At 35.4% G+C, this 249,670-nt stretch overlaps 22 protein-coding genes, 3 long non-coding RNA genes and 1 other non-coding gene across 31 annotated transcripts; 15 read left to right on the top strand and 11 right to left on the bottom strand.

Moving 5' to 3' along the window:
• Positions 1-1,496: 1,496 nt before the first annotated feature.
• LOC106709850 lies at positions 1,497-4,557 on the bottom strand. The gene is made up of 3 exons (XM_045685083.1): positions 4,400-4,557; positions 2,394-2,493; positions 1,497-1,875 (listed from the first exon to the last, which is right to left on the bottom strand). The coding sequence occupies exons 1-3, from the start codon at positions 4,413-4,415 to the stop codon at positions 1,629-1,631; spliced, it is 363 nt and encodes a 120-aa protein (XP_045541039.1). The 5' UTR covers positions 4,416-4,557; the 3' UTR covers positions 1,497-1,628.
• A 3,989-nt stretch (positions 4,558-8,546) lies between these two features.
• On the bottom strand, positions 8,547-13,130 carry LOC106709723 (homeobox protein Hox-A4). Its single transcript, XM_014501579.2, has 4 exons — positions 12,704-13,130; positions 9,955-10,033; positions 9,595-9,736; positions 8,547-8,709 (listed from the first exon to the last, which is right to left on the bottom strand). Exons 1-4 carry the CDS (start codon positions 13,128-13,130, stop codon positions 8,593-8,595), a joined length of 765 nt encoding a protein of 254 aa, XP_014357065.2. The 3' UTR covers positions 8,547-8,592.
• Positions 13,131-26,690: 13,560 nt separating this feature from the next.
• On the bottom strand, positions 26,691-57,743 carry LOC106707635 (dynactin subunit 1). Of its 6 annotated transcripts, none has more exons than XM_045685003.1 (31): positions 57,588-57,743; positions 57,313-57,516; positions 56,975-57,111; positions 53,788-53,820; positions 52,364-52,420; positions 49,739-49,847; positions 49,205-49,321; positions 48,829-49,026; positions 48,009-48,219; positions 45,220-45,347; positions 44,431-44,610; positions 43,725-43,859; positions 42,595-42,727; positions 41,925-42,125; positions 40,889-40,973; positions 40,196-40,301; positions 38,857-39,019; positions 37,886-38,043; positions 37,030-37,170; positions 36,647-36,832; positions 35,607-35,738; positions 34,976-35,098; positions 34,564-34,703; positions 33,769-33,893; positions 32,375-32,413; positions 30,402-30,486; positions 30,084-30,246; positions 29,461-29,580; positions 29,074-29,184; positions 27,380-27,480; positions 26,691-26,849 (listed from the first exon to the last, which is right to left on the bottom strand). In XM_045685003.1, exons 2-31 carry the CDS (start codon positions 57,487-57,489, stop codon positions 26,768-26,770), a joined length of 3,876 nt encoding a protein of 1,291 aa, XP_045540959.1. In that variant the 5' UTR covers positions 57,490-57,516; positions 57,588-57,743; the 3' UTR covers positions 26,691-26,767. The 6 variants fall into 6 exon arrangements, with proteins under 6 accessions (XP_045540959.1, XP_045540958.1, XP_045540961.1 ...); XM_045685002.1 differs by having other exon boundaries at positions 45,220-45,362; positions 57,588-57,742; XM_045685005.1 differs by lacking the exon at positions 32,375-32,413 and having other exon boundaries at positions 45,220-45,362; positions 57,588-57,742.
• Positions 57,744-59,319: 1,576 nt separating this feature from the next.
• Positions 59,320-60,160, bottom strand: LOC106709394 (eukaryotic translation initiation factor eIF1). Its single transcript, XM_014501197.2, has one exon. It carries the CDS (start codon positions 59,981-59,983, stop codon positions 59,651-59,653), a length of 333 nt encoding a protein of 110 aa, XP_014356683.1. The 5' UTR covers positions 59,984-60,160; the 3' UTR covers positions 59,320-59,650.
• On the bottom strand, positions 60,073-60,904 carry LOC106709393 (protein D2). The gene has a single exon (XM_014501195.2). It carries the CDS (start codon positions 60,835-60,837, stop codon positions 60,280-60,282), a length of 558 nt encoding a protein of 185 aa, XP_014356681.1. The 5' UTR covers positions 60,838-60,904; the 3' UTR covers positions 60,073-60,279.
• A 1,759-nt stretch (positions 60,905-62,663) lies between these two features.
• LOC106709396 (caltractin) lies at positions 62,664-64,158 on the bottom strand. The gene is made up of 6 exons (XM_014501199.2): positions 64,097-64,158; positions 63,861-63,974; positions 63,694-63,787; positions 63,173-63,346; positions 62,800-62,912; positions 62,664-62,723 (listed from the first exon to the last, which is right to left on the bottom strand). The coding sequence occupies exons 2-6, from the start codon at positions 63,960-63,962 to the stop codon at positions 62,664-62,666; spliced, it is 543 nt and encodes a 180-aa protein (XP_014356685.1). The 5' UTR covers positions 63,963-63,974; positions 64,097-64,158.
• Positions 64,159-64,202: 44 nt separating this feature from the next.
• Positions 64,203-65,235, top strand: LOC106709397 (probable small nuclear ribonucleoprotein Sm D1). Its single transcript, XM_014501200.2, has one exon. The coding sequence runs from the start codon at positions 64,290-64,292 to the stop codon at positions 64,665-64,667; it is 378 nt and encodes a 125-aa protein (XP_014356686.1). The 5' UTR covers positions 64,203-64,289; the 3' UTR covers positions 64,668-65,235.
• Positions 65,236-70,363: 5,128 nt separating this feature from the next.
• On the top strand, positions 70,364-73,294 carry LOC106709398. The gene is made up of 6 exons (XM_045684851.1): positions 70,364-70,397; positions 70,572-70,725; positions 71,549-71,707; positions 72,376-72,398; positions 72,857-72,923; positions 73,073-73,294. The coding sequence occupies exons 2-6, from the start codon at positions 70,591-70,593 to the stop codon at positions 73,292-73,294; spliced, it is 606 nt and encodes a 201-aa protein (XP_045540807.1). The 5' UTR covers positions 70,364-70,397; positions 70,572-70,590.
• Positions 73,295-75,065: 1,771 nt separating this feature from the next.
• On the top strand, positions 75,066-89,858 carry LOC106709389 (transferrin). Its single transcript, XM_045684944.1, has 11 exons — positions 75,066-75,162; positions 83,329-83,437; positions 85,116-85,243; positions 85,443-85,594; positions 86,129-86,273; positions 86,584-86,735; positions 86,962-87,080; positions 87,386-87,595; positions 88,190-88,387; positions 88,806-89,206; positions 89,290-89,858. Exons 1-11 carry the CDS (start codon positions 75,075-75,077, stop codon positions 89,754-89,756), a joined length of 2,169 nt encoding a protein of 722 aa, XP_045540900.1. The 5' UTR covers positions 75,066-75,074; the 3' UTR covers positions 89,757-89,858.
• A 919-nt stretch (positions 89,859-90,777) lies between these two features.
• Positions 90,778-92,425, top strand: LOC106709395 (BRCA1-associated RING domain protein 1). Its single transcript, XM_014501198.2, has one exon. The coding sequence runs from the start codon at positions 90,838-90,840 to the stop codon at positions 92,413-92,415; it is 1,578 nt and encodes a 525-aa protein (XP_014356684.2). The 5' UTR covers positions 90,778-90,837; the 3' UTR covers positions 92,416-92,425.
• A 1,997-nt stretch (positions 92,426-94,422) lies between these two features.
• Positions 94,423-103,366, bottom strand: LOC106709388 (probable C-mannosyltransferase DPY19L1). The gene is made up of 10 exons (XM_045684996.1): positions 103,232-103,366; positions 102,332-102,582; positions 101,260-101,465; positions 100,681-100,864; positions 99,257-100,185; positions 98,063-98,169; positions 97,322-97,481; positions 96,438-96,563; positions 95,297-95,458; positions 94,423-94,701 (listed from the first exon to the last, which is right to left on the bottom strand). The coding sequence occupies exons 1-10, from the start codon at positions 103,314-103,316 to the stop codon at positions 94,674-94,676; spliced, it is 2,238 nt and encodes a 745-aa protein (XP_045540952.1). The 5' UTR covers positions 103,317-103,366; the 3' UTR covers positions 94,423-94,673.
• Positions 103,367-104,631: 1,265 nt separating this feature from the next.
• Positions 104,632-108,622, top strand: LOC106709387 (modular serine protease-like). Its single transcript, XM_045684953.1, has 8 exons — positions 104,632-104,683; positions 104,955-105,139; positions 105,481-105,687; positions 106,193-106,339; positions 106,798-106,925; positions 107,109-107,285; positions 107,832-107,967; positions 108,337-108,622. The coding sequence occupies exons 3-8, from the start codon at positions 105,639-105,641 to the stop codon at positions 108,525-108,527; spliced, it is 828 nt and encodes a 275-aa protein (XP_045540909.1). The 5' UTR covers positions 104,632-104,683; positions 104,955-105,139; positions 105,481-105,638; the 3' UTR covers positions 108,528-108,622.
• Positions 108,623-109,899: 1,277 nt separating this feature from the next.
• LOC106709392 (modular serine protease-like) lies at positions 109,900-118,438 on the top strand. Its single transcript, XM_045684952.1, has 13 exons — positions 109,900-109,972; positions 110,537-110,588; positions 110,784-110,840; positions 111,270-111,386; positions 112,355-112,489; positions 112,973-113,153; positions 113,429-113,529; positions 114,255-114,430; positions 114,532-114,735; positions 115,270-115,437; positions 116,726-116,853; positions 117,023-117,199; positions 118,220-118,438. Exons 1-13 carry the CDS (start codon positions 109,939-109,941, stop codon positions 118,427-118,429), a joined length of 1,740 nt encoding a protein of 579 aa, XP_045540908.1. The 5' UTR covers positions 109,900-109,938; the 3' UTR covers positions 118,430-118,438.
• A 1,015-nt stretch (positions 118,439-119,453) lies between these two features.
• Positions 119,454-129,788, top strand: LOC106709399 (modular serine protease-like). The gene is made up of 14 exons (XM_014501203.2): positions 119,454-119,579; positions 120,116-120,170; positions 120,248-120,313; positions 120,512-120,628; positions 121,539-121,676; positions 122,408-122,588; positions 123,569-123,678; positions 124,609-124,784; positions 125,326-125,532; positions 126,021-126,188; positions 126,828-126,955; positions 128,277-128,453; positions 128,822-128,984; positions 129,592-129,788. The coding sequence occupies exons 1-14, from the start codon at positions 119,558-119,560 to the stop codon at positions 129,786-129,788; spliced, it is 1,905 nt and encodes a 634-aa protein (XP_014356689.2). The 5' UTR covers positions 119,454-119,557.
• A 2,743-nt stretch (positions 129,789-132,531) lies between these two features.
• LOC106709401 (modular serine protease-like) lies at positions 132,532-145,110 on the top strand. The gene is made up of 12 exons (XM_045684850.1): positions 132,532-132,609; positions 132,867-133,036; positions 133,397-133,531; positions 134,528-134,708; positions 135,797-135,933; positions 136,617-136,744; positions 137,621-137,833; positions 139,243-139,401; positions 142,432-142,556; positions 143,540-143,716; positions 144,354-144,513; positions 144,894-145,110. The coding sequence occupies exons 1-12, from the start codon at positions 132,532-132,534 to the stop codon at positions 145,100-145,102; spliced, it is 1,872 nt and encodes a 623-aa protein (XP_045540806.1). The 3' UTR covers positions 145,103-145,110.
• A 1,484-nt stretch (positions 145,111-146,594) lies between these two features.
• On the bottom strand, positions 146,595-159,128 carry LOC123722611. The gene is made up of 4 exons (XR_006756528.1): positions 159,055-159,128; positions 149,843-149,936; positions 149,266-149,422; positions 146,595-146,696 (listed from the first exon to the last, which is right to left on the bottom strand). It is a non-coding gene; the product is annotated as an uncharacterized LOC123722611 (long non-coding RNA).
• A 10,986-nt stretch (positions 159,129-170,114) lies between these two features.
• Positions 170,115-190,286, top strand: LOC106710425 (modular serine protease). Its single transcript, XM_045684943.1, has 15 exons — positions 170,115-170,277; positions 173,637-173,688; positions 174,151-174,267; positions 174,729-174,770; positions 175,253-175,369; positions 176,455-176,589; positions 177,499-177,679; positions 178,509-178,588; positions 178,964-179,169; positions 179,424-179,639; positions 185,562-185,723; positions 186,391-186,512; positions 187,103-187,279; positions 187,652-187,811; positions 189,854-190,286. Exons 1-15 carry the CDS (start codon positions 170,232-170,234, stop codon positions 190,051-190,053), a joined length of 2,013 nt encoding a protein of 670 aa, XP_045540899.1. The 5' UTR covers positions 170,115-170,231; the 3' UTR covers positions 190,054-190,286.
• A 7,759-nt stretch (positions 190,287-198,045) lies between these two features.
• On the top strand, positions 198,046-198,164 carry LOC123722687. Its single transcript, XR_006756541.1, has one exon. It is a non-coding gene; the product is annotated as a 5S ribosomal RNA (ribosomal RNA).
• Positions 198,165-199,246: 1,082 nt separating this feature from the next.
• Positions 199,247-200,056, top strand: LOC123722684. Its single transcript, XR_006756539.1, has 3 exons — positions 199,247-199,285; positions 199,367-199,511; positions 199,960-200,056. It is a non-coding gene; the product is annotated as an uncharacterized LOC123722684 (long non-coding RNA).
• Positions 200,057-202,622: 2,566 nt separating this feature from the next.
• LOC106710424 (transferrin) lies at positions 202,623-214,779 on the top strand. The gene is made up of 15 exons (XM_045684957.1): positions 202,623-202,832; positions 205,334-205,424; positions 206,046-206,182; positions 206,355-206,503; positions 206,766-206,910; positions 207,535-207,728; positions 208,423-208,565; positions 208,789-208,958; positions 209,638-209,878; positions 210,584-210,747; positions 211,254-211,399; positions 211,747-211,810; positions 213,071-213,181; positions 213,551-213,695; positions 214,287-214,779. Exons 1-15 carry the CDS (start codon positions 202,775-202,777, stop codon positions 214,618-214,620), a joined length of 2,292 nt encoding a protein of 763 aa, XP_045540913.1. The 5' UTR covers positions 202,623-202,774; the 3' UTR covers positions 214,621-214,779.
• A 2,171-nt stretch (positions 214,780-216,950) lies between these two features.
• LOC123722585 (nuclear localization sequence-binding protein-like) lies at positions 216,951-217,421 on the top strand. Its single transcript, XM_045684849.1, has one exon. The coding sequence runs from the start codon at positions 216,951-216,953 to the stop codon at positions 217,419-217,421; it is 471 nt and encodes a 156-aa protein (XP_045540805.1).
• A 1,185-nt stretch (positions 217,422-218,606) lies between these two features.
• Positions 218,607-231,032, bottom strand: LOC106710426. The gene is made up of 15 exons (XM_045684937.1): positions 230,318-231,032; positions 229,958-230,076; positions 229,029-229,147; positions 228,290-228,406; positions 226,993-227,112; positions 226,144-226,259; positions 225,583-225,792; positions 224,472-224,606; positions 223,898-224,035; positions 222,818-222,930; positions 221,648-221,768; positions 220,918-221,008; positions 220,491-220,570; positions 219,808-219,876; positions 218,607-218,976 (listed from the first exon to the last, which is right to left on the bottom strand). The coding sequence occupies exons 1-15, from the start codon at positions 230,744-230,746 to the stop codon at positions 218,854-218,856; spliced, it is 2,100 nt and encodes a 699-aa protein (XP_045540893.1). The 5' UTR covers positions 230,747-231,032; the 3' UTR covers positions 218,607-218,853.
• Positions 231,033-231,376: 344 nt separating this feature from the next.
• On the top strand, positions 231,377-232,447 carry LOC106710428 (dioxygenase tasH). Its single transcript, XM_014502483.2, has one exon. The coding sequence runs from the start codon at positions 231,454-231,456 to the stop codon at positions 232,375-232,377; it is 924 nt and encodes a 307-aa protein (XP_014357969.2). The 5' UTR covers positions 231,377-231,453; the 3' UTR covers positions 232,378-232,447.
• A 2,987-nt stretch (positions 232,448-235,434) lies between these two features.
• On the bottom strand, positions 235,435-236,761 carry LOC106710430. The gene is made up of 5 exons (XR_001356982.2): positions 236,733-236,761; positions 236,341-236,375; positions 236,245-236,259; positions 235,887-236,006; positions 235,435-235,475 (listed from the first exon to the last, which is right to left on the bottom strand). It is a non-coding gene; the product is annotated as an uncharacterized LOC106710430 (long non-coding RNA).
• A 928-nt stretch (positions 236,762-237,689) lies between these two features.
• LOC106710423 (tetratricopeptide repeat protein 1) lies at positions 237,690-240,381 on the bottom strand. The gene is made up of 4 exons (XM_045685064.1): positions 240,116-240,381; positions 239,243-239,491; positions 238,578-238,734; positions 237,690-237,998 (listed from the first exon to the last, which is right to left on the bottom strand). Exons 1-4 carry the CDS (start codon positions 240,282-240,284, stop codon positions 237,719-237,721), a joined length of 855 nt encoding a protein of 284 aa, XP_045541020.1. The 5' UTR covers positions 240,285-240,381; the 3' UTR covers positions 237,690-237,718.
• A 557-nt stretch (positions 240,382-240,938) lies between these two features.
• On the top strand, positions 240,939-244,187 carry LOC123722631 (adrenodoxin). Its single transcript, XM_045685062.1, has 3 exons — positions 240,939-241,244; positions 243,359-243,538; positions 243,811-244,187. The coding sequence occupies exons 1-3, from the start codon at positions 241,102-241,104 to the stop codon at positions 243,965-243,967; spliced, it is 480 nt and encodes a 159-aa protein (XP_045541018.1). The 5' UTR covers positions 240,939-241,101; the 3' UTR covers positions 243,968-244,187.
• Positions 244,188-249,670: the final 5,483 nt, after the last annotated feature.

The raw sequence follows: 249,670 nt of genomic DNA, 5'->3' as shown, positions 1-249,670 counted from the left end.
GTTAACTGTTAACGATTAACTTTAACTTGCGTTAAATTTTCGAAAATGTAACGCTTTAACTATTAACGAAGTTAATTTTTTAATTAACGAATTAACGATTAACGAAGTTAACTTATCGATTAACTGTGCCCACCTGTGTTGATCCCTTTACTAAAATAACCAGTCGGACGGGAATCAATAAAATCTTTGAAGGCGATTTGGACTGCCCCATCGGAGTTGAATTTTTTCCCTTGCAAGAAGTTATCCAAATTTCGAAAAAAATGGTAATATGTTGAAGCAAGGTCCGGGGAGTACGGAGGATGTCTTAGACTTTCCAATTGAAGCTCTTCTAATTTAGTAGCCGTCTGTTGCGCAGTGTGTGGTCTAGCGTTGTCGTGAAGCAGCAGTGGCGTGGAGCGATTGACCAGCCTAGGTTGTTTAGCCGCTAGCTTTTCCATCATGGTTTGCAATTGCTGACAATAGACATCAGCCGTAATAGTCTGGCCAGATTTGAGAAAACTGTAATGAACAATACCGGCACTAGTCCACCAAACGCTTACAAGTAACTTTTTTGGGGTTAATTTTCGCTTGGGGCAGGATTTGGCTGGCTGGCCAGGATCCAACCATTGCGCTGAGCGCTTCCAATTATCGTAAAGAACCCATTTTTCATCACAGGTAATGATTCGGTTTAAAATACCTTCATTATTGTGCCAGTTTAGTAATATAACGCAACAGTCGACGCGCGTTTGCCGGTTTGCTTCAGTCAATTCGTGAGGTACCCACCTTTCAAGCTTTTTAATCTTCCCAATTTGCTTCAAGTGAATTAAAACAGTTTTATCACTAACATCGAAGCCTGCAGCTAACTCGGACGTGGTTTGCGATGGATCCGCTTCCACAATAGCCTTCAACTCTTCATTATCAACTTCAGTCTCGGGCCGTCCACGGGGCTTGTTCTGCAGATCGAAATTTCCAGAACGAAAACGTTGGAACCAAAAACGAACTGTGTTTTCTTTTGCAACACGACCGCCATACACATCATTCACCCTTCGAGTCGTTTCCGCAGCACTAGTGCCACGGTGGAACTCGTACTCGTAAATAATGCGATATTTTAAGTTTTCCATTTTGTAAAATGAGTGACGCAAACAGAAAAAAACAGAAGAAAAAAAACAAATGAATGACGGTCATCGAACCACAAATACATGAGTCTATAGCTGTACAAATTTGAATTTGGAATTCCTTACCAAAGAGGAGAAATTCGTGATTAAAGTGGCCAGTACGAAAAACGCCAATTTCATATGTAAGGACCTAATATAACCGTTGTAGTCCTGGCCTTTTCCTACTCACGTGAGGTCGGCGCACAAGGTTTTGTAAACCTTTAACTTTTGACTTAATTTTTTACGACCTTTCACATGTTCTGTCACTTGAATAATGCAGCTGTTTAATCAAGAATTTTCCATCTTCCTTTCAACCGTTCTGGTAGAAATCCTACTTTAATTAACACAAGTTTTTTTTGCTAGGCCTCGTGATAATTGTAGCACTATTTTTTATGACAGAATTTCTCGTAGAATCCAAGAATTCCCAACTCCATTAAATTAAAAATATCATATTACTAGAACATATACATAGTAAAACTGTATTTGTGAACAATGTCATAGTTTACATTTGATATAATTATTTACAAGACTATAAATAACAAAATCAAATTCTAACAAATCTTCTTTTTTATCTTTTACGTATGACATTTTACTTGCATTATCTGTGCTATATTTTAATATTTCTTTTAATGAAATACCATTAGCAATAATATTATTTAAGGTTAAGTCAACTATTACATTTGTAGGTACATTATCTTCGCTTCTCTTTAGTTCAGAACATCTAGAGGTAGAAAGTTCGTTCCTGAAAAAAAAGAAATCATTGAAAAAAAAAACAACTGTCTATTCCTATGATTTGAATCGAGTGACGCCTTAGTTAAAATCGAATCTGTCGAATAGACTACGGATGGTCTATCACGAAAATTTGCGATATGCATTTTCGTAACGTCATAGAAAAATGTCAAAAATTGTATGACGATTATTGATGTTGTACTTTATACCCGATAGAGGGGCTCGCCTACCCTAAGTTATGGAGTGACTAGGGTATGGGCCCAGTGCGGGTTGGTTGACTTCATACATATCATTGAATTTCTTCTCAGATATGTGCAGCATCACAATGTTTTCCTTCACCGTAAGAACGTCGGAATAGTGGTAAGTGGTGACGTATAAATTAAATACAAATTTTATCAATGGCGTTACGAATTCTTGCAAATTTTCATACTAGACCCTCAGGTTATAAAAAAACCCTTCTGACGTAGACGAGTAAAAATAGTAGTGTCGAGAAATTAAGATGAATAAAAATTAATAAATTATATTTTATACCTGAATCGAATATATTGTTTTAATCTACATATCCAACCATCGAAATCTGTGTACATCAATTGAAGGCTGCTAAGATTATTTATGCCATGCCAGTCCTGTTCTGTAAAAAAAAAAACTAGTTATCATTATGATAAGATGAAGCCATTTTTTTAATTATAGGCCCTAACATATGAGATTTTGGCTTTTTTAAAATGTTTGCAAAAAAAAAAATGAATACCTCAAGTTTATTTTGCGTTGATTTTTTAAACATATAATTTTTTAGTTAAAGAGTTTACGAGAGTCGTAAAATCGTCTAAAGGCTATTCAATGAAAACCTTTTTTTATTGTAAGTATTGACTCACATATAGTACGAATACGAGTAAGCTGTCACCTAAATTCAGTAATTTGTAGATGCTTTGCATGCCTTTAACCAACAGAAAAGGAACGCACAAAAAAAAATTAAATTCCCTTCATGTACGTAATCACTTCCGTCCAATCCACCTTCCCTTCCCATACCTTCCTTACAAGAAAAGTATAGGAATAGGAATTCGACTAAAATTAGGCCTTTGGCACGCATAGTTATCAGATGAAATATGGAATGTCTTCCACTTAAATCGTGTCTTCTGTGTGGTCGTGGTAAAGCACAGTTAGAGCCCGCCAATTCGTACAACAGATGTCTTTCTTGCAGACGCTATCATTGTTAAAACCATAACCTTTATAATGTGTATCTTAATATATATAAATCTCGTGTCACAATGTTTGTCCTCAATGGACTCCTAAACCATTTAACCGATTATAATAAAATTCGCACACCATGTGCAGTTCGATCCAACTTGAGAGATAGGATAGTTTAAATCTCAAATTATAGTCGCAATTTTAATTTATTGCTAATTATTTGTCTGTTATTATTTGACAGTCACAATTATCTGTTAACTCCAAATGATTCTAACAGATGTCGATACCTTTCGACTGGGTTGAGTAAGTAATCAATAGATGGCGCTGCTATGGTAAATCTACGAACGTGTCATATAAGCTTATTAACTGCGCGCGGACGGAGTCGCGGGCGACAGCTAGTGTAATATAAAAATTCTTTACCAAGGACCTCGTTATGTCCATTCGAGCACTCTGACTGCGTTAGTAAATGTTACAAAACTTGACCGCAATGGTACCCACCATTAATTCTTGACTCGTGAACGTGTGAACGAGTATTCAAATTAGAAACAGTATGTGAATGCAATTTTAATTTTAAAGATAATCGTAAATCAAGTATATATCCAGATAAAAATGTAATTTGTTCATATCACAGTAACAATACAAGAGATGCTTGGTTAATATTAAAAAAATATAACCTTAAAACTATATAAATTATTTGATTGCTTTCACAAAAGAATTTATAGTCAAATGCACAATCTAATATATAAAATTCTCGTGACACAGTTTTCGTTCCCGTACTCCTCCGAAACGGCTTGACCGATTCTCATGAAATTTTGTGAGCATATTCAGTAGGTCTGAGAATCGGACAACATCTATTTTTCATTTTGTTTTTTTTTTTAACTGCGCGCGGACGGAGTCGCGGGCGACAGCTAGTCAGAATTCATTATTCTATTACGAATTACCTCTTTGCTTGCGTATTACGAAATTAACTGATTAATTGTGTTGAAAGATTTTATCAGTTTATAATGTTATATGGCAGGTATTTAAATTTTATTATCTGTTAAAGTTATATAATAAAATACAAAATAATGTAGTTGAGCGTCGGTGGAGCAATGGTTAAGCGATGAACTTGTACCTACAGGTCCGGGTTCGATCATCACAATGAACCAAAGGTTTCTTACGGTGAAGGGAAAATTCGAAGAAATTCAAAGATGTGTGTGACGTCAGTGCAATGTGGGCAAACGAGGTTGACTAAGCACATTTTGTAAACATTTAGAAGTCGACCTTAATCATTGTATTAAACAGGAAAATCTCACACATATATTAAATACGTAATCAAATTAAAAATGGTGTAAACATTAAAAAAATCTTACCTTTCATTATATCCATCTTCACATAAACTAACTCGTACTTTATTTAACAACTGACTTATTTATTTATTTATAAATACAAAAAGATAATATCATTGCGATGTTGTTGTGTTGATTTGTATACAAACACTGAGCTCGAGGCGATAGCGTGGCGCCGACTACTGATTATTAGTGATGTACTGATACATCGATAGTTATCGATATTATAACATTTATTTCAATAAATACGGAAAGTCCAAAGAAGAAAGCGACTCTTAAAATATTAGGTCCTTACATATGAAATTGGCGTTTTTCGTACTGGCCACTTTAAGCACGAATTTCTCCTCTTTGGTAAGGAATTCCAAATTCAAATTTGTACAGCTATAGACTCATGTATTTGTGGTTCGATGACCGTCATTCATTTGTTTTTTTTCTTCTGTTTTTTCTGTTTGCGTCACTCATTTTACAAAATGGAAAACTTAAAATATCGCATTATTTACGAGTACGAGTTCCGCCGTGGCACTAGTGCTGCGGAAACGACTCGAAGGGTGAATGATGTGTATGGCGGTCGTGTTGCAAAAGAAAACACAGTTCGTTTTTGGTTCCAACGTTTTCGTTCTGGAAATTTCGATCTGCAGAACAAGCCCCGTGGACGGCCTGAGACTCAAGTTGATAATGAAGAGTTGAAGGCTATTGTGGAAGCGGATCCATTGCAAACCACGTCCGAGTTAGCTGCAGGCTGCGATGTTAGTGATAAAACTGTTTTAATTCACTTGAAGCAAATTGGGAAGATTAAAAAGCTTGAAAGGTGGGTACCTCACGAATTGACTGAAGCAAACCGGCAAACGCGCGTCGACTGTTGCGTTACATTACTAAACCGGCACAATAATGAAGGTATTTTAAACCGAATCATTACCTGTGATGAAAAATGGGTTCTTTACGATAATCGGAAGGGCTCAGCGCAATGGTTGGATCCTGTCCAGCCAGCCAAATCCTGCCCCAAGCGAAAATTAACCCCAAAAAAGTTACTTGTAAGCGTTTGGTGGACTAGTGCCGGTATTGTTCATTACAGTTTTCTCAAATCTGGCCAGACTATTACGGCTGATGTCTATTGTCAGCAATTGCAAACCATGATGGAAAAGCTAGCGGCTAAACAACCTAGGCTGGTCAATCGCTCCACGCCACTGCTGCTTCACGACAACGCTAGACCACACACTGCGCAACAGACGGCTACTAAATTAGAAGAGCTTCAATTGGAAAGTCTAAGACATCCTCCGTATTCCCCGGACCTTGCTCCAACAGATTACCATTTTTTTCGAAATTTGGATAACTTCTTGCAAGGGAAAAAATTCAACTCCGATGGGGCAGTCCAAATCGTCTTCAAAGATTTTATTGATTCCCGTCCGACTGGTTTTTTTAGTAAAGGGATCAATGAACTACCTATGAGATGGCAAAAGTGCATAGAAAATAATGGTTCATACTTTGATTAATTAAATATAATATATTAAAAAATATTCGACTTCTTGTTCCTCCCATACAAAACGCCAATTTCATATGTAAGGACCTAATATAATCGAAGAAGAGCCATCACTATTCCACGCCTTTACCACAATCACACACATACTTTATTGACGAATACATCATCAAGAAAAAAGTTTATTCTATAATAGGCAAAAATTAGCTGTCATCTCTGAAAAACATGGTTATAAATCTTAATATATCGACATTTTGTTTATCGATATTTGATACGCTCATCACTATATTTCCACATTTACTAGCGAGTAGCTATTTTATAACCGGTTTTCATTTCACTTTTACCTATCTCAGTAATCAGGACACAGTTAGGTAATAATTACTTCTATGAATGCAATACATGGAGACTTATGTTTAGTAATGAATTAGTTAACGCGTTTACGTAAATGACCAAGACTGAACCGTAGTCTTATACGTGAGGCAATTTAAAGGTCCGTGAAAGGTCAAAAATTAATAAAATTCTAGCTGTTGCCCGCGACTTCGAGTGGAATAAAAAGAGCTAACTATTTCTGGTATGTATTTCATCTAGATCCGTTCAGATGTTCTGGAGTTTGTGGTAACAAACATTCCTACATACATACATTTGTAATATACTAATTGTCTCCCAAGACTCCGACCGAGCGGAATTAAAAAAAGTAGCCGGCGTGTTCCTCCAGGCTATGTTCTACATATATGCAAAATTTCAACGAGATCCGTTTAGCGATTCTGGCAATATCTTCTAAAGGTAGGTATCCATTACGTTCGCAAACCTCTTGCGCTCTGCGCTCCCGTAACCACTCTGATGGAGACGGGTACGCGTATCTCCATAGGAACATGCAGTTGCGCGTCCACGAACAGACTGAGCTTCCCTTTGTGTTCGCCCAATTTACCGCTACCCGTTGGAGCGCGCGCCGTACGCGCTCCAAGTTCTCAAACGTATCCGCTACGCGGAGCCGTTGCAAGAGCGCGGAGCGCAAGAGGTTCGCGAACATAGTGGATAGCCAGCTTAACAAACAGCTATCTAAACATTTGCATTTATAATATTGATTTGATTGGAGTTCGAATTCTCACCAACGCTACCACCAGCGGCAAAATGGTGAAAATAAAAAAGCATGAAAAACTACAACTTCTAGCCGTCGGTCAGTGCTTAGTATTGAGTAAGATTGTATCTATTTATTTGTGGTGTAAGTTTCCGTACGATTTGCATAATATCGCATTATCTAAACCAGTAAAAAGGTCAAAAATCATATGAAATGTAACATTTTCTAATGGCGAACAATTTTTAATTTGTAGATTTAATCGATAAATTGTATGGTTATCGTACATCACTAAAGTTTATTCTGCTTCAAAATAATATCGACAAACGCAGTCATTGACCCATTAGCGATAATATTTCATTGTAATAAATTATATTTATCAACTATTATTTGGAGGATACTTTTGAGTCAGATTTTAATATTTTTAATCAGAACTAAAGGTGAGTTCTAAATTTCAGAATAATAACAACGTACTATTTAAAAACAATTTTTATTTTATATTACAAGGTAGCAAACGAGCATGCGGCCACATAAATTCGCCGAAATGGCGAAGCGATCACTGCCCATAGGCATTCGCAATTGCAGATGCGTTGCCTACCCTCAATCGACGAAGGAGACGCACAAAAAGAGAATATTTAACCTTCCTATGCATCTCCTCCTTCATCAAATCCACATTCCCTTCCCATCCTTTCCTTATAAGAAAAGGGTGGGAAGGAAAAGGACTAAAATTAGGCCTCCGACACCACACTCATCAGACAGTACTTGGAATTACTTCCACTTGACGCCTGTCTTCTGTGTGGTCGTGGTATTTCACTGATCGAGGCCAATTCGTGACACTGATGTTGTTGTTGCTGGCGTCTACCACTGTTACAATTTCAAATTGAAATGTAAACAATAGTTGAGAGGTATAGAGGTGACAAGTAAGGTTTGGTAATAAAATTAAAAAGTACACATTACTAATAATCACTTTATTAATTATGCATTCTTATCTAAATCCTATATTATTCTATAAATAGTAAAATAATATACATTTAATACGTATAAGAAAAAAAATGACTAGACGCCATGTTGTAAAAATGGCGCGGCAAAAATGTAAATTATAATTATTTATTTACACCTATTATTAAAAATTTAAATACAAAAGAGTCCAAGTGGCGTAAGGATTATATTTTAAAAATAAAAACTAGTGATCGCCATTTTATTTTGATTCTATTCTTTACTATAATTAAAATTAGAAGTGACATTTATAATGACGACAAAACGACATTCATAGACAATATTTTATTTTTCCGTTTTAACCGGTATCCAAAAAGAAGGACGTTCTCAGTTCGTCACTATGTTTTTTTTTATTTTGTAGTTTACGTTCTTTAGGTATAATTATGAGATTAGAAATAATTATGAGATTTTAGAACAATATGTAATTAACTTACGCACTTCTTACGAAACACGATATCAGTCATTGTTTCATTTAAAATAAAATAGTAATTAAGAAATATCAAAATCATTGAAATCGCTTAATATTTCCAAACACTTTATAATCGATAAAATAAATTGAGTCAATTCGTTATCATAAAGTTTATTAAATTAATTGAAATACGTTAAATTAAAAATCACTATTGTTCATTGCACTTAAATATTCACTGTCAGCCATCTTGTTTACGCGGGAAGTCAGTCGTCGTCGCGTTCGTCCGGCCTGTGTCGCTGCAACACGGCAAGTCGCTGTTGGGTCACTTCTAAATGATGTTTACGCCATTTTATACGTCTGTTTTGGAACCACACTTTGACCTGGGAGTGTAGTTTTAAAGTTAATAATTGTCTATGCTATTGATTTAATCTAGAGCGAGTTATTAGCCTACGTGGGAACAATGACATATCGATGGCTCCTACGAATAAGGGCCAATGTGCAAATTGTCAACTTTATAAGAGAGGCTCTCAAAGTTTTAACCAAATAGGCCCTTTTAATTTAGCAAAAAAAAAACACGTTTACACCTGTAAATGTGTATTTGTGTTAAGTGCATGTTAACTAGACTAAGACCCTAGCTTTGAACATAAAAAAGTAAAAATTATTAATTTGTTACTTTGGTCCTTATACATAGGACCCATCGATATGATCAAGCTTTCAATATGAATTTTGTTAATAATTTCAACTATCCCACGTAAAGTGGTACATCTGTCTGTCAGATGAACAGTTTACTTTGGATATGTCGTTTTACTGACATATTCACATTTGTTTAATGAGAGCGTGTTTAATTTAGACTTACGTTTGGTTTCTGAGACCATTTGTATAAAACATATCATCATCCCTGTCATTATGTTTTTTATACTGGGATTGTGGTCTCAGAAGCCGACGATTACTATGTCAAATATGAACCAAGGAACTGAATAACCAAAAGACGCTGCCAGTCTAACATCAGATCAAGACTGAGGAGAAAAAATTTAGCATGACATGTTGTAGACATATTACAAGGAGTATTTTTATGAGAATTTCTGAGGGCAAATCTTGTTTGTTTGAAGGTATCTCGAAAACGGCTCAACGAATCAGGATGAAATTTGGGATCGATGTAGAGCATAGCCTAGAACACATAGGGTACTAATAAAGTTTTTTTTTTTTAATTCCGGATGGAGTCGCAGGCGACAGCTAGTTAAGTATAAATTGAGAAATAAAATAACCTGTGCTTCTGTGAGTTGTAGAGCGTGTGCGAGGTACAACCTCTCGGGGCCGACCATGTACTGCTGCCGTTCGAACTCCGCTTCTAATCTTTCCAGCTGCTCCGGAGTGAAGATCGTTCTTATCCTCTTACTTCTTCCATTCCTGGTAACAAGATTACTATGAAATCTATTCAAATAAACAAAAATAATTGACCAAATTTTGTTTTAATAATATATGGCATTTCACTGTAGAGAGTTCGCTATTTCCGTGAAATCAGGTGAAAGCTTGTTCGTTTGCCAACGTGTAAAAGCAATGGTCGTCTAAAGCTTAGTGACTGACTTAGAATCAACTCGAGAAGGCATATGTGTGAGGTTACATACCCAGTTGAGCAGGTGATGGCATGAGGTCTGGAGCTCTTCATCTGTCCCACTTGTTGCCGCAACTCAGGACGTGGACTGTCTACGAGAATATGTAAATAATATAAAAGATTTAACGATTGTTGTAAGAATAAGAAATAACATCTTAAGAATCGCTAAATAGTTGGATTAAGGTCCTGATAAAAAAGGCAATTATTTTAGAAGCCGCGCGTATAGTAAAGAGGTTCCTGTCTCTGTAGCCCTCACCACTGGTTGCTCGAGTCACGGGATTCTGCAGCCGGTGATATAATATTGTACGATTAAGGACCTTTAAGTGTGAATCCGCAGTTACTAAAGTGGTACACGCTTTCGACCACTCACATCAGGTAAGGTTTTGCGAATTCGAATGCGAAATTTTGGATGGATGGATGTTTGTTACTAAGTATCTTAGAAACGCCTTGATTTCAATGAAATTTGGCACAAATATAGTCTGGAAGAACATATAAGGCTACTTACTAAATTCCGCGCGGTAGAATTCGCGGGCAAAATCCAGTTTATGAATAATAATAGTTAATGATAAATATTTTTTTTATATAGCAACGGACCGCCTAAAATTATTTGATCCGACGCCCATGGACATCTGCAACGTCAGAGAAATCGCAGATGCGTTGCCGACCTATAAGGGAGGTGGAGGTGTACGCTCTTTTCTTGAAGGTCCCTAAGTCGTAACTGTTTGGATATACCGCTGAGGACAGATTATTCCAAAATGCAGTAAAAAGTAACAAAATAATGTCATAAAAACTCTCTAAACTCTAAAGAAAGTTCTCTTCTTTCTTGTAACATGTCTGTATTGTATAATTATTGTTATTTCGCAGTCGGTGTCGGTCGAAGTAAATAGGTGACATTTTATATTTGAGATGTATGAGACATACTTACGTTTATGTCCCTACTTAGGCCGAAACCGACTCCAAAATAACAATAATAATACAATATAGACATGTTACAAGAAAGAAGAGAACTTTCTTTACAGTTTAGAGAGTTTTCATGACATTATTTTGTTACTTTTTAGTGCATTTTGTTTGAGATTGTTTATTTATGAAGTCGGCTTTTTTTTCTTAAAAATGATTTTATTTCTCGTTTTTTTAGTGAATTTGAAGTTCGATTACAAATTTCCTTAAAACGTATGAGGACGGAAATAAGACAAATAAAGAAAAGGAATTTAATATGTGTGTACTTCAATACAAAAACTAATTTAGAATGCAGCAGATAACCACTTATCCTTTAAACAATGAAATAATTATCAAAATCGGTATACAAATTGAAAATTAACGAACTAATACATCGTAGCGTGCCTTTAATTTTGTCCAGCCGCGCGCCGCAGTAGCGTTTTTCGAATGCGCGTAGTTTTTAATCATTTGATATCTTCCAAGCTATTGATCAGAATTACATAGTTTTAAAGGCTAACGTAATTGTGCAAAATTGTGCTTTTCATTGTAACGCGATATAGCATTTTTCGTTTCCACGTAGTTTTATTCTTTTATTTAATTTTATTTTATTCCATCCATATAATGGCATAAATGGGCCTTTTAAATAAAAAATAAACATCGTTAAAATCTCACACACATCTTGTTTTATTCCATTTTAACATCGACCCGTTGAAAGACACTTTAATGAGAACGAAGAAATAATTATAAGAAACTAGCTGTCGCCCGCGACTCCGTCCGTGCGCAGTTAAAAAAAAGATGGGGGGGGGGGGTTATGAAAAATAGATGTTGGCCGATTCTCAGACCTACTGAATATGCTCACAAAATTTCATGAGAATCGGTCAAGCCGTTTCGGAGGAGTACGGGAACGAAAACTGTGACACGAGAATTTTATATATTAGATATTATAAATACGAATGTTTAGATATATGGATGTTTGTTAGAAGATATCTCCGGAACAGTTCAACGGATCTTGATGAAATTTAGCACAGATGTAGAACATAGTCTGGAAGAACACATAGGCTACTTATTAAGTTTTTTTTTAATTCCGCGCGGTCGGATACGCGTGTGATAGCTAGTATACATATAAAATACTAATATTTGTTGCAAATAACAAATAGAATACGATAATTTTATGTCGAAGCCGTCAATTTATCATTATTTATAGTGTTATTTACTAATTAAAATTAACAGAAATTAAGTAAAAAAACTCAATATTAAAATACTGTAGCTAATAAAAAGACAAATTTACGATTTAATTAAATCTAGAATAGGGGAGGGAGTGTAAGAGACGGCGAAATATAGAAAGAGATAGAAGTTTAGAAGCCATTATTTTGAATGAAAACAGGGTTTTATTTATTCAAAAGTTAACATTTTATTAGGTAGTTTATACGCTTGTAATATTTTTAATACTAGTTGTCGCCCGAGGCTTCGTTCGCGAATAATTATAAAAAAACTTAACTAGTAGCCTATGTTATTTAAGGCTGATTTCTATGACTGTATCAAATTTCATCCAGATACCTTCAGTTCCATAGAAAGTTTCGCATTTACTTGATTACTAGCTGTCGCCTGCGACTCCGTCTGCACGGAATAAAAAAGAAAAAGTAGCCTATATGTTCTTCAATTAGAGATCTATTGAGCCGTTCTGATACCTTCTAGCACACATCCATCCATACAGACAAATATTTCCAATTCTAATATAAGTAAAATGATTAAATAAGATTCTAATAGAATGAATGGAGAAGAAAAAATGAATAGTAATTTAATGGATTTTTTTATTTTAAATTTACCTTGTGCCAAAGCCTGTGGAACTCCAACCATACTTCTACAGAAGCCATCATTCAACCTCTGCATATCGTGTCCTGCGTACAAATAGTTCTGCAGTTGTCTCTGGTTCTGATGAAGACGTTCTTGTACACTCAGATTCATTGCATCCTCTTCAGCATTACTCAAACCTAAAATGGCGGCAATCGTAAACGATTTGCCCGCCAAATTAGTTCCTTTACCCGACAAATCAACACCGAACGTCGATTCGCTGTCGGCATCTTCGATAGTTGACGGCGAAGATGATCCGTCGGCATTATCAACATTGTCGGTGTATGTGTCGGTATTGTATTTTACTTCGCCGTCACCTAATGCCGTCAAACGTGTGATACTCTGTTGGTATAATAAGTCGGTGATATTCGTGGGGTAAATGTTTTGACGTTGATCCATCATTATTTTACATCACTCAACACTTTCACTGTTAACACTGGACATAATTTATTTTTATAGTTAATTTAATTTAATTATTAGTTTATTATAGGTTAATAATGTTGCGAGTGTATTGACACGGGCGTATTGTAGGAACGCTTTGTGGTTTATGGTAGATTTTAAAATCGTGTTAGGGCGGGGCGTTGTTAGTGATCGGTTCGTGGGGTAAAAAATGACATCAAGCGGTGGTCAATTGCTCGATATGCTTCATCCCTGAGGGTTGGGGGTTGGGTCGCGATTGGCGTGCGAGGGCGCATGCGCGTTGTAGGCGGGGCCAGATTTAGTAGGTGTGGTCCCCGCAGTGATTTGCGGTCGGTGGAAAGCCTTTGATTGAGACAGGGTCGGATTTAGAAAATTCGAAAATTTAACATCGAGTTGTTGTTTATGAATGTTGGTTTTGTCTTTCATTTGAAATTTGTAAAACATAAATAGGTTGAGTATCTACACATTTTAATAATTAAAACACAACTAAACTAAAATAAAAAAATATGAAATTAATATTATGTACTTTATAATCAACTATTACAAATTGTAAAAAAATTTAAACAATATACACAAAAGTAAATAATCCAGAAAGTTATGTTTACTTAATAATTAGGTGTTTTATTTAAATAAGTTTTGAATTGTAATATACATTTATAAAATAAATTGCATATGACGCTATCGAAAATCAAAAACCTCTAAATTAAATATTCAATCCGTCCCTGTGCGTTGTAATATAAATTAACCGCTATAGATTCCGACATAATTCAATTAGCAGACAATCCGCCCCTGCGCTCCCCTCCCTCGCCCCCGCGGGTGTATCAAACGGTTTAATATCATAATCTGCTTTCTACCTCCTCCCTCCCACAAACCCCCCCCATATCCCGTAAGCTACAATCGAGATATTGGATAAGACTTGTCTGACAATCGTTATTGGTTTTAAATTACGTTAGTGAGTATATTTGAATTTTCAAATATCGAATTTTACAAAATTAAATTCGAATTTCGAATTCAAGTTTTTTCAAATCAAATTCGAATTTCGAATTCAAGTTTTTTCAAATCAAATTCGAATTTCGAATATCAAATATTTTTTTTTTTTTTTAAATTTTGACTTTGTCATATTGAAATGCTAGCTATCGCCCGCGACTCTGCTCGCGGAATTAAAAAAATATATTTCGTAGCCTATGTTTTCATGGTATGTATAGGTCAAAAAACAGCAAGATCCGGTTAGCTGTTCTGGAGATACCATTTAACAAACATCCATCTATCCATACATCTAAACTTTCACATTTATAATATTAGTAAAATTCTTTAAGGATAGAGGATGTTATATTCTTATTAATAAATAAAGTAAAATAAATTAACGTAGTAAATATAAAGATCTAATTTGCAAAGACATAATTTAATTGACAAAAAATGATTTGTAATTATCTATATATATATAAAAGAAAGTCGTGTTAGTTACACTATTTATAACTCAAGAACGGCTGAATCTATTTGACTGAAAATTGGTGGGCAGGTAGCTTAGAACCAGAAACGGAAATAGGATTTTTATTCCGCGCGGACGGAGTCGCGGGTAAAAGCTAGTTATTTATATATGTTTTTTTGGAGTAAAAAAGGTAAGTATAACTATAGTCGAATTTTTAATTAGACGAAGCTAGCTGACGTTTACTGTGTTGTCAGTTTTTGATGAAATATAAATAGTGTTGTGACAAATTGAATGATTGAAAAAAACTCCTGAATGAATGAAATTTCTGAATTGAATTTTAGTCTTACTTTGTACATACCAACGAGTTTTCAACGACTATGTTCCTATAGTATCTACCTATACTGAATACCGAGTGTTTTAACATTAAGGAAAACATTGCGAGGATAGTAGTAAAACTTTCCTATTCACTACATCATGTAGTTGAAGCTATAGATGTATGAAATATAACAGTTATAGGTAGGTAATGAAAATAAAAAACATCGTTTATTACATTTTTAATCATCATCAGAAAAAAAATCATCACTATCGCTTTTGGCGATTAAATCTGTCTGAAACATTATCGATCATGTGGTCGAGGCCATACATTTTACAACTAGAAATAATATTCTTTTATAGTTTGAAATGATTATTCACACTCATTGTTCATTCATCTGATTGAGCGAGAACTGAACGCATCACTATAACTTTAAATGTGGCAACATTATTCTACAAAGTGACATTAGCTACTGTCAGTTAGCTTCGTCTAATTAAAAATCCGACTATATAGTCGAATTCAATGGACGTGAGAATTTTTTTTTGAGATGGGGCAAACGAGCATCGTGAAACCGAGGTGATCCGCCCATAGACATCCATAATGCCAGTGGTACTGATGCGTTGTTAAAATAACGTCTCTCAGATAGGCCCGAGACTCGAGCCGATCAGTGGTAGTCTAGCACGAATTTTTGTGACAAGCGCCATCGTGTCGTTGTCGAGAAAATTTGTATTAAAATAAGTAAAGTGTATGAAAGCTAACACTAATATTATAAATGCAAAAGTTTGGATATATGCATGGAACTCGCTAAAATTTGTCATAGATTTTTTTTTTTATATTACAAGGTGGCAAACAAGGAAGCGGCCACATGAATTCGCTGCCCATAGACATTTGCAATTGCAGATGCGTAGGCAACCCTCAATCGAGGAAAGAAGAGACGCACAAAAATAGAATATTTAACCTTCCAAGGCATCTCTTCCATCAAATCCACACCCCATTCCCATCCTTTCCTTATAAGAAAAGGGGTGGGAAAGGAAAGAGGACTAAAATTAGGAATCCAGCACCACACTCATCAGACGAAACGCGGAATTACTTCCACTTCACGTCTGTCTTCATAGATCATGTCTATCTGTCATAGATGTAGAACATAGTCTGGGAGAACACGAATTACGTTTTATTCCGCGCGGACGGAGTCCAGTGCGACAGCTAGTATCGACATGAATGACGATGACAATACGAAGACGCTTGTCGCAAAAATCCTAATTATTTCTATTTCGAATAAATTCCTAATTAGTTAATCATTTTTTTGTTAAAGTGAAGTGATAATATGTTCGGTACTTTTTGAGTTTAAATCTAGTTTCTTTTAGAACCAGCTTTAGAAATACATTGTCTCGATCTGGATAAAATTAACTTTATAAGAAAGGTGCAATGGACGCAAAAACGCCGACGGAAGTAAGAATAAAGCTTGTTAAAGGACATAATAGCAACAGAAAATTATTACAAATTTGCTATTTAATTCTTTCAGGCGCTAAAAGCATACGAGTCTCAATCGGTGTAATAAATATAATATTTTAACAGTCGAATATTGGTAGAGAACCAAATGTAAAAAAAAAAATTACATAAACGGGCTCTTTTGTACCAGCACTTGCTCTGACTTTCCTCCGACGGATAAAATGAAATAAGATGAAAAAAGTGTTATTAAAAATTACCAAATTTTTATTTAAATAATGGTTGCAGATGTATATTTAAATTAATTGTAAACCTCTAGTAGCGAATTTACAGATATTAAAGTGTACACTGTACATTTTGAAATATGATTGTCAGAGTTTTTGTTAGAATTGTTTATCAAAATTTAACTGTGTTTTAATTAAAAATTAAAATGAATCCGACATCTATTAAACTTTTATAATTTTAAATTAAAACAACATAATTGTCATAAGCCTCGTTAAATTGCTTCAAAAACAATTTTCGAACTCAAACAAAACAAGGCTGAAGCTCTCAAGATGACATTTAAAGAGGGCAACAATATTAAATGTTCCCTCTTCCCTCCCGGGCAATATCACTGAGAGAGGGGTCGGGAGGAGGGCAGGGAGGAGGGCAAAAAGTGTATAAAATTGAAGCACAGGGCCACAATCGGATGATGCGCTTTTTGATGCTTTAAATACGCTTCACTTGTAACGTAGGGCTGTCACACAAGTGAAATAAAAAGTACTTAGTTTTTTTTTATAATTGTGATAATAATTAGCGGCCAAACTGAATATTTGATCACTTTTTTACTTTTTTAAATTACGTTTTTAATCTATTTAGTACAATCGAAAAATATCTAATATTGTTTAGAGAATCGATTAATTTCCGTACTCAGTTTCATACAAATTAATTAAAATATTTATCTAATTCTTACAAAGGGATAGAATCGAAAACAAAATAGTTAAAGGTCAAAGATCACTCATTAAATCCCTGCATTCGACAATTTATTTTAAAAACCCTAGCTAGCACAAGCCTTGCGTTTAATCTGAATGAATGATCATTAAAATATTAGTAAATCTGACTAATTTTATAAATGGGAAAGTTTGGATGGATGGATAATTATAATGTATTTCCAGAACAGCTCAACGGATCTCGAAGAAATTTGGCATAGATGTAGAACAAAGTCTGGAAGAACATAGGTTACTAATTATTTTTTTTTTATTTATTCCGCGCGGACAGAGTCGCAGGCGATAGTTAGTTTTATACAAATAGAATATTTAATTTAAATTAAACCCATTTACACAAACGTTTAATTTAACATTATTACAGAATTGAACACGACAAATATTAGTTGGATTATAATTTCGTACACATTTTAGTGACAACCCTGAGCACTTCTTACCATAGAGTTGGTCCCTCTGGTGATTAAAATTCCTGAATGTAATATCGCTGGTCATATATTAACTGCCCCAATCGACGGAACTGACATCCCGCGACAACTTAGCCTGTGCCATTATTGTTGTTTATTTCAACACTGACAGGTGCATACCATTATTTAGAAGTAACTTGCTTTATAATACAGAAAATAAGCATTATTTCACTTGTTTATTTTAATTGTAATTCAAGATGTAAATCGTATATACTTCGTTTCGATTGAAAGCCGAAATTATGTACCTAAACAAATGCACGTCAAATTCCAATATGGCGCCATGTTGACATTTTACATTTTTAGTTATTTGTAAAACTTATGACATTAAAGTGAAGTGATGAAAAATAAGGATAGCTATATATTGTTATATAATTATCGGTAATCTTACTAATATTGTAAATGCGAATGGATATATGGATGTTTGTTTGAATGTATATCCGGAACGGCTCAACGGATCTTGATGAAATAAGGCAATGTAGAACATAGTCTGGAAGAACACATAGACTACTAATTTTTTTATTCCGCGTGGACGGAGTCGCGGGCAGCAGCCAGTAATATTACAAAGCGAAAATGTTTGATCCTTTGTTTGCATTAAATATACTCCGATGATATTGAACCTATTTAAATAATTCTTTCGCTGATGGGAAGCTACACTATAACCGGATGACATAGGCATATATTATTTATTACTAGATTTTGTTTAATTCCGCACGGACGAAGTTGCGTGAAAATACTATGCGATAGAGATCTTTTGCTAGAAATATTTTGACATTTATGATTATGAGTGTAATTCTAGGTTGTCTATGGTTTATGGTTTTGTTTGGAATTTCTTTATCTTTGTTAAAAAGAGTCAAATATTAACGGTAAATCAATACGTATCAATTCAATTATGTTACAAATTCCATCGTAATTAATTTAATAGATGACGTCACAAGTTCACCTGCTATACGTGTAATAACTGTGTAATAACCCCAGCAATATAACACACTGCGCAACGCTGACTATCTCATTATGTACCATACATACTGAATCATATTCGGCACATAAAAAATAGTGGAGTCGCGTTTGGTTATTTAGTTTAACTATGGTCTGTTAGTTTCATTGATATATTGCCATTACATTAAATTTTGGAAATATAAAGAAAATCTGATTTTATGTCTCTTTCCCTACCCACTCATTTCTTATAAGGGAAAGATGGGAAGTGGAAGTGGATTTGACAGAGGAGGGAATGAATAGGAATTATTCTCTTTCTGTACGTTCCTCTGTTGATTAAAGATAGGCAATGCATCTGAAATTGCGGATGTCTATGGACAGCCGTCACTTCGATACTTTCGCGAATTCAGATGGCCGCTCGAGGATTTGCACTTTATGATATAAAAAAAACTATATATGTCATATACTAGTGTCATGGTAAGTAGCATGTGTGTTCTACCAGTTCTACTTCTGTGCCAAATTTCATCAAGATCCGTTGAACCGGTATGGTGATAGCTATCATATCCATCCATCCCCATCCATTCAACGTCTAAACTTTCGCATTTATATGCGTTGGATGGATGGATATTATAAAATATTAGCAAGATAAGATTCATATAGTAAATGGTGCTACCTCTCTTATTTTAGCTTTGTTTTTAAGAATGGATAATTTTAATACCAATTGATATAAAAAAGAACCAAATGATCTTTTTACAGCTGTTGCCCGCAACTTTATAATAATGAATATATTTATTTGAAACTACTCTATAGTTTTCGTAATTCTCGAAACTCGTGGAGTACCCTCATAACGTAGCCCAATAAACCTTATTCCTTTGTCACCGGCCAATTTGTCATCCATTGTCGTGTCCCCTCCCGACTCGTAGAGTGGCAACACGCGCCAGAAAAAAACAATTAAACATTTCCCTCGACAAGCGACATATTTTGAATATATTTTAAACATCAATCGATGTTATCTCATTTTTTAATCTGTTACTTTATTTGTACTTGAGTATTATTACATTTAAAACGAGTTTTTAGGTTAGAATAATTAGTATATTTGATTATTACATATGTTATCTATAACACTTTTTTGTTCCGGTAGAATTTTAAATATAGTTTCCATCTGAATCCGCTAATTACTGCTAACTAGGCTTACAACTACTTTTTTTATACTATGCATTTTTTTTAATCTATGCAAATTTTAATTGTCTATGTTACAATTAAAGTAATAAATAAAATGATCACAAGATGGCGTCATTAATAATAATTCCAAATGATTACGTTACAAGAGTGGTTAACCAGCATAATAAAATAATTAATCATATTCGGTAACAATGGCCGCAGCGGTATGAACCGAAATTTGGCGGGAAACAGTATATGACGCGGGGGAAGTGAGAAAATAAATGGATCTGCTAATAAAAATATAATTTTTTTTTAGTTTATTTTTACAAGTAATTTTATAAATAATAAAACAAAAATTTGTAAGAAAACTATTAATAAAATAATTGACAGGAGTTATTGAGGAAATTCGAAAAAAAAAAACAAGTCCTTTATCATGTACTAGTTGGCTGGAAACAAGAACACATTTATTTATAACTTGAATTAAAAACGTATTTATTATTATATCTTTTTTTATTTTGTATCTGTGTAGAGTATTTTAATAATTTGCACCATAATTTTAGACAATGTTTTGATATTAACGAATTTATTAGATCTTTTAAAATTTATTTAGTACATTTACATGTCCTTTGGTCGCAACAAATCATATTTTTGCCGGTAAGCGAGCGCGGTGCTGGCGGAATGTAATAATTACCCGCGCGTCTGTTTCACTTTGATTTTTTACTGACAGGACCTGTTAAGTTCTTTCATTCCCCTCCATCGAAAACTATAAGTTCTAAAATTGAGTGCTGGTGTGCTTGTTTTGTGTGTATGTGATCATTCAGACGTTAGGTTTAGTTTAAAGAATTTATTCTAAAAAAAAAACAAACAAAAAGTCACTTACATGATAACAATATCGCACACTACATAATACAATATGGTAGCCGTTTTAGTTGTCAATTAAATTTTTTACAACAATCTAAAATGTATTGAACTATCTTTGATTTAAATTGATTACATGAACTTAAATTTTTAATGGATGAAGGTAACGAGTTATAAAGACGGAGAGAAGTTTCAATTTACAAGTGTAATTTTTTTATCTCACCGCCGCGAAGCGTGACAGAATATACTTAGTACGACGAACAACGCCTCTTTACCTAGTCCGTCTCTCAATAATCAAAGGTCTCCCGTTCCCCGTCCATTGCAGTGTTGCCAGATAAATGAATAAATGGAAATAACACGGAATATTGTGTGAAGGTTTTTCACCGTTTAAAATGTTATTGGAGAAGAGATTTTCAGATTTTAATAATGGCTTAAATGTACTTTTTCATAAAAACGGCCGGTAACGGTATTTTTGCCCTAAAATGCCTTAATCACAGTAATAATTAGCCTTATAGTATAGAGTTTTTATATCAAATCTCGCTCAAGGCATTCTCTCATTGACCAATAATGACTCTGATAATAAAATTATTTATTAAAATATTGTTATGTAAATTTTGTCAATATCTTATTTTTCTAATATAAATGCGAATATTTGGATGGATGGATGCTTGTTAGATACCTTCAGGCTGCATGGATTTCGCTGAAATTTGGCATAAATGTGGAACATGGTCTAAAAGAACACATAGGCTGCTAATTAAGTTTTTTAACACCGCTTGGACACAGTCGCGGGCGGCATATAATTAAAATTATTAAGAGGAATTATTGATATTATGTATGTTTACTTTCACTTAAGTGCCTTCTGTGTGGTCGTGATATAAGCGAGTTGGCCTCTTCGTTGTCGTTGTTGTGGCTGGCATCTACCACTGTTAAAAGTCTTAGTGAATTGACTGAACCTAATATGTGTAATAAAGTGTTTAATCTATCTATGGTATTAAAATGTTTCATGTGAAAGAAAATGTATTATTAAAAATGTTTCTGGGTGAATAATTCCCCTTGTAGTGGCAACACTGTGCGGCGTCGGTATGCTTTGAGGATGTTATTGAATATTTTTATTATTAATGCTCGAGATCAAAGCGACAAGCCAATGAAAATTATTCCACCACAGTGTTGGTGACCATAAAATATTGAGAGTTTTGAAGATTTTTCGCTTAAAGTTAGGGATTATTTTTTATGCAATGAAACAAATTACTAAGCCATCAATTTGGTGAATTCCCAAGATAATTGCAGTCAAGCGAAACAAATTTAAAAAAGGAATACGGCTATCAAACTGACATACGTAGTTTTTACCCCGTTTTCTATTTTTTATTCCGCGCGGACGGAGTCGCGGGTAAAAGCTAGTCTTATATATAAAATTCTCATGTCGCGGTGTTTGTGGTTAAACTCCTCCGAAACGGCTTGACCGATTCTCATGAAATTTTGTGTGCATATTGAGTAGGTCTGAGAATCGGCCAACATCTATTTATTTTATTCATTATTATTTCATTTATTCATACCGCTATTAAGTTTTTTTTTTAACTGCGCGTGGACGGAGTCGCGGGCGACAGCTAGTATTTATATGGAATACTTCATGTGGAAGTAATAATGTTGTTATGAAAAATCAAATTATTAAACTGAAATGGAATATCCGAAAAACGTAATCGCATGGTGCACCTAGTGACGCGTTTGATGCTAACTTCTCAACAACTATGTTATAAACGAAACCTAATATCGCAGAAATATTATGAACATTATTTTGTTTTCAATTTGTTTCAAAATTATTGCAAAATTGTTTAAGAAACATCAGTTATTTCGAATTATAATTGTTTTGGTTAATTTATGTTTGTAAATCAAACGTAACATTTTGCGTGTTTTTCAGTATTTTTATGGCTTTCCCTTTCCACCCTTTTTATTGCGAAAGGATGGGAAGGGGACACAGTTTTAACGGAGATAGGGACGCACAGGAAGGGGAAATATTCTGCATCCGCTCCTCCGTCAATTAATGGTAGGCAACGTAATTAATATAAAAAATCTTACTAATATTATGTATGGATTTTTGTTAGAAGGTAGCTCTAGAACGGCTGAATGGATCTCGCTGAAATTTCGCATAGATATAAAAAATAGTCTGGAAGAAGTCATAGGCTACTAAGTTTTTTTTTAATTCCCCGAGGACTGATTGACGCGCCACAGCTACAAATCTTTACAAATTTGTTAAAAATACTTACAAAACGGTTGTCAATGATTGAGCACGGTGATAATGATGTCACTAAGTACTACTAAAAGTAACGCTTTTTAATCACTACAAGTTCACACTTTGATATCGACGCTGGAAAGCGTAAACGCTGTAACCCCGAAAGTATGAACTTTACAGGAGAGCCAAAAAATGATAACTCGTGAGCTGATACGTCTACAAGCATGCGGTATTTAGCAATGTTGTGTAGTTTGTGCTAAACTATAATAAAATCATTATCCTTTGATAATGGTTGAAATTATTAACGTGTGAAAAACATATTCGCGATTTCAAGGGTTACAGCGTTTATGCTTTCCAGCGTCGATATATTCTCTAAACACTATTAAGATTTGTAGACGAATGACTCGCGATTAGTAGAAAATTCTAGAAAACAACCAAACTTTTTCGAAGCATGACCTCTTTTGAAATCGGTGTCCTTACTAATTACATTTATAGTTCGTACTATTGACAAGAGAATAACGAACATAGGTTGAACTTCGATCCATACTATTGACATCAAAACGCATTCGACCACACATTTTGTGAGGCAATTTAATATTATAAATAGTTATAAATAAAACAACATTATGTATTTACATTATTTATTAAGATTATACATAAATAAATTCATTAAATAATTTAAACTTATTAAATTAAAAAAAAAGATATTTCTTGATACCGCTTACATCGTATTATGTATTTTTATACAACGCGTTATTTTGTAGATTTATAAATCAGCTATACAAGAAAAAAAAGCGTTTTGTTTTGTTGACTTAAATATTTTATATATTTATTATGAATAGCTTAAGAATTATAGAACGATATTAAGGTATTAAGCATAAAAATCTCTTGAGATGTGAATTTAGGAAAAACTAGTATGTTTTTTTTTATTTTTTACTAAATTATTTCTTTTATAGGATTTGATAAATATAACAGTGAAGGTAAAATACTGTTAGTTAATTAAGAATTTTTTTAAATTAAGTAAAAAGCCTTTTTGCATCATGTCTTTTTTTTAATTATTGTTATAGATTTCAGACACGTTGGTGGCTTTTAGCTTCGCGCGTGTCGCGTGTACAATTTTAGGTATAACGGGACGTTGCGGAATGCGAGGTCACGACGCACATGACCTTGAAACGACAATATATTTGAAAATAAATATTACCTTTATTTTAAACTAGCGACCCGCCCCGGCTTCGCACGGGTGCAATGCAAAATATACCTACTACAGAATGTCCTTATACACAACGTTCACAGCGTTCACATTAGAAACCTTTAAATTTATCAGTGTTTCTCTACTACATTAAGCCGCGTTCACATTTGCCTGACGTGTTGTGTCGTGATGCGTCAGAAAGGTATCGGTCGCATACAATTAATATGGTTGCGTGCACACTTCTCTGACGCAGTGTGTCGTGATGGCTTGTGTCGTGTCGCGTCAGTAGCGATCCCGGTCCGCGTCAGTTGGGTGAGGTGCGGGGGACGGCGCAGCGACACGACACAGCGGGTCGGACTAGTGTGCACGCGCACGTGTCGTGTTGTGACGCGTCAGAAGGTATGGACGACGAGCTGATCGAGTACGTACGACAATATAAAGCGATTTATGATACAAAATGTAAACAATATAAGGATCAATCTATTAAAACTAAACTATCTTTTAGTATTTACTGGATGTATCCAATATCTTCTTCTCTTTTTTTGTTTTATTAGAAGTGTTGCCAGTGCAAATAACTGCATATCTTCTTCATAATCTGAATCCGAATCGGATGATTCATGAAAAAACATTGCGAATGTGTAAACTCTCCGAGAGCTATAACGCAACTGATTAAAAATGCGTCATAACGCGTCACATAGATGTGAACAGTAGCCATCACGACAGAAAGCATCACGACACGACACGTCAGGCAAATGTGAATGCGGCTTTATGCATTTATTATACATACAAACCTTCCTTAAAGCCGCGTTCACATTTGCCTGACGTGTTGTGTCGTGATGCGTCAGAAAGGTATCGGTCTCATACAATTAATATGGTTGCGTGCACACTTCTCTGACGCAGTGTGTCGTGATGGCTTGTGTCGTGTCGCGTCAGTAGCGATCCCGGTCCGCGTCAGTTGGGTGAGGTGCGGGGGACGGCGCAGCGACACGACACAGCGGGTCGGACTAGTGTGCACGCGCACGTGTCGTGTTGTGACGCGTCAGAAGGTATGGACGACGAGCTGATCGAGTACGTACGACAACATAAAGCGATTTATGATACAAAATGTAAACAATATAAGGATCAATCTATTAAAACTAAACTATCTTTTTGTATTTACTGGATGTATCCAATATCTTCTTCTCTTTTTTTGTTTTATTAGAAGTGTTGCCAGTGCCAATAACTGCATATCTTCTTCATAATCTGAATCCGAATCGGATGATTCATGAAAAAACATTGCGAATGTGTAAACTCTCCGAGAGCTATAACGGAACTGATTAAAAATGCGTCATAACGCGTCACATAGATGTGAACAGTAGCCATCACGACAGAAAGCATCACGACACGACACGTCAGGCAAATGTGAATGCGGCTTAAGAATCACTCTATCTATTAAAAAAAACCGCGTCAAAATCCGTTGCGTAGTTTTAAAGATCTAAGCATACATACGGACATACAGCGAAAGCGACTTTGTTTTATACTATGTATTGAAGATTAATTTACTTTCCTGTCGTATTTTTGTTAATATTTCGAACTATAATGAAACATACTGTATAATATTTTTAATGTAAAATTTTATTTATCTGTTTGTTTATTTTTAACAAACTTTTTTTTACATTAAATTGTAATGAACTATAAATTGATTAACCATACAATATTGTATATACCTTTCTAGCCAATGTCTACTTCATAAACCCGACTTCGCTAGTCGGAGAGATATCTTAAGAAGAATTGCCTTCTTGTTTAATTGCTTTTATTTATTATATCTCAACTTAATTGTAGTCTATTATTTTCTTTCCTTTATATATACTCACTGCAGTTAACGATGTTGACATAATTACATAGTATCTGTTATATATATTATACATTCCAAATAAAAAAAAATGAATGAAATAGCGTCATTTATTGTTACAAGTTTTTAAATACAATGCAATCACCAATTCTACACTATTTTTAATGTAGAAGGGAACATTTTACAAGGTCTTTGAACTCGGTGCGGGCCGAATCGACCTTGTAATAATCTGTATAAATCCACATATGTTTATTTAAACTGGTAGGTCGAGAAGAGATGAACGGATTGTATGAAAGGTGACATAATCAAAAAGGGATTGACGATTAAAGTAAGGTCGTAATCTGTAGTTCGAAAACTGGTGCAACGACTCTATGTGACTAAGGCAGGGCCGGCGTTAGGGACGTGATTTGGCGACCGTCTAAGGCGCCTGAATTGGGCGCCTGAAATGGGCGCCACAGTTATGCGAATTACACAGTCCCACAGAACCATGTTAAGGTATGGTAAAAAGGGTCACCATATTAATGTCGCCCAGGACGCTTGTACATTTAAAACTGTTATTGGACTAAAGTAAAATAAAATCAAATGTTTCAGTTTGAAACAAAAAATGAATGGATTAATTTTATTAGAAAGTTTTGGAATGGATTTTTTTAATATAAAAAACTGCAGCTATTGCAAACTCAACTTTAATATCAATAAGATAAGGTTCAATTTTTTATCTTACTAAATTTTAAATACTAGCATAAGATATTACATCTTATTACAATAGCTATAAGATATATTTTGCTTTAAGCCGCACATCCTTCTAACTTTAAATCTAATTCCACTTTAACATCTTCTGATTGTAACTCAGTCACCAGCTCACGTAGTCTGAAAGGAAAAATTCTTTATCGACTAAAAAAAACACCCGATTGATGGTAACTATGACACTTAGGGGAATAAAAATTGAAAAACAACAAGATAGAGACTTAAGTAAAAAAAACACTTCGGATAACATCTCAAAGTTTTAAAAGAATATAATTCTATAGTTAATGGTATATTAATAGACTCTACAAATATAAGAAAAAATTAAAAATGTGAATTTTTAGATGCATGGATGTTTGTTTAAAGGTATCTCTGGAACGGATCAACGGATCTTAATGAAATTTGGCATAAATGTAGAGCATAGTCTGGAAGAACATATAGGCTACTTATTAAGTTTTTTTTAAGTCTACGCAGACGGAGTCGGAGGCGACAGCTAGTTGAAAAAAAACGATAAAGTAATTAGGTATCTATAAATCTAAGTATAACACCAAAAAACCAGTTCAAAGTTCACAGATGAACCGTTGATGCTTAACAAGTAAAAATTGTGAGTTAGGATGATTTACATAGGAGCCATTTTGTATGTTAGTGTTACTTACTCAGCGAGCTGTGTAGGTGTGACATAAACGGTGTCAGCTTTAAACTCATCAGAAGCCGGGAACTTGAGTGTACCAACATCTACCGTCTTTGGGTTCATTGCCTAAATAACATAAGACGAAATATTTGTTACGATTGTAAAGAAATATACTTGAAAAATATTGTAATAACAATATGTGTAGGGAAGAAATCGAGCGACATCTTTTCACACTTTTTTAACTTGTGGGGCCTCATTTTTATGACTTGCGGCGCCTCATTTTTATAACTTGCGGCGCCTCAGTTTTATAACTTATGGCGCCACACTTTTATGATTTTATGAATATCCAGTCAATAACGCTATAGAGATAATTCTTGTATTTAATGTGGAGACGTGTAAATTTTATTTTCTCGTCAACACAATTAGCTATAATTGTACTTGTACCAGTTTCAAAATTAGAAAATTCCTGAAAATTTCACTACAAATCTTTAAATAAAAACATAAACATGGTTAAATTAATATGTAAGAAGAGGATCGGCCATAGTTAAAAAGAATGAAGCTACTTTAAACTGTATAATAGTTTTTTAGCAAAATCACAGGACTAATGACAGTTCATTAACCATTAAACTAAACTATGTTCCAAAGTAACAATTCAATAAATTAGCCTTAAATAATAACCGGGTATAATTAGTCTAAGGACCAAATTATAACACCGGAATAATAATTAATTCGTTTCCACAAATTAACTATCCAAAGCGTCTAGGTTAAGCAAGCGAAGTACAACTAGTGCACCGAGCCACGCCAGAGCCAAGACTGCCTTTCTTTTTTTTTTGTGACTGAGTCGTCACTGTTTGCCTTGAGGAGACATTTACAGTTTCACCGAGCTTGAGGTGGCCGGGCGCAGATGGCGCTTAGCCTAAACCTCGTTTAAGAGTAACTAGGCTCGAGGGCTCCCTCAGGAGCCTCGGCTCGGGCTGTTACTTCGTTATCATTACCGGATTGGGAGGTCACCGAGCTCTTAGGTCGCTTCGGTGGACGCTCCATGGAGTGACTGGGCGCAAGGGCCCCCGAGAGGGGACCTCGGCTTGGGCTGTCACTCATTACGCGTTTAGCATTCCGATTCAAGGGTGCCCGAGAGGGCCGAACCTCGGCTTGATCGGTTGCTATTATCTGATTGCTATTATTAATACAGCTAACATTACTAGCACTTCGGAAAGCGTTAGCGCTGGGAGAAGAAGTGGCGGAAGAAACTCCAGCAACGCTTCTACTATTAATAGGTGAAAACCTGCCTGCTATGAGGCCGTATCGCGAGAATGATTGTCGCAGCCGACATCGACTGCGGCGTGTGATCTGTTTGTGATGTTTAAGCTTAGCCTGGGCTATAGTAATTGCATCGTCTTGAAAGTCAAGAACGTGCCTAAGTCTACGATAATCCCGACGGAATTTACCGAGCGCGATTGGATTGTAGGTGGCGGCACCTACAACAAGCGGGTTAGTGCCTTTCAAATAATGTTGCACGTCTTTTATAGCGGCAGAGCTAGTAGTGGGGAGAGTGGGGGCATCGAATGACGCGATCGGTGCACGTGTTGTTTACAGTTTCGCTCAGGTGGCGCGCGGGCGACGACAAATACTTTTCATATTAATGTCAATAGACAAATAGATATAAATAACTAAGGAAGGACATAATAAGTGTGTGAACAACTCTGATGTAATACTTACAGCGGAAAGTTCCGTTGTAGGGAACTCGGCAAAGTCCGCTTCAACACAACGCCATGGTCTGTACAGTAGCAGCAGATTGCGTGCCTCCAGCTGGAGAGATGCTAAACGCTCCTAAACAATATAGACTAAGAGTTACAATTAAACGAACGTATTCACTTTATATATATATATATATATATATATATATATATATATATATATCACGAAAATCTATCAAAAATTCACTGCAAACAGAACAAGTATTTTTTTAATTATACGAAAACAAAAACTAATAAAAAAATACACATCAAATTGAAAGAAACAGACAATTTTTTTTTTTTAAATATAAATCTTAGCTTTAAAAACATCAGAAATTCAATCATTTAATATGGAATTAAATTAACAAACCTCCAATTGTCGTCTAATCTCTCGTTGTTTCTCTTTATGTTGTTGAACTACTTTGGGATAGTCGACCATCTTCTCTGGTAACTTGATCAGACCAGACCGGGCTATTGATAGAGTCCATTCCTGTAAAAATTCATTTATTCACATGATCTACAAAAAATATTTGTAATATTACGCCCTGTTGTATTAATAACTTCAATCCTTATATTGTTTTAAATGTTTAAGTAGTTAACAAGATTCAAATAAGAATGTGCACGAAACCGCGCCATATTGTTACGTCATAGCTTTCAAAATAAAATAAAAATAGTTATACAAAAAACTCTCACTACCTACAACCTGAACACTCACCATCTACAACCTGAACACTCACCATCTACAACCTGTACACTCACCACCTACAACCTTTACACTCACCATCTACAACCTGTACACTCACAACTTACAACCTGTACACTCACCACCTGCAACCTTTACACTCACCATCTACAACTTGTACACTCACAACTTACAACCTGTACACTCACCACCTACAACCTGTACACTCACCACCTACAACCTTTACACTCACCACCTACAACCTGAACACTCTCCATCTACAACCTGTACACTCACCACCTATCACTTACCGACTGAAGCTGCTGCAGCCGTCTCTCCAGGTTGTGCACGGCCTGCCTCCTCGCGACCGCCGCGGCTGAGTCCGGATTGTAAAGTGGTCGCAGCGCGCGCACTGTACTGCGTTCAGCTCGCTTACAAGCCGCTACGCGAGCAGCTCGCTCACGTTCAATAGTCCTAAAAGACGTTTTATTCAAGAATAGACTATCAAAAGCCTGGTAAAAAACACTATTTGTGAGATATATAACCAAATAAACAGACTGTAACACTGTTAAACTCTATTAGTTTTGAAGATTTAAGTTGCCTTGAGTACGAAGGGCCTTTGTACTCACCAATTAAGGACTTTGATCTGTCTCTGTAGGGCCTCGTTGACTTCATCAGCCGCGTATCCTGGAGCCACTTTCACTGGTGCCTCCTCTGTTAATATTTATATATGTTTTAAAACAATCATAGCGACAAAAAAATCAGATTTTTTTTTAATTATATGAAAAAAAGCAAAATTTTAAATTATGATATTTATGACTATAAAATTATTAAAAACTTTTGGAGTCTCCGATTTTTTTTAAACAAACTTTTAAAAAGAATTTGTTATATTTGTTTAACAGTACACTAAAAAAATGTCGCCATTATGTTTTAATCTTTTTTTCACTTCCTTGGCTATAAATGAATAAGTGTACTTGTAAAATTTACAAAACATTATCTTAATTTATCCAAAGAAAAAGATAGGAATAACTTCATCTTTTTTATCTACGGATGTAGATTCAGTTACTTGGATAAGCGAGAGTACAAGGAACCTCAATAATTTCTCGCCTATAGAGGTTTCTCTCTAACTCTAATTTCTCGCTTATGGAGATAGAACTCTCGCTTATCTACATTTTACTGTATTAATTTTTATCTTATACAAAAAGCTCTAATTTAAAGTATTATTCGTAAATAAAACACCTTTTACATACATGCATGTAAATAAAAAAAAATTAACAAAAATTAGTTAACCTTTGCCTTCATATAAAAAAAGCAATGTTAGCATGTAATTAGCACGTTTATTGTTAAACGTCAAGTTTAACAATATGTCAAATTTATAATATTTGACAGTGACATAACAAAACTGTTACGTAACCATTACTTAGAGAGTATTTACTTAAATCGTAATTTTAAAAAAAAACTTGAGAGGTGTGTTGGGACACCCGGATGGAACGAAGTTCCTTTCAACTAATTAGTGAAGGAACCAATGTTTATTCTATGAATAAAAAACTTAAGTCTTCACAAGAAGTACATTTTATTTCTATGAATTTTCGTTATATATTGTCACGTCGTTGCCATGGTGATATAGCAAAAAGTGTCGTGACAACTTTTCGTAAGAATCTTTTCCGTCTAGCCCCCTTTCACAACGCGCGATAAGGAACTTCGTTCCAAAAAAAACAAAGTACCTATGCTCTAAATAATGCCAATAAAGTAGGAAAAAAAATCCCAAACAACTTACTTACAAAGCAATAAAACTTTGTTCCATTTTTAAATTATTAAAAAAAACAATAACAAATTGCATTAAATACAAGCTTTATGAAGTATTCTATCATCTTGGCTGTACATAAAAATGACATTTGCCTGAACAAAAATTAAAAACAAAACAAATTGTCCATGCATAGATACATGAGAGAATCTATTCTTACGTTTGTCCTCTTTCGGCGCGGGCGGTGTTGTCGCAGTCGCTAAATATTCGGCATGTTATTAATTTTTTTTACAAATTATATTATATAAAACATTATTATAATTATTAATATAGCAATTTTTATACTTAAGGCGATTAAATAATGGAGATAATTAAAAATTAATAAGCTATATCCCTGTTAAGAATGAGATTTTGTGTTTTTGATGTTACAAAGAAAAAAATCCCTTTTGAATAATGTAAAAAATTAACAACTTTAAATATTAATCCAAGTAAATAACAGTTATTACTTATTATTTGTACTTTATTTGAATTAAAACACAAAATATCACATACAAAGACTTTAAAAAAATTATCTCTAGTATGCATTAAAATAAACTATAAAATATAGAAATAAAAATTGACATTATATTATTAGGATTTAAAAAATAAGTAATTGTAGTGAATGGAGGTAATTGTGAGAATAGAGAAAGTTGTGAGAGTAAAGTTGTTAAAGTAGAGTAAGTTGTGAGAGTAGAGTAAATTGTGAGAGTGAAGTAAGTTGTGAGAGTGGAGAAAGTTGTGAGAGTGGAGAAAGTTGTGAGAGTGGGATGACGACAGTGAGAGGGGGCATGCAATTTTACTCTATAATGTGTATCTTACGTGCGAACTCCCGCAGTGAGGCTGGTGGGGTCACCGCAGCTAACATATAATTACATTAATTTAATATATTATATACATATATTTTAAATACTAATATAGACTATTTTGTTGTCAAAATATTTAAAAAAAAATATTTTAGTTGGCACGTGTACAACAAGAGATCTCAACTGTACGAAGTGCCAACACAAGCTAATCTATAATGTCAACAATATTATAAAACAAAATAAATATTAATATTACCATTAACTTAAGCAATATTACAAACTTTAAAGTAAATTAAACATAGGAAACCTTGAGTATATTTTTTCTAGTCTATATTACGAAAAAATCCAAAATAAATATAAAGGAACTTCATTTTATGGAATCGTCCATTAATCCAGTTATATTATGCTACCCCTCCCTCCCCCCCCTTCTTTATACGTCGCCTCTTTACAAGAACAAGGTGATATTTTTTAAACCACAACTTTACAAATATTTAACCATTGATAAATACTAAAATATTTACAATTTTACCATCGGAAAACAATTAAATTGTTACGGTTGTGGAAAATAAGCTAAAAAATATTTGTTTAAAATTTCTCTCCTGTAAAGTTGTGGTTTTAAAAAAACATCACGATGTTCTCGTAAAATGGCGACATATAATAACGTGTATTTTTATATTATTACAAAGTAATATTGTAAATTTTAATTTTACTAATTTGATAACGTACACCCCCCCCCCCTCTCCTTGTGATATTTCGTGATTTTTTAGGGAACCCCTCCCCCTTTTTCGAACCTCACGTAATTAATGAACGATCATACACAAAATATGTCATCAATATATCAAACTTTAAAAACGTAAGAATTAAGATACATTAAAAAAATGTGTTCGTTACTTATTAATTCTAAAAAGTACTATAAGGGAATGTCGCGGTATCCCATCTTAAAAGTAACAGTCGTTCGAACATCACACGGTAACAATAACCAATAAAACGTTACTTTAAATGTGTCTGTACGAAAAAAAGTTCGTTAAATAGTATACGACTAATTGCTTTTTATTATGATTTTATATAAATTTTATTATATAAAAAAGGGAGTAGACTGACACAGAGAAGACAGCTGAGAAATGAAAGCAATTACGCGTCTTGTCTAATAAGTGTTTGCCCTAGGCCTAATTTTAGTCCTTTCCCTCAACTCAAAAAGATAATTTTTTTTACAGTGGGACATAACAAGGGAAAACATCTTTCTGTGAGTTCTTAATAAAGATAGGCAAAGTATTTGCTAGTACAGATTTCAATGGACAACGATCAAAACAATAAAAAAAATTGTCTCTGCAAGAAAGAAGACGATTTTTCTTTAAGTGGATCACCGCGAAAGTATCTGACTGTACATGTGTAGTACGTGTGTATACGTACCATGATGAGTGCCACCTCTCTTCGCGTACAACTTCAACTTATCTCGTAACGCTCCTCTCTCACTCTCCAGAGATTCAATGTCTTGTTGTAGATGGTCCATTGTCTCTTCGAATTCTTTCTCCTTCCTAATTTATACATATAATTTTAGGATTATATAGGTATTTCAGAACGGAAATTAGTTGACCGGAAGTTCATTAAAAATAAAATAGAACTACCGCCAAAGCAGAGTATAAAAGGGGGTTTTGACAATACAAAAGGGGACGTCAAATTATTATGATTGTTGTTATGTAGAAGATTTTGAAGACGGAACGACGAAATAAAATAGAAAGAAGTTAGTGTATAATTAAAATTCAAGATAAGAATTCTAATAAAAACAGAACTTATTTTTTTTTTAAATTACTTCAAAAAAAAAAAAACAACAAATCACAAGAAACGTAATATTATATTCTGTTTAACTATCTACAGTTGTAACTGTATAAGCGAGAGTCGACGATCTCGCTTATATAGGTTTCTCTCTAACCTAAGTTTCTCGCTCATGGAGGTCGTCTGTTGGAATCGGACAATAAATCTCGCTTACAGAGGTCTCTCGCTTATCTAGGTTCGACTGTATTTATAACATATAAATAATTTAAACAGTATTTCAAGGATGAAATAAAAAAAAATTATACATAGTCAAACAATGGGCAGTGGGGGGTGTAGTTTACTAAGAGTTTAAAGAATGACGTGTAACCAACTCATTCTCTATGGTACACTCCGTAGTTTTATGTTACGACCAATTGTCTATATCCAACTCACCTCTTGAGCTGGTTATGAGCATCATCCAGCTTCCGCTGCAGCTGTTCCGCGCGTAGCTCAGCCGCGCTGGCTGCAGCTGACAGCTTACGTTCACCCAGCTCGCGACGTATCTGCATCTCTGATAGTTCCTCTTGTTTCGCCTGTAAATATAATTTATAATCAATATTATAGCAATTTTTTTAGATATTTTACATTTTTTCAAGTAATATTTACTGTTTAAATAGCAAAAGTATCGCGTAAAATCTGAGTATGTGAGTTTTACATTACGATATCTTTGATTTTACATCAAAAAATCAATTTTACATTTTGAAATCATCAATTTTACATTATGAAATATTCAGTTTTACATTTCAAAATCAATTTTACATTTTGAAATCATTAATTTTACACTTCTAAATAAATTTTACATCACCTTAAGCGCTTTCTTGAGCTCTTTAATATCAGCCTCTTTGTTCTCCAACTTGATGGTGAGGGTTTTTGTCTCTTCTAACTGCTTCTTGACTAACTGAGCTCGTAGTACTACTGGTGGTGTAGGCTAAGTAAATATAATTAATTATTTATCTAACTTTATGTATATGTGAATGTTTGGATGTATGTATGGATGGATGGATGTTTCTTAGAAGATATCTCCGGAACAGCTCAACGGATCTTGATGAAATTTGACACAGATGTAGAACATAGTCTGGAAGAGCACATACATTACTAATAAAGTTTTTTTTAATTCCGCGCGGACGGAGTCGCGGACAGCTAGTATCTAATATATTAAAAGGCAATAGGAGTTATATACAACTTCGTCGGTACAGAAATTAAAAAAATATATATCCTATAACATTCCCTAATGCATCAGCTACCTTTCCGTCAAAGTCCGGTCAAAATTGATCCAGCCATTCCGGAGATTATCCGGAACAAACAAACAGACAAAAATATGTACCAAATAAAAAAATAGTATTGTTGAGAAGACACACAGAAAGTGGTAATTTCCACTTCCCATCATTACTGTGTATACAGTGGGAAGGGTAAGAGAAATATCAGAGAAATTGTACCTTATCCTGTTGCACATTTGTGAGTGACATCATGTCATATTCATTGTCCTGTGTGAAAGTTGCCAATTTGTTGACATCAGCTGACACAGAGTTGAGAGCATGACGTATTGTACGTACTGGACCGTGGTCATCCTGATTGAAGGAAAATAAATAATTAATTCACAAATATAATAGTAAAAATGTCGATGAAATAGCGAACCTCCATTGCCCATAGCAATGGAGGTTCGCTATTTCGTCGAATTCAGGTTAGTCGCTTGTTTGTCACTTTATAAAAAAGTACAGTCACATCAGTTCGCGGTTTACTAGTTAGATAAATTTTTGACCTTACACTTGACCACTAACTTAAGTTTGATGACAGGCTTTTTCTTTTAAAAGATATTTAATCTTACTAATATTATAAATACGAATGTTTAAATGGATGTTTGTTTGAATGTATCTCTGGAACGTCTCAATGGATCTTGATGAAATTTGGCACAGATATAGAACATAGTCTGAAAGAACGTATAGGCTTTCTTTTTAAATCCGCACGGACGAAGTCGCGGGCGACAGCTAGTAATTTAATAAACTTCGATGAAGCTAATTATGCATTAGTAAGAAGTTGATTCTGTTAGAATATAAAATCTACTTAAGACATTAAAAATAACATAACAACTACAGTCCAAAGAGGATTTTGTGACATTTGTCAAGAGGGCGCGAGTGATCTGACATAATTTAGTTTGATTTATGTCCATCAGGTCAGATATCCTAGAACAGGGTTTCCCAAAGTACTTAAAGCATTGCTAATTCTCACTCTGTCTTCTATTGACCTAATTCAGAATTTAAAAAAAAAATATTGATCTTAAAAGTAGATAATTTGACCATGAGAGGTCTGAGGTAACAGTTCGTTTTGAAAAAGGGGCTCACTTATCCAAAATAGTTTGGGGATTCCTGTTCTAGACGGTCACCCAGTATTGAGCCTAAAGGCGAAGTAATTATGTCCTAGATTAGTAAAAAGACTTCACCAACAACTAAGGTGTCTGTACCTAGTAAAATGAACATACCTGTTGGTACATTTTATCAGTGGCCGCAGCCCAGACTGCAGATAACGCCTGTGCTGTGAGAGGAGCTCCCTCTCCTCGCTCTCCAGCTGTAGCAGCACATGCAGCTGCTGCACGAGCTGCGAGAGCAACTGCGCGTGCGCAGCGCCAAAGTGTAGTCGCACATTCAGTACGAAGACGTTCTACTAACTGAAAAGTCACATGAGACTTATAAAATAACAGGTGTTTTCTCGCAATTTGTTCAGATTGAGACTAAAAAAAGTAGCCTATGTCATTCTGGTATACATCAGCTACTTTCCAGTAAGAGTCCAGTTAAAATCGGTCCAGTAGTAGTTTCGGAGATTACCAGGAACAAACAGATAGACAAATATATTAAACTAATATACCTGAAGATCCAGCGGTACATTGTCCAACCTCGCACCAGGAGGGAGTCGTCGTCGGACACTCTTCAGCTGCTGCTGTAGAGCAGAGCTGCTGTTCTGTATCAATTCGTGCAGCTGGCCCAGCTCGTGCTGTTTATCTGTTGCCTATACAGTCGAGGACGTGTATTTCCTACCCATTAGAACATATCGACGCTGGAAAGCGTAAACGCCGAAAGTATGAACTTTACAGGAGAGCCAAAAAATGATAACTCGTGAGCTGATACGCCTACAAGCATGCGGTATTTAGCAATGTTGTGTAGTTTGTGCTAAACTATAATAAAATCATTATCGTTTGATAATGGTTGAAATTATTAACGTGTGAAAAACATATTCGCCATTTCAAGGGTTACAGCGTTTATGCTTTCCAGCGTCGATATAGTGCTATTCTGACCCGATAGAAGCGCTGCTATCGTGGTTACATCTGTTAAACCTAACTAGACTTACAAAATAAAATAAAATACAAGACAGATATCCTTTGAACCACATTGCATTTCAATGTTCACAATTTTACAATTGGAAAGTACGTCAATATAGTAGGACAGTAGTGCTGGCCTGGTATGGAATGTTTTGACCCACTGGCGCCAGTTAGTGTTTACATTACAGGAGTAAGCCAGCGCTGATGTTGAGTGCCTAGCTCGTATCCTAATGCCAACCTAACATGGTGATGGAGTCGTCTTTCCTTATCAGTCTTCAACTTCACTACTATCTTACTGTACTGTCATAATGTAAGAACATAAATAACAAAAAATAAATCTGAAAGACTAGAAATTAATACGATCTGAAACAAAGTGTGATTAGGACAGGTAGATATATAACTGACCTGTAATACATGAGATAGTGCACTAGCATCCGCGTGCAGAGCCCTAGCTAGAGCATCCAGTGCACTGCAAGCTCGTAACACTGGCTCCCGAGCAGCACTACTTCCCATACCTAGACCTGACCACATCGCTGCCAGGTAAGACCAGCATCGCTCCACACCTATATTACATAGTCTTTTATAACTAACAATCTTATTTCTTACTAATATTATAAACTAGCTTTTACCCGCGACATCGTCCGCGCGGAATAAAAAAAAAATGCACACAAGATAAAAAAGTTCCTATGTCCGACTCCTAGTTCTAAGCTACCTCCACATCAATTTTCAGCTAAATCAGTTCGACCGATCTTGAGTTATAAATAGTGTAACTAACACGACTTTCTTTTATATAAGATGCAAATGTTTAGTTGTATGTTTGTTTGAAGATATCTCCAGAACGGTTCAACAGATCTTGATGAAGTTTGTCACAGATGTAGAACATAGTCTAGAACTAGGATTCCCAAAGTGGTCGATGTAAACTAAACCTGATTTTGGGGGTCGATGAGGTCTAAAAATCGACCCCTTTTAATAATAGTCTACTAACTTAAAGCATTGCTAATTCTCACTCTGTCTTCTATTGACCTAAGTCAGAAAAATAACAGCTACTGTTTTAAGTTAGGGGAACAATGTATAAGGGGGTTGATCTTAAAAGTAGGTAATTTGACCATAGGGGGTCTGAGATAATAGTTCATTTTGGAAAAGGGGGTCACTTGTCCAAAATAATTTAGGGATCCCTGATCTAGAAGAACACATAGGCTACTTATTAAGTTTTTTTTTAATGCAACGCGAACAGAATCACGGGCGATAACTAGTAAAGTTCACTAAATTCTCCTTCTTATGCCACTCCCACCCTTTTTATAAGAGGACAGAAAAGATAAGTAGAATTAACAAAGGAGGATACTACAGATGTAGTGCTCTTGACTTGACATACTCACCATCTAGTGCGCAGTTCTCATCTAGCTCGTTGGTCCTGAGCAGTGACGTCAGTGCGTCTAGCGCACGCTCCTGCGCAGCTGCATCTGGCAGCGCCCCTGCAGCTCGCAGCAGGACTTCAGGACTGCAAGTTTCTAGCGCTCCTGACCACATGCTGACTAAACACTAGAAAGGAGGAATTTTATACCGGAATGATTTGCAGGAAAATTGCTGCACCCTGATCTTATCCCACTTACGAAGGTCGGTGCTGGTTTCCATCCTCTCTGCCGTCATTTCTATCACCCCCTTCTTGATCATGTCACCTTTCACGCAATCCAATCCATCCCTTCCTAGGTCTACCTCTACTGGTCTTCCACATTCATGCTTAATATTCTCTTTGCCATTCTTCCTTCCTCATAACATGTCCATACCATGCTAACCTTTTACATCTCAATTTTTCACTAAACAGAGTCATCACCCAACATTATCATCATCATCAACATCAGTAGTTTCATCATCATTTAACAGCAGTAGATCCCGTTACATTTGTTGAGTGCAAGAATGGACCTCACTCAGTCACATGACCACACAGAAGACAGATGTCAAGTAAAAAGTCCTAAATTTAGTCTTTCCCTTCCCACTTTATTTTATTAGAAAAGGATGGGAAGGAGAAGTGGATTTGTCAGAGTAATGCATAAGAATGGGAAATTATCTTATTTTATGCGTCCCTTCCTCTATTGATTAAAGGCAAAGCATCTGTATTTGCATATGGGCAGTAGTCGCTTCGTTATTTTGGCGAATTTCTTTTATATCACAAGGTGTAACGAGCAAGCGGACACATGAATTCGCCGAAATGGCGAAGCAACTGCTGCTCAGGCATTCGCAATTGCAGATGCGTTGTCTACCTTCAATCGAAGGAGGAGACGCACAAAAAGAGAATATTTAACCTTCCTATGCATCTCTTCCTCCATCAAATCCACATCCCCTTCCCATCCTGTAAGTCAGTGATTGTCAAACGTATTTCTTTCACCGCCTCCTTTGAAAATCAATTATATTTCAGAGCCCCCTAATTTTTATTCAGCCCTAAAACTTAAAAACCACAATTTCATTACTTTAATTAATTTCAATGCCCTCCATTTTTTGGGCCCCTTATCGCCCACTCCTAGGTTTCAAACACTCCCAAGGGGGCGTTATCGCCCACTTTGGGAAACACTGCTGTAAGAGGACTAAAATTAGTCCTCCATCACCACACTCATCAGACTGTACTTGGAATTACTTCAACTTGACTCCTGTCTTCTGTGTGGTGAAATTCAGGTCATCGTTTACCATTAAAATTGTCTTTCCCCTGTCTCTTTCCTTTACCTGTATCATATGTAATTGGTACTCCAATTGACATCTGAAGCTGTATTGTACAGCTGTATGTGTCTTTGTTATCACTTCTCTATCCCACACGTTCACTGCTGGGAATCTAGAAAAAAAATTATTTAAATCTTACTAATATTATAAACTAGATTTTAACCGCGACTACGTCTGCGCGGAATAAAAAAAAATGCACACAAGATAAAAAAGTTCCTATGTCCGTCTCCTAGTTCTAAGCTACCTTCCCATCAATTTTCAGCTAAAACAGTTCGACCGATCTTGAGTTATAAATAGTGTAACTAACACGACTTTCTTTTATATATATAGATATAAATATTTAGATGTATGTATGGATGGATGTTTGAAGTTATCTCCAGAAATGCTTAATGGATCTTAATGAAATTTGGTATAGATATAAAACATAGTCTGGAAGAACACATATGTTATATGTATATTAATTTTTTTTTAAATTAATTCAGCGCAGACGAAGTCGCGGGCGACAGCTAGTTAAGTAATTTAAGCTAGTTAAGTCAAAAAATAAAATACAAAACAGATTTTTTTTAAATGCTAGAATGACGTATAAAACTATGACAGATTGACACTAACACAATCTACTTAAAGATTTCATGTTTTTCAAAAAAAAAAAAAAAGAGATCATAGACAAAACCGTTTCATTTAAAAAAAAAAATTACTCACTTCTCTCTTATTTGTCCCAATATTATATCAGCTTTTGTATTCAAACGTTGTAATAATAAAATTAGTAGAATAGCGTCGTGATCACCTGAAAACAAAAAAAAAAATACAATTTTGTTACAAAAAAAAAGTAATAAGATTGTGGATTTGTGTAATAGACATAGAGTAAAAACGAAAAAATTATAAATTGTATGTTACGATGATGAATGATGAATGATGGCAACATTTTTGAAAATGTTTTCGTTTATATCATAAATAAATAGTCGAAATAACAAAATGACCACTACCCATAGACATCCATAATTTCAAATACATTGTCTACCTCTAATCGACAAAGAAGGGGAGACACAGAAAAAGAATTATTTCCCTTCTTATGCATCCCCTCTTCCACCAATTCCACATCCCTTTTACATCCTTTCTTTTATAAGAGTGGGAAGGAGATTATGACTAAAATTAGTCCTCCATCACCACAATCATCATACTGTATTTGGAATTACTTCCACTTGACGTCTGTCTTCTGTGTGGTTGTGGTATTTCACTGAGCGAGGACAATTTGTGCAACAGATATCTTGCTGATGTCTACCACTGTTAAATGATGATAAAACAACTGTTAAATGATGATAAAACAACTGTTAAATGATGATAGAAACCACTGTTAAATGATGATGAAACCACTGTTAAATGGTGATAGAAACCACTGTTAAATGGTGATAGAAACCACTGTTAAATGATGATAGAAACCACTGTTAAATGATGATAGAAACGACTGTTAAATGATGATAGAAACCACTGTTAAATGGTGATAGAAACGACTGTTAAATGATGATAGAAACCACTGTTAAATGGTGATAGAAACGACTGTTAAATGATGATAGAAACCACTGTTAAATGGTGATAGAAACCACTGTTAAATGGTGATAGAAACCACTGTTAAATGATGATAGAAACCACTGTTAAATGATGATGAAACCACTGTTAAATGATGATGAAAACACTGATGATGACAAAGATGATGATGATAATGTTGATGATGACTCACCAGCATTAGACATGAAGTGATCAGGTAGACACGCAGCCAGCATGTCCGCTCGTGCCTTCGCCTGCGCCAGCTCTAATGCCCTGAGCTGCAGGTCTACAGAGCGGGTGGAGGCGCGTGACGCCTGCACAAGAGACCCTAACTCCGGTGGCGAAGCCCTAACTTCTGGACTGGATTCTTGTTGTTCTGGTCTTGGTGGTGACTCTGTTAATATTTATAATAGAGTTTGTTATATAACTTAAATGAAAAGTTCTTTTTTTTGTTTTTTTTTTTTTATTTAATTAATCTATATGTATAAATAAAATTAGTGTGTCTGTATGTAATATGAGGAAAAAATTGATATTTAGTATAAATGATTTATTTGAGTTGTTGTAAATTAAAGATCGTTTTTTTTTTATTTTGTCTGTTTGTTTGTTCCGGGTAATCTCCGGAACGGCTAGATCGATTTTGACAGGACTTTGACTGGAAGATAGCTTATGCACTAGAGAATGTCATAGGCTAGTTTTTTTTTAATTTATTTAGTAACCAATAATGTGTTACTCTATTCTAATATAATAAAAAGGAAAGATTTGTTTGTTCGTAGAGCTCTGAAACTACAAAACCGATATGAAAAATTCTTTCACAATTTTTTTTAATTCCGTACAAATAAAGTCGCGGGTAATTCCTAGTATACCTTGTTTGGTGTCCAATTGAGCTCTTAATTCATTGTACTGTTCAGTCATCTTGTGGACCAGCTCCCGGAACTTGACAATGGTAGCGTCTCTGTCCATTATCGTCTCCATTGCAGCTTCTCTCTCACGTACAGCCTTAAAATATTTATACACAAGTAATTTGTGTAGCTTTACATAGCCTATGTGTTCTTCTAGATCAAGGATCCCCAAACTATTTTGGACAAGTGATCCCCCTTTTACAAAATGAACTGTTACCTCAGACCTAAATGGTCAAATTACCTACTTTTAAGATCAATTATTATTATTAATAATTCTGACTTAGGACAATAGAAGACAGAGTGAGAATTAGCAATGCTTTAAGTTTGACATCGGACCAATTTGGGAATTCTTGTTCTAGACTGTTCTATATCTATGCCAAATGTCATCAAGATCTATTCAGCCGTTCTGGAGATATCTTCAGACAAACATTAATCCATATTTGTAATATCAGAATGTTTGTATGGATGGATGTTTGTTTGAAGGTATCTCCAGAACGGCTAAATACATCTTGATGAAATTTGGCATAAATGTAGAACATAGTCTGGAAGAACACATAGACTATTTATTAAGTTTTTTTTAATTCCGTGCGGATAAAAGCAAGTTTAGTTATAAGTCGCATAATAGTCTATGTATAAAAGAAATAAAAATATATATGTACAGTCGCACCCTGACATCATCATCATCAGCTCACTATACGTCCCCACTGAGGGGCTCGCCTACCCTAAGTTAGGGGTGACTAGGACATAGTCAACCACAGCCCAGTGCGAGTTGACTGCATACATATCTTTGAATTTCTTCTCAGATATGTGCAGCATCACGATGTTTTCCTTCATCGTAAGAACTTTGGATAAATGAACATATGTAAATCGAAAAACACATTAGTACATGGCGGGATTCGAACCCAGGATCTGCAGATTGCAAGTCAATTGCTTAACCCTTGAGCCACCGACGTTCTTTAAACCCTGAAAAGCTAGAGGCATTGTCTGGTCTCGACGGACATATATAAGCAAGAAAAACATCGCGATCTCCAGAATTGACTCCATCTAGAATATATTGAAGTTATTTTAATTCTCAGTATCCATCATATCCTCACCTCTCTGGTAGCAGCGTGCGCCATCTCCAATTCCTCGCGCAGGTCCATCTCCAGCTCTCTATTAGACTCAACCAGCTGCTCGTGCACCTCCTGCAGCGCCTCCAGCTCTGACACGTCCTGCTTTAGCTGTTCCACCTGGATATTTAAACAAAAAACACAAATAGAAGCAGCAGTGGTAGAAAAAAGCTAATCCAATTACACAAAGAAACCAGATAGTTAATATAGTCTTAAGAAAGAGCTTCAGAAATATAGAAAAACAAATTTTTGCCCGCGACTCCGTCTGCACGGAATTAAAAAAACCTGTATAAGTAGCCTATGTGTGCTTCCAGACTATGTTCTACATCTGACATATTTTATCAAGATCTGTTCAGCTGTTCCAAAGATACCTTCAAAAAACATCCAATGAAATCTAGACTTCCATCATCCAGACAATGAAATTTGTCACAGATGTAGAACATAGTCTGGAAGAACACATAGGCTAGTTTTTAAGTTTTTTATTTATTTCGCTCGGACAAAGTCACAGGCGAGAGCTAATAGGTTATATATGGCAAAAGAATTATTTATTTTGTCAAGTCTATATTCCTGGTCAGGTTATAAAGAACTACAGGATGTTTCACTTGTAAGTCTGTGATAATCTTGTTTAACAAAACTGACTCAATTTTATAAACAAACACTCCTAACAAAACCTAGATGTTTGGTCTTTTACCTGGTCTTCCAACGCCATCTTCTTCTCAGCCAGCTGTTCCACCATCTCCTCAGCACCGAGAGCCGCATCCACCTGCTCCCTGAGATCAGCTACCTGTGCCTCCAATTCCTCAACTCTGGCTGATAGCTTCTCTTTAGTACGACTCAGTTCTGCTATCTCCGATTTGTATTGTTCCAAATCCTAGAAAGGTTAATAAAAGATTTAAAAGGTAAGAAACAATTATTTCTTTGTTTTTTGTCCATTTATTTTATTTTAACTTTTTTACTATATTTCTTTCTTTCAATTATCATATGAGTAATTTTTAGAAGCGGAATGAGCTCCATCTAATGGCTTTAAAATGTGAAAACCACTAATTTTTTACTAGAGCGGTGTTGTAAGCTATGGGACGATTTATAAAATTCTCATGTCACAATGTTACCATACTCCTCCGAAACAGCTTGACAGATTTTAATGAAATTTTATATACATATTCAGTAGGTCTGAGAATAGACTACTATCTATTTTTATACCCCTAAGTGATAAGGGTTGTCCACTCCTAACCTTTATTTTTTCACAAAATTTAAATTAGAAATAATTTGTTACAAAACAACGTTTGCTGGATTAGATAGTGATCACAGTTTTCACAAAACACCTGAAAAAAATTTAATGGCCAAAGATATAATTTTACCTTGAGCTGCGCAGTGCCCTCCCCCCAAATTCTTAAACGCCCCACTACAACTAATATTGTTCTGCGCAGCGACTCGTACAAAGCTAAGAGCTAATATCTGAAAACTAAAATATGGTACCCACCTTATGCATCTTCTGCATTGCATGCTTATCATGAGCTGACAGATCTCGCAGACGAACCAACGTCTCCCTCAGCCTGACATTCTGTTGCTGGAGAGCTCTCATCTCGTACCCGGTGGCGCCCTCGCCCACTGCGTACGGGTGCTCTGGTTACCACGCGCACACGTTACACACTGAACAACGCGTGGACGGTTGAACGAATGAATGATGTGAACGTGGAACGAATTATGCCAACTACAGCTCAGAAGACTGACGCAGTCATGAATGAATGATTGAGATCAATGGAAGGAATGATAACTGACCCAATCTTGAGTAGCACGCGAAATAGGACGATGTTTAAAGAATGGAAGGAACGGAATCACCGAAAGAATAGAATGTACAGTCAAACATAGACGAATGAAACGCAGTTGTTAAAAGAGTGAATGATGAACGAATAGAGAATGGAATTAATGATGTAGACTGCTTATCTGAACAAAAGTACACGCGAATTGCAAGTAAAACGGGTAATTTTTGTTGAACGAATGGTGAACGAATTTAGCCTAGAGTATAAAATATGTGACGTATACGGGAATTGCACACAAGACAAGGAAAAGTGAACGATTTTTCAACGAATGGAATATAAAAAGTGGTCACACGTATGTTCACGCGGAAGTCCGATACATCAAGAATGAATGAATGAGTCGTAATTGGTGAGAGAACGAATGAAAATCGAGATCCGACATAAAAAGTTTTTTTTTTCAGGGAAAACATTAGATATTTTCCTATTTAGTTATAAATTTAAGCAAATAATATTCAACCGTCCACAACTACGAGTCAATAAACATGCTATCTCCCTCTAAATGTTTCTGTCTCAGTCTATCATAAACTATATATTTTTAATCTACAATTATTTTGTTTTTAATTGTATATTATTTTGTAAGCAATTATCCGTTCACTAGTTTACCACCTTATGACATAAAAAATTAAGTTTGGAATTTTAGTTGGCCAATTTTACTAAAAAAAAAAATGTCAAATTAAAAGACGTAATGATTAAATTTAACTTACATTCCTAATAAATATTAAATAACAATTTATATTATAATACAAATTAAAAAAGGCATTTAGATAACTTATAAATACTACAAAGAGATTTATTCCAAAAGTCATAGACCAGTGATTGTCAAACTTATTTCTTTCACCGCCGCCTTTGAAAATCAATTATATTTCAGAGCGCCCCTAATTTTTATTCAGCCCTAAAACTTAAAAACCACAATTTCATTATTTCAATGCCCCCATTTTTTGGGCCTCTTATCGCCGCCTCCTAGGTTTCAAACGCCTCCTCCATGGGGGCGTTATCGCCTACTTTGGGAAACACTGTCATAGACTATCAAATAAAATAAAGCAGCAAAGAATGTCATTGAATTGTCAGTTAAATAAAGTCAGTCGCAGAGGGAGATAAAAAAAAAACATGCTGCAAAATTATAAAAAAAGTTAAAACACAACACAAACAAAATATAGTATATATATATATACGAAATATGAAAAATATACATAATGTATATAAAAGAATATAAAGATGTTATACATACATGCATAAGTTGTGTAAATAATTCTAAAAAGATAAAAAAATAAAATAAATGTTAAGAATAAATATATATAAATATTATAAATTGGCTAAGAAGGTAACTAAAAAAAAATTTTTAAAAGATAATAAAAAAAACGTATAAATATAAAGAAGCGTTTGTGTGAAATGTGTGCCGTGTATATTATAAATAATACATAAATGAAGAATCAAAATTATTTTATCCATACAAAATCATTACTCATATCCGGTGGGTATAATCCAAATTAAATTATAAAAGCTCACAAGCGCCCCCCTGTCAACACAGGTGTAGGTGTTATGTATGTATGGACAAAGAAGGATGTCTAACCCGGTGAAAGGCGCTACTATCTACTATCAATTAGTTCTGCCAGAAAATATGTAAAATCTACATGGACATAGAAAATGACATCTTACTAATATTATAAACTAGCTTTTACCCGCGACTCCATCCGCGCGGAATAAAAAAAAATGCACACAAAATAAAAAAGTTCCTATGTCCGTCTCCTAGTTCTAAGCTACCTCCCCATAAATTTTCAGTCAAATCGATTCAGCCGTTCTTGAGTTATAAATAGTGTAACTAACACGACTTTCTTTTATTTATATAGATAAGATGTGAATGAATGGATGGATGTTTGTTACAAAGTATCTCCGGAACGGATGCATGGATATTGACTAAATTTATCACAGATGTAGAATATAATTTGAAACAACACATAGACTACTTATTAAGTTTTTTTTAATATACGCGGACGGAGTCGCTGTCAACAACTAGTAAAAGATAAAAATGACACGTTACAGTACGAACAGGATTTTGTGATATTTTGTCATTGACAGGGGGGCGCTACTGAGTTATAATAATTTAGTTTATTTTATTCCCTTCGAGTCAGATAACCTTGTTCTATTGCACAATATACAGAATTACGTATACTTCACAATTCGCAATTTTTCTAATTCTCAACTTCCACACAAAAAGGTAAAACAACATTTTTTTTTTAAATATTAAAGCAAAGGATTCACAAAAGTATAGATTTCTACTGTCAAAATCTTTACAAAAGATATATTTAGTATATCTGGTTTTTAAAACTAAAAGATTGAAGGCTTACAACATTTACAAGAACAGTAGAAGTCCAAAGTAATCTTTACAATAATTTAAAGTAAAATAATTTAATTTGGGCGTGGCTTAATCTATAAATGGGCGGAGTTTACTTACGTATATTCCCGCCAGCTTCCATCTCAGCTCTCATCAGCTGCAGATCTAATGTCGCCTCTTCCAATTTATCTCTGCACTGCTCCAATTCCATCTGCAACGCTTCAGCACGTTCTTCCGCCATCTCCTTGTCCAGTGCTGCCATCTCTGCTGCTTCTTGGAGTTCTGCTGTTTCTTCGTTATGTGCTTCTAACGCTTCTTGAGCTTCACGGACCTGATGGAAAACAGAGAAGTGTTGGCACTCTTGACCAGACATTTGGCAAGAGAGGTGTCAGAAAGCAGAAACATCTTTGTTATGTACATCCATTCTTTTTTTTATAATATAAGGTGGCAAACTAGCAGACGGCAACCTAGATTCGCCGCAATAGCGAGGCGACCGTTGCCCAAAGACATCCGCAAATGCAGATGCGTTGCCTACCTTTAATTAACGAAGAAGGGGACGGACAGAAAGAGGATATTTTTTCTTCCTATACGTCCCCTCTTCCACCAAATCCACTTCCCCTTCCCATCCTTTTCTTTATAGGAAAGGAAAGAGAACTAAAATTAGGCCTCCGGTACCACACTCATCAGACAGAAAACCAACCACCAACCAAGAGAAAATCAGAAAAACCAATTTTCAAAATTCTTGTCTGTCCCGCAAGTCAGTATTTGTTCCAAGTAATCTTGGTAAAGACTGCACCGATTGTGAAGAGACTTTTACTGGAAGAAAGCTGATATGTGAGGGAGTGATATAGACTATTTTTTTAATTCCACGCTCATGAAGTCTCGAGCAATAGTTAGTTTGTTTGTCTTATTTAACGTCTCTGAGACAACCAGACCTTACCTCCTGCTTAGCTCGTTGTAAATCTCTCTGCAGTTGAGCCTTGGACTCCATGATTTTGGTCTTGAACTCATTTGCTTGGTCCAATTGCAGACGTAATCTCTCCAACTCTCTAATCTTCTCTCTATCTTCTGCGCGTCTCACTCTGAGCGTCTCCAGCTTCTCTTTCAGATCTTCCACTTCGGATTTGAGATTTGTGATCTGTTGAAATGTTTTTTAAAGTTGTGTACATATTTATTTATATTAGAAATAACAATAATGGATAGTTAAATTAATATTTCTAATACATTTGAAGATAGCAACAGCAATCGAAAAACATACAAAGTAGATTAAGGATCAAATTTTGATTTCGATGATGGAAAGGAGCGTGTGAGCAAACCTCTTGCTGCGCTTGCATGTTGGCCAGCTTGTCTTCTACTGCGTTAGGAGCTGGTTGCGGGGAGGTCAGACTTTGACCCGGAGTGTATTGAGGGGTTAATGTCTCGACGAAATTAGTCTGAAAACATTCGTTTAGTTGATTGGGAACTACAGTCGAAATTATAAGCAAGAGTCACGACCGTCGAACTCCTTAAGCGAGAAACTTAGATTAGAGAGAAACCCGTATAAGCGAGTTTACTATTAGCGTCGCTTGGACTCTCGCTTATCCAGGTTCGACTGTATTTAATACAAAAAAACGGATGGAAATCGCCTAAATAATCTATAATAAGATAAATATGCACATCGAAATTTTTTAATATTTCCAATAATTAATCAAAATCTATTTTTCCAATACGACCCTGTCAAAAAATCAATTAATGGGACTGGTCCATACAGTTTTAGGACAGAGTCGGATTCGAAAAAAATAATTTACAGGTACCAATTAAAATAAATAAAACAACTTTAACTAGAGTAATAAATAGCTTCGAGGTTATACCTCAACAAATGACGCTCTCTTTGTCAGATCCGGTGAAGTTGCTCTTTCAGTAGTCGGAGATGTATACGACGTTAGAGATTGTCGACTGCTCGCTAGAGATGTCCTGGAGCTGAATCAAATTTATTATAATGGTTCCACCGTATAAATACGTGCATAGAAAAATATTGTCATCCCCTTCATTTTTTTTCAAAACAACAGAGACAATTTAAAAAAAAAATTGTTTCGTGACAGAATTTTACAATTAAATTTTATAGCCCAAAAATACGACTCTGTCACAGATTATCAATTTCTATGTTGCACAGTCTTGGCATCTATAGCTTAAAAATCCGTATATCTAAGTAAGCTATTTTAAATTAGTTCTAGCAAAGGAGAGGAATAAATTCCGTCATTGTTTCCGTCCAAGTACTACTACAGACCTTCCAGACTAGAGTTAATAGGAACTTACTGAAAAGTGCACCATCTTTTGATTTCACAACTTAACATCAGGCGGTGCGTGGTCAAGCGGTATGTTATTTATAAATTATAAAAACACTAGTATGTCATCAAATGTACATCAAAATTGTATATAAAACATATTGGCAAGGCCAGCCTTAGTGTAGGACGCGGTAGGGCGCGGTTGGGCGACCTCCCAGGGCACTGTACAAAAAAAGGGGCCAGACCTATCCGCCACTATCCACCATATGTATAGTAAAAAAAAGAGTACCCTAAAATTGATACTGGTTGAAAAGATATGATAATGGCACTGATGTGATAACCCACCTGTCAACTTTATGAACATATTTTATTGTACAGTATGCAAAACAAAAAACCGTGAAAGCACAAAGATTAGTCATAAAGGATATATTTTTAAATTGATCCAACCAAAAACCACAAAAGCAACCAAACCCAAATATACCACAACCATTTTATATTTAAAAAAATGTGAGCAGTCATGGAACGCTTGGCAGATGTGAAACATCGTGTTTGTACAAGCAATATGCATAAAAGATAACATTATTAAAAAATATATATATTGTTAGGACTGTTGAGGGTAGCCACACAAAAAAAAGTTTTATAAGGAAGTATGCGCTGCTGCTCGAGGCAGTCTCTTTCCATCCGTCATTGCGGAACGTCTGACATTTTTGTTTACTTACGTTCGGTTTGAGTTTATACTACAGCGAGGATTATTATGAAGTAGAGTTAAATTCACTGTTTCGCTGTTAGTTTAATTCTTTTAAAATACTTTTGCATCAAATATCTTACAATATGTATACCTCAGTATAGCGTGGCGACGCTTGCCGTGGCGACGGCAAGCGTCGCCACGGCAACAATTCGGTTTACAAGTGAGCCTATAGATGTTTCACATCAAAACGACAACAAACTTTTATCTGGATAAATATGGTAACAATTATGATAAATGTGTTGCCATCTTTACCGTCATAAAATGTATGGTTAAAATCATGCAACGTCAAGCATTGTTAATAGCCCAGTAACATATTAAAATTTAACTAATTTTACTGGCGATACAAAAAAAATAATATATATACATGTATTTAATCTTTCGTAAGGCATTACAGTATAATAAAAAAAAAAAATAGCACTATTATTTTGCCGGCGATGGCGATCTCAAGTGTCGGAGGAAACATCCCACTTTAGGTCACTGCTCCAGCTACCTATTTTGAAGTAATTTTCTTTGGTTCAAATTTTTGACTCAACTATTCATATACGAAAAAAAAATCACTAGTAATGGCAGAGCTATACCGAAACTTTTAAGATTAGTTCACCTTGAATGTCCTTCAACAATTTTAGCTTAAATCTATTGAAAAAAAAAACTACGTCATTAAACGTAACTATAAAAGAAAACACAACACTATTACTTTAATAAAAAAAACACGTCTGTAAAAAACTGAAAATTAGGCTTAACTTAGATCAACATAAATGGTATAAAAATACTAATTTAACACTATCCTTATATATATAACAAACCACCATATTTTTAGCTGCCATTCAAAAGTAAAAAATATAGACTATAAAAGCATTGACAATTGTGCAAATTAAATTACAGTATTCAACATATTCCAAAATATATAACAAAATTGTGCAGCACAAATGCAACGTGAAAATAATGTACAACACGGTGCAGTAACTGATTTCAACATAAGTGATATATTACATCAAATAAAACACTATAATAATATTTTCAATCTGTTATGTTGTAACATAAAACATATTAAAAAACTTGAGAGGTGTGTTGGGACACCCGGATGGAACGAAGTTCCTTTCAATTAATTAGTGAAGGAACCAATGTTTATTCTATGAATAAAAAACTTAAGTCTTCACAAGAAGTACATTTTATTTCTATGAATTTTCGTTATATATTGTCACGTCGTTGCCATGGTGATATAGCAAAAAGTGTCGTGACAACTTTTCGTAAGAAATTTTCCGTCTAGCCCCCTTTCACAACGCGCGATAAGGAACTTCGTTCCAAGAAACACTAAGTGTGTACATATTACAGTAAAAAAATGTTCAACATAGTTGTTTACTGTACAAATTCTATGTTACAACATAAAGCAAGTATACTGTGGCGCAACATAGTGCAGTAAAACAACTACATATGTACAATATGTTGCTGTAAACAATATTTACCTCGACATTGACAATGTGCCGGCCTTCGTCTGGGCCGGGGACGCCTTCCTCCGCACACTTCACAGGGCATTCACCAACAATGTTAGATTTTACAATTATGTTGAACATAACACATATGGAACGCAATGGTAGCACATAACATAAATAAAGTACAACTATTTACAAATGACCAACATAGAATTGGTATATGGATTTTTTATTAGAATAATTTTTTTAAACATATTTCTGAACACTTAAAGCACTTACACCACTAAAATAAAAACATTATTTAATAATTTATGTATCAATCTTTTTTATATAAATATTCTCGAAATAAAAATTAAATAATGAATATTATTTCACCACAGTCTTCGCAATTTTTTTTGTGGTGTAAATGCTTAGAAATAATATTAAAATAATAATTTAAAAAAAAAACATACTTTTCTTTAAAAATAAATATCGTAATTTTAAAATATACGAGTAATAACATAAAAAAGCAAGTAAATTTAACAAGGACAGTATGAAATTTTTACGCCACAAAAATTATAAAAACATATTATTTAATAAAAAAAAACATAAATATAAATGGGATAATATAAATAACTAAGGGATATAGCAGCTATTATCATATACGATTTGAGAAACAAGATGAGTTAATGCAAGTTATGCTTTTTAAGTTTAAACCAAAATAAGATCCAAACCAGGGATTCCCAAAGTGGTCGATATAGAACTTAAAGCATTGCTAATTCTCACTCTGTCTTCTATTGACCTAAGTCAGAATTAATAATAATAATAATTGATCTTAAAAGTAGGTAATTTGGCCATAGGGGGTCTGTGGTAACGATTCATTTTGGAATAGGGGGTCGCTTGTCCAATATAGTTTGGGGATCCCTGATCTAAACTTTGTAAACAAAGCATACGACATAAAATCATGAAATTCTAGTTAACAATTCTTTAACATTAATTGATTTAAAAATGTCTATTTTTAACCATAAACGAGAGTCAATGTTCGTTCCCGGCTAACAAACTCCATAAGCGATACTCTAGTTACAGAGAAACCTTTACAAGTTAGAAAAATATCTCTGTCCCTTGGACTCTCGCTCATCTAAGTTCACTTGTATATCATACACATTTGACTATAAAAATCTTGTCAATTCGAAAACTGTGGAAATCAAAGTTTGAAAGAGAATGTTACAAGATTTTAAATCTTGATTTGAAATAAACTATACTTGCCACTGTTTACAAAGTTTTGATTTTAATTTGGTACGAACTATACTTGTCTATCAAAGGTTTTCAAATATCTTTGCGGCTCAAAACTTCGTACGAGTCGCTACGGAAAACACAATTTTAAGGAAGCTGCCAAGATATTTGAAAATAATAATATAAAGCCTATATATATTATTATTGTGAGAAGCGAAGCGAGTGCGCTACGTTATAGTACTTACGTGGTGGGCCTAGACCTCTGCGCGACTGTTATACTAGCCAGGAACAAAACATACTATCAGTCTATGTTATGTCAATCATACTATAAATCTATATGTTATAGAAATCCAATGCAGAGGCACTTGTCTTACATATTGCCATCCCTTACTGATAAATGAGGAAAGACAATATTTAATACAAGTGCTTCAACAGTCGAATTCTACGGTTATAAAAGTATGACAAAGTTATCTGAGACGGTGAGAGGCGCTGCTATCGCGGTTAATTCTGTCAGAAAATATATAAAACCTACATGGGCATAGAATATAACATAAAAAAAGAAGACAAGTCAGCTACAGTACATTGATTTTGATGCTATTTGACATTGACAGGGGAGGCGCTAGTCAGCTGTCATAATTTCGTTTTACTTCCCTTCCCACCGGGTCAGATAACTCTGTCCATCTATGTATGTGAATAGAAAAAGATTTATTCTTTGAGTCTTGTAGTCTCTGAAAGAACATCAACCTGCTCTTATCCCGATTAAGGGTCGGCACAGTATGTACTCCTCCATACATCTCTATCAGCGGTCATATCTGAATTTATCCCCTTCTTACTTATATCCTCTTTCACACAATCCATCCATACTATGAAATACATACATATATGAAAGAACCTGACATGTCATTATAACTTGAATGGATTTAAACGTCCAAGTTCGAACCACCATGTACCATTATTAGACGTCAAACTTATATGAAATTCTCCATTTATAGTTTATCTATGTATAGTGATTTCTTAGCTTTTTTATCGAAGGGAAATCTTTGAAAAAGACACCCTGCCTTATTGGGGCAAAGACAAGGTTATGTTAGATTTCTACTTACTAAAACCCTATCAGTGGCCAACCTCAAACACAACTGAGTGATCCGGTCTCTAATAAAACACACCGGGACAAGTAATTTGTTATATCTGTTTCTATTCACATTAATTATTAATACTCACAATATGAAATGTGTTCAAATATTACATAATGACTTTCCCTTAAAAATTCAGTGAAATGAAAGAAAATAACTAAATCACACTTACACTTATGTAACTGATTGGTAAAATTTTGAAGATTTTTTTTATATAAATAAAAATAATCTCTACTGAAAATATAGCAGGGGTGGCCAACTAGTTGATCGGATTATTAGCATTAGTAGTTATTCTTCAAGCTGTAGATACCTGATCTAATAAAATTGGCCACCTCTGTATTAGTATATGAATTTACTGACTATATTACTAGACCTAGTACACTAGAAAAACACATTAAAAACAAAAATACTGTTAATAGTGTGCATTATTATAAAGTTTCATTTACACATAATCCGGAATCGTACGAAATACGTTCGGCAGTCGCTACAAAGCGAGACAAACGTATTTCTCATAACTTTGCCTTCTGTAGCGACTGCTTAACGTTGTTCCTACGATTCCTGAGTATGTATAAATGAACCTTAACATTATTGCCATCCCTTTCAATCCCTTTAAGAAGAACAGAGATAGCTATAATATGTCATGACAGTTCAAATTCTCACAATCGCAATGAAAATAAACACAAAAAACAAATGAATAGCACTTAAACATTTATAAAAAAAAATAGCTTGACAGCTGTCATCTTAGCAATTTATATTTAGAAACTGGCAACATTACTCTGTGATATAGCAACACTTTGAATATTGAATAGATTACTTGCATCATATATGCAATATGTACTATGTACCGTTTGATCCTTATGTGTCCATCCGGACTTGTAGTCAACACTTGTGGTCGAGTACTTTAATATAAAATATTAATCTTGTTAATAACCAATAAAGTGATTTAAAATATATTAATTTGTAAAAATAATTTTTAACTAACACAAAAGTGGCATTTTAAATAAACTTCCATCTGAAACGTTTCACAAAAAAAAACACAATAGAAGCCTATAGTCCTAGATATAGGAACCTCATTTAAATTTAATTTTTATTTTTTATTATAACATCTTAATACTAAAATTAAATTAAACTAAATCAACGTAAATTTTTGATCAACTTTGCATTTGCTAAAACTAAAATTCCTCAACCTTATTTTTTCAAATTAACCCTTTCAATCAAATTGTTTTCAAACCTTGGACTCATGCAATAAATAAACCAATTTATCTGTTAAAAAAACCATCAATGTATCCTTTTTTATATTAAATTCAATGTCAACAAAATCTTTCTAATCTATATCTATATATATAAAAGAAAGTCGTGTTAGTTACACCATTTATAACTCAAGAACTGCTGAATCGATTTGACTGAAAATTGGTGGGCAGGTAGTTTAGAACCAGGAAACGGACATAGGATGATTTTAACTCCGTTTTCTATTTTATATTCCGCGCGGACGGAGTCGCGGGTAAAAGCTAGTATTATATAATGGCTGTCGCATGCACCTTCATCAGCGAAATTGAAAAAAAAACTTAATTAGTAGCAATGTTTTCTTCCAGACTATACTACATCTATGCCCAATTACCGTGAGATCCGTCGACCTGTTTTGTAGTTACCATCTAACAAACATTCATCCATCTAAACATTCGCATTTATATTTTGTTTTTATATCAAAAGGCAAACGAGCCAACGGCCACCTGAATTCGCCAAAATATCGAGACAACCTTTGCCCATAGACATCCTCAATTGCAGATGCATTGCTTACCCTCAATCGACAAAGGAGGTGAAAACACAAAAAGAGAATATTTAACCTCCCTATACATTTCCTTCTCCATCAAATCCACCTCCCCTTCGTATCCTTTCCTTATAAGAAAAGGGTGGGAAGGGAAAGATGACTAAAAATTAGGCCTCTGACACCACACTCATCGGACGAAACGCGGAATTACTTCCACTTCACGCCAGTCCTCTGTGTGGTTGTGGTATTTCACCGGGCGAGCCGGCCAATTTGTGCAACTGAAGTTGTTGTTGTTGGTGTCTTCCACTGTCTCTGTCTTAGCATATCAATTCTATTAAATAGTTTTGATACCATCTACTTAGACGTCCTTTCCCCATAGTAATAATTTTTGATATTGAATAAACTTAATAAAGAGAAATTATTTAACTAAATATAAAAAAGGATACATAATTTCAATGTAAAACAAACTCATCAAAACATATACAACCAATTCTTATTCATAAAAACCATTTCAAACGTATCATTTTAACATACCTGCTAAGTCGCCGGTTACTAGAAGACTTTAAAATAGATGGTTCCTCCGTAGATGTTGTCATATCTACGGGATTATCATCTCCGTCCAAAAGCTGGATTTGTGTGGGACGTACAAAAACGCCATAATTATCTTCACACTGAAATGTATGCATCAAACAACTGCGTAAATCTTTCTAATGTAAATGTTAAAGTTTGGACGTATTTTTGGATATTGGTACCATATAACAAAATAATTACAATGGATTCGGATCAAATTTGAAACAGAAGTTTGGCTATGTGCTTCTTTGCAGTAATTGCAGTAATTTTCTCAAATATTTATAAAAATTAAAATTACTTACACGAAAATAAGCATGACCACGTAGTGTACCATTATTCTTTCCCTTAGGTTCATCCAGTATCACTCCAACCCATCTTCCCGAAGCGAAAGTCGGGTACCCAACATATGCCACAGTTCCCTTTACATCCTTAGCAACGAGAATAACCCGCTGACCAAGTGACAAGACTTTATCCGTCATGATTAATGCTTATATCTGATCTTAATACTGAAAATTAATCACAAATCTTCAGGTTTACAGTACAGTAGAACAAATTAAATAACTAAATCCATGAATACCTTATTTGTAAGACGTATTAATTATTATTATTCTTAGGCCTTTAGTTGCCTAGATATATTGGAAAATAAACATTGTATTACTAACGTTAATAACATAAAATTTCTGGCTTTTATTTTGCAAAGATTATTGAATTTTTGCGAAAGTAACATGAAATTCCTTGCCAAGAAAAACTTAACTGTCAAACGTCAAAATAGTGACTAACTTTTACGCCTTGACACCTATTTAATTTTGCCAGCTTCTAGCCTTTTTGCCTATTTTTTATTTTAATATTTAATGTGATATCTCGAAATCATCTATATCTATAAAAGAAAGTCGTGTTAGTTACACCATTTATAACTCAAGAACGGCTGAATCGATTTGACTGAAAATTGATGGGGACGTAGCTTAGAAGCAGGAAACGGACATAGGATAATTTTTATCCCGCGCGGACGGAGTCGCGGATAAAAGCTAGTTTAAATTTAAATCATAAGATTACCACAGCGCATAAACTCTGCAGCTAGCGATTTCTTTGACTATTACCCTGTTATCCGTGCTATTTCTTGCTTATTGGTGTACGAAGTATTCGGCTAAAACTAGCAAGTATTAAGTTCTCAGAGAAAATTTCTTTTTAAGTTATTGTCTTTTTCTTATTGCTGATAAAGCTCACATTATACATTTTCCTTTTTCACATCGATTTTAGGTGATGGTGATGCCACGACGAGTTAATTCATCGTTAGATTGCTGTACGACGTACTTTTTACATTACGTATTGATGTAGTTTACGTCACGAAACTATGACGTCATGCCTGCGAATATGCAAAACTATATGCACATATTTACGAACGGTCAAGAGCGATAAGCTAGCAATAACAACCGGCAAACATCTTGTCTGGAGACAACGAATGTTCTAGTTCTAGGTTATAACAAGTTATGTCAAATAAAGAATCGCAAACTGCTTTCTAACAAGAATTACGATATTGAAAGAAGCAAATAATATATGCACATAAAATTTTTTTTACCATACGAAACCGTAATAAATGGTATGAGTTAATGTTACGCAAAACTGTGAATTGATTTAATAAAAATGTTGCAATCAATTAAAATATTGTGAAAAATAGAGGAAGAGTTTATTTCGATTTTTATCGTAATTTTCTACAGCAATCTGACCTCACACATTGCAGCTAAATCGAGGTCATGACTCACGAGACCATAATGCAGAGCCCTGTTTGCGCACAATCCTTCTGGAAATGGAATATATTAATATTTAATATCAAAAGCAACCATATCGGTATTGAAAATAATTGTACGCATAATATAAAATTATTCACTCAATGGAAAATAAAGATATATCACAAATAATCGTAAAGTACTACTGGCTGTTTATAAAAAATGCAGAACATGAACCTTGAATAAAAAATAGGGGTTACAATATTTTTTTTATTACCACCTGTGAAAAATAAAGACCCGTTGTTGGAGAGACCCACTTTCACAATTCTGTTTTACCTGTACCGTTATGCGCCAACAGGGCGGAAATGTGATTATAGATAAGCTTCCTGGTTTGTTAACGTTAGAATTAATTATTTATATACTGCAAGTACACACTTGTCAAGGTAAATTATTGCAGAAAAGGATATTTGCTTGTGAATTAAATCTTGACACTAACAAGGTGAACATCGGTAAACACCACGTTACGCAGTGCATATGAAATGAAGAGACAGATTTACAAAAACATGTTTATTATTAATTGAGACATCACATATTCCAGCAATTTATATTTACGTAATAATATAAAAGGAAAAACAAAAAATTGATTATACTATTTCGTTCGGCGATAATTTGCAACTAAAGCTGTCTGACACGTTGAGACGGCGTTGTATTCAAAAATATCCACATTTTATATTACATTAGGTGACAGCAAGGCACAGGGCGCGGGCCGCAAGGCCTTGTCCATTAATCTCTGTAAACATCGATGCTTTCTAGATACATTTTCCTTTAGGGTTATAATGCGCACAATCTCATTATATTATATAGAACTATGATGATGTCACGATGAGAACATGTTATGTGTTGGGGACGCGGGAACTTAGAAGCCGTGCACTTTGAGTTGTTCCGGTTTCACGAGCCCCGATTTAGTGAGCCACTGACAAATATTCTCTCGCTGGTCGCCCTGCAGCTGCAGTACTTCGCCGTACTCCGGATGCTCCACGACGGTTCCGTTGCACGCAAACTCCTTCTTGCATGCCCGCACGATTTTCTTCAGGTCATATTCCGATGACAGGCCTTGCACCGTTGTCAGAGTTTTGCGCCCGTTCCGCTGCTGGATCCGGACATGGACTAGTCCATCTTGTACATCGTCTTCCGAGCTTTTGATAGCATCGGCGAATGGGTCGAATGTGTTGAGATTCTGGATGGACATACGATTAAACGTAGCTCTCTTTGTTTAAACAAAACGCTGCGATACGACGCACGAACACCAAAAACTGTCACTGATAACCGCTAGTTGTGTTATGCCCGCAGACAGTGCAACGACCAATTTACGCAAACTCCAAAATGTAATGGCGGATTATATGGCGACTGCTCCAAAAATGCGATTGTCACGCGGAGGCGGAAATAATTATCGATCAAAACCATAGACAAATGCTGTCTTGTTCTCTCTTGAGCACAGATAAAAAAAACAATACCGATTATCGGTTTATAAAAACATTAAATATTTTAGCCTTTTAATTGTGCATATAATTTCGGCACATAATCGTCATATTTTGCAAAATAGAAATTTCCAGCAACTGGTGAACCCAATTGAAATTGCTCAGCAAATCTAGAAATTGAGAATTTTCCTCTCTTGTCACCCGAATTATTTGGGAGTTTTGGCACTTTCGTAAAATCACATTTTTCAGCTTGTTTGTAAACTAAAAATACATAACGATGTAAACCGGTTCCTTTTGGAGGACCAGAACCAATATAATCAGAAAGTACTTCACCTTTATTCAAATCACCGCCATAAATGTTGCCAACCAACCAATGGTGCCATTCACGAAATTTTGGATTTTCGCGGCTTGGAGCATCGGGATCAACAAGAGCTAAAGTGTAATATTCACCTTCTTTAGCTGCCCATCTAACCGTAGGACGATCTTTTACTTGTTTGGGCGTTAATTCTTTACCAATATCAACTTTCACACCGCTTGGATATTGGATGTCTAACGTTTCAGACGGAGCAACGTTAATAACGTCGGGTACCACACAGTGTTCCTGATAAAGTTTCAGGATAGACATTATTAGAGTGTTTCAAAAGTTTCAATCACGCTTGATCAAATAACAACCAAATTATTATAATACGTTAAACGGTTGCCGGGAGACATCAACATATACGTTCTTTTGTTTTCTGAACAGATAAATAAATTCATCAAAGATTTTTTTTCTCATATTTTAGTTTATCTAGTTTCCATTACAAATAATATGAACACATCTTTACTTGGGTATTAAAATAATAAATAAAATTACTTAAAACCGGGGAATTTTATATCCTACGAATTTACACGACAGCAACTATGTACTCTTTAATTTGTGATTTCGTTGGCGCGCTTTTTAAATCATCACAAAATTTCAATGAAAGTTTACATCATATGAAAGCCACGAAAAAAAATTACATGATGTTTCAGTTGTGACCTTCTAATAATTCACGCTCGTAAGCCAGAGGGGTAGGCAGAAATTACACATTCTCCTTTGGAAAGGTTTTATAGGAAACTTATACAACATAATAGCTTTTGGCTCATTTCTTGTTTAAAGAGAAATCAGCTGTACTTTGATGGCTCACTATTAACAATTGAAATACCTCAAAACTTTCCACATTAGGTATCTCTGATACTTCAGAGAATAAAAATTAATGCATTTACATTATGCCAGTACAATCAGACAGTAGCGCTGTCCTGGCATGGATTGTTAGTGTCTACATTGTTCGAGTGGTATGCCAGTGCTGATTTTGAGCGCTACTGTCTTACTGTACTGGCATAATGTGAACCAGGTTATTCTAAAAGTGAACAAACTATGAAATTTCACAGTAAACGGCCAAGTTTATTGTTACATTTTATTGATTAAGATATTTTGAATATAGATCAAAGGTTTACAATGTAATAGAAAAACACAATTTTTCAGGTACTTCATTTATTCAGCTGAAATGCAAGGATAGAAAATTATTTAGTCTTTGTAAAAATTGTACTAACATTATATTAATACTTTAATCATCTTATTTTAGTTTAGCTTCAGCGGTAAGTGGTTGTATTATTTTTCGACTTAATTTATCTTCTTTGAGTTGCAATACAATTTTCTCTGTATTTTTTACATCTTTACACAGATTGTTAATTCTTTTTTCTCTCTCTTGAAGGTCTGTGATGAGACTGTCCATTTCCTTCTTCATAATATCAACATCATAGTCGATATTTTGATATTTAGGTTTAAATTTAACTTTGGAAAATGATTCTAATTGTAAATTTAATATTTTGTTTTCTATCATTGAAGTTTTTTGATCATATTCTGCACACTTTTTACCAAATTTTTTACGCGTTTCAACAACCACGTTCATTATATTTTCACATTTTTCGTGTAATGTTGGTTCTTTCATATCTAAAATAAAAATAACTTTTATTGAAGAAACTGCAACTATCAGTAAGTAAAATTGGTTCCAAAAACTTTTGAAAACTTACCCATCTTTTATATATTTAGAATTGAAATCTTAGCTTATCATAAGTACTAACATTTAATTAAATAGGAACTATATTAACTGAATTTAATTATTCGAATTCATAATAGGTAATTTTAATAGGAAAGATAGTTTTTGTCGTTTAACGGAAAACTTGCCATAAAAATAAAAACCTTATTCTATATTGTCTACTTCTTAGTCATCGACTACGAAAACCATCAATCATAGAAAAACTTTACAACAGAATAATGTTGATTTTTTTCGCGCCTCAGTTAGATTTTCTTTAAAAATCTTTGTTGAAATTTAAGAGCAATGAAAAAAAAATCAAAGTTGAAATACATTTTTTATTTTACATTTCTAAATATATTTAATTTAAATCGTTATTAAACGAATCTTTACGAATCTAAGGTGTTTCAATACGAACTGACGTTTTAATCATTCTCATAAATTCTTGTACGGAAATCTGAAATTATGTAAAAGGTACATTAATTTTGTACTATAATAAATCCAATTAAAAATGGTAGAGTAATTGTTCATACAAATCCGTCGAAGTCTTTGTCTGCATCATCCATAATTTCCTCTATTTCTTCATCGGTAAGACCAAATCCCAAGATTTCGGAGACTCGCTTCACATTTTCAAAGCTAATGAAACCTACGGTTTTAACGATATAAATAAATCAACGTTACAAATAAGATCATTTTTCAACGGAGATGGATCCACCAACGAAAATTATCTTTTTTTAAAAATGAAATTGAATAATTATGAAGGAAGTGACAACTGAAATGATAAATGATATAATAATAGATCGATCTAGCCTGGTGCGCCCCCACATAAAATGGGATAAGGTCAGGGGGGAGGTGATGATGATAAAAAATATGTACGTTATTGTCATAACTAAGATCTCAATTTACCGCAGTCACCGTCATCAAAAAGGCGAAAACTCTTCATAATATCCCCGTCGCTGTCTAAAGACATTATTTTTCTCATAATAGCTGTTTCGAAATTTTCAAAACTCAGCTTTCCTGTTTGATTTTTATCAACTCTATTTATCATGTGCTGCAACTCCTCTTTCGTGGGTTCGTAACCTTTAAAATAGATTTTGATTACATTATTATTTACTCGTTAAAAAGTTTAAATGTTTTTTTTCTCTTTTGCCATAGTATGTTGCTACTTTTATGCATTTTATTAAAATCAAATTATAAAAGTGGGAGGAGAAGAAAAATTTATGTTAAGTAGCGACTTTGGCTATGACAGTCACCAGTCACGGTCGCGGTGCATCGAAAATGAAACTCGCATTGCTTATAGAAATCTTAGTAGTGCGTGCTCTGTATAAGTTAGTAGCGTATCTTGTCGCGTCCGTGGGAAAGGGTCTTAAATCTTAATAAATCAAAAAGAGATCGTAAATAATAAATAAGTAATTAAAAATACCTACCCAAAGCTTTTATCGCGACACGAAAGTCATCGGCTTTTATTTTTCCTTCTCCCGTATGATCGAGTAAATTAAAAGCATCGCGCAAATCCCTTTTCTGAAAGAAAAAATAGTTGACTAAGCCTTGAAAATATACGGCGAGTTTAGGAATATAGTGGTTTTGTAAGAACCTGCTGTTCAGTGAAAATTAAACGAGCTGAAACACTTTTCTCTTTTATTTCCTGTTCTGTTTCTTCGTCTTCAGGTTCTACTTTAGGTTGTTCAGTAGTCATTTTTATCTGAAACTAAAATTGTATTGCTATCTTTATTTTATTTAGAAAATCTCGAATAACTTATATTGACGTATGAAATAATTTTGACACGTATTATGGAGATTTGATGTAAATTATTTTTTATATTTGGTTACCTTGGTTTCTCTTAAGTTTCTTTGCAATTGTGCTACTGGTTAGTCAGTAACCATAGAGATTTGACGTTAAGCAATTTTCTAAATGGCAACATAGCCGCCCGCCATAATTTTGTTTAGCCGAATTTGAGGTTAAAATTGTTGTAACGACGCCGTCCTTGTTTTTGTTGAAAACTAGTTCGAAAATATAACAATCATGAAGCTTGTAAGATTTCTGATGAAATTGAGTCACGAGACTGTGACAATCGAGCTTAAGAATGGTAGTGTCGTCCATGGCACAATCACAGGTGTGGATGTTGCGATGAATACACATCTAAAAGCTGTAAAAGTAACATTGAAGAACAAGGAGGAGTTGCAATTGGAAACACTAAGTATACGTGGTAATAATATAAGATATTACCTGTTACCGGACAGTCTGCCTATCGAAACTTTGTTATTAGACGATGCACCAAAGGGTCGTGGTAAACGCGAAGGTTTCCCGAGAGGCGGTGCTCGCGGCGGTCGAGGCAGAGGCCGCGGAGGCCGAGGCGGACCAAGAGGCGGCCGCGGCGGCAGAGGCCGTGGAAGACGATAACTTAATTTGTCTAGTTTGTAAGATTCAAAAGTATGTGATTATATTTTGGACCACCATTTGAAGTTCTTTCATTTCGGGTAAGATGGGGTAAATCTTGAAATATCAGGTTTTATTTTACTTCAGTTACTACTAGAACATTCTCATTATTTTTTGTATTTATTTTAATCAATATAAAGAGACAATAATTTTTACAAGTCAAGTCATTAAACAACTGTTGCCAAATCACTACTTTTACATTTAAATCTCAGAGTAATGCAGTCAAAATTGATTAACACCATAGAAAAGACTGAAATATTCAGTCCTGGTAAAATTTAAAAGCATTAATGTGTTGTTTTTAAGGCATTTCAGCAATGGTGTCTAGCTGGGATTTAGTTTTGCTATCCAATGTCGTAACCAATGTTTTATTATGCAGTTTTTACTGTAAAAACTATAGAGTTAACTATACATACATTCTAACAAAGTATTGAGCGTTTTATTTTTTTTAATGACTGATCTTGAGTTTTGCACTGTGCAGTGACCTCCCCTGCATCATGTTAAACCCCGCTATAAAGCCACCAAGATATTTGAAATCACCTTAAAATTCATTTTATAAAGTAGTTTATATTATACTTATATTTCAATGAAATTGTTCTGTCCCATGAAAAGAGTTACATCTCGTGAGAGATTTAACTTTTTTTGTCGGATAGATCAAAATATGTTTGTTACATTTAGAATAAGTGGTGAAATAAAGTTTTTTACAGCAGTAAAGCAACTTATCTATTAAATATACTTGTAAACTAGAAGTAAGCAAAACAGTGAGTCTACATAAAAATAAAAATAATAAAAAAATATCAGTTTTTAATTACCCTTCATAGTTGTGCCTGTTGACATACTATATGTCCAGGAGTGTATGACCAAGATTTCAGAAAAGGCAACCCAAAAGATATTCTCTCAACTAGCTATTGTCCGCCTCTCAGTTTAAATTAAAAACTTAATCAAGTAACGTATGTGTTCTTCCAGATTATTATTATTTATTTATATTCATTTATTCACTTATTATCTATATAATACATTTTATAAAAAAAATTAACAAAATATATTATATAAAAAATAGTATACCACCGGCTGCGGAATCCCATTACTCAAACAACCAGTGGTGAGGGCTACAGAGACAGGAACCTCCTCACTATGCGCGCGGTTTCTAAAATAACTGCCTTTTGTATCAGGCCCTTAATCCAACTGTTTAGCGAGAGCTTCTTAAGATGTTGGTCGAAGCTCTTCGCTATCAGTCCATTCACCGATACGACTATCGGAATAATGGTAGTCGATTTCATACGCCACATGGCGGTAATCTCGTGAGCCAAGTCTAAGTATTTTAGTAATTTTTCTTTTTCAGCTAGTAATTTTTATTTTTCAGCTTTATTATTTATTATTATTATTTTATTTATTTATTTACAATACAATAATAACCTAAAATAGAACTATGTCCCACAAAATTATATAAAATAATTTGACTGTGGGATCAAAAAATTTAATTTAAATTTAAATTGATATAAAATAAAATTAGATAAGTATGATAATTAAAATTAAAATAAATTTAATTTAAATTTAAATTAATTAAAATAAAATTAGATAAGTACGATAATTAAAATTAAAATAAATTTAAAGAAAGTATAATGAAATCAGTAATGAGAAAAGAAGTTATGGCAATGAATGTAATAAATATTTTTGAGCTTTTTTTTAAATTTCCCTTTGATACTTTCATCCGTAATGACTGCAGGTAAACTATTAAATATATACGGTACACGTTTTTTAAGAGTTCGGTCTCCATATATATTATGTACCCTGGGCACCATATATTTACCTGCAATCATTGCTCGGGTATTGTAGGTATTACATATATTTAAAAAAAAAGATGTATGCTCACGATTGTTAACTGCAATTAAATATTTATTGTTCTACATCTGTGCCAAATTTCATGAAGATCTGTTGAACCGTTGCGGAGATACCTTCTAACAAACATCCATCCATCTAAACTTTCGCATTTATACTATTAGTAAGATAAATTGAATACTGTTGTCTTTGAGACAATTTCAGTAGGATCCTAGAAATATTTAAGATGGCATATAGAACTGTACAAACAATGATTTCCTTCAGAAATCTAAACAAAGTGTGCATATGAACTAAGACAGACTTAACAGTGATAGATGCCATCAACAACATCTGTTGCTCAAATTGGCCGGCTCGACCGGTGAAATTTCAAAACCACACAGAAAACAAGTGTCCAATGGAAGTAATTCTACGTACGGTTTTATGAGTGCGTGGCGTATTCCTAATTTCAGTCCTTTTCCCTTTGAATTGTTTTCTGTGAGGATGGAACTTCTATGAAGACGAAATAGGTATCTTTCTGTATTGTCCCCTCTGGCCATTTAAAGCAGATAATGTTTCGACAACTCATCCATGGCCAGAGGTCTTTTTTACTAATTTAGAGAAATTAGATGTATTTAATAAAACAAAACTTTTAAAATACAATACATTCAGTGGAGAAAAACAAAATCACAACTTTAAAACTACTAGCGCCATCTATTAGCAATAAAAAAACTAAGCGCTTCAGCGAAGCGGTGACAAAGTGCAGAGTAAATACAATTTTACCATATCGGTACAATTAATTTTTCTATTTCGTTTGTTCAATTTTATTTCCCCTCTTTTTCGTGACGCATGCGCGGTTTCTGTCTTCCACCCTTTTCTAATACGTATCAAGAATCAAGATAGCCCCTTCGAATTTATAACATCCTAGTACAATATCGACGTTTTCCGTCATTGCGAAAAATTCCATTCGAATTTTTACATTTTGCCAACCCACAAAAGGGACATTATCCCTTTCCCACCACCAACTCCCTCAACCTTTCTAATGCTAGATATTTCGTTAAAAGTCTGTTAAAGTAGCCTAGTACAAGACAGATATTTTGCGTTCTAATCGGGATTAGAAAGCATAAAAAAATTACAATAAAATAATCCTTCCTTCCTAATATTATAAATGCGAAAGTAACTCTGTCTGTCTGTCTCGCTTTCACGCCAAAACTACTGAACCGATTTAAATGAAATTTGGTACACAAATAGTCTAGATCTAGGAAGGAAAGAAGGCTACATTATTACATTTAGCGCGAAAAAGGGGTTGTAAGGGGTTGAAAGTGGCGATGGCAATTGGCATTTGAAGTTTGTAAAAGTTTTACTCTCAAGGCTGCATGCAGTATAACAAAAGGGAATAGGGGATGAAAGTTTGTATGGGAATATATGATGTTTATGTGAATATTTTGTATGTTTAATATGTTTTGTTGTAATTTTTTATAAGTTTAAGTAAAATACTACAACAACAACAAAATTCATGCTCGTAACCCAGAGGGGTAGGCAGAGACCCAGGACCAGACACTTGGCGCGGGCCTGGCACACCTCTCTCTATGTTTTTCTACATCCATACATCAAATCATAGCACGCCGCCGGTTAAACAAAATAATTAGCCTAAAAAAAATCTACCATCAATCCATCGATCCAAACATTCGCGTTTATAATATGAGTAAGAAGTAAGATATGGATGGGTGGATGGCTGGATGGATGGACGGTCGGAAGGACGGACGGAAGGAAGGACGGACGGATGGATGGATTGCGGTTCGGTCTGGTCCGGTTCTTTTCTCTGTTCTGTTCTTTGTTCTGTTCTTTATTCTGTTCTCTGTTCTGTTCTGTTCTCTGTTCTGTTCTTTGTTCTGTTCTCTGTTCTGTTCTTTGTTCTGTTCTCTGTTCTGTTCTCTGTTCTGTTCTCTGTTCTGTTCTCTGTTCTGTTCTGTGTTCTGTTCTCTGTTCTGTTCTCTGTTCTGTTCTCTGTTCTGTTCTCTGTTCTGTTCTCTGTTCTGTTCTCTGTTCTGTTCTCTGTTCTGTTCTCTGTTCTGTTCTTTATTCTGTTCTGTTCTTTGTTCTGTTCTCTGTTCTGTTCTTTGTTCTGTTCTTTATTCTGTTCTTTGTTCTGTTCTTTATTCTGTTCTCTGTTCTGTTCTCTGTTCTGTTCTGTTCTTTGTTCTGTTCTCTGTTCTGTTCTTTGTTCTGTTCTTTGTTCTGTTCTCTGTTCTGTTCTGTTCTTTGTTCTGTTCTCTGTTCTGTTCTCTGTTCTGTTCTCTGTTCTGTTCTCTGTTCTGTTCTCTGTTCTGTTCTCTGTTCTGTTCTCTGTTCTGTTCTCTGTTCTGTTCTCTGTTCTGTTCTCTGTTCTGTTCTCTGTTCTGTTCTCTGTTCTGTTCTCTGTTCTGTTCTCTGTTCTGTTCTCTGTCCTGTTCTTTATTCTGTTCTTTGTTCTGTTCTTTGTTCTGTTCTCTGTTCTGTTCTTTGTTCTGTTCTCTGTTCTGTTCTTTGTTCTGTTCTTTATTCTGTTCTCTGTTCTGTTCTCTGTTCTGTTCTGTTCTCTGTTCTGTTCTGTTCTTTGTTCTGTTCTCTGTTCTGTTCTTTGTTCTGTTCTTTATTCTGTTCTTTGTTCTGTTCTTTATTCTGTTCTCTGTTCTGTTCTCTGTTCTGTTCTGTTCTTTGTTCTGTTCTCTGTTCTGTTCTTTGTTCTGTTCTTTGTTCTGTTCTCTGTTCTGTTCTGTTCTTTGTTCTGTTCTCTGTTCTGTTCTCTGTTCTGTTCTGTGTTCTGTTCTCTGTTCTGTTCTCTGTTCTGTTCTCTGTTCTGTTCTCTGTTCTGTTCTCTGTTCTGTTCTTTATTCTGTTCTGTTCTTTATTCTGTTCTGTTCTTTGTTCTGTTCTTTGTTCTGCTCTTTGTTCTGTTCTTTGTTCTGTTCTTTGTTCTGTTCTTTATTCTGTTCTCTGTTCTGTTCTCTGTTCTGTTCTGTTCTTTGTTCTGTTCTCTGTTCTGTTCTTTGTTCTGTTCTTTGTTCTGTTCTTTGTTCTGTTCTCTGTTCTGTTCTCTGTTCTGTTCTCTGTTCTGTTCTGTTCTTTGTTCTGTTCTGTTCTGTTCTTTGTTCTGTTCTTTGTTCTGTTCTCTGTTCTGTTCTTTATTCTGTTCTCTGTTCTGTTCTGTTCTTTGTTCTGTTCTCTGTTCTGTTCTTTGTTCTGTTCTCTGTTCTGTTCTTTGTTCTGTTCTGTTCTTTATTCTGTTCTCTTTTCTGTTCTCTGTGCTGTTCTTTATTCTGTTCTTTGTTCTCTGTTCTGTTCTGTTCTCTTTTCTGTTCTGTTCTGTTCTGTTTTCTTTTTCGGTTCTCTGTTCTGTGTTTTGTTTTTCGTTTGAAGATATCTCCGGAACGGCTCATCAGATGATGACATTTTGCACAGATGTAGAACATAGTATGAAAGAACATATAAGCCACTAATAAGTTTTTTTTAATTCCGCGTGGATTGAGTTGCGCGCGACAGTTAGTTCTAAATAAAAAAAGCAAATAAGAACCTACTCCATTGGAAGCTTCAGTATCCCCCGACACCCTTTTCATTTATGCGATCCTGGTACTTATTATTTGAGTGCTAAAAGCCTGGTAGTAATTAATATCTTAACCTTTTCCTAATAAAAGAAAGAATCTTTTACTGCGAAATAAGTTTAAAATGGAATAAAACCTTATTTTGAATATATTTTTGTCAAAATGGCCATAAAAAGAATAACCTTCAAAGTGACATGTCATAATTTTGAACCAATACGAAAATCTAATAAAAACCGAAAATTAATTAGAAAATTAAAATTTACAGCGTAATACCGAGGATATTGAAAAATAAACATAGTAGGTGAGTTTTGTTAGAACTGGCTTAAAATATTAATAGATGTAATTCATGTTCTAAGGTAATTTAAGACAAGGTGAAATTAAGAGACTTCTTTCGACTTCGTACTTTTTAATCGTCAACAGGCAAAGGGTAACTGTGCTAATTTTTGGCCATTGATTTATTTTGTTATTGTTACAGATGAAAGACAAAATGATTTATGGATGACCATAAAAAATCCAGTTGGTTTTCGAGTTCCTTCCGATGTATGGACTTCGGTGACGTCATCGGTATAATGACAACAATTATACACGACGATGGACCTTTGCCCATGCGGGATAGGAAACCGACAGAGGTGATGGTTATACAACTTTTTCATAGCCTACCACTTTAGACCAAGTACTATACGTACTTTGATTTGCTATTTAGCGACTTTAACTTTGCTTATGTCTCGTGTTATAAAAAAAAAATGTGAGCCGTCATGGGACGCCTGGCAGATGTGAAACATCGTGTGTGTACAAGTAATATGCATAACAGTTCGGTTTACAAGTGAGCCTATAGATGTTTCACATCAATTTGATTTAAGTTCTAAAACACGATATTGAAGTTTTTCTAGTAGCTTAATATATATGCAAAGCAACGATTTAAAAGTTTCGAGGTTCCGATCAGTTCAATTATCGGGATTACATGCTGAACCTTTAAGGTTCCTTCATCCTGTGGAAAGTCCCCGGCGAGAGGGCGGAAAGCGTCATATTGTGGTGGATTCAGGCCGGGTTCGGTGCCATATAGAGAGGGAATTTACGACCCGTTTGGTTATCGACCCGTAGCGTTGCTCAGAGCAAAGATAATGTTAGAGATTTAAATACCTCAGTATAGCTTGGCGACCCGTCGCCACGGCAAGCGTCGCCACGCCAACGGTTCGGTTTACAAGTGAGCCTATAGATGTTTCACATCAAAAAGTTTGTACTTATTGAGCGAAAAAGTGAAAAGGAGAGACTAACTAGTAATGGGCCTACAGCATCACACATATCTTTGTTTGAATTTAAAATTCTGGAACCTATATGAAAACTTTAAAACTCTTTCTCCAAACGACGTTGGAGAATTTTTAATTATAGTGGAACTACTAGAACGTCTATTTGTACACTTTATCTGTTTGATACCGCCCATTTTAAATACAGAGAATAAAAAATGCTGCCGACAAGTTTAAGGAATCCCATAAACCTGACTACGAAGACAGGTTTATGAAGAATAGCGACGGAATTGAACGAGTGCACAATCACAACACTGCCTACCCTAAACTTAGAGACGAGTTGGACAGACGACGGTCTCTCACCAAGGTAAAGCGAAGTAAAAGATATTTTTTTCATTTCATCTGTCGATATACATAAACCAAAGACAACACAAGTAAAAGCAGATATTACAGAATTTTAGCATAGCACGGTCCTGGCACACGTTTATATACAATACCGTCCTTTCTTAGCATCTCATCAACTTGTATGATATACGTTTTTCAATAAAACTTCTTAAACAATCTTCTTTTCTTAATCCATAAACTAAACAGATTAGAATAAATCACAGAGTTATCTTATATATATAAAAGAAAGTTGTGTTAGTTACACCATTTATAACTCAAGAACGACTGAATCGATTTGACTGAAAATTGGTGGGCAGGTAGCTTAGAACCAGGAAACGGACATTGGATAATTTTTACCCCGTTTTCTATTTTTTATTCCGCGCGGACAGAGTCGCGGGTAAAAGCTAGTCTTTATATATAAAAGAAAGTCGTGTTAGTTACACTATTTATAACTCAAGATCGGTCGAACTGATTTAGCTGAAAATTGATGGGGAGGTAGCATATAGGAGACGGACATAGGAACTTTTTTTATCTTGTGTGCATTTTTTTATTCCGCGCGGACGGAGTTGCGGGTAAAAGCTAGTTTGAAATATTTTCCAAACTCCTAACTCTTGATTGGAGCTACAATAAAAACAAGTGCTTCTCTTTCAGAACGGAGTTGAGCAGAACGGACGGTATTGTATTTTGTGTGATACAGTTTTAAAGAACGGACTTAGTGGCAGACATGATAGCTGGTGAGCTTGTCGTTGTCTTTGTGTTAAATGCAAATAACGTTGTTAATGTCGTACAATCGTGAATGTCGCTTATTTGTCTATGCAAATTGTAGAGTCTGCAAATTACCTAACAAACTAATTCATTCACAATTTGATGTGTTAAGTATATTTTGATGCTTTGTAAAGTTTGATCAGTCATTATGCGATTAGTTTAAATTATTATTTTTAATTATTATTTGACGGCTCCCTGAATTGTCTACAGAAATGACAAACGTGTTATATCCACGATTAGTCGACTACATAATTGTATATATCACGAGCGAACGACAGGTTCGATAAAAAATATCTTGACCTCAAAAATTACGGGCTTTTTAATTATAAAATATTTTTTTTATTATTTACTGTTTTCTTTGTTTAAGGTGGCAATGCCCAATCTGCCAAATAAGTGTGATAGCGCTCATTATATGTTTAATACTGGCACTAGGGGTAAGGAATTAAAAAGAAAAAGATCGAAAACTAAAAGAAAGTATGAAAGAAAACCGAACATTAAAAAACAAAAAGCCAAGACCAAAATCATAAGTAAACCGAAATGTAATAAGAAATCTAACGTTCGAAATTTGAAATGCATATGTCAGATATTAAAGGCGCGAAATAAGAAAGATATAGAAAATTCTAGACGTGCAAAGAAGTATCAGAGTTTGGATATGGATTTAGATATTGAACCTGATTTGTTTTTAAAGAAAGATAAAAAGCCAAATTCTAAAGAAGATTTTGGATCCAATGATCCGGATACTAGTGATGCATCAATAAGCACATTTGCGAGTTTTCCATCGACAAATCATGAACCACAGATATAAACCACAGATAATTTCCAATGAATAAATTGTTTAAAAAAACAATTCTGTGGTACATGTGTTATTGTGAATTATTTTTGTCTATTAAATTTGATGTTTTAAAAGTTTTGAGCATTAAAATATAAGTTTATAACAATGTCTTTTAATACATATACTATGGTAACATATGTTAAGGAATATTATTGATATCTCCGTTTTTAGGGTTCCGTACCTCGAAAGGAAAAAAGACGGTACCTTTATAGGATCACTTTGTTGTCCGTCCGTCTGTTTGTCAAGACCTCTTTTTTAATGGAATGAAATCAGTGATTTTTATTGCAAAAGCTATTCATCAATTTATTGCTAAAGTTCAGAATAAAACGGATCTTACCTATATACACGAACATTGCCTATTGTTAGTCGGACAATTACTAGTGAGAAATTTAAAAACAATATTCAATGTGTGCAGGCGGCCAGTTACTATTACTATTACCCTTCCTTAATCTATATATATAAAAGAAAGTCGTGTTAGTTACACTATTTATAACTCAAGAACGGCTGAATCGATTTGACTGAAAATTGGTGGGCAGGTAGCTTAGAACCAGGAAACGGACATAGGATAATTTTTACCCCGTTTTCTATTTTTTTTTATTCCACGCGGACGGAGTCGCGGGTAAAAGCTAGTTAATTATAATAAAGAAAACAAAGGGATTGAGAAAAATATCCTTTCTGCTGTGCTTTAAAAGGTAGCTAATGCTTTCTACCTTTTAACTTTTTACATGTCTAAGGTTGGTCGCTATTTTAGCGATTTCCATGTTGTTGTTCGTTCGTTTGCCTACCTACAGCTACAAATAAAAAAAAACAAGGTGGAACAAAGCAGGGCTTTCCCCATGAGCAGAATCGGACGTATTTAGCAAATGACCACACAAAACTGGTTGTCAATTTCTTAGCATCAATTACAATGGGTTTTTCCTGCTGAAGCAGTTGCAAAGACCGGTAAAATTATCTGATTCTGTGAGCATAAGTTAAACTAAGTCTCCCCCCATTAAGCAATCGAGAAAAATAAGACCATATATTGTTAGCAGTCACTTTGGAATAAAGATAAGAGTATGGATTGACTGATGGAACATCTGTAATAAAACACACTTTTGTCCAAACCCAAGTAAGCGGTCTCTTTTTATATCATAAAGTGGCAAGAGACCAATGCCTATATACATTCGCAATTTTAGATGCATTACCTACCTCTAATCGTAATGTAAGTATCTAATTATAATACACTAGCTTCTACCCGCGACTCCGTCCGCGCGGAATAAAAAATAGAAAACAGGGTAAAAATTATCCTATGTCCGTTTCCTGGTTCTAAGCTACCTGCCCAACAATTTTCAGTCAAATCGATTCAGCCGTTCTTGAGTTATAAATAGTTAACTAACACGACTTTCTTTTATATATATAGATATAGATAAGCCAATTTGTAAAGTGTCAAGTAAAAAACATTTCCTTACTAAAATATAATTTCAACTTACGGTAGAAAAAAAAACAAATTAGGAACATCTGACTCATGAAGTAAATAATCAACGAACCAAAACATTTAACGCATTCACCTTTACCTTAGTATAAATTATTTATTCATCTCGAACACCTTGTAATGTCCAGTATGTTGTCATTCTGTCCGCTACGCGGACGTTTTTCACGCGTTTAAAAAAATGTTAGCGATTTAAAAATAAAAACGAAATTTTTAATCTGTCAAATAATAAGTGGGAGTTATTTTTAGTGTCTATAGAACTTTTTATTTTTTTGAATTTCGAAAATGAATCCGTTGTGCCAGTTACTTTTTTTTCTTCTGTGCGTTAATTTTGTGATCCCACAAGGACCTGGCTCAGGACAGAATGGAAATTGTAAGTATTTTTTTTTTAATTTAACAGGAAAAATATTACAATAGACGTTTAATAATTTATCATGATTTGCAAGTTTAAAATTGTTTCCTTGTTTTTATAAAAATGACGCGAGGCTATTAAAATATTGCAACAACCGAAAGATGTTTTTTAAATTTAAAAAAAATTACAAATTATTTTTTTTTTTGGGTTATTTTTACAAAAATATATTACGTATTTTAAAATTTCACGATCGCATTAATTTTTACACTAGAATTTTTTAAGACATAAACCTTCTCCGGCGTTTTAAACATTGTGCCAAAATTTCATGAAAATTTGAACAGTGGTTCACTTGTGGAGGACAAATATTGACTTTATTATTTACTTATAGAAGGCAAAATAATAAACATGACTCATTACAAGTACATTAGATTTTACATGACTCTATCTAATGATTTGACACAACAATAATTATGTTGTCAAGCAACAATTATATTCTGAGTAGCGTAACTAGACGCGCAGTGAAAAAGGATGTTTAGAAATGAAATTATTTTGAAGAAGATTTAAAAAAAAATTGTTACTTTCATCAGCCAGTAATCAATATCTATCCGAAACAAACTCGTTCTTTTATAAAAAAAAAACTTGAGAGGTGTCAAGGGACACCCGGATGGAACAAAGTTCCTTTCGATTAATCAGTGAAGGAACCAATGTTTATTCTATGAATAAAAAACTTAAGTCTTCACAAGAAGTACATTTTATTTCTATGAATTTTCGTTATATATTGTCACGTCGTTGCCATGGTGAAGTAGCGCTCATTCGTCGTTAACATACTTACTATAGCAAAAAGTGTCGTGACAACTTTTCGTAAGAATTTTTTCCGTCTAGCCCCCTTTCACAACGCGCGATAAGGAACTTCGTTCCAAAAAAACCAAATGAATAACGACACTAATGAATAAAAAAATAAACGAATGACAGTACCATTTTTACAAACTCGTCAAAATCAATTCAGTCGTTTAAACTACATAAGGTCATAATAAAATTGCATTACATACTAAACAACGAAAAACATTGCCCTCCTGAGACAGTGAGTAAAAAAAAAACAAATGTCACTTGCTAAAGGCGGACAATATTTTATTTTTATCTTCTACGAAATTGTTGTAAAATGAAATTGTCATACTATGTAATTATAAATAATCTAGTATTTACATAATTTAAGGAGAAGTTATTTTTGTAATTAATCTACCACTAGATTACTAGACTTAGGACTCTAATTGGACTAACTTACCTTCCAGTAAAAGACAACAACAAACGTGGACTGGCGGACAAACAGAAATAAAATATATATTTCGTTATACTCGTAAGTAACGGAAATACATCATGTATACGAAATATGAAATCTTTTTGACATTACATACAGACACTCCAATTTTATTAATCTGTATAGATTAAATTGTTTAAACTTTCGTGACACATTATAATAAATTAATTAAGAACAGCTCAACTCACGTATGATCTTCCAGTGACGGCACCGACTTGTTTCGGACCCGTCGGGGGTCCGTCGGGTCAGTGCGAGACGGGACGCGACCGAGATCTCAAAATAAACACGCCTTGAAGATGGACACTCGATGGGTTCTTAACTAGTCGGTGCCGTCACCGGAAGATCATACGTGAGTTAAGCCGCTCTTAATTAATTTATCTGTATACATATAGCTTTGTAGTTTAACTGTATTAAATTATAGACATTTTAATTTACAAGGAAGTCTTAGATAAATTATAATAGAGTGGTCCTGGGAAAATATAAGGAAATACCAGATATTGTAGGGAATAAAAGCGAATAAAAACGTATTGTGCAAATAAAATCACTAATCATATGTCTCGATGACTACGGCCATTTGTAATTCAAAGACAATTATTGTGTCATAGACATGTAAGGAAAATATGAGACAAAGACATTGTTAATTACGACATGGGTTTTTAACGTCCCGGTAAACTACCCAGCGTTTGACGCGAATTAAATGATTTATAACAAAGGTTAAGAAACGGATATCTGATAATTTTACTGTAATAAAGGCAAGATGTGTCAAAAATATTTCTTATCAAAATTATCAACAATAATTTCGGTTGCGTGAATGGGCCGGCTCAACCGGTGACCATATAGAAGACAGGCGTGAAGTAGACGCAATTCCGCGTTTCGCCTGATGAATTTGGGCACAGAGGTCTAATTTTAGTCCTCTTACCCTTATCTTATAAGAAAATAATGGGAAGGGGAAGTGGATTTGAAGGAGGACGGGACGCATAGGAAAAGGAAATATTCTCTTTCTGTACGTCCTCTCCTCAGTCGATTAAAGGTAGGTAACACATCTGGAATTTCAGATGCCTATGGGCAGCGGTCTCTTCTCTATTTTTCTATTCAGGTGAATGCTTGCTCGTATAATAATATAAAACCTTATAATATAAAAAATATCAATTGAGGAAAATTACACTTTTTATAAGTATATTCAGGGTTGGATAATGTTTATTTTATTTCCATTATTTAAAATAATTCCCGCGCTTTTTCGACCTTCTGTCAGTTTGAAGGCTAGCAAACCACAGACTTCCGTGTGATCTCAGAAATTTGCCTGACCACAAAAAAATATGAGCGCGTTTGGGTATTTGTTTGTTACTATTACTAGAACGGCTTATATATAAATAACTAGCTTTTACTCGCGACTCCGTCCGCGCGAAATAAAAAAAATGCACACAACCTCCCCATCAATTTTCAGCTAAATCATTTCGACCGATCTTGAGTTATAAATAGTGTAACTAACACGACTTTCTTTTATATATATAGATATAGATATGTTTCATTACAATAATGTTTATGTAATTTGTATAAGTTTAATTAAAATAATTAGCGTAAATAATTAAAAATGCTACCAGAATATAATATTTCACATAGGCGAAGTCGCGGACACAGCTAGTATCGAAATAAAGAAAAAAGTTATCAAACATATGTGTTTCGATTTTCGTAGAGATTACTGAGATTTATTTTATCCAATATCTTTATTCTCACTAATATTATAGACGTGAATGTATAGATGAATGTATGTTAGAAGGTATGTCCAGAACGGTTCATAGGAACTGGATAAATTTGAAACAGATGTAGAAAACTATCTTGAAGAACACTTAGGCAATCTGTGATCCAGGAAATTAGTACCTTTCCCGTGGAGTACATTTGATTAACATATTTACTAGATAACTTGGTTTAACACATCTTATTAGAATAAGCCACAGATATACAGCGTAGCCTCGAATAACACGCACTGCGCAGATGGAGTTGCAGCTAAAAACTAATAAAGATAAATATCAATATGGCTACCATGTACATAATTTGTCGTACTCTGTTGACTTAATTTAGACTTTTAATAAAAACGATTGAGCTTATAATAGTTTTAACCAGATTAAACGATTTAACATAATATACACAGATAATAAAACAAGTAGAATATGGTATTTATTTCTCTTTATAATCGGCAAACTTGTTTGGTTTTGACAGCTGTCATCTGTCACCAACCAATACGGGTCTTTGATCTGTCATATTGTCTATTACTAAGATAAAGAATAGACTTGGTCCTAGGTCTATTACAATGCTCACGAGACTTTCCTATAAGCAGTGTTGTTGCCAGTTTCTTCCAAACAAGAATAAAACCATAAACACTAGACAATAGCCTAATTCGCTGTGGCTGTGGGAGTCATTATCAAGACACTGAATTGAACTGGAATAGTTTTCAATGTCAATCAGCTGTATTATGGTTCGGCCTATAGGAAGAAAATACTATAAAGGGTTACGACCATGTACCACCAAATATAACAAAATATATTAATCTAAATAAATAAATTATATTCACACATTTATGGATATGACTCACACTCCAAATTGATACTAATATTAAGATAGATGTTCCTTGATGCATTGACATTTGACAGTTGTTTTTATTTATTTATCCAGAAGCGAGAACTAAGGCGTTTGATTTATTAAGTTTTATTTTCCTGGAATTTTACGGTACAGCTCCGAATGGGTTTAATCTTTACCTCGATTATATATCAATATTACTGATGTATTTTGGTTTTTCTTGCTTTAATGTACTCTTTATTTGAGACGCCGGGTTTCAACTGTCATGAAGATTTGTATAAAATAAAAAAAAAAAAATTAAACCTGAATTTATGCTAGCCATATTGATTATTCAGACCTAATTAAACTCACAGGTATTTTTATATATGTATAGTTCTTTTCAAATATCTTGGCGGACAGTCATCTGCGCGCTGCGCAGTATCCTTCTATCGCATCGTACTACACCCCTTTGTACATCCGCCCATGGACATCCACATCATTGCAACTGCAGATGCGTTAAGTCGTACTGATTTTGAAGATATCTCCTAGGACAGATCGTTATTTTCTAATATTTTTATGTCCTTTTATAAGAAAAAATCTCAGCATAATAAGGTATGTTTAGGTAACTAGCTCAAACAGCAAAACAAATTGAGTTAATCCACGCTTGAAATTAAGTACCCGTTTTTGACAAATTAAAGTGTTGTATTTCTTGAATTGTTAACGTTAAAGGTAATTTGCCATACATACAAACATTTTATTCTGTAGTGATGCAATTTAACCTTCAAATCTTACTAATATTATAAATGCGAATGTTTAGATGGATGGATGTTTGTTTGAAGGTATCTCCAGAATAGTTGCATGGATCTCGATGAAATTTGGCATATGTAGATGTAGAACATAATCTGGAAGAACACATGGGCTACTAATTAAGTTTTTTTTTTAATTAATTCCGTGCGAACGGAGCCGCTGGCGACGGCTATTATCAAATCACAAACACGTATTTATTTCAATACCTGTTTACACGCCCACGTACATATCTTTCGCTTGTAGACGATAAACATTAGTTCGTATCCTGTTGATATTTATTTTTGCTGTGTTTATGACTAGAATTTAAAAAAGGATTTTCTGTAACTAGGTAATGCCTTGTTTATCAGAGAAAGTTTGAAAGTAGCGCCAGTTATCGTGAAATTGAGGAGCAGAATGTTAGCGTGGTTTGGACATGTTATGCGGAGGGATGATAATCATATAAACAAAAAAGTAATGAGATTGAATGTAGGCTATAAAGCTAGAGGAAGACCAAAGAAAGAATGGATGGATTGTGTGAAAGCGGATATGCGTAAGAAGGGGGTAAATTCAGATATGACGGATGATAGAGATGTATGGAGGAGTACATACTGTGCTGACCCTCCATAGGCCTTGTTTACTAAATAGCTTGTATAGGCTACATTTTTGTTCGTCTTAGAGGAGGGATATATTTTTCACAGGTTAATCTATAAAGTCCGCTCTATTGTGTCGTTTCATGGAAATTGCGCGAACGGAAATAATTTAAAATTGCCAAAGTTAACGTTATGGAGTAATGCAAAATGCTATTTTAAATAAAATAAAAAAAATATTGTCGTATTTCAATTAATGGGCAACTGTTACTTCAGTCAAATTGTTAAAAAAATCTTAATATAAAGGTACAGACAGCTATTTTTATAAAATACTCTTAAATAGTAAATTACCTTGATTATTTAAATCCAATTTCTTACTTGATATTTATCCAGTTATTTCATTTTATAAACTACATTAATTGTGAGTATAAATAAAATTAAAACTATAAAAAAGTACGCCAACTGGAATATGCATAGATAATTAATCTTTTTTTTTTTAAAATTTTGATCACGTTTCGCGCGTTCACAATAAACAGGTTACTGTCGCGTTCAGACATCTGACGGTCATTTTCAAGGTCACTTGGTCGTCTCCAGTACTTTTATGTTTTTTTTTTCTCTCTCATAATGATAAAATAAATAGCACGATGACTTTTAGCCTTTTTGCTTTTGAAAAGTGTGGTTTGCAAAAAACTTGTATATTTGCTTTTTTTTCTAAGTAAGTATAGTTTTTATTAGTAATCGATGGTTCGAATTGATTGTGTCTTTAATTGTAAAATGCCAAATCTTTAAGCGGATGAATTAGTAATAAAAAATTTCGCCCAATTATTTATTATTATATTATAAAAATATATTATACACTTACTTACCTACCTTTTAATAAAAAAACACAAAATCCACGCTATCATTTCACAACAATAGTGTCGTAATGAGGAAAAAAGAACTTTATATTTGCATAATGGAACTGAATTACATACCACTTGCTAATGAAGATTTTAAACAACTAATCGTTGCTGTCGTTACATTGTTTAAGTAAAGATATAAACACATTATATACCTCTATTACATTAATCATTTTTATATATCATAAAGTGGCAAACAAGTAAGCGGCTGCCTAAATTCGCCTTAATATCGAAGCAGGAGAGATATATTTCATCCTTCTATCCGTCCCATCCTCTGTAAAATATTTTTTAGTAAGAAAAGGGTGGGAAGGGGTAGGAGACTAAAATTAGGCTTTCGGCCCGTAAGGAGATATCCTTACGGGTTTTTCCTTCTGAGTCAGTTGGTTATTAATAGAAGATTTTAATTATTACGTTAGGTTATTAGTTGCAATGGGCAATGTTTGTAAGCTAGTGTATGTGGGATTGGAAGCGATTTTGTATTTTCCTTAAAGATATCGCGTCTGTAAAATAGACGCGTGAATTCCATAGAAATTATTGTTGCGAACAGGTTTTATAAATATAAGTATACATCGTTTCAAATATCTTGTCGGCTCAAGAACTGCACTGCGCGGTGTCTTCACCCCGCGTCCCTGTACTCCGTTACATCTAACGTTGTGGTCTTTGCACATATACAAATTTAACATGCGTAAATGTCGAATTAATAAAGTCGATATTGCTTGATTTTGGTTTGGTTTCTCTAGTTTTCTCTCCATTTTTATTAATTGTAATTTAACACTCAGTAAAAATGTAATAAGCAAAGGGTCGGAAATTAACATACTCGAGTATTAAAGTATGTCAAGGTCATAATTTAAATGAAAACTCGCTTAATCTGCCTACATACTAGATATTAACTCGAATTCACAAACAGGAATATTTGGAACACTTTTGTATTTATCTGTGTCAATAATCTTTATAAATGGCAATTCAAATTTATTAAATGTTTGGAAATTACAGCTTTTGCTTTGTTCTGATTAAAAACACCCCTTTGATTAGATGACAGTTAATTCCTATATATGTTTATTAGTTCGGATCCAAACCACCGCTACAAACCGCTACCATCAGCGACAATATGGCGAAAATGAAATAGGCACAAAATATTTCGTCTTACAGCCAGGTCATTTATAGAGGTTAGTGCTGTCATACTTATTGCTGTGACATTACATATTGTTGTCTCTGTTTTGTCAAAGTGATTGAAAGGGATGACAATATGTGATACCAACGTCACTATTGAGTAAGGTTAGGATTTCGTAATACGATGACGTCATCGGCCATGTTAAAAGTTTTAGGACCAAGGTCAGTGTTGCATAAGTCCAGAGGTCTCTACATAATATATCTCTATAACAATATTTAACATATAAATGCGAACAAATAATTATTTTTACTCAGAAGTAACCTCGCTTTATTCTCTTAATGAATTACTTCAATATTTTAAATAGCATCAGTCATCGGCAACTGTCATATTTACAGTAAGTTAGAAAGCAGATGCTCCCTTAATTAGGATAGAAATGATGTACAGAAAAAGATTCCCTTTATTATTCATCTCTTCCCCTACCAAATACAGTTTTCCTTCCCATCCTTGCCTGTTTTAGAGCACTAGTATTGTCTTCCGTGTAATTCGAATTCGCAATTTTCGAGTGTCTTCTGTGTGGACGTGTTGCATCTGCAGAGTGGGACATAGTAGCAGCGACAGTGACCTAAATTTAGTCCTCTTTCCCTTCCCACTCTTTTCTTATTTGGAAAGGATGGAAAAGTGAAGTGGATTTGGCGGAAGAGGGGACGCATAGGAAGGGGAAATATCCTCTTTATGTGCATCCCCTTCTCCGTTGAAGGCAACGCATTTGCATTTGCGGATGTCTATGGGTAACGGTCGCCTAGCTATTTCGGCGAATTCAGTTGGCTGTTTGTTCGTTTGCCATCTTTTGATATAAAAAAGACAATCTGTAGATTCTACCACTGTTGAAGTAAACAGCAATTTTTGATGTTACTAACATGTTTGTTTTGTCCACAGTACGCCTGTGTATAGTGGAAGGCCGGGGCCAATACAAACGCGGCGCCAAATACTGCCCAGTACTCGACGAAGAGAATTCAAAAATAGAATGTGTACTTGGAACTGACAGGTAGGGAAATTCCGCCATCTTGTAAAGTTTTATGTAAAATGCGAATGTTTGGATGGATGGATGTTTGTAAGGGTCCCACACATTAACAGTTCCCCTGCAATCTTTGGTCGTATCAGGCGGCCTGTCGTCCAAGGTTTATATCGCCCACTTACTTAAACGGTTATTAGTTAAGCGGTTATTAAAGAGATTGCAGGGGAACTGTTAATGTGTTCGACCCTTTAGAAGGTACGAGGGTGAATCAAAAAGTTCTTAGAAGTGCATATATATGAAACCTTTTTGGATCAAGTTCGATATTCAAATTAAAGAGTGTCTATCACACTATATTTATGCAGACTGTCACTTGTTTTTGTCAGTTCGTTCGCATGTAATAAATTTTTTTGTGCAACGAGTTGCTAAAAAGTCAAAATTATGGATAAAAGTGAGTTACGTGCGGTGATAAAATATCTCAGTTTGAAAAAAATGTCTACGAAGGAAATTTTTTTGGACATTCAGCAGACATTAGGGGGTGATGCTGTACCCTATTCTACGGTTGCGTACTGGGTGGCTGAATTTAAAAGAGGTAGATCAAGCTGTAAAGATGACCCGCGTTCTGGGCGGCCTTCAACCTCCGTTACAGAAGAAAATGTCAAAAAGGTTGAGAATCTGGTTTTGGAAGACAGAAGAATGACTATAAAACATATAGCTGAGATCCTAAAGATATCTTTTGGTAGCGTTCAATCCATTTTAATTGATTCACTGGGGTTCAAAAAAGTGTCTGCAAGATGGGTGCCACGAATGTTAACCGACGAAAACAAAAAGCGACGTTTGGAAATTTCCAAGCGTAATCTCGAAATGTTCCAGCGTGATTCGGATAATTTTTGCCGTCGTCTTGTCACCATGGATGAAACGTGGGTCCACCATTTTGATCCTGAAACTAAAAGACAAAGCATGTCTTGGAAACGACCATCCTCTCCATCCATCAAGAAATTTCGAGTTGCTCCTACCGCTGGCAAAGTTATGGCCTCTGTGTTCTGGGATAGTGAAGGAATCCTTTTTATTGATTACATGCCAAAAGGCCAGACGATTACTGGACCCTATTATGCAAATTTAATCCCGAAAGTGCGTGAAGCGCTTAAAGAAAAACGTCGTGGAAAACTGTCGTTGGGCGTGTTGTTCCTTCAAGATAACGCTCCTGCTCATCGATCGGAAGTTGCGCTCAACGCAATCCGCTGTGCTGGCTTCAATCTCCTTGACCACCCACCATATTCTCCGGACTTAGCCCCAAGTGATTTTCACTTATTTCCAAAATTAAAAGAGGAAATTCGTGGAACAAAATTTCACGATAATGACGCGGTTATAGCTGCCGTAGAGGACTTTTTCGAGAGTCAAGAAAATATTTTTTTTTCACAAGGAATAAGGAAGTTAGAAACGCATTATTCTAAATGCATTGCATTGGAGGGAGATTATGTAGAAAAATAAAATATTATTATTTAAATCTTTGCATTTTTTAATATTGATTCCAAGAATTTTTTGATTCACTCTCGTATATGCAGAACGGTTCAACGGATCTCGATGAAATTTAGCATAGATGTAGAACATAGTTTGGAAGAACACAGAGGCTACTAATTAAGTTTTTTTTTTTATTCCGAGCCGATGGTGTCGCGGCCACAGCTTGTAGTTATATATATGTCTATTGCAGATTGGACTGTCTTCGACGTATTAGTAAGGGCACTGTTGATTTCGGAGTCTTCAGTCCTGAAGACCTAGTGGCTGCGAGATGGGCTAATGTCGACGTACTGGTCACCAATGAATTACGTGATAGAGATAGTAAGTATCTTACAAATATAAATGCTAATGTTTAGATGGATGGATGTTTGTTAGAAGGTATCTTCAGAACGACTCAGCGGATCTTATTGTAGAACATAGTCTGGGAGAACACATAGGCTACTAATTAAGTCATTTTATAATTCATGGCAGACGGAGACACGGGCAATAGCTACTTTTTTAAACTGTCTAATTATTTCAGAACAATTCGAGCGTAGTGTAGTTGCGGTAGTCAACAGGAGAATCCTGCCCGACAGTGCTGCCCCCTTGACGTCAATATTGAGGAACAGTTCGCTCTGTCATCCCGGCGTCGGATTGGATGATCTGCGACCACTGAGTGATACACTTTCTGGGGTAATATTATATTTTATAAGATCTTAATATACAGTTGAACTTGAATAAACGAGAGTCCAAGGGATCGCGATATTTTTCTCGCTTATGGAGGTTTCTCTCTGACCCGAGTTTCTCGCTTTTGGAGATAGTCCGTTGACCGTGACGTTGACAGTGACTCTCACTTGGAGGTTTCCCGCTAATTCACTTTTCATTTATCCAGTTTCAAATGTAATTCGTTTCGATTGCAAGCAAACGGTAAATAAACAGAGATATGTCAAATTACATATAATTTATCCACACATTTTTTTTTGTGAAAATTACGAAATACAATGAAGTAACAAGAGACAAACAAGAGGTAATGTTATATAGTTATGCGAGAAAAGTTTTTTACCAGAAGCATTGTGGAATTTACTAGTTGTAATATAAATTGTAGTTTATCTATGGTTTAGGGATTTGATTTTAATTCCGGTATAGTAATGAGATTAAGTGTGGATAGCTACTAAGGTAGAGAAAGTATATATCTAATATTTTTTTATTAATTATTGTTTGTTCCAGTATTTAGAATCGTTGGTGTTAACCAGATCTTGCGACCCGAACCTCTCGCTCAGTGAGAACAGGATAAAAGCACTAGCCGAGTTCTTTGGTAGAGCGTGCAAAGCCGGTCCTTGGGTACCTGAACCTACCAGAAATGCTGAACTGAGTAAGAAATGCTCCTTCTCTTAGTTTCTAAGAGGGCTGATGACGCGTACCAATCTTTGAATTTCTTCTCAGATATGCGAGTTACATAACGTTGTTTTCCTTAACCATCAGATAAATTTAGATACATGTGAATATCAGTGCTCAACCACTGCACCAACGACGTTCTGATTTATGACCATCATGTTTTTAACTGACTTCAAAAATTAGGTGATTCTCCTTAACGATTGAACTGCTTCGATTTGTATTCGTGCCTTGAATGTCATAGTTGAGTTGTTTAGTTTATTAATTAACATATAATGTTGTTTTTTTAGAGAAGAAGTATCCATCTCTTTGCGCTGCTTGCCGGTCGTCTTGCTCCGAGAATGACCGTTACTGGGGAGATGGTGGTGCGCTGGCATGTCTCTCTGAAGGTGCTGGTGACGTCATGTGGTCTGAGCTTAATGACGTCAAAGCATATTTCAAGGTATGACAAATATCACATTTGTACATGATCTCTTGCTTCTGTATTCATCTCATAAACCGGTATAATTTTCTCTCTTAAGGAGGTTACTCTCGTAAGTCGAGTTTCTCGCTTATGGAGGTCGTACGTCGTGACCGGACAATGACTCTTGCTTATGGTTTTCAAGCTTATTCAGGTTCAACTGTAGTAATAAATATTACAAATAGAAATTGATCTTATTTTGTTCTAGGACACAGCTACAGATCACTTGGCATATCTTTGTCGCGACGGCAGTTGGCAGTCGATGGCCAACAATACGGATCCTTGCGTTTGGCTGAACAGACCCTGGCCAGTGATAGTCGCTAAAAGGTATTAAATTATAATCTTAACTGGAAATAAAGTGCGCAAGAAAAACGGTTTCAGATAAAAGTTTTAGAGAACACAATTTTAGGTGCAGAGATATTTACATGGATAAGTAGTCATGTTTATGGATAATTTAAATTGATGAGCTGCAAGTCAGTTCGTGATTCACATGTGTGAAGCAGATCAGTGAACCGGATCACAGCTTAACTCAATTTGTACCTGCATAATTATGATTTGATGGCGATAAGCCGTGTTCAAGTGTTTTACTTGAAATTTGAACAGATTCAAAGCTTATTTATACACGTCTACAGAAAAGCGGCTGCAGCTGTGAGCGCATTAACACAGTCTATATCAGCAAGCGCTGCCGCAGTAGATCAACATTGGAGAGGTGCACTCGCAGCGCTGCTTGAACTGCGAGCGGCGCCAATACCATTGTATCCACCGCGCGCACCTCTAGACCATCTAGCAACAGCACGAGGCTTCAGAGAGGCATACAGTCAAAGCGGATGCGATCCACCTAGGTATTTATACCAATAAAAACTACGTCAGTTTTTAAAAATAAAATGCATTATTAAAAAAAACAAAGATTATGTACCCATCTGACAGTTAATGTCAAAGAGTATAAAGGTGATAAGTTTCTGCCTAATAAGAAATTGTACTTTAATTAATAATTCTTGATCATTTTAATAAATCACTTTCAATTAAATAAATATTTTATTAACGGCAGAACATAATTTGTCAGATGGCATTTTCTTAACGAATCCAAACTAAATATCTGACGGTGGTTTAAATATTTGGTTTTTTTTTTGGAACGAAGTTCCTAATCGCGCGTTGTGAAAGGGGGCTAGATGGAAAAAATTCTTACGAAAAGTTGTCACGACACTTTTTGCTATAGTAAGCTATTGTAAGCTGTGCGGCGTCGCATGTCTCTCTGTCTGTCTCTCTCTCTCTCTTATAGAAAGCAAGCCAGATATTTTCATTTCTATTTCGCATTGAACATTGTGGTGTCGTGTCTTAAAAAAAAAAATTATTACAATTCCTTCACTAATTAATTGAAAGGAACTTCGTTCCATCCAGGTGTCCCTTGAGACCTCTCAAGTTTTTTGTTATTACAGGCACATAACTCTCTGTACTAAGTCAGTGTTGGAGAAGAACAAATGTGAGTGGTTGAGTGAGGCGAGCGCGGTGTACGGCATCACGCCCCCCCTCCAGTGCACCATCAGAGCGAGCACGCGAGATTGCATGGCCTCCGTGCGAGATGGAGACAGCGATGTTATAGTTGCTGATAGCGACTCACTTGTTTCTGGGATGAGGTATGCTGGGAAATTCTGTACTGACCCGCCTCAAGCCCTCATTATATATGCCTTCTCAAGATAAATAGCAAATCTCTCGTTTGTCGATTATAGTTAGACTACGCATTTGCAATTGCCGATGTCTATGGGCAGCGATCACATCATATATATATAAAAGAAAGTCGTGTTAGTTACACTATTTATAACTCAAGAACAGCTGAATCGATTTGACTGAAATTTGGTGGGCAGGTAGCTTAGAACCAGGAAACGGACATAGGATCATTTTTACCCCGTTTTCTATTTTTTTATTCCGCGCGGACGGAGTCGCGGGTAAAAGCTAGTTTAACATAATTCATTAACACACATTTAAGCGAATTTAGGTGGCCTCTTGTTGGTCTGTCACCTTTGTGATTTATTTCAAATTTGTTATTTATTTCAGAGACTACGGCCTTACCGCTGTTCTCCACGAAGCGACGCCTATAGTAGAAAAAACTCATACAGTTGTAGCTTATATACGGAAGGACGCCAAGTTGAAAAAGATGACAGATCTACGCGGGAAACGAGCTGTTTTCCCGCGTTTCGACGGCGTCGCTTGGCATTCAGTTTCACAATACTTCGCCGACAAACTGAATGTGCCTTGCGAACACTTTATAAGCTTTTTCGGTGAAATTTGCGCTCCTGGTATACAAGAACATAACGCTACTGCTGAAATCATAGATAAATTGACGAAAAACTGTTTGAAAGATGATGGTAATGGTGAATTGAATGCTTTGAGGAGTTTGATCGAAGGAAAGAGTGATGTGGCTTTCTTCAGTATGAGAACTTACAATAAATATAAAGGTTAGTTTTGTGTTTTTTCACCACTTTTCATTTCACCAAATTTAGTCAAGTATAATAGAAGTTAAAATGTAATTTTGTTTCAGCAAACATCATCCATGAGACGTGGGCGCAGAATATTGTAGACATAATACCGATATGTCCCGAAGAGAATCCTAAATATTGTTTCATCAGTTGGTCGAATATCGGCCACGTTTTTGTTTCGAAGAAAAATTCTCAAATGCGTAAACAAGAGATCATAAATGTGTTCACAAAACTCGACCAATTATTTGGCAAACATCAGCCATTCCACAGTCCTATGTTCTCTATGTATGGCCAATTTAACCATCAAATGGATGTCTTATTCCACAATAACACTAAGAACCTGGCCTCAAATAATATGTTAAAATTTAACCCATATGATCGAATCCCTTTCAATTTCGAACGCACCTTGACAGATGTCAAAAATGACACCTGTCAAACAGCCGATCTCAGCCCGGATTCGAGTTTTAGATCCGCACCCACAATTTTATTGTGTATAATCTCTCTAGTCGTTTGTTTCTTATATAGATAAATTGAAGTTAAATATGATTAAGTTTAAATAAAATGGTATTTAACATATTTGAGTACCTTCCTTTAAAGTGAAATAACAATACCTTGCCTATATTTATTAATTTTTCTAATTTTTTATATTTATTAATTTCTTACCTATATTTATGAATTAAAAACACCCGTATTTCCAAACATATAGCTAATATCATCTGTGGCGCTGCTGTGCAATATAACTCTAGTAGAAAAAGAAAAACTTTTTGTATCCGATTGTCGGACAGGTCGGATTTTCTTTTGTATAAAGCCTTATTTTTTAATCTCTTAATACATTGTTTTTGTGAATGAATTTTGTTTTATTTTCATTAATAGAATGATAATTGCAACAATGTTAATTTTCCATTCCTAATCCGTCACAAATTTATTAAAAATAAATGAATTTGTACTGAAAAATACCACTATTTTTTTTCATCCTTTATATAATTAAAAACGTCTTATTTAGATTTCACTCAGTCTAAAATTTAAAAGTATCATAACTTTTCGGTCCAAGTATTCCAGTTTGGTTTTTATAGATTCATTCGCAAAATATTTATCTTATTCTCAAATTATAAACGCGAATGTTTAGTTGGATGGATGGATGTTTGTTTGAAAGTATCTCCGAAACAGCTCAACGGATCTTGATGAAAATTGGCGCAAATGTAGAACGTAGTCTGGAAGAACACATAGGCTATTTACCTACTTATTACTTTCGGTTTTTAAATTCCGCGCCGACGGTGTCGCGAGCGACAGCTAGTTAGAAGTGAGCAGCTAATTCATGCATTTAAACTTAGGAATTAATGATACCTAACAAAAATTTAAATCTTAAGTTGGCATTTTAAGAGTTGTGAACATAAAATTAATTATTTCATATTAAAAAAAGATAAATATATCCTAATTAGAGAATAATACACAATGTTTTGATTTTTAGACAGAAGAAAGACTGTCATATAATGTTACTGTCATCTGTCAAAGACACATCCAACTTGTAATTTGTAAATTTACCCGCTTACAAAACAATTTTGTTTTGTTTATCGTATTTTATAAAAAAAATCATAAAGTTGTGTTTTAGTATGAATTCAGCAAACATGAATTCGTTTTTAATGGCATTAGAAGCTGTAAAACAAGACTATACGTGTCGTGTTTGTAAAGAGTTGTGCAAAAAACCGGTTACATTGAAATGTTGTTTCCATTTAATTTGCGAAGAACATATTAAGGACTTATTCAAATGTCCAACATGTGATTTACCTTTATTAGACCAGCCTGTGTATAAGGACGATACTTTAGAGGCAAGTGTAAACTCAACTTTAGAATTAGACAAAATATTTTCACAATTTAAAACAGATACGAATCCAATAGATGCATCTAAAGAAGACAACAAAAATGTTACTATAAGGGGAACTCGGAATACTAAAAAAAACGCTTCGAAAATCAAAGATAAAGTTAACCGCGAATTAAGAAAAAAATCAACAGAAAATGAAACATCGAAAATGTCTCCACAAACAACACTTACAGGACAAAAACTATTAAAAAACATAGAAAAACGTAATAAAAAGGGTGAAACAGCATTACACGTTTTCTGTCGCCACGGTAAAATAGACAAAGTACAAGAATTACTCAATGAAGGTGCAAATTCTAATACAAAAGATCATGCTGGCTGGACACCATTACATGAAGCCGTTCAAAGTGGGAGATTAGATATGGTAAGATTGCTATTAAGTTATAAAACCCTTGTCAATGTACCAGGTCCTGATAATGAGACACCATTACATGAAGCAGTGAGATATAATCATAAAGAGATAGTTAACGAATTAGTAATCCACGGAGCAGATTTGAACGCTAAAAATAATAAAGGTGAAACACCAATGCGATTAGCTACTGATGAAATGAAAAAAATATTAGAAATAGCTATGGAAAATGTAATTCAAACTCAAACAGCTAACGAAACTAATGTATCTTCAATACAAATGGAACTTGATTACGATGATATAAGAGTTTACTGCATCACACAATACCGTACAGTACAGAATAAATTAAAAACATTAGCAAAACACCATAATAATGTTAGTATAGAGTCAAAATTCACTAAGAAGATTACACATTTACTAGTAGACGCGGAAGACGGTATATGTTTGACCAGTCTTGATGTACTTCAAGGTATAGTCTATGGTGTTTGGATTTTATCAACCGATTGGATTATAAAAAGCTCAGAAGATCATTTAGAAGATTTTAACGAGTATGAAATAAGAGGTGTAGGTACAACAAAGTACGATGGTCCTAAAAAATCAAGATATAATAAATATAAACAACTGCCGGGTTTATTTAACGGTTGTCATTTTTATTTACACAATTTTAATACAAATTACGAAGTATCAAAAACATTGATTTTAAATAAGACGACATTATCTAAATTAATAACAGACGCAGGAGGTATAGTTCTACGGAGAATACCAAATCCAGAATCTATACCGGAAAATGAGAAATTAGTTCCTTATCATGCTAAAAAAGGCGGGAAACTGGAAATATGTTCGCATTATATTATCTTCAAAGATATGTACGAACCAAGATATAATATGAAGCATTTAAAAGCTTTGCCAATAGCTTGGTTATTGGAATGTATTGAGAAATATGAATTATGTGAACCGGAATAAATACGTAATTACAACAATGCTATGACAAAGTCAATGGTTTGTGTTGGATTTGTTTTTTTTTTTAATTTATAAATCGTGTTAAAAACGTTATCAATTTAAGTCCAAGAATATCTGAATAAATGTTGTCAATTAATTTTCTTTTATTTTCTGTTTCTTTTATTTCAATTATCTCAACAGGTTCTGGTGATAAATAAAAAATATTTTTTAGGAGAATATATTTATTATTATTACTAAATTATATTTTTAATTCCCAGAGAACATTTCACATAATACTTGATATTTAAAATCACTATTTTTTTTAAATTAACATATTTTCTAATATAAAGAAATTGAATTTATTTACACATTAATAAAACAAAAAAAAAATACTTAAAAATTACTTTTTTAAATGCGGTATTTTCACATTTCACATTAATTCTACGGTTCTTTTTTTTAATTATACAGTCGTACCTTGATAATCAAGTAACCTATATAGCTACCTATAAGTGAGACACTAGACCAGTGATTGTCAAACTTATTTCTTTCACCGCCCCCTTTGAAAATCAATTATATTTCAAAGCGCCCCTAATTTTTATTCAGCCCTAAAACTTAAAAACCACAATTTCATTACTTTAATTAATTTCAATGCCCCCCATTTTTTGGGTCTCTTATCGCCCCCTCCTAGGTTTCAAACGCCTCCAAGGGGGCGTTATCGCCCACTTTGGGAAACACTGCACTAGTTATAGAAACACCTCTATAACCGAGAAAAATACTCCGTTCTTTTGGATTCTCGCTTACCCAGGTTCGACTATATCAATACAACCTCTGAATATAAGAGATCAAATTTACTTATGAAACTGTACTTCCTCTCATTCGAGTTAAGTAAATTAATTTTTATAGTTTTTTTTAATTTGTCAATATCCAGGGCCGGTTTTAACATTTCTGGCGCCCTGTGCGAGATTTTTGCGGCGCCTTTTTTTGGCATTTAGGAAAATCTTCAAAAGAGGTATTTTAGGGTGCACCGCAGGCGCCCTGGTCTGTCGCCCCACTTGGCTCTACAATAACGCCACTACTGTCAATATCGACTATAATAAATAGTCACAGATTTCTCTACATTTAATTTAACTATTTTAGTTCGCAAAATTTCTTTAAAAAGGGTAAAAAGTTTTTTAAAAAGGGTAAAAAGTTTTTGCTTCCAGTTTTAAATGACTATTAATAGATTTTTTCTTTCAATAACTATAATTTTACAACATTTACATTAATTTATAAGAGTTACAGTAATTTGAAATGTTTTTGTAATAGTAAATTCCAGTAGCAACATTTTGTTTTCAGTAAAAGGCATTAAATTAAAACATCTTGAGAAAAATATAGTACACCTTTGAAGAATTCTTCGTATCGATTAACTTTTAACAGTAACTTTATATTAATCTAAGCTTACAAATGGTAAGCACATCAAAACACGACTGATTGAGTAATTAAATATAGTCGGACAAGTTTATTTGGCCCGGTGAGAAACGCTGCATACGGTTAGTTCTGTCGGAAAATATAAAATCTACACGGGTATAGAAACTGACAGATACAGTACGAAAAGGACCTTGAGAATCTTTTTTAGTTACTAAGAGGAGGGCGCTAGTGACCTATCATTTAGTGTCACTAATGCCTGGACAGTTTTGACCCACTGGAGTGAGTTTTTTACGTTATGCCAGTTGTGTGTCAGCGCTAATTTACTGGCATAATGGAAACCATTATGTTCAGAGTCAGATAACTTTGTCGGACTATATTTGGTAAGACTATTACATTGATGGTTTAAATAATTTATTGTAGGAAAATATATAAGTTACAATAAATAAATACAAGCTTATAGGTGAGCCAAAGTAATAGGCCACATTTGATATCAAATTTAGCTTCAGAGATGAACTATTTAAAAACATCGATTAAATTGAATGAATCGATTCGAAAATCAAATATTATAACGAATTCAGCTGTAATAAAATATCGATGTATTTCGTTAGATTTTTAAACATCCTGTTTAAAAAGAAAAAGAATTAACTGACGCAACATTGAAACGACGTTCGAAGGACATGATTACAATTATGTAATCTAAATTTGAAAAAAGGTGAGCAATTGTGTAGTTCCGACTAAAAAAAAAATACTTTATGCCCGCCTTTGCAAGGTTACGTTGGATTTTGATCAAATGTCAAATGTGACCTATTTAGAATGTCCCAACTATAGTAATATACAAATTAGCGTTTGATTTCTTCGTTTTTTTTTGACGAACGTCAAGTAGAAAAAGTTCGTGGCATATATCTGAAATTGCACACTAATTATAAATACAGTATATTTATTTTAATAATATATCGGCTCGAGAGCCTAACAATGACTAGGCCTCAGTCAACCACTTCCCCTCTCTACCATGGCTTTAATTAATAGGGTTACATAAGACTGTGTAATTCGTAAATTTTGGCGCCCCTTTCTGTCGGCCCGGGCTATGGCCCAGTAGCGCCCTAACCTAACGCCGGCCCTGCTTGCATGAATGTGCCAGCTCAACTACACAGGAGACAAGCGTCAAGTGGAAGGAATTATGCGTTTCGTCTGATGAGAGTGCGTGACGGAGGCCTAATTTTAATCCTCCCCACCTCACAATGAAAGGGGAAGATGATTTGACAAGTGAGAAGACGTCAAGGGACGAGAAGTGTCCTCTTTCTGTGCATATCCTCTGTTGGTTAAAGAAACGCAAAGCATTAAGCGGATATAAATAGGCAGCGGTCACTTCATTATTTTGGCGAATTCCTGTGGCCTATTATTAAAAAAATTAGTGCAAATTGCATCACGATGTTTTCCTTCATCTAGTACGTGGAAAGTACATATTTAATATAATAAAACAGTCTTATATAAAACTCACCTGACACTATAGTCGTGTACAAGAAACACAGCGTACTGTTGATTCCTGAACACGGGATAGAAGTGATCCACATTGTCAGTTAGTAGCAAATTGCAAAGTTGTGGCAAACGCGCCAATGCTGGCTCTTCAATGTCCCAGATGTCCGCGAATGAACAACCCTTGCTGTAACACGCGGGACTTCGCTATAGGGGGCTTAGTTACAGAGGGGTTTAGCTATAGAGGGGCTTTAAAGTGGCTTAGCACTATTTATAGAGGGATTTAGTTATAGAGGGACGTAACTATTGAGGAGCTTAGCTATAGAGAGGATCAGTTATAAAGGGGCTTAGCTATAGAGAGGATCGGTTATAAAGGGGCTTAGCTATAGAGAGGATCGGTTATAAAGGGGCTTAGCTATAGAGAGGATCAGTTATAAAGGGGCTTAGCTATAGAGAGGATCAGTTATAAAGGGGCTTAGCTATAGAGAGGATCAGTTATAAAGGGGCTTAGCTATAGAGAGGATCGGTTATAAAGGGTCTTAGCTATAGAGAGGATCAGTTATAAAGGGGCTTAGCTATAGAGAGGATCAGTTATAAAGGGGCTTAGCTATAGAGAGGATCAGTTATAAAGGGGCTTAGCTATAGAGAGGATCAGTTATAAAGGGGCTTGGCTATATAGAGGATTAGTTATAAAGGGAAAGCTATAGAGTGTTCAGCTGTAGAGTGGCCTTAGCTGTAGTATTAATAGGAGGATTTAGTTATGGAGGGGTTTAGTTTTAGGGGGGGCTTAGTTATAGATGTTTCATCTGTAAAGTGAATTTAGCTGTAGGGAGTTTTATTTATAGAAGGTTTTAGGTGTAGAGGGGCTTATGGACGGACTTATATATAGAGGGACTTAGGGCCTTATAGGCAAGTTACATATCCATGGGTCCTATGAATAAGGGCCAAAGTAACAAATTGATGATTTTAACTTTTTTATGTTAAAAGTTACCTTTTAGTTTAGGTAACAACATGAACTAAACACAAATACACTGCAACAAATGCAGCATCTTTTCCTGTAGGGTCGAAACTTTGAGAGTCTCTCCTGTAAAGTTGTCAATTTGCACATTGGCCCTTATTCGTAGGAGCCATAGAAATGGCAACAATTGTAACCCACGACTACTTACTTGCTTCTTCCATAGCAGTATTTGGACTCAACTATTAAATACGATGCCTTTAAATTCCTCAATTCCTCATAAAGCTCATCACTTGTAAATCTTCCATACACTTTGTATACAGAATATGCCCTTTTTCTAAAATACATAATGAAATATTAATTTAATTCGCCCAAAAGAACTTAAGTCAGTCGTCTGTCTACTTTTCACTGGCTAATGATCAATAAAATATTAAATGCGTTCATGTAAAGAATTGAAAAATTATATAAAACTAACTGTCGCCCGGGACTCCGTCCGCATGGAATTAAAATAATACTTTACTAGCTGTCACACTCGAGTACACACGCGGCATTAAAAACAGTAAGACTCTAGACCAGTGATTCTCAACCTTGTTTTTGTTGCGGCACATATTTAACGATTTCAAAATTTGGCGGCACACAAAGAAAAAGATAAAAATTATTTACTAACTACAACACACTGCATAAATACTTTATCAACTGTATAAAATTAATTGTATCTATATGACATTTCTAGACGGTAATTGCTTTTTTTTCAACTATTCTTTTGCCATTCATCAGCCATTGTTCTTTTATGTGAAGAAATACAGACACAGTGTGCGTGTGCAGCAAGTCAGCACATAAGCTCGGGATTCCCCGTGAGATGTGTACACAGCGCATTATTATTATATATTTGCAAAATTTGGCGGCACACAAAAGTGCCGCGGCACAGTGGTTGAGAATCACTGCTCTAAACTATGTTCTACATCTGTGCCAAATATCATCAAGATCTATGCAGCCGTTCTTGAGATACCTTCAAACAAATATCCATCCATCTAAACATTCGCATATTAGTAAGATATTCGATTCTATCGATTTTATTTTAAAATACCCACATACCTAGCGCCTACATTTTCATAATGAGGATGTGCTACTATAGGTTTTCTTGTAGTCAACATGACTGTGGCCAAAATGGGCATGGAACCGGCAAATGCACCTGAACCTGCGTCACTCGATATCCACTTCAACATCTCCTCTTGTGGGTAGTCACTAAACTCACCTGTTTTAAAGACGAGGACCTCAGTTATAAAACAAGAGTTATTATCTAAGTCTGAACGAGACTATACTGAAATCCAATTAAAATCCTAAACCATAGACAGACTAGAATTCAAGTTAAGACTCGGAAATTCAAAATAATTGACATAACTTAATATTTACTATTTTAAAATCATTTCATTCAATCGCACATTTCTCAAGCAATAACTGAAAAAAGTCAAATGTTTTTATAGTCGCCATATACTGGTTAAGGGATAGAATAGAGATATCCGATGAGTGTGAGCTTAATTTACGTCCTATTTCCCTTCCCTTTTCTCTTGTAAAGAGTAGGAAAGGGAAGTGATATTGATGGAAGAGACTCCCTTTCCTATGCGTCTCATAGGAAGGGGAGTCCTCTTTCTGTGCGTCCCCATCTCCTTTGATTCAAGATAAGCATCTGCGTTTGCTGATGTCTATGGGCAACGGTTGCTCCGATATTTCGACGAATTCAGATGGCCGTTTGTTAGTTTACCACCTTTTAATACATAAACAAAGTTAGGACAAATATACTCTTTAGGGTAGTTTTGTTATTATGTTTTAACTAACCAATATGAGCTGTTTCTCGAGTCACATTATCCACAAGTTGTCGACCGACGGGTAAAAGAAGCATCAACCAGATAACAGGCAAACGGTCCATTATTCTCTTAGGAAACCTAAATGTACATTGAAATAAGAAATAAATTGAAAAACAATAATACCCACTTATATTTAAACATTAGCATCATTTTACATCTTAATAATAATAATAAACTGCTGCTGTCTAATTCTAGTGTTTCTGAAGAGGATTTGACGTAATATACCTACTATTGCAGTGTTTCCCAAGGTGGGGTGTACGCCCCACCTGGGGGACATTTGGATTTAGAGGAGGGCAATTCGGAGATTTAAAAACTTAGGGCTACATCCTTACAATGATAGCCAGTGCTAAAAAGTACATAAAAAAGTTTTAGAGACAAAAATCCGTTGCATTTAAACTATATATATGTGATTTCGTTTTTATAAATTTTATATGAAATTGATCTAGTCAGTCAAAAGTAGTATTTAATTATTTCTCTAACATTGTAAATTTAGGCTTCGAGAGAAATTTATTTCTAAACAAAATTTATAAGGGGGCAATAGTCATGTTCATCCTGAAAAATGGGACATGGATCCAAAAAGGGTTGGGAAACACTGTACTATAGTCTCATAAACTTATATGGCCCGATAAAATGATGCTGTTTCCGCTTTTAGCCATATCAGAAATTATACTAAGGTATATAAAATAAGATACAAGATGAGACAAGATGTCTTTTAGGGTTCCGTACATCGAAAAGAAGAAAACAGAACCGTATAAGGGTACTGTTTTACTATAGGTTACTTTGTTGTCCGTCCGTCCGTCTGTCAAGAACAAGAACAAAGAACACACACAGCTGTTTATGTCGCAAATTTTCGACATTCATAAGGCATACAAAACCTACAGGGTATTTCCCTAGAATTCAGAACATTGAAACCTAGTACGAAGCAAGGCTTTATAGCACAGATAAAGGAAAAATTGTGATAACCTTAAATTTTACTTATATACCCACAGGTTAGTACGGAACACTCGATACGCGCGTCTAACTCGCATTTGGCTAGTTTTTTTTAGTTTGTCCCCTTCCCTGTCCCATTAAAGGTAGAAAATTTATCTATAATTGCAGATGTATTAACAGAGATTGTTTCAAATTTACCTAATCCTATAATATTATTAGTAAAAAAAAAACTCACCTGTAATAATTTTTGGTGACCATCAAAGATGACAGGAGACACATCTGTGTTGCCAGCAACAGTTTCAATCTCATAACTAATATAGCAAAGACCCAATAAAGCATCATAAGCGACAAATTATAAAATAACGCAGGATCAAATTTCATATACATGACTATATCTAAACCACCTTCTAATTTCTTCTTAACACTGTTTTTATCTTCTTTGCTTGAAGTCTTCTTCTTTGTTTTACTATCTGCGTTATTCTCTATTCCACTATCATCAGTTTCTTCGTTTTCCTTCTTGTTTGAATCATCATCTTTCTTCTTCTTCTTATATTTCTCATCATCTCTTGCGATTACCGCATCATCGTAAGTTTTTTTCATTATGTTACACATACTTATTATAATAAATGGTATTAAAAAAGTACTGAACATCTTCTCTATAGAAGAGAACGGAAGGAAATCGAATACATCAGTGCATGTATAAATAAGAGTGTGAAAGTTTTTGTATTTAGATGAAAATTTCGAGAAAAGCATATCCCAGATGTGAGAATCTTCTTCAACATTCAAGAAATTACTGATGAATAACTTCAAATAGACAGTAGCAATACCAATACATATGAACCTGAATATAATTAGGAAGAATTCCAAAATCATATCCATAGAATTTTTAATAGTAATTCTCATAGAACTGAAGAAAAGACAGTAAATGAATAGAACAATAAAGATGGAAGTATACATGGAGGATTTAAGCATATCATTGCCTTGTAATAGAAGGATAGCTATATGTAATCCACAGAAGTGGGAGTGAAGGAAAATAGAGAGAACTTTTGTATCAATAATATAGAATTGTTCCATCAAGAAATAGATACATAACTGAGCAAAGAATATGAACTGACTGAATTGCCAGAATAAAAGACAGAGGCAGTTGCAAAGAAATATTGCGATCTGAAACAAGGGATTATTGATTCAAAAATTAGTACACTGTATAACACACAATTAAAGAATATAAATCTATAGTCAGTCAAATTTATTTGGCCCGGAAAAACTGGCATATCATATAAAGCACAAGATAAAAAATAACAAGACCACTACAAGAATCAGAGGGCTAATAACTTTGTCAGTCTATAACAGTGATTGGCAAACTTATTTCTTTCACCACCCCCTTTGAAAATCAATCATATTTCAGAGCCCCCTAATTTTTATTCAGCCCTAAAAATTAAAAACCACAATTTCATTACTTTAATTAATTTCGATGCTCCCCATTTTTTGGGCCCCTTATCGCCCCCTCCTAGGTTTCAAACGCCCCCAAGGGGGCGTTATCGCCCACTTTGGGAAACACTGGTCTATAATGTCACCGTAACATACTAGCGCAAATCTGGCAAGATAATAAAACTTACATTTAAATTGAAAATAGCGCCATCTATGTGCATTCACAATTACCTGTAATCGTAAGCCGTGTTTCCTTGACTTATCCCTTAATTGTACAGTCAATAGCCAACCTTGTATTAAAAGTATTGGTAGCGCGAAATTCTCTCTTTCATTCGGCGCCCATTGTACTCGGGTGCATTCCGTGTGATTGGCAAAGTATTGGACAACCGCTATAAGACCACCTAATATGTTTCCACTATGGACAGGGGAAAGATAATTTTTTTTTTATCTGTATACAACAAAACAAAGCTGAAAATTTGGTTCTTTAGATGGGCTTATCACTAAGTTTTTCCGTCGTGACAAATATCTTTGGAACTGTAAGTGGATTTGCCAAGGGACTCCAAGGAAGAGGAAATATGTGTCCGTGCGTCTCCTTCTCTGTTAATTAAGGGTAGGCAATGCTTCTACAATCTTTTAGGTAGGCTGCGGTCACTTCTCTATTTTAAATCAAGTGACAACTAGCTTTTTTGGCACTTTCTACTATAAAAGAGACTCATCTTTATCACTCACATAAAAATCATATGTAAGAAGAGTACACAAATTCAACCTTATATAATAAACTACAAAAAACTATCTATCCTTCTCACTCACCTAAGTGTGAACGCGTGCAAGAAAAGTGCAGATACAGTTAATCCAGCCATCCACCAAACAGTTTCCAAATAGAAAATAATTGGCACACCGAGTCCCACGCAACTCTCCACAGGTTCCATACCAGAGTCACGTTCAACCATATGACATTCTCTATGTGATGAGTTTAATGCTGGTTCGAAATAGCGGTATATTGTTCCAATTACTACCTGGAAGATATATTCAATATCTTTTAATATTACAATCAAATTAGTTAATCCTTCGTAAGATAATATTATCTTACTAATATTATAAACTAGCTTTTACCCGCGACTCCGTCCACGCGGAATAAAAAAAAATGCACACAAGATAAAAAAGTTCCTATGTCGGTCTCCTAGTTCTAAGCTACCTCCCTATCATTTTTCAGTTAAATCAGTTCGACCGATCTTGAGTTATAAATAGTGTAACTAAGACGACTTTCTTTTATATAAATAGATGCGAATGTTTGGATGGATGGATGTTTGTTTGAAGATATCTTCCGAACAGCTCAATAGATCTTGATGAAATTTGGTACAGATGTAAAACATAGTCTGGTAGTACTAATTTCAGGCTTCTTATTTGTTTTTTATTTATATTGTGTGGATAAAGTCGCAGGCGACAACTAGTAAATAATAAACTTAGTATAAAAATGGCTAACTCTTATCATTTATCTGCCATCCGCATAGATTAGCTTGAAGCCCTTCAGAGTGGTTAAGACAAGTCCCCACCTTGAAGTGAGAAATGGGCAACAGCCACAAAAAATTTAAGCTCCTATTACCCTGACAAAGTCTCCTTGAAGCTTGAAATTAGTTTGTACCCTTGTTTATATTTATTTTATTATAATGATAACAAAAATGTGCTTAGTTCAGTTTCAAAAATAGATTATTGTCAGACATATCTCCACCCGAGGTACCTTTATAGAGGTCTAAGTCAACAACGTTGGCATGCTGCCCTAAGCCAGACTTCACACACATATTAGATTGTCTTCACAAATATATGCAGGTATTAGGACAGTTTATGGATCGTAAATATTTTTCTAAACAAGAAAAAAACTTACCTCTGGATAAATATTAAATCTATTGAATGCATTTACTTCGTTTGGGTATTCAACCAATTTGTCGTACATAATCTTTGATATTCCAGCAATAAATGGTATCTCTTCAACAATAGTTTTATAATATGAATAATAGAAACCCATCTCTGTTCGTAAAGACATCTCCCGTTCAAGATCGGAGAGGTAGGAGAAATTTCTGTCATTCTCAAACAAGTTGGAAACATATTTGTAGTGGATGTAACCTAAAAGCAATGCTGGGGACAAAATGATAATTCTTTATAATAAAAATAAGTAATAGATAACTACAAGAACTATTTCATATTGAAAAAAACATTGGAAACATAAATTTTATTGTATAAAGGCCTAATTTTAGTCCTCTTTCCCTTATAAGAAAAGGATGGGAACGGGAAGTGAATTTGGCGGAAGAGGGGATGCATAGGAAGGAGGAATATCCTCTTTCTGTGCATCCCCTTCTCCGTTAATTAAAGGTAGGCAACGCATCTGCATTTGTGGATGTCTATGGGCAACGGTCGCCACGCTATTGCGGCGAATCCAGGTAGCCGTTTGCTTGTTTGCCACCTTATGATATAAAAAAAATATATATATAAAGGTTGAGCCTCTTCTGAATTGTGACATTAGTATAAATTATCAAATAACTAAGTACTGAGTGATTTATTTATTTATTAACTCTTATTGCTATTATATAGTATGAAAAGACTTTACTAAAACTAATTTACTACTTTACATAGCAATGGCGTGTTTTAGTGTTTTTTTGTTTGAATTTAGTGATTTTAGAAGTTATTTGAATCGCAAATTTTATATATCACATGAACCTATTTGTTATAACAGAATATAATTTGTAATAATTTGGAAAACAATAAAAAAACTGCAAAGAGCGCTTACCGACACAACCTATAAGGCTATATTTCGCAATACTTCTCAAGTCAAACTTCCAAAACTTTGCTCCAGCATCAACATTATCCGCCATTTTTTTATTTACTCACATACTTCAATGTAAGTGATTTTTAATTCAATTATTATAAATATTAAACGAAAAGATGAAAAATGAAACCTTCCATTTGTTTATTGACAATAAATTGACGTTGACGTTTTAATGTTGTCATATGATTATGGTTTGACAGATATTGTTTATTGTTGCCTGAAAAAAAGATAAAAAAAACAATAAAGTAGATAGGTACACTTTTGACTGCGGCAATTTTCTTTATCCCGTATTTGAACGCTTTTACATAAATTGATCCCTCACTGTTTCGTTCATCGTTTTAAAACAAAAAAACCTTATTTTTAGTCTATCTAAAAAGCCAGTATGCTGCTTCGTAGTTATAAAAGTTTGTCCCACAATTTCTGTAGAAATCTCGCTGTCTTTCTTTGAATCAATTAAAAATATATGACGTAAAAATATAAAATACACACGTTGTCTTACAATTATGATCTAAAACTTATCGCAAAGAAGTTCACCTTGAGGTCATCTTAATAGCAAAATAAATTACGATTGGCTCAGACGGTGTACCTGTTAGGGTTGCCACACGCTTTGGAAACATAAAAATACGATGTGCTTTTGCAGATTTAGAGACATACACATAGTATTCGTTATTTTTATTAAATCTAACCGAAGTTGAATGGCTACGTTTTAGGTGAAAAATAATTTAAACTTAGTCCAATGAACTTTATAACGTATCCCATTAATGTATGAACTATTTATTTATTAAGCCAGAGAAGTATATGAAGACTAGTTTAAAAAGAATCGACAACCATAAAACTACTAGTGTGAAATGTTTATGCCTATATATTTATTCATTTGTCTCTTTCCTCGTGTGTTGCAATCATTATTTATAAGAATGAATTACGTTTAAGAGGTTTTTTGCAAGTTAAAACTATTAATTTTACAATGATGTGGACAAAGATTCTTTTGTCATGTCTCACGGGTAAGATAATAAATAAGAAACAAAATAGTTTTGTAAAAAAAGTTTGTTATTAATAAGCTAATAGTTGGACTATAACTTTGTCTTTTGAAATATTACATATTTCATTTTTTTTTCAGCAATACTTCTATTGGAGATCGTTGCTTCATTTCATGGGTATTTCATTCAATTATTTTTTTATTCTGTTGTATTTAAAAAATAACTAAAAAGGTTATATATATAGTCTAACCAATTAGATACAAAATACTGGCTGATTAAATACTAATTGGTTTTCAACCACTTCATTTAATAATTAAGAAAAATCGACTTAACTGAACACTTAAATTAGGTTAATTAATTATTAAATATTTATTTTCAGTTCAAATGTTTCGTACAGAAGCATTTTAAATAGAAGAAAACGAAATTCGGAATTTAAGTAAGTAATTTAACATATAAAATGTTTGGTGAATTAACCAGAAAGCAAATAATATTGGCGACTTTAACCTATCACTTCATCCATTAGTAATTTTTCGATGTCTTGATTTTCCTTCATTTTCAACCTACTGACTCAGGATCCTATAGTTTAAACGACCAAAGTGATTTTGACGAGTGAGTTGCAATTCGATTTCTATTCTTTGCCTTAGTAAACAGTCAGTTTTTGTTGAATATTTTTTTTATTAACAAATAATGTGTTGTATTTCTTTCAGATGTACGTTACCTTCTCAACCGGAGAACGGTGAATATAAGGTAACTGGTGGTAACATAATCAATGGCAGGGCTTTAGTTATAAATCTTCAATATTCATGTAACCCGACTTACGCGCTAGTTGGGGACGGAAGTGCCTTTTGTTATGACGGAGATTGGACTCCTGAGGAATTACCGAAATGCGTCCGTAAGTATTTCCACTGCGGAAACACTCATTCAATAATAATTCATGTTAACGTCTAAACAGAGAAACGTCAATTTCCATACATGGCGGCCATGTTGATTGTTATATTTTTTATTGATTTTGTCAAAAGTAATAATTTATATTATGCCAGTGCAGCGTTTAAAACCGTGCTTATATAACTGGCATAGTGTTAACATTAAATGGCACTAGTGTGCCAAAACATTCCATACCAGGCCAGTGCTATTGTACTGGAATAATTTAAATCAGGCATAAGACTCTAATGGTTAAGAGTGTTATTTTATCATGTCTAATATATAAAAATAAACGTTGTTTTATCGTTATAGAAACATGTCGTCTAACAAAACATCGTAGTGTGGTCTACAACTGTTTGATTAGTGGCACTGACGCTACACGCGCGTGTCGCGATACAGAGCCTGTTGGCACTGTGGTGCAACCTGTTTGTAAACAGCCGCACTATTACACACCTATAGAGCTACCGTACATGCATTGCAAGAACGGCAGGTGGAATGCTTGGCCTACTTGTATGCCGGGTGAGTATAATATCGGTTATTTAAGTTGGCGCGTCAGGAATACGAGTACTCTTGTAAACGACGTGCCAACTCAAGCGCCTATGACTGAAAGTTTTAGAGAAAAACAATATCACCATCGTCCATGTCGTTGTCATCATCATAGTGGATCACTATAGCCATTATAATTTCAGCCACATATTCATCATCATTAGTGCGACTTTCGGTCTTTCAAGCGACCGCATCTCCACGTAAAAGGCAGGCAACGCAACTGCATTTGCACTGGTGTTACAGATGTCCATGGGCGTTGATGATCACCTCGGTGTTTGCCACACGTTTGCCCCCTTCTCTGATAAAAAAGTCACACAATGAGAATCATCACTGTCATCTCAGCCACATCACTATCATCTCAGTTACATAACTACCTTAATCACTATCATGTCTATCACATTATCATCATCATGATCACAGCCACATCATCATTTCGCCAATTATAGCAAACCTCTGATATGCTATTTCTTTATCTAAGAATGTGGTCTACTCACACCTAAGGGTGCTGAAGCTACCAGGCCTGGATTACCATGGCAGGCGGCGGTCTACTACAAGAATATTATTGATGCATCCCATGAACATATCTGCAGTGGCGCCCTCATCAGTAACTCTGTGGTCTTGTCAGGTATGTAGCAATTCAACGATTTAACGTCATTTATGTTGGCACTGTGTGTATTTTTTCATACTCTTCAGCCTTCATATCTAATTTCACTCCCTACTTCTCGCATATCACAAAATAAGTGACCGAGATGTAATATTTCATAAATGGCGGGCAATATTATTTTTTTTTTCTATCATTATGAGGAAATTGTTCTTATATTGTATAGTAATGCGAGACAAAGTATTTTACCACAAATGCTTTGAAATTTTCGTGTTTTAGCACAAAATTATACTTTTCTCTCTGGTTTAGGATCGGCATCGGAACAATAAAGTCCATTGTTACCGTATACAGCCTTAACGATAGCACCGATTTTGACGAAAGAGGTGTCATTCGATTCGTATTCTTCCTATGAGTGTCATAGGATACCCGCAATTGGATTTTTTGTTTTTTTTTATTTGCAAATAATGGTTTAAATTTACCAGCTGCCCATTGCTTCTGGAACGAAGACACAAAGGCTAAAAGTGATGAAACCAACTATGCGATTGCGGTCGGCAAGTTATATAGTGAATGGAGTCATCCTGATGATGAAGACCATGTTCAGAGGTCAGATGTAAGTTTCTCATCATCCTGCCCTTTTCTTTACGTAGTTTAGGCACAGTATGTCTTCCATACATTTATATCAGCTGCCATATTTGAATTTACTCCCTTACACATACTCTCTTTTACACAATATAGACATTTCCTGACTGTAAAAAATTGGTCCTTCGAGTCAGATATACGAATTCATCACCAGGTAAAGAAGATAGTGATACCGAAGGAGTATCGCGGTGATGAAACTCATCATCAGGACGACATCGCTGTGGTGGTGGTGACGAGGTCTTTTGAGTACCAGCATTATATTAGACCAGTCTGTTTAGATTTCAAACAGGAGCTGTATAACAAGCAACTAGTGAAGGGCAACACAGGAAAGGTAAAGTATATTTTAGATGGATGGCAAGATTTTATGTATTTTGAAAAATCAGGGTAGCTAATTTTTAAAAAGTACTTGCTGTAACCCGCGACTCCGTCCGCGCGCAGTCAAAAAAACTTAATAGCGGTATGACTTTTTTCTCGCCTTTTAAACCTTCCTTAGACCTCCACGAACATTTCAAGACTAGAATAAGATAAATCCGTTCAGCCCTTCTAGAGTTTTAGTGAGACTAACGAACAGCAATTCATCTATATATATATATAAAAGAAAGTCGTGTTAGTTACACTATTTATAACTCAAGAACGGCTGAATCGATTTGACTGAAAATTGGTGGGCAGGTAACTTAGAACCAGGAATAGGACATAGGATAATATTTGCCCCGTTTTCTATTATTATTTTTTTTCGCGCGGACGGAGTCGCGGGAAAAAGCTAGTTTTTATATATATAGATTATATTGAAATTTTACCATAAAGTACATTTTGTCTATGGTTATGGGTTTAGATTGGAAGTAGGTATAGAATTTTTTCAACAGTAATTACTTTCCAGTCTGCTGGCTATGGTCTATCGAGGAATGATGCGTCCAGTCCGAAAACATTGCAAGTAGTAGACCTGCCATTTGTATCAAATGACGATTGCTTCATCAAGTCTAGCAGTGACAAGTTTTGCGCTGGGAATGTTAATGGTAAAATGTTTTTTTTAGTTTTTTTTTTAATTATTATCAAAATATCGCTTATCAAATATATCTTATGTTCCTCGGTATTAAAATACCTTTTTGTTAGTGTAAAATTTTTTAATATCGCTTCAGTAGTTTTTTAGTTTACTTGTTACAAACATTTTAAAACTTCTATTCTTAAATTTCATTATAGGTTTTTAATGTACCCTTTTAGCAATAGATGGCGTTATAATATATTGTATATATTTTTTGATTCACTAGATGGCGCTGTTATTAAAATTTAACTATCTACAGAATTTCTAGCTAACGGGCATTTAGCATTTGAATAATAAAGCTGCACTAAGGGAAGTAATACTTTTAAAATACATTTTTCCTCAGGGCCAGGTTTATGTGGCGCGGATAGCGGTAGCGGTATCACGTTTCCATCAACTGTACAAAACACTACTAGGTACTACCTCAGAGGTATAGCTTCGGTAACAATTAACGTCACTGCACGTTGCAAAACGTACACAACTTTTAACTCTATCATGAAGTACCAGAATCTTATTAAGACTTACTGGTTTCTTTGATAATGGCGGGAATGTTCGCCATCTTGAAATAAATGCTTCTTGTATTTTTTATGTGCAACCCATAGATTTATTTTACTAATATTATAAATGCGAAAGTTTAGATGGATGTTTGTTAGAAGGTATCTCCGAAATAGCTCAACAAATCTTGATGAAATTTGTCACAGATGTAGAACATAGTCTGAAAGAACACATAGGCTACTTATAACTTTTTTTTTTTTTTTTAATTTAGCGAGGAAGGAATTTCGGTCGATAGCTAGTAACCTATAAATCCATCCTGAAGAATCTCATTAATTTTGTGAAAAAGTAGTGTAGGGAAAGGTTTATATTTGTTAATAAATAAATAGTGTTACAAAACTATTGTTTTTTTTTGTAATTCTTATGCAACCTTTTTCTTTATAACTAGGATCTAGGATACATAGAATTACTGAAGATTTTATGAAGATGACAGTTTCATAAATATGGCGCGAAATGTTTATAAGCCGCCGCCATCTTGGTTGTGTAATTATTTTTTCGCCTAATGTAAAATGTTTACAGATCATCAAAGTTGAACATCTGCTTATCTGATCTCTTTCTTATTTTTATTTACATTTTTTATTACTCTTTAAACAATCTCAAAATCTTTTGAATAAAAATTCAATTTATACAATAAACTTACCTAAACTTAATAAAAAAAAATTAAAACCCAATTGACTGAGGATCCAATGGATGAAATAGCGCCATCTATTGGCGTATTAAACATCAACATTTTAAATTTAAACTAAATAAACTGTTACGTTTTATATATAATATAACTTTCTAATTTTAGAATATACTTAAAAATATCAGAAAAGTAAATTAAGGTTTAAAAAAAGTTTTAGTACGATTGACATTCGAATTGATTTTTTAATAAGTTTACTTCTTACGTGGCACGTTATTTCTGTATGTGTTTTGTACCGATGTAACATACCATGTCAGTACGGAGAAGAAGCTGAATCTAATGGCACCTATCTCATTAAAATCGGATTAATATCTTAAGGCTTTAGGCCTTCACAAATGAACTTACATACATACAAAACCTTACATAAAAACAGTCATACATACACGCGAAAAACATTATCCTCTTGTCAGTGTAATAAACATTTCTTAATCTTCAAAAGGCTGAATAAACTGTACACAACAGAAAAGAATCGATTGATAGATCGTGCATTAAAATTATAGGTTACTTCTTCAATGATAAGAAATAGTCAAAGGTCAAATTATTCATAACACAATACGGCGTCAAACCAGTTTGTTATTTATGTAGATTTATAACCTTAAAAGTATAAATTCAATTTATATTGTCAATGTTAAATATTGAAACTAAATGTACATATTTTGAATATGTTTAAACTAAATCTATATAAATAATAATTTAATTATAAATGTGATAATTATGTGTGACAAGATGTACTATGTTTTCTTTGTAAGTGAGTAGCTTATTTTTTTTGTACACAAATTCGAAGTGGTTTAAGCTTTAAAAGGTTTTTAGACAATAAATTACTTCCAAACACTAAACAAAGTTCATTATGAGTTAAATTAGGTTAAAATGATTTAAAATTTAGTACTTTATTCATCACATACGAGTATTGTATAATTTATTGTTCTAATACAGTTTTCTCAGATTAAATTAACTATAAAATATAGTAAATAATATTAAAAATTACTTCTTGGATTTCTTATTTTAGTAAATGGCGGACACAAATCTTGTTTTTTTTATTGTTAACTTTAAATTGCATATTTTTTAAATGACAGCAGATGTTTTATAGTCTATGATTTTGTATGACGTCACACGTTGACTATACCGCGCCATTATTTATTAAAGTTAAAAATTAAATAGTTATTTATTATTACATACGTTACAAGATTAACAGTTTTTTTTTTCAATTTATCGTTAAAGTTTAGAGAGAGCTCATTTTATAATAATGTAGTGATGATGTTTTCTCATTTCTTTTCTTCTGGTTCCCGTGGATTTATATTACTTTTATCTTCAGCCTTGGTTTCATTTTTACAAGCTTCAGTGGTCCACGATGTTTATGACAGAGGGTAAGTGATTCTGGAAATTCATACTTTTTTCGATTTTTTTCTAATACAATATATGTTTTATTTTTAATTTTGTGTAAAATTTTTTTGCGCCATTTTTTGACGATAACGTAACTCTCACTTAAATGTAGATGGCACTGTATGTAAGACAAAGAATATTATTTTGTCTCAAACAGCCAAATGAAACTTGTTTTTCAGTACGCACTGGCACAATACAAGTTATAGCCGACAGAAACGAGATGAACCAGATTGTAGGTAAGTAATAAATATATTCAAACTCCTTTTATCCTTCCTTTTATTTAATTATTCACCAACCAAAAGATATAGCCTGATTAATAGTCTTAAATTAATCATTTTCGTATCTTTTGTAAATATTACTAATGGACAAAAATTGGATGGGTCATTGCTTAGAAATTACAGTATCTACTTCGATACGATTTAAACGCGCTTGCGACAATTAATTCAATCTTTATTACTAGTTTGAAGTATCTACGTCTCTACGAACCGCTGTCGTCACCGTTAAAATGGCGAAATTCAAATAAGCACAAAATACCATTTTATATAGCCTATCTATCAAATCTTGAACATTGCTTTACTTCCATTACAAACAAATCAATAGATGGCGTTAGTGGTCCTCTAAAAAGTTTTGATACCAAAATCATATTTTTTTTTGTCTGTTTCCAGTATGAACGAATGGAGATGTAATGAAGGGACTTGTGTGAGAATTAACAGCGATTGTGATGGCATCATTGATTGTCCTGACGGCAGCGACGAGACATTCGAGTTGTGCAGAACACATGAGTAAGTACTACTAGTACTATAAATGTACAGTCAGCTGCATAAATATGTATTATTTATTATTTAAATATTGTTAAACGTTACCATCTAATGTCTCTTATTAAGTCATCCAGTAAGTCTTGGATAATTTAGTATATTTCTGGATGTTAATAAATTTTCATTATTTTTTCTTTTACAAAGCTTCAAAAACTAATATATACTTTCGAATTTCGTCGTGTTATCGGCCAAACCCGATTTCAGGACAAACTAGTTTTCTCTATACTAATCTAGTTCTTTTTATATGCGATAGGAGTAACTAAACTGGTTTATCCTATCGAGCTTGGACCAAATTAGTTTGGACTTGGCTATACTAGTAACTCCTATTGCGTATAGGAACTAGTTTAGCCTAGACAAAATTAGTTTATGCTTTCCAAATATGATAACATGTTATTGAAAAAGTTTTTTAAAATTTTATAAGTGCATACATATTTACGCAACTGACTGTACTATAAGGCCATTCGTACACAAGACAACTAAATCGTAGAAACTATTGTATGGTTGCGTCGTGAGTATCGCGTTGTGAGCTCCGTACACAAAATTTTAAATCATCGACGCAAGTTGTCTATTAGATTAACACAGTTAACAACTACATGTCAACTGTTTAGCTTTTCTCCGCCATCTTGAAAATTGCAGCGATTATTCTCACGGCGATCTTAACAAGTAGGTTGCGAGCGACTGTTTTTGGCGATGATAGAAATATCGGCGACGCGCGCTGTGTACAAACCTTTATGACATTGCATTGAGTAAGTCGACTAAGTCGTCGGGGTTCGAAGATTTACTTTGCTTTATGTACGAAGGGCCTAAGAGATATTTAGACGCATTTATGTTGCCATGACAAGTTTTTGACCTTTAATGCATTGATAGTGTCAAATGAATTTGTTAAGGAAAAAACGTCTTCAATTGTACACGAGATAAGAACTTTATTTTTTCAGATGTGACGCATTTACATTTCGTTGCAACTACGGCGCTTGTGTCGACGAATCCGCTCCCTGCAACAACAAGCAAGAATGTCCCGATGACTCCGATGAGCAATTGCCCAGATGTAAAGGACGGACTATTATAGAGGGGTCAGTTAATATATCATTCTCTCATCGTCCTTATCCCACTCTATAACAGTCTAAACTGTACAAGCGCCCTGGGCGAGATTTCTACGCTTTCTTTTTTATCTTGCCTTTGGGTGGGTTAACAGGGCTACGTAAGAATGTGTAATAAGTAGACCTGCGGAGCTCCGTTCTGTCTAACACCCTGGGCGGAGGCTTAACCGCGCCCTATCCTAACGCCAGCCCTGATCCCACTCTGTGTAAGCGTGCAGATCTATCTGAGATCTATCTTTAATTTCATTTCAGTCGTTTCGTAATCATGTTCAATTTCACAAAATCGGTAATTAACATCGTGCCCTTTTCGCTACATAGTGTTGGCTCAGCCCTACTTCAATAAACCTCTTTTAGCTGTCATGATTTCACTCCTTTCCTACGCATATCCTCTTTCACATTTCTTCGGTTATCTACCATTTGTAGCCATCCAATACCAATAATTTTCTCTTACTTCAGTGATAAGTTCAGATGTTTAGACGGCCAGCTGCTTCCACTAGATCGTCGTTGCAATGGCGTAGTGGATTGCAACGACCGTTCCGATGAGACGCTGTCATCTTGTGCAGAATTGACTTGTACTGAGGATCAATTTCAATGTGAATACGGCGGTTGTGTGGATGCTGAGGCGCAGTGTAATCGGGTACGTGGTGATGAAAGGACTTTGTTTTTACAAAGAAACATGCAATAAAAACTAAGAGGTATGGGTAGAGATCACGGACTTCGGATGGTAGATTCTAGACGATTTTTAACTATTTCTATGTTTTAATTGCCTACTTAAGTAGGCCTATAGTATGAGCCTTTCCCATGGTCGATCTCTTACAATTTTTCACAGTTTATTCCAAATTATTGTATTTCTTACTTGTGATCATTGTACATAGCAATTGCAATGGCTAACTATTTATTTTCTTCCACCAGACGATAGAATGTGTGGATGAGTCAGACGAGAAGGTGGAATTATGTGGAGTGCGTACACTTATCCGGCCCACAACACCAGCACCAGTTACAGAACCGCCTAAGTAAGTATATTTCATTGCAGTTACACTTATTTACTACTAGCTCTCGCCCACGACTCCGTCGGCGCCGAATTAAAATAAAATTTAATAATTGCTTATGTGTTCTTTCAGAATATGCTCTACATATATGCCAAATTTCATCAAGATCCATTGAGCCGTTCTGGTGATACTTTCAAACAAATATCCATCCATCCATCAATCTAAACTATTGCATTAAGTAAGATCCCTTCGTACAGAACGCAACATAAATCTTTAGAAGTAATTTAAATTACATTCGGTAGCGACTACATTTCAGATGTAAAGATTTGCGTCGCCATTTTGAAAATTGTAGATTTACGAGCGAGTGGTTTACGACTGGCTATAATAAAATGTTGTCGACGCTTGTATGAAGCTCTCAGACATTGTATTGTGTAAATCGCTTAACGACTGAGATCGCCAGATGTTGAATATACGTTGCCTTGTGTAAGAAGGGTCTTATGTACAAGTGTGACAGCATTCCAAAACAATAGTAAAGTTAAGTCTATATATATAAAAGAAAGTCGTGTTAGTTACACTATTTATAACTCAAGAACGGCTGAATCGATTCGACTGAAAATTGGTGGGCAGGTAGCTTAGAACCAGGAAACGGACATAGGATATTTTTTACCCCGTTTTATATTTTTTATTCCGCGCGGACGGAGTCGCGGGTAAAAGCTAGTATTTTATAAAACTACCCACATTTTTCTTAGATGTGTCTTACCAGAGACACCTAGCAATGGATCATACAATGTAATAACAGAAACAAATACAACTGAAGTGGACTATCTCTCGTTAGAGTATTCCTGTGACCAGGGATTCAAGTTAGTTGGGGAAGCTAAGGTGGTCTGTTTGAATGGTATATGGCAAGAAATACCACGATGTATACGTATGTATTTAATCATTTCGCAATTTTAGCGAATTCAGCTTACCAATTGCTCGTTTGCTTATGGTAAAAAACATAAGAGACTTCCTTCTTTATTCTTCTAGAAACTTGCGAACTGATTAAACATTTAAGCGTGGATTACGAATGCTTTGAAGAGTCAGGGAAGCCTAGAGCTTGTCAATCAGAGGAAATAGAAGGGACTGTAGTAAAGACATCTTGTAAAGCACCTCATTATTACTCTCCAGTAGAACTACCTTATATGCATTGTATACAGGGTGTTTGGACTTCAGGACCTGCTTGTGCTGTTGGTAAGTAACTGATGAGTTTACATTGATGATACAGTGGTAGACCCAGCAACAACAACATCAGTTGCACGAATTGGCTGACATATTAAGGAGGGTATTGTTTGTCGCGCGATATTTTTATTTATGTTGAATCCATTGAGAGTAGAGGGTCTTAGCACGAATATTTGCGACACGCGCTTTCGTATCGTCATCTACAAAACATTTGATATATATGAGATTTGTTGGTGTACTTTATGCCCGGTTTATGCCCGCTGCATCCCATTTTTGTTAATGACGTTACGAAAACGTTGTCACTAATGTTCATGCTAAACCCTTTGTAATTTAAATGTCTAACCGTTGGTTTCTGAGACCGTAATCTCTGTATAAAACATATCGTCATCCCTGTCATTGTTTTTGAGAAAGTATAATATGTTTTAAACCAGAATTTTAGTCTTAGAAACCCACAATAAACAGATTTTAACTTGGAGATGACATTCAGTTGGTATTCTTACCCTGACCAATACAGTCAGGTTAAAGAAATTACTAATATTTTTTTAGAATGTGGTGTACAACCACCGAAGTCCACACCGTTAGTATTACATGGTAGAGACGCTCGGTTTGCAGAAGTACCATGGCATGTTGGCATTTATTTCAAGAATCCAATGAGTAAGACACATGTACAAATCTGTGGTGGATCACTAATTAGTAATACTGTTGTGTTATCAGGTAATCATACTCAGAGTTAAGTAAAAACCTTTTCTAAATGTTACACTTAAACAAATCTTAGTGCAGTGAATGTGCAGACGTGTGTAAATCAGCTCTGAACCGTTGAGCTGCGGCTCAACAACTAACTTAACAGACTTAAGGCAACATAAATCGTCGAAGCTAATATTGTATGGTTGCGTTGTGATAATCGCGTTGCGTGCTCCGTAAACACAACGTTGAATCGTCGACGCGAGTCGTCTATTGACAGAAGACGACTCGCGTCGGCGATTCAGATGTGCAGGCATAGCAAATACTTGTTAACTGTATAGATTATCTCCATCATCTTGAAGTTGTATCCACATTTTTCACAACGATCTTGACAAATAGGTTGCAAGTAGGGTTGCCAGGTCGCTAAACCTAATAGGACAGACCAACCAGTTTGGCCGGACATTTGGGTAGAAAGGCCGGACACGACCGTCAGTCGACTCTCGTGGCGCTCGGTCACTCTCGTTTGTGAATTGTAAAAAGCCTAACAAAAGCCGAACAAACTGGACACCGTTTATTTTGGCTGGTCACGCAATCAAAAAGCCTACCTATGGCAACGCTAGTTGCAAGCGACTGTCTAGCGTTGATAGAAATGTCGGCGATGCGCGCTGTGTACGAACTTCCACGATATCATAATGCGTAAGTCGCTTAGTGACTAAAATCACTGACCTTCGAAGATTTACGTTGCCTTGTCACCGAGTCGATGAGCCGCGAACTACTAGATGACTCACAGTTCTCAACCCGAAACACAAATCATAATCTCTATTTCGAGGGGTGAAAGGCTATTTTTGATGTGAAACATCTATAGGCTCACTTGTAAACCGAATTGTTGGCGTGGCGACGCTTGCCGTGGCGACGGGTCGCCACGCTATACTAAGGTATACATATATATATTTTATATGTAGTAGAGTGTAAGGTGTGGCGTCGGGTCGCCACACTATACTGAGGTATACATATATATATTATATATTTTATTTTAATAATATTATCTTTTATGCATATTACTTTTTGTTTTAAGCGACATTTTTTTGCGATATTGACTTATATATAAGTCAATATCGCAAAAAACAAATAGCCTTTCACTCCTCGATATAAGTACAAATTGAGCCGAGCTATGATCCGGTTCATTGATCTGATTCACACATGTGAACCGTGAACTGATCTGTAAGTCATCAATTTTAGTTGACTCACTCATGACTGTATGCATTGATCTAAGAAAGATTGAGGGATAAATGAAGATAAATGGTGTAATAAACTTTTTCAGCTGCTCATTGCTTCTGGAATGAAGATATAAGGGCGTTGAACCGCGCGATGTGGTACTCACTTGCTGTAGGCAAGCTTTATAGAGACTGGAATCATCCGAACGATGAACCATATGTTCAGAAATCTGGTGTAAGTTAAAGCTTTTGTGCTATTGACATCGGATAATATAAATAAAATCCTAAAATCGAAAAACACATAAGTACCTGATGGGGATTGAACTTGAACGTTTTCCAGTCCAGTCAAACGCTTGAATTACGCAACTGATGCTCAAATTACAATTAAATTAATATTGTTCAAGGTATCAGATATAAAAGTACCAAAGCTGTACCGTGGTTTAGAGTTGTACTACAAAAACGATATAGCCTTAGTATTTGCGACACAAGCCTTCCAATACAAGCCCCACGTGGTGCCTGTGTGTTTGGACTTTACCGAGGAGTTGGGTAATCTGCAGCTGAGGAATGGGAACCGTGGCAAGGTAAGAGAAAAGAATACAATTGAATCAAGTTAACGGTTAATCTATCTATCTTCTATATATATAAAAGAAAGTGGTGTTAGTTACACTATTTATAACTCAAGATAGGTCGAACTGATTTAGCTGAAAATTGATGGGGAGGTAGCTTAGAACTAGGAGACGGACATAGGAACTTTTTTATCTTGTGTGCATTTTTTTATTCCGCGCGGACGGAGTCGGGGGTAAAAGCTAGTATTTAAAAGAAGTCATATTGTAATAATGCAAACTAAAAGATCTAAACTAAGCTTTAACAGTGGTAGACAGCAACATCTGTTGCACGAATGGTCTTCGCTCAGTAAAATACCACGACCACACAGAAGACAAGCGTCAAGTTGAAGTAATACCATCTTTGTTTGATGAAGCCGGAGACCTAATTTTAATCCTCTTTCCCTTTCCACCATTTTCTTATAAGGAAATGATGAAAGGGGAAGTGGATGTGATGGAGGTGAGGACGCATAGGAAGGGGAAATCTTCTCTTTCTGTGCGTCTCCTCCCCCGTCAATTAAATTTAGGCAACGTTTGTCTGTGGGCGAAGGTCGCTTCACTATATCAGTGAATTCTGATGGCCACTTGCTCTTTTGCCACCTTTTACTGAAGACGAGATAAATCTTACAATGAGGATCATCATCAGCTCACTATACGTCCCCACCAAAGGGGTGTTTTTAGGCCATAGTCAACCACGCTGGCCAAGTACGGGTTGACTTCACACATATCATTGAATTTCGTCTCAGATATGTGCAGTATCACGATGTTTTCCTTTACCGTAAGAACATCGGATAAATGTACATATGTAAATCGAAAATCGAAAAACACATTGGTACATAGCGGGATTCGAACCCAGGACCTGCAGATTGCAAGTCATGTGCTTAACCCCTGAGCCACCGACGCTTGACAATGGGGATGGAGGATCATAATCAATCTTACATAATTAATGAATGCACCTCAAGCCTCTGCCTCCAAAATCTTTTGGTATCCTATCTCCAGGCAGCAGGTTGGGGCTTGACTACAGGGTTAGCTGGCTCTGAAGCTCCCAGACTGAAGGTCATAGAGTTACCTTACGAGAATTACGAAAGCTGTTTGAATCTTACAACACCAGCACTATCTCGGTACCTCACTTATGATGATAAAATCTGTGCAGGATCGTTGGATGGTGAGATCTTTGGATTTATGTTGTCCTGGTACATGTTAGTCTAATGAGCTAGAGTTCTAGTCCACTGTCCTTTTCTACCCTGTTCTTTTAAGGAATTAATGAGAAGAAATGGATTTTATTGTACGACATAGAAAATTATCTTCTTTGTGTAGGTCCTGTCTTCAAAATCAGGTAGCTATTTGCATTCTCTCTGCTTCAAGCAGAGTCTCTTAGGTTTAATATAAAAAAGAGACTCTTTAGTACTTAATTATTTCTGCAAAGGAAGGTTTTTTTATGAGTTTTGAAGGTTATTTTGTATTTAGGCGATGCTCTCTGCCGTGGTGACAGTGGTGGGGGTCTAGCTTTCCCTTGGGATGAGGATGGTAAGGCTAGGTTCTATCTCCGAGGGGTAGCATCCACCAGTCCACCATCAAATGATGTCACAGTGTGCAATGTAAGAGCTTTGACCAGTTTTACTTCGGTCATCAAGTTCGAGAAGTTTGTTAAAGCGTATTGGTATCCATGATTTGGTTTGCTTTTTGTAGTTTTCAATACATTTTTTTTATGAAATTTCATTGTCTTTTATTTGAACAATTTCGTTTGTGACACTTCTTTTATTTTTGTTCAGCACACTTACATCGTTTTAGCAAAGCTGGGACTTTTGTCTTACATAAATTGATTTGAAAATTGGATTAATATCAGCTTCTTAAAAAATAACTAAACTAGAATTAAATTTACAAAAACACCTTTATTTGTAAATTACTCTGTCCTCGGCGGTATTTCCAAACAGTTACGACTTAGGGACGGCGTCGGATCAAGTAACTTTAGGCGGTCCGTTGCTCGTTTGCCCCCTTCTATAAAAAAAATGCTACGAAAAAAAATCCGTACATTATTTTCAAAAATAGTAATCTGTACCGAAAATAACTATTTTTCCACATTTCTCTATATTTATAACTCAGATAATCATATCTTAATAATAAAAGAATGAATTCAGGTGCGTTTAAACACAATTTTAAATGCAAAAAAACTTATTACAAACAAACAGACGTATAAAGAAACTAGTTTTATACGACTAGTCATATATCTCAGTTTGAGGTTAGAGGTCGACCTTTGTAAATGGACAAACAAAACAAAATGGATAACTTACTGTAATATTGTGCGTTGTGTTAACGATTTAAAAGTGTTTTAAAAATATGTTAAGATTATTATTTATTGGTAAGTAATTTTTATTGTGAATAAATTATTATGTAGTTATGTTTTAGGTTATTATTGGTGTTTAAAATTCAATCGTACTTTAGCAGAATGTAATTTCATTAATAAATATTTTATTACACTCTACATTGGTAGATCCCGCAACAACAATATTTGTTGGGTGCACGAATTGGCCTCGCTCAGTGAAATACCACGACCATACAGAAGACAGGCGTCAAGTGGAAGTAATTCCGTGTTCCGTCTGATGAGTGTGGTACCGGAGGCCTAATTTTAGTCCTCTTTCCCTTCCCACACTTTTCTTATTAGGAAAGGATGGGAAGGGGAAGTGGATTTGGCGGAAAAGGGGACGCTCAGGAAGGAGAAATATCCTCTTTCTGTGCGTCCCCTTCTCCGTTGATTAAAGGTAGGCAACGCATCTGAATTTGCGGATGTCTATGGGCAACGATCGCCTCGCTATTGTGGCGAATCCAGGTGGTCGTTTGCTCGTTTGCCATCTTTATGATAGAAAAAAAAATTAATATCTAATTTTCGTTTTGCAGTAATATTTATATTAGAAATAAATGCGTCTTTTCTTTCCAACCATGATTATATCAGGTAAATATGTTTTATCCAATTTTTATCTGGTATTTTTATTGATTTTATTGCATTAAGAGATTGATATTTTGTTTTAGATCTAACCAATCGTACAGTCAGAATCTATCATTAAATCGAACTAAACGAGATTTAGACGAATGTAGGTAAGTCTAACTTTGTTTTATTTAACAGTGAAATTCCCGTGTCTAAACAAATTAATAGATAACGCCTTTGTCTTTTGTGTTGTAAACTTAACCGCTTAATCTAAAATTTTAAAACGGCAAAGTAGTCTACGAAAACAAAGTTTGGACAAAGCTATGTAATAAAGCAACAACTGCTGTGTAATTACGAACATGTTTCAGCTACAATGAATATGAATGCAAGGACGGGTCGTGTGTGCGAGCTAATAGCGATTGCGACGGAATATACGACTGTGCTGATGGCAGCGATGAAGCTTTCTCGCTTTGTAGGAATAGAAAGTAAGCAATACAATTGAGGAATAGACAGAAATTACGGAGAAAATACACAAGATTAATGTGTACTGTACACATTATCATCGAAGTAGTACTACTATTTTTTTATAAGCTGGCAAACTAGCAAGCGGCCACCTGAATTCGCCCAAAATGGCGACGCACATAGACATTCGTAATTACACAGAAAGAGAAGATTTCCCTACCACTTTCTCTTTCTGTCCTTTCCTTATAAGAAAGGGGAAGGGAAAGAGGATTTAAATTGGGTCTCCGGGACGCACACTCATTAGAGGAAACGCGGTATTCCTCTTGACGCCTGTCTTCTGTGTGGTGGTATTGCACTGAGCGAGGTCCATCCAACAGATGTTGCTTACGTCTACCATGTTTATGTAGTATACTAGCAGTCGCCAGCTACTCTGTCCGCGCTGCTTTAAAACTCAATATGTGTTCTTCCATACTATGTTCTACATCTGTGCAATTATCAAGGTCCGTTGAGCCGTTTCGGAGATACCTTCAAATAAATATCCATCTTAACATTCGCATTTATAATTGTACGCGATGAGTCGTCCGACTTAATGTAAATAAGTTAATAAGTAAATATATAAATAAATAAATGAATAGGTAGACAATAAGATTAACAATAAGATATATTTTGTAAAAATAATAATTTAAGTAAAGAAAGTAAGGCTTAAACCCCCCTACGCGTTAAGCCCCTCTCACGGCGCATATAATGAGGCGCCCGAGGGCCGTAAAATCAGGGGAATCCTACAGTCCACTTGTATATCAGAAGTTCTGCCTTTTATTTCATCGCATCCTCAACACCAACAAATTCGGTGTGCATCCTGCACAATAATATTAGTAAGATTAGTAATGGAGAAATCTTATAGTTCCTTATTTACCAACATAATTATCATTATAGATGTCGTGCGAATCAATTTCGCTGTAATTACGGCGCTTGTGTCGATAAATTCAATGATGTCTGTAATAAAAGAGTAGACTGTGCCGATGGATCTGATGAATTAAGTGAGAAATGTACTGGAATTAAACTGACAGACGGGTGAGTTAGTTTGTGTATTTTTTAATTGGTAGATTTATTCAATTATTAATTAATTAATTAACTAGCTTTAGTCCGTGACTCCACCCGCGAGGATTAAACAAAACCTTTATTAGTTGCCTATGTGTTCTTCCAGGTCCGTTTAGTCGTTCTAGAGATATCTTCTAATAAACATCTATCTATCTAAATTTTAGCATGTATAATATTAGTAATATAGTACGAATAACTTCACCATTTTATAACTTCATCACTTACTCACTTCTTTACTTCACAAACACAATAACAACATAGTCATGTCCGTAACCCAGAGTAGGCAGACCTCGTACTTCTTGACGCAACCAGACACATCTCTCGCTTCTTCGTTTATTACTTTAATACTTTGTTACTTACCTAGTTTTCTCAAATTACCTCAATTGATTACAACTCTCGTTACCTCGAATTACCTCATCACATCATCTCGTCATCGTTTCACCATTTCATCTCATCTTAAATTACAAGTTCTTTCTCTCTATAGGTGCCTCTCCTCTAATGGAGATAGACCATTAGCTTAGTGAACTTTTACCGATCTTGTGCCAAGCAAAATAATTGTTCTACGCGGGCAACATTCCTTCCTTGATATTTCACAATCACAATTTCATTCTTTGCCCGCTTTTGCACATCATGATTAGTTTTAGAAGGTCGTATTCCTCGAATTTATAGAATAGTCAATAGCCGCAATAACGTTTGATTTTCAGTGATAATTTCATATGTCGTAACGGACAGTTAATACCAAAGAAGGGACGTTGTGATGGTGTCACTGACTGTGCTGATGGCACAGACGAGAATATAGCTGCTTGTGTTAATATCACTTGTGACATAGGACAGTTTGTGTGTGAATACGGCGGATGTGTTGATGGCAAGTCTCTTTGTAATGGGGTAAGTTGGTTAATACTTAACTAGCTGTTCCACTGCAGCTTCACACGCATGACATTCCAATCATTTTTGTTGTACGTAAAAGCTTTGTTTTATTGTTTAATATTAACGAAAACGAAGGCTTTCGCCATTGGCTGAGAATTACCGTTACCGTTTTATTCTTATTTTAGTATTATCTCTCAATATTAAAATATCATCAGCTCACTATACGTCCTCACTAAGGGACTCGGAGCCTACCCTAAGTTAGGGGTGACTAGGTCATTGTCAACGTTGGCCAAGTGCGGGTTGACTTCACACATATAATTAAATTTCTTCTCAGATATGTGCAGCATCACGATGTTTACCCTTCACTTTTTAAGAAAATCGGATAAATGTATATATGTACTAGCTGTCGCCCGCGACTCCGTCCGCGCGCAGTTAAAAAATGGGTATGAAAAGTAGATGTTGGCCGATTCTCAGACCTACTGAATAAAAATTTCATGAGAATCGGTCAAGCCGTTTCGGAGGAGTACGGGAACGAAAACTGTGACACGAGAATTTTATATATTAGATGTAAATCGAGAATCGAAAAATCCATTGGTACATGATGAGATTTAGAACCCAGCACCTGCAGATTGCAAGTCAAGTGTTTAACTCCTGAACCACCGATGCTTCTAAAATAAAATAGACGCCTCTTACTTCATAAAGTCTCGAAAGATCACAACAATATGCTTTTAGATAGTTTTAGTAGGGTTCTTCATCAGGGTGAGTGGGATTAGTATTATTTCGCGCGCCTGCGCTCTTAGGGCGCGTTTTCAGAGGCGCGGAATGCACCGGCGTCGTCGACGAGGTTGATACCAAAGATTAATTGGTGTTGTTGTTCATGTTTCAAATTAGTCGGTGCCGACACCGGACAAATGTACATGAGTGTTTTAGTTGTTCTATATTAGTTAATGATAATGTCTCACGAAAGTTTGAATAATTAAAAAATAATATGTTTACAGACAGCGGAATGTCGCGACGGATCCGATGAGCGTTTAGATATATGTGGTCGTTTGACATTGATCAAGGTGTCAGACATCTCCACGACAGAGGCACCAGTCACTACACCTAAGTAAGTTACTCTTCCAACGAAGCATGGTTCGTCTTTGAAATAGGCCTAGTTTTACTCATCTTTCACATTGCTACCCTTTTCTTATAAAGTAATGCATGGGATGTGGATTTGGTGGAGGAGGGGACGTACAGTAAGGGGAAATATTTTATTTCTGCGTGTCTAGGGTTGCCAGGTCGCCAAACCTTCTAGCCGGACAGACCAGCCAGTTTGGCCAGACATTTGGGTAGAAAGGTCGGACACCCTGTATTATTTAGAATTTTGTCTCAGTATTAATAAGTACACTCTCGTTTGGGAAATGTAAAAAGCCTAACAAAAGCCGGAAAACCGTTTATTTTGACCGGACACGCAATCAAAAAGCTTACCTATGTCCGGCTATATCCGGACGCCTGGCAACGCTATGCGTGTCCCATCCTCTGTCGATTAAAGGTAGGCAACGCATCTGTATTTGCGGATGTCTATGGGCAGCGGTCGCTTCGCTAACTCAGCGAATCAGGTGGTAGCTTTCTCGTTTGCCATCTACCATATATCATATATCATATATTAAAATAACCCCCTTATTAACAAAAAAAAAACTTGAGAGGTGTCAAGGGACACCCGGATGGAACGAAGTTCCTTTCAATTAATTAGTGAAGGAACCAATGTTTATTCTATGAATAAAAAACTTAAGTCTTCACAAGAAGTACATTTTATTTCTATGAATTTTCGTTATATATTGTCACGTCGTTGCCATGGTGATATAGCAAAAAAGTGTCGTGACAAATTTTCGTAAGAATTTTTTCCGTCTAGCCCCCTTTCACAACGCGCGATAAGGAACATCGTTCCAAAAAAACTAATAACACTAAGGAACGTCCTATAAAAAATCGATTCCATAGGACATAAGACAGATATTTTTTTTATATTTGTCCTCAATGGTATGGATGCTTTTCCCAGATGCGTTCTACCACCGGAGCCTCAGAATGGCGTTTACAGAATTATAAGTGAGACTAACTCTAGCGATGCAGATTATGTATACTTGCAGTATGATTGTTATCCTGGCTTCAGACTTATTGGGGAACCTAAGATATTATGCTGGAGAGGTGTTTGGCCTAAGATACCTTATTGCATACGTAAGTTGTGAAAAAGTAATAATAGTGCCTTTATCATCATCATCATCATCAGCTCGCTGTACGTCCCCACTGTGGGGCTCGGAGCCTACCCCAAATTAGGGGTGACTAGGACATAGTCAACCACTGGCCAAGTGCGGGTTGACTTCACACATATCAGTGAATTTCTTCTCAGATATGTGCAGCATCACGATGTTTTCCTTCACCGTAAGAACGTCGGATAAATGTACATATGTAAATCGAAACTCGAAAAACACATTGGTACATGGCGGGATTCGAACCCAGGACTTGCAGATTACAAGTCACGTGCTTAACATCTAAGCCACCGACGCTCCCATCATCTATGTTCTTATCCCACTCTATATGAGGGCGCAACAGTTATTTTACTCCCTTCGTAATATAATCTTAATGTTGTCATATACATTTCTCTCTTTTGCTCCACCTATTTCTCTTATCTTTTGTCTCTCTCTTGTAACGAAATGTACAAAACATGGCGTATTTTATCCTTCGTTTTTCATGTAATCGTAATTCATTTTTCCTATAGAAACTTGTCCCCTACGTAAAGACCCTAGTATAGAATACCAGTGCACAGAAGAAGACTTGGAGACACCTCGCCAGTGTGAGGAGGAGGAGGTGGAAGGTGCGATAGTGAGGCCCGCGTGCCGACAGCCGCATTACTACTCGCCAGTTGAACTGCCCTACATGCACTGCAGTCAGGGTGCTTGGAGTTCTGGACCTGTTTGTGTTGCAGGTGAGAACTCTCATATAGGGTACTGGAGAAGAATACGATATACTTCAGTCAAATCGTCTAGGTTACAGGTCACAATTGGACGGACGTAATTAAAAATCGGGTCTATTCAAAAGAAACTATTAAATATTATAAATGGGAAAGTTTAGATGGATGGATGTTTGTTTGAAGGTATCTCCGTAAAGGTTCAAGAGTTCTTGGTAATATTTGGCACAGATGTAGAACATAGTCTCGAAGAACACATAGGCTACTTAAGGGTTTTTTAATTCACAGACAGAGTCGCAGGCAAAAGCTAGTTATATCCAATCATTAAAACTTTAAGTTAACAAAAAAAATCATCAATTTGCAATGCAAATTAAAAAAAACATTACTCTCTTGTCAGTCGGGTAATAAAGACTGAAGCTTAAACAGCTTAAGAAATAAAATCTGTAGTTTAACTATTAAATTATAGTCCAAATAAGTTAAATTCTATATATTGCCTGGTATTTCAGAATGTGGTACAACGCCACCGATAGTCTCCCAGTTGGTACTGGGGGGGGAGACAGCCAGAAATGGCGAGATACCTTGGCACGCGGGGATATACTTTAAAGATCCATCTGTTAATAGCTACCAGCAGATCTGCGGAGGTTCCCTTGTTAGTACCACCGTGGTGCTGTCAGGTAAGTTAACTGACTAACGACATAATACAATCTATCCTAAACAATGAGTTTTTGAAATTTCACTTTGGTCTTTCATTACCTTCCTATCCACCAGATTTTTGTCTACCAAAGATCTTCTGTTACTTCAGTTTCTCGCAATCCATCTTTTTCTAGGCTTTCCCTTATTGGTGTATCTCCAAATTCATATTTAAATTCTTGTCACATGCTATTCTTTCCTCATAACATACTTTCTTCTTCTTCTTGAGGTGCCTCTCCCACTAGCGAAGGTTGGCGGTAATTTCTCCATATTTTTGTTTATCCTTTGCTAGGCGAAACAGTAGGGCACTCGCAATTCCAGTCCACTCACTGATGTTGTGCAATCACGATTTCTTCCAACGGCCAACACTCCTTTTGCCGGCAACTTTTCCCATCAGGATGAGTTGGAGGAGATCATATCTGTCATACTCATACTCCTTCCTAACTTCTACTATTTGTTTCGTATCTCCATACATGACAGTTCTTTTCAAATATCTTGGCGGTCCAAGGTCATGTGAACGCCGCGCAGTTCCCTCCACCCTAAAATTGTGTTCTGCGCAGCGACTTACATGAAGTCAGCCGCCAAGATATCTGACTGCTCTAACCAATCTGTTGGTGATACAGCTGCACATTGCTTCTGGAATGAGGTTACCAAACGGTTAGAGAACAAACATAACTACGCGGTGGCTGTCGGCAAACTGTACCGAGACTGGGATCATGTTAAAGATGAAAGATTCGTTCAAAAGTCTAATGTAAGGATAACTTTAAGTCTTTATTTACACTAATATTGTAAGGATTTTTTTTTAAATTTAATTGTGATCGGCTAGAGTCCAAACGACTGAACCGATTTAGACGAGTTAGGTGTCATTTTTGGAACGAAGTTCCTTATCGCGCGTTGTGAAAGTGGGCTAGACGGGAAAAATTCTTACGAAAAGTTGTCACGACACTTTTTGCTATATTAAGTATGTTAACGACGAATGAGCGCTACTTCACCATGGCAACGACGTGACAATATATAACGAAAATTTTTTTTTAATTTGTCTTCTTCCCCGGAGTGTCATAGAGTATAATTACATTGTCACAAAACATGTAATAAAAGTGAGACATGAAATTTTAAATAAATGAAAAACGACTTCATTATCCGTAATTTTTTTTAGATGTTTGTAATGTTTAAGTTAAAAAAAACTGCTTAAAACAGCCAATAAATTGCCCTACTACATCCATTAGAATCTGTTAGTTGAGTTTTTGTTGTTTTTTTTAATTAAGGTTAGTTTATAAAGTTAATTTTTATTTTTTTGTTGTATTGTCTGTGTTCGATATCTGATGGCTAAACCTATTTGAATTAGGTTTTCACTGATTTATAAATTTTCTTTAACATTCATTTATTTAATTTCAATAAGTCGATAAAAAGAAAGTTATGTTAGCGACAGTTTTCAATGTATCCACTTTCCCAAAGCCATGGTAGAAAAAAGAGATCGCTGTAGTACATTTCAGATAATCGATGGATCCTACGTATAAGGGCTAAAGTAACAAATTGATGATTTTTACTTTTTTATGTATTATCTGCGTCTTAGTTTAGTTAACATCTACTAAACACAAATACAAATACAAGTATAAATGTGTTTTTTGCTAAAGTAAAAGGGCTTATGCAGCATCTTTTCCTATATGGTTGAAACTTTGAGAGCCTCTAATGTAAAGTCAATTTGGCACATTGGCCGTTATTCGTAGGAGCCATCGCAATATTGAAAAAAAACTTGAGAGGTGTCAAGGGACACCCGGATGGAACGAAGTTCCTTTCTATTAATTAGTGAAGGAACCAATGTTTATTCTATGAATAAAAAACTTAAGTCTTCACAAGAAGTACATTTTATTTCTATGAATTTTCGTTATATATTGTCACGTCGTTGCCATGGTGAAGTAGCGCTCATTCGTCGTTAACATATTTACTATAGCAAAAAGTGTCGTGACAAATTTTCATAAGAATTTTTTCCGTCTAGCCCCCTTTCACAACGCGCGATAAGGAACTTCGTTCCAATAAGCGGGAAGTAACCTAATCTAAATTATCACCACCAGATAAGTAAGATAGCAGTTCCGAAGCTATACCGTGGCATTGAATTAGACTATCATCATGATATTGCTGTAGTGATAGTGACTAAACCGTTTGAGTACAAATTGCACATCAGCCCTGTATGCTTGGACTTCAGACCTGACTTCAATAATGAACAACTGCAGAGCGGACAGCTTGGAAAGGTGGGTACTATTGTTAGGTCAAGTTTTATTGTGTTAGGGTCAAGATAGACCCCTAGGGTCTACGATTGGCCCAGCAGTGCTATTTCCACTATCTAATTGAAGGTTTAGAAGTTGTTCTTCAAGTTATAGAAAGATATCAAGGGGTCCATCAAAATCAGAACATTTTTCAAAGATCAATGAGGCAAGTTTTTTAAGGAAAAGGGGGGAAACCAGTGTCGATGTATTGAAGATGCGTTGCCGGCCTTTAAAGAGATGGTACGCTCACTTCTTGAAGGACCCTAAGTCGTACTAGTTTGAGAATATCTGAACCACGTATAACAACTTACTTACGAATTGAGAACCTTTTTGAAATTGGTTAAAAATTGCAGGCGGCCGGTTGGGGTTTGACAACGAAATATCGAGGCTCCGAGTCCCAGGAGTTGAAAGTGATCGAATTACCTTACGAGGATCTGGACAGGTGTATCAATCTGACTTCACGACAGCTCAAACATTACGTGGTGTATGACAAGATATGCGCTGGATCATTGGATGGTGAGAGACAATTCCTTATTCTGAACATTGTGTGTTTATAGTTCAAAATCTTTGACACAATTTTATATACAGTAACAGCGTAAATTAGCAGAACATAAAAATTACTAGAATTACTCTAAAAATTAGTAAATTAACACGACAAAATAGCAGAATAACACTAAAAATTAGCAGAATAACACTAAAAATTAGCAGAATACCACAAAAATTGCAGAATACCAAAAACGATTAGCAGAATACCATAAAAAATAGCAGACTTACACAACCAATTAGCAGAATAACACTAAAAATTAGCAGAATACCACAAAAGTTTGCAGAATACCACAAACAATTAGCAGAATACCACAAAAATTGCAGAATACCAAAAACGATTAGCAGAATACCATAAAAAATAGCAGACTTACACAACCAAATAGCAGAATAACACTTAAAAATAGCAGAATACCACAAAAATAGCAGAATACCACAAACAAATTGCAGAATAACATTAAAAAGTAGCAGAAAACCACGAAAAATTAACAGAATAAAACTAAAAAATAGCAGAATAACACTAAAAAGTAGCAGAATAACAATTAAAAATAGCAGAATTGAGTTCCCATTTCATCCACAGGGGAGGCTCTCTGTAGAGGCGACAGCGGAGGCGGGTTGGCCTTCCTCTCGGAGGTGTCAGGTGTGTCGCGCTATTACCTCCGCGGTATCGCCTCCACCAGCCCTTTATTAAGTAACGATATTTCTTGTAATGTTGACTCTTTGACTAGTTTTACAGCTATTATAAAATATGAAGATTTCATAAAACGATATTTGTGAGCATAATATTGACTTATATGTGTTTTTTTTTTGTATTAAATAATTTAATTTTAATAACAACGCCATCTAGTTTGAATAAATGGTAAGTAATACTTGTGTATTTCAATAAATATATTGTTTATAGTAGTTTAGTTTATTTAGTAGTTATTATTCAATCATACTGTATTTAGTTCTAAAGTGTTATTAAAATAAATCATACTGTATACAAACTATTTTATTAACTTCAAAAAACAAAAATATTACATCATTTACCCCTCCTTATAGTAACCCAAGTAGGGTAATTGCACCAGTTTTTCCCCCACATCGATCTATTTTCCGTCACAGTAAAGTTACTCCATTCTTGATGAAGTCACCTTTCATATAATCCATCCATCTCTTATCAGACCTGAACCATGTATACCTTCGTATACCATTGATAACTGTTATACATGTATGACAAATTTCATCTAGATCTGTTGACCAGTCCATCCAAATATTAACATCTTACTATATCTTCTAATATTATAAACTAGCTTTTACCCGCGACTCCGTCCGCGCGGAATAAAAAATAGAAAACGGGGTAAAAATTATCCCATGTCCGTTTCCTGGTTCTAAGCTACCTGCCCAGTTTTCAGTCAAATCGATTCAGCCGTTCTTGAGTTATAAATAGTGCAACTAACACGACTTTCTTTTATATATATACTAGCTTTTACCCGCGACTCCGTCCGCGCGGAATAAAAAAAATGCACACAATATAAAAAAGTTGTCTAAAGATAAAAACATAGTCTGGAAGAAGACATAGGCTTCTTAATAAGATTTTTTAATTCCGCTCGGACATAGTCGAAGGCGACAGCTAGTAATATTATAAATGCAAATGTTTAGATGGATGTTTGTTTGAAGGTACATATCTCCGGAACGGCTTATCGGATCTTAATGAAATTTGGCACAGATGTAGAGCATAGTCTGAAAGAACCCATAGACTACTAATAAAGTTTTTTTTTTAATTCCGCGTGGACGGAATTGCGGGTGACAGCTAATTTAATAAATTTCATTTGTTGGAAATATATAAAATGACTTTCTTTTCTGTAATGTAACAATCGTTAACTTAATTGAATAATAATTGATTTAAAAATTAAAAGAAATTTGTTTATTAATTATTATTCAATTTTATTGTATAATGAAAATTCTTTTAGAACGCTTGTGTTTCAATTATGGTGTGAAGTAATTTTACTTTTTTTATTTTATTTTTAAATTCTAATAATAAAACAATAATGGAAGATTACAGAATAATAAATATCTTCGTTGTTATATATTTTGGTAAGTTTATTTAAGTAACTATTTAGTTTTTTTTATATAATTAAAAATAGCTTTATAAAGTATCAAAATTTTTGATTATTTCCATATAATATAAATGTATATGTAATTAAAAAAAAAATCGTATATAAAAATGTATTTCACAAATTCGATATATTTACGATGCTTGTAACGATTTTTTTTAATTGTCTTATCTGTTCGCAAGTTCACATTTATTTCTGATAAGTTCCGAAACGATTTAACGAGACTTTAAAAGGAAGGTAGCTGATGACGATCATATTATATAGGCTACTTGGTTTTTATTATGCATTTAAAATAAAACATTACCAAATATATAACATTTCAGTTATTTACGTAAACGGAATCACAGCATACTCTGATGGATATAACAGGTACATATTAATCTAATATATAAAATTCTCGTGTCACAGTTTTCGTTCCCGTACTCCTCCGAAACGGCTTGACCGATTCTCATGAAATTTTGTGAACATATTCAGTAGGTCTGAGAATCGGCAAACATCTATTTTTCATAACCCCCCCCCCCATTTTTTAACTGCGCGCGGACGGAGTCGCGGGCTACAGCTAGTTATACAATAAGATTTTTATAAAGCAACGCCATCTTTTGTTGCGAAAAATTATTAAAAATATAACCGATTCTATTGTTTTATCTTATTTTTTTTGTACATAATTTTCATTAATTATTAACTAGACATTTATATATTTAAATTTTATAAGATATTACATGAATATATAGATGTAGATGATTTTTTTTTCAGAAATAATTCAGATTCATTTGCTGAATTGAGAAGATTAAAACGTCAAACTATAAACCTACCAAATAATTGTCAGTAAGTATTTTTTTTGGGCGGCGCCATGCCACCCTCTCTTTCAACTATTATGACGATCAGGGACTTTGGGATGCTACTCTATTTATTTCTTTATTAAATTTTAAAATCAAAAAAATACATACATACATACTATTATCACTGTTTTACTACGCTAATATTTCGACTTGTACTATTTTAAAAAATCAATATTAAAAAACAATAAATAATGCATTCTACATTAGGTCTTATTCCTTCTTATTACTACTTTGGCTAAGGACCTACAATACTTAACGAAGTGCCCACTTTTAACTTAATTTCTAAATGTAATCTTTGTCTATCAAATAGTGGGCACTAAGTGAGTATGTGGTAAGTAAACCTTTAAATAAGTAAGTAAACCATAATGAAGTAGTTAGAGATTCTAACCCTCTTAGACAACCCTTTTGTAATATGTAAAAGATGGGTAGGGGAAGTATATTTCATAGGTACATAGATTTATAGGAAGAGGAAAGATAAGTATTGAAGTTTCAAATATCTTGACCGCTCGGAACATCGTATAAGTCGCTGCGCAGATCTCTCCAGGTAGTACGGAGTGTTCATCGAAGCTCCGCCCGTGGCACTAGAGGATGGCAACTGAGCTTAAAACCCCTCATAAAATTTTAATGGGTAAAACCCCACATAACCTTATTCCCCCCAATAACAGGGTCTCTTTGTTAAGACACCCCTGATACCAAAAAAGGCAGATGACCTTGAGCTGTCAAAAAGATTGAAATGAGACAGAACGCATCTGCACCTCTTCATCTTATTAATAATAGTAATAAAACTTTATTTCAGACACATGGTCCATACAAAATCAACTTAGAAATTAAAAAATAAATAAATAAAATTATAACATATGTAGACGTGTTCACATAGCTAATACGGGACAGTCCAAGCCCGCTCTATCAACAATGAGTTGCAGGTAGCTGTTGGCGCTGCATCAGGGATTAATGTCTATGGTCATTTTTCTTCCAGAAAAGAACAGTGGCAGTGTAATGATGGTAATTGTATCAGTGTTGACAGTATTTGTGATGGTGGTACTGACTGTCCGGATGGTAGCGATGAAGTTCACGCCCTCTGTCGGAAGATGAGGTACTAACTATGGGTATATAGTACATATTGACGCTGGAAAGTGTAAACGCTGTAACCCCGAAAGTATGAACTTTACAGGAGAGCCAAAAAATGATAACTCGTGAGCTGATACGTCTACAAGCATGCGGTATTTAGCAATGTTGTGTAGTTTGTGCTAACCTATAATAAAATCATTATCTTTTGATAATGGTTGAAATTATTAACGTGTGAAAAACATATTCGCGATTTCAAGGGTTACAGCGTTTATGCTTTCCAGCGTCGATATCGTCATCTCTGTCATTATCTTTGACAAAACAGAGATAACTATATGTTTTAAATTAAGATTTAGGTCTCAGAAACCCACGGTACAAGTATTTGCAGGTGTCCATCAAATCTCTTCCGTTGTACTTATGGCGCGTGCGTGTCGGGTAATGCCCCTTGTAACGGTCGGGTCGACTGCGCTGATGCCTCTGATGAACTGAGTCCTATTTGTAGAACCAACAGTGATGAAATCAAGTAAGCCTTACTATCTTTTTTAACTGTATTAATATGGCTCAATTCAAATAGAAAACAAATTAAAATGTAATAGTTTATGAAGGGAACTAGCATTAGCCCGCGACTCTATCCGGAATTAAAAAGAATTTAATAAGTAGTCTATGTGTTCTTCCAGACTATGTTCTACATTTGGGCCAAATTTCATCAATATCCGTTCAGCTGTTTCGGAGATACCTTCAAACAAACATCCATTCATTCAAACATTCACATCTATATATATAAAAGAAAGTTGTGTTAGTTACACCATTTATAACTCAAGAACGGCTGAATCGATTTGACTGAAAATTGGTGGGCAGGTAGCTTAGAACCAGGAAAAGGACATAGGATAATTTTTACCCCGTTTTCTATTTTTTTTTTTTTTTTATTCTGCGCGGACGGAGTCGCGGGTAAAAGCTAGTTTATAATATTAGTAAGATAAAGCCATAGAGCTTTTTCAGTCTGTTTATGGTAGATGGCGACAACTTCAATTGCAGATACGCCACACTTTTAGTATGATAATGTACTTAGGAATTGATAACCTTGAAAATTATTTCAATTTAACTTCTCTAGCTTTTTACAGTGAATAAAGTAGCGATTGTCTTGATCCTCTGATATTATATGCGGTCGAAAGGTGGTAGGTATGAACTTATTTCTTCTTCTTCGGGTGTCATCTCCTATAGGATATTGGCGACCGTCATCTCAATTTTAATTCTCGACATTACTGTTGAACACAGTACTTGTGCTCTTATAACACCACTGGCACAGATTTTAGCACAGTAGTTTAGTAGTTTATCCTCTCTGAAGACACACACAACACACGTCTGTAACCCAGAAAGGTAGACAGAGATCACGCACATCCATTTTTGGTGCCAAATGAACCTCCGCAATCCACTTTCTCTGATCTGAAAATACTGATAGTAACCATGAATTTGTTCTAAATATAATATATCTTTTAGATAGTTCTTGATTTTTTTCTAGTGGTCAATATAAATGTATTAATGGTCAATTAATACCAGCTGAGAAGCGTTGTGATGGTATACAAGATTGTAGTGATGGTTCTGATGAGACAGTCAGATCCTGCGCCGCCATGTCCTGTCTACCTTATCTGTTTCAATGCGCGTACGGCGCTTGCGCAGATCAAGGTGCGGAATGTAATGGAGTGAGTATAATTTACTGTGACTCTTTTATTGATTGTATTGTTCGAACGAAGTTCCTTATCGCGCGTTGTGAAAGGGGGCTAGACGGAAAACTTTCTTACGAAAAGTTGTTAATAACCCCCTTATTAACAAACAAATAATAAACTAATAACACTGTAAGGAACACCTACAAAAATGCGATACCATAGGACATAAGACAGATATTTTGGAACGAAGTTCCTTATCGCGCGTTGTGAAAGGGGGCTAGACGGAAAAAATTCTTACGAAAAGTTGTCACGACACTTTTTGTTATAGTAAGTATGTTAACGACGAATGACGCTACTTCACCATGGCAACGACGTGACAATATATAACGAAAATTCATAGAAATAAAATGTAGTAATTCTTGTGAAGACTTAAGTTTTTTATTCATAGAATAAACATTGGTTCCTTCACTAATTAATCGAAAGGAACTTCGTTCCATTCGGGTGTCCCTTGACACTTCTCAAGTTTTTTTTTGTCTCTATTTTTTCAAAGCTAATGTGAGAAGTGATAATATGGTTAACTGAAAGCTCTGAGTAGGTGGCGCCAGTGCCAAAAGTACGCTGTCATCTGTCAAAGTTTTTAAACGTCATTCACGCGTCGCGATCTTTTTTATATTAATTAAAAATTTATTCCCTATTGACTGAGTCGGTATTCAAAATAGCTCCGAAACAAGCAGCCGCATTTTTACCTTTAAAAAATGTCTTTTTTTGACTTTTTTTGTGTGAAATTCGACGGGAATCGTTGCTATGATTGTATTTCACAGAGTACTTCTATATATATAAAAGATAGTTGTGTTAGTTACACCATTTATAACTCAAGAACGGCTGAATCGATTTGACTGAAAATTGGTGGGCAGGTAGCTTAGAACCAGGAATAGGACATAGGATAATTTTTACCCCGTTTTCTATTTTTTATTCCGCGCGGACGGAGTCGCGGGTAAAAGCTAGTTTTATATAAAGTAAAGTGTTTTTTGTATATCTGTGGTATATTTACTCCGTTGTAACAACAGTTGAAAACTGATTTGATTTTCGTTCAGAAATTAATCAATTTGTTGTAATTTTAACAGAGAAACGATTGTGCGGACGGTTCTGACGAATCGAGTCTACTTTGCGGCAAGACAACACCTAAAACAATTCCAAATACCACGAAAAGCATCAATACACCAAAAGCAACCACACCCAAGACTACAACAAGATCTACTGCGTGAGTAAAATAAAAAACAATTTACTAACTGTTGGGTTTCTAAGACCAAAATACCCATTTAAAACATATTGTTATCTCTGTTTTGTCATAGATAATGACAGGGATGATGATATGTTTTATACAGAGATTTTGTTCTCAGAAACCAACAGTTATTATGTACAATCGGGGAAACTAGCGGTATTCCATCTTAAAAGCGACAATCGTTTGGACATTTCATAAGCATTGAGACGATACTGAAACAATAAACAATAGGAAGCTTTTAAATGTGTCTGTACAAAAAGTACCTTCGTTTGCGAAACTCTCTACTTTTGTAAGAAAGGTTGAAGTTTGTTTCGTTGCAAGCATTTTTAAGAGTAACAAGGTCATAGTCAACGCTGACACAGTGCGGGTTGACTTCACACATATCTTTGAATTTCTTCTCAGATATGTGCAGCATCACGATGTTTTCCTTTACTGTAAGAACGTCGGGTAAATGTACATATGTAAATCGAGAATCGAAAAACACATTGGTACATGGCGGGTTTCGAACCCAGGACCTGCAAACTGCAAGTCAAGTGCTTAACGTCTGAACCACCGACGCTCCATGTGACACGACGACGCTCCATTATGAGTAAATGAATGTTTTTAGCCGACTTCAAAAATAAGGAAGGTTATCAATTCGTCTGTATTTTTTTAATCCACAGGACTACAAATAACGTAAAGTCCAAATGCAAACTCCCAGATTATCCTCAGCACGGTACATATATTGTAGTAGGTACACCTAACGCAGTACCTGGTCAGATCTTAAACAAGCCTATTTTAGAAGTCACATGTAACCCTGGATATGCTTTAGATGGTCAAAGTAGTGTGTATTGTTCTGATGGAATTTGGTCAGCAACGATACCAAGATGTGTTTGTAAGTATATATAAAAATATAAAAGATAAATAAATTATTGTATTTTAGGTCCACATATTTTGATAATTGTATCACAGTGGAACTTTGAGAAGCGAGAGTCCAGAGATCATGATATTTTTCTCGCTTTTAGAGTTTTCTCTCTAATTAGAGTGTCTCGGCGAGGTTTAAACTAAGTGCCATCTGTGCTCTCGTTCGTAAAGTTTCTCGCTTATGGAGGTCGTCCGTCTGGACAATAACTCTAGCTTATAGAAGTTTCTCGCTCATTCACTTCTCGCTTATCTAGGTTCGACTTTAATCAAATTTTGTAATGAAAAAAAAAATGGTTTCTTGATTTAAATTGCGATTAAATATGTACTGATAACCTCAAAATGAATGATAATTTTGTCAAAATTTGAAACCTTTAAATTATAAAACCAGTGCAATCTACATCATCATCTACCGGGCCTTTTCCCACTCACATGGGATCGGCACACAAGGTTTTATAAACCTTAAAGTTTTGGCTTAAATTTTACGGCAGGCCGCCTGCCAGTCGCCAAACTTACTTTGGAATGATATACATAGATCTTTCTTTACTGTACACAAAAAAAAATATGTGGTGGACCTAAATAAATAAAAAACTGTTTAACAATTGGTTTCTGAGATCAAAAATCTCTGCATAAAAAATACAATCATCTCTGTCATTATCTTTAACAAAATTTGCATGTCTTTTGGTCTCAGAAACTTGTGGTTAATTTTTATTAGTATTACAAGATTTTCGATAGATGGCGTTCTTTAATATTATAATTTTACCAGCTCAATGTAAGATGATCAACAACCCAACAGTCTCGTATCAATGTAATATAGTTTATGGTAATAATACGAAGAGTTCGTGGCCATGTCGAGAATACGAACTAGAAGGTACTAGTGCTGTTGCAACTTGCAAACAGAATTACCATTTGAAAGATGTCGCCCCAAAAGCGAAATGTGTTGATGGACAATGGGAGAAACTTATTAAATGTGTACCAGGTAAGAAATCTTATTTTAAATATTATAAATGCGAATGTTTAGATGTTTGAAGTTATCTCCAGAACGGCTCAATGGATCTTAATGAAATTTAGTACAAATGTAGAACATAGTCCGGAAGAACACATAGGCTACTTTTTTAATTACGCGCGGACATTGTCGCGAGCAGAAGCTAGTATGTAAATAGTCAGAACTAAATGTTCCCGTGCTTCATCCGCATTGAATGCTATTTATTTTTGTTACACAGAAAAACTTTGAACTTTGACTAAATTAAAATTCCGAAATTACAACGAAGGCCTTCGCCATTGGCTAAGAAAAACCGTTACCATGGCAACCATCTTTGCTGCTATTGGCTTGCAATTGTCCGTTTCTCGCATATTTTTTCAATTTACTCACCCCTTAAGTACAATAGCGTGAAAATATATATCCTAATGCATGTCATAAGTATAGGGCTTTTTATTACAAAAAGAATTATTCAAAAATATACTGTGATTACTTAGATTATGCGTGATAAAGAACGTTACTTTATTACGTTAGTAGTAGATATAAAGGTAATTCTGTACGTTATATTGTTCTAATAGTAACGTAATAGGTAAGGCTAAGGGTCCTTCAAGAAGCGAGCATATATCTTTCTCTAAGACCGGCAACACATCTGTGGTTCCTCTAGTGTTGCGGATGTCCATGGGCGTTGATGATCATTTCGGTCTTTCCCTCCCTTGTTTCCCCCTTCTCTTATAAAATAAAAGGCTAAAAAGGCGATCTATTCCCTCAATAGGACTGTAGAAGACTTTTAGAGGTTTTACTCAAAAATTTATCAAAAACAATTACTTCGTAACTATCGTAAAGTTATTTCAAAGTATCACATCAATAGTTATCACAGACTAGCTTTTACCCGCGACTCCGTCCGCGCGGAATAAAAAAAAATGCACACAAAATAAAAAAGTTCCTATGTTCGTCTCCTAGTTCTAAGCTACCTCCCCATCAATTTTCAGCTAAATCAGTTAGACCTATCTTGAGTTATAAATAGTGTAACTAACACGACTTTCTTTTATATATATAGATATAGATATATTATATAAGAAGATAATAACAGTTTAACTTGAACATTGGAAACAACGCCATCTATATATTTAAAAAAATAATATTTTAACTGTAAGAGATTTACTTGTAACTACTCATATTATTTGTTTCTATTATTATTATTCCATATATTTATTTCTTGTCTAATTTTATATATTTTTCTTAATAAAAATTTAAACAATATTAAAAAAAATATAGAAAATCTAAATACGTCGGCAGCGGAGCCTTGGGCCCAAGCTACCGGCGGTTAGGCCTCCAGAGACAGAAACCTCCTCACAATGCGTGCCGTGCTCAGGAGTATTATTATTATTATTATTATTATATTTTAACAGAATGCGGTACTATAGTACCTAAAAGCACAGCGTTAGTAATAGGGGGTCATGTTGCTGAAAGGGGGGAGTTGTCTTGGCATGCTGGGATTTACACAGGAGCGAGACAATACGAGCAGATCTGTGGTGGATCACTTATTAGAAGAAGCACTATTGTCTCTGGTAAGTTCTTCAAAAAATTGACATTTTGAATGGCTACAAAGGTCGTAAAGAAAGTCAGGATTGCGTAAAAGGATGCGTTAGAAGGGAGCGAATTCTGATTTTATTGTTTATAGATATATGAAATAATAAAGTGCTGAAACTACATAAGAAATATCTATCCTTAATTTACAAAAAAAAAACAACTTACAGGCTCTAATAGATGAAATATTACCATCTATTGGTTTTATTTGAAAAGAAACAGTTTAAAATTTTTAAACAAACTCTAACCTTAAATATTACATTTTTTTATTTTACAATATACTCAAAAATATCGGTAATAGATGTAGCAACTCAAAAAAAAAATGTAGGGAGTGAGATTTGAACCCGATTTTTCTAGCTTTTTTTAGATTTTTATCTGTCACGTTGACTATATGTGTTATGTGTCAATGTTATGACACTCCGGGGAAGAAGATGAATCAAAATAAATGACACTTCACTTGTCAAAATCGGTTCGTTCGTTTAGACTCTAGACCAGTGATTCTCAACCTTTTTTTTTGTTACGGCACATATTTAACGATTTCAAAATTTGGCGGCACACAAAGAAAAAGATAAAAATTATTTACTTACTACAACACACTACATAAATACTTTATCGACGCGTATTTTTTTTCAACTATTTGGATTTAAATATATATTCAAAAATATCAAAAATATCTTTCTTAAAAATATCTTTCTTTTTAAATGATATAATTTAATAATATTAACATTATTATATATTTGCAAAATTTGGCGGCACACTTTTGAAATTTGGCGGCACACAAAAGTGCCGCGGCACAGTGGTTGAGAATCACTGCTCTAGACAGTTACATAAAAACAAACTTACACGCGACAAAACATTACACCCTTTTCAAATGGGCAAAAATACAGGATGATTATGATATCTCTGTGTTCTAAAAACTTCGTCATTACTTCTTTATTCTGTGTAAATTTTGACAGTCGAGTACTTGGTAGTGATGCAACGGAAGTGTCTTACCGGAACCAGAAACGGAAACAGAGGTCAAAAATAAATTTTAGCAGAAACGGAAACGGAAACGGAAGCGGAAACAGAAGTGTAAATAATAATAAAAAAACATATTTACAAAATTTTTTTTTGGTAAGAACAGTTTGTATTCGTTTTTAATTTATTAAGGCATTGGATATCGGTGTCCTTTAGCCTTCAATATATGTATTTTTACTGTGCTGCAATAAGTTAAAATACGTTTTTATTTTTTTAATTTATTTTCAGGAAACAAAATTACACTATTTACAAATTAATGTTCGCCAAACGTTCGTTCGACAAATATATTTCTTTATTAATACATTCACTGCTGACCACTCGGATCCGAGTGGGCAGAGCTATTAGTAGCGGCGCCTCCCCCTCGGATCCGAGCGAGAGGCCCGTTCACTTTGTAGTAGCCAGTAAGCCGCCGGCGTTTGAAGCGAGTCCATGTTGCTTTGTGTGGCCACTCTGGCAATATAGTCAACTAACGAAAAAGAGTATTAGTTTCATTCTTACAGTGTTGTAGTGACCACGTTCGTACGGAGGCAAACATACAAATATCTTGTATCACATGAAGCTAAGGCTGAACTTTATGTTATGTATGTATATTTTTTAAATATATGTATGTCCTGTATGTGTGTACGTGTGTGTGTATACGAGAAGATAAAAGCTGGTTTTGATTAGTATCCTTACATGTTTTACTCAATATTCTGGAATTTCATGAAAAACTTGACTTTGTCAAAATCTTGTAACATATGAACAGAAATGCAATCGTGGAACAAATATCTACATATTAGTGAACTAAACCATTGCCATCCCTAGCGCTCAAATACAAAAAACATTATTAATTTATCTATATGTTCAAACACTCCCAGACATACTAAATAAAAATTCACCATAAAAAGTTTTGGCTCCCAGCTGTTACATTTTTTATTTTGTAAACAGTGAATGTGTTAAGTATCAAAAACACCAAATCTAGATTACAAAAAGATATAATTATTAGGCACTTGACTTGCAATCTGCAGGGCCTGGGTTCGAATCCCGCTATGTACCAATGTGTTTTTCGATTTAGATATTTACATTTATCCGACGTTCCTACGGTGAAGGAAAACATAGTGATGCTGCCTGCACATATCTGAGAAAAAAAATTAATGATATGTGTGAAGTCAACCCGCTCTGGGCCAGCGTGGTTGACTATGGCCTAGTCACCCCTAATTTGGGGTAGGCTCCGAGCCCCTCAGTGGGGATGTATAGTGAGCTGATGATAATAATGATGATGATATATTACATGGTTATCACTTATTCAAAAGTACATTTAATAACTCGTAAGTATGAAATAGGAACATTTTGCCAGTTGTCAAATTTTATATGGACAACTACTAGACAGTTTACTCCAGCAAGAGAAACTGATTGTTTCAAACAGCAGCAGAAAATATTACGCGCTTAAATTCACGAAAAAGTACGTAAACAAACAAATGCGACAAGTGCCGAAAGGCCGCGTACGGACTGCGCGTCTCGCGCCGCGCATTTGGATCTCTCAGCCGTCGTAAAGTTCCGTTTTATCTCCGTTATAAAAGTTGCGGAAACAGAAGCGGAAACGGATGTTGAAAAGCATGCGGAACTTCCGCACTTGCGGAAACGGAAACAGACATCCGTTGCATCACTAGTACTTGGTCGAGCTTTGTTTGGAAAGTTCTGAACCTTACAAGTTTTTTGATGTAAAACATCTATAGGCTCACTTGTAAACCGAATTGTTGGCGACGCTTGCCGTGGCGACGGGTCGTCACGCTATACTAACTAGATCTACAGACTCTTGGTCTGTACTCTTTTTTGTACATAAATATAGGAACATAAATTACAATAGTGAATTCCTTCTTTTCTTTTATTTTTGTCAGACGCTATCTTTGCAATGTTATACTTATATGTGTACAGTCTCCTCTAATCTAATCGAATCTCATAAAATCAAAAACAATAGTTATTAATATTATTAATATATTTATCAAAAAATTCAGCTGCTCATTGCTTCTACGATGACAACAAGGAGGGTATGAAGTCAGCGAAAAACTTCGCGGCTGCTGTTGGGAAAATATACCGCGCTTGGAATGACCCTAGAGATAGAGACCCTCAGAAAAGATATGTAAGTACAAAATGATCTCTTTTATTTGTTTATAGATGGCGGTGTTATTAATTTGAAATTAATAGATTTAAAATTCTGACTATTTTACTATTAAATGAAAATGAAAAGTTATAATCGTACAAAGATATCTGAATCAATAAGAGAGTATAGAAATTGGCATAAAATAAAAAAATAAAAAACTTGAGAGGTGTCAAGGGACACCCGGATGGAACGAAGTTCCTTTCGATTAATTAGTGAAGGAACCAATGTTTATTCTATGAATAAAAAACTTAAGTCTTCACAAGAAGTACATTTTATTTCTATGAATTTTCGTTATATATTGTCACGTCGTTGCCATGGTGAAGTAGCGCTCATTCGTCGTTAACATACTTACTATAGCAAAAAGTGTCGTGACAACTTTTCGTAAGAATTTTTTCCGTCTAGCCCCCTTTCACAACGCGCGATAAGGAACTTCGTTCCAATAAACTATGAAAAGGATCTTGTGACACTTATTTTATATTGACAGGAGGGCGTTAGTGTGCCGTCATGACTGAGTTTGACTTATTCCCGCCAAGCAAAGATATACTTGTCGGTCTATATTGATAAATTATATTAACACATGTCACTGACTGACAATGTTATTTATTGATTGGATTTATTTTGGAATATTTCAATGTTTAAATTGATGATACCAACATATATTTTTTAATAATCTGTTCACAGACTTATAATTATTTAGATAGGTTTGTTACAATTTCAATAGAGATTTAAAAAAAATAATACAATACGATTATTCTTTATAAATTCTTAATTATGTAAAGTTTGAATTTATTTTACATCTAGAAGATAATATTAATTTATTCCTTTTAAATTAATTAAATGAAAATAAAATACAATCCTTTTAAAATAAAAATAATTTAAACTTAGAAGATTAAGTACAACGCCATCTAATTTAAAAAAAAAAACTAGTATTTAAAAATATTTTTTTTTCACCACTGATTCAGGTAAAAGAACTCCACATCCCAGAAACATACAAAGGTTCAGAGAACAACTACCAGGACGACATAGCATTAGTCATAGTAGACCAGCCATTTACATATACTTCATACATACGACCGGTCTGTCTAGATTTCAGGACAGACTTTGAAATGGAGCAACTACGACCTGGTAATATGGGCAAGGTATAATAACTTCTAGTGTATTAATAATTTTAATTGATGTGAGGTCTTATGTACCTCATACTACCGTTATGAGTTATCGACCTCACATTTGCTTGATTTAGCAACAGAAATTTAAATGTAAGTTTTAATACAGTACACACGTGAATCCAAATCTACGCTAAGTGACATATTTAGTGGCTACTTAATGATTGTGAATCTGACAGTTTCAAAGTCCCCAAAACTCCATCTTAATATGAAATCTTTGTGCTTATTTTTAAAAAATCGATTATTCCTTTGCGACGAAAAACTCAAAAACTACTCGACCGTTTTGAAAAATTCCTTCACTGTTATATTACGCTTTTTTTACACAATAACATAGGCTATATCTTATGTTTACATACTTGTGGTCTGCTATTTGTCTAAATTCAATCTTAAATTCATAAGAATAGCTTCACGCACATCTCCACAATACCTGTAACTATGGGTTTGTGACACCTGCCACTAAAATCATCCCCATCATTTTTTTTTTCATAAAACAGTGATAAAAATATGTTTTAAATGAAAGTTTAGGTCTCAGAAATCCACAGTAACTGCATAAATTTTCATCTGTTTGCAAAATTTCCCTAAAAAATGGGTACAAAGTGTTTTTATCACTAAGGTTGCCGGTTGGGGTATGAAAGACACATCAGGTCATGCATCTGATGTACTCAAAGTTGTAGAACTGCCTGTAGTTGAATTCAACGTGTGCTGGGAACGAGCGCCATTTGAATTCAAAAGTCACATAACCTCAAATAAATTTTGCGCGGGTTATTACAATGGTGAGTATAACAAAATAAAGTCAATTTGAATTTTGGTTCATAAAAAATGTTTCATAACTAGTTGCCTTCGACTGTGTTCGCGCAAAATTAAAAAAAAAAACTTAATAAGTAGTCTATATGTTCTTCGAGACTATGTTGTACATCTGTGACAAATTTAATTAAGATCCGTTGATCCGTTCCGGAGATATCTTCAAACAAACATCCATCCATTTTTATATGTCGCTTAAAAAATTAGCTTTCCATTTAAGACTTACTTGATCTCATCTCACAATTAACAAAAATAACTGAAAAAAAAAATATAATAGTAGCCGTCATGTAATTTGACATTTCTCGGTTCCTATGTAAAATAACATAACTCAATTTTTGAATTATTCTCACAGGTACAGCTCTTTGTAAAGGTGACAGTGGAGGTGGTCTATCTTTCTCGGCTACAGAATTCGGTGTAATCCGATATTATTTAAGAGGTATTGTGTCAACTTCACCCGCAGCTTCTGACCAGGATTTATGCAATGCATTGACAGTGACTACTTTTACTAAAGTTACACTGCAAGAGGCGTTCTTTAGTGATTACCTCCATGAAGAATATTAGGTTTGACATCTCACATCTTCTATGTTAGGGTTTTTTTTACTTTTAAAATAAGGAATTTTGGGTATTTTTTTGAGGTTTTTTATTACTAGCTGTTGCCAGCGACTCGTCTTAAATTTTTTCTTGCAGATTAAATAGAGTAATGAATTTTAAAAAATATGTAAAAAAACTTAATAAATGTATCACACAGGAATCGTTAATTTTTTTGGGATCGAGGTTATCCTATGCCATACAATATCTTTAGGCTCTGTTCTACTTCTGTGTTAAATTTCATGTATATTCGTTAAGTCGTTCCGGAGTTATCTAGTAATTATATAAGTTAATACATATTTCTTCATACTTTCTCATTTATAGAAGGATCGCTATAACTTGAACATTGTTAAGTCGATATCTTTAGGATGTAGAAAAAAATACCCTTCTTTCAATTGAACCTTCAAATATTCGATATCTCGAATTATTAAGACATTGTAATTTGAACAAAATATTATTTCCCTGAGTGAGCATTTAAGTATTTGAAAAAAAAGTTCACATGAGTGCATCAGCTACCTTTCACTTCCAAGTCCCGTCAAAATCGGTTCCTTAGATTATCCGGAACAAAGGCAGCCTTGCGGAAATGCAAAGATGTCAAAATTTTTTTCTTTATCATCAGCAATGTAAGTAGTACGAAATATAATTTATTTTTCAATATTACATACATACATTCCAATTTTTTTTATATGTGTACCGTATAAATCGTACTTCTAAAATCCAAGTCGAAGTAGGGAAAATATAATTTATTACTAGGAATTCCCAGTCAGTATTTGACATATTTTATGAAGTCAAAGAATCAATTGTTTGAAGTTTTTAGTTATTTCCTCTAACAACGTCAGGCGTCCGGATAAAGCCTGACATAGGTAGGCGTTTTGATTGCTTGTCCGGCCAAAATAAACGGTTTTCGAGCTTTTGTTAGGCTTTTTACATTTCCCAAACGAGAGTGTACCTATTAATACGGAGACAAAATCCTAAATAATATAGGGTGTCCGACCATTCTACCTAAATGTCCGGCCAAACTGGCTGGTCTGTCCTGCTAGTTTGGTGACCTGACAACCCTACCTCTAACACACGACATATCGAGATTTGTTTCATAAACCAATAGTAAAATACAATACGACACTTTTCCTGAATCTTTACAGTTAGTCTAGACACATTACGATAGGACGGTATTCACGATTTACCGGTGACACTGTGTATTCCCAGGTATCGATTGCAAGTCTGACCTAATTATAAAAAGTTCTTGCGTGACTAAACATTGCAACTGACTTTGTTTGACATGCAATTTAAAAAAATAAGGCTGTGTAAGAAAAATACAAACAAATCATTATATAGTCATTTATTCTTATATTAGGTAAATTAATTATATTTTTTGCATAATTATTTTTTATAAAAAAAATGTCTTTTTAAAAAATTTAATTTTGAAGTTGCAAACTTTTCTTTTGAAGTTTAGTCTAATTGTGTTTCTGCCAACCCATCCTACCTCTTCCTAATACAATCATGACCATATCATCATTTCTTCCGTCAGGTGCGGGGGAAACGCGTGATGAGCGTTTTCTAGGAGTGCCTATAAATAAATAAAACACATAATAAATCATATTTTCCAATATTATTAGCTTTTCACCATTCAAAAAAATATTTTTGGTAAAATACTTTTCTCAAGAGACATTACGACGATAGAAAAATACTTTTACAAAGATGGCGACGTTGCTTGCCACCCGTTACGTTCCATATCACCAAATGGCAAAAAGTGGATTGCGTAGGTTCATTTGGCAACGCTAAATGGAGGTCTGTTATCTCTGCCTACCCCTCTGAGTTACAGGCGTGAGTTGTATTATTGTTACTTTTGCTCATATAGTTAACAAACATTATTTTACAATACAACTTTATTTTGTCTCAAAATTATCACAAAAAAAAAACGTGAGCCGTCATGGGACGCCTGGCAGATGTGAAACATCGTGTGTGTACCAGTAATATGCATAAAAGGTAATATTATTAAAATAATATATAGGTATACATATATATGTATACCTCAGTATAGCGTGGCCACGGCAAGCGTCGCCACGCCAACAATTCGGTTTACAAGTGAGCCTATAGATGTTTCACATCAATTTGATTTAAGTTCTAAAACACGATATTGAAGTTTTTCTAGTAGCTGAATATTAGTGATGCAACGGAAGTGTCTTACCGGAACCAGAAACGGAAACAGATGTCAAAAATAAATTTTAGCAGAAACGGAAACGGAAACGGATGCGGAAACAGAAGTGTAAATAATAATAAAAAACATATTTACAAAAATATTTTTTTCGGTAAAAACAGTTTGTATTCGTTTTTAATTTATTAAGGCATTGGATATCGATGTCCTTTAGCCTTCAATGTATGTATTTTTACTGCGCTGCTATAAGTTAAAATACGCGTTTTTTTTTTAATTTATTTTCAGGAAACAAAATTACACTATTTACAAATTAAAGTTCGCCAAACCACTCGTATTGACACACGACAAATATATTTCTAACTATGTAATGATGATGATATATTACATGGTTATCACTTATTCAAAAGTACATTTAATAACTCGTACGTATGAAATAGTCACATTTTGCCAGTTGTCAAATTATATATGGACAACAACTAGACAGTTTACTCCAGCAAGAGAAACTGATTGTTTCAAACAGCAGCAGAAGATATTACGCGCTTAAATTCACAAAATAGTACGTAAACAAACAAATGCGACAAGTGCCGAAAGGCCGCGCACGGACTGCCCGTCTCACGCCGCGCATTTGGATCTCTAAGCCGTCGTAAAGTTCCGTTTTATCTCCGTTATAAAAGTTGCGGAAACAGAAGCAGAAACGGATGTTGAAAAGCACGCGGAACTTCCGCACTTGCGGAAACGGAAACAGACATCCGTTGCATCACTACTGAATATATATGCAAAGCAACGTTTTAAAATGTTCGAGGTTCCGATCAGTTCAATTATCGGGATTACATGCTGAACCTTTATGGTTCCTTCATCCTGTGGAAAGTCCCCGAAGACAGGACGGAAAGCATCATATTATGGTGGATTCAGGCCGGGTTCGGTATATAATGTATACCTTTAGTATAGCTTGGCGACCCGTCGCCACGGCAAGCGTCGCCAACCCAACGATTCGGTTTACAAGTGATCCTATAGATGTTTTCACATCAATAACCAAAAAAAGATATATTTCGTAATGGCCGCCATGTATGTATGCAATTTAAAACGTTGGAATGAAAATTATATAAAAGTAAGATATATGTACTAAGAACGCATAAACTCCATAATCATTAACCGCAGAGAAATTTAAAAAGAATTAGCAAAAACTAGTGATGCAACGGATGTCTGTTTCCGTTTCCGCAAGTGCGGAAGTTCCGCGTGCTTTTCAACATCCGTTTCTGCTTCTGTTTCCGCAACTTTTATAACGGAGATAAAACGGAACTTTACGACGGCTTAGAGATCCAAATGCGCGGCGTGAGACGGGCAGTCCGTGCGCGGCCTTTCGGCACTTGTCGCATTTGTTTGTTTACGTACTATTTTGTGAATTTAAGCGCGTAATATCTTCTGCTGCTGTTTGAAACAATCAGTTTCTCTTGCTGGAGTAAACTGTCTAGTTGTTGTCCATATATAATTTGACAACTGGCAAAATGTGACTATTTCATACGTACGAGTTATTAAATGTACTTTTGAATAAGTGATAACCATGTAATATATCATCATCATTACATAGTTAGAAATATATTTGTCGTGTGTCAATACGAGTGGTTTGGCGAACTTTAATTTGTAAATAGTGTAATTTTGTTTCCTGAAAATAAATTAAAAAAAAAACGCGTATTTTAACTTATAGCAGCGCAGTAAAAATACATACATTGAAGGCTAAAGGACATCGATATCCAATGCCTTAATAAATTAAAAACGAATACAAACTGTTTTTACCGAAAAAAATATTTTTGTAAATATGTTTTTTATTATTATTTACACTTCTGTTTCCGCATCCGTTTCCGTTTCCGTTTCTGCTAAAATTTATTTTTGACATCTGTTTCCGTTTCTGGTTCCGGTAAGACACTTCCGTTGCATCACTAGCAAAAACCCAAATCAATAAGAGTTCTAAAAGGTCACTTACTTCCACTCCTTTGTTGATGCTAGGTGTGCGAGAAAGACGAACTATACGCTCGTCGTAGGAGAGAGCAGGACGCCAATAATACGTGTAACACTGCTACTGATGTATATATGCTCGCCTGGTACTTTTGAAGCCATTTTGTTATAGTTTCTTGACAAATCTGTAAAATTTATTAATTAATTAAATTTTATTTAATTTAGTTAATTTATTAAAGTAATTTACAATTACTGATATAAATTAATTATTAAATAAATTAATTGATAAAAAAAATTAATGGCCAAATAATCAAGAAAGTATTGAATGAGATTGGTTAAGGATGGCTAGAAATCAGTAATCTCTGTAAATGGTCAGGTCTTCTACTACTTAATTTCGGTTTAAACGCTCCTGTTAATGTTCCTGAAATCCTCACCACCGCTACCAACCGTAAACGTCAAAACAAAATGGCGAAAATTGGCACCACATACTTTTGTTTCCAGGATATTCAAAAGAGGTTATTACTACAACGGGAAAAAAAGACTGAAGAAAATATGGATGGATTATTTAAAAGATAGAAGGATAGTAAATTAAATGTTAATCAAACCTTAGTATAGCTCATATCTGCAGTACAATTACGTGGGTATCCATTGAGACCACAACACGACCATGGAGGTTGAATCTGTTCTACTGCACTAGACCTATACATTATTTAGTATTTTACATATTATTAAAATAAAAAAAACCGACGGACTACATTAATATACTTGTAGGAAGAGGATCGGTCATAGTTAAAAAGAATGAAGCTACTTTAAACTTTATAATAGTTTTTAGCAAAATCACAGGACTAATGACAGTTAATTAACCATTAAACTAAACTATGTTCCAAAGTAACAATTCAATAAATTAGCCTTAAATAATAACCGGGTATAATTAATCTAGTGACCAAATTATAGCACCGGAATAATAATTAATCCGTTTCCACAAATCAATTATCCAAAGCGTCTAGGTTAAGCAAGCGAGGGGTGCGGTGGCCGGTGACCTCCTCGTGGTGCACCCTGGAAACTCCCCACCTTATGTGGGGAGGCTAACAACTGGCCGGGAGGAAGATAGGGTCTGCGGGGCTAAACCGGACAGGGCTATACCGGGAAGGCCCGCGGACACTATGGGGCTCTTGCCGGGCCCTGCGTTTAGCGCAGGCCCTGGACGGAGTCCAAGCACGCCCACTGGATGGTGCTGAGCGCGACGTGCACAGAGGTGCCGCCGCGCGGAGTGAGGGGTGTTTTCCCGCGGGGCTATGCCGGACAGGGCCTCCCATACCGGACAGGCCCGCGGGGAACACCAGTGGACCCTGAGGGGTCGGAGGATGGCGGCCTTGTAGGCCGCGCGTCATGGGGACCACACCCCGTTTTAAAGGCGGTTTCCGGTGTCCGACAACACTGGAAAACGGTATGAAATGGCAAGCTTCAAAACAGACATACCCCAGGAGGGTACCTCCGGCATCGCCGGAGGAGAATCCCTCCCCGCGGCCTCGGCCGCGGGCAGCCCCGCGTATTCTGGGGGGGGGGGGGCAAAGACTGCTGTTGATACACGACGACCTTGGCAACGGATATGGACATCGAAGCAAGCGAAAGGAACATAGTTTTAAGGGAAGAAGTTTTAAGAGAGGAGGATAACGGAGGCTCGAGCACACCGACGCAGAGTGGGAGTAGTCAGTTGTTAGAGTCTCCCGCAAACAGCGGGCGCACTTTGAGGGTCATGCTGACGCGCTGCGACTCGCTTGTAATGGACAGGGGCGCTACGGCGTCCAACACCGATCTCGACTCGGACTCATCGGCCGCCAGCTACATGTCGGTCGTGTCTGGAGAGTCCAACAGAAGGGCCTACCTCAAAACGAGGACGGGGCCGGCCCCTCAGTACGGAGTTAGCCGAGACCAAGGTGGCCGCGTCGCTACGCACAGCGAGAGAGGCAAGGGCCTCCATACTATCCGGCCCAGCTCACCTCTCGCTGGTGGAAACTGAGGAAGACCAAACGAGTGCTGCCCTCAACAAATGCGTCGAGGCATCACTTAAAACAATTATAGACGTAGCAACCAAGTCCACCAATATAAAGGGGACGTTGGTGAAAGCGCTGAAGGAGGCGGCGGCAAACATCAAGGCCGCCGTCTCTCAGCTAAGACAGCGGACGATGTCGGAGGAGGTGGCGCGGCTGGAAGCAGCAAACGCGCGCCTCCAAAGGGACATGGAGGAGCTACGGCGCGAACTGAAGGATATCGACAAGCGCCGACCTGCCCAGCCTGACGAAACAGATATCCGGCAGCTGCTGGATGAAGTATCGCGTGCCAACGTGGAAAAGTTTGGCACCATACTCAACGCCAGGCTGGCAGGACTGGAGGATCGTCTCCTCCCCGAACCGCGGCGCCGGCCCCCGCTGGCGGCGGACAGGAGAGAGGAAGACGACGCCGCCTCCGCTTCGCTCCCCAAGGCGAAAAAGGGGACGACAAAGAAGGGACCAGCCAAAGAGCCCCTGCCCACAACATCGGGCACCGGGGCCCAGGATCGGGCGACATCTTCGGCGGCGGCCCCAGGCGAGGCTCCGCCCAAAAATAAAAAGAAGAGGAAGAAGAAGCAGCCGAGCCTGGCCGCTAAAGAGGCCGCACAGGCAAGGGACAAGTCTGCCCCTACGCCCGCCGAAGCTCCGTGGACTAAGGTAGTGTCCCGCGGGGCCAAGAAAGCGGCCAAGAAGGCGTCCAAGGGGCCGGTCAAGACTCGCCCCCCCGAAAGACCGAAGGCCAAACTACGGGCCCCAAAGACCGCGGCGGTCACCCTCACTCTCGCTCCGGGAGCAGAGGAGAGTGGCGCCACGTATGCCACGGTCTTAGCCGAGGCGAAGAGCCGCATCAACCTCGCGGAACTCGGCATCGCTGACGTCAAGTTCCGCAGGGCGGCCACGGGCGCCCGAATGTTGGAGGTGGGGGGCGATGCAGCCCCGGAAAAGGCCGACTCTCTGGCCGCTAAACTCAGGGAGGTGCTCGGCCATGAGAAGGTCAGGATCGGCCGGCCGATGAAATGCGCCGAAGTGCGCATCACTGGCCTCGACGACTCTGTCACCGCGGCTGAGGTCGTGGAGTCAGTGGCCAGAGAGGGAGACTGCACGGCCGACGCTATAAGGTCGGGCAAGCTCGCCTTCGGCCCGAGGGGGGATGGCTCCCTCTGGCTGAGCGTGCCGGTGGCGGCCGCCAAAAAGGTGACCGACGCCGGTCGCGTGAGGGTCGGCTGGACCTCGGCCAGAGTGGTGCTGCTCGCCCCGCGGCCGACGCGGTGCTTCCGCTGCCTCGAGACGGGACACATGGGTGCCAAGTGCCAGTGTGAGGTGGACCGCAGCAAGTTGTGCTTCTGCTGCGGAAAGCCAGATCACCGGGCACGGGACTGTTCGGCAGACCCGAACTGCCCCGTCTGTGAGGCGGCGGGCAAACCGGCGGGCCACTCGATCGGCGGCGACGGCTGCGTCACCGCCGGGCAGAAGTCGGCGCGCAGAGAGAGAGTTGCGCCTAAGCGATGGCCTCGGCGCAAGGCCAAGAAGGCCGGAGTGGAGCGGATGGACACCAGTTCGTAAATGGACACCATCCGACTCCTACAATGTAACATCAACCACTGCGCCCGAGCACAGGACCTGTTGGCCCAAACCATGGCGCAGTGGTTGATAAATGTAGTGGTGGTTGCCGACCCGTACGTCATCCCCTCTCGGGACGACTGGGCGGGTGATTTCGGCAACCTGGTGGCCATCTCCGCTCCGGCCCGCGGCGGCGACCCCCCCTCTCCGAAAGGTAGCGAGAGGCACGGGAAGCGTGCTCGTGGTCGTCCGGGGAGTGGCCATAGTGGGGGTGTACTTCCCACCCAGCTGGCCCCTCGCCGACTTCGAGCGCGCCCTCGCAAAGGTGCAGGCGCTCACGGCGCGGGTCTCCCACCTCCCCGTGGTCGTCGCGGGGGACTTCAACGCCAAATCAACGGCTTGGGGATTCCCCGCGACGAACCCGAGAGGGGAAGAGCTGGAGGACTGGGCGGCCGCGTCGGGGCTGATGCTCCTCAATAGAGGAAGGGAGCTGACCTGCGTGCGCCAACAGGGGGGGTCCATCGTGGACCTCTCCTTCGCATCCCCGGTCTTGGTGCCCAAAATCTGTGGATGGAAGGTCGAGGTGGGTGTGGAGACGTTGTCGGATCATCGTTATATTCGATTCGACCTCTCCACTTCCGCCTCGGCCACGACAAACTCGCCACGCACCACGGCCGGGGATGGCCCGCGCTGGGTGCTAGGGCGCCTGGATCGAGAGATGGCAAAGGAGGCGGCCATAGTCGCAAGCTGGACAGCCGACTCTGATCCCGTCGATTCCGCCGAGAACGTGGACGCGGAAGCGGACCGGCTGGGCGAGTTAGAAAGATATTTCTATGATTGACTTAAAACAAAACCTTATTTTCATAGGAGACATTAATATAGACCTAAAATCTAATTCCTCTTACAAGAACCATTACCTAAATACTTTTAACGAACATGGACTGATATGTGGCATTTCAGACTACACTAGAATTGAAAAAAAATTAAATGTCACAACAAAGTCATGTATAGACCATATCTTTGCTCGGTTCCCTACATTAGATACATGCTCTGCGGCACTAGATGTCGTGCTGGCCGATCATCGCACAATTGTATTCACTTCAGTCGCCGACGCAAAACCCAAGTGCATACAGGATGTTACTAAAATAAACATTAACTATGAAATATTGAAACAAGAATTAAACAAAGTTGATTGGTTATCAACAAATGACATGAGCTCACCTGACGATATTTGTAATTTTATCCGCAAATCTTTTCAGCATGCCACATCAATAGCTACGTCTTGTAAAACCTTTAGTAAAAAAATTAGCAACCGTCCCATTAGAATTCCCTGGATGAATGAAAATATCTCCCGCTTATGTAAGAAAAGAAATAGGCTATTTAAAGTATGGAAAAAAAGTTCATATAACCCAGAAGTCAGATTAGAATATAATAAAATACGTAATAAAATACACAAAATTTTAGAGGCTCGAAGAAACACTTATTACATTAATCAAATAAACAATAATTTCAAAAATACAAAAAAAGTATATCAGATAGTCAACCAAATGTTAGGACGAGTGACACAATCTATCGATGCTGCTATTCTTAATGCGTTCGAAGCTCAAGGGTTTAGCACTAAAAAAATTGCTGACGATTTCGCGATCGGTTTTAATACTGCGGTAAAAGAAATTATTCCTAGATGCGACGTAAAACTACAGGATCAACTTTGTCAACAACCCATTAACTCAAGCTTGTACTTTCAAAAGGCCTTCAGGGAGAAAATTTATACAATATTGAAAAAATTAAACTCCAATAAGGCCCCATGACCTGATAATATTAAGGTATCCGATATTATAATCGTAGGACAAGATGCATCAATGGCTATTGCTAACCTAATTAATTGTAGCATTAAATCAGGAGTGTATCCTAATGAGCTAAAACTAGGCTGTGTTAGGCCAATCCACAAGAAGGGTAAACGCGATAATTATTACAACTATCGTCCCATTACCCTGCTCTCATCGATAGATAAAATAGTAGAAAAATGTGTTTGCGAACAAATACAAGAGTTTTATCAGGAACATAAGGTTATCTATCCGAATCAATTTGGCTTCCAAAAAGGGAAAGGAACGAATGACTTACTGATAAAATTTACGGATGAAGTTAATGGACATCTCAACAACAAACACGTTGTATTAGCTTTGTTTGTGGATTTTTCGCGTGCGTTTGATACCTTAGACCATAAGCAGATTATCACTAAGTTGGAATTCTGTGGCGTTCGCGGCCCGTTACTCAGATGGTGCACGAATTACTTACAAAATCGGAAACTTTCCGTGAAGGTAGACCAGACGTTTAGCGAACAATTTGATGTAACGGAAGGCACACCTCAAGGCTCTGTGCTTGCTCCCCTATTTTTTACATCATACGTAAATGATATGAGTAGTTCTATTAAATTTTCCACATGTTACCAATTCGCAGATGACACTTGCCTTGTAATAGCAAATAAAGACCCGAATACAGCTTTCAAACTTCTACAATCTGATTTAGATGCATTAATGAGATGGTGTCATGACGCTCGTGTTGTTATAAACAGCAATAAAACAAAACTACTAGTTATTATAAAATCACCATATATCAAACAAGATTATTCTTCTAGATTAGTGGCACATAAACACAACTGTCTGCATACCGCAAGTCGAGATGTTTGCAACTGCCCCAACGTCGAAATTGTAGAAAATCAACGGTACTTAGGCTTAATTATTGATAGCAAATATAACTGTTCTAAAAGACCGTATACCATTCAAAGTAAAACTAATGCTATACCACGCATTGGCTGAATCCTATATTCAATATGGATTAGGTAGTTACGGCCGCACATATAAATCTTACCTAGATAAAATTTACAGACTACAAGTTAAAATACTTAAAAAGATTATATCACCTAAGTTTAAAGAACAATTCCATAACGATGAAAACAAAATTTTCAACCACTGTAATGTCTTACCAATTCATACAAAAATAAAATATTTAATGCTAAAAGAATATTTTTTTAATGAAAAAATTTTAACTAAAATTGAACATCCTGTATGTACGCGGTCGACAAATCTTAACCAGTTTTGTACCATCGGAGCAAAAAATGTGTACGGCGAGCGCACGGCAAGTTACATCGTTCCTAAATTAATTAATGAACTACCCCCAGGTTTGGTAAAATGCATAACACCAAAAAACATTAAGCGTAAGCTAAAACATTATTTATGTACGCAAGATGGTCACTTTAGCGCTAGTGACAAACCACTGCGGTTTATATAGCGTTAATTAACTGTAATATTTTTTATTGTAAAATTGTATTTTGGTAATAAAATAAAAAATAAAAAAAAAAAGTTGCTGGCCAACGTCTGCGACTCGTCTATGCCCAGGGCCCAACCGTTCCGTCCGCGCCGGCGAGTGTACTGGTGGCGCCCAGAGCTGCGCGACTTACGACGGGCGTGTGTGGTGTCGCGCCGCCGGTACACTCGCTGCCGAAGGCGTCGAGTCCGGGATCAGAGTATGGAGGAGGAGCTGTACCAGGCGTACAGAGCCGACTGCCTCGCTCTCCAGGTCGCCATTGCGAAGGCCAAGCAGGGAGCGTGGGAGGAGTGGCTCCAAACGCTGGAGGAGGACCCGTGGGGCAGACCGTACCAAGCGGTGCGGAAGAAGCTTCGACCCTGGGCTCCACCCATAACAACTACTATGGAGCCACAGTTGGCGGAGGAAGTGGTCGGGGCTCTCTTCCCGCACCGGGTAGGGTCTGCCTTGCCGGCGGAGGAGGAAGGAGAGGCGGTCAACGATGAGGTGGAGCCGGTGTCCGAACAGGAGGTGATGGACGCCGCCGTAAAGCTCCGCCTCAAGAAGACCGCCCCCGGGATGGACGGTGTGCCTGGTCGGGTACTATACCTGACGCTTCCCGAGCTCGGGGGGCGAATAAGGGCCGGTTCCCCAGCTCGTGGAAGGAAGGTAGGCTCGTCCTTCTAAAGAAGGATGACCGCCCGCCCGACCAGGCATCGGCGTATCGGCCGATTGTGTTGCTCGGCGAGCCGAGTAAACTCTTCGAGCGCGTGCGCGTGCTCGTTGCTCGTCTCGCCGAGCACATAAATCTGAGCTACGCGCAATTCGGATTCCGCTGTGGCCGGTCGACTATCGACGCGGTGTCCCGACTCAAGGGCCTAGCCGAGGAGGTAGTCGCACAGGGCGGCGTGTTGGTGGCTGTGTCGTTGGATATTTCAAACGCCTTCAACACGCTGCCCTGGACGGCGGTGATGGAGGCACTGCAGCACTTCGGTGTTCCGGGCCACCTGCAAAGGCTGATCCGGGACTATTTTATCGGAAGGGCTGTGGTGTACCCCACGAGAGACGGCTGGGCCCGACGGGCCATGTCGTGCGGTGTTCCATAGGGATCGGTTACGACTGGGTGCTGCGCGGTGACATGTTGCGGGGGGTCGGCCTGATATGCTATGCCGACGACACCCTCGTGACTGCCCGTGGCAGCACACACCGCGAGGCGATGGTTCTCGCCACAGGGGGGGTCGCCCAGGTGGTCCACCGAATTCGGAGGCTGGGGCTCGAGGTGGCGCTCAACAAGTCAGAGGCCCTGGCATTCCATGGGCATCGACGTGGGCCGCCTCGAGGCTCCCAAATAACGGTGGCCGGGACACCCATCACCATCGCAGGTACCATGAAGTACCTAGTATCCTCGATGGTCGATGGGCCTTCCGGGAGCACTTCCGGCGCTTGGCTCCGAAACTGGTAGCCGCCGCAGGTGCTCTCGGAAGGGTCCTTCCAAACCTGGGCGGCCCTGGATGGGCATGCCGCCGCCTCTATATGGGGGTGGTGAGGTCGATGGCGCTGTACGGGGCGCCCATATGGTCGGAATCCCTCAGCGCCCGTTACCGCATCCTGCTGCGACGTCCGCAGCGGGTGATGGCGCTGAGAGTGGCTCGGACGTACCGTACGGCATCATACGAGGCGACGTGCCTGATCGCCGGTAGCCCGCCGTGGGCGCTCGAGGCCGAGGTCCTCGCGGCGGTCTATCGGCGATTGAAGGAGAGTGACCTCCGCCCGCATCCGTTGGAGGTCAAGCAGTGGAGGGAGGAGGCTCGCGACGACCTCTTCCGGAGGTGGGCGGAGGAGCTGGAGTCCCCGGGACCGAGCCGGCTGTTGGTGGCGGCGATCGGGCCCGTCCTGCGGGAGTGGGTGGAGTGCCGCCACAGGGCCCCCAACTACCCCCTCACTCAGATGCTCACCGGGCACGGATGCTTCGGGGCGTATCCGTGTGGGGTGGTGAAAAGGGAGCCCACCGCGGACTGCCACCACTGTGGCACCGGAGAGGTGGACACGGCGCAACACACGCGCGAGGCATGCCCAGCATGGGCGGAGCAGCGCGTCGCCGTGTCCTCGGTCCTTGGGACGGACCTCTCCCTGCCTGTCATGGCAGCTGCTATGGCAGACAGGGAGGAGGTATGGAAGGCGGTCTCCTCTTTCAGCGTCGAGGTTATGACGCTGAAAGAAGCGGCGGAGCGGGCGCGGGAAGAAGCCGTCGACTCGCTCCCGATCCGCCGCAGGAGACCGGGGCGGCGCCGTCGGGCGCACCTTGTGGCGCTAGACAGGGCGCCGCCGTGAGGGACCCGCGGGCGGCGAATCGGGGTTCGCCGCCTGCCTCGCAAGGGTCCCGTGCTGTAGGACTCCCCACGTGTTCCGAGGAGTCCTCAGCGAAGGTCGACGGCGCCTTCTGCTGAAGGCGTCGTCGCGGAAGCAGGGCCCGCCGCATCTCCACGTGGCGGGCAATCCGCAGACGGTGCCGTGGTGGTGTGCTATTGCGTTCCCACGGCCCCATCACAAGCGGAGAAGGTGGAACACCGTTGGGTTTTGGTGAGTATACCCGGGGCTTCTATTGGCGCCGGGGGAGCCTCACATAACGGCCTGCCCCCCGAAGGGCGGAAGGGAGGAAGTACAACTAGTGCACCGAGCCACGGCAGAGCCAAGACTGCCTTTCAAATAATGTCGCACGTCTTTTATAGCGGCAGAGCTAGTAGTGGGGAGAGTGGGGGCATCGAATGACGCAATCGGTGCACGTGTTGTTTACAGTTTCGCTCGAGTGGCGCGCGGGCGCCGACATACTAATGTTTTATTACTCTACTGTCAGTCGGGCAAATAAAAATGGGCAATGTTTTGTTGTTAAAAGAAATACTTACGTATAATTCTGATCACAACAGTGAAATGCAAGCCTCAATGCATGAGTTATTTGGCCATCTTCAACTTGAATGCCCTTCTAGAAAAATAAAAATAAAAATTTTGTATTTATTGTACAAACAATAGCGTGATTTACAAATTTACATAATGTTAACAGTGCCATCTAGTGACAAAAGTAACAAATCAAGACCTAAAGCTAAAAATTGTACTCTTTTAAAACTCACCTCCATTAAATTTGAAGTATAGTAGAAAATAAGTGCACATTCCAATAGCAAAAGTAGAAATACGAGGATTGAGTACTAAAACAAAGAAATACATCTTATTAATATTATAAATGCGAATATTTAGATGGATGGATGTTTGAAGGTATCTCCGAAACGGCTCAACGGATCTTGATGAAATTTGGCACAGATGTAAAACATAGTCTGGCAGAGCTGTCATAGGCTACTTATTATTTTTTAAAAGGCCGCGCGGCCGAGTCGCAGGCGACAGCTAACATTATAAAAGCGTATATTAACTTATTACGAATTAATTGGTCATTCAATCCATAATTGTCATTGGTAGCAGTACATCATTTGACGCTCACAAATAGTGATTGCAATCCGGCGTCATTTTCAGTCCGGCCGGATACGACCGGATTCCCATCAATCCGGCCGGATCCGACCGGATCCGACCGGATTGATTAAATCAAGATGATTTTCGCTTTTTAGTACAAAATAAGTAAGTTAATCAAGTGTCACTGCACTTATATGTAGGTAGTTTATAAAAAATAAATCACAAATATAATAAATATAAAATCGACTTTATTTCCTAACCAATATTAAGACAAATAGACAACAAGAAAACAATTAAAATTTAGTAGTGTAGGTAACTAGTAATAATTTTACGACGTAACGAGTAGCTTAGTCTTTCTAGATTTCACTTTCACAGATAGATCAATTTATAAGTAACAATATTAATTATCAAGTAACTATAATATCTCATAGATACAATTAACCTTACGTAATTAACTGAAATGAGATCAAAATCATTATTAAAGTATTTGAGAATGCTAACAAACAAGTCTTATAGGTATTTATGTTTATGACAGATACCATCATGATTTGATGAATCTATCGAACGAATGAATGGCAAAAATTATCACAATAATGAGTTTAGAACTCTTTAGTTTAATCAACTTACGATAAATAATTATTTTAAGTAATAATTGTAAAAAAATATAAGTATTAAAAGAAAATCAATATAAATTTTGAAAATAAGATCGTAGAAAACAAATATTGTTAATTGTGTCATCAGCTAAACGACTTCTAATAGAGCTGCAAATATATACGTACAACGCATTTAAAGTACCTACTCATGCAACAGCTATATTATTTTCCCACAAACTGCTAGCACCGGATCCGGTATATTGGTACCGGATCCGATAACCATTAAATGATGCCGGATCCGCCGGATTATCGGATCCGTTTTTCCGGATTGCAATCCCTACTCACAAAGCAATAGAGAGAAAAACTGAAAGCTCTAAGTAGAGCGTCAAGAAACCGCTGTCTTCTGTCATCTGTCAAAGTTTTTATACGGTATTTTCACCACTGTGCCGGAATTATAAAAGAGTTTCGAAGCCGTATTGCATCTATAGCTGGTGATAAGTTATTTTTTGTTAGTAACAGAGTACTTTGTACATAAAGTAAAGCGTTTTTTTTTAAATATATGTAATGTATTTATCTACTGTCACTCTTGATTATGCTGACATCTATGCGATTGAGCAATAGGCAGTTTTTCCACTCATTAGATCGTATATTTTGTGTCAATTTTATATATATTAAATTAAGATTACAAATGGGAAGCGAATTTAATTCATCGACTTACCATAAATAATAGAAACTGTGAGCAATTTATAGCACCATAGAATCCCATAAAAGCTATGAAGAAAAAGAAGATAGAAAGCAGAGATAAAGCAATTCCTAATTGAACATCCAAAAATTCCTTAGTGAATAACACCTGTAATTAAAACAGCAATTAAGTTAACAAAACAATTGATTGTACCATTCAAGGCATTGTCCTCTGTATATGAGGCTATAAGACGTAATATTTTGTGCTTATTTGATTTTCTCCATTTTGACGCTGATGGTAGCGGTTTGTATCGGTGGTATAAATTCGAACTAATAATATCTCAGATGAAGAATTATATAGATATGACATGCGCGTTCACCCGTAAGGGACAGATAGAGAGTACTATAGACTATACCTATATATAAGTAAAAGGATTGGGGTTACCAGTTATTTGTTTTGTCCCGAAAATGAATAATTACGATATAATTTAATATAGACCAATTTATATATTCCCAATTAAATTGTAATTAATAAACGTAATAAATATAAAAAACAATGCGTAATTTTTGTTTATGTGACTAAGATTACATAAACAGATTTTTTTAGTAATACTTAGTCAGGTCATAAATTCTGTTACATGTTTAATATAAAATAATTGAAACAAGTTTATTCATTATGTGACCATTTATATACCAAAATGAACTTAACAAAACATAGATTCTTATGACACTAAAGTTTATTCAAAATGACATCCGTGATTTTGAATACAGGCCTTCAATCTGCTCGGCCAGTCGTCTATCACAGCACGAACGAGGTCCATGTCAATATCGGCGGCTGCCTTAATCAAGGATGTCTTGAGTGACTCCAAAAAAAGAATTTCCCGATATTTTTTTCCCGCGTACTGCTTCAACAAAGCGCGGCATCTCTTCAGTCTTAGGTCCATTAGACGAGCATTCAAACGATGTCCTATTTTTCTTCGATATGCACGAAGCCCTAAGTCTTCATAAAAAGCTACAAAAAACGTACCAATATTATAGTCATATAATTTTAAATTACTCTGTATATCATTACAGTGAACACTACATGTAAAACTACTTAATATTAAACTATTTTGATTGTAATTTCTAAGAAACAAAATTTACATGGGACAAATTAAAAAGCATACTCTTTAAAATCAACGGGATAAGAAAGTATCAAATATTTAAAAACACAGCATATACCAGAATTAAAAACTCCTTTTGAAATCTGTTGAAAATAGTATAAAATATGTGAATTGTTTCATTTATATACATTATACATACTATAATTTATTTCCCCTAAATTCAGGGTAATTTTTACAACAAGATGGTGGTATTATTTTTACGGGTAATAACCAACTAATTTGAAAAGAAGTTTAATATGGCCGCTTGTTTCCCAGATCTACAGTATATTATTTGACACAAATGACATCTGCGTTTGGGCGCATAATGTTCGAAAAATACTATTTTATTTTAGCTGATTTTACCCGTATTTTAACATATTAGTTATTACAAAGACTGTAAAGAACAACTAGTTTGTATTTTCTTCCTTATTTTGTATGAATACATGTGAATAAGTGCGTAGTTTCAGTACTTACGAGTGAAAGGTTATGTTTTTCTCTTTTCGCTCACTACGGCTTTTACAACCGACGATACAGCAGTATACCATGTTTTATAAACTTTACCTTACTAAAACTGTAATATCAAAATATTTTTGCACAATTACAGCCACTAAGTACTCACAATTTTCGAAAAATAACACGAATGTCAAACTTTGTTAGGGACAACCTAGGTTGCTTGTTGGGGACAACCTTTGTTCCAAACAAAGCCCAAACCCTGGTACGCAGAAAGGGACGGAAGATAGTTATCCCTGTCTTTGTCACGTCACAGGAATTGTGTATAACTGTATCTCTCTCACTCACGGTATTATTATTACCGTGTCATAGACTTGAATAATATAGATAAAATGAACTGTCACGTAACATCAACAGACGGACATCGGAATGAAATAAAATGTCATTTTCAAGTATTGACACACTGACGACACAACTATTGACATTGACACATTTCAATGACACACTTCAAGATCTTAAGAAATTTTGGCTTTAATTGAAGTTGGACGCTCAGTATTTAAGGGTTATATCACTTATCTGTGAAGAAATTCATAGATGCTATTCTGCACTTAGGGTGTGATTACACTAAAAACTGACTGATTTAAGTTATTTTTAAGTTCAACTGACGATGACCTAAATATGTTCCATAAATATCTAATTCCAATATCGACTGTCATGACACATTGACCCAGATATTGTAATAAAAGATAATTTGTATACCCTTACAAAAGATTACCAGTATTATATGATATTAAGGGTAATTGCTTTGAAATAACTGTTTATAATGATATCAAAAGGATCAATGTTCAGCCAGTTTTATTTATAAGGCTCTGATCCATTATGAGAATCAGTTTTATATTAAACTAGCTTTTACCCGCGACTCCGTCCGCGCGGAATAAAAAATAGAAAACGGGGTAAAAATTATCCTATGTCCGTTTCCTGGTTCTAAGCTACCTGCCCATCAATTTTCAGCTAAATCAGTTCGACCGATCTTGAGTTATAAATAGTGTAACTAACACGACTTTCTTTTATATATATATATACTAGCTTTTACCCGCGACTCCGTCCGCGCGGAATAAAAAAAATAGAAAACGGGGTAAAAATTATCCTATGTCCTTTTCCTGGTTCTAAGCTACCTGCCCACCAATTTTCAGTCAAATCGATTCAGTCGTTCTTGAGTTATAAATAGTGTAACTAACACGACTTTCTTTTATATTATATATATAGACTAGCTTTTACCCGCGACACCGTCCGCGCGGAATAAAAAATAGAAAACGGGGTAAAAATTATCCTATGTACTATTCCTGGTTCTAAGCTACCTGCCCACCAATTTTCAGTCAAATCGAATCAGCCGTTCTTGAGTTATAAATAGTGTAACTAACACGACTTTCTTTTATTTATATATAGATAGATAAACTGAAATTCAGCATAACTATTGTTTGAATGTAGCTTCAGTAATGGAGAAATTTACAAGCAATAGATTACCGTGGTATAAATATATAAATAAATATATAAATTTGGAGAGATGATGAAAATAATGGTGGCGAAGGAAGTGGAAATACACCCTTTCTGTTCATCCCCTCCTTTGATTAAAGGTACGTGTCTATGGACAACGGTTACTTCGCTTTAACGAATTCAGCTGACCGTTTGCTCATTTGCCACATTATAATTAATTAAAAAAAAAAACAAGAAATAACGAATTTGAATGTGTGTTGCTACGAAGGTAGAGGAAGACCAAAGAAAATATGGATGGATTTTGTGTAAGAGGTTATACGTAAGAAGGGAATGAATTCAGATATGACGGCTAATAAAGATGTGTTGAAGAGTTCTCTGCCGACGCTACGTAAGGAATAGGCTAGAATTAAATCAATAAAACGTTTCAGTCCGCCTGGCACCGACGTCACAAGCAAAACGACATATAACTGTATGAACTTAGAATGGAATAACCCAGTCTTACAGTTCAATCAACTGAGTATCAACTTTTAACCGCCATAAACTCATCAAGGTCCATATTTTATAGAATCATAATCATCAGCTCACTATACGTCCTCACTGAAGGGCTCGGACAAAACCCTAAGTTAGGGGTGGTGGTTAACCACGCTGGCCCAGTGCGGATTGACTTTACACATATCTTTTAATTTCTTAAGTATGTGCAGGTTGCATCACGATGTTTTCCTTCGGCCTAAGAACGTCGTATAAATGTAAATATTTAAATCAAGAATCGAAAAACACATTGGTACGTGGTTGTATTCGAACCTGGACCTGCAGATTGCAAGTCAAGTACTTAACCCCTGAACCACCGACGCTCGTAAAATACCAAAACAATACAAAAATACCTCTTGCTTCAGAAAGTCTCGAAAGATCAGTACATTTAGATAGTTTATTTTTTAATATATCGGGATCTGAAATAACTGAAAGACTAGGATTTGGCTATAGTCAAACACGCTGGCCCAGTGCGGGCTTACTTCACACATATCTATGAATTTCTTCTCAGATTTCTCTTCATCATAAGAACGTGTTAGTCCGTCCCATCAAAGCTGATATTGCAGAATATAAGCGCTTATTTCTAATAAGCCATATTGAATAAAGGTCTTATGCATTCGGCACTGCAAACTTATTAGACACTTTGATTTCTTCTGTTATTGTTACATTATTTATTCTATAATTAAGCGTTAGCCTTCTGAATGGATTAAATCATCATTTGAAGGTTAAATACAAATACATTTGACATATACATAGTACTAATAGAATAGACATTACAAATTGAATACTACGCTTAAAAAAATTACTTGTGACAAATATTGGTACTAAAGATTTTGTACGATTATGTTTGAAATGTATGCGTATTGTATGAGGATGGGAAGGGGAAGTGGATTTGGCGGAAGCGGGGACGCATAGGAAGGAGAAATATCCTATTTCTGTACGTCCCCTTCTCCGTTAATTAAAGGTAGGCAACGCATCTACATTTGTGTATGTCTATGGGCAACGGTCATCTTGCTATTGCGGCGAATCCAGGTGGCCGTTTGCTGGTTTGCCACCTTATGATATAACATTTTAAAAAAAAAAAACGTAATGTCCGCTCTATAATTACATATACCATAAGATGTAATGTTTTACAAGAAGAACTTCTAATATTACAAAAGAGGATAAACATTATTTTTAACTAAACAACAATTTAGAAAGGCTTTTGTAACTACCGCGTATAAAGTAAAAAATACCTTAAAAACAGGACTGCTTTTTTCATGGATATAAAATGTGAGGGTATCCGGAGAAGAAATGATCCAGAGACTCAACGCAAATAATATTGATGATAATATCTGTAACAAATGTAAGTATATTATTTCATCATCATCAGCTCACTATACGTCCCCACTGAGGGGCTAGGAGCCTACCCTAAGTTAAGGTTAACTAGGCCATAGTCAACCACGTTGGCCCAGTGCGGCTTGACTTCACACATATCTTTGAATTTCTTTTTACATACGTACAGGTACATCACGATGTTTTCCTTCATCGTAAGAACGTCGGATAAATGTAAATACGTAAATCGAAACTCGAAAAACACATTGGTATATGGCGGGATTCGAACCCAGGACCACTGAGCCACCGACGCTCTTCCGAGCATCCATGGCCGAGCTAAAGATTAATAGGTTTTTTAACCTCATCATCAACCTGTCCTTGTGCCAATGGAGGGTCGGCACAGTATGTCTCATACATGTCTATCAGTCATACCTGAATTCAATACCGTCTTACGTATATCCTCTTACAATCAAATATAAATTGATCTTTGGACGTCCTCTACCTTTGTAGCCATCCTCATTCAATCTTATTATTTTTTTGTTTGTATGAATATAAAAACGCTATTTTTTTATTATAAAACCCGACCTTGACTGTACTTATAACACACTATGGAAGAATATGAATGGAATAAAACCTCACTCGTCATAATCAATTGTTAAGTACTAAGTCAAGGATAGGTAGGGGAAATGGATTTGGTGGAGGAGAGGATGTATGTACATGCATCTGCATTTTTTCAGCTTAGTGTAGGTCTATGGGTAGCTATACCTTCGCTATTTTAGCGATGATAGGTGGTGCTCAATTGTCACTTATTACTATTAAAATTTTCAATATAAAAATTACTTACCATAAAAATTAAATTACTGAATATAAGTACAACAGCTGCTACTCGAGACATTTTTTTAGTCTTCTCAACCATATTTGTTACTGTAAAAAAATTATTTTCAAAATAACTTTCAACCCATTTGGTATTAAGACATTGTTATAAAATTAATTAAATTTCATTATCATCTTGTTCTGATAAAACAATAAATTTTTTTTACATTTTTTTTTGTTTCATTATGTACCGTTAATTAACGTTAATTAAGTTTTTTAATTTTTAATGAACACTGTGACCACACCCTTATTTCCACGTTGTATACGTGTCTCACTATAACTTGTGATATCAGAACGAGACAGACGATGCATGACATATGTTACAAACCCAAAGGTATACTCTTAGTAATTATTCAACAGTGGGGTCGATGAAATTCACAATTTATTATTTAAAAGGTAATTTTTTTATTAAACTTGTTAGGGATCATTGTCCTATTTATTTACTAGTATTTAAAATAATTCCGATTTGTATTACTAAAGAAAATAAAAAGGATAAACCATGCAAAGCTATTTACTTTCGCGAATTTAAAAAAAAATTAATCATGCACGGAGAAATGTAAAACTAAAAATATATAATTTAAACTTACATAGTAATATATCAATAATTAATATTATATTTTTATAACTAAAATCTTTCTAACCTCTTCAAAAAATATTCACAAGTATCCGAACGTCATTGAAAATTACCCGCCTTTTATGAACTGTATCGAACCTTTCCCGCGCAATTCTTTTTAATTCCGCGCACGTCACAACACCGTCGAGTCATACATCCAACTGAAGAATAAACTGAACTGAATAGAAAATCCCTGACCTAGTAAATAAATTTAAGGGTATGTTTCTATTAGAGATAGTCAAATTAAATTAATGTACGATAAAATATTGTAAATATCTTAAGGAATCTCATTATTTACCCAGTTCGAGATTTTTTTTATATGAAAAGGTGGCAAACGAGCAAACGGTTACCTGAATTCGCCGAAACAGCGAGGCGACCGTTGCCCATGGACATCCGCAAATGCGTTGCCTACCTTTAATCAACGGAGAAGGGGACGCACAGAAAGAGGACATTTCCCCTTCCGCCCAATTCACTTCCCCTTCTCATCCTTTCCTAATAAGAAAAGAATATGAAAGGGAAGAGAACTAAAATTAGGCCTCCGGCACCGCACTCATCAGACGAGACGCGGAATTACTTCCACTTCACGTCTGTCTTCTGTGCGGTCGTGGTATTTCACCGGAGATATGGCTTAAACTTAATTGTATAACTAGAAATTGCCCACGACTTCATCCGGAAGTAAATGTATCTAGTCATAAATATAGCCTATATCAACCGGAAATAGTAAAAGAATTTTTCAACTTTTCAATGCAAGCAATCAAATCGAAAAAGGTATTAAAATACATAAAGGCTGTTCTCTGTTAATCTTTCAGTTTTACTCCTCACATAAAGTATTTTACTTTCTAATAAATTTAAAAAGGTGAACATAGTGATATTATATAAAGAGTCAAAAAGTTTTTCTATTCCCTTCTATAATACGCTTTATACAGTAAAATTGTCCGCAGTCCGCTACTTCTAGTAATGTGTTCCATTCATCAGTGACATAACAGTCTTTATTCCGCATACATTACGAAACAAAAGTTTGCTTTGACCTAAACGGTTGCAGATATAGACTGCCGAAAGATAAAGGGTTGCATTGTTCATCTTATGAATAGCTGTCGCCTGCGACCGCGCGGAATTAAAAACTATGTACTACATCTATGCCAAATTTCATCAAAATACGTTCATCAATCCAATCATCCATCCATCTAAACATTCGCATTTATAATCTTAGTAAGATGAACACAGGAGGGCGTGTACAGAAAAATATTTTTCCACATTATTAAGCATACCCTCTTCTGTCAAATCCACTTACCTTTCCTATCTTTTTCTTGGTTTAACAAATGTGGGTATAGTTCGAACTTGTCGGATGTCTCCGCTGATTATTTTTTATATTGTTTTTAAATAATTTATAAATATTAAACAATAGTGTAAGATGAAATATTTAAACAACCGAGTTCTTTTCTTACCGAATTTTGTCAGGTAAATATTTCATAAATACCCGTATTTATTTCTTTAAATTATGTTTAGCCTTTACGTTTATAAAATACCCCGTTTTCTTTAAAATGATAATCTCATACTGGTTATAAAGTCATTATCACTACCGTTCTGATTCTAACCTCACATAACCTGTTTCAAAGAACATCTTCCAAAGTTGCCATATAAATGAATTTGCAAAAAAATTAGGTTACAATCAAACGTGTCCTGGAACAAAAATATGTAATTTGATGCTTTAGGTATAATTAGTAAGTCTGAATAGACCCTTTTTTACTCTTTGTTAAAGTAATTTATATTAAAAAACATTCTATTGTAAAAAAAAAATAGTCATGCAAACCATGGAATTTAAAAATAATATAAATAAGGCAACAAAGATATTTATTACATTGAATAATGCACATTTAAAGTCATGTAAAATTTCCCTATATTTAATAGTACGATTAGTTACTAAACCTAAACTACCGAAACCTACTCTAAAGCCGCGTTCACATTTGCCTGACGTGTTGTGTCGTGATGCGTCAGAAAGGTATCGGTCTCATACAATTAATATGGTTGCGTGCACACTTCTCTGACGCAGTGTGTCGTGATGGCTTGTGTCGTGTCGCGTCAGTAGCGATCCCGGTCCGCGTCAGTTGGGTGAGGTGCGGGGGACGGCGCAGCGACACGACACAGCGGGTCGGACTAGTGTGCGCGCGCACGTGTCGTGTTGTGACGCGTCAGAAGGTATGGACGACGAGCTGATCGAGTACGTACGACAATATAAAGCGATTTATGATACAAAATGTAAACAATATAAGGATCAATCTATTAAAACTAAACTATCTTTTTGTATTTACTGGATGTATCCAATATCTTCTTCTCTTTTTTTGTTTTATTAGAAGTGTTGCCAGTGCCAATAACTGCATATCTTCTTCATAATCTGAATCCGAATCGGATGATTCATGAAAAAACATTGCGAATGTGTAAACTCTCCGAGAGCTATAACGGAACTGATTAAAAATGCGTCATAACGCGTCACATAGATGTGAACAGTAGCCATCACGACACAAAGCATCACGACACAACACGTCAGACAAATGTGAACGCGGCTTAAACCGCAAATACAACCGAATCGAGTAACAATAAATTGAATCAAAACAAACAGTGACTATTTGCTGATTGACACAAAAAAAAATTACGCAAGAAAAAAAAACAATTCCATTTGAGGAAAACTGTGATCATTCAGCTAGCAATACAAACAGTTCGTTCGGGTTTCCCGATTTGGTAACACGTATTTATTATAAAAAATATTTATTAAAATCGTTTATTCGATTAAAAATAATCTTTAAAGATTTTTGTGAAATAATGTTGTTGAACGTGTGACCGTGAAGTGTCCGCCATATTTTTTTTACTTAAATTTTAATTTAGTGTGTAATTGTTAAGTAGCAAAGGTTTAATATCGTTTTCTAGTGTTTTGTTTACAAATGGCTAAAGTGTATAGTTTTTGGAATGTATTTTTCCTTGTTTTCGGTGAGTTATTTATTCTTTTAAATAAAGTTTTTTGTTCTTAATTTATTAGAACTTTATTAAGCTCATTTAAATTCATTTAAATTCATTTAAATGCGATAAATAAAAGAATCATTTTCTTCTATGCCTAATATGTTTTTAATAATATAAAAAACACCTTCAGTATATGCTTTATGCTAATCTAATTCTGGAGAATTAGACCTATCCTAGACTCTACATATTAATCACGTCAAAATACGTGAAAAAATAAAATTAACATTTACTAATACAAGTTCCATAACTTCAGTAATTCGTTTGCCAAAATTAATATAAAAAAAAACTCCCAATGATAACTGTTATATTAATTTCGTCAGGGGAATTACCACGATGCTACGTAATTACGAGTTACGACGATTAAAAGCTTTGACTATATAGAAATGGACTAAGCAGAGCCATTGACCAACTCCACCGCTTTTGTATGAAATAATTGTCACTTTTCACGGAGCGTGAGGTATATGTTAAAACCCATGATAAATGTAACAGTTTATTACAATTATCCATAGTTTACATTAGACCAGCTCAGTAAGCCAGTAACGCTCGAAATTAGCGCTGGCATGTAGACCTACTAAAGCTAGTAAGCCAGCCAGTCCGATAACTGGTATGGCGTTCAACTTTTCAGGCAAGTTCAGCTAATCCGCCGCAACTGGCATAATATAATAGCCTATTCGGTGACTAACCTATCACAAGAGCGCACGCATCTTTTTATCGTTCTCAAATAACGTTATGTGTGCATCCTCTAATACCTTCAAACCTTAGAAACACTACACTTTGCGCTAAAAAGATGTTCGTATTTGACGTTCCCCTGTTCATTAATTAATATTTGGATCTAAATTAAATATAGCCTTAAATTTCATTGCATTAGTTACGTTGCTAGTCAATTAAAATCGTAAAATTTTATAGGATTTCAGTAATTTATTAACTCTATTGAACATTATTACCGGATCCCGTCATTCAAGGTCACAATTGAGTCGCGAACTCGTTCATACACATCTTTGGACATAATGTCTATGATTTTTAATCTATAAGATTTTGATTCAAGCTAAATTAGACTCTATTCCCTTATGATAAAATACAAAAATGATTGACATTATTTACTTTTGATATATACAACTTAATTGGGATCTTATGTCTATCAGGATAAGGTCGAATTTTAAATGCAGTTTGCGGATTCCTATTGTGTTACTGTGAACCTATTAAATACGATGTTAAATTGATTTTCTTTGAATAAAATCTTTTATTAATATGTCAGAAATAAAAATCCACTGTAATTATTTTGTTTATGTCACAAATCTACATCGTATAGTTTTTCGAGTTTGTATTAAGTGAGTTTTAGTTGTAGGGGTCGTCTTGTATGAACTTTTTAGTTAAACCCCTACCATTGAAACTCACTTTCTCTAGAAAAAAATTAAATCACATATCTTTGATTGTTCTTTTTATGGATAAAGTAGCTGTCACCCGCAACTCTTTCCGTGTGGAATTAAAAAAAAAACTGAATTAGCCTATGTGTGCTTCCAGACTACGTTTTACTACTATGCCAAATTTCAGCGAGATCCGTTCAACTGTTCCGGAGATACCTTTAACAAATCCATCCATCTAAACATTCACATCTTCTATATATATAAAAGAAGATGGTGTTAGTTACACTATTTATAACTAAAGAACGGCTGAATTGATTTGACTGAAAATTGATGGGCAGGTAGCTTAGAACCAGGAAACGGACATAGGATAATTTTTACCCCATTTTATATTTTTCATTCCGCGGGGACGAAGTCGCGGGTAAAAGCTAGTTTATAATATTAGTAAGATAAGAAAAAAGGTTTTTTCCTTTTTGGTACTTCCCTCGGTAATTTTGATACGTGTGTTTACAACTAACTGTGAGATTCTAATGACGTGTGAAAATTCTCTGTTTTTTACTAAGATAATTGACGGGATGACAATATCGCATCAAACAATAGAAGATAGTCACCGTTTGTTTAAACAAATGTTTTATTTATGCTGTTAAGAAATTAGGTTCAGTCTGCATTTTTATCCGATAAATTAATCTGACGTCTTATTAATATTAAAAATGCGCAAAATTTGGAGAGATGTAGAACATAGTCTGGAAGAACACATAGGCCACTAATTAAGTTTTTCCTTAATTCCGCGCGGACGGAGTCGCGAGCGACAGCTAGTATTGATACAAACTTTCGAATTTCGACATATGGGCGGTCGCCCATTTATCGAAAATAATTCTTAATCATAAAATATTTTTAATTTTGGATTACAAAAAGGTTTTTGCACTCCACATTAACTATAATGTCTCTTTCATGTTGATCTGTTCGCGAATTTTTCTTAAAAAGTGATAATAAGTTTTCACTCACGTCATCATCATCAGCTCACTAATGTTCCCACTAAGGAGCTTGGTGGCTACCCTAAGTTGGGGTGACTAGGTCATAGTCAACGCTGGCCCAGTGCGGGTTGACTTCAAACATATCTTTGAATTTCTTCTGAGATATGTGCAGGTTGCATCACGATGTGTTCCTTTAGCGTAAGACGGATACATATGTAAATCGAAATCCGAAAAACAAATTGGTACATGACTTCGCTTCACTTACTAATAATAAAATGTATTTTTGAAACATGTACCATTTTGTAAACACTATAAATGTTGAGTTAATTTTATCAATGGTTTTGCGCAGATTTATTTGAACTTTGAACTATTCATCTTATCACTGTAATAACATTTATATATCTACTAGCTTTTACCCGCGACTCCGTCCGCGCGGAATAAAAATAGAAAACGGGGTAAAAATTATCCTATGTCCTTTTCCTGGTTCTAAGCTACCTACCCACCAATTTTCAGTCAAATCGATTCAGCCGTTCTTGAGTTATAAATGGTGTAACTAACACAACTTTCTTTTATATATATAGATTACTTAACTTATAGTAATAAATAAAACATCTGTAACACGAATGGGCCTCGCCCGGTGACATACCACGACTTCACTGAAGACGTGCTTCAAGTGGAAGCAATTCTGCGGTTTCATCTGATGAGTGTGGCTTGTGTGGTGCTGGCTTAATTTTAGTCCGTGTTCTGTTCCCACCCTTTTGAGTGACAGGATAGGGAAGTGGATTTGGCAGGGTTAGGGTCGCATAATAAGGGGATACTCTTTTCCACTCCTCCGTCAATTAAATGTAGGTATCTGCAATTGCGGATGTCTATGGGCAGTGGTCGCTTCACTACTTTCGGCAAGTCAGGTGGCCGCTTTTACGTTTACCACCTTATAATATTAAAAAAAAAAAAAAACTAAACTTTCGTCTTCAAATATAATTTATATTTTCAGTTACGAACCCTATATTCACGGCGGTTGTGAGAGAAGAGGAAGGAACCTGCAGGTACTTATCTTACTATTATTATAAACTAGCGACCCGCCCCGGCTTCGCACGGGTGCAATGCAAAATATACCTACTACAGAATGTCCTTATACACAACGTTCACAGCGTTCACATTAGAAACCTTTAAATTTATCAGTGTTTCTCTACTATATTATGCATTTATTATACATACAAACCTTCCTTAAGAATCACTCTATCTATTAAAAAAAACCGCGTCAAAATCCGTTGCGTAGTTTTAAAGATCTAAGCATACATACGGACATACAGCGAAAGCGACTTTGTTTTATACTATGTATTGATGTGTATGTTTGGATGGATGTTTGTTAGAAGGTATCTCCGTAACGATTCAACGGATCTTGATGACATTTGACACAGATGTAGAACGGTTTTTTTAATATTCTAATTAATAGACGAAGTCACGGGCGACCACTAGTGTGTTAATAATATCAATTTTTATTCCAGTCCTGGTGAATTACAATGCAGCGATGGATCTTGTGTAACCACGGATAGGATATGCGATGGTCTACCTGACTGTCCCCTTCGAGAAGATGAGCAATATTGTGACGGCGTCTCACAATCGTATGTAAACCCCCGTCTCCACTACCGAAACATGTTTACTGAAACATATATCTCAGTTCAGAGAGAATAACAAGAGTGGTACTTTTGGTAAATTCAATTGAATGAGGACTGAACTTAGGAGGGTGAAGTTTTTGGCACGTATGCTAAAAATCAACTTTGCTAACAAGCTATTATTTTGTTAGCTATGAAATTTGAACCACTTCCCCGTTACTGTTTCGTGTGACAATGCGGTACTTCACAACGAAACCACACATCGAGTTACGGCTCATTTAAATCGTCTTGACGAGTTATTTGTCTTTCAATGGTAACCACAGTATGATGAAGCTGTAAGGTGGAAGTTTTTTTTCTTTTTAGCGCACTAAAATAACAGCTTGTTTTTTTAAAAAAAGGTTTTATTTTTTTATTAATGTTTTCTTTGATGACTGAGGTATTATTTACTTAATTTAAACTATAATTTCTAGGCTCATGTCAAGATCTAGGAGACAGGCGACTTCCAAGTGTCGGTGAGTCTTTGTCTTAGTAAAATAATCATTACGAATTATGCAGCGCCATATTGTGACGTCATTCTTTCATATTAGCAAAGATGAGAAAGGGGGAAAGGCTCAATAGGCACTACACTCTTACGAAACGCGGAACCACTACTAGATCTATGTGGTCCTAATACTGTTCTGGTCTACTGGAAAAAAACAGCTACAGCTGCTTAAAAAACTATTCAATACTGTTTCATTTTACAAAATCTAATACTAAGGTGAATGCACCAGTAATTGACATAAGTTGGAGAAAAATGTTTTCATCAACAATTTAATTATGTTTCTTTGAATATGTTCCAGTTAAGTGCTGGATAATTAACTAGGAAATAAAATAACTCAATCATAATAACTGATTAAATATTTTCATAGCTTATTTGAAGATTTTGAAATAACAACGTTGTCAAAGAAACAGATCCTTAATAAAAATTTCATTGCTTAATTTTTTTTTTTTACAGTAAGAACCAATGGCAGTGTCGGGACACAAGTTGTATAAGTTTTGACGGTAAATGCGATGGTGTTATTGATTGTCCTGATGGTAGTGACGAGACATACCCACTTTGCAGATCTGAGAAGTAAGTAACTCTTTTTTTACATGACGATAATTGTGTCATTCACCCTAAACAGCTTGAAATTTTCATCTCCAAAGTGTTATAGGAGTACAATTATTTTTATTGTATAAGGTGGTAAAGAAGAGTCTTATAATGTCAAAGTGATCGTCCATATTTATATCTATACTATTAATAAAATTTAAGCGTTCAGTTGAAAGAAAGAAAGAAAAAACATTTATTGCCACACAAAGAATATAAAACCAAAAAAACACACACACATACAAGACACAATCTTGGTACAATACTGTGGCAAAAGGGATTCAGCTCAGCGAAGCAGGGACAGACTAAACTGCCCCTACGCTGGTTTTCAGCTGGTACCTTAACAAATAATAATAAAAGCTTATAACGGAAATCCAATTTTTAAAATTTTTGTCTGTCGTGTCTCGGGTAATCTTCGAAACGGCTGGATTTCGACTGAATTTTGACGAGAAGGTAGCTGATGCATGCGAGCATAATATAGGCCATTTTTTCTACACTGAAATCGCAGTTGACTGCAGTCTGTTGCAAACCCTTCAAGACATATACACTCACTCAATTCGGTGTGTTAGGATTGCAACTGTCGAGTGGATCATTCATCCAGCGGAATATACTATAATTAATTTTAACTAATATCACTTGTATAGCGGACTAACCGATGCCTATAGACTGCTGGCTTCTAACCACAACAACAACAGCGTCTGTTGCAAAAATTAGCCTGCTAAAATACCACGAACACGTAGAAGACAGACATCAAGTGGAAGTAATTCCGTGTACAGTCTGATGAGTGTACGTGTTAGTTCTCTTCCATATAAGAAAAGGATGGGAAGGAGAAGTGGATTTGATCGAGGAGGAGACGCATAGGAAGGGGAAGTATTCTCATACTGTACGACTTCTCCATCGAAAGCAGCGGTCACTTATCTATTTAGCCGAATTCAAGTTGTCGCTTACTTGTTTGTCACCTTAAAAAAAACTTACTTACTTACTCCGCTGGCGCAGCGATCCAAAGTGGGTCTTGGCCTCCGACACAAGAGATCGTCAGAAAAAAACTTACTCCAGCAATTCTTTTCCAGATGCCAGAGTAACTGGTTCAGATGTACTTACGGTGCTTGTGTAGATGGCACCGCACCCTGCAATGGTATACAAGAGTGCGCTGATAATTCTGACGAACTGCTCCCCAGATGTAGAAATGAGACTGATGAAGTTTCGTGAGTAAAATTTTCTTTAATATGTATGCTTTTTCACAGGTTGACTACGACTGTTAAAGACTGGTGTACAATTTTTATATAGGTTGAGGTTAAGTTAGACCTGACGACATTACTTATATGTCTTTTTGGTATTTCATGTGCCTAGTTTAGGTTATAGCGATTGGTCAGTCTAAGTCCAGTATTAAATGTTTTTAGAGTATACAGTGGTCATTTAAACCGGACCAAACCGATTTGTGTCTTTGAAATGTCAATTTATGTAACAATGGTCAGTTAATATTCAACTTCAAACGACACTAAGGTTCAAACAAGTCCTATAAAGTTAACGATTTTAATTTTTTTTTTATATTATAAGTTAGCGACCGCCGCTCATAGACATTCAGAATTTCAAATGCCTTGCCTTTAATCAACGGAGGAAGAGGCGTACAAAATGAGATAATTTCCCATTCCTTTACATCGCCTACTCCGACAAATCCACCTTCCCTTCCTATCCTTTCCATATAAGAAAAGGATGGGAAGGGAAAGAGGACTAAAATTAGACCTCAACATCTGTTGCATGATTGGATCAGCTCAGCCGGTGAAATACCACGACCACACAGAAGACAGACGTCAAGTGGAAGTAATTCCGCGTACAGTCTGATGAATGTATTGCCGGAGGCCTAATTTTAGTCCTCTTCCCCCTTCCCAACCTTATAAAGGAAAGGGTGGGAATGAGATGAGGATTTGTCGGAGAAGGGGACTCATAGTAAGGGGACATATTCTCCTTCTGTGCATATTTTTCTCAGTTGATTAAATGTAGGCAACGCATCTGCAATTGCGGATGTCTATGGGCGGCGGTCGATTCGCTATTTCAGCGAATCATGTGGTCACTTGCTCGTTTGCCACCTTATGATATATAAAAAAATCTTCCAGGGGTCAATTCCAATGTGATAATGGTCAGTTAATATCCGGCTTCAACCATTGCGATGGTGTTGCTGATTGCAGCGATGGTTCAGATGAGACTGTTAAAGCTTGTGCAGCGAAAGTCTGCCCTAATTATTTATTTCAATGCGCTTACGGCGCATGCGTAGATCAGGGTGCTGATTGTAATGGGGTAAGAACTCAAATGTAACTTAACTTAACCGTAAACATAACTTAATTTTGTCTTAGTATAGCTGTCGCACACGAAACCGTCCGCGTGCAATTAAAAAAAAAACTTAATAAGTAGTCTATGTGTTCTTCCAGATTATGTTCTATATCTGTGCCAAGTTTCATCAAGATTTATTGAGCCGTTCCGGAGATACCTTCAAACAAACATCCATCTAAACTTTCACATCGTCCCTCTTATTAATAATATAAATGCGAATGTTTAGATGGATCTTTCTCTTATCTTCTCTTGAAGAAGGTGTCTCCAGAACGTCTCAATAGATCTTGATGAAATTTGTCACAGATTTTGATTATGATGATTTGATGATGATTCCTTTTTTGCCGGTTGAAGGACCATATGTTGAGCGTGTGGACTGTATGTTGGAATGAAAGACGGGTTTGATGATGATGACTTGTAATATGAAAGTTGATACAAAACATATGTCAAAGATGATAAGTATGTCGACGCGCGGAGTGCTGAAGCGCAACTGAAGGGCACGGTGCGAGGGCGCACGGGGCGGCGGGTGAGGTCTGAAAGGGCCCCCCGCGCGGCTCCTACGCCGGCGGTGAAGTAGTACGGAACAATAGTCTTGAAGAACACATAAAAAACTTATTAGTTTTTCATTAATTTCGCATGGACGGAGTCGCGGGCGACAGCTAGTTTATAATATTATTAAAATGTGTTTAATATCTCAAGTTTTCTCAATAAAATTACACTTTTAATTATAATAAAGTGTTAACACAGAAAGTTTTCAGTGGCCAGTTTCACATAGTAATAATATATTTTATATCCACAGATTAAAGAATGCGCTGACAATTCTGATGAATCTGATGAACTTTGTAACAGAATAACTGGACCAGTAACAACTACAGCCAAGTAAGTTATTATATCAACAAAATATAGTAATATATTTAATATCTTCTATCTTATATATATAAAAGAAAGTGGTGTTAGTTACACTATTTATAACTCAAGATCGGTCGAACTGATTTAGCTGAAAATTGATGGGGAGGTAGTTTAGAACTAGGAGACGGACATAGGAACTTTTTTATCTTGTGTGCATTTTTTTTATTCCGCGCGGACGGAGTCGCGGGTAAAAGCTAGTTTATAATATCAGTAAGATGTCTTTGTATATATATTTTTTTATTTGACTGGAAATAACTGGTACATTCACCTTACAAGTTTCATCACATTTTCCTTTAAAGTTTATTAAAAAAACAAGTTAATTAATATAAAATATATATCTTCCAGACCTTTAGCTACTGGTCCTTGTGTACTCCCTCCATACCCTGACCACGGTTCATATGTGGTACGAGGAGCACCCACAGCATCTCCAGGGCAGGGTTTCAAGAGTTTCGCTCTTACTGTCAGTTGTTACCCAGGTTATGCACTGGATGGTCCTGAATCTGTCCTATGCTTCGATGGGACATGGGTACCTCCGATGCCTAAATGTATACGTAAGTATCCACCCCAACTACCTAGGAAAAGACCAAAGACTGTCAACTTTTATATAAATAGAGAGGACAAAACGATTTTTTTCAACTACGTAACTAGTTTATTTTGCTATTAAAGATTATGATTCAATTATTTGTAATAATTATAAATGTCCGCTCTTTAAATTATTTATTCTAGTCTCCAATAGACTCTAGTAGTCAGTAGAATCACACTTCAACAGGGCTTGGAAGTTCAACAAAAAAAACTTTTCCAACAGGTTATTGCAAATTACCACCACATCCAAGCGTGGAATACCGCTGTCTGCTCTCAGATCAGGCAGGAGTCGAAGGAAGTAGACCTTGCAAGGAATATGAACCGACTGGTACAGTTGTGAAACCTGAATGTAGAAGTCCTAACTACTACGCTTCAGGGACTTTGACCTACATGAGATGCTCCGAAGGCACCTGGGATTATATCGCTCTTTGTTCACCAGGTTTGATTAAAAACGCTACTAATGTTACTATAATTATTAAAGACAATATAGAAGTACACATCAGTCAGTTCCAATACGCATCACCTATTACATTAGTTTTCCCGAATGCGGTTCAACAGATTACAGGCAAACTAAACTCGGTTCAACCGAATCCTGGCAATTCTATTTCGGTTCAATTTAATGATGCCGAAACTATCACGGTTCAACCTAATAACGACAGAACTGTTCAACCGTCTACCAATAGGCTTTCGGTTCAACCAAATACAGGCACTTCTGTATGGGATCGATTTACTGATAGACCAATTTGGCCTCCATTGACTACGGATTTACCTAGTTTTCTTCAAGTACAGCCTATTAAACCTAACGAAAAGGCTAATGAAAGCACAGATTATGATATCGATGTAAATGAATGGAGAATGGGTGTTAGTACAAATACGCATAACACTAAAATTAAACATACAAAAGAAAATAACACATTTCCAGTTAATTTAGACGGTGAGGTACACTTTAATAAGAAATAGTATAAGAGACCATTGTAGATCGTCCTTAACTGACCTGATAACCAGAAATGCCTGTGATAACTTGTCTATCAAATATTGTTTATGGTCTTTTATAACTGTATTTATTTGAATCAATTTTCTTTCATCATCTACCCTCTTTTAATAACGTCTTAACTTCAACTTAACTTATAATTTACCCTCTTTTAATAACTTCTTAACTTCAACTTAACTTATAGTTTACCCTCTTTTAATAACTTCTTAACTTCAACTTTACTTATAGTTTACCCTCTTTTAATAACTTCTTAACTACAAATTAACTTATAGTTTTAAACACAAAGAAATATGGCTAGATAGGATTGGCTACTTATTTACGATACGATTGACTTTATTATTATAAAATTAATCGATTAAAAATAACCATGAATTTTTCTATATTTTACTAGCTGTCGCCCGCGACTCCATCCGCGCGCAGTTAAAAAAAAACTAAATGAGGGGGGGTTATGAAAAATAGATGTTGTCCGATTCTCAGACCTACTGAATATGCTCACAAAATTTCATGAGAATCGGTCAAGCCGTTTCGGAGGAGTTCAAGTTCGAACCCCGTGACACGAGAATTTTATATATTAGATTTAAACTATCTCATCTTTTTATCTGGTTATTATGTGGATGAAGGTGGATCTCCCACTGGCTCTTAGACTATAAAATCACATTTAATAAAACACTTATATATATAGTAACTTATACATAACATGGTCATTTAACACAAGCATACTTTCTTACTTCAACATTAATATATCTACGCATATATTTTTTTATAAATCAACATATATATTTTTTAGCACAATTCCAAAATATTTGGTTTATGTTATCCTTATATCCTTTTTATTATTTCAACATTTTTGCAATTCTTAACTAATCTAGAACAATATATAGAAGTAGTCGTAAGTACTTGTTTGTTATTTTCTTTCCTAATATAATAATAACAGTAAAAATTGTACTCTTTTTATATTTTTAAGTATACTACAATAGATTTTAGGTTAGGTTTTCATGTATTTTTGATGCACACAAAAAATGTATTAAAAATTTAATCATCAGTTCCTTTGAATTATTTATTTTCAATAAATTATTTTACACATGTGATAACTTATGCTCGAATCCTAATAATTTAAGTTACAAAGTGTAGTTAGTATCTTTCGTTCGAAAGTGTACTACTTTTTGCAAGAAAGTGTGGTACTTTTTGTAAAGAAGTGTACATTTACCTACAAAATGTAGCACTTTTGAGCAAACTTTTTCTCCTTTTGCTTGCAAGTGTAGAACTTTTTGCTTACAAGTGTAGAACTTTTTACTTGCAAGTGTAGAAAATTTTGTTTGTAAGTGTACTACTTTTTGCAAGAAAGTGTAGTACTTTTTGTATAGAAGTATACATTTACCTACAAAGTGTAACACTTTTGAGCAAACTTTTGCTCCTTTTGCTTGCAAGTGTAGAACTTTTTGCTTGAAAGTGTAAAACTTTTTGCTCGTTTTTATAAGTTTACAATACCAAAATTTAAGGTTCCTATTGATTTTAAATATATTAAAGAAAAATATCAACCAAAAGTCAATATTTCATAGTTTATATAATTAAATAAAAATACTAGAATTTAGATTTTTATTAGTAAATAACAAAACTAATAGCATAAGTACATTTATTAATAACAAATTGCAATTTCTTAAAAAAACTAGTTGTGCCCGCGACTTCCTCCGCGTGGAAAAGTGTCTTTTCAGTCTTCTAGCTCTAAAAATGAAGATAATTAAATAAACCTTTTCATCCCCCCTTTTCAACCCTTTTACAATTCTTTAATCGCATCAAAAAGTAGACTAGAGCTTGGCAAGTCTCAGGCTTTACCACGGATTCCCAAAGTCGACCCCAGGGGATCGATATCGAACTTAAAAGCTTTGCTAATTCTCACTCTGTCTTCTATTGACCTAAGTCAGAATTAAAAAATAATAATAATAATTGGTCTTAAAAGTAGGTAATTTTGCCATGAGGGGTCTGAGGTAACAGTTCATTTTGGAAAAGGGGTCACTTGTCTGTAATAGTTTGGGGATCCCTTATTTAGATTATCTTTGGGCCAATTTTCATTTGAATCGGTTCTGTAATTTTGGCGTAGAAGCGAGACAGACAAAGTTACTTTTGAATTTATAATAAGTAAGGGTACGGTTCGTTTAGAATCTGTAATCTTTAGTTTCGATTACATTATTATAGTTATTAGGGTGGCCCAAAAAAATAATTTTTTTGTTTTTTTCGATTCTCGTGTGAAAATATGTGAGTTTACTATGTTTTAAGAACCTCCACCAAAGGACAGGTTAAAAAAAAATCTTAAAAGGTCGCTCAGAATTTTTGAAAAATTCCAAAATTGCCGAAAATCAGATTTTTTTTTGTTTTAATTTTTTTTTCTCGTCATTGTCATCTTTTTAAGTGTAAAATAATATAAGGATTCTGAAAATTTGACGTCAAAATTTTATTTTCTAAAGGTCGCTCCGAATTTTTATAAATTTCTCTTTTAAATAGATATAAAGTATTTACCTTGGAAATTTATAAAAATTCGGAGCGACCTTTAGAAAATAAAATTTTGACGTCAAATTTTCAGAATCCTTATATTATTTTACACTTAAAAAGATGACATGACGAGAAAAAAAAATTAAAACAAAAAAAATCTGATTTTCGGCAATTTTGGAATTTTTCAAAAATTCTGAGCGACCTTTTAAGATTTTTTTTTTAACCTGTCCTTTGGTGGAGGTTCTTAAAACATAGTAAACTCACATATTTTCACACGAGAATCGAAAAAAACAAAAATTTTATTTTTTTTGGCCACCCTAATAGTTATATTACATAGAAAAACTTAGCATTCAATTGCAAATCTATATATATAAAAGAAAGTCGTGTTAGTTACACTATTTATAACTCAAGATCGGTCGAACTGATTTAGCTGAAAATTGATGGGGAGGTAGCTTAGAACTAGGAGACGGACATGGGAACTTTTTTATCTTGTGTGCATTTTTTTTATTCCGCGCGGACGAAGTCGCGGGTAAAAGCTAGTGTCAAATAAAATATTACCACCGTAGAAATTGTAAAATTTAATAAATTTAAATTTAAATAAATAAAATGTACAACATTATTGTTAACAGGAAGGATTATTATAATTTTTTTTTAAATAAAATATTCATTTTATACAAAAAAATAGTTTTAATTTAACGACCCTTCCTTCATTCCTGTTAATAATACCTGATCATATTCAAAGTTAAAACGAACCGAAAAAAAATTAAAAATATACCCCGAAATGTTAATGAAAATGGCTTTAGTAAAAAAAATTACCAATTTAAAAAAAACACAAGCAATATTTTTATTATCACGAACCCCGATTCAAAATAGTTCGTCTAATGTGAAATTTTCTCTTGAGATTTTTTCTAACTTCATTATTTATATAAATATTAAGCTGTTCTACTGTCACATGTCGCGTTACATGTCATTTTTTAAATATAAAACAATAAACTATTTTAGGTTTTTAAATTTATACATATCCTGTTTTAAATTCGAAAAAGTTATAAGCAAAAGAGTTCATCTATCGGTGAGTTAAATAAGATTACGAATTATATAACAAAAGATGAATTATTTTTATAAATTTAAATTCTATTTATTAAATTAAATTACAGATATTCAATTATTTAACACGAATTATTTTTTCGAAGGAATTTGACTAAAAAATTTTAAAAATAATAAAATAATAACATTTGAAATAATAATTAAACGAAAAAAAATAACACAATAAAAAAATATTACATGAAACATAAAAATATATCGTATAACAAAACACAAAAGTAATTCACTTAAAAATTAATAAAATAAAATATTTAACACGCACAAGCACACCAAGAAATCATTTAAAACAAACTGACAATGGCTTAACTCACACTAAGTATATTCTATTCTGCATTTGACACAGCTTAGTGTTTATTTCCACTAACCATTTAACTGCGCTTCTCTGTCTGTAATCTTGTATACTAACGCGGTCGCGGCAGTGGACAGGATGAGTGACTGGTAAAATGGCGGTTGCGCCACTTTCCGTGTAAATAACAGTGCATCAGTAAAAACAGAGTATTTAAAAAATATCGTGGGGATTTTTTTTGCGTAATTATTTCCCCACGAAGGTTTCACACTTTTTACTTAATTCCACGTAATTTGGAAACATTATATAAAGACTAGCTGTCGCCCGAGACTCCGTCTGCGCGGATTTATAAAATAGAATCACTTATTAATGATTATTTAAAAAATACGTAAACTAAATAAACAATAGCAATTCTTGCTAAACGTCTATCGGAGTTATGGCCGTAGTTTTTCCCCCTGTTTGTTAATACCCACACGTATTTACCCAACGTCAACTGAGATAATGTTAATGTTACCGTACGTTTGTGAATTTCGTTAACTTTCAATCGGTATAGTAATATTAAAATTGTCAGGAAAATTCTGAACAATTTATCTTACAACTCATATTTTTATATAATAAAATATCACAGTTATATTGTAAAGTAATATTTTGCTTTAGTCCTTATTGTGATAAGTTTAATTTAGAATGGAAAGTTAACGAATATGTAGGTTAGGTTTTTTAATAGTGTTGCAACAACACTATTTCTTGTCATTGTTAATTTTTTCATTCATTTTCAAGTCCTATAGTATACCTCAGTATAGCTTGGCGACCCGTCGCCACGGCAAGCGTCGCCACGCCAACAATTCGGTTTACAAGTGATCCTATAGATGTTTCACATCAAAAATCTGCCAGTTTTATAGAACTTTTAAACAAGCGAATTTCACAAAATGTCTATCACATATAAATCGTGAACTCTTATGCCTAATTTACAATTATCTTTGTTAGTAGTATTGATAACCACATAGTAACAAATAGAGGCTATTTATAGTAAGCAATTTATTCCCCATCTGTATTTACGTAAAAATGTGGCAATTTTATCATAAAAGTAATAATAATAATAATAATTTTGATCCACAAAATTTTACAATTTATTAGGACTGCCTCCTGTGATATATAGCGACCTGTGTTACAGGAGGTAGTGCCTTCTCTTAATCTAAGTCTTAAATAGGTACTTATTTATACAGAATGTGTGCGTGTTTGTGCTTGCGTATGTGTATGCGTATGTTTTAATTTTTTAATTATTATTTGTTTTATAAAAGTAACATGAGAACAAAATTAGCAATACTCCTTTGTATGCAGTTATATTTACCTTATTCGTTAATTTTTCATAACTGAAAGAAGCGATTTTGATGAGTGTCGTTTTATTTGATTCGGATTTTTTTTTAGTTTCATAGAGTTACAGAACTTTTAGTGTTTTAATTGACAAACATTGTTCAAAGTTTTTCATTTTCCCACAGAATGCGGCAGGGTAACGCCGGAAGGGGAATTCCTTATTATCAACGGTACTAATGCCGAGCGGGGTGAGTTACCCTGGCACGCAGGGATTTACACAAAAGCGACTACACCATACATGCAGATATGCGGGGGATCACTTGTCACCACTAATGCTGTTATATCCGGTGAGTTTACACTGAGGTGTTTAGCAGTGATTTAGTATGAACTTGAGATCGCCCATTTCTCACCCCCCCCGGTGAGTCTAATACCCCTTCCTGATAAGGAATGGATAGTAAAAAGAAGAGGATTGAAATTAGCCTCCGACACTTCACTCATCAAGTGAAAGCAGAACATCTACATGTATATCTTCTGTGAGGTCCTAGTATTACACAGGATTGAGTTTTTCGTGCAACATATTTGTCTAAACACAATTTTTTTTATATATATCATAAGGTGGTGACGAGCAAACGACCACCTGGATTCGCCGCAATAGCGAGGCGACCGTTGCCCATAGACATCCGCAAATGCAGATGCGTTGCCTACCTTTAATCAACGGAGAAGGGGACGCACAGAAAGAGGATGTTTCTCCTTCCTATGCGTCCCCTCTTCCGCCAAATCCACTTCCCTTTCCCATCCTTTCCTAATAAGAAAAGGGTGGGAAGGGAAAGAGGACTAAAATTAGGCCTCCGGTACCACACTCATCAGACTGTACGCGGAATTGCTTCCATTTCACGCCTGTCTTCTGTGTGGTCGTGGTATTGCACTGGTCGACCCGGCCAATTCGTGCACGCAACAAATATTGTGGTTACGGGATCTATCACTGTTAAGATAAATAGTAAAATCGCCTTCCAGCCGCTCATTGCTTTTGGGATGACGCACAAAAGCAGCGCCCCTCAGAGCTCTACGCGGTTGCTGTGGGCAAGCTCTACCGCCCGTGGAATTTGAATGTAGATGTCGACGCACAAAAGAGTGATGTAAGTTTCTAATTTCCATCCAAAATCGTAGTAAAATAATAGTTACTCTTAAAAAGCAGATTGCTCGATTAAAATCTATTAAAATTGTTCAAACTTTGTTTTACCATAACAAAAAAAAGCCGTAACTTTCACGGTATTAAAATTATTATCTTGAAAATCTGTATGAACTGTTGTATAATTTTAATGAGAAATACATTTTCATATAATGTGTGGATGCTAATTATTATATTATTAAGATATTCCTTTTTCAGTTATAAATTAATTATCATAACCGCCCAGTTTTTGCAAAAGGATTCATAAAGCTATAGGTTCTTTAATAACTAGTATCAGATAATTATTAACTAATAATGCATCTTTAGTATAACTAATTTAAAAAACGGCTAAAACACTCACATATATGGTCCAGTATCGGCACCAACTAATTTCGAGCCCAACGGGGCCTCCGTTAGGCTCGAAACTAGTCGGTGTAACTTCATCAGGTTAACTGGGACTGGTATTATTTCAATGTCTAACAAAAATTTGAATATTTTAATAGCATCTTTAGTATATTAGGTATTCTATTCGTCTATTATAAATAAATCTCTTTCAAGGTAAAAGACATCAAAATCCCGCCTCGTTTTCAAGGAGCAGCATCAAATTTCCAGGACGATATAGCTCTAGTTATATTGAAGACTAGAATAGAATACAAATATTACGTGAGACCGGTGTGCTTGGATTTTGATATTAACTTTAATAGACGTCAGTTGCAGCCGAATAAGTTGGGAAAGGTAATAAATTTAGCCCCCTTTTAATTCTTATAATATAACTCTAGATTAAATTTATTTTACTCCATTTCTATATATTACTAACGAATTTTGAAAAAAAATGTTTTGAAATAGTACTTTGACAAGTGTCAGCAATTTACTTAAACAACTCTTAAATACTTTACCTACTTTACCCTGCTTTTTCTTATCTCCTTTCCAATTCTTAAATAAATTAGTAACATATTCGAATTTATGTAATTATGTTATTTGTAATCATTTGGAAAAAGCTTGAATTTTATCAAGAGTCGCTTTTTAGCATAGGTTCACCCCTAAGTGAATATTCTACAGTAAGACAGTAAGTCTTTTGTAAAAGTCAGTCTGAATATTCTCTGCCAGGTGGCTGGGTGGGGTCTTACATCAATAAACGGAGTAGCAGCGGGCACGTTACAAGTTGTCAACATTCCGTATGTATCTATAGAGAAATGCATCGCCACCGCACCTCCTGGCTTCAGAGAATACATCACTAGTGATAAAATATGTGCAGGATACGATAATGGTGAGTTTTTATAATATTTTATCTATTGTCTATCAGATTGGAACATAATATATGTTACAGTCTGATTGTGAATTTAAGCATTTTGTAGTCGGTCTAGTATTATATACACACCGGCACAATTAGCGGAACAGAAAAAAAAGTTAGACTATGAGATAATAACGCATATATTTGACGAAAATGTAATTAGACACAAAATAAAAAATTGATTAACATCTTTTAACAACGAATTTGAAAAGTCTTCGTTATTTTTTATTGAAAAATAAAGAAATTTGAAATAAGTCAAATTTTTAGATGATTATGAACCATCACAAAAAATTAAAAAAAGTAAGCATGCAATGTTTTAACAATAAAATTAAAGCAAAATTAATAACGAGTGTTTCCCCCTCTTGCTCTGATTACGATTTCCATTCGTCTGGGCATGCTACAGATTATGTTATCGATGATTTCTTGAGGCAACCGCTCCCACTCCTCAAGTAATGCGTTTCCAAGTTCATTCAGATTGTTGGGGGGTGGCTTTCTGGATTTAACCCTTCTTTTTAGCAAGTCCCAGACATGCTCTATCGGATTCATATCGGGGGAATTTGCTGGCCACTGCATCACCTGTATACCTACGTGGCTAAGATATGCCTGTACCGATTGTGCACTATGAGCACGAGCATTATCTTGCATTAGAATAAAGTCGTCACCAATAAATGGGGCAAATGGTACAACATATTCTTCTAAAATGTCTCGGATGTATCGATCTGCTGTCATGGTCCCTCCTGTGACTATCACTAACTCCGTGCGAGCTCCCAAACATATCCCTCCCCAAACCATAATCGAGCCGCCACCATAAGCCACTGTGTGTTCAAAATTAGACTGTATGTGGCGTTCTCCTTTGCGTCTCCATATTCGGTGTCTCCCATCGATCTGTTTTAAAAGAACTCTGCACTCATCAGTAAAGAGTACCTGCTGCCATTCGTTCAAATCCCAATGACGATGTTCTCGCGCATAGCTTAATCGGTTTACGCGGTGACGTCTCAAGTTTTGGGCCTTTGGCAGGTATATACGACCCTAAACCAACATCTTCAAATCTCCTGCGAACTGTACGCTCACTTACTCGTACTCCTCGAACGTCTTCCAGTTCATTTCGAGCTTGTACAGCCGTTAATCGCGTATTACTACGAACTCCAAGTTGTAAAAAACTGTCATCTCGCCTCGATGTACATCTTTTTTACCTTGACCCCTCCTCCTCACAAGAGAATTAGACGATCTGTACCGCTGGATGCTGCGATGAATCGTTGATACTGGTCGACGAAGCCTTGAGGCAATCGATCTCTAGGTATGACCATTTCTTCTCATTTCATCAGCCCTAATGATTTCCAGTGATGTTAAGTTAGGCATAATAAAGAGCTTTTAATAAACAAAATAGCCTATAGAATAACAAATTTATAAAAAACCATTAAGTGCAATTTTTAAAAAAAATTACAATTACGTAGTTATTACTCGAACAAGTTGACAAAACGTATTGTTCGGGAAAATAAAACAAATGAATGAAAAAAGTGTATGTCATCTAATTTTCTATTTTCAAATTTGACAATAAATTAAAAAAAATATCATAACTGGCCAGTTCCTCAAGTAAAAGATTTTAAAATCCTGCTTTTTTTTGTGTTCCGCTAATTGTGCCGGTGTGTATATATTATCAGCCAATTGGTAACTTCGAATTTGTCATGTTGTGCTATTTTTACAACAGTTTCAAATGTTCAGGACAATTTTATGTATTAATTTTTTAATAGTTTACATTCTATAAGTTAAATATTCTTAAATTTACTGTCTGTTATTATTCAAAAACAGTGAGAATAACAACAGATTTTTTAAAGATGTTTCACAATAGAAAAACTAATTCTGAACTTAAATTACCTTTTTAAATTAGATTAGATCTACAGATATAATTAAGAACTATCTTTAGCTCAGTTTACTTTTAACTATTTACTGACAATATTTAGACCGATTTAGAATTACCGAAATTCACAATCTGTCTGTGACGTAAACAAAATTTGCAGGTACCGCTCTCTGCAAAGGTGATAGTGGGGGTGGGCTAGCGTTTCCCGAATTAGACAAAGGTATAGAGAGATTTTATCTCCGTGGTGTCGTATCTACTGCACCTAGCAACGAAAATCTTTGCAACGCCAATACTTTGACAACATTCACTCATTTATTAAGCCACGAACATTTTATAAAGGAGCATTTGCAATTGGACTAGACGTACATTACGAGAATTTTCTTTTGAATATTCTAATATTCGTCCATAATCAGTACCGCATCTGTCAAAGTGTCAAAAAAGACAACTGGAACTGTACCGGTGGTACATATTTTTTATGGTATCGAGTTGGCTACCCCTGACTTATAACAATGAACACTGGAGAGTATTTGGTATTCTGCGTATGGCTGAGAATATCTGTGCCATAAAATAAAAAAAACAAAAGCGTTTTGTTTTAATGCAATTTTTTTTACTTGTACAATATTTTGAGTATTTTTATACCTAAACATATTTTCTAAAAGCTGGAAATTTCAGCTACTTAAATATATTTTTCTATACAAAATAAATTAGTTTTCTTAAGTGTAAATTATGGCAGAATGTACATAAAACTTTTGTCTCTTTTTAAATGTCAACTTTCAAAATTATAGCTGTCTCCGTCTTACTCGCGCATTTCAATATTGTTTTGTCTTCCTTTTAATTACAATGCGTTAATTTTAAACATTTCATGTATGTACAATCTGTGGTTGTGATGTAATATGAGCTCAATTTTTGCTTTTATACAATTTTTTTTTTTTGATAGTACATTTTTGTTAACATTTAATGTACTTTTATTTGTTTACCTACATAATATTAATTCCGTAATTATTCCTTTTCGATAAAAGAAATTTCAAAGATATGTGTGAATACCCGGGAAGATGGCGACGCGGCTCGCCACCCGTCACGTTCCGTCTCCCGAAATGGCGAAGTGACTACGGAGGTTCGTTTAGCCACGCCAAATGGATGTCCGTGATCTCTGCCTACCCTTTTTGGTTACAGTTGAGAGTTGTATGGGTGTATGGATAAAATATCTATCGATTATAAATCTATGACTTTAATGCTATGACATTTAATTTATTACTTTCGTGCATTTAACTTGGCCATAATATATATTTAGTACGTTAACTTAATGCAATTTCCATGTTAACGTGAGATGTTATCTAGAAGTCATGAAATTAAATGCACGAAATAATAAATAGTTTTTTTTTTTTTATTACAGCTTTAATTTACTTATTCAAACTTCTTTTACTTTACATAATGCCACCAGAAATTGCTAAAATAGCGAATTGACTCCTGCCCATAGACATCCGTAATTGCGTTGACAACCTATAATCAAATGGAGAAGGGACGCTTTGAAACAGAATATTTTCCCTTCCTAAGTCCCCCAAATGAACTTACAGATAAGATTTTTATATGAATACAAATAATTCCTAACACAAGTAAAAATAAAGTCATTATAATTCGAAAAACCATACGTAAATGTTTAACACCCCTGGATTATACTATTAAGGCGTTAAATAACATGAAAATGCACTTACCAGAGAAAATGATTTACTACACGACAACTTTCGACCACATCAAAGTATAAAACCAACCATAAAGGTGGTCTTGCAGAAGTGATAGAATTATTCAATATAAAATAATATGACTAAATGGAGAGGTTTGATACAAAGTGGAAAGAAATTCTGTCTCCAAACCAGTATAAATGGATTCAATCATATTGCAATGCCGAAAAGACATTGGTTGGAGAGGTGAGATGTTAAAAATGTATTTTTAAACTTGATCTTTGGTATTTCGCTATGATGGATCCGACTAGAACTGTATCCTACAACATCGCTGTTTACAACTTAATAAATACTATCATTTGATTTCATTTTCAACTGAGTTTGTCTTGCACTTTGATATTATCATCAACCTGCCCTTATCCCTATGGAGGGTCGGCACAGTGTGTACTCCTCCATACATCTCTATCAGCCGTCATAACCCCCTTCTTACATATATCCTCCTTCACACAATCTATCCATACTTTCTTTGGTCTTCCTCTACCTTTATAGCCATCCACATTCAATCTCATTATTTTTTTTGTTTATGTAATCCTCCGTCCGCATAACATGTCCAAACTAAGCTAACCTTCTACTCCTCAATTTCTCGATCGATAAAAAATACTTGACTGTCAGTCCTGTATCCGTCTACTTAATTACCTGTAGCCTAACTAGCTTTACCGATTTTAAAGACTGATATCCTTGGTAGTGTAAGATTGCAAACGAGCAATCGCCTACCTGAATTCACTAGCAAAGCTACTGCTGCCTATAGACATCCTGCAGATGTGTACCTTCGCTAGGGGTTCCCTATGCTCCTCCCAGAAGCACTTGACTAAGCTATTTTTTGAATTAATTAAGCTAGCGTATTTCAGAGTACTATGGGTTGTGATATCTGGGGCAGCTATATGGGGTGTAGCGGAGGTATCTCTAGGTCAGGTCCAGCGGTACAATGAAAATCCGACTGTAGTTACTTTGGAGAAGGACTTCCGATCTTGGAGTTTCGCTCTACCGGGTGTTACAATATGTTATCAGGTAAATACGTCACTGAACCATTTTTGCTTATCCACAATATTTTTAACACATTTATTTCAAATAATAACAACAGTAAGCGATGAACGTCATCTAGCTTCACAAGGTCTTCAAATACTTCTTATTAATGGACAGGTGAGAGGACGTTAGCAATAGTGGTATTAGGATAAGGCCAGGTGGTGCGACTGCCATGGGTACAGGGCATATGGGCGCCTGAGGTGCCCAATATATACTATCTTTGCAAGATTTTAAACGACACCAAAAATAAGGGGGCGCCGCAAAAATCCGGAAATGTTAAAACCGACTCTGTATGTAAGGATATTACCTCTTCCTACCCCCCTGCCAATTCCACTTCCATTTCCCATCCTTTTCTTTTTTAAAAATGGGTGAAGAGGTCTTGATTGTCCCCTACAGCACAGCCATCAGGCTCAAAGTGGACAGAGTTGGCAATTGTCTGATATCTTCTGTGTAGTTGTGTTCTACCCGTCGAGCGAATCAGTCGTGCAGCAGCGACATGTTAGGGACTCTGTCACTGTCAGACACTTGTAATTTTCTCCCAGGATCGAGTGAATCCAGAGAAGATGACACAAGCTATAAAGAAACGTTGGCAAGTGGAACCTGGAGACATCAAGTATGATTATTACAGTCGCTTCGTAACCACCGTCGCTAACTCTGACCTGTTTCATCTGGATGGATACCAGGAGTTCATAAATGATGTGGAGCTGAATGTGGATTTATACCAACTGGCTATTGATGTAAAAAGTTTGTTATTTTTACCTACACTTGATCTTCTTCTTCTCAGCCACGTAACGCCTATTTTAAATGCGAATGTTTAGATGGTTGGATGTATGTTTAATAGAAGGTATCTCCGGAACCGCTCTACGGATCTTTAAGAAATTTGGCATAGACGTAGAACATGGTCTGGAAGTAACAAATAGGCTACAAATTAAGTTTTTTTTTTATTCCATGCAGACGGAGTCGCGGGACAACTAATATTGGTATAAATTGTTTAAAAAATAAATTTTAATTTATCTACCCCAACTTGAACCATTACTTGACTAGACCCAATTAGATTCGACCTTTGTTAGTTTTATATTTAGGTGTTACCAGAACAACAAGTGAAGACGACATGGTCGCGGGAGATCACCGCCAAATGGACACCGGTGATGACGGAGGCCGGTATCTGTTACGTCATCAACTCCGTAGCAACTGCAGATGTCGCTATGTGAGTCTTAGGAACGTAACTTTGTGGGGTAGACAGAGATAGAATTAACTATTGACTTGATCGCTTTTAAATCTTGTTTGGATCCATTTTTCGATCAAACCGACGTATAAAGTTACATCAGAGATGTATATCCCATCTACTAGAGATTGAGATCCCATATTAAAAAAAAACATTCGTCAAAAGGATCTATTTTGATTGCCGAAAAAGCTCAGCAACCACAGCCCATAGACATCCGCAATTTCAAATACGTAGCCTACCTCTATCGACGGAAGAGGAGACACACAGAAAGAGAATCTTATCATAAAGAGATAGAGGACTTAGGCCAGTACCACACTCATCAGACGAAAGTAATAATTTCTTCCACTTCACACCTGTCTTCTGTGTGTTTACAGAAATACAACAAGCATAACATCAGAGCCACTCACATGTAAATATTCTTCTCTAAGCTGTTATGTCATGTTTGAATCACCGAAACCAATTGATGTGAGTACAGAGTTAGACAATCTGAACCGGTACAAATAGTTCGTTACCGCAAAATTACAGAAAATGATTTTTTTTTTGTTTTTAGCTGCCTTGTCTGTTAGTTTCTATACCCAAGTACATCTTACTAATATTATATACTAGCTGTCGCCCACAACTCAGCGCGGATTTAAAAAAAACTTAATAAGTAGTCTATGTGTTCTTCCAGACTATGTTCTATATTTGTGATAAATTTTATCAAGATCCTTTTAGCCATTCCGGAGATACCTTCAAACTAAACAAATATCCATCCAACTAAACTTTCACATCTTACTCTTACTAATATTATAAATGCGAATGTTTAGATCAGTGTTTTTCAAAGTAGGCGATAACGCCCCCTAGGGGGCGTTTAAAACCTAGAGGGGGGCGTTAAGGAGCTCAAAAAATGGGGGGCATTGAAATTAATTAAAGTTATAAAATTGTGGTTTTTAAGTTTTAAGGCTGAATAAAAATTAGGGTTCTCTGAAATATAATTGATTTTCAAAGGGGGCGGTGAAAGAAATAAGTTTGACAATCACTGGTTTAGATGGTTGGATGGAGATGTTATAAGGTATCTCCAGAACAGCTCAACTGATCTTGGTGAAATTTGGCACAGATATAGAACATAGTCTGGAAAAACACATAGTCTACTTATTAAGTTTTTAATTCCGCACAGACGTAGTCGCGGGGGACAGCTAGTTAGTATCTGACAAAACGAACCGCGTTTACAGCGTCTTTCGTATCAAGTCATAAAAGTTTCACTATATGAAGTTAAAAGAAATGAATGAATGACTTGACTATATTCGTAGATCTATGTTCATTCACCGTATGATATAATGGATCTAACAACTCTTGTATCTCGGACCTTCCTCACTCTGAACCGTATCACTGAACTGAGCGTAATGGAGACACGAACTGGTAGAGAAGTGAGGAGTCTTCGTCCTCAGCGAAGAAGATGTTTGTACAATGATGAACCTGTGGGGAAGGATAGACAGGTAAGTCAGCTTATACACGTCCCCACTCAAGTTAGTAACTATGTTTGCACCTACTCAATGACCTAAGCTTGACTTCATACACATCTTTGAATACTGTCTCAAAAATATTTTTGTTAATAGATTAATTAAAACACTAAATGTTAAGTGAAGCTTACCACGACACATTAGTGAAAACCGCATATAATTAGGTCAATCCGTTTATGAAATTAACTCACACAAACTAACAGACAAACTGACAAAAATAATCACAATCGTTGTTTTGATTTCTAAATATATTTTAATATAATAAAGCGTAAACACACACTTCTGTATAACGCATAATCTAAGCAATCACTGCATGTTTTTTAATTATTAATTATGTAATAAAAAGCTCTATACTTATGATACGCATTAGGTTATATATTTTCACGCCATTAAACTTAGGGGGTGAGTAAATTTAAATATAACGAGAGAAAGGGGCAAAAACTGCCAGCCAATAATTGCACAGATTTAGGGTTGCCATGGTAACGGTTATTCTCAACCAATGGCGACGACCTTCGTTGTCATTTAAAGACATTTGCAATGGAAAGTTTTACGCAATGTAAAGTTTTTCTGTGTTACAAAAATGAACGGAATTTCTTATGTATAAAAAGATACGGGAATAGTCTTTGATAAAGACCTCTTTTAGTATTTTTTTCTTATATATTCTTGACACACCGACAGTTATACAAATCTTGTATTAATAATGTATTAAATTTCGCAGGTATATAGTACAAATACTTGTCGACTTTCCTGTCGTATTAAACTCGCAATACAGTTGTGTGGATGTCGACCTTACTATTACTTCTATGCTGGTAGTTATTTATTTACATTTATCTAGAAGTGTGGACCTAGCATGCATATTTGTGACAATCGCTTATCGTATCGTTTTCGACAAAAAATTAATGTGCACCAAAAACCTCGTACTAAGTTAACATATTTACTAATATTATAAATGCGAATGTTTAGATAGATGGATGGATAGACATAGAACATAGTCAGGGAAAACATAAAGGCTACTAAGTTTTTTTAATTCCGCGCGAATGGAATAGCGGACAGCGGACGACAGCTAGTATTCGAATATAATCTTAAGTTCTTATTCGCGTTTTGTTTGTAAATTTAAATTGATATCAACGCCATCTGTTATTAATTTTTAATCCAAGATTTTCTCAAATCATCATAGATGTCGTTTTAAAAATTAACTCTTGGTTAAAACTTCTGCAATGAAATTTGAACTTTGTTTTTAGCCGACTTCAAAAAGAAGGAGGTTATCAATTCGACTGTATTTTGTTGTAGTTATTTTCTTGTTATTCAATCGAAAATAGACATAAAAGGAATAATAAGTAAATCATTAAGTGACACATATTTTTTGTTTTTGGAACGAAGTTCCTTTTTGCGCGTTGTGAACGGGGGCTAGACGGAAAAAAATCTTACGAAACGTTGTCACGACACTTTTTGCTATAGTAAGTATGTTAACGACGAATGAGCGCTACTTCACCATGGCAACGACGTGACAATATATAACGAAAATTCATAGAAATAAAATGTACTTCTTGTGAAGACTTAAGTTTTTTATTCATAGAAAATAAACATTGGTTCCTTCACTAATTAATCGAAAGGAACTTCGTTCCATCCGGGTGTCCCTTGACGCCTCTCAAGTTTTTTTTATTCAGACTAAAAGGATACGTATTAAATATAAATAATTAAAAAAATCGAGATAAAGAGCGTCGGTGGAGGGGCTCAAGCACTGGCAATCTGCAGGTCCTGGGTTCGAATCCCGCCATGTACCAATATGTTTTCGATTTATTATATGTAGCATTCCTACGTTGAAACAAAACATGTTGCAACCTGCACATATCTGAGAAGAAATTCAAATGGGTGAAGTCAACCCCTCACTGGACCAACGTGGTTGACTATATCCTAATCGCCCCTAACTTAGGGTAGGCTCCGAGCCCCTCAGTGGGGACGTATAGTGAGCTGATGATGAATTAAAAAATTAACTGACACATTTTAAATATGTATACCAATAAAAGGCATGTACAAATTACATCAGACAAATTTGAAATACTTACTATATTACATTTGAAAAGTATATTTTAGGGTTTTTCAATTCTGGTTCGAATTATTTTTTACTAGCTGTGCCCGCGACTTCGTCCGCGTGAAATACTGTCTTCGGGCAGCATTTTTTTAGGCTCACTATTTTACTCAACCGACTTTAAAATATTATATAAATAGAATTTCATATTTATTTATATTAAATAAGCAGCCTTAGAAAGAAGTTTCAAGTTTCTAACTGTAAAAATGACGATAATTCCATACAAACTTTCACCCCCACTTTCAACTCCTTACAACCCCCTTTTCGCGTTAAAATGTAGCCTACGTCTTTCCTCAGTTTCTAGACTAAATATTGGTAAGGGTAACAGTAAAACATATTAAACAAAACATTCACCAAAATCTCACATATTGCCAAACAAAATTTCATCCCCTATTGTTATTTAGCACCCTTGGGGGTAAAATTTATACAACAATTTAATTTCATATTTATTTATCTATATCAAATTAACAGCCTTAAAAATAAGTTTCAAGCTTCTAACTGTAAAAATGACGATAATTCCATACAAATTTTCACCCCCACTTTCAACCCCCTTTCGCATTAAAATATAGTCTATGTCCTTCCTCAGGCTCTAGACTATCTGTGTACAAAATTTCATTTAAATCGGTTCAGTAGTTTTGGCGTGAAAGCGAGACAGACAGACAGACAGACAGACAGACAGACAGAGTTACTTTCGCATTTATAATATTAGTAAGGATTTTTATATAAATTAAAGCTTAATTGGATTTTATTTCATACGTTAAATTGGTAAATTTTGTCGCCAACGTCCATACCACGTTGAATACACCGGTTCTCGTCCGATCACCGAAGTTAAGCAACGTCGGGCGCGGTCAGTACTTGGATGGGTGACCGCCTGGGAACACCGCGTGATGTTGGCTTTTTGTTAATTTTTTTTTTTTTTAAATAATATTACAATCGTTGTTATTTGTCTCACGACGTAGAAGGTCCCAACTAAAATAATAACGAAAAGAGATAGATACAACTGCATTCTTTGTGACACAGATGCGACGAAAACAGTTATATCTAAAAATAATTATTTATAGTGCCGTCAGAGTTTTGTTTTGTTTCATTATGGACATCATTTTTAAGCACACTAACAGTTCCAAACATATTCCTCATAAATTTACTTTGTTGAAATTATCTCTATAACCAACACATAGTGGTGTTTTAAAAAAATTATATCCTTTAATGTAAAAAATATGAAAATGGGACAATATCTAATATATAAAATTCTCGTGTCACGGGGTTCGAACTTGAACTCCTCCGAAACGGCTTGACCGCTTCTCATGAAATTTTGTGAGCACATTGAGTAGGTCTGAAAATCGGCCAACATCTATTTTTCATACCCCCCCCCCCCCCATTTTTTTTTTTTAACTGCGCGCGGACGGAGTCGCGGGCGACATCTAGTCTAATATATAAAATTCTCGTGTCACGGGGTTCAAACTTGAACTCCTCCGAAACGGCTTGACCGATTCTCATGAAATTTTGTGAGCACATTGAGTAGGTCTGAAAATCGGCCAACATCTATTTTTCATACCCCCCCCCCATTTTTTTTTTAACTGCGCGCGGACGGAGTCGCGGACGAAAGCTAGTTATAGTACATTATTTGTTGAGTGAAGAATTATGTATCCCATCTCTTTTGGAGACAAGGAGTTTGCATTCTGCCAAAGAGGTGGCATACTGGCCACCAACACCTTTGCCTTTTGTAAAAAGAAAAAGATAGACAAAAAAAATAGTAAGAGAATAACGCGCGGGAAATTAACAACGGAATGTAGTAATTATTAGAGTTTAATAGAATTTTAGTGTAGATTTAACGAATAAAAAGTATTTTTTGGCTGCCGTGCTGGTGTATTAATAATAATTTTACAAATTCTGATACGATGACGATTGTCACAAATAGGTATATGTGCTACGCCCACAAAGAGATATTCTTAGTAAAAAAATACGACAAATGGGGAGATTACTACATCGCAGTCTTTTTGGGGTTAAAAAGGGTTAGGTAAAACTGTGTAATAATTTGAATCCTATTTAGTTTACTTAAAGTTATGTAACTCTATTCACGCTTGATGTCTTGTATTAGAGGGCAAGCCGTGCGACCCGGCCGGCATGTGGTGTCTGGCAGGTCACGGACCGCAACTTGCCAACTTTGGCGGAATGCGTTGTAGTTGCAATCAGCAGTGTGTTGATGCTGTGTTCAGAGAGATATCTATTGTGGATCAACTCTGGTAATATATTTCAATCTATACTTATCCATACATTGGTACACAAAACTCTATACATGTCTTTTTTTTATAAGAGAAAGGGGCAAACGAGCAGCGGGAACACTAAGGTGTTCATCGACGCCCATGGACATCTGCAATACCAGAGGAATCGCAGATGCGTTGCCGGCCTTTGAGATGGTGATACGCTCGCTTCTTGAAGGACCCTAAGTGGTAGCGGTTTGGAAATACCGCCGAGGACAGACCATTCCACAACGTGGCGGTACGCGGTAGAAAGCTACGCGAGAACAGTTGTGAATTGCCAGGCATCGAGCCATCGTCTATCAGCCGTCATATCTGAATTCAGTCCGTTCATAAACATGTCCTCATTCACACAATCCATACATAATTTCTTTGGTTTTCTATCTTTGTAGCCATCCATGTTTAATGTTCAATTTCGTAATATTTATACTAGGGATCGGGGACCGTTCCAGAATCGTGCAGCCGTTAGGTTCACAGTACAAGCACCAAGAACGAGATATACAAGAGAGATAGTGTTCCATTTCGAAGATCTGGTCGGTAAGTGTACAAAAGTAATTTATATACTTTTAATTATTAATTTAAAAAGTGATTAACTTATTAGTTATCCGAAATGTTGTCAATACAACTTTCTCCTTTATACTAATACTAGCTGTCGCCCGCAAGTCAAAAAATAATAAGTAATCTATGTGTTCTTCCAGACTATGTTCTATATCTGTGCCAAATTTCATCAAGATTTGTTGAGGCGTTCCGGAGATATCTTCAAACAAACATCCATCTAAACATTCGCATTTATAATATTAGTAAAATTAATGAATCCTTCTTATTTTCAGTCTCATTCGGTGGAGCTGCTGGTCTCTTTTTAGGAGCTAGTTTTATTAGTTTTGTTGAAATCTTTTATTTTATTCTGGAAAAAATCATTAAAGCCATATTCCAGAAAAAAAAGTAATAAAAACATAATGGTTAGTATTGAATTTGAATTAAATTGGAAACTTTTGCTGTCTTTTTTTATAAAGGAATGAAAACAGAGGCCATTGGAATACGCCGAAATAGTGAAACAACCGCTGCTTATACACATCTGCAAATGCAGAAACGTTGCTTACTTTTAATCGACTGAGAAGGGGAAGCACAGAAAAAGGACATATCCCTTTTCACCTTTAAAATACTACCTCCATCAAATCCACTTTACCTTCCTATCCTTTCGTTGTAAGAAAAGAGTGGGAAGGGACAAAGGACTCACATTAGGTATCCACCATGCACACTTAAGACGAAAAACAAAATTGCTTCTATTACACGTTAGTCTTCTTTGTGATCGTGATATACCTGCTGAGTCTACTTCGTGCAGCAGATTGTCGTTGCTAGCGTCTACCACTTCTTCAGTCCTTGACCTTGTCCTATTTACTTGGGGTCGGCCTTCCTCGTTTTCATTCTCCAATTAGCACGATCTTCCGCTTCGTCTGGTGTTAAAAGAGCACTTTTCAGGTCTTTTTGAATCGTTGTCAACAAAGTGGCGCGTGGTCGTCCACGTGTACGTTTTGTCGTAGGCATATATAGGGCAAGCTTTATCATATGATCGTCTGGGCGGCTTGGATGTGGCCGTACCACCGCAGACGTTTTTTTCAATTTAGCCGCTAGCTGCTAACTGCTAGCGTCTACCACTGTTAAATAAAAATTTAATATTTGTATATATTGTTTATTATTAACAGGTTGAAGCATCCCAGTTTCAAAATCGATATAGAATTGAGGTTAATTCTAGATAGATCGATCGGAAATTCAGTTCCGTTTAAATTAGTCACTGAAGTCACAAAACAAAGTCACGTCACCGGATATTTGGAATGGAATTTTCATTAGAATTTGAATCATTTACTAACAAATTTCAATCCTCAAATATACATATCTTTCACAATTAATATACTATAGAAAAATCAACCTTATCACTAAAGTAATAAAATCGATAATCATTTTATCAAATCTTTCATAACCTTATATATGATATTGAATAGCTTAGTATGTCGATGATATCATTGTCCAACAAAAATATGACTTCAATCAAGCAGTCATCTTGCAAATAATTTTCAATCAATTTACTATCTTATCTGATTGTTTTAAAGTCTAATTTCCCTTGTTATTTTTCAATAACGTGCAATCAGGCGTGGCTAAGTATACACTGTACAAATAAGTCATTGATTGATATCATTTCTAGGAAACCTTGGTTCTTATCAACTGATAAACGTCGACCGTTAAATTTTATAGCTGTACTAGGTATCGACCACGATTCCGTCCATGCGAAGTTTAAAAAAGAAACTAATAAGTAGCCTATATGTTCTTCCAGACTATGCTCTACATGTATGCAAAATTTTAGCAAGATCCGTTGAGATTTTTTGGAGATACCTTCAAACAAACATCCATCTAACCATCGAAACATTCGCATTTATAATATTAGTACAGTACCATGATTACTACCAGACATCTACACTTAAGATGTCTTTTACTGACCACATAGACTCTGAGACAAAATTAAATCAATTCAAATGACTCAAATAGAAGTACATACTCAAAATTAAAAGTATAACCTAGAAAATGAAAGAACCAATCTTCTGAGTACGGATTAAAAATATAAAATCCTAAGATAGAATTCATAGATCATAAACAAAATATTTTTTTATTTAATTTCATTGTTTTTTTATTACGTCTATGCATTTGTTATATCAAAATAAATATTTTTTTTCGCACCGATACTACTTTACGTTGTTGTATTTTGACCAAATGTCAAATGAGGTCACATAAAAATCGTCCACCTATAATGAGAAGAAAATTACAAAAGTTTTTTAAATCCTCATTTATTATTTTAAGCCGAACTATTTTGTTATTTGTACTTACTTAAGAATTTATTAATAAATGTTAATCATGGTGTATTAAATATAAGTTTTAATTGTGGTGTAAAATTTCGATTTTGACTTATTGATGAGGAAACATTATTGGTCCAAATACGATACCTTGTGGTACACCATACTGCAATTTGTTCAGTCGTGCCCTTATCATCTTATCAAAGCAAGATATCGCCCACCTTTACTCTGAATTTCGAAATATTGATAAGATATAAACGCAAATGCTATGCGATATTTTTAAATAACTATAACATATAGGGCTAGCGTATCAAACGCTACAGTTAGAACGGTGTTTTTTTCAAGCGTGGCGTTAGGACATTTTGTCCTATAGTGGTTCTCTTTTTTTTGTGGAAGTGCTCAAGAATGGGTTTAAAGGAATTATTATTTGTTTTCCTGATCAGCAGTGTAACGGGACAAATTCGTAAGTTATATAATTATTAATAATGCGGATTTAGATATACATTGCGGTAGATTTCATATCTGCAAGTCCTCTATAGCATGGACGTTATCACCTCGGTATTCGGTCTAGTATAAAAAATACTTTTATTATAGCTCTTTTCGCTTTTGTAGCATTTAAAAAATGCAGATTTTGAAAACGTTTTCTTGTAGATTGAATTAATTATATACACTAGATAACAGTACGAAATTATTGTTCAGTTTAATTTAGACAGAGGCTTGGACTTTCCTATCTAGTTAGTAACGCACATTTTAATGCAAACAGATGTCCCGAGATATTCTAAGATTTGAGAACATGTTATGAGATATGTTTCGAAAAAAATTTACGAAACACACAATTTAAATCTCTCCCAAATAGATGTTTCTTTAATTAATAATGTTAAATGGTCAAAACTAATGACAGTCGAACCTGGATGAGCGAGAGCCCAAAGAATCGAGATATTTTTCTCAATGATAGAAGTTTTTCTCTAACCCGAGTTTCGAACAATGACTCTCACTTATAGAGGTTACTCGTTTATCCTGGTTCGACTATATTAACGTACAAAGTCAATCTTATCTTTTAAGTGTTTGATATTGTAAAACATAATTATCTCTTGATATTGTACTTATATTTTGACCTCAAAACTTTATGCGATGACTTCTACGTAAATATTCGTAGGTTTAAAATACAGAACAGAATTTTAAAATACGATCAATTACGACCCAAATAAACTAAACATACGATAGACAACAGAAATCGTAACAATGATAGAATCCGCAATAACATCCGTTTCAAATCATCCAGCTCGACCTGTGTAATACCTTGCCCATACAGAAAGAAAGAAAGATAAAAAGACGCGCCGCACTTACGGCGCTTTAGCATTTAACAATTATAAGTTACTCCTGTATATATTTTAAAACAAAATGTAAGTAAATGAAAATAACTAAATAAAACAAATTGAGAGTAATATAAATATGTATGATATAGATACATAAATGGATTTCTTTAGAAGACACGCCTCAAGTGATAGCAATTCCGCGCTTCGTCTGATGAGTGTGCATGACAGAGATCTAATATTATGTGTAACATTAAATTCAAATAAAACATTCTACGGTGCAGGAAAACATGCAACCTGCACATATCTGTGAAGATATTTAAAGATATATGTGAAGTCAATCAGCACTGGTCAGCATGGTTTACTATGGCCTTGTCACGCCTAACTTGTTAGCCTCCGAGCCCCTCAGTGTGGACGTATAGCTGATGATGATGATTCTATGATGTCAAAGAATTTTTAAAATTAAACCAAAACTTTAAGGTTTTCCAAACCTTCTCCCACAATCATACGTCAGTGGAATAAGGACAAGTAAATGATAGTGAAAAAATTTTTGAAATAGACTCAATAATTTTCTAAAACTTATCATTAACATATAGGTAGGGCATTTGTTTGAAAGTCATATGACGATTGTAGATAATAAATAATTTATATAATACTTGTAATGTATTTCAAGATATCAATACAAGATTATCAAAAATGATAGTACCTCAGAAGTATATGATCACTACCTAACGACAAAAACTTAAACTTTAGTTCTAATTAATTATTAGTGTATTTTAGTTTATAATGTATTTTTTTTTAATATCAAAAACCAGTTTTTGAGACGGCTAAACTACCACTTGGATTCGCCGCAATAGCGAGGCGACCGTTGCCCATAAACATCCGCAAATGCAGATGCGTTGCCTATCTTTAATCAACGGAGAAGTTGACGCACAGAAAGAGGATATTTCTCCTTTCTATGCTTCCCCTCTTCCGCCAAATCCACTTCCCCTTCCCATCCTTTCCAAATAAGAAAAGGGTGGGAAGAACTAAAATTAGGCATTCGACACTACACTCATCAAACGAAACGCGGAATTGCTTCCACTTCACTCCTGTCTTTTGTGTGGTCATGGTATTACACCGGTCGAGCCGGCTCATTCGTGCTCACAACAAATATTGTTGTTGTGGGATCTACCACGATAAATTCAATTTTAAGATAATGATCCCAAGTAGGATTGGCGACAGGCAGGCGGCCCGGCCGTAAAAAATAATCTTTAAGGTTTATAAAACTTTTGCGCTGACCCCACGTGAGTGGAAAAAGGCCTTTAAGATGATGGATATATTTTGAGATAGTTTACTTTTTGAGGGGAAATTCGACTATATTGGTGTAAGTTTACACTCGCTAGTAACTATTGCTGATCTAAGATTAAAGCTATATTTTTTGCTGACATATAGATGTGTCACTATAGTGAGCAAAACGCAGTTTCTCTACCAATCAATTGGGACGTTATTATTAAATTTGATACATATGAGGAAGGTGTTATTTGAAGGTATTAAAATTATAAGCACCGAACATGTTTATGACAATTTTTTTCATTTTTTTTAACCATTTCTTTATCATATTCATTTCATGTTGAGAATTTGTAGTAAAACAAATTAACTTAATTTACAGACAGGGTCTGTATATCGACATCAAATCCAGTTCTCTGCCAGAGTCTAGACAAAGATGGCAGTCGAGCTGTCTGTCAACCGGTTGAATCAAGGTAACTGTAGCCGCCATTTTTTCAAGACATTGGAAATTTATAGAAAGGATAAAGCGTTTAAAATGAAACTACTAAAATCACTACTTGTTACTTAATAAACCAAAAACCCCGAACGACTTTCCTAAGACACTCAGAAAAAGAATACGAATCGAGTTGTCTATGGAATTGAAATACATGATAAGTTAAACCGACAAGGATATCTGATTCGGTAGACATAAGCCAAACTAAATTATGACTGCTCATTAACGCCCTCCTATCAATGTCCAAAAATATCACAAGATCCTCTTTATACTGTAACTGTCACAAAATTTTCTATGTCTAAGTATGTTTAATATTATATATTCTGCCAGAATTAACCATGACAGCAGGACCTTACAATGGTTCAGATAATCTTGTTTGAATATAAATTATAATAGCGCAATGGCGCCTAACTGTCAATGTCAAAATCGTGTCACAAGATTGCCTTTTTGTACTGTAGCTGTCAGTTTCTATATCCATGTAGGTTTTATATTTTCTGACAAAACTAACCGCGATAGCAGCGCCTCTTACCTGTTCAGATATTCTTGTTTGAATACACATGCGCACGTACTTTTTTTTTAAAGTCAGTCGGATATCTTTCAGAATTGACTGTGCACTACGGCTAGCTCGTAACTCAGTCGATGTTGGAGTTTTCTCTGAGGAAGAGATGATGTTGCTGTCTCAGATGCAGCCCAACGACAACAGAGTGGTGGCCACTATTAGAGATGTTAACAGACAAGGTATGTACCAACCTGTAAACTTCAAAACATCAAATTCCATACATGGCGGCCATTATAATATTTATTCGCTTTGTTTCTTTGGACTTCTTTAGTCCCTTTATTGGAAATTTACCACGAGATATCTTTACAAATACATAAGAGTACACTATTTAAATAATAACGAACTTTCCAGAGCCATACGCTTTCGAAGCAGTAGCCATTGTACCCAACAGTCACACCGGAGGTCTGGAAGGTCTACGCGGAGGTAACTACTGTCACCCAGGCTTCGATGAGGCGGAGGTGCGCTGGTCACCTCGTGTCTTGAAAACTTTTGAACGTGTGGTTAGTATCTTCACATTGTATTAGTACACTAGCTGTCTCCCGCGACTCCGTCCATGCGAATTTAAAAAAAAATTAATAAGTAACCTGTGTTCTTCCAGACTATGTTCTGTATATGTATGATCCCGGCGTTGTCGTTATACTTGTGTGTTTAGTACATTCTGTTTACAGTTGCCAATTTATAGATGGCGTTAGTATCGAATTAGATCGCAGTAGCGTTATATTTGAATTTATAGTAGTTGTGTAACAAATTATTTTGATCTAGGTTGCCCGTACTGATCGTTGCCCCGACGCTAATATGGCTGGCAAGACCGCTGAGGAATTGGAATTGGAAACTCTGAGCCAGTTTTTCCCCAGAGCCTGCAGGCCAGGACCTTGGAGTGCAAACACCACAGTCGATACTAACTTAAGTAAGACACTATTTATAAGGTGTAATAGTGAAATCTGATTTTAAAATCCAATAAATGTGCTCGAAGGACCATCTTTTTACCAATCTTTTACATATAGCAAAATAATGATAAGATTTCCATTACTGGTGTAAAACAAGGAACAAAACTTGAACTCCTATCATACTTACATGTCATCATCGTCTTCCTGTCTTTGTCCCAATCACGTAGGGTCAGTTTTCATACTCCAGATCGATCTATCTTCCGTCATCTCAGTCAATTCTTCCTTGGTTATGTCACCTCATAACATGCCCATAGTATCATCATCATCAGCTCACTATACGTCCCCACCGAGGGGCTCGGAGCCTACCCCAAGTTAGGGGTGACTAGGCCATAGTCAACCACGCTGGCCAAGTGCGGGTTGGTTGACTTCATACATATCAATGAATTTCTTCTCAGATATGTGCAGCATCACGATGTTTTCCTTCACCGTAAGAACGTCGGATAAATGTACATATGTAAATCGAAAATCGAAAAACACATTGGTACATGGCGGGATTCGAACCCAGGACCTGCAGATTGCAAGTCAAGTGCTTAACCCCTGAGCCACCGACGCTCTTAGTATACTTTGACAAAACTTTTTCACAGAGGGTAGATTCTCATCTCTATGTTCTCTATGCGGAGAGAACAGCGGATGTTCAGGGTACACTTTAGACATGGGTGTGAACGTGGCCGGAGTCTCCAACACAAACAGACATATTCAGGCACTGGAATGTCTGCGCAGGAGTGGCAATAACAGCGTCGCTTATGTCGCATGGCAACACGTTAGAGAATACTTCACTGTAAGTATCGTTACAACTCTTCACTTTTGTCTTTTTTTAGATCTTAAGGTGAACGAACAAGCGGTCAACTGAATTAAAGACATCCGCAATTGCAGATTAGTTATAGATGTTTTGACTGAAGATGGATATACAGAAAGAAGATATTTACCCTTCTTATACGTCCCCTGTAAAGTCTATTTTCACTTCCCATCCTTTCCTTATAAGAAAAGGAGGGGATGGGAAAGGTGACTAAAGTTAGATCTCCGATACGCACACTCACGACAGTAAACGGAATTGTTTCCACTCGATACCTTCTGTGTGATTTCGATTTCACTGAACGAGGTCCATTTGTGCAACAAATGATGTTGCTGGCGTCTACCACCGTCTGAATATGTAAAGGTCTGCTCGAAGGACCAAAACCTAATTCTCTACTTTTAAGTACCGTTATTTTACTTATCAGAAACCTAATTAAAAATTGCTTAACAGAATATCTATGCAAAATTCGGCTCGAAGGACCAAAATTTGATTTCAAATAAAAAAAAACTGTATATTTTATGTAAAATTAACTATGAAATTAACTTATATCATAACGAAATATTTGCGCTCCTTCACAATTGGGATGATAAGATCTTGTACAGTTTGATACTGCTTCTATTGTCATCTCAAATCTCTCAAAAGGTATGAAAGGGATCACACTATATTATTCATCTTCCAGTCTCGCAACCCTCAAGACGCAGAGCAGTACTCTTTACTATGCGAAGATGGCACCCTTAGCCCCCTCACACCTGATGTGCTCAGCGCCCTCACCTCGCCCTGCGCCTTCGTACGTCAGCCCTGGAGCGCCATCGTCGCCACCTCGTAAGTATACACACAGAAACTGTCATCCTCTCCTCTGTCAAATCCTCATCCCCTTCCCATCCTAATAAAAAAAGAGAAATATAGTTTGGTCTTCGGTATATACACTCATCAGAAATGCGAAATTTCTTCCATTTGTCTTTGAAATTATTTTTTTTAATCCTACCCCCTCTCACATACACACACACACACACACACAAAATATTTATATATGTATATCTACTAGGTCGATAGCATCAACAGTACAAGCCAGCATGCGGTCCTGGTGGCCTAATGGTGCCAACCCGGGTGGTAACAATTGGCAGGCGATACTATTCAGTGGCATTATCGGTGGCACCAATGCACGTGTCATATTTGATGACACCTTACCCTCGCCGGCGAACTATACCTCAGCTGGTATGTGAAATCTTTAAATTTTTGTTATTTGAATTATGTGAAAGAGCCATTTATTATCAACTAATTGTCGCCTGCGACTCCGTCCGTGCGAAGTAAAAAAAAATTTGTTTAGTAGTCTATGTGTTCCAGACTATGTTCTACATTTGTGACAAATTTTAGCAAGATCTGTTTATCTGTACAAGAAATACCCAATACTAAACATCCATCCATCCATATTGTGTGGCAATAAATGTTTTTTTCGCCGACTTCAAAAAGAAGGAGGTTATCAATTCAACTGAATTTTTTTTTCTTATTTTTTTATGTGTGTTACCGCGAATCTCCGCCCCTGGTGGTCCGATTTTGATAAAAATTATTTTAATCGAAAGGAAGTGCTTGCAGATGGATCCCATTTTTTTTTTTTAATAACTATAAGACTAGTAGATTTTTGACAATTTGCTTGTCAAAATCTTCGTTAGAAAAGTAGCTACGATTTTAAAGATGGCGGAACTATACACTTGACATGTAGTCGCTATACTTGTACTGGTCGAATAGACTACTCGCGTCGGCGATTCAACATTAAGTACGAAGCGCAACGCGATTTTCACAACGCAACCATACAATATTAGTTTTCACGATTTAAATTGCTTGTGTACGAAGACTTTTAGGATATTTCTAGTTAGTTTTTATTATCAATTTCCAGTTCGCAACATAACTAGTATAGATGGGACTACCAGTTGTCTGCCACCACGTCGTTGGTGCACGATATCTGCACAGGAGCATACAAAATGTACGTGGGTTCGCTCCGCCGCTTACACATTGGGAATCGAACCCACGGTGTCCTGTCAACAGCGCACCAACACGTTTGAATGCCTGCAGGATATTAAAGAAGAACGAGCTGATTTTATCGCCACTCCTGCTAACTACGGATATATATCTAGACAGTAAGTAGTCTTAACATCTTTAAAAAACTAAATTAAAAACACTTTTCTTTCGGACTTTTTCAGGGTAGAAAATAATAGCCTATAACATAGCCGCAAGTTATGTAGCCGTATGCTATTGTATAGAAGTTATTCTGAATATTCAATTTGGTGTTAGGTTAGGATTTCTAATGTTAGGTTAGATTTGGTCCTTCGTAAATTCTTAAGAAAAACCGATTTACTATTGTATTTATATTCAACTAGCTATCGCCCGAGATTCCACCCGCGCGGAATTAAAAAAAAACTCCATGCCAAATTTCAGCGAGATCCATCCATCAAACATCCATCCATCTAAACATTCGCATTTTCAATTTAGTAAGACTAGTTGTCTTTGGTTGTTCCAAATTGAACCATATTTCGTAAGAAAAGAAGTTTCTTCATCTATATATATAAAAGAAAGTCGTGTTAGTTACACTATTTATAACTCAAGATCGGTCGAACTGATTTAGCTGAAAATTGATGTTGAGGTAGCTTAGAACTAGGAGACGGACATAGGAACTTTTTTATCTTGTGTGCATTTTTTAATTACGCGCGGACGGAGTCGCGGGTAAAAGCTAGTTTATCATTAAAAACAGCTCCAATCCAAATTGAACTGTATCTTCGCATTTTTCCGTTCGCGGTATTTCCTCAATAAGAAGTACAATGTTTTCGTTTCACGTATTATTTCAGACACTATCAACTATCAGCTCTCAAATTAGTTCAGAATACGCGCTCAGATCCGGCCGCGTTCTCTCGCGTTGTTGCACTTATAAAGGACTCTGCAAAGGAAGACATCACCCGCTTCGAAAACTTGAGAAATAAGAAAGCTTGCTTCCCGGAGTATGGTGGAATTGGTGAGTTTTAGGATAAAGATCTTTTCTATCTTTTATCTGTAAAAGGAAAAAAGGTAGGAAAAGAATAAGTTGTTTAACAGATGTTTCTAAGAAAGCATACAAAGAAACAAAACTCAGATCATTAGCTTTTAGTTTACACTTTATCGTTAGTTATTTGAAAGCTAAAAAAGCTAAAGCTAAAATTTTATAGTCGGTACTTGGACTTTGCTTAGATTAATTTTACGAGTTTGAAATTTATAGTCATAAAATGTCTACATTTGATCTAGATTAATAAAAATAAAATATGCTAAACGGACAATAAATCTGCCAAATTTTTTATAAAATATGCTAAATTGGCAACACTGACAATATCTCAGCACAGAACGACTCTAAGCAAATGCTAAGTTTGTCGTAAGATAAGTCTAAGTACGGACTATAAATTTCAATTTAAAGCATTTGACTATTTGCAGCCTAAACTATTTTCTTTCCTGAAGTGTTTTTGTACTTAATAACTGCATTTCTATCAGCGTACATGGCGTTTGTGAATGCTGCGCAAGAGCGCGGTGTTTTGAGCTCATCAGAGTGCGATTACGCGCGCGTTGTTGGAGAATTTTTCAATGGCACTTGTGCTCCCGGCGCCATTGATGCAACCCACGCCATTTCTGAATCATCGGTAACTAGTTTTAATTAGTTTTTACACACAGAATTGTTTAATTGTACTTTAAAAAAAGTTTAACTCATTATAGGTCCCCATTATGAGTCACTGATTTTTTATGTTAAAATGTATAATGTACTAATTTTTGCCCAAGACTTCGTCCGCGTAGAATTAAATAAAAAACATAAGTAGCTTATGTGTTCTACCAGACTATGTTCTACATCTGTGACAAATTTCATCAAGATCCGTTGAGCCGTTCTGGAGATACATTCAAACAAACATCCATACATACATCCATCCAGTCGCATTTATAATATTAGTAAGATAAGATTTTATATGTTAATTAATTGTTATTTTTCTTACAGACTTTCGACGCCACTACTCTTTGTTCAGTTTGCAAGCCAACTGTCACTATTGCTGAAACTAACTGTAAGTACTAGAACTAAGGTCTTTCTTATAGGGCTAAAACTCTATCAACGCCCTGGGCGAGATTTCTATGACGCCCTCTTTTTTATCATACCTTTACCATAATAAGGTTATATGAGACTGTGTACTCCTGTGACGTCCCTTTCTATCCGCCCTGGGCGGTCGCCCAAACGCCCTATTCTAACGCCGGCTCTGGCTGTAGTTGAATTCAATGGAAATAACAAATTATAACAAAACTGTCTAAATTTATCTTTATAAGTCTGTAATTACAGACTTATTAAAAATAGACATATTTGTATTCTTCTTAACAAAAAAAATCCAAAATAAATTCATAGACAATAAATGGCAAAATGAAATTTTTCTACATGTTCCTATATACAGAGTGTTCATACAATTCCTTACAATATAAAGGATGTTTTGAAATCGTCTATATACTGCTCGGATATAATGTGATATTCAGCAAAAAACCTATAAACAGGATGTTTAAAATCCCTAATATACAAGATGTTCATAAATCTAAATACAGGGTATTAACAAATATAAATACAAGGTGTTCACTAATCTAATTACAGGATGTTCAAAAACCTGAATACAGGGTGTTCAAAAACCTGAATACAGGATGTTCAAAAACCTGAATACAGGATGTTCAAAAACCTGAATACAGGATGTTCAAAAACCTGAATACAGGATGTTCAAAAACCTGAATACAGGGTGTTCAAAAATCTGAATACAGGGTGTTCAAAAACCTGAATACAGGATGTTCAAAAACCTGAATACAGGTGTTCAAAAACCTGAATACAGGATGTTCAAAAACCTGAATACAGGATGTTAAAAAACCTGAATACAGGGTGTTCAAAAATCTGAATACAGGGTGTTCACAAATCTAAATACAGGATGTTTACAAATCTAAATACAGGGTGTTCACAAATCTAAATACAGGGTGTTCACAAATCTAAATACAGGGTGTTCACAAATCTAAATACAGGGTGTTCACAAATCTAAATACAGGGTGTTCACAAATCTAAATACAGGGTGTTCACAAATCTAAATACAGGGTGTTCACAAATCTAAATACAGGGTGTTCACAAATCTAAATACAGGGTGTTCACAAATCTAAATACAGGGTGTTCACAAATCTAAATACAGGGTGTTCACAAATCTAAATACAGGGTGTTCACAAATCTAAATACAGGATTAAGATTAATCTAAGTTCAATGATTCAATTGTAATATTTTATTAATTATCTATAATATTTATTAACAGTTACCTGCGCGTACGACTACACCAACATGTACTACGGCAACAACGGCTCATTGTCGTGTCTCGCCGACCCGGAGACAGATGTCGCCTTTGTTGAGATGCAGAACATTAACTGTAAGTTGTTCTAGTCTAGTTTTATTTTTCTGAAAAATCTGTGAATTTTAACTGAATTGATACATATTTCTCATTGGATTTGAAATAACAAGACAATATGTATCGATATGAATGTTGCTGTAGTCAAAATTATATTTGATAAAGGAGGGGACTCATAGGAAGGGGAAATATACTTTTTCTGTGCGTCTCCTCCTCTGGCGATTGAAGGTAGACAACGCATCTGCAATTACGGATGTCTATGGACAGCGGACACTTCGTTATTTTGTCGAATTCATGTGACCTCTTGCTCGTAAATATTTAATGACTCCAAATACAGTAAAGATATTTTTTTTTCAACAATGTTAATTAATTTTTTTTATATTTTCCCAGCGCAATTATCATCACTCGGTCTCCAAGGGTCTCAATTCCGTGCCCTATGTCGTAACAACACTTTAGCTGTCACTAACGGCACTTTAGGCATCGATCAAGCCTGTCTGCTTGCTTATGTTGTTGATTCTGAGTTACTAGCTAGAAGGTAAGCATATTGAATTATAATTTCTAAGTTTTTTTCCTTTTTAGGAATAGCGCCATCTTTTGTTAGACCCTTGAACATTTGAAATAGCGCCATCTTTTGACAACTATTTTAAACGGAGATTGTACAATTTATTGCTTGGAAGTGGTATCTATAGCGTAGAGGAATTTTGTGTGGTTGACTTATGATAAATCTATGTGTTTCTGCATGGTATATATTTTTGTGAAAATTGTATGATTTTTGTAAAAATATGTATTAAATGAATTTGAATTTGAATAACTTCATAAAGCGCCATCTTTTGTCAACCATCTGAAACTCTTAACAAAATTTTAGATTGCTAAAAACTTTTTTGACCTTTTAAATTCTAACTAAAAAATACTAATTTTTGTGATATTTATGATAATCTTTACCAATTACTGAAGTAAGAGATATCTTTCTATTTCTTTATTTTTGAAGACTGTAGTAAAATCTGTTTTTTTTAATCCTTGTTGTTTATGAATGTCAGATTCGAAACCACGACCTCATACTCCAATTTACCCAGTTAGCAAACTTTATTTACGGTGGTCAAATTTTTAAGCTAATCGTTTTTCACAGATCGGACCCCTTACTAAACAGTCTGAGCGTCCTTTTAGACAATCTAGATCAATATTTCGGCTACAACGCAGCATCCGGCACACAACATATAAACTTAGAAATGTATTCCGCATTCGATGGTATAAATGATTTACTTTTCAAAAACACAGCCGTCGGTTTATCCGAACCATCGACAGAAACCGCCAACGAACCAGCGAGGAATTACATAGAGTTGTTTAAGCACTTAGATGCTTGTACCAGTGTTGCCCCACCTTCATTAGCAAATGCAGCGCGTAACTACTCTATGATAACTCTATTCCTTTTGACAGCTCTTACGCGCGTTTTCGTATTTTAAACTGTCAAAAGTTTTTGTATAATAAAAATGTTTTTTAGTGTTTTTAAATAGTTTTTATAATGTGTTAAGTTAATAAAATACAGAAAAACAGTTCCGTAATATTCCTAATGATTCATTTTTTATAGTAATAAAATAAAGATTGAATATTACATTGTAAGTGCTCCGTCTTTTCAAAATTAAAAATTTGTTGTTATGCAGCATTTCGTGACATTTGACTGTTTTAGACTATTGTAATAAGTACTTAATATCACGTAATTTATTACTAGTTTGTAAAAATGTGTGCCAAATGTTTTTAATACCAGTGTGCGTGATTTCTTTTTTTTTTTCAAATATATATTCTTTTTGTAAATGTTGTTTCAATTGAAAATATAAGATGTCGGTACGTATTTAATACCCTTAATTTCCACTGTATTAAATATTTATGAATATTATGCCATGCTAGAATTTTGGTTTCTTTCACATTTTCAACCATATAAGGGTTCATACGCATTATGCGGTTGATGCGGTTGCGAATTCGGCCAGCCGAACGCGGGCAACAGCATTCGCAGCCGCAATGTACGGTTGGAAAACCGTTGATATTTGCGGTTATATCGAGCCATTTCAAAGATGGATGAAGAAGTTGCAGCTATTTACTATATTTACACACATAATTTGATATTGTTTCGTCAGCTGCATTACGGCTACTTACATAAAGCACACAAACCCTTAAAGATAATTTAGCATACCAATGGTGAAAGAATATTTGAAATTGATTCAGTAATTTTCGAGTTTATTGTTACAGAAATACAAAATAAATGTTAAAAATATTGGGATATATATAAAAAAAGAAAATCCAATAATATACAAACAATTTTTTATTTAATACAATATTTATAAAATATTATTTTCCTAAATTAATTTAAGTTATAAATTAAAACAATGAGGTGTTTATATGACCATTTCACATTAAACATAAATCCATACAATTTTTTCACAAACAGTATTTAACTGAACACCTCAATTTAACATTAAATCTTTAATCAATTAATTTACAATCTTAAATACCACTCAAAGTTGTCTACTGAGCTCTAAGGGGAACCCTTAGTGTATAAATCTTATAAATATATCATAAGGTAGAACTCTCGACAACTCTGTGTGACAGTATAACAGATAAATAAACTATAGATGAAGTGTTAAGTTTGACAGTTTTGTAAATGAGGCTTCCGGAGGCCTTTTTTTTGCTTTATTTTTGTGTTTCTGAAATATGTATCTATAGGTTATATATATCTATTAAAACAATAATTCATTTACTAATTTATTTTTTATTTAATAATTTACAATTTAAACCTAAATGTAATTAAACTAATTATTTTTATCAAGTACTATAACTGATTATAAACTTAAATGTTACATCTAAAAGTGAATATAATTTAAGAAAAATTGCTTAATTTTCGTTATTAATCAAGGAAATTCTAGATAAAATTACTTAAACTAGATAAATTTACAATTCATAAACTAAACTATTTTTTTTTTAAATTAAAAATCCATATTCGAACTTTATATAAAATATTAGAGAACTAAACAATGTTTCATTGTTAAACATAACAAATATCAACCACATTTACCGGTGAAATACCACGACCACACAGAAGACAGACGTCAAGTGGAAGCAATTCCGTGTACAGTCTGATGAGTGTGGTGATGGAGGACTAATTTTTGTCCTCTTCCCCTTCCCACACTTTTTTTTATCAGGAAAGGATGGGAAGGGAAAGTGAATTTGGCAGGAGGGGACGCATAGGAAGGAGAAATATCCTCAATCTGTGCGTCCCCTTCTCTGTTAATTAAAGGTAGGCAATGCATCTGCATTTGCGGATGTCTATGGGCAACGGTCGCCTCGCTGTTTCGGCGAATCCAGGTGGCCGTTTGCTCGTTTGCAATCTTTTCATAAAAAAAAATTTAGGATAAAAAGTATATTGCTTGCAATCCATAGATGGAGTGTTTTATACAAGTTTCAATGTCTTAATTTAATTTTCCGCCCTTACTTTTGTGCTCTGGATTAATAAAGGATTAGTATCTATGACTGTTTTTAGTATATTTTTTATAATTATAGTCAATCTGGAAATAAAAATTGATATATACGAGGCATTTAACTAGCTATTTCAACTCAAAGATTAAGCAATTTGCTGTCATCTTTCATGACATGAGTCAATTATTTTGAAAACCAATAAAACCTTTGAAAAAAAAATTAAAGTGACAACGACAGCTTGTGTCAAATTCGACTGCTGTATAAAACTTTCGCAAATATTACGTTCCCATTTTGTGGAACAACATCTCTTTGATTTATTCTAAAAATGTCAGACAAAGAATGTAAAAGTACGTCAGAATCTGAATCTTCGAGTTCGTCATCTTCATCTACGTTAGTGACTTATTGTGCAGAAAAATCTGACTCGGATACTGAGAAAGAGCCGGATTGCGATGCGGAAAAATCTGAATCAGATTGCGCTCAAGAGAAATCTGAGACAGATTGCGCTGAAAAGACAAAATCAGAAACAGAATGGAAAATTAAGATACACATACCTCCAAGGGCGAAATGCAATACCAAAACTCAAACTTACATAGAAAGTAATAAAGCAGATTGTGACACGGAAAAGACTGAGATTATGAAAAAAGACTGTACAAAGAAAGAATTTACAAATTCAAATACACAGACTGATGAAATAGCACTGGATGAATCAGCTATTTCATGTACAATTGAGTCGGAAACAGCTGATGATAAAAGGGCAGATTTTTATAACGCAGTTAGTCAACATTGGGATGGATGAAAATTAATAAAACCAATTGATTATCATAAGAGAAAGTCTAAAATGATTTGAGAGACGAGATCAGAATTGAATAGAGATTTGTGTGATTTTCCGGAGCCTGTTAACAGCTGTAACTAAGTATGCACATTTTTACGATGCTTGGGAGTATAACCAACATATAAATGGGGACCAAAACATAAAAAATATTATAATTTGAATATATACCACAAAATATATAAAAAGAAATGTATAATATAGTATTTAATACTAATTAATAAATAATAAAACAAACATATAGTGGCACAAAATTATTATTATTAGAAACCAACAGTTAAAGTTAAAATTGCAACTGTCACTCTATAAATGGAACAAATATTTTACTTTTGTTTGTTAATGCGGCTATTGATGTTTATCATCATCAGCTCACAATACATCCGCACTGAGGGGCTCGGAACCCCAAGTTAGGGGTGACTAGGCCATAGTCAACCACGCTGGCCCAGTGCGGGTTGACTTCACACATATCATTGAATTTCTTCTCAGACATGTGCAGCATCACGATGTTTTCCTTCATAGTAAGAACGTCTGATAAATGTACATATGTAAATCGAAAATTGAAAATCACATTGTTACAGACGAGATTCGAACCCAGGACATGCAGATTGCAAATCAAGTGCTTAACTCCTGAGCCATCTACACTCATGTTTGTCGTTAATGTTAATTCTATCTGTATTTTTAGTTGGAATCCTCACAACAGCCCAAAAATGATAATAATTAAATAGTTACAAAATACCATAACTTTTATATTGAATTTATTCACATATTTCATTTGAAAAAAAACTTGTAAATACAAAAATATTTTTCTTAAAAACATTCTCACACTAACATTAGTTATTTTTTTAATATTGCTTCATTTATGTTGTTTTCAATTCATCATATGACCTCACTGAGGGACTCGGAGCCTCAATTTAGGTGTGACTAGGTCATAGACAATGCTGGCCTAATGCAGATTAACTTCACACATATCTTTGAATTTCTTCACAGATATATGCAGGTTACATAATAATCCTTTCACCGTAATAAGAACGCCCAATAAATGTACATATGTAAATCGAAAAACACTAACATAATCGGACCTGGATATTTAGATTAAAGTGCGGTCAAGTTAACCGACGGTTTATCTCACAATTTCTTAAAAAAAAAAACAATAAATCATATAATGGTGGCAATGTATGCAATTTGACACACTTCTGCCATACTAGACAAAGTAAATTCACTCCGAAGCAATTCCATAACCAAGATATTGTCATTTTTGAAGTTCTTTAACAAATAATTTCGGAATAAAAACCAAACCTGTCCAATGATTTAAAGAAATCACTGCAAATTAATATACTATCTTCAAGTTTTTACTACTTCCACTATCACTTCACAAAACACTTCACTTTCACAACACTGTTCACTGATGTAGCGTATGATGTGGTGTCAACACCGCCCCCCCGGCAGGTAACACTGAAGTGATGACAGGAGCTGCGCCCCCCACTCCACTCACACTGCCGACACCACCACCACAGAATATCACCTGGAATATAATAAAAACCAATCAAGATGACATCACTTAAAACAACTTATCATTGACTTATTTTACTTGAACTTATCTAATATATAAAATTCTCGTGTCACAGTTTTCGTTCCCGTACTCATCCGAAACGGCTTGACCGATTCTCATGAAATTTTGTGAGCATATTCAGTACGCTCAGATTCATCTATTTTTCATAACCCCCCCATTTGTTTTTTTTTTTTGGAACGAAGTTCCTTATCGCGCGTTGTGAAAGGGGGCTAGACGGAAAAAATTCTTACGAAAATTTGTCACGACACTTTTTGCTATAGTAAGTATGTTAACGACGAATGAGCGCTACTTCACCATGGCAACGACCTGACAATATATAACGAAAATTCATAGAAATAAAATGTACTTCTTGTGAAGACTTAAGTTTTTTATTCATAGAATAAACATTGGTACCTTCACTAATTAATAGAAAGGAACTTCGTTCCATCCGGGTGTCACAACACACCTCTCAAGTTTTTTTTTTTTACTGCGCGCGGACGGAGTCGCGGGCGACAGCTAGTTTTTATATATGAAAAGGTGGCAAACAACCGTTGCACAAAGACATCTGCAAATGCAGATGCGTTGTCTAACTTTAATCAACAGAGAAGGGGACACACAGAAAGAGGATATTTCTCCTTCCTATGTATCTCCTCCTCCAACAAATCCACTTCCCCTTCCCATCATTTCCTTATAAGTAAAGTATAGAGAGAGAAGAGTCCGGCATCCATTTTCACATGAGGCATGTGTTCTGTAAGTCCGTGTCACTGTGTTGCTGTGTCCTCGTGTGAAAGTGATTGTACTGACCTGTGATACTGGCGTGGCTGGCTGTCCGGGTGTTGCTAGAACATACTGCTGTTGTCTTACCCCACCCACCTGGAAAATATTTACATAATTAAATAGTTTCTCACATATACATGTAAAGCTACAAAATATATCTCTCCTTAGCTATGCAAAATAATATATATGTTTTTGGTATTGTTTGAAATCATTTGATCCGAAAAAAATCATACTAATATTATAAATACGAATGTTTAGATGGATGTTTGTTTGTTATCTCAGGAACAGCTCAACAGATCTTGATGAAATTTGGCACAGATATAGAACATAGTCTGAAAGAACACAGACTACTTAATAAGTTTTTTTCAGTTGAAACTACATTTTTAAACGAAATGTGTGACTGCATTTAATGTATGTGTGTATGTATCAACCAACCCGCACTTGGTCAGTGAAGTTGACTATGACCTAGTCACCCCTAAGTAAGGGTAGAGGCTCCGAGCCCCTCATTGGGGACATATAGAGCTGATGATGATTTAATAAAAGTATCCTTACATAACAGACCTCTACACTAATATAAAAGATTTGTTTCTATTGAATAGACTCCAAAACTAATGATCACCGGTGACATAGTCTATATTTATTACTAGATTTTTTTTTAATCTACAGTCATGAACATCTTTTATTCTTGTATAAGTACATAATATACAGACCGCATGTATCTGCTGGGGCTGAATGGCCTGCCGGTGACCTTCCTCCACCACCACCTGCTCCAGGAATGTGCCACTGCTGCCTGCAATAAGAATAATTCAAACCTCTATAAGCGAGAGTTGTCAGATCCCGTAGAATGACATCCATACTCAAAAAATTCTGATTAAAAAGAAACTTCTAGAAGCGAGTCATTGTCCAGGCCAAAAACCTCAATAAGCGAGAAACTCAGGTTAGAGTGAAACCTTCATAAACGAGAGAAATATAGCAATCCCTCAAAATCACGATTATTAAATTCGACATTAGTTATTTTAATAAAACAAATAAAATAAATGCAAGTTTTCAGGAAATACTATGAATAATGAGATGGAAATTTATTTTGGATACGGATCGGTTTAATGCAGATGTCATAATGTGTGGCATTGTACTCACCGGTGGTGGCAGTGGCATTGGTACTGGTGTCACAACCAAACAGACAGTACTGGACCGTCCAACGTGGCTCGAAAGGTATATGAGTTTTCACCTAGAAAACATAATACATTAAGATGTATAAAAATAAAAAAAAATCCATACAAAATAAAAAATTGGACTGTCCGTATGTAATATAATAAAATGGCAAACATGATGTAATTTTAATAAATTATTTGACAGAAGACAGACGTCAAGTGGAAGTAATTCCAAGTACAGTCTGATGAGTGTAGTGCCGGAGGACTCATTTTAGTCCTCTTTCCCTTCCCACCCTTTTCTTATTAGGAAATGATTGGAAGGGGAAATATCCTCTTTCTGGACATTCCCTTCTCTGTTAATTAAAGGTAACGCATCTGTATTTACAAATGTCTGTGCAACAATGAATTCAGGTGACCGTGACAGTTTGCCACCTTGATATAAAAAATTAAAATCCGTTGAACCATTCCGGAGACAAACATCTAAACATTAGCATTTATATCTATATATATAAAAGAAAGTCGTGTTAGTTACACTATTTATAACTCAAGAACGGCTGAATCGATTTGACTGAAAATTGGTGGGCAGGTAGCTTAGAACCAGGAAACGGACATAGGATCATTTTTACCCCGTTTTCTATTTTTTATTCCGCGCGGACGGAGATAATAAAGCTAGAGATATATAGAGAATATATAATAAAGCTAGTAGGATATATTACCTTTAATTCAGTTGTAAGCATCAATATATGTCTACACGGCAGCCGGAACACTTTGCTGAAGAGACAAGAACATTCCTGTGTTGATGTTCCGTACTTACATATAGCAGCACTGCTGTGACGTCTGCAAATATACAACATATCTTAATATATATAAATCTCGTGTCACAATGTTTGTCCTCAATGGACTCCTAAACCACTTAACCGATTATAATAAAATTCGCACACCATGTGCAGTTCGATCCAACTTGAGAGATAGGATAGTTTAAATCTCAAATTATAGTCGCAATTTTAATTTATTGCTAATTATTTGTCTGTTATTATTTGACAGTCACAATTATCTGTTAACTCCAAATGATTCTAACAGATGTCGATACCTTTCGACTGGGTTGAGTAAGTAATCAATAGATGGCGCTGCTATGGTAAATCTACGAACGTGTCATATAAGCTTATTAACTGCGCGCGGACGGAGTCGCGGGCGACAGCTATATATATATATATATATATATATATATATATATATATATATATATATATATATATATATGTATATAAATATAATTTATTGTACACTATCATCATCTCGGTGCACCAGGTTTCCATCCTCCAAATAAATCTATCTGCCGTCATCTCCATTCCTTGATCATGTCATCTTTCACGTAATCCTATTTCTTCCTAGGTCTACCTCTACCTATATACCCTTCCATACTTAAGGTTCTCTTTGCCACATACGATTCTTTCCTCCTCATAACATGCTACGCTAACCTTTTACTTCTGACTGTCTACAACCGGTGTTACTTTCAGACTTCCTATAATATACTAATTTCGTATTCTATCCATTCTTGTTACACCATACATCCATTTTACACTATCATAGACTTTAAAAAAAAGAAAATACATAAGGACTTTCACAAAAGACAGTATTATCACTAAGTAGCGATCTTTGTCAAACAACCTTTGGATAGATTACAAGTAAACAAAATCCATACAAATAATCTTATCTTCTTATATATATATAGTCAGAAAGTGGTGTTAGTTACACTATTTATAACTCAAGATCGGTCGAACTGATTTCGCTGAAAATTGATGGGGAGGTAGCTTAGAACTAGGAGACTTTAAAAGCGATTGTAGCGCCCTCATGATATGTCTATAGGTTACTTTTTCAGACTTTACCTGCTAGTCCTGTCATCTAGACATCGTTGTGCAAGTTTTGTCTGATGACTCATCAAATTGTAGGCATACTGTGTGATTGTGTCTGTCGGTGATTGCTTCAAACTCTCCATTTCCTAGAAACATAATGAAAAAAATATATAATACTAGTAAAAAATATTACATTTCAATCTATTTTTGATCGATTGTGAAATCTTAAGATTTTAATGTCTAGTAAAAAAAAAAAAAATAATTTAGTAAAATTTTTTTTACGCCAAACACATTATCCTCTATTCCAGTGATTGTCAAACTTATTTCTTTCACCGCCCCCTTTGAAAATCAATTATATTTCAGATCGCCCCTAATTTTTATTCAGCCCTAAAACTTAAAAACCACAATTTCATTACTTTAATTAATTTCAATGCCCCCCATTTTTTGGGTCCCTTATCGCCCCCTCCTAGGTTTCAAACGCCTCCAGGGGGGCGTTATCGCCCACTTTGGGAAACACTGATCTATTCCTATATACTATATAAATAACAATTCATAAATTGCCGAATCATTTTTTGGACAGTTTACAAACTGCTAGTGCTATCTTATATATATATAAAAGAAAGTCGTGTTAGTTACACTATTTATAACTCAAGCACGGCTGAATCGATTTGACTGAAAATTGGTGGGCAGGTAGCTTAGAACCAGGAAACGGACATAGGATAGTTTTTACCCCGTTTTCTATGTTTTTATTCTGCGCGGACGGAGTCGCGGGTAAAAGCTAGTCTTAACATATTTAAACCTGGATCTGTATGGATAGATGGATGGATGTTTATTTCTCCGGAACGGCTCAATGGATCTTGATGAAATTTGGCACAGATATAGAACATAATCTAGAAGAATACATAGGCTATTAATTACGTTTTTTTTTTAATTCCGCACAGACGGAGTCTTGAGCTACAGTTAGTAATATTATAAATGCGAAAATATAGATGTATGGATGTCTTTTAGAAGGTATCTCCAGAACTGCTCAACGGATCTTGAAGAAATTTGACTTGTATTTTTTTAATTCAACGCTTAGATTCACGGACCACAGTTAGGTCTCAAAAAACATACCCTAAGTCTATTCAAGGCGAAGTTCCTCCTATCATCCTCGAGCTGGTTGGCAACATTGAAGAATAAGGAGACAAACTCATCCGGCTGCACCTGGGTACGCACCAGGTTCTGGAACTTGGATACCAGGCGTTCGAGACCCTGGAAATTATAGAAATATAACTAGCATTATATCAGAAGCGAATTTGTAAAGTTTTTTTCCAAGTGAAAAAGTGAGTCCAAGGAGTCGCTTTGTTTTTCTCGCTTATAAAGATTTCTCTCTAACCTCAGTTTCTCGCTTATGGAGGTCCCGACGGACAAAGCGAATAAGCGAGAAAAACATTTATAAGCGAGAGTCATCTCTCACTTATAAAGGTTTCTCTCTAACCCCAGTTTCTCGCTTATGGAGGTCCCGACGGACGAAGCAAATAAGCGAGAAAAAACACAAGAACACAAGAACCTTTCTCACTAACCCGAGTTTTTCCCTTATGGAGGTTCCGACGAAGCGAATAAGCGGGAAAAAACCTTTATAAGCGTGAGATGACTCTCGCTTATAAAGGTTTCTAGCTTATTCAGATTCGACAGTATTTATATTTACCTTATGTAATATATTAGTGTAGTTCTCCGACTGCAGCCACTGATCAAACTTCGTAATTGCACCTGAACATTTGGTCACCGTCTCTAATAGTCTCATTGAACCAGCTCCCGTTCCAATTATGCTGCGTTTTAGTGCCTGAAATGAGTTTACACTGTTATGAAACATGTATTACAGCAATATGGCTAAGAAAAAAAAAAGTTATTTATGTGTTATGAGGAAAATGTCAAAGCATATACAGAACCTGAATAAGCGAAAAACTTCGAAAAGCGAGAGTTATTATTAGATTCCAAGCGAGAAACTCGAGTTAATGTTTCCCTTTATAAGTGAGAAAAATATCTCAGTCCTTCGGACTCTCGCTTATCCGGATTCGACTTTCTTCAATGGAAATAAAAAATTAAATTTACACATGTCACCGACTGACAATGTTATTGATTGTCTGGATTTATATTGAACCGTTTTAGTGTTTAAATCTATATATATAAAAGAAAGTCGTGTTAGTTACACTATTTATAACTCAAGAACGGCTGAATCGATTTGACTGAAAATTGGTGGGCAGGTAGCTTAGAACCAGGAAACGGACATAGGATAATTTTTACCCCGTTTTCTATTTTTTATTCCGCGCGGACGGAGTCGCGGGTAAAAGCTAGTTGATAACAAGCCTGTAATTACAGCCTTATAAAGGTATAACTGTTTAGACAGGTTTATTGTAATTCATTAGCTTCCTCTAACAACTATTTGAATGTGTTTGTATTTGAAATACTAGCTTTTACCCGCGACTCGGTCCGCGCGGAATAAAAAATAGAAAACGGGGTAAAAATTATCCTATGTCCGTTTCCTGGTTCTAAGCTACCTGTCCACCAATTTTCAGTCAAATCGATTCAGCCGTTCTTGAGTTATAAATAGTGTAACTAACACGATTTTCTTTTATATATATATAGATTTCATATGTACCGAGCTATGCCAGGCTAATGACATAACATAGCTCGAGCTAAACATGAGGGCTAAGCTAAATCTGACCTGACTATTGTACATCTAGGAAGAAACCTAAAGATCATGTGAAAGGTAAAACTGAAATAAAAACATAGATAGGTGATAGTATACATTGTCATACCTGCAGCTGCACAGGTGTGTGATCTCCTCGCAAGGTGGCCAGGGCATATGCCTTACAGCGGGTGGCTACATCCTCATGTGAGAGAGTGCTCAGCAGCACCGCTGTCCCATCCTCACGCCGAGCCGTCTCCAGGATAAGCTTCGCCGCTGCACAAGATGCTTGCCATATAGAACAAGTTACATGCGCATTGGGGAACTCCGATCTTACTTCCTGTAAGAAAAAGCACTTTAAAACAACGTTTGTATATAAAAAAAAGAAATCTTGGTAAGAGGAGAGACTTCTATCAGTGAGAGTTATTGTCCGATCCCGAAGGACTACCTCCACAAGCGAGAAACCTCTAAAAGCGAGAAAAACTGGTCCCTAAGACTCTCGCTTACACAAGTTCAACTATATACCCTATGAATGTTTCCTGTTGGAAAAAATCCCATTTAGCTGCTTGCTTATGACACTCAAACACTATTAAAATGACACCTAACACTTAAAAATCAAGCTAATTAGGCTACAAGTCACATCGGAACTGTTTTTAAGTTAGAGATAAAGGTGGGTAGTTTGATAACTGACCTCCTGTGACTTAGTAGGGTCACAGACCACACAGCGCACTTGCCTCCAAGCTGGGTTACAAGATTTAAAAGTTTCTAATAACCATCTCAAGTCTTCACCTATTAATGTTGAAATACCTGAAAGAAATATTTATAAATTCAATAATGGAACCTAAACCAAACAATCATTGAACTATATTTAAAAAAACTTAAATTTAAATATACATATCTATACATATTAATAAAATTGGAGTTCATCATCAGCTCACTAAACTTCTCCACTGTGAGGTTCGGAGCCTACCCTAATTTGAAACCTCTATAAGCGAGAGTTATTGTCCGGTCATGACGGAAAACCTCCATAAGCGAAAAATTCGGGTTCTAGAGAAACCTTTACATTTTTATTTATCTTTAACCTTGACGTTGGCGAAATAATCAAAAAAAACGATGGGGTCCACTATTAATTAAAAGAAGAAGCGAGAAAAATATCACGATCCCTTAGACCAGGGATCCCTAGACTATTTTGGACAAGTGACCCCCTTTTCCAAAATGAACTGTTACCTCAGACCCCCCAAGGGCAAATTGCCTACTTTTAAGATCAACCCCCTTATTCATTGGTCCGCTAACTTAAAACAGCTACTACAGAGTGTTATTTTTCTGACTTAGGTCAATAGAAGACAGAGCGAGAATTAGCAATGCTTTAAGTTAGCAGATTATTTAACCCCCAAAATCAGTTTTCGTTTATATAGACCTCCTAAGAACTTTGGGAATCCCTTCCTTAGACTGTCGCTTATCCAGGTTCGACTGTAATTTATAAATATAATTGCTAAATGCTTTGTAATATTACAAAAATGTTTCATCTTTGAATACATACCTGCACTAACAATAACAGACTTTCCGTTGCCATCTTCAGCGAGGAATAATGTCACATTATGTTTGATACTGGAATTATTTGAGCCAGTCACTGATGATAAACTGCTATTGAACTCTATACCTGTAGGAATAAAGTATAAAATACATTAATACATAAACTTTAGAAACAACAATACTGCAATAATAATAAATTTTAATTTGTACATATCGACGCTGGAAAGCATAAACACTGTAACCCTTGAAATCGCGAATATGTTTTTCACACGTTAATAATTTCAACCATTATCAAACGATAATGATTTTATTATAGGTTAGCACAAACTACACAACATTGCTAAATACCGCATGCTTGTAGGCGTATCAGCTCACGAGTTATCATTTTTTGGCTCTCCTGTAAAGTTCATACTTTCGGGGTTACAGCGTTTACGCTTTCCAGCGTTGATATGTATTTTTTTTTTCATTTAAGCTGGCAATTGAGCAATCTTGTACCAACCAGCAGAAGAGGAGACGGACACAAAGATAATATTTTCCCATTACTATGCATCCCCTCCACTATCAGATTCACTTCCCCTTCTCATAGTTTCTTTATAAGAAACTAGCTTTTACCCGCGACTCCGTCCGCGCGGAATAAAAAATAGAAAAGGGGGTAAAAATTATCCTATGTCTGTTTCCTGGTTCTAAGCTACCTTCCCACCAATTTTCAGTCAAATCGATTCAGCCATGCTTGAGTTATAAATAGTGTAACTAACACGATTTTCTTTTATATATATAGATAATATAGATGTGTGGGAAAGGTTACGGACTAAAGTTAAGCTTCCGGATCATAAAAATATTTATAACTAGCTGTCACCCGCGACTCCGTCGGCGCGTAATTAAAAAAAAAATTAATAAGTAGCCTATGTTCATCTCAATTCCTTAAGATTCATTCAGCCATTCCTAAGATACCTTCAAACAAACATCCATCTAAACATTTACATTTATAATATTAGTAAGATTAATGTAACCATATAGCGTAGGTCCAAAAGAAATTGAATCTTTTTAGCCGACTTAAAAACAAGGAGGTTATCAATTCGACTGTGTTTTTTTTTTATGTGTGTTACTGCGAAACTCCGTCCCTGGTGGTCCGAATTTGATAAAAATTATTTTAATCGAAAGCAAGTGCTTGCAGATGGGTCCCAATTTTTTGATTTTTTTTTTTATAAAGTACAATAGTCATACAATCACATAGTCAAGGGTTCAAACGGACTGAAACTAGGAATACTGATCTCTACCAACTTGTTATAAAATATATTACTCACCTGTCTCAATACATAAAAACTGTGGTACAGCGTTAAACGCGAGTTGCATACTCGGTGTTGTGAAGTAAACACATTGTATACATCCAGATTCCGAGTACATTAACTTTACACCCGCATCTGTGAAATAATAAAAAAAAGCACAATTTAAGTCCCATTTCGGGTTAACATATATCATTGTATCTTTGCAGATATATGTATGCCATCATGATGTTTTCCTTCACCATAAAAAATTTGAATAAATCGAAAAACACATTAGTACATAGCGGGAATACTTTGACGTACAAATTTCTACTCGATCCAGTCAAGAACTTAAAAACTGCACCAACACTCTTTTGTGTAGTAAACAGTTGTAGACGCCAGCAAGAACATCAGTTGCACGAATTGGCTCGTCCGGTGAAATACAACAACCAGACAGAAGACAGGCGTCAAGTGGAAGTAATACTAAGTACAGTCTGATGAGTGTGCTGATGGAGGACTCATTTTAGTACTCTTTCCATTCCCATCATTTTCTTATAAGGGTCAATGGGAAGGGGAGGTAAATTTGATGGAGGAGGGGATACATATGTAAGTTAAATATTCTCTTTTTGTGCGTATCCTTCGTCGATTGAGAGTAGGCAACACATCTGTAATTGTGAATGTCTATGGGCAGCGGTCGCTTCGCCATTTCGGCGTATTCGTGTGGCCGCTTGCTCGTTTGCCACCTTGTAATATAATAAAAAAAAGTACTATTAACTCTCACCATAATTTAACTGTAGTTTCCGTACAACAAAGTCATATTTTTGATTAAGCCAACGCACCGCCCCAGGACCTGTCGCTACCAATTGAGCCTCCGTTGTTATAACCTGACTGTCTGTAGATCTGTAATTTTCAAATTAATTTGTTTAACAACATTACGAAGTGGAATAGTTATATCTTAGTATTTCTAATATAAAGTAATTTAAATATAACAATAATATTTAGGAATTAATTGTTTTTCTGAAACATCTAATATATAAAATTCTCGTGTCACAGTTTTCGTTCCCGTACTCCTCCGAAACGGCTTGACCGATTCTCATGAAATTTTGTGAGCATATTCAGTAGGTCTGAGAATCGGCCAACATCTATTTTTCATTTTTTTTTTTTAACTGCGCGCGGACGGAGTCGCGGGCGACAGCTAGTATTGTATAAATTTACTATTAAACAAAAAAACAGTAAATTTTTAATTAAAATCATACTTTAACATGGTGAACGTAATTTTGATGAAAAAAAAAAATGGAAGCAAAAGTCTATTTGGCAAGGGAGCGGATGCAAAGTAATAGGATGTATCCTTTGTACACCCCTCCTCAATCAATTAAAGGCAGGCCATGCACATGCAACACTTTTTTTTGTTTAAAATGTTGGCAGCGGTCACTTTTTTTTTAATAGGAGAAGGGGCAAACAAGCAACGGACCGCCTAAAATTATTTGATCTGACGCTCATGGACATCCGTAATGCCAAAGGAATCACTGATGTGTTGCCTGCCTTTACACAAGGTGTACAATCTTTTCTTTAAGGCCCCTAGTCTAGACAGACTCTAGGGAATGATGAAAGAATGAGGACAGAGTATTCCACAATGCTGTGCTGATGCACTACTTTTCTATTTGCTGTCTTATACTATGAAGAAAAATAAATCATAAGATATTTATGTACCTTTCAGTTCCATCTCCAGGATTTTCAATGATAGCCACCTCATACTCCTGACCCTCAACTTGTGAGTTGGTGCTCAGTTCAAACTGTTGAAATGTTGCTGGCTGTTCTTCAACTGGTTGCTGTGAAATGATTTATATAAGTTAGGTATTGTTTATGGATTAAGGAGTCTAGACTGCTATATTTTTGTCGCTTATAGAGGTTTCTCTCTAATCCGAATTTCTCGCTTATGGAGGTATGGACAATGGTTCGCTTTTAGAGATCCCTCATCGAGGTTCGACTGTACACTAAAAACCATTTAATTTAACATCAAAACATAACTTTAATAAACACTTCACTTAACTTATTATAAAAAGAACTTACATTAGTAACTTCGCTTGTATTTTGAACAAAAGTCGCGGTTTCCTCATCCGGTTCACCTTTAACATCGTAAATTGTTTCTGCCATCACTATCCTGCCAGAAGAGTCCATAGTCCACATCCCGCCAAACGCAAAATTAGCCGGAGTCCCATTCGTCTGCTCATATAGTATAACTGTATTCGGGCCTAGCTGAACAGGCTCACCTTTCATATTTACAAATACTGATTGCTCAAAGTTTCCCTCCACTATCTGACCCGTGTGAACGATCTGCTGACCCTGCTCCACGGGAACCTCAACCACCTGATTAACTACTTCAACTTTATCCTTTTCTTCCTCCACTTTTCGTGTGATCATGATTTTCTTCTTTTCACTCTCATTAGGGTCGTCAGCTTTCCGCTTTATAACAGTTTTCTTCTTATTTTTCTTATCCATTTTGTAATATTAAAGGGTTATATATTATTGTAAGGCGCGGAAAAGGCGCTTCAACTTATAGAATAATTTTCCAGTGCTGAAATATATTGCCGCTCGAACTGCCTCGCCCGAGACAAAACATTGTCTTAACAATTAACCATAAATCCACTTTAATTCAGGAAAAACTTAACAATGCGACAGTATGCACAATAACATTCCAATGTAAACATAAAGTTATGTTTTGATAATATAAAAATTGAGAAAATATCGTGCGAAAAGGACAACTCACGAAGACGCCATTTCTAATCGCGAAATAAAACATTCGTAAAACTTTTTGTCTCTCTTTTTTGTACGATGTCGTCTCTTTCACAAATTTTTCAAAAAAATTTACGTTTGAAAACAAACTTTAAAATTTGATCAATTAAATTTTTTTGAAAAGTAAAGGAAATAAAAAAATAAAAATTATTTACTAAAAAGAAAACTTTCTAAAATGTTATTTTGTTAAATTCAACATCACCGTTATATAATCTACTGTTCCATTGAATATTCTAAGCACTTTCAACAAAAATATTCTGTCATTCTTTGAATCTTACATTAGCATTGACAATGACATAACTTTATGCTATGTCATACAATGTCACAATTGTCATATGTCAATGGAATATTGCTCGTGATCTCCTATCCCAGAATTATTGTATTTTCGTGAAAAACTTGCAAATACTTAATTCATGCTTATTTTAAATACATTAACTATTTTAATTCAAGTAGTGTTTGCAGTGTTTATGTCCTTTGTATCTATGAACATATTAAGATATTTTACAAGCTTCAGAACAATGACCGCCTTAGCTCCAGCAATTTTCGTGAATCACGGTGGTGGTCCGATGCCACTCCTTGGAGACAAAGACCACGAAGGTTTGACTATATTTTTGCGAGACGAAATTAAGAAGCATTTAGATTTAAAACAGTTAAAGGGTATAATATTAGTTACGGCGCATTGGGAAGAAAGCAAAGTGACTATATCATCTGCTAAACATCACGATTTGTATTTCGATTACTACGGATTTCCTCCCGAGTCGTATAAATATAAGTACGACGCTCCTGGAAATCCAGAACTGGCTGGTAAATTGAAAAAAACATTAGAGAATGCCGGTATAGAGTCTAAACTAGATCCGAAAAGAGGTTGGGACCATGGAGTATTCGTTCCAATGATGTTGATCAATCCAGCAGCAGATATACCTATAATCCAAGTCTCTGTTCTAAGTAATCAAGACCCTGAAGAGCATTACAAACTCGGGAAAGCTTTATATGAATTTCGGAAAGAGGGAATTGCAATTATAGGTTCAGGTATGTCATATCATAATATGCGCGAATTTAGAAACAGTCGAAATAAGAAACAAGTAATTAATAAGGATTTTGATGACTTTTTGAACGAGGTTTGTACAGCTGAGAGTGAAGACAAAAGGAGGACTGGGCTTATATCTTGGAGATCACAACCAGGAGCTGATGAGGCTCATCCACCTAGAGCGGCTGAGCATTTTATGCCGTTAATAGTTATAGCTGGTGCAGGAGGCTCTGCGGCTGGCCAAAGGATTTTTAACTGGGATATGAGCGGTACTTTTCGTTTGAGTGGTTTCATCTGGAAGGGATTGTAACGAGACTACTAGTTGTTGGTTTCTGAGACCATTATCTCTGTATAATGACAAGGATGATGATATATTTTGTACAGGGTAATTTGGTCTCAGAAAACAAAGATAAAAGTAATTTTATAGGTTGTAAGTATAAATGGGATTTAGATTTTTTACTGCGACTCAAAAACAAAGAACCTATCCAAAAATATTGTTTTAAAAAATTAAATAAAAATGTTTTTGTGTTAGCATTTTGGTGGTGAACACACATATAGCACTTTACTTGTACACCAGAATTATGGTAGTTGTAGTCGATTTAAATTTGGTTAAGAATTTCATAAAATTTTTAATTTGAACGTCACATTATCAATGATTTCATAACTTAATTACATATTATGTTGAAAATTGTCATAAGACATATATATAAATATTTACTTTGTACAAAAAAAACATTAACAAATAAAGAAATTACTATTTTAATCATAAATTTTGATAATTTCACTGAAATTTACTTTATTATAATTTAATTTTATTAACTATATGCAAAATTTAGGTAAAATATCACAAAAAGTTTAAACATAACTAGTTGACCCGACAAACATTGTTTTGTCATTTAAATTATAGAGTTTTGTCCAAAAAATTAAAGAAAAATGTTAGGGGTGGACAACCCTTATCACTTAAGGATATGAAAAATAGATAGAAGCCTATTCTCAGACCTAATGAATATGCATATGAAATTTCATAAAAATCGGTCAAGCCATTTCAGAGGAGTATGGTAACTAACATTGTGTCACGAGAATTTAATATATAAGATATTAATATAATACCCTGGATGATAAAACTTGATGACTTATTATATGTAATTGTGTTAAGGAATTCTAAAATATTCACAAAGGGACCAATTAAAAATAAAATTATACAAAATTGTACTAGTGACCTGCTTTTAGTGTGCACGCAATTTTATTCAACATATCTAGAACAAAGAATTTAATTATAAATCAGTTATTAATAATAGTAGTAAAGGCTTCGGTTTCATCAAGTCTATGTCTAGCGCGTATTTTGCGTGAGGGCAGATCATGAATCACTCCAGCCAACACAGCTTACCAAAGAACCTCAGTAACCCTTTTTATATTTTTGGTGTTCACTGTCAGACAGTTTCCGATTGAAAATTAGTTACAGAGCAAACATCAGATATCAAAATATTACATCAAAGCATTAAACTAGACTTGGACTATTGCGGAATGACGTGGGAATAATAATCAATAGGAAGCAAATTTTAAATGTATGTGTACGTAAAAGGGTCGGTCAGAGATTCATGACTAACCATGAGTTTCTGAGACAAAAAACTCTGTATAAAAAAACATCACGTCATCCCTGTCATTATTATTTTACAAAGCAGAGATAACAACTATGTTTTAAACTGAGATTTAAGTCTTAGAAACCCAAGGTAATTGCTTTTTAATACCCCAACATTTGTGCAACTTACTGCTTGCTACCTGTTTTTTATTTTTAAAGTGGCAGAGTTTGTTAAAAGGAATAAGGCAATTGTTCTCTAAACGGAATACCATGAAAGAGCCCGACTGTACCTAGAGTTAACAACTTGTGAATCAAATATTAGTATTTGTTATTTGTATTGTCTAATACATTGAAATATTTTTGAAAATGTTATATAAGTTATATAAAAAATGAAAATATATTTTGTTACAAAATTTTGTATTTTATTTAAAAATTAATAAATATCTATCAGCTGTAATATCTGAATTCAACCTCTTCTTACGCATATCCTCTTTCACACAATCCTTTCGCACTTTCTTTGGAACACCCACATTCAATCTCACATCGTATATTATCCTCGCTTAGTTCAGAGAAGTCATTTGTTTGATGATCAACAGACTTTCCAAATACCACCAACTAAAGCAATACAAATACAAGGTAATTGCAGCTCACTTTAGCCCTCTTTTCCTTCCCACCCTTTTCTTGTAAGGACGAAATGGTGAAGGGGATTTGACAAAGTATGGGACGCATAGAAGACGAATGGAAGTTAGGGAATTTTTGCTCACTGGTAACCCTTAAAACTTGTCAGTGCTTCCCTGTCAAATAACTGCCATAAGATCCTTGCGGTACTATATTAACACTAGCTGCAATCCGCGACTCAAATTAAAAAAAAATATATATAAGTAGCCTGTGTTCTTCCAGACTTTGTTCTACATCTATGCCAAATTTCATCAAGATCCGTTGAGCCGTTCTGGAGATACGTTCAAACAAACATCCATCCATCTAAACATTCGCATTTATGATACTAGTAAGATTAATCCAAACTCTCCAAATATTCAGAGCAAAGACAATTTTAATACTTGGCGGCTATTGCGATGTTTGACATTTTTATAGTGAAAATTGTTAGTTAAATGCAATTATATTACAAAATAAGGGTTAGGTTAGGCTAAAAAATAAAACCTAATAATAATAAAATCGTGTATATTTTTCAAAATATAAAATAAACAATCACATAGACGACAAGATTTTAACAATACAATATAAAAGATCGTTGTCACGATACCTGAAAATAAATTTAAAAATATTATTTAATGTGGCAACATTTTTGGCGCTAAGATCGACGGTATCTTTGACTTTGGAATGTAGGTATGATTTTAATGCAAAATTTGTCTGCCGTAACTAATATAGACACACTTTTTCTCTTTTGCCAAGTGTCTTAGTAAAGAATTTCTACATTAAATTATTTTAACCTACAATTCGCCTGATGATGTGATCATCACCACCCATGAACATCCACAATATCAGAGAAACTTCGAATACTTTATCTTACGAATTGCCATCGACTCGCCTTTCAAGTTTGGCTTCATCATCATTATCAGCCTTAGTTTGTCCACTGCTGAACGTAGGCATCCCCCATCGATTGCTTTATTATGTTAATGGTAGACATTGAAAGTGTTAAAGGAGTCGTCCAGAACCCTAAACTTAACAGTATCTTTCAAACAATTCCCTGAAAAGATTCTGAAATATTGAAATGTACTCTTACTGTATGTTTCTGAAGAAATTTTCCGCGACTACTGATTTCTCCTAGTCGCGGTATTTACTCGAAGCAAACCGACGGGGACCTGCAGCGTCTACAAAATTAAGAAAAAACTAAATATTTATTGAAATAACGCGACATGATCACCGCTACCCATAAATTTATGATTATTTAAAATAACTAATACGAGCAGATTTGAGAATGGGGGGTAGTAAACAAACGGAAATGGAAGAAATGTGATCTATGGTACTTAAGTGGTATTTCCCCGGCCGAGTTGTCTTAGAGTCGTGAATGTCTATGGGTAGCGATGAACACTGGTCACTGGTCAATTTTAAAACAAATATTGCATAAAAACGTTACATGACTCAATCATCAGACGAAAGGCGGAATTACTTCCGCTTCATGCTTGTCTTCTGTATGGTTGTGGTATTTCACTGGTCGAGTCCTTTGTACTCCAGCAGACTTGAGATGGGGGCTCTGTCACTTTTAAATATGTGTTTCATACCTTCTACGTCTGGAGCATGATCTGCGGTGACGGCGTGGTCTCCGCCGCGGCAGGCGCACTCTGTATCGTCTATCACAATAGCGACACCTTTTAAATGTTCCGCACTTCGATCGACATACACTGACAAACCGACAAATCACTACATATTCAAATAATTAAACAAATAAAAATAGTGTAAAAATCAGTTATTTCATATTGGCGGCATCAGGAAAAAATTTCTACTGTCATTTGCCAATGTTTTTAAGGCAAGGGTTTATTAATTAACCGCCAAAAAGTATTTACTTTGTTGGTAGCACCAGAAATATATCACCAAAGTTATTTATAAATCTAAACATTTCAGCCTTCCAAATCTACTTACGTCCTGCCTGTTCGCCTGTAATAAGACAATTAATTAGCTTTTTCAAAGCATTAATAAATAAAAACAGCAAGGAAAAAATTAACGAACGAAATCTACCTCCGTCTCCGACGACATCGCGCCATATGTTGTGTCTGAAATATATTTTTAATCTGTAATTATTAATTTATTAAGTGCGAAAATATTTTTAAAGTAAGCAACTCTTCACAACAGATTATCCAATCACATTAAGCTCTATTCTAGCTGGACAGTTATTTAAAAATTAGCACTTATTGTAACATTTTTGGCAACATAACAATTGTTGGACTCTGAAAGGTTTTTATTAGTGACTGTGTATAATTATGAAGGATAGTTAGAGTAGTTAATTATCGACGATACTTCCATACTTCGTTTCTTCAAATTTAATTATTAGTGTGCCCGAAAGAGTGATTTATAAACTCATGTTTTTAACACAATAGTCTAACAAGATTTTACTTATTCACAGTACTTACCAGTTATAATATTGCTAATAATAATAAAACATTTGGATAATATTGATTTTTTGTGTGGAAATTTAAAATTTACTTGTGTCAAAAAGCATTGTACGTTGACAATAACATTGATCTGAAGGAAATTTTTGACATTCTATTTATGAAATAAAAGAGAAAATGTTTGCTTGTCGAAAAATATAGAAAAAGTATTTATTTAGGCGAGGTAAATTGAAATTTCGATTGTCTATTGATCTATATATATAAAAGAAAGTCGTGATAATTAAACTATTTATAACTCAAGATCGGTCGAACTGATTTAACTGAAAATTGATGGGGACGAAGCCGAGGGCGACAGCTAGTATAAAATAAAACAATTGATTCGCTTAAAAGAAATATAATTATGTTACAAATATCACAAATCTATACAGATTTTTTTTAAGCTAGATTCACTGTTTATTACAGTATATTACAAAAAAAAATTAAGACCTTATTTTGTTCTACCTAACTTTTTTCTGTCCTAACCTTGATAAGCGAGAGATCAAGGGACTGTATTTTTCTCGCTTATAAAAGTTCAACTGTTATTGTGCTCATATTAAGTGACAATTAATTTTAATTTTTGACTATAACTTAGGTAAGCTTCAAGTTCCTCAGAGGTGATATAGTGAGCTGATGATGAAAAAAAAATGTATTGAACAAAATTTTTATTCCTTCAAATATTCTGGTATCAAAGCTAAAAAAAAAATAGCGGCAACAGAAAACTGTATTCAATATTAATTTTATTTTTAGCTTCGGTAACTTCAATACATTGTTTAAATGCACATTTCACTCTCTTTTCTTCCTCTTATATCTTTCTTGTAACGAAATATTAATTAACGTGATGTATTCTATTCATCAAATACTAATTTTGTGTTATGCTATGTATTTAGCTATCTCTGTTCTTTTCAAATAAAATAACAAAGATGACATGTTTCTGTTTCGACTTAGAACAGTGAATCTAACGAGTAGATTTATTGTTTAAAATTAATCTTATATCCTTTTGATTCTGGATCCTGTTCCATTTGAAAATTATCCGTAGAAAGACCGAATGGTTTTAGTATCATATTGCCTAAATCTTTCAATTTACCGAGCATTTCCTTCTTTAATTTCTCATTCTTCTCCTCTATGAGGGGTGGTAGACGGATCACTGCCGCTTGAGCCTCTTTATGTGCTGGATCTAGTTCTAGAATCTTCTTGAAGTCTGCTAAACATTCATCATATTTCTCTGTAGCTTCATATGACTGTGCCCTTCTGGAATGTTGAAAAATACAGTTTATTAATAACTAGCTTTTACCCGCGACTCCGTAACTAACACGACTTTCTTTTATATATATAGATAGATAACTAGCTGTTTTTTTATATCTTGTCAGCTGATTTATGTACTATCTGAGTGGCTCGGAACCTACCCAAATTAGGGGTGACTAGGTCATAGTCAACCACGTTGGCTCAGTGCGGGTTGACTTCACACATATCATTGAATTTCTTCACAGATATGTGCAACATTTCGATGTTTTCCTTCACCATAAGAAAGTCGAATAAATTTACATAAGAAATTCCAAAATCGGAAAAGTTTCATTTACATAAACATTTCTATTGTACGAAATCTAACATACACACAAAATTATCCTTTATTTAGACAAGTATTATTTTATTATAACACTAGCAGTCACCTGCGACTCTATCCGCACGGAATTACAAAAACTTAAATAGGTAGCCTATGCATTCTTTCAGGCTATGTCCTACATCTAGGCCAAATTTCATCCAGATCTGTCGAGCCATTCCAGAGATACCTTCAAACAAACATCCATCCATTAGATATAAATCACTTACCTATAATAAGCTTTCAAATATTTATCATCCAATTCAATAGCTTTACTGCAATCTTTGATGGCTCGCTTATAATTTTCCAGTTTCATTTTCGCAGCACTTCGATTACAGTATAGAATGGAGCGTTGTTGTTCAAATTGAAGCGGACAGATTCTTAGACCTGAAAAGGTAAGGAAACATTTAAAGTTAAGGGCTTTTGATTTACAGGGACGGTTATAGAGATCCCCGGGGAGCACTCTTTTATTATTTGGTATCCGGACGAAATCTTTCAAAGACAGGACTATTTTAGGGTGCGGCACAGGTACTCTTTTTTAACCGACTATAGCGCCCGTGGCGCCATCTTACTATTACTAAGCTTGGATGGCTGTAGGGATGGTATAAGATTTCAAATAAGGCACACCTTTAATCTTTATCTCCAGCCTTTAATGGCAAAAGACACAATATTTTGAGCATGTTGTTGATCACAAAATTCATGATGCACTATGAGATTAAGCATGAAGTATGTATTATATGAGAGAACAAAAGTGATCTCTCGGCAATGATAACAATGTCAATATTTTTTAACTGCACATTTGGGACCATAATAAATTCTTAAAAAAAATTGCACATTGAAATGTTTTGAATACACTATGAAAATAAAATAATAGATTATTTATGGTTAAACTAACCTTCCGTATATTTCTCTATGCTTTTTTCATATTCACCGATCTTGAATGCTTCATTTCCTTCATTCTTTAAGCCTTCAGCTTGAATTCTACGTTCTTCTTTCTGGTCATCAGTTAAGTCCACCTCCGCATCTTTCAGTGATTCCTCGTCTATTGAATCTGCGTCACTGTCATCTTTGTCACTTTCAGCTTTGTAATCTTCACTGTATGTCTTGTCATCTTTATCATAGTCATCTTCTGTATGTGGAATGTCTGCAATTATAATTAGAATTTATATATACAAAAGAAAGTCGTGTTAGTTACACTATTTATAACTCAAGATTGGTCGAACTGATTCAGCTGAAAATTGATGGGGAGGTAGCTTAGAACTAGGAGACGGACTTAGGAACTTTTTTATCTTGTGTGCATTTTTTTTATTCTGCGCGAACGGAGTCGCGGGTAAAAGCTAGTATTGAATAAAAATATGTAATAATTATATTCTACACTTGTCAGGGTCTGTTCACAAAGACATGGATGGCAAATAAATTGAGGTTTATTTGATTGATTAAAGGTATAATTTTGCTTTTCAAGTCTTTTATCAACTGTAAGCATAATCTGTGTAGACTCAAACAATATGAGGTGTCAGCTAAATATATTTGATGCGTTTTTAATGCTTGAGAAACCCACCAGGTTGGATGCTCTTTCACGCTCACACGGCCGATCAGATCTGTCTGCATATTGCTCCAAAACTTGTGTGGAAATATGTTATTATCTCTATCAATATATTTTTGAATTAGATAGCGGTTTCCACAATAGAATGTCGAGGGACAAGTCGAAAATAACAAAGATCAAAAGTAAAAAAAGGGCGCGGTTACTCCCCAAAAACGTAATCCTTACCTGTTTTCTGTGCGTCTCCGGCCGAGTTAATGAAATCATCGACTGTAGTTTCTGGATTTATAACATTCGCTGTTGTTTCATCAGCACTCAAAAACTCTAAACCTTTAGTTAAATCTTCAATAACTTCCTGGTTGGAGATTGTGTTCGTATTCTTGAGTCTATCCGACATTTTAAACGATTCGATTAATACTGTGATTGTAGACAATTTGTTTGTTAATCAATAAATAAATTTTATGAAAACTTATTATCACGCTTCTTTTCAGATTAATTTTATAAACTGTGACATGAAATTGTTATGAAAGGGGAAATTTAATGTTAAAATGACATTGACAATGACATTACATTTTTGCATCCAATGATTTTTCGATTCCGATTCGAACGAATATCGATTTAAAAACGAAATAAAGAATGTAAAATCTTATTAAAGCATAAAATCGTCCTTATCTTGTTGGATTGCCGAAGGTGAAAAGAAAGATTTTTTGAAGAAAACTATAATTGCAAAAAATCAGTAAAACCATGTTAAGAAATCATGAGCGACATATTCCGACAGATAAGCCATAGGGCATTGGACACATCATTGAAAAATTCCATTTTACGAAAAGACGATTTAGCCAAACACTTGCAATTTTGTTATTTTATTTTTAATTAATTTTTGTCTTTTTTTACTTTAAAGAAAAATTTAAACAAACAATTAAATTACGCAATGCACCATAAACATGTCGTGTGGTTATCGTGGAAAATTCATTTTATTTCACTGACGTTCCTTTTATGTGCGTAAAACGAATTTATTTCAACTGACAGGTGACGAGGTCATCTCTGAATCTGATTAAAACATCAAAAACTGATAGAATTGAGATCTTATTTCTTATTCTTGTTTCGAGCGTTTGATGAATATTACCATAATTTTGGTTGGAGACGTTATACGTGAATTATTTATACTACAGTATTGACGTCAGTAGTCTAACTACTTTAAAATAATAGTAAAAATGTTTCTCAAAAATAGTCTCCGAACTTTCTCTGGCAATCAAATTAGATATTTATTAAATAAAAATAGCACAGTACCAAAATGTATTAATTACAAAAGTTCTGCATCATTATCAACAACGAAACTTGCATTGGACGAAGAAAAGTAAGTTTTTGTACCATTTTACTTATAATCTTTTGCTTTTATTGGTAGAACAGGTTTGGTAATTACTAAAATTGGTGTAAGGTTGAAGTTTACGTATTATTATTTTTGACATTAAGACATAATTTTAAAGACATACAACATTACTTTTCTACAATACCTTTAATAATTGTTACCAGACTTTTACTAACATAGTTAAGTTTAGTTAGTTTTTAGTCAAAAATATATACAGTAACTGATTGTATTAATATTAAAGTGACAAAGTAAATTTAACTAAATTGTCCAACAATGAACATGACCATATTAAGTTAAAACAAAATTCTGTCAAAAAACCTATAATTAATACCCATAAGAAGTACCAATAACAATTTCAAGATTATGAAAAATCTTATTTGGATTGATTCTGTGGTAATTATCAAACTTGTAATGACTTCAGGAGCTTACCAGCAACATCAAGGGATTATAACTTCAAACTTTCGTGGTTTTTACTAATATACTGTTCGTAAGAAACGGGATTCTTACCACGATTAGGGTTAGGGAGCTCATACAGCCTAATCATGGTAAGAATCCCGTTTCTTACGAACAGTATATCAAGGGATTGTTGGATGTCATCAGACTTATGACTTAAAAAACCTTCAAAATAAGAAGACATACTTTATTTTTCACACTTACTAGTGTTTTTTTTTCCTAATTTTTTGTTATAAGTCTGTGTTCAAATAAAATTAACATAATGTTATAATTATACTGTTTTCTTATCACACCATTACATAGTTAATACTTTTTGTTTTGTTTTTCTTTAATTTACGCTGACTAATTTTCTATCTTTATAATTTGTGGAAAATAGTAATAAATACTTTATCTCTCTTATCATATAATGTTCTTAACATTGATAACAACAGTTATCAATTGATAATGTACTACAATAGACATTCACTTAATTACTTAAGGCATTAAAGCCTCAGAGGAGGGAGCATCAGTGACTCAGTGGTCAAGCGCATGACTTGCAATCTGCAGGTCCTGGGTTCAAATCCAATCTGTTTCGATTCTCGATTTACATATGTACATTTATCCGACGTTCTTATGGTGAAAGAAAACATTGTGATGCTGCACACATCTGAGAAGAAATTTAAAGATATGTGTGAAGTCAAACTTGGCCAGCGTGGTTGACTATGACGTAGTCACCCCTAAGTTAGAGTAGGTCCCGAGCCCTTCAGTGGGGATGAATAGTGAGCTGATGATGATATTGTGAGATGGAGAAGTCCTAGGCTTCAGGGTGAGCGATTGCTGGTGTGAGTGCCTGTCTAATCCTCCATTTCTGACTATGTATCACATATGAGTCTTGTATAGTTAACATATTGAATTTTTTTGTCAGCGTCTAAGGAGTAAGGACGTGTTACCGAATTGGTTAAGAAATAAATGTTTTCGATTGAACTTAGGGCGTAAGCAGGTATGTGAATCTAATGAGGCGTTATATTTCTCTGCGAGTTGCCAGTTATCTATCACGGGTTGTACACGTGATATGTTGATATGTTAAAAAATGTATGTTAATTACAAAAAAATATTTATCTTGCACTAAAAATTGAATATGTATTGTTTTTTTTTTTTGTTCTGTGGCCGAAATACATATATTTTATGATAATTAAATTTATGCAGAACAAATTTGTAGTTGGAAAAAACTTTAATTTTGTAGTTACCAGTTATTTTAAAACGACTTATGCACGAGATCGAAAAATTGTCATTCAGTTAATTTTTTCAATGTCAGTCGATATTATTCCTACTATTGGATATAGGTTATCCACTCTCTGACAATTTTAACAGTTCAAACAGCTGTTGCGTAGCCAGGGCGATAGGATAGGGCGCAAGACAGAATAGCTCAGTGCGGGTTAACTTTACACATCTTTGAATTTCTTCTCAGATATGTGCAGGTTGCATCACGATGTTTTTTCAGAGATTGTTAACCAAGGTTTATTTACTAAATGACAAGAAGGTTGTGTATCGATTATATTGTGACCTCTTGTAGCCTCAATAACACAACCGATTAAGGTGTCACTTGATTCGTATTATTCCTCTGAGTGTTAGAGGTACAGTTAGTAGGGGTTTTTTTTTTTTTTTTTCAGAATCAAAGTTACCTTCGTGCTAAACGACGGTCGGCGTTTGGAGAGCGAAGCGAAAGTAGGCGATACACTATTAGACGTGGTCGTGAATAATGAGTTGAATATAGAAGGTTTCGGTGCTTGTGAGGGCACTGTAACATGTTCCACCTGCCATGTTATACTAAAACCGGAGGATTTTAAGAAGTAACTATATTTAGTTTTTTTTTTATTAGTTTTTTTATTAATAGTGTAATAAACTAAATATTTAACAGTGATAGAACCCTCTATTTGTTGGTTGTATAAATGGGTCGACCGGTGTACCGGTTTCGATTGATGTGTGCGTGCCGGCCTAATTATGGATGGGAAAGGAAAGAGGTCTAAATTAGGCCTTCGACGTACACTCATTAAACGAAACGCGGAATCCAAGTTCGACTGTATTCTAAATAGAAAAATATAAAACTTTATATAATTTTCAGACTTCCCGAGGAAGCGAGCGATGAGGAAAGAGACATGCTGGACCTGGCATTCGGTCTATCGGAAACGTCACGTCTAGGTTGTCAAATTATCCTGTCAAAAGAACAAGACGGCTTAGAAGTGAAAGTACCAGAGACAATCAATGACGCGCGCGGCTGATGTCCGCCATTTTATTTCAATGAGGGTAGTTAGGATAATGAAATTGTAGTGAAAATCGTCACATAAGGTGTAGATATCCGTTTTAGATAAATGTTTTTATTGTATTTGGCTCAAAAACATGTGAATGCAGCGCCATCTACAACTTTAGTGAATTTTATAGTTGAAATGATGTTCTAACGAATATAGGAATAGAGTTTCGGGTAAATTTTTATCTTGTTGATTTTTTATTTTAAATGTAAGTATAATAAATAAAAGTGTAATTAATACAAGAAATAAATTATTTTCAAATAAATAAGGGCATATTTCATTTGGCACATTATATTTAGTTATTTAAAATTAGGGACAAAATGAGGTTAATTATCACAAATATGCTATGAAAAATATATTTTTATACTACATTAAAATGTTTCATTTTAGAACAAGTGTCGCTTTTTAATTAATACCCTTCCAAGTAGGGTTGGCGACAGGCAGGCGGTCGGCCGTAAAAAATTGAGCCAAAACTGTAAGGTCTATAAAACCCTGTGAGCCTACCCTACGTGAGTGGGATAAGGCCAGGGAGATGTTGATTTTAGTTAATGGTTTTGTTATAAATATAGATTGATACATTTTTAACAAGCTACTGATGTTTTTTTTTATGCTTAAATCACAAATCTTACTAATATTATAAACTAGCTTTTACCCGCGACTCCGCCCGCGCGGAATAAAAAAAATGCACACAAGATAAAAAAAGTTCCTATGTCCGTCTCCTAGTTGTAAACTACCTCCCCATTAATTTTCAGCTGAATCAGTTCGACCGATCTTGAGTTATAAATAGTGTAACTAACACGACTTTCTTTTATATATATAGATGTAATGTTCAGTACAGCTCACAAATTTCGCTGAAACATAGTCCGCAAGAACACGTAGCTTTAATTCAGTTTTTATTTAATTCCGCGATAACTCAATCACAATTAACAGCTAGTAACATAAAAAATGCTTAATCATAATTACAATTCTTTTTTTTGATATAATTTGCTATCATTCATAGGCACATTGACCTAGTATAGTACAGTCATGTTTTGGACTTTATTTGTTCCCTGTGATTTCGTTGTAACCGACGTTTGGACTTTACTAATGGGCGTCGTCAGACGCGGATAAGGGAGGGGAGTAGCAGCAGCCCTAAAGAATAAATAATAGGTAATTCTTACTAATATTATAACAATGCGAAAGGAGTAACTCTGTCTGTCTGTCACGCTTTCACGCCAAAACTACTGAACCGAATTAAATTTGGTACACAAAAAGTCTTTAGCCTGAGAAAGGACATAGGTATTTACATATAATTAAATATGATATTTAAAGTTTGTTTTATCATCAAGGGGGCAAATAATAATAGGGGATGAAAGTTTTTATTGGAATATGTTAGGTTTATGAGAATGTTTTCGTTTAATATTTCATATTGTAATTTTGTTAGTTTCCTTTGGAATATTTATTTTCTGCCCCCTAGATCTAGCCCAGGACATCCTGGCGATGACTGTACTTAGCGTTGCCAGGCGTCCGGATAAGCCGGACATAGGTAGGCTTTTTGATTTCGTGTCCAGCCAAAATAAACGGTGTCCGAGTTATCCGGCATTTGTTAGGCTTTTTACATTTCCCAAACGAGAGTGTACCTATTAATACTGAGACAAAATTTTAAATAATATAGGGTGTCCGATCTTTTTACCCAAATGTCCGGCCAAACTGGCTGGTAACCCTAACTGTACTTGTATGTTTTCTAGTGCATAGTTATACAGTCATTGAAACAGTAACTTAAATTGATAAAACTCAAATCAATTGCGGCAGTAATTTCTGGTTCAGATTGAGTAATTAGTAATTATGTGTGTAATTGGAAAAGCAATATACAATTATCAAACTTGTGACGCGTACGATTTACAATATGATTGGCGGAATGGCGAATGTTTTGGCGGGAATTTTACTCGTTTATTCCGGTACGTATATACAGCTATTTATTTTTCTATTGAAATATACATATACATGAGGAAGTATCAATTTGTTTCATCTATTTTATGACTACTAGCTTTTATCCGCGACTCCGTACGCGCGGAATTGAAAAAAAAACTTAGTAGCCTGGATGTTCTTCCAGAATATATTCTACATCTATGCTAAAGCCATATCCGTTTAGTTGTACTGGAGACACGTAATAACTACCATTCATCTAAACTTTCGCATCGCATCTATATATACAAGAAAGTGGTGTTAGTTACACTATTTATAACTCAAGATCGGTCGAACTGATTTAGCTGAAAATTGATGGGGAGGTAGCTTAGAACTAGGAGACGGACATAGGAACTTTTTTATCTTGTGTGCATTTTTTTTATTCCGCGCGGACGAAGTCGCGGATAAAAGCTAGTTTATAATATTAGTAAGATAAACGTTATTGAGATGTAAGCTTGTGTAAGAATTCCAACAATATTCAATAGACAAAGTACAATTTAGGCAAAAAGTGTCGTAAATTCCAAAAGATTTGTAGCGAAACACTTTTTCTCACGTAACTATGTACCTAGCTTTCTTTATCTTACAATATTTCTTCACTTAATCGCAAAATGTCTACAAAATAATTTAAAATGTCAAATACGGTAATGCATTTTTTTTAAAAATTTATTTAAGTAATGTGGTTTTTCCTTTTTTTTTTTTACTTATTTGGACAGCGATTGTTCATTTCGTGGAACCAATGCCCCATTTGTAATTCTAGTAAAATTAAAAATGTTAATTTCGTTTTTATAAGAAACTTACGAGTTATCTATTTAATTACAATGAATTAGATTAATGAACATCCTCAATTACTCTCTATTTTTTATACTTTTATAAGTTATTTCGCTGAAGGTCAAATTCATCACGAAACTGACAAAGTTATTAAATCGTTTGCGATACAAAAAGACTAAAAACCAATATTAACATTAAACCAGAGTATTATTCGATATGTCACTAAGTTCTTTTATAATAAACTAGCTTTTGCCCGCGACTCCGTCCGCGCGGAATAAAAAATAGAAAACGGGGTAAAAATTATCCTATGTCCGTTTCCTGGTTCTAAGCCACCTGCCCACCAATTTTCAGTCAAATCGATTCAGCCGTGCTTGAGTTATAAATAGTGTAACTAACACGACTTTCTTTTATATATATACTAGCTTTTACCCGCGACTCCGTCCGCGCGGAATAAAAAAAAAATAGAAAACGGGGTAAAAATTATCCTATGTCCCATTCCTGGTTCTAAGCTACCTGCACACCAATTTTCAGTAAAATCGATTCAGCCGTTCTTGAGTTATAAATAGTGTAACTAACACAACTTTCTTTTATATATATAGATATAGATTTTAATTAGAATTGTTTAAATTAATTAGCTTACATTAGTTACAGTTATCACCCAGTCCAGCCGTTTGCCGTCCGTGTACAAAAGATTGAGATTATCCAGATATCCACATCGTGTGAATTATCTTCACACACCATTGAGACTGCACGAAGATAACCAATACTTTTCATATTACGAAAATTATCCTATGAGAAAAACTATCTCGTCAGGTGACAGCGTGTCAAAATTGGCGCCAAAATATGACATGAAAGATTCGTTCGAAATCCTATTCGATAAAAATGGTATGTTATTTTTAACACTGCCGAAAAATGATGAGGATAGAGTTTTAAATAATTTAATGAACGATGTAATCAAATATAAAGCTGGTGTAAATGAAAAAGCTTTAAGAACAAAAATGTCTAAATCTAAAGATTCTAATTTTGTCGTACGTACAAAGAATAAAATGTTGAATATACACGCCGATGTTGTGCCTCCTCGAAATGCTTTTAATTTTCATGATATTGTTGGTTAAAAGACAAATATTCAACATTTATTAAATAAATAATAGAAAATATTATTAACCTGTAAGCATTAGAATAGAGAAAATAAAATAATAATTTTAAAGACTACATTTTGTTTTTAATTATAATATTACTAATTTTAAGATGTCAATTATACTGCCGTTGTATTTACGTAGTGTCGGCATAGTTAGTACTCTTCCATACATTTTTAACAGTGGTAGAATCCAGCAACATCTGTTGCACGAGTTGGTCGGCTTGCCTGGTGAAATACAACAACCATACAGAAGACAGACGGCCGGAGGCTTAATTTTTGTCCCCTTTCTACCCTTATAAGGATGGGATGCAAATGAAGGGGTAACATTCTCTTTTTGTGCGTCTTTTCCTCCGTCAATTAAAGGCAACGCATCTGTATTTGCGGATGTATTTGTATTTGGGCAGCGGTCGCTTCGCCATTTCGGATAATTCAGGTGGTCGCTTGCTCGTTTGTCAGCTTATGATTAAAAAAAAAACATCTCTATAAGCCTTCATATCTACATTCATTCCTTTCTTACCCATATCTTTCATACAGAATATACTTTATTTGGTTTTCCTCTAACTTTGTAGCCATTAAAATTCATTAATTTAAACAATAACTCATCCCTAACTTACAACCTTCTGAACAATTTGCTGCATTCAAACTTTCAATGTGTACCACAGTTTTAAAACGTATAAAACTGAAACTTATAATAATAATATAATACCAGCAAGTTTAAACTCTTTTCCAGAATATTCCGGATAACATTAAAAGGTTTAAGATCATAAAATTACTTGGAATAATCACGTAAAGCCTTTTGCTGTTGCATTAATCTTGTATATTACAAACTAGCTGTCGGCCGCGACTCTGTTCGTGCGGAATTAAAAAAAAAACTAATTTAGCAGTCAATGTATTCCAGACTATGTTCTACATCTATGATAAATAGCAAAAAGATGCATGCCGTTCTGGATATACCTTATGACAAACATCCATCCATCCAAACATTCGAATTTATAATACTACAAGCTTTTACCCGCGACTCCGTCCGCGCGGAATAAAAAATAGAAAACGGGGTAAAAATTATCCTATGTCCGTTTCCTGGTTCTAAGCTACCTGCCCACCAATTTTCAGTCAAATCGATTCAGCCGTTCTTGAGTTATAAATAGTGTAACTAACACCACTTTCTTTTATATATATATGGATATAGATATTTCTTTTGGTAAAATAAAACAAAAAAATGATTTCTTAATAGATTTATTTTATAAATAATTTTATTGTAATAAAAAAAATATTGTGGCAACACCTCTCCCATATACTTATATTGTTTAAACAAATAAATTCGACTATTGAATGTCTTAACGATTCTATGAAGATAAAAAAAAAGTTTTAATAAATACATTTTGTGCTCTTTTTTTTGTTTTCAAAAGCTATAATTATACTAATTCAAATGCAGCTTTTTAGCATATAAATAACTAGAAGTAATGAAAAATGTACCGTTTTTTTTTACATTTTACTGTATTTAGTAACGCCGAAAAACTTACACAAAAAAAATGTGTCATGAATTTCTTCAGAAAACGATGTGGATTCTTAAAAGAATTTTCTCTCGAAACAAAAACCATTCCTTTATCTATGCTTGTCAATTGACAGATGTCAAATAAAAATCTGACGTTTTCGGATGCGTTCAGTAAATCCATGTTTGATAATTAATTATATTTTATTTTATAATTATTGTATATGTCTTAAATAAATTAAATCAGACACAGTTTTGAATATAATAATAAAATGAATATATATTTTTTTTTAACAAATAAACTTAATAATTTTGAAGTAACAATATATTTTATTAT

This window comes from Papilio machaon, chromosome 28 (genome assembly GCF_912999745.1).
Source record: "Papilio machaon chromosome 28, ilPapMach1.1, whole genome shotgun sequence".
Classification (NCBI taxonomy): domain Eukaryota; kingdom Metazoa; phylum Arthropoda; class Insecta; order Lepidoptera; family Papilionidae; genus Papilio; species Papilio machaon.
The sequence above is the reverse complement of the archived record's forward strand: the minus strand, read 5'-3'. Positions and strand labels throughout refer to the sequence as shown.

What these genes read in the sequence shown, in the direction of transcription:
- LOC106709850 (XM_045685083.1), bottom strand. An exon ending in AAACAATATATTCGATTCAG is followed by an intron (nt 1,876 to 2,393) that starts GTATAAAATATA and finishes CTTTTTTTTCAG; the next exon opens with GAACGAACTTTCTACCTCTA.
- LOC106709723 (XM_014501579.2), bottom strand. Translation starts at nt 13,130, where the DNA reads ATGATGGATCAACGTCAAAACATTTACCCCACGAATATCACCGACTTA. An exon ending in TCCACAGGCTTTGGCACAAG is followed by an intron (nt 10,034 to 12,703) that starts GTAAATTTAAAA and finishes ATATTCTCGTAG; the next exon opens with ACAGTCCACGTCCTGAGTTG. An exon ending in TACAACTCACAGAAGCACAG is followed by an intron (nt 8,710 to 9,594) that starts GTTATTTTATTT and finishes CTACACTCCCAG; the next exon opens with GTCAAAGTGTGGTTCCAAAA.
- LOC106707635 (XM_045685002.1), bottom strand. Translation starts at nt 57,489, where the DNA reads ATGACGGATAAAGTCTTGTCACTTGGTCAGCGGGTTATTCTCGTTGCT. An exon ending in AGTAACCGGCGACTTAGCAG is followed by an intron (nt 53,821 to 56,974) that starts GTATGTTAAAAT and finishes GTTCCTGGCTAG; the next exon opens with TATAACAGTCGCGCAGAGGT. An exon ending in TCAATTGGACACCAAACAAG is followed by an intron (nt 42,126 to 42,594) that starts GTATACTAGGAA and finishes AAATATTAACAG; the next exon opens with AGTCACCACCAAGACCAGAA.
- LOC106709394 (XM_014501197.2), bottom strand. Translation starts at nt 59,983, where the DNA reads ATGTCCATCCAGAATCTCAACACATTCGACCCATTCGCCGATGCTATC.
- LOC106709393 (XM_014501195.2), bottom strand. Translation starts at nt 60,837, where the DNA reads ATGTCTATCCTGAAACTTTATCAGGAACACTGTGTGGTACCCGACGTT.
- LOC106709396 (XM_014501199.2), bottom strand. Translation starts at nt 63,962, where the DNA reads ATGACTACTGAACAACCTAAAGTAGAACCTGAAGACGAAGAAACAGAA. An exon ending in TGTCGCGATAAAAGCTTTGG is followed by an intron (nt 63,347 to 63,693) that starts GTAGGTATTTTT and finishes TCTATTTTAAAG; the next exon opens with GTTACGAACCCACGAAAGAG. An exon ending in ACAAAGACTTCGACGGATTT is followed by an intron (nt 62,724 to 62,799) that starts GTATGAACAATT and finishes ACATAATTTCAG; the next exon opens with ATTTCCGTACAAGAATTTAT.
- LOC106709397 (XM_014501200.2), top strand. Translation starts at nt 64,290, where the DNA reads ATGAAGCTTGTAAGATTTCTGATGAAATTGAGTCACGAGACTGTGACA.
- LOC106709398 (XM_045684851.1), top strand. Translation starts at nt 70,591, where the DNA reads ATGGATGACCATAAAAAATCCAGTTGGTTTTCGAGTTCCTTCCGATGT. An exon ending in GGGATAGGAAACCGACAGAG is followed by an intron (nt 70,726 to 71,548) that starts GTGATGGTTATA and finishes TTTTAAATACAG; the next exon opens with AGAATAAAAAATGCTGCCGA. An exon ending in GTTTAATACTGGCACTAGGG is followed by an intron (nt 72,924 to 73,072) that starts GTAAGGAATTAA and finishes TGCATATGTCAG; the next exon opens with ATATTAAAGGCGCGAAATAA.
- LOC106709389 (XM_045684944.1), top strand. Translation starts at nt 75,075, where the DNA reads ATGAATCCGTTGTGCCAGTTACTTTTTTTTCTTCTGTGCGTTAATTTT. An exon ending in TGAATTACGTGATAGAGATA is followed by an intron (nt 85,244 to 85,442) that starts GTAAGTATCTTA and finishes TAATTATTTCAG; the next exon opens with AACAATTCGAGCGTAGTGTA. An exon ending in AACTTACAATAAATATAAAG is followed by an intron (nt 89,207 to 89,289) that starts GTTAGTTTTGTG and finishes ATTTTGTTTCAG; the next exon opens with CAAACATCATCCATGAGACG.
- LOC106709395 (XM_014501198.2), top strand. Translation starts at nt 90,838, where the DNA reads ATGAATTCAGCAAACATGAATTCGTTTTTAATGGCATTAGAAGCTGTA.
- LOC106709388 (XM_045684996.1), bottom strand. Translation starts at nt 103,316, where the DNA reads ATGGCGGATAATGTTGATGCTGGAGCAAAGTTTTGGAAGTTTGACTTG. An exon ending in TCGAGAAACAGCTCATATTG is followed by an intron (nt 97,482 to 98,062) that starts GTTAGTTAAAAC and finishes TCTTTAAAACAG; the next exon opens with GTGAGTTTAGTGACTACCCA. An exon ending in GTACACGACTATAGTGTCAG is followed by an intron (nt 94,702 to 95,296) that starts GTGAGTTTTATA and finishes GTGCAATTTCAG; the next exon opens with ATATATGCCACGAACTTTTT.
- LOC106709387 (XM_045684953.1), top strand. Translation starts at nt 105,639, where the DNA reads ATGCATTGCAAGAACGGCAGGTGGAATGCTTGGCCTACTTGTATGCCG. An exon ending in ACCATGTTCAGAGGTCAGAT is followed by an intron (nt 106,926 to 107,108) that starts GTAAGTTTCTCA and finishes ATTCATCACCAG; the next exon opens with GTAAAGAAGATAGTGATACC. An exon ending in TTGCGCTGGGAATGTTAATG is followed by an intron (nt 107,968 to 108,336) that starts GTAAAATGTTTT and finishes ATTTTTCCTCAG; the next exon opens with GGCCAGGTTTATGTGGCGCG.
- LOC106709392 (XM_045684952.1), top strand. Translation starts at nt 109,939, where the DNA reads ATGTGTGACAAGATGTACTATGTTTTCTTTGTAA. An exon ending in GTACTATGTTTTCTTTGTAA is followed by an intron (nt 109,973 to 110,536) that starts GTGAGTAGCTTA and finishes TTTTATCTTCAG; the next exon opens with CCTTGGTTTCATTTTTACAA. An exon ending in AGAAATACCACGATGTATAC is followed by an intron (nt 114,431 to 114,531) that starts GTATGTATTTAA and finishes TTATTCTTCTAG; the next exon opens with AAACTTGCGAACTGATTAAA.
- LOC106709399 (XM_014501203.2), top strand. Translation starts at nt 119,558, where the DNA reads ATGTTAAGATTATTATTTATTG. An exon ending in CGAGATTTAGACGAATGTAG is followed by an intron (nt 120,314 to 120,511) that starts GTAAGTCTAACT and finishes AACATGTTTCAG; the next exon opens with CTACAATGAATATGAATGCA. An exon ending in GCAAGTCTCTTTGTAATGGG is followed by an intron (nt 122,589 to 123,568) that starts GTAAGTTGGTTA and finishes ATATGTTTACAG; the next exon opens with ACAGCGGAATGTCGCGACGG.
- LOC106709401 (XM_045684850.1), top strand. Translation starts at nt 132,532, where the DNA reads ATGGCAACTGAGCTTAAAACCCCTCATAAAATTTTAATGGGTAAAACC. An exon ending in AAGGTGCGGAATGTAATGGA is followed by an intron (nt 134,709 to 135,796) that starts GTGAGTATAATT and finishes TAATTTTAACAG; the next exon opens with AGAAACGATTGTGCGGACGG. An exon ending in GAGACCCTCAGAAAAGATAT is followed by an intron (nt 142,557 to 143,539) that starts GTAAGTACAAAA and finishes CCACTGATTCAG; the next exon opens with GTAAAAGAACTCCACATCCC.
- LOC106710425 (XM_045684943.1), top strand. Translation starts at nt 170,232, where the DNA reads ATGGCTAAAGTGTATAGTTTTTGGAATGTATTTTTCCTTGTTTTCG. An exon ending in CACTAATGCTGTTATATCCG is followed by an intron (nt 185,724 to 186,390) that starts GTGAGTTTACAC and finishes ATCGCCTTCCAG; the next exon opens with CCGCTCATTGCTTTTGGGAT. An exon ending in TCGACGCACAAAAGAGTGAT is followed by an intron (nt 186,513 to 187,102) that starts GTAAGTTTCTAA and finishes ATCTCTTTCAAG; the next exon opens with GTAAAAGACATCAAAATCCC.
- LOC106710424 (XM_045684957.1), top strand. Translation starts at nt 202,775, where the DNA reads ATGGGTTTAAAGGAATTATTATTTGTTTTCCTGATCAGCAGTGTAACG. An exon ending in CAGTGTAACGGGACAAATTC is followed by an intron (nt 202,833 to 205,333) that starts GTAAGTTATATA and finishes CTTAATTTACAG; the next exon opens with ACAGGGTCTGTATATCGACA. An exon ending in AGCGCCATCGTCGCCACCTC is followed by an intron (nt 208,566 to 208,788) that starts GTAAGTATACAC and finishes TATATCTACTAG; the next exon opens with GTCGATAGCATCAACAGTAC.
- LOC123722585 (XM_045684849.1), top strand. Translation starts at nt 216,951, where the DNA reads ATGTCAGACAAAGAATGTAAAAGTACGTCAGAATCTGAATCTTCGAGT.
- LOC106710426 (XM_045684937.1), bottom strand. Translation starts at nt 230,746, where the DNA reads ATGGATAAGAAAAATAAGAAGAAAACTGTTATAAAGCGGAAAGCTGAC. An exon ending in TCGCCTTGAATAGACTTAGG is followed by an intron (nt 222,931 to 223,897) that starts GTATGTTTTTTG and finishes TTATGTTTCTAG; the next exon opens with GAAATGGAGAGTTTGAAGCA. An exon ending in CAGCCACGCCAGTATCACAG is followed by an intron (nt 218,977 to 219,807) that starts GTCAGTACAATC and finishes ATTATATTCCAG; the next exon opens with GTGATATTCTGTGGTGGTGG.
- LOC106710428 (XM_014502483.2), top strand. Translation starts at nt 231,454, where the DNA reads ATGCTTATTTTAAATACATTAACTATTTTAATTCAAGTAGTGTTTGCA.
- LOC106710423 (XM_045685064.1), bottom strand. Translation starts at nt 240,284, where the DNA reads ATGTCGGATAGACTCAAGAATACGAACACAATCTCCAACCAGGAAGTT. An exon ending in CGGAGACGCACAGAAAACAG is followed by an intron (nt 239,492 to 240,115) that starts GTAAGGATTACG and finishes TTATAATTGCAG; the next exon opens with ACATTCCACATACAGAAGAT. An exon ending in TATTTGAAAGCTTATTATAG is followed by an intron (nt 237,999 to 238,577) that starts GTAAGTGATTTA and finishes TCAACATTCCAG; the next exon opens with AAGGGCACAGTCATATGAAG.
- LOC123722631 (XM_045685062.1), top strand. Translation starts at nt 241,102, where the DNA reads ATGTTTCTCAAAAATAGTCTCCGAACTTTCTCTGGCAATCAAATTAGA. An exon ending in CTTGCATTGGACGAAGAAAA is followed by an intron (nt 241,245 to 243,358) that starts GTAAGTTTTTGT and finishes TTTTTTTTTCAG; the next exon opens with AATCAAAGTTACCTTCGTGC. An exon ending in AAACCGGAGGATTTTAAGAA is followed by an intron (nt 243,539 to 243,810) that starts GTAACTATATTT and finishes TATAATTTTCAG; the next exon opens with ACTTCCCGAGGAAGCGAGCG.